The sequence below is a fragment of the Ranitomeya imitator genome, chromosome 3 (genome assembly GCF_032444005.1).
Source record: "Ranitomeya imitator isolate aRanImi1 chromosome 3, aRanImi1.pri, whole genome shotgun sequence".
In the NCBI taxonomy this organism is placed as follows: domain Eukaryota; kingdom Metazoa; phylum Chordata; class Amphibia; order Anura; family Dendrobatidae; genus Ranitomeya; species Ranitomeya imitator.
In genome coordinates, this window is record NC_091284.1 from 743,566,763 (window position 1) to 743,855,120 (window position 288,358).

Below are 288,358 nucleotides of genomic sequence, written 5' to 3' on the forward strand. Positions count from 1 at the left end.
TCCCCAGCACCGCCCCGATACACAGAAGACATCATCAGAAGAGGGAATACTCCCATCAGCGACTCCTGCTGTCACGGTTATTAGCAGCAGCAGGTGTAAGCTGATGGGAGTAATAGTCCCATCAGCTGCTGCCTTCTGTCATTGTTCTCACTTGAATAAAACTCTCATCATTCTGCCCTGATCGCCGGCAGAGCAGGGGAGAATGATAAGAGCCGTCTTCAGCACTCGGTGCCAGGGAACAGCGCTTACTGTAATGCTGTTTCTCAGGCGCCGGACGTGTCACATGGATAACATCCCAGTGTGTCATCCGTGTGCGGGATGTTTTGCGGCCCGTACCGCCGGTAAAAAATGGACATGTCTACCTGTGGGTCACATGGACACACGGTCCGTAGAAACACATGGACATGTGCACAGCAACGTAGATTTTCAATATGTCTACGTGTGTCTCTGGTACGTATGAAAACCATCACCACACGTACCGCAGACACAGATGTGTGATAGAGCCCTAAAAATGTAACTTCAAAGAGTTAAAGTACTACTATCAATTAATTTTTTTAGATGTTCTTTTACCCCTTTATATCTTAAACCTCCATGATTGCACAAAAAATGCTCTGAAGCCTGCTGCTTATTAGGCTACTTTCACACTAGCGGCGTACTCTGCCCGTCGCAGTGCATCGGGCCGACGTACCGACGCATACTGTAGAAGCGCCGCACGACGGGGGCAGCGGATGCATTTTTCCAACGCATTCGCTGCCCCATTGTGAGTTGCGGGGAGGTGGGGGCGGAGTTCCGGCCGCGCATGCGCGGTCGGAAATGGCGGACACGACGCTCAAAAAAAACGTTGCAAGCAACGTTTTTTTGTTCGGACGGTCCGCCACAACACGACACAACCGTCACACGACGGTTGCGACGTGTGGCTATGCGTCGCTAATACACGCCTATGGAGAAAAAACGCATCCTGCAGACAACTTTGCAGGATGCGTTTTTTCTGCAAAATGACGCATTGCGACGTGCAGTGTGAAAGTAGCCTTAGGCAGAAGTGTGTACAGAGCAGTGATGGGAACCATGAGTTCAGGCGGGAGCCGAGCACTGTGCCTGCCGAGCAGCGTGCTTCCGTCATCTTTTTATACGGCTAGTCGGGACCTCAGCAGCCAGACCGCCACCAATCTGCAAGATGAATAAGGAGGTGGAAAGTATTAAATAATAAAATAAATGTTAATGATTACTTTAAATAAAGTGTGCTGCTCAGAATATGGGGACACAAAAATGTATAACCGTGATGAAAATTGGAAAAAAAAACAAGATTCTCAAGTCCCAAAATGTCCTCTTAACATGTTTGTGTGTGTGTTTCATCATTTGGACCATATAAGATATATTTGACATTTTCATAGCTCCCTGTGTTGACAAGCCCAAGGCTGAAGCAACATCCCATTCATTGATGGTTTGGCGCTCTCCTTCATTCACATTGTGGAGAGTACCGGACAGACTGGCAGAACAGGTGCCTCCAAAACCATCACCTTCCAGGGCTTATTCAGCGCTCTAGTTTTTCTGCTTCTGGGTTTTCCAGTCTTAAGCTACGGTAAATGAATTCATCAATTCTGATTTCTTGTTACTTTTTTGTCTTGCTGTATGTGCTGACATTTTTTGTGCAAGTTCTTCAGAATGGCGCAAGCTGTTCATGAAATTGGTGCAAAAAAATACTCTTTATTTTTGTCTTTACCCAGTTTTTGTGACTTCTAAGCACCTAAAGTGACAAAAACCTTGAAAAAGTCACACGTTTGTGTAAAAATGTTCCTAATAGAAAACTAGAACTGAAACCAGAGTGAGATATGCCAATAAAAAGTTGGTACAAGTTGCATTTCGTGAATCTGTCTAAAACATCTGGATAAGCAAATTTGTCAAAGAAAAATAAAAAAAAGACTTAAAAAGACAACTTCAAAAGTGGTGCATAACCAATAGAGAATAAGGCACAAATATTAAAAAGGAGCAAATTACTCCAGAAAAGTGGAGACACAACCATGATTAATCAGGACTTTGTTGTTCGGTTCCTCACCATTTTTAGACCTCTGCTTGCTGTCATTGAATGTGTTCTATTCCCACAGTTTTGGATTAGCAGCAATGAATGTAGGCTCAAATATATTTATTTGGTAATGTGGAGTAGTAACGGTTTAATACTTGGGTAAGCAATTCCCTAATAATTTTATACAAACAGTTGCGTAATATTTTCCTATATTATACTGCTAACTTATTAAACTTATGGTGTACTGCTGGTTGTCTGATTATGGGGCCCTCCGCTAATCCTAAAATAAAGTGTGCAGCACTGATTGGGCGCCATGTCCCCTTCTAACAACATACAGATAAACTTCCTTTGTCTAGTGGCCTGTGGAGAACAGTAGACACAAGTACCTTGCCCTGCAGGTCTATGGGGTCCACACCAATCTAATGATTATTTCTTCCTCAGTCAATAAGTTACAAATTATGGACACCGGAATACCCTTTTTACACCTCATTACCATATAGCGCAGGGCCTTCTCCCCTCTGTAGCAGGTCACCATGCTGATGAGCAAATGTTACACAGATGGATTACGGCGTGGGACACTGGCTTCTTTCAACTTTGTGCAGGTGAGGGATATTGTTGTTTTTTATTTTATTTATTTTTTACAGGGGACAATGGCTTCAGGGGATTAGGTGTTAAAGTGAGTATAATTTGTTTTTTAAATTTTATTCTTTATTAAACACTTTTTGTAGACAGCGGGGGCTGAATACAACTCTCTACATTGTCCCCTGCTCACGATGATCGCAGGGAGAGCAGGAGACAATGATGTGAGCTGTCTTCAGCACCCAGCACCTGAGAACAGCGTGAACTGTGCCTGCTTTACTCCGGTGCCAGTGCGTGTGATAGTCATGCGGCACACGTGTGAAACACGCAGATATCACCAGTACATGCTTTTCCAGTACCGGAAATATCAGTACATGTGAAGGAGGCCTACAGCTTTGATCAATTTTTGGTGAGTTTTTAACACTCTGTATTTTTTTTTTCCAGCAAAGTGGATGAGATTTATAGATATCTCATGCCCACTGTGCTATTTTTTTTTTTTACTCCGATTAAACTGATCTGCGGTGTGTGTTTCACATCTGCAACATGTCAATATCTCTTGTGGGTACGCTGAGATTTTTAGTATGTGTGGATTTTCCCCATACACTTCTATTAGAAAATCCACAGCGTGACCGTAGCAGAAACTCCTAAAAAACACGTATAATCTGCACATGACTATATGAATAAAATTTTGTCAGCTCCAAACACCAGGAAGTATCAAAAACAGCCGCTTTATTTAAAATATAACATGGCAAAAAGAGTAAAAAAATGCAATAAAAAAGCCAACACAAAAACGCAATGTAAACAATGCAAATAACCTAATTTGCTTAATCCGTGCAGAGATGGTGTAGAAATTCTGCAACGTCAAACGCTCATTGTGGGAACGTGGCCTGCAATGGTTCAAATAATGTGAAATCACAGGGTGGCCAATTTCATGCCTAGAGGACCATTCCCAGGTGGAAGAACAAGATTTTCTGCTAATTCAGGCTTATTGGTAGGTGTTTTTTTTTTTTCTTTACCTATGTCAGAATAGAGTTTGTTCCTAGTTTGTACTTAACCCGAATAAAAAAAAATAATAAATTAAGTACAAACTAGGAACAAACTATTCTGACATAGGTAAAAAAAAAAAAAAACAGAATAAAAAAAATAATAAATTTTTTTTTTTTTTTACACAAAATTTCCATCTCAATGGCTGAAAGTTGCCTTCAGGTGCCATCTAAAATACCGGCATAGTCAATTGGCGATTTGGCCGTCGGATGGATGCACTTTCACACCTGTGATTTGCCTTTATTTTCGAGTTTGGAGAACTTTTTACAATGCCTAGTAGTTTCCTTCCTAAACTTCCTGATGGGATTGCTCGGCTCTGACGAGACATTATCCCATGGCACAATGTGAATGAAATATCTCTCCTATGGTTTCCCCTTTGACTTAGTTTATGAAGCTGCAAGGGGAGTAGTCCATCCTTTTCCCTCTCCACCCTTCCTTCAGGGAGGAGATTGTATTAGCTGCGACTTGTCTGGGGAAACTGAACAAAATCTTTCTATCCGCTGGAGCAAAGCTGCAGCTCAGCCAGTGCCAGGGAGATGCCTACAGCTGCGGAGTGCCCCTGGCATAGCGCAGTAGCATGGCAGGTGATGGTGAGGGGTAGTCGCGCCATGCTCCGGGTTAGATCTGACAGCAGTGGGATGCAGCGAGGCTTCCTCATTGGCTGATAGTCCGCACATCGGAGGTAAGATTCTTCTTTTTTTTTTCCTCTAGTACATTTGGACAAGCAAAGGCTTGCTCACCTGTCAGAGCCGTGACTGTGATTTATAGAACACGTTGGGTTATATTGTGACTGTGCGCACGCAGTATAATGCAACGTGACATTTAATTTTTCTAATTTAATTTATTTTAATTTTTTTTCCATTTTTGACTATTAAAAATGTTGCTAGTGTGATCTGTGGATAAAAATTTTTCCTTGTTGCAAAATGTTAATAAAAGTGTATATAGACTATAAATGAATAGAATAGCAATAATGTAATTATTAAACACATTATAAGCTAGATTAATCAGTAAAGTACCTGTCTCGCTTACAGGCTATTCGGGATGCAAAGGGTAAAGGGATAAGTAACAGCCTATAGGGACTAATGGGTATATAAAAGGTGAAATGATTAAAGGTGGGTTCACACCACCGTGCTATGGAGTCCATGCTCGTATTGAAATACTTGACTTGTTCTGGCTGGCGGCTCTCCCAACCATAACAATACGCCTCATACATGCCCGTAAGGCAGTTCACGCTAGGGGACCGTGGTCCGTCTGGGCAGTGCGGTCTGTACACAGGCCATGAAATACGGCCATCTGATCCCCGCCTACGCCTGACCATGGGAGCTTACACTCGCGAAGAAATACGCTTCAGGGGCTGAGGGCAGAAGCAGTCATTTTGTACATGCAGGCGACATGCCATACAATTTTTGGGAGCAAAAATCCGATTATTGCAGCTGTTACTGAGAGTTCACGAAATCTGCACCTCGCTCTGCAAAGGAAATTCACAACTTAAATGAACTAATTAATTCTGCGTCAAATTTCCCCCACCGAATGGTAAATCCGTCCAATTTGATGTTCCCTAAATGGAATAGTCCTCTATATACTATAGGAATGAGTGATAGCCCTGTACTGTACATGGGAGCTGTACGTAAGAAATATAAGGGGAGGTGCAAAAGTGAATTAATAAGTTACATTCCTCTACATAGGAGCTGACAATATACGGAGGTAACGCGTATGTACTCTGCCCTGGAGCTGACAATCTATCAGCCACCATGCTCCCATAACATAGACATTATTGTCACATAGTATTCGTGTATTGTGCTACATGTTGTAGATATTGCTGCACCTCCTCTGTTGTTACATGTGACGTATACAGGAATTCTGCTGTATAATTCGTGTATTTCTAGGACCAAGGCTGTGACATATACAGAGCTGAGTCATGGGGAGATCTGCAGACATTGATGGTCAATGATATATTTAGCAATTATGAATGTTTTCTTTAATTGTATACATGGATTTGCATCTGGTCAGGATCTTCGATTCCTATGTTTAGAGGATATGATCACGTGTATCTGGGGGAAAAAATGGTTGTCTACTGTGTTTATGGAGATGCTATGGTGATCTAATGAATACTTTAATGATTGCCGCCTAATTGTTAAAAATGTTCTACAGACACCTTGTTTTAAGCTGTCCTAAAACAAATTAACCTAAAGTCAATGGGCCTCATCAAAATTGTTTAATTGTAAAATTATCTTTATTGTCCACAGCAACCAATCAGAGCACAGCTTTTGATTTATTTTTTTTTCGGAAACAAAAAAAATGAAAAATATAATAAATTCCTAAATAACTTTAACATATCAACTCTTCTGCGGCTGTGACTTGGAGATAACCTATACTATGTACTGTTAACTTTTCCCTAGGTCACACCCATTATTCAGAGAGTAGACTGCAGTAAGCAGCCTCTTCTTACCTTAACATCCCTAGTATCTCCAGTGGTACATGAGAACAGCAGTTCGAGAAGCTTCTTCTTAGCTCAGCACCCATTATCTCCACTATTAGATGACACTGACATGTTGGACAGCAGTATGAGCATCATCTTCTTACCTTGGTACTCCTGGTATCTCCAGTAGTACCATCAGAAGGTCAAGGTGGACAGCAGTGTGAGCAACCACTTCTTATCTCAGAACTCTTGGTAACTCCAGTATCTCATCGGAAGGACAGGATGGACAATAGTGTTAGCAGCCTCTTTTTACTTCAGCACCTCTGGTATATCCAGTATCGGATTAGAAAGATAGGATACACAGCAATGTGAGCAGTCTCTTCTTACCCCAGCAACCTTAGTATTTCCAGTATTAGATCAGAAAGACAGGAAAGAAAACAGTGTGACAGCCTCTTCTTACCTCAGCACTTCTGGTATTTGAGTCAGACAGGGTGGACAGTAGTTTAAGCAGTCTTCTTTTCTCAGCACTGATAACATCTCTAATATTAGATCAGACAGATAGTGAGGACAGCAGTGTGAGCAGTCTCCTCTTACCTCGTCACCTCTGATATCTCCAGTATTAGATCAGAATAACATGGTGAACAGCAGTGTGAGCAGCCTCTTCTTACCTTTGCACCCCTGGTATCTCTAGTATTAGACTAGAAAGACAGGAGCAGCTTCTTATGCACCCCTGGTATCTCCAATATTAGATCTGACAGCAGTGTGAACAGCCTCTTCTTACCTTAGCACTGATTCGTATCTCCAGTATAAGATCAGCAAGTTAGGGAGGACAGTACTGTGAGCAGCCTCTTCTTACCCAGTACCCCTAGTATTTACAGTACTAGATCAGAAAGATAGGATGGACAGCAGTTGAGCAACCTCTTTTTGCCTCAGAACCCTTAGTAACTCCAGTATTGGATCAGAGAGACGCGGTATACAGCAGTGTGATCAGTCTTTTCTTACCTCAGCATTGATAGTATCTTTATCTACAGTATTAAATCAGACAGACAGGGTGGACAACAGTGTGAGCAGCTTCATAGTTCCTCCACACACCTGGTATCTCCAGTATTTGATCAAAAAGGGTGGAGAGCAGTGTAAGCAGCCGTTTCTTACCTCCACATGCTTGGTATCTCCAGTATTACATCAGAAAGCAGGGAGGACAGACAGTGTGAGCAGCCACTTCTTGCCTCAGCACCTCTAGTATTTCCAGTATTAGTTCAGAAAAATAGGATGAACAGCAGTGTGAGGAACCTCTTCTTTCCTCACAAACCTTGGTATCTCCAGTAGTAGATCAGAAAACTGGGGTAGACAGCAGTGTGAGCAACCTCTTTTTACCTCCGATCCCTTAGTAACTCCAGTATTAGATCAGAGAAACTGGGTATAAAGCAGTGCGATCAGACTTTTCTTTCCTCAGCACTGATAGTGTCCCTATGTACAGTGTTAGATCAGACAGACAGGGTGGACAACAGTGTGAGCAGCTTCATGGTACCTCCATACACCTGATATCTTCAGTATTTGATCAAAAATAAAGGGAGGAGAGCAGCCTTTTCTTACTTCCACATGCTTGATATCTCCAGTAAACATAAGACCGCAGTGAGGACAGCAGTGTGAACAGCCTCTTATTATCTCAGCACCCCTAGAATCTCCAGGATTAGATTAGAATGACGGAGTTGAATCTCCAAGATTACATGAGAATATCCCTTGGAAGCACATCTTCCTACACGTTAAGGTAGGAGGCAAATCTTCTCATTGCACATGTTCTCAGGCACCTGTGCTATTAAAGTTCTAGGACAGGTCTCTGTCAGTGTACACGACAGTGGCCATTTTAATGTACTACAATGATTACGGTACCTCCAAGAAGCATAATTTGCTAATAAAAGGTATTTATGAGTTTATTTTAAAACAACATTTACTTTCTTTACTATTTTTTTTCTATTATCTGGAGAAACCTTGAAAAATTCCAAACTCCAGAAATCCATCTTCCACTCTATAAACCTCATTTATAGAATCCATATTGGATTGGAATGGAAGCAATTACTCATACCAATTAGCAGTAAGATGTCTACCTTTTTTTTACTAAACTAAACTGAATCAGGTTACTATAGGCAATAACTCAATTTTTTTTGTACTTGAGGGGAACAAACCAGAGCAGGACATGTCCATGGAACCTGAGGGTTACAACGCTACGTACTACACGAGTTCCCCATGGCAAGTAATGAACATGGAATTTTAGGTCCCATCGTAAAATTCTATCCAGTGCAGAAAAACATGATACGTCTACAGTGCAGCACCTGCTACATAAATATTGTAGGAAACCTATAAAAAAGGACTAAATAAAATTACCGTGTGAACAGAAATCAGAACAAGGTAAGATTACAGTGACATATCTATTCCAATAGAACTTCCCGCACATCTAGGCTGTGAATCTTTGACGATGCTGATTTACGATGTAACTATCTGGTCACTATATGTGTAATTTACATTTGTCTTCGTGTAGGTAACATGTCATGGAGTGATATTTCCCGCTAGTAACAGAATGAGACTGAGCAGCTTCTCTTGCCTATCTATGCTTCTTCTCTGGGACTCTGGTAAGTTCTGCCATTGTTGTGTTCTATCTGGGTTGTCCACCCCTTTTCTGCTCTTTACTTGTAGAAGTCTCAGGGAATACTCACGATTGTCTGAATATCTTTATAGACGTAACGTATCCCCTTACCGACATATGACTTACTGGTACGTCATGCCGGTTCCCGGACTCTGTATGCGAGCTCACATCATTCCCAGCACATGACTGCTGGTTTAATCAGCCGTCCTGTGCCCTTAACAGTCACAGGTGGAGCAAGGTTTCACCCGCGGCTGTTAACCTGTTAAATCCCACTGTCAATCACTGACAAACTGGCATTTAACACTCGCCGGCAAGGGGCATGTCATTCCACGCTCCCATCGGTGTGCCCGTGACATGATCGTGGGGCACCGATGGTTTGTCATGACAGCCAGGGGTCTGCTAATGACCCCATTCCTGTCATTACGATTCTCCTGCGAAGGGCAGCATTTAGCTGGCATTCATAGGAGATTGTGATTTTCAATATACACATTAGGGCTGATGCACTGCTATGTATAGTACAAGCGATCAGATGGTCGCAGCTCTATGTCCCCTAAGGGGACTATTGAATACAGTAAAAAGTAAAAAAAAAAAATAAATAAATAGAAAAGCACAATAGTTCAAATCACCCCCCTTTTACCCATTAAAAATAAAACAAATTAAAAAAAAAAACACATATTTGGTATTGATGTGTTCGTTAAAATCCAATATATTGATTTATGAAAGCATAAAATAAACCAATTGGTAAATGGCATAATGAGAAAAGAAATCCACTATTATTATTTTTTTTTACTGCATCTTATTGCAATGTTGCCTCAATCACAATATCGTATCTACTCCAAAATGTATCAGTAAAAACGTGAGCTAAACGTGCAAAATATAAGCCCTCACCCAGCCTCGTATGCCAAAAATGAACATTTTATTGGTCTCGAAAAATGGCAAAACAAGAAGGTAGTTTATATTTTTTACAAATACAAATTTCAGCTATCTCTGAACTGGAATAGATTGGGCAAAAGAGTGGAATAGCCACAAAAAATGCAAAGATATTGGATTTTCCCAATAAATCTGTGTCCAGACCAGTTGATTTCTTTGTTGCCTTCAATTCCTCATTAGTCAGATGAAGAACATGTTTCATGGTTCCAGGAACTGCGTCTTCAGATCCCAATAGCCATTGTTTTTATGAAAATATTGCAAATTTGTGTTGCTCATCTTCATAAATGACTGGGAAAATCTCACAAAATATTTGGAGGACGTATCCATAGATAACAATGGAGCAGACTTTTGCCAAAATAGTAGTATCCTTTTAGCACACATCTACACAATGTGTGTTGTATTACTTTTAGGTAGGGTGGGACCAGCCAACCATTTGATGAGTATGGGGACTTGTTGACTTTACCAGATAATGTTGGAAGAAAGGAAGATCTGGAGGTAACTGATAGCAGCTGTCTCCTCTCTCCCCAATGAAAACCAATGAACGCTTGGCTGAGCCGAATGCTCATGTGTATGGGGGCATTGGAAGAGATAGCGGTCTGCTGAATGAACATTTGGCCGACAGTGGGCTCATGTGTATGGCCAGTTTTAGCCTTCAATTTTAGTGACAGATAATGTTCTTCCAAACAATGAAATCCACAACTGTGTCAGCCAGCGTTAACGTCAGGTTACTTGTGCTCAGCAGAGAAAATTATCCTGAATGTCAATCCTCCATCTATACAGAACATGTCCTCATTTAATTGCATTAGTAATGTTTTCATCGTTACACTGTAGAGAAGAGGTCTGGGAAGCACACCATGCGAATTTGGTGTATCTGGGGTGCACATCCCATGATGGTTTGTACAACCCCATGCAAATATTATGGAATCACCGGCCTTGGAGGATGGTCATTCAGTTTAATTTTGTAGAAAAAAAAGCAGATCACAGACATGACACAAAACTAAAGTCATTTCAAATGGCAACTTTCTGGCTTTCAGAAACACTAAAAAAAATCAAGAACAAAAAATGTGGTAGTCAGTAATGGTTACTTTTTTTAACCAAGCATAGGGAAAAAATTATGGAATCACTCAATTCTGACGAAAAAATTATGGAATCACCCTGTAAATTTTCATACCCAAAATTAACACCTGCATCACATTAGATCTGCTCGTTAGTCTGCATCTAAAAAGGAGTGATCACACCTTGGAAAGCTGTTGCACCAAATGGACTGACATGAATCATGGCTCCAACATGAGAGATGTCAATTGAAACAAAGGAGAAGACCGAACTGTAATAAACCGCCTAAAGGAAATTGGATTTACATACAGAAAAGCTAAACGAAAGCCATCATTAACACCTAAACAGATAAAAACAAGGCTACAATGGGCTAAGAAAAAGCAATCGTGGACTGTGGATGACTGGATGAAAGTCATATTCAGTGATGAAACACGAATCTGCATTGGGCAAGGTGAAGATGCTGGAACTTTTGTTTGATGCCGTTCCAATGAGATTTATACAGATGACTGCCTGAAGAGAACATGCAAATTTCCACAGTCATTGGTTATATGGGGCTGCATGTCAGGTAAAGGCACTGGGGAGATGGCTGTCATTACATCTTCAATAAATGCACAAGTTTATGTTGATATTTTGGACACTGTTCTTACCCCATCAATTAAAAGGAAGTTTGGGGATGATGAAATCATTTTTCAAGATAATAATGCATCCTGCCATAGAGCAAAAACTGTGAAAACATTCCTTGAAAAAAGACACATAAGGTGAATGTCGTGGCATGCAAATAGTCTGGATCTCAGTCCAATTGAAAATATTTGGTGGAAGTTGAAGAAAATGGTCCATGACAAGGCTCCAACCTGCAAAGCTGATCTGGGAACAGCAATCAGAGAAGGTTGGAGCCAGATGGATGAAGAGTCCTGTGTGACACTCATTAAGTCCATGCCTCAGAGACTGCAAGCTGTTATAAAAGCCAGAGTTGGTGCAACAAAATACTAGTGATGTGGTGGAGTGTTTTTTTTTTTTTTGTTTGCTTGTTTTTCATGATTCCATAATATTTCCCCTATGCTTGGTTAAAAAAAGTAACCATTACTGACTACCACATTTTTTGTTCTTGATTTCTTTCAGTGTTTCTTAAAGCCAGAAAGTCGCCATTTGAAATTACTTTCGTTTTGTGCCATGTCTGTGATCTGCTTTTTTTTTTTTTTTTTTTCTACAAAATTTTTTTCTTTCCAAATATTTTTATTAGGATTTTAACTCTTAACCGGGAAGGATAGGATAGGAGGGGATGGAGGGAAGAGGGTGGGGTATGGAGGTGAGGAAAATAAGCCCCTATAGTAATAGGGGAAAACAGGCGATTACATAGTAGGTTAATATAAACATAATGAAGATGAAATAACTCAGTAGGTTGTTAAAGTGACATAAGTAATACTTTGTACAGGTTCGCTACGTGAATATCTAAAGCTATATTGGTTAATCAATATGTAATAAAATACAAAGGCCTGTTTTGAACATAAGCTTACAGTAAGTTATAAGGTAGCTTACTATGTCCGGGAACACCTTCGGGTGACCCTGCGACTATGTGGGCAGCAAAATATCTGGCTCATTGTCAAAGCTAATCATTGGGAAGAGGCATATCTATAACTCCTAATAGTAGAAAAAAGGTGTCGCTATGTGTAAAGTAGAACTATAATTCAGGTAGGACTATTGTGGGTTCTGTAAGATTTCAGACCATGCTGTTGCAGGAAGGACATGCCCTCTAAAGGGGTTGCGATGTGTACAGTTCCGGACAAGAGTTTTATTAAAAGAGTAGAGGATGGCGACCATGAATAGGCGAAATGAGACCTCCAGAGCTCCCGCGTAACTGGTGAAAAATCCCGTCGCTTTTTTAAAGTGTCTTTGGACAGGTCTCTGTAGAATGTTAGGTGACCATATGGGGAAAGCAGAAAATTTTTTTCGGAGGAGAGGTCGAATAGTTTACCTCTAACCCAGGCTGGGAAAAAGGAGACAATGATGTCTCTTGGCACGTCAGGTGGGAGTGACACAGGTCTTTTAATTCGGTAGGCACTTTCAATAATGTTAGGTTCATTGATATCAGGAATAAATTTGGAGATCATTTTTTTGAATATAGCTTTTTAGATGGGGGGGTTTAACAGACTCCGGAACTCCCCTGATTTTTACATTATTTCTTCGCTTATGGTCCTCTAGACTCGTCAGGTTACGTTTTAGTGAGGCAATTTCTTTTTGTAGATTCTCTAGCAGAACTGCGGAGATTGGGGGAGTTGGCGAACTGTCCGGAAGGGGGAGATCCATACCCTCAGGTGAGTATTCTTCCATGCTACTGATTGAGGAGCATACAGAGGAAGCGTACGAGTCACATGTAGTTGAGGAGTAGCTACATTAGGATGACCTTGAGGATGATACGGGTGAGGAGGAACTAAGACTTTCTGCAATGGAAGTCAGTGCGTCTCTCACATAGGACTCAGATGCCTTCTCCGTGCGTGATGATCTCGTATTTAATGTGTTGAGAGAGAATATATATTTATCCAGTATTACTGAGCCTTCTTCCATTTTTTTATTAATGATGTCGCAAAAGTTTTTTAGCATATAGTCCATTGCTAATTCGGTAGGGGGTCCCTCCTCATCTATTACTCCCTCTGTGCCAAGGAATGGTTATGGAAATTCTGAGGTGGAGCTTCCCTCCCCCTTGTTGCTATGATAGTCCTCACCCTGTTTTGGGGCGTCCTGTGAGTGGCAATTTTCCCGTGGTGCACCTTCTGATTCAATCGGTGTCGCCATAGGGTCTGTGGCCTGATGTTTCTCCCCTGTCTGGGGTCTGCGCTGCGGTATAAATGTGAGAGCTTCAAATCTTAAGGTGCGACTAGCAGACTGGTTAATCCTATTCATAGCAGCAGTGTCGCTGCGAGCTGTGGGCGGAGTTATGGGCGGGGTTTCGTCGTGTCTCCCTTTCCCCTGTCTCGCCTGCATATTGGTGGCTGTGGTTTTAAGGTCTCTCTCTGAGACCGCATCGGTCCAGTGACATGGACCAGGGGTGCCCGGGGACTCCGAAGTTAGTGTCACCCTTTGCGCCGGCTCACCTGTGGCTCTCCTCTTGTCCGCGCTGTATCTCCCTCTTCCTTCAGCGTTGCCGCCGCTTATCGCATGCGGAGCTTTGGGCGCAGCTGTGAATCCCCCTGCAGCAGTGCTGGACTTCTTTCGTCCAATAGCGGTGCCACCGCTAATAGTGGGCGGAGTTGTAGTCGTGGCTCCAGTCCCGTCGCATCACTCCGGCTTCTGCACCGCTCCTGAAGCCGCGGCTCCAGGTCTTGTCCCAGCAGCCGCGCCAGCCTGGGAGCGACGACCCCCTACAAAAATTTTTTCAACAAAATTAAACAACTGAATGAACATCCTCCAAGGCCGATGATTCCACAATGTTTGCCAGGGGTTGTAGTTCACTTGAGCCACCAATTAGTGCGAAATAAAAAAAACGAGATTCCACATTAAGAAATGTATTGATAGGCCATTATAACCAATATGCAATGTTTCGGCTAATAAAACGCCATTTTCATCATTTTTAGTCAGGACGATTGGGTGGTTGCAAAGTTTCTTTTCAGTATGGTAGAAGAATATATAGGAGAGATGAGTTCAATAACTGAATACAGTATCTAAAATACCTGATAGAGTAGTCTTTATCTTGCATTTTAACCCCTTAATCCCATATGACGTATTATCCCGTCGAGGTGGGCCTTAATTCCCACCGACGGTATAGTACGTCATAGACGATCGGCCGCGCTCACGGGGGGAACACGGACGATTGCGGCCGGGTGTCGGCTGACTATCGCAGCTGACATCCGGGACTATGTGCCAGGAGCGGTCACGGACCGCTCCCGGCACATTAACCCCCGGCACACCGCGATCAAACATGATCGCGGTGTGCCGGCGGTACAGGAAAGCATCGCGCAGGGAGGGGGCTCCCTGCGGGCTTCCCTGAGACGATCGGTACAAGGTGATGTGCTCACCTTGTACCGAGCGTCTTCTCCCTGCAGTCCCCGGATCCAAAATGGCCGCAGGGCTGCATCCGAGTCCTGCAGGGAGTACTTCTGGGTCAGGAGCAGGCTGCAGCTCTGTAAACCTGCAGCGACGAGTGAGATCGCCGATCTCACAGAGTGCTATGCAAACTGTGAGATCGGTGATCTGTGATGTCCTCCCCTGGGACAAAGTAAAAAAGTAGAAAAAAAAAAAAAATTTCCACATGTGTAAAAAAAAAAAAAAATTAAAAAAAAAAATTACTAAATAAATAAATAAAATATTATTCCCATAAATACATTTCTTTATCTAAAAAAAAAAAAACAATAAAAGTACACATATTTAGTATCGCCGCGTCCGTAACGACCCATCCTATAAAACTGTCCCACTAGTTAACCCCTTCAGTGAACACCGTAAGAAAAAAAAAAAAAAACGAGCCAAAAAACGCTTTATTATCATACTGCCGAACAAAAAGTGGAATAACACGCGATCAAAAAGACGGATGTAAATAACCATGGTATCGCTGAAAACGTCATCTTGTCCCGCAAAAAACGAGCTGCCACAAAGCATAATAAGCAAAAAAATAAAAAAGTTATAGTCCTGAGAATAAAGCGATGCCAAAATAATTATTTTTTCTATAAAATAGCTTTTATCGTATAAAAGCGCCAAAACATAAAAAAATGATATAAATGAGATATCGCTGTAATCGTACTGACCGGAAGAATAAAATTGCTTTATCAATTTTACCAAACGCGGAACGGTATAAACGCCTCCCCCAAAAGAAATTCACGAATAGCTGGTTTTTGGTCATTCTGCTTCACAAAAATCGGAATAAAAAGTGATCAAAAACTGTCATGTGTCCAAAAATGATACCAATAAAAACGGCAACTCGTCCCGCAAAAAACAAGACTTCAGATGACTCTGTGGACCAAAATATGGAAAACTTATAGGTCTCAGAATGTGGAGACGCAAAAACTTTTTTGCTATAAAAAAAGCGTCTTTTAGTGTGTGACAGCTGCCAATCATAAAAATCCGATATAAAAAATGCTATAAAAGTAAATCAAACCCCCCTTCATCACCCCCTTAGTTAGGGAAAAATAATAAAATTAAAAAAATGTATTTATTTCCATTTTCCCATCAGGGCTAGGGTTAGGGTTAGGGCTGGGGTTGGGGTTAGGGTTAGGGCTAGGGTTGGGGCTGGGGTTAGGGCTAGGGTTGGGGCTGGGGTTGGGGCTTGGGTTAGGGTTGGGGCTAGGGTTGGGGTTAGGGTTGGGGCTAGTGTTAGGGCTAGGGTTAGGGTTGGGGTTAGGGTTCGAAGCTAAAGTAAGGGTTAGGGTTGGGGCTAAAGTTAGGGTTGGGGCTAAAGTTAGGGTTAGGGTTGGGGCTAAAGTTAGGGTTAGGGTTTGGATTATATTTACGGTTGGGATTAGGGTTGGGATTAGAGTTAGGGGTGTGTCAGGGTTAGGGGTGTGATTAGGGTTAGGGGTGTTGTTGGATTAGGGTTTCAGGTAGAATTGGGGAGTTTCCACTGTTCAGGCACATCAGGGGCTCTCCAAACGCGACATGGCGTCCGATCTCAATTCCAGCCAATTCTGCGTTGAAAAAGTAATACAGTGCTCCTTCCCTTCCAAGCTCTCCGGTGCGCCCAAACAGGGGTTTACCCCAACATATGGGGTATCAGCGTACTCAGGACAAATTGGACAACAACTTTTGGGGTCCAAGTTCTCTTGTTATCCTTGGGAAAATAAAAATGTGGGGGGCTAAAAATCATTTTTGTGGGAAAAATAAGATTTTTTTATTTTCGCGGCTCTGCGTTGTAAACTGCAGTGAAACACTTGGGGGTTCAAAGTTCTCACAACACATCTAGATAAGTTCCTTTGGGGGTCTAGTTTCCAATATGGGGTCACTTGTGGGGGGTTTCTACTGTTTGGGTACATCAGGGGCTCTGCAAATGCAACGTGATGCCTGCAGACCAATCCATCTAAGTCTGTATTCCAAATGGCGCTCCTTCCCTTCCGAGCTCTGCCATGCACCCAAACAGTGCTTCCCCCCCACATATGGGGTATCGGCGTACTCAGGACAAATTGGACAACAACTTTTGGGGTCTAATTTATCCTGTTACCCTTGTGAAAATACAAAACTGGGGACTAAAAAAATCATTGTTGTGAAAAAAAAAAAAGAATTTTTATTTTCACGGCTCTGCGTTATAAACGGTAGTGAAACACTTGGGGGCTCAAAGCTCTCAAAACACATCTATATAATGAGTGGAGGAAAGAGGAGACTCTTAAAGAAGAAGTTACAGGTCTGTGAGAGCCAGAAATCTTGATTGTTTGTTTCTGACCAAATACTTATTTTCCACCATAATATGCAAATAAAATGATAAAAAAACAGACAATGTGATTTTCTGGATTTTTTTTTTCTCAGTTTGTCTCCCATTGTCCCATAGCCTCTCATCTTTTTAAGTGGTGGAACTTGCACTATTGCTGACTGACTAAATACTTTTTTGCCCCACTGTATCTCTGTGATTTAAGGGTATAAAAATTCAAAGTTGGAAAATTGCGAAATTTTCAAAATTTTCGCCAAATTTCTGTTTTTTTCTCAAATAAACGCAAGTTATATCTAATAAATTTTACTACTAACATGAAGTACAATACGTCACGAGAAAACAATGTCAGAATCGCCAAGATCCGTTGAAGCGTTCCAGAGTTATAATCTCATAAAGGGACAGTGGTCAGAATTGTAAAAATTGGCCCGGTCATTAACGTGCAAACCACCCTTGGGGCTTAAGGGGTTAAGGCACATCATTGTTTCCCAGTGTCTGGGCTCAGTGGTTCTATAATGACCTATTGCTAGGCCACAGCTATTAGAGACCGTCTTCCCCAAAACATTGATAGTCTAAGCATTCCCATAACCACAACATCCATAGATTTCTGTAAAAATATCATATTCATCATAACCTAAACTAAAAGCTGCATAAATTGATCTCGGATCCCCATGACGTATCTCTGAAGGTGGGCATTATATGTGCCATGTTTGAGCTATACTGCTGTAATGAAAGCTCATTCTCCAAAACAGTGAATTTGACAAAATTTTTACTTTGGAGCTAAATGCAAGTTTATGGTTATTACAACCCAATACTACATTTTTGTCCCTCTCCCTGCATCTCATTCTCTACATGTTTGTTCTGCCACAGGCAAACATCAAAAAACAGGACCAACCATCTCCTGTCAATACTGACATGCTCATTACTCCTCCACTCAGATTAGATAGGATACTTTGGGTTTTTGGAGAGATAGCTAAACCACTACCACAGTATGGCAACAGGTTTATTTCTCTCTCTCCTTTTAAAAAAAAAAAAAAAAAAAGAGCCACACCAAGGTTTCATTTGTGGCAGGAGAAGCTGTACTCCAACTGGGCATTTAGCTGACGTTTATTGAAGGTATGTTGACATCCTTAGTAACGAGCTACAAAGGCAACATTGGTGGCCACAAATTTTGTCCCATAGTCAAGAGGATGATTTTTTAATTTTTAATCCCATCTTCTTTATGACATGCCACAGGAAATGTTTTGGAATAGACACGCATGTCCATAATTTACGGACCACAATTCCCGTCCTGGCCTTTGATCTCAAAACCTGAGCTGACTGCGACATAGGCATAAATGAGGTTGTCAGCTCAGATTCGCTCACGTGCTTTGTTCACGAAACATAAAATACGAATATGTGAATCTATCTAGCCTTAAATAATCATTATTTTCCTTTTTTCTTTCAGTTTTCAGTGAGCCTGGCTCTCTTCTTCTCAAACAATCTCTCCACACTGCCTTAAGTAGATCTCCAGTCTATGTGGACTTCAGCATACATGGCAATTACAGCGTAACAAATGTTTCAGTAAATCTTCTGGATGTAAAGAGCAACCAAATAATTACGAGTAAAGAGCTTCCGGCAAATCAGTCACAGGGTGACCTGGAATTTGAGTGTATCCATTTCATTTCAGCCGGACTCTATCAGTTTCAAATGAGTCTGGAGGCAGAAAATGATAGCTCAATTACTGTCATGAGCAGCCTCCTAAATGTCACCTGGCCAATTTTTCATATTGACTTGAACAGGACAGCGAAAGACACACTGAGATCTTTCCAGATTGGTGTCTTCACTAATGAACAGTTATGCTCCGGATTTCGCCATCGGGAACCCATACTTCTCCTGGAGGTTGAGCACACGCACAGCTTTCAGGAGATAGAGGAACCAAGTGCTGACAGATTCATGCTGTATAAGACGTACAAGGAGGTCCTATTGTCCTCTTCTCAGTGGGTAGAGTTTGAATGTGCATCTGTACGACCTGAAGCTTTCATTACAGTGTCCCTTAAGACCATGCTTTCGGAGTTTGTCATTGCTTATTTGGGGCCTGTCGACCTTGTCAAGACTTTTAAATATAAACTAGTTACCGTGATGGAAAAAAAATGTGATACCTCCATGGCCATTTCCATTATAGCCCCTCCATGTAATTATGCTGAAGGGAAACTAATTGTCTATAAAGAATCGCCCAGAGTCCCAGGAGAAGGTGTCACGATATTAGCAGAAAGTGCTCTACAAGAAGGAGAGAAGAGCTCTCACTTCAACTGCACCTTGTTTGAGATTGGGAAAAATAAATACTGCTTCGAGTTTTTGATGTCTTCTGGTGGCACTTTGAGCTATTCGGTGCCACGAGCCAAGCAATGCGTGGAAATTCGGAGAGAAATAGGTGAGTTAATGTATTGTTGGTGCTCATAGTTTTGAGAGCTACAAGTGTTTTCCTGTAAGAAAGTTTCCCAAGAGGAAAAATTGGCATACAATGAAGACGTAATCTAAAATCACCCAATTTTTTGGTGGTTCTGCCACTCTGCTTAGTTTATGCAGTGATTATATGACTTTTACTATTAATTTTCACCTTCATTTTAACTTTATGTACTCGTTTTGCATTCATGTATTATTAAATAGAATAGGATCTTGATTGACTTTAATTCAGTATTATTTTTTTTCTTTGTCAGAGACATGGAGTCTGTGGCAGTCATGGAGCCCCTGCAGTGTCACTTGTGGTGATGGCCACAGAGAACGGTACAGAAGTTGCCTTTCATCATCACCTGTAAATGCTCAATGCAATGGGAACACAAAGGAGAGATCCCTCTGCTCTCTAGAGGACTGCTTGTGTATGTCAGCTACTACTCTGCTATAATATGATGTTACGCAGGTGTTGGGTGGGACACGTAAGCACTTAAAGAATCTCCAGCTTTCTAGATTAGATGATGGTCTGAATCACCATCCCTCGGTCAATCTGGCCTTCCATCTTTCCAGAAAAAAAACAGCAAATGTATTTGTCTGAAAATGAACCACCAATATACCTCAAATTACATAAATAGCAACAGATGGGAAGTAAGCTTAGCCTTTATTAGGTCATATAAAGTAGTCAAAATCAGGTGAAAAGCAAAACTGAAACATCGGCACACCAGTATCAACTTCAAAAATGGGTGCTCTAGTAATCAAAATATATGCCACCTATCATTCCACACTATAACACAATGTTAGGCCTGTTATACAGGAGAAAGCACAGAGGAGATCACCTAATATCAGCCTTGTTCCAATCATCCAGGATCCAGATTTGCTCCCGACACATTTCTTAAAAATAGATTCATCAGGGGAGTGTGTGTAGCTGCCTGGTCCTTGACAGCTCACAAAATGACCAAGAAAGCGTTCTCGATGTACCCCCTTCATACAAAGCACCATTTCAATTTGCTTGCAAAGACACAAGGGTTGACTTACCAGACACATAGCGTCGTACTGTGGCATGATAGGTGATATATCTTTTGTATTCTAGAGCAGGGGTCCCCAACTCCAGTCCTCAAGGCCCACCAACATGTCATGTTTTCAGGATTTCCTTAATCTTGCCCAGGTAATAATTGCATCACCTGTGCAATGCAAAGGAAATCCTGAAAACATGACCTGTTGGTGGGCCTTGAGGACTGGAGTTGGGGACCCCTGTTCTAGCGCACCCATTGTTAAAGATGATACTGGTGTGCCTCTGTGTCAATTTTGTTTAGTATGTTGTTGTTGTTTTGTTTTAGGTCCTTCTGACCAGTTTTTAACGATCTTCTAGCTTTCTCCCAGCTTCATTGATTGACAACTGTGGCTTCACTTAGGCCAGTATTGTCTCAGGAAAAGTTGATCTACATGGAGACGTGCTTATTAGGATGTAGCAAAAGATTCACAGGAATCTGGTCTAGTGCCATGTCCGTAGATTCCACCCATCCCCCCCCCCCCAACCAAAACTTTGCAAACCTCCTCCTGTCAGCTGCTTTGGCTCCTCTTATCATTTGTAGGCCTGGATTGACTTCGTGACATACCACATTATACCATGACAGGCCTGCCCATCAGTAGAGGCACCAGGTTTGGGTGTGTAAAATAATAAATCTAGCTTGCACGCAAAGGCCCTCATTTGTGGGAGTATTCTGTAGCAAACTAAAAGTGTTCTGACAAATCTGTTGGGGTGTACTCATTTATGCTGATCACTGCAGATTACATTATGTAATATTCTAGGGAAAGCTTATTCGGAAATTCACTTTTAGTTCTGATTTTTAATTTGACTTAATTGTACAGTACAGACCAAAAGTTTGGACACACCTCATTTAAAGATTTTTCTGTATTTTCATGACTATGAAAAGTGTACATTCACACTGAAGGCATCAAAACTATGAATTAACACATGTAGAATTATATACGTAACAAAAAAGTGTGAAACAACTGAAATTATGTCTTATGTTCTATTCTTTGCGCACTCTTGGCATTCTCTTGATGAGCTTCAAGAGGTAGTCACCGGGAATGGTTTTCAATTCACCGGTGTGCCCTGTCAGGTTTATCTTGCTTTATAAATGGGGTTGGGACCATCAGTTGTGTTGTGCAGAAGTCTGGTGGATACACAGCTGATAGTCCTACTGAATAGACTGTTAGAATTTGTATTATGGCAAGAAAAAAGCAGCCAACTCAAGAAAAACGAGTGGCCATCATTACTTTAAGAAATGAAGGTCAGTCAGTCTGAAAAATTGGGAAAACTTTGAAAGTGTCCCCAAGTGCAGTGGCAAAAACCATCAAGCGCTACAAAGAAACTGGCTCACATGAGGACCGCCCCAAGAAAGGAAGACCAAGAGTCACCTCTGCTTCTGAGGATAAGTTTATCCGAGTCACCAGCCTCAGAAATCGCAGGTAAACAGCAGCTCAGATTAGAGACCAGGTTAATGGTACACAGAGTTCTAGCAGCAGACACATCTCTACAACAACTGTTAAGAGGAGACTTTGTGCAGCAGGCCTTCATGGTAAAATAGCTGCTAGGAAACCACTGCTAAGGACACGCAACAAGCAGAAGAGACTTGTTTGGGCTAAAGAACACAAGGAATGGGCATTAGACCAATGGAAATCTGTGCTTTGGTCTGATGAGTCCAAATTTGAGATCTTTAGTTCCAACCACCGTGTCTTTGTGTGACGCAGAAAAGGTGAACGGATGGACTTTACATGCCTGTTCCCACCATAAAGCATGGAGGAGGAGGTGTGATGGTGTGGGGGGGCTTCGCTAGTTACACTGTTGGGGATTTATTCAAAATTGAAGGCATACTGAACCAGCATAGCTACCACAGCATCTTGCAGCGGCTTGCTATTCCATCCGGTTTGCATTTAGTTGGATCATCATTTATTTTTCAACAGGACAATGACCCCAAACACACCTCCAAGCTGTGTAAGGGCTATTTGACAAGGAGAGTGATGGGGTGCTACGCCAGATGACCTGGCCTCCACAGTCACCAGACCTGAACCCAATCGAGATGGTTTGGGGTGAGCTGGACCGAAGAGTGAAGGCAAAAGGGCCAACAAGTGCTAAGCATCTCTGGGAACTCCTTTAAGATTGTTGGAAGACCGTTTCCGGTGACTACCTCTTGAAGCTCATCAAGAGTGTGCAAAGCAGTCATCAAAGCAACAGGTGGCTACTTTGAAGAACCTAGAATATAAGATATATTTTCAGTTGTTTCACACTTTTTTCTTAATTATATAATTCCACATGTGTTAATTCATAGTTTTGATGCCTTCAGTGTGAATGTACAATTTTAATGGTCATGAAAATACAGAAAAATCTTTAAATGAGGTGTCCAAACTTTTGGTCTGTACTGTATATCAAATAAGTATGCTAAAGTTCTGTCACACACATAAGAAATATCTTGCTAGGATATATTTGTTATGTATTCTATGGTTGTTAATAAAATGTGCTATTTTGCTATGTAGCATGTTCTGCATGGTGTCTCCAGACTTATATGTTGTTTTTTCTTTTTTTTTGGTACAGCAGTGAAACCTTCAAGCAAATCTACCACAAATACAAATGAAGACACCAAAACAAGCAATACAGTTACTATCACTGGTATTTCTCTCTGTCTCTTCATCATCTTCATCACCATTGTCATCACAGTCTGGAGGAGGTTCACTAAGGTGGGCAAGTGCAGTACGGCGGCCAGACACAGCTCTTCTCATTCAGTCAACTGTCGTAAAAACTCAGATGAAGAAAATATCTACCAAGTGAGGGAAAGCTTATCGGATGCAGGAGATGGTCAACAGGAAAGTATGGATGAAGAAGTCAACATACCGTTAAACTACAGGCAAGGCACACGTGGGACGGAGGATGAGAAAATGGCAGAGAATGACTGTACACAAGCAAACAGTCAAAAATTAATACCACCCATCTTTGGTTATCGTCTTGCCCAACAACAGCTGAAAGAGATGAAACAAAAAGGTCTCACGGAAGCCACTAAAGTGTATCACGTCTCTCAGAACCCAATGGCAGATACTGCAGTAGACGTTTCACTGGCTCCTCCGCTGGTCACTGAGAACTTAGAAGAAATGGCAGCAAATAAGTTTAGAATACAGTCTCCATTCTTAGAAGCAAAGAACAACTATATCCGAAATGCCAGTGAGAGGCATAGCCCAAAGTCTCTCTTTCCACCAACACAAGGCCCAAGTCAAACGCTACCTAAAATATCCCATGTTAGAAACAGTGACGCTAAAGGAAGACATGACCGAGGTTATCAAAAAAATAGCAACTTCCGAAGAACTTGTAGTTTTCATGAAACCAAACACATTAAGCCCTATAGAGAAAGAAGTCTGACATCCCTATCTCCAAGGCATACCATGGTGTATAATTCAAGGGGCAAGATGTGGGAATACTCCACAGCTGACAGACTTAAGTATAAACCAACAAGAAGCCCAGAAAACCTGACACGAGGAATCTCTTTCCCTCTTGATGCTACTGCGCAGTCGCCAAAAAGTCAATATCTGCGGCCAGAAGAGAGTAAACCTGATTTAGTATCTAGCAGGTACACTGCTGGTAAAGCAAAGCCAGAGAGGTCAGAGCAAAACCGAATGCGGAAAGGTCCTTCACCGGTGGAGAAGTCCTGGAACCGGGGTCAGGATGTCTCTCCTTCCCCTAAAGATAACTACCAACGTAGCCATGTTCATAGTCCAACACGCTACCGGAGAGAGAAATGTCAGAGTTTTCCATGGGGTACTGACTATTCCTTCTACGATAATTCAACATTTAGGCTTACAGAAGCCGAGCAACAGATGCTGGACCTACCTGGATATTTTGCCTCTAATGAAGAAGATGAGACAAGTACTCTAAGCATTGAAAGACTGGTCCTCTGATTGTGAAGCCATGCAGTAGACGTTTTATTTCTTTGTACATTTTGCACATTGACAGACGGGGTTGTTATTGGTCACATTGTACTGTGGTGACCTCCCATCATTGTGTTACCTGAACATTAAAGCTAGAAAATTTTCCCGTAATATTTGTCATTCTGCCGGGTTTTTTGCATATTCCTAAAATAAAGAGCTGGCAGAAATACGGCACAGGGAGAGCTCCTACTGTAGTTGGTCATCTTATGGTTTGTGCACACAGCCAATTTTCTAGGGCGAGTGCTATCCATGGTTCTCATGAATAGTGCCCGCACCTATGACATTCTAGGGGGTGTTCACATCTCCGATTTTTTTGTTGATCGGACTGAGCAATGAGCAGAAAAAATTCTGAGTCATGTCCTATTTTAATCCGAGTATCGGATCCAAATTGGCAATGCAAGTTTATGGGTCCGTGAACAAAATCTGACCGTACTCGGATGGCATCTGGTGTGGTCCAATTTTCACAGACTGACTGAATGGAGAAGGTGGAGAATTTTTTTTTTTTTTTTCCCCCAACGTCCAAGAAAAACTGATGCCAATCTGATCAAACGCCGATCAAAGTCTGATGAGAATAATCTGACTGTTTGTTTTTTTTTTTTTTTTTTTTTTTTTTTGGATGTGGAGAAATGAGTAGTGTGAACCTACCCTTATAGTGAGGCGCAGTTCTCATCTCAGATTTGCAGGAAGGCGAGAGGGAAAATGGCCAATTCTCCAGAACATTTTATTTTCATACAGTATTTTTTAGATTTTTCAGCATAATAAAGGATTAAATGAAAGGCTGTACATTCTTGTATTTTTTTGAGGGGTTTTATTGTGTTTAGAGGTTAGTTAAGACAGGAAACCACTTCAAATCTATAGCACCATGAGCAAATCCGAAGGACTGTCCCACATACATTAATCCTATCTGATGTATACCACAACAATTGAAGCCATTATGGAGAGAGATATACACAAAGTTATTTAAAGCTTTTAAAAGTAGTAAAGAAAACCTATCTTGTCCACTTAGGACATCACTTTATATTGCTGGGGCCTCAGCAGTCTGCTTTTGTCTGGGCACCAACAGTTCAGTTACCCTATAACGCCACTGATGGGCAAATGAAGGTCGGATGCCCAGATAGGAAACCACTCCATAGATAATGCAAAGACCACAAATCCGACTCTCCAAAATGAACAAAGAATTTAGCTTTATTGTAGTGCAATCCTAACAAAAAAGTGATGTTCTTTATAGATCTGAGATCTTACACCTCAGACCTTCATTAGACAGATTGCCACAGTACAAAGGAGGAGATAACATGGAGGAATCGCTTGCAGATGATGGGTAGTAGCCCTGGTGACTGGCATCACTGCCGGATTCCTTATCTTTGAAATACATGGGCATGCTGGAGCGTCCACTGGCTTAACATATGTACTGTATATCCTGAATGGGGGATCCCTCCTTTATAAACCCAGCCTTAACTATTCAAGCCCTTTAACCAGAACCTATAGACCAAATGACATGTAACAGAATATTTTTTAAACATAGACCTTTATCAATGACGTTAATGTAGGTCTTTTTCAATTTCTTACAATGTGACTATAGTGGTGCGTTTAGTATATTTCAGAAGCTATGGAGTTGAATGAAATCTGTCAGCAGGTTTTTGACATCTAATCTGATATCAGCATAATGTAGAGACCGAGACCCTGATTACAGTGATGTCACTTATTGGGGTGCTTGCTGTAGATTTTATAAAATCCCTGTTTTATCAGCAGAAGATTATCACTAGAGGACTAGTAAACCTGCTGCCATGTAGTCCTCCATATTCAGAGCTTCCTACGTTCCCACCCCCACCACTGATTGCCAACTTTCTGCCTATGAACAGTGTACACAGAAAGCTGTTAATCAGGGATGTAGGCAGGGTTATGAATAGTTCAGCATTCAGAACACTGCTAGATCTGCAGCAGATAAAACAAGGATTTTATCAAAACTACAGCAAGTAGCCCAGTAAGTAATACATCGCTGGAATCGGAGTCTCTGCCCCTTCATTATGCTCTCAGATGGGGCAGAAAAAAAACAGCTAACAGATTCTCTTTAAAAAGGTGAGTTATTATGGTAATCGGAAGGTATCATCTAACCACAGAATAGGTGCTAATTTCTAGATTATTATTATTATTATTATTATTATTATTATTATTTATTATTATAGCGCCATTTATTCCATGGCGCTTTACATGTGAGGAGGGGTATACATAATAAAACAAGTACAATAATCTTGAAAAATACAAGTCACAACTGGTACAGGAGGAGAGAGGACCCTGCCCGCGAGGGCTCACAATCTACAAGGGATGGGTGAGGATACAGTAGGTGAGGGTAGAGCTGGCCGTGCAGCGGTTTGGTCAATCGGTGGTTACTGCAGGTTGTAGGCTTGTCGGAAGAGGTGGGTCTTCAGGTTCTTTTTGAAGGTTTCGATGGTAGGCGAGAGTCTGATATGTTGTGGTAGAGGGTTCCAGAGTAGGGGGGATGCACGAGAGAAATCTTGTATGCGATTGTGGGAAGAGGAGATAATAGGGGAGTAGAGAAGGAGATCTTGTGAGGATCGGAGGTTGCGTGCAGGAAAGTACCGGGAGACGAGGTCACAGATGTATGGAGGAGACAGGTTGTGGATGGCTTTATATGTCATGGTTAGGCTTTTGTACTGGAGTCTCTGGGTGATGGGGAGCCAGTGCAGGGATTGACAGAGGGGAGAGGCCGGGGAATAGCGGGGGGACAGGTGGATTAGTCGGGCAGCAGAGTTTAGAATAGATTGGAGGGGTGCAAGAGTGTTAGAGGGGAGGCCACAGAGCAGGAGGTTACAGTAGTCAAGGCGAGAGATGATGAGGGCATGGACTAGGGTTTTTGCAGATTCTTGGTTTAGGAATGTGCGGATCCGTGAAATATTTTTGAGTTGGAGGCGGCAGGAAGTGGAAAGGGTTTGGATATGTGGTTTAAAGGAGAGATCAGTGTCAAGGATTACCCCAAGACAGCGGGCTTGTGGGACTGGGGAGAGTGGGCAGCCGTTTACTGTAATGGATAGGTTCGTTGGGGAGATCGCGTGAGATGGGGGAAAGATGATGAATTCTGTTTTGTCCATGTTAAGTTTTAGAAATCTAGTGGAGAAGAAGGATGAAATAGCAGACAGACATTGAGGGATTCTGGTTAGTAGGGAGGTGATATCTGGTCCAGAGATGTAGATCTGTGTGTCGTCAGCATAGAGATGATACTGAAAGCCGTGAGATTCTATGAGCTGTCCCAGGCCAAAGGTGTAGATGGAGAAGAGCAGGGGTCCTAGAACTGAACCTTGTGGGACTCCAACAGATAGGGGGCGAGGTGAGGAGGTGGTGTGTGAGTGGGAGACGCTGAATGTACGGTCAGTTAGGTATGATGAGATCCACTGGGGATCTGAGCTGAGACCCCCCATGATCGCCAGATTGGGGTGCTTTTGTCCCCAGTTTGACTATGGATAGGTGATAACTTCTTATAACCTGAATACCCCTTACAAATATGGGCGGCTGTAGGATTATCTAGGATTAATGGAAGTGACTCCCAGTATTTGGAATCTTGTAGTCACCTTTCACAGAGGTTCTACAAGATTATGATCAAATGTCTATTTTCTTCCAGAAATGAAGAAGAGGATCAACATTTCTTATGGAAAAAAGATCATTTTTTTTTGTCCTGACTTCATACCATCATTTTAATAAGAACGAGTCACTTGAAATGCATATGTAATATTTTACCTGGTGTAAATGCTGCTATTCTCCTGAAACTGCCGTTTGTTTTTTGTTTTTCGATCCATTCCTCGTCCTCTCTTCCCTGTTTATAAATCTAGTCTTGTTAGCCAAGATGGTGACATCCTCAACTTTTCTCTATGAAAATCTTCAAAATCACCACGCCTCCTTGTCTAACAAGACTAGAATTCCATAGAAGAGGGGTCCATATCGCAGAGATGGGAGGCACAGGAACAAAAATAAAACCACAACACCAAATTCAGGAGAACCAAATAACGCAATTAATTATTCCTGGCAAGTGACAGCTCTTTAAAAACTGAAGTCCTCGGCTTCTGCCATAATCTGGTTAAACGTGAATTACATTGCTGTCTAGAATACATCTCGTACGTAGAAATATATATTTTGGAGTGACAGGCCGACGTTTCCTCAGATTTTTTTTTTATGCATTCGGTTAAATGTCACTGACAAGTTCACACATTCATTCCATCTCCACTTCCAGCATTGAGAAAAGATGGACGTCTGATCTTCATGGTGGTGAATTTTAGAGAGTACCATAGCCCATGCCAGGTGGACCACACAATGCCATTGTCATACTGCCCCGTATAATTGCCATTTTTATAATACAAGCCGTTTAAGTTTGCTGTATGACACCTGTGAGGAAAAAAAACAAGGAAAAGTAGGATTATTGTCAGCAATGTAGTTACCTGCTTATAACATCTGGGATCAATTCACTTCAGTTTTGTAAGTTTTTCAAACCATGTGTCAGGATTTACGAACTTTCAGTTTTTGCTTTCTGCTCATATTTGTGAGCTTCTTATTCTAGAGTGACTCGCCTATAACATATATATTTACTGTATTTGCAGTGGTTTGCATATGGCCCATAAAGCTCTACTTTGGTCTCATCTGCCCAGAGCACCTTCTTTCATATTCTAGCTGTCTCCCCTACATGACATGTGGAAGAAGGTGTTCTGTCAGAAGAGACCAAAGTAGAACTTTTGTGCTAAATGCAAAACGCTATTTATGATGGAAACTAACACTGCACATCACTCTGAAAACACCTTCCACACCGTCTAACATGGTGGTGGCAGTATCATGCTGTGGGGATACTTTTCTTTAGCAGGGACAGGGAAGCTAGTGAGAGTTGATGAGAAGATGGATAGCGATAAATACAGGGCAATCCTGGAGGAAGCTTCTTTTCAGCTAACAAAAGAATGTATACAGAATGGTACACATATTTTTGCTGTTATGGAATAGCAAAGTAGACCATTTTTTTTCATACAGGTGCAAAGTAAGAAATTAAAACAAGTAGAGCTTATTAGCAATCTAATTCAAGTCAAGGAAAAAGAATTGCGCTGCCCAGATCCGACATAAAGACCGATCCTCCATGACGGCCGGACCAATGCAGTCTTCACTTTTGCATCCTTAATGTGGTCCCAGTAGGCCCCACTATGTCATAGCATGGACAATACTAAATGTTGTAGGTGTAAGGGGTTGCAGTGTACAGTGTCTCGTTCAACCCCTTTTCTGTATGTCTCGTTGTGATACAAATGTGATTAGCAACGTACATATGTAAAACACTTTGCTGCTATTGTACTGTTTATATTGAAATGTTATAGGGAAAGCGCAGTGCTAAATTTAGCCACTAGATATGGACACAGAGATCATTACACTGTAGTAGGAACATGTAATAGTTAACATAGGAGGGGCATGGTGGATAAGGCAGGAAAGACTTCTTGATAGAGACAGTTGGAGCCAGGTTGCTCGTTTAGCTCGGTTGTGCTGGCTAGCCCCGGTCAACACCATGCCACGCAGCGTTGACAAGCACAAAGGCCCAGCCATCTGGTATTGGTGGCCAGTACAGCATTAGAGGAAGCAGAAACTGTGCTAGCAGTGCAGCTTTAGTTGGAACTGCAGTTGCTAGGGAAGACTAAGCAGTTTGGGCAGGTTGCTCATCATGGGACAGCTTATTGCATGGGCCAATGCCTTCAGGACCAGGGTGAAACGGTTGAGGGAGTCCCAAAATGGAGTAAGTCTGCACAGGGAGGTTGCTGAAGAACCGAAAGGTACAGTCCGTCCCGGAAGCGTGCTTAGTGACACAGTGAGGACAGGGACAGAGGAAGAGTTGCATGATGAGAAAGCTGATGTTGGAGCGAATATAGATGCGCTGTGTACGAAGATCAGTAATGTTGTTTATTTAAAAATTTATTTGGACTGTGGCTCATTTTGTGGAAAACTGGACCGAGGAAGCCTCCAGAAACATACAGAGGGACCGGACAATGCAGGTGAGGAAGCCATAGATATGCAGAGCTCTGTATCTGAAAGGAGGACAGGGAGCGCTAATGCAAATGATCTCAGCCACTTCTACCACCCTGGCCCTCCCTCACATAGGTGTCCAGGATGCCAGCCACAAAAGACAGCCCAGGTCTGGCTGCCACTGAGGATCGGACTGGTTGCGGGACCAAAGCAGCACAAATCTTTTTGTTCAACTATAATCCCAATGCATACCTATACAGTTGTTGTATAGGGAAGAAGATCCTGCTGATGTATAGCTCCACTGTGGACCCATTATGTGAATATGATCTTGTCAGCAATGAAACCTTTTGTTATAGGAAGCTTCAGTGTTTCCCATTACATTTATTGATAAAGGAATCCATCATACTAATAATTATCTTAGCCTTCTCTATTTGGTAACCACAGAGCTGTTTTCTGTAGGCCTCCACGCTCCTCAAGACCAGAGGTGGAATTTGCTGTTGGATATTAATGAGGCATTTCTGGACCCAAAGACTTATGAAGCATACCCTCCTCCCTATGCTAAGATCAGTCTATTTAGTGGTCTTCTTGTCCCATTGAGAACCATAAATGTCAGCCGATATGTTTTCTCTTATGTAAGTTGGTGTGTGGTTGGAGGTATTCAGACTTATGACTCTTTGGCTTTGATCAGATCGGATCTGATATTCTTCATTTCTCTGGGGCTTTAAGTCAAACAGCATAAAAATCTGTTAAATACAATTCACCTAGGAAAAACATGAAATAACAGGGTCTTCTGGTTAAAAATTTTACCATTTAGTTATTTTACCTTTTATTTATTCCAGAGGCTTATAAAGTGTAAAAATAACAAAATCAGCCATATATTCTGCTGTCCCTGTATCCGATGTTGACCATGGTCATTGTAGACACTTCACTGCAGGAGTGAAATCACAACTACAAAGACTTACTGATCGGGAATTTAGATTGTGAGCCCCATCGAGGACAGAGATGATAATGTGCAAAATGTAAAGCGTTGCGGAATATGTTAGCGCTATATAAAAAAAAAATAAAGATTATTATTATATGACCACTGCAGCCAATCGCTGGGCTCAGGTGATTGGTTACAGTGGTCACATGCTATAGTCATGAGGTCATCACTGCAGCATGTAGTAGAGAGGTAGTGCTCATGTGGAAAGTGGGTATGTAAGGGTATGTGCACACGTTGCGGATTTTGCTGCGGATCTGCAGCAGTTTTCCCTGAGTTTACAGTACTATGTAAACCTATGGAAAACAAAATCCGCAGTGCACATGCTGCAGAAAAAAACGCGCAGAAACATAGCGTTGTTAATTCCGCAGCATGTCAATTCTTTGTGTGGATTCCGCAGCGGTTTACACCTGCTCCATAATAGGAATCCACACAAAAATCGCATAAAATGCGCGGTAAAAATCTGCTGGTAAAACGCAGTGCGGAAAAATGAGCAGAGGTTCCATCTACGTGTGCACATAGCCTAAGGCTGATTTTACTATTTTTACACAAGACAAACTGTCGGAATAAAAAAAAATTAAACCTGGACAAACCACATAAAATAAAACTTGGGAAAAAAAAACAGAAAGCTTTTCATGCATATCTTTGTATGAACACCTTACAGTGTATTTAAATATTAAACATAGACAAAAATGTGATTAAAGGGAGGGTTCACTGTACACTTTTCCTTTTTATCAAGGCCACGTTCACATCTGCAGAATTTGGTCAGTATTTTACCTCAGTATTTGTAAGCCAAAACCAGGAGTGGGTGATAAATGCAGAAGTGGTGAGGTGACGTGTTTCTATTATACTTTTCCTCTGATTGTTCCTCTCCTGGTTTTGGCTTACAAATACTGATGTAAAATACTGACCAAATACTGCTAGTGTGACGGCAGCCTAATACTTTCCTCTGATTCTTCCTCTCCTGGTTTTGGCTACAAATACTGAGGTAAAATACTGACCAAAAACTGCTAGTGTGACGGCAGCCTAATACTTTCCTCTGATTCTTCCTCTCCTGGTTTTGGCTACAAATACTGAGGTAAAATACTGACCAAATACTGCTAGTGTGACGGCAGCCTAAGACTTTCCTCTGATTCTTCCTCTCCTGGTTTTGGCTACAAATACTGAGGTAAAATACTGACCAAATACTGCTAGTGTGACGGCAGCCTAAGACTTTCCTCTGATTCTTCCTCTCCTGGTTTTGGCTTACAAATACTGAGGTAAAATACTGACCAAATACCGATTGTGTGAATGTGGCCCTAAGGGGTTTTCTGATCGTATGCTGCTGAATTACAGGTTATCCTGCTGCTGTGGCACCCATGGGTCATACAGTATATAATCTATGGGTAATCTGATGACTAATTTTTAAATCTTCAGCAGTATGTATGGAGGAAATGTGGAATTAGACTGTGTTCACATACAGCGTTTTTTTTGTTTTTTTTTTGCTGCGTTTTTTAATGCAAATTAAAATCTACTTTTTACAGTACCAGCAAAAGCTATGAGACTGAAAAAATCTCATGGACACGCTTGTTTATTTCCTCTGTGAAGTTGAGAATTTTTTTTAAAATCTGCAACATGTTGGTTCTTTCAGCGGTTTTGTAGCAGTTTTTCACTGATAGAAAGCAATAAAAAAAGTGAAAAAAATGCTGAAAAAAATGCAACAAACGTCCTTGCAGCATTTTCCACTGCGTTTTTGAAGCATTTTTGGTGAATAAAATTAGATCTGTTAAACAATGTACTGTGCACAGAGCACACATGTAATCAGAGATCAGGTTTTGGCTTCAGAAACAAACTCCGCAGTGGTGCTGCGTGTGAACATGGCCGTACACAGTTTACCGTTAAAATCCTAGATCTATTAGTGCTGAAATCGTCAATATGATCTTTGGAAACTGAATTTTGAAACCAGACAGAACCCATAACCCGTGTAATGATATTACATAGATACAGAACCACGTCATTTATTACATAGATGCAGAACCACGTCATTCAGGAGGCGATGTGAGCACACGCCTTCCAGGTCCTATTTCACTTTCCATCTCCGGCAGCATGAATGCTTGATTTACTCCTGGGAACCATTTTCTTTATGTTTTGTATACTGTTTTTATGTAATATCCCTAAAATTATATTTACCTGTTAAACCACCAGCCACATTTATTTTCTTTTGCACAGTTGCCCTTGGTATATCTGTCGTTATCATTATCCACGGTGCTAAAGGGCATGCCTTTGAGCGAGGCGGACCACTGTTCTGCAAAGTTACTTCCTCCATCCAGGGCATCTCCAGCATTGCCAGAGTAGTACCCCAACCACAGCTTGTACTTGTCCTGTAATAATAGTGTAGAGCATGTATTTAGCATGGTGTCCTATACAAATCATGGTTAATTCAAAGGGGTTCTCTGATAATTATCACCTATCCTAGGATGTCATCAATATCAGATCATAAGAATCTGAAACCCGGCCCCCCTACCAATCAGACAATCGCAGGTCCCACAACCACTGGAAGCACAATATATGTAGCTGAAATACCACAGCGCCATACACTGTGTAGTGGCCATTCTTGGGTACTACAGCTCAGCTCCTATTCAACAGTAGTGAAGAAACTTTGTATTATTTTTCATTACAGAAATATGTTTCTTTCTTCAAAAATATATCCGTCACTTTTTTGTCTTATGCACTGATCATTAGTTTTTTTAGGCTCCGTTCACACATCTGTGTTTAAACACGTACGTGAGAAAATGGTACTGGTGGCATAAATGTTTTGGAGCAGTGTGTCATCAGTTTAAGGGCCGTGTGTCCGTTTTTACCATCAGGGGGTCATCAGAGTTTTTATCAGAGGGATAAATGACTAAATTACAAAGATTCTCCTATACATTTTAATGTTAAATACAGACAGCACATGGATGGTACACGGATGGGATGTACATATTTTTCACTTGTTTTGTCCCTTTTCATCTGTGATACCTGAGAAAAACGGACATGGGATTATAATGGCCGTGTGTTTTGTCCGTGAAATAAACAGAACTCGTACGTGCAACATGGACGTGTGAATGAGGCTCTGATCTCTCTACATATCTGTGGTCACTGAGGGATCAATTTACATCTGCTGTCTAAGGCCGGCGTCACACTAGCGAGTTTTACGGACATATGAGCGCAAAAAATACGTCCAGAAAATACGCATTGCACACGGCCCAATGATTCTCTATGGGGCAGCTCCTATATGCCGTATATTACGCATCCGTAATATACGGTATGTTACGGGCGTAGAAAATCGCAGTATGCTGCGTTTGTCAGCGTATTGCGCAAAAAATACGCCAATGAAAGTCTATGGGGGCGAGAAAATTACGGATTACACACGGACCATGCGTGTGACTTGCGAAAAATATGCAGCGGTGTTAGAGAGAAAAGCCGGCAATTCAGCGCGGTGTACAATAAAATCACACTGACAGAATAGAATAGGTAGAATAAATGTCTACACATAGTATAGGTATATATATATATATATATCAGTGAGACACACACACACATATATATATATATATATATTTATATTTAATTCAGCGCTAGATAGCAGAAAAGCCGGTAATTCAATTACCGGCTTTTGCTATCTCCTTCACAAACCCGACAGGATATGAGACATGGTTTACATACAGTAAACCATCTCATATCCCTTCTTACATTACTAAAGAGGAATATGTAATAAAAGAAGTGTCTTTGTGTCAAATTTGGGGTCTCTAGCTATTAAATTAAAGGGTTAAATCCCGGAAACAAAATTGGCGTGGTCTCCCGCGCAATTTTCTCCGCCAGAGTTGGAAAGCCAGTGACTGAGGGCAGATATTAATAGTCTAGAGAAGGACCATGGTTATAGGACCCCCCCTGGCTAAAAACATCTGCCCCCAGCCACCCCAGAAAAGGCATATCTGGAAGATGCGCCTATTCTGGCACTTGGCCACTCTCTTCCCATTCCCATGTAGCGGTGGGATATGGGGTAATGAAAGGTTAATGTCACCTTGCTATTGTAAGGTGACATTAAGCCAGGTTAATAATGGAGAGGCGTCAATTATGACACCTATCCATTATTAATCCAATAGTACGAAATGGTTAATAAAACACACACACACAATATTAAAAAGTATTTTAATGAAATAAAGACACATGGTGTTTTAATATTATTATACTCTTAATCCACCTGAAGACCCTTGTCACCTGAAACAAAGGTAGAAAAAAACAAACAACAATATTCCGTACCTTCCGTCGTTACAGTCTTGTCCCACGCTGTAAATCCATCTTTTTACACCCAGTCTCACTGATATATATATAGACTGTATATATGTTTTTAAGAATATTTGAGCCAATGGATCCATGATATGTCCATTTTACAAGCCTGCGAGAAAAAATCGCCATAGGGATGCCATACGGATGACACACGGATAAATTTGTGCGTAAAAATCGCATCCTCGCATTGAATACGGAACTGTGTTTTGGGACAATTACTGCATATTACGGCCGTAAAAAACGGACCGTATTTACTTACGCTTAGTGTGACGCCAGCCTAACTGTCAATGGATAATGGAGGAGAAACTGGAGGGAAACAGAATGGTAAAAGGGGAAAATGCTGAGGCTTCTAGTGAAGGGGGAAAAACTGGAGGATACAAGTCATAAAACGCCGAAAATAGTTATTGCTCATGTGCACACACAAATAGGACAGCATTTTGATTTCTGGCCTAAATGTGCACTTACCTTTGACTACACTTCACTAAATGAAGTGACTGAATAAACGACAGTGAATTGTAGAATAATATCGGCAGTTTTAGGGCTCAGTCAGATGTCAGCGATTTTTCTCATACGCAAAAAAGCTTCATCAGTGCATGTGGTCAGAGTTTGGTCAGTGTCACCTTTTACCATCAGAGATGGGCCGACTTTCATGAAATTTTTTTTTATGTTTCTCAACCTTCTATCAGTCTGTGAAAAATGGATGGCATCCCAATGCTGTCTGATCTTTTCATAGATCCATAGACTTGCGTGGTTGTTTGGTCTGAAACTCTGATCAACATCGGCCAATTCTCCATGCTTTTCTGCGGACCACTCGGTCAGAGGAAAATATTAGGACTAGTTAACTAAGGCTGGTTTCACATTTGCGTTTTTTGCCGCTGCATTTGTACCGCATATAAACGCATGTGTCGTGTTTTCCTATATTTAACATTAAAAACGAATGCGTCTTTTTTTGTTCGCGTTTGGCCGCATTTGACGATGCATGCGTATTTTTGTCGCTTGCGGCTTGGCGTGGAAATGCAACATGTAGTATTTTTAGAGGCATCTATTTGCCACCAGGAAACGCATGTGTTCGATTGCGCACGGTTTGCGTAAAAAAAAAAAAAAAAAAAAGCATTGCTGTCTATGTAAACGCATGCGTTTTTAAGCACATGCGTTTGGTTGCGTTTTTGAACGCATGAGTTTCCATAGAGAAAAACAAGTCTAGACACTGATAAGCCACCCCCCACCATCAAGGTAACATAGTAACATAGTAACATAGTTAGTAAGGCCGAAAAAAGACATTTGTCCATCCAGTTCAGCCTATATTCCATCATAATAAATCCCCAGATTTACGTCCTTCTACAGAACCTAATTGTATGATACAATATTGTTCTGCTCCAGGAAGACATCCAGGCCTCTCTTGAACCCCTAGACTGAGTTCGCCATCACCACCTCCTCAGGCAAGCAATTCCAGATTCTCACTGCCCTAAGGTGATAAAGGGATCCAAACCCTAACCCTAGCCCTAACCCTAACCCTAAGCCACCATCAAGGTAATAAAGGGATCCAAACCCTAACCCTAACCCCAAAGGGATCCAAACCCTAGCCCTAACCATAACCCCAAAGGGATCCAAACCCTAACCCCAAAGGGATCCAAACCCTAACCCTAACCTCAAAGGGATCCAAACCCTAACCCTAACCCCAAAGGGATCCAAACCCTAACCCTAACCCCAAAGGGATCCAAACCCTAGCCCTAACCCTAACCCCAAAGGGATCCAAACCCTAACCCCAAAGGGATCCAAACCCTAACCCTAACCCCAAAGGGATCCAAACCCTAACCCTAACCTCAAAGGGATCCAAACCCTAACCCTAACCCCAAAGGGATCCAAACCCTAACCCCAAAGGGATCCAAACCCTAACCCTAGCCCTAACCCTAACCCCAAAGGGATCCAAACCCTAACCCTAAGCCACCATCAAGGTGCTAAAAGGGATCCAAACCCTAACTCTAAACCTAACCCTAGCCCTAACCCTAGCCCTAACCCTAGCCCTAACCCCAAAGGGATCCAAACCCTAACCCTAGCCCTAACCCTAACCCCAAAGGGATCCAAATCCTAACCCTAACCCCAAAGGGATCCAAACCCTAACCCTAACCCCAAAGGGATCCTAACCCTAACCCCAAAGGGATCCAAATCCTAGCCCTAACCCCAAAGGGATCCAAACCCTAACCCTAGCCCTAACCCTAAGCCACCATCAAGGTGATAAAGGGATCCAAACCCTAACCCTAGCCCTAACCCTAACCATAGCCCTAACCCTAATGGGAAAATGGAAATAAATACATTTTTTTTAATTTTTCCCTAACTAAGGAGTTGATGAAGGGGGTTTGATTTCTATTTATAAGGGGTTTTCTAGTGGATTTTTATGATTGGCAGCTGTCACACACTGAAAGACGCTTTTTATTCCAAAAAATATTTTTTGCGTTACCACATTTTGAGAGCTACAATTTTTCCATATTTTGGGCCACAGAGTCATGTGAGGTCTTGTTTTTTTGCGGGACGAGTTGATATTTTTATTGGTAACATTTTCAGGCGCGTGACATTTTTGATTGCTTTTTATTCCGATTTTTGTGAAGCAGAATGAACAAAAACCAGCTTGTGAAATTTCTCATCATGCGTACCAAAAGCGCAAACGCAGGAAAAAACGCATGTAAACGCGTACAAACGCTGCGTTTTTTTAACCGCATGCGACAACACATGCGTCTAAAAAATGCAGCGTTTGCACGCGTTTACATGCGTTTTTTCACCACTTACGGATGCGTTTTAAATGCCGCGGATTTAAACGCAAATGTGAAACCAGCCTAACCCATAGACTATCATTGGTATGAGAAAACGTGGTTGTATGTAGCTATGATGTATATATCTAGTACATGTGGTGGGAGTACGTTCACTGTATGGAATGAGTGCATGCATGTGGGCCCCCCGCTACGTCCTATGCAGCCCATCAGTCACGTCTTACCTCCTCATTGGTAATTCTGAAGCTGTCGTAGATTGCATATCTTGTATTCCCATGCCAATCCGTGAGATCTATCTTCAGAGACATTTCTCCTGTTCGGTGACAGAGAGGAATAATCTGTCATTAGCTTTGGTAACGGCCGCGTATAATCTGTACAGTTCTATTAAGACTAATGTAAAGTGATGGCTTCTATCACAGTATACGTGTAATAATGGATGACAGAGATGGTTCATCCAGTTTAAGGGACACTTCCGCTTTCAGGTTGGGGCTAGAACTGAACTCTTTTGACATTGTGGAATTTTACATTTATGAAATAAAACCGGACACTTACGGCCGCTCAGCAGGTGAAAAATGTGATCGTTCCCCAGCCAGTGTTCGTCATTTCTGTTCCTAAAGAGGCCAAATCCTTTTTTATACTCCTGCCAATTCCTAGGTGGCAATGGGAGGCAGAGAAAGTCTAATCAATGGCTACAAGCATTTTACAGATAACAAGTATTATACAGTTCGAGTAGAAAGGGCGGATATTGTATTGGTACAATCTGTGCACAGGGGCCCAAGAGGTAAAGGGCCACTATCACCTCCAAAGCTGCAAGCAGCTTCTATCACAGACATATCAAAGCGCTACCGGACAGCAAAGGGCCCATTTACCGTTCTTGCACAGGGTCCCTCTTCAGCCCCTGACCAGTAGAGTAGTCTCATGCCTATAAGGCTCCGCAGTTACGTATCATTGTGAATGTTCTTATTCACTTATTATTTTTATAGCTCATTAGTTTTGCAAGGTTCAATTATTCTATGATTGCGTACTCTACATTATATAGGGTACTCCGGGTAAAGCAGGTTGTCAGCTATCCTCAGAATAGGCGATAACTTGCTGATGGGTCTGACTGCTGGGACGCACACCTGTCAGCAGATCGGGGAACTTTTATCCCCGATGGAGATCATTAATCATCGTTACAAGAAGACATGGCACGGGTAGTACGCCCAACCAATACTTCATTCATTCCCTGTGGGGCTGCTGGAAGAAGCTCCTCCGCCCAATTCCTGCATGGATAAATGTTCCCCCTGATGCAGATTGGTGCTGATCTCAGCAGTCGGATCCCCATCAATCAGCAAGTGATCACCTGTCTCGCTGATAACTCATAACTTTTCCTAACCGGACACCCCCTCTAAGAATACGAGATAGAACTGATCAATGACATTTCATTATTATGAGCATTACTAAGCTGCTTTACAGAATTAGCCTCAATATGTCTGTCCAGGAGCGCTCCCGAAGACTGACAGATTGGACCAGCGGCATGGTCTCTCCAAATGTGTAAGACGTCAGCTTTGCGTCAGCAGCATCGGGGGAGCGCAGGGGCACAGAAGATGGAGCCAGCGATCATGTTCTTAAGGTTTCATTATTAGTGGCCTTAAAAGATCCCTCGCAAATCTGCGTAAAGTCTGAAACAACAAGTTTCCTGTACTTGTGGATGTATCCAGAATTTTATCATCCATCTCTGACTGGCTGCAGGATGGGAAGCAACAGATCTGGATCTCTGTGAGGGTGCTCTGGATAAATGAGCAGAGAAGTTTGGACGTATTTGGAAACCCCCCAATCGTTAGGTTCATCTGCCGTTATGCAATACACAAACCTACAGTGATCCTCTACAAAGTATAACTCCCATATCGGCCGCATTTCCATAGATTCTACTACTTACCTGTTAAAACTAACTTTTCCATTGCTGCGACGTTGGATTACTGTCCATCCTCCTCCGTCGGACATGTCACAATACACTGTGAATGGCTCGGTCTGGTGGCCCGGCTGTACACGATAGTAGCCACTTTGCTTCCTACCACTTTCAAAAATATCTGAGCAATCTGTGGGGAACATTGATCATATGTCCAGTAATGCAACAATGTATCACCAGACAATGCATCCAAGGCTAAGAAGATACCGGATAGGCACAACACAGATTCTACATTAGGTGACCCCATTATACTTGGACAATAATGTTCATCGGTCACAAATCGTAACTGGTCACTATCCAGAGAATGTAGAGCCGTTCTCGATCCCCAGAGAACGTAGACATCTCTCCATGTCTGGGGAACAAACCTAGAAACCCATCCGGGTGCTTCCATACCTGCATCCCGGACAACAAGGTTCCCATCGGTTGGAGGAATGTGGACGTTTTCAGTTCTACTTTTAGCCACGTTGGTCTTGTAATATTTGCTCTTGACGGAGTGATAGTTGTTTTCTCTGAGATCTTTCAGCTGCAGTCTTCCCAACTCCAGCTTGTTTTCCAAGACTTGGATCCGGTGGAGAAGTTTTGCATTGTCCGTGCGGCACACATCTACGTCCTTTCCAAAGAAAGATAAATGACAATAATGCATTCATGCACAGAGGACTGACCCGTCTGTTTTAGGAAATATTAGCGTTTCCTATAAAATAACAATTCTGGGGCGATTTTTCTTATAACTCGACTTTCCATTAACATTGAGTCGTTATCTAGAAACTTTGCCGCTATCCGTGTGAAATGGAGTCATGGAGCATTTTTACTTAGATTTCTGCATTTTGCCATTCCTCTGTTATTCTTTCTGTAAATGTGTGATTATAACTGACACCTGAACATTATCATTCTTTTAGACATGTCAGTGTACCAATTTATCAGACTTTGCTCCAGCAATTTGCAGACCCTTACATTAAAAACCTGATTTTTTTTTACCTTATTCTGGACAATTTATTAGAGAAATTACCATCAGCCAACAATTTTTTTTATATGGAAAAATTGCAAATCCTTATTATATATGGATGAAACATTTTATATGCCTCTAATTTAATATATACTGATGTGAAGACATTAGCAGAAATGACTGTAAACTGAATAATGAAGATGATAAGCTTCGTCCCAAAGCGAATCAAGGCCACAACGTTTTTAAAGGACACTGGAAAGACGTCTGTGTGAATTTACAGATGATTGCCAACCTTTGCAATCCAATGTAGACATCTCATATATGGCGTAGTTAACTAAACTCAACACACTTGCAGACTCAAAGGTCAAAAACTGGGAGGCAATGTGCTAGCTATGATTTTTTTATTTTTGCAAATTACCGCAAAGGTTTTTTGTAGAAACATTTTATAGATCCGAAAAGGAAGTCAAATATGTAAAAAAATAAAAAATAAATCTTAAGTGGAGTTACAGCACTGTCCACTAGATGTCACTTTGTCTCTACATTAAATAGGCTGCTGTAGTTGAGCAGTTGGGGCATATTCAGACCTACATACAAATCGGTCCAAGATAGGGCCACAATGCACAGGCTGCCTCATACGCTCGAGTCGGGAGACTCACGGCGAGTCCGTGCATTGTGGTGCGCTCTTGGACTGATTTTTATGGATTTCTGAATGCACCGTGAACCTGATAGCCAATACATGCTGCCAAATCCACAGGCAGCGTGAATCCGGGACTAGCTGTATGATCTCAGCCCGGTATGTCTGACTCTAAAAACGTTGCAGCCGGCGGGGTCCGAACCGCGTTGGAGACGACAAGGGCAGTCGGGTCCCCAGCGGCTTCTCCCCGCTTGCTGCCAGTCATTGGTCTCTCCATATACGCGCAAAAGCTATCTGTGTTTATAGTATGGATGAAAGACAAGACACTTTCTGCAATTGTCCTCACCAGTAAATAGATGAGGGTCCTAAATAGGGATCTGGCTCTATTCATGCAAAATTTGAAAAAGAGGTATTTAACTAAAAATGGATTTTTTAAATTAGGCAATTTATACTCCTTGTACTTCTATAATGGGATCAGGGGGGATTTCTGATCACTTCTAGTCCAAAAATGGAGCAAACGGAATACACATGACTGAGCAATAGTTTTATTAGAGGCAGAGCCGTGTCCCAGTACAGCCCATCCGGCTCTCACCTGCTGAGTCTACTGGGGGCTGCTTTAGAAAATTGTTCATGTGAACTGAGCAATTGACAATAGTAGCACTAAAAATGGCTTGTGAATGTTGTGGATGAGGATGTATAGAAGAATAAGCCATTATTCTGTATTCCATTATGCCTTCTGTTTGTCACTTATGTTTTGCAAATATTTATCTCCAGCAAGTATTACTTAAGAGTCAGTGATCCCGAGGTTAATTGACTCCTGGATTTTGCTGGATTAATTCCTCTCATCTTGGCAAACATCGTGATAGGTGAACGAACCAATAAAGTGTAAAAGGTCCTTGATGACAGTGTTGTTGGCCGATGCATGTCTTCTTATTAGTATGCAGTACTATGACATAGTGTTACCAGAGTAACAAATAAAGTGGCACTCTGTAGCACTATAGCATGTAAGCATGAAATATGAATTGCATTACTGCTTTAGAAAATAGGTAAAATGAGAATACTTTGCACATAATACATGTATACCCAGCAGCCATGATAAGGCGATTCTCTTTGCTGGGAACCTGCCTAATGTGATTCCTCTCCTAGCCTACATGGAAATGGGAAGGTGGGATACTGCTGTAATTAAATCTGCAAGAGATTGATGGGTGGAGCGCTCGGTCAGAGAGGTGCAAACTTGGTAGCCATCTATTTGTTAGCTATATATGGAGATGGCTACTTTTAGTAAGCACCTGTACACAACTGTTTTCTGAATTGAAAGTGATGGTCAGTCTTTTGTTATTTGTATATAGGCTCTCTGACTGAACACTCCACCCATCAGTCTCTGGCGGTTTTAATCACAGCAGGATCCTACCTTTCCATATCATTAAAAACACAAAAATTGAGCTTGGATTAAGTTGGTATACATGCAGCATATAATTGTAGGCTATCAGCCCAGGAGAGGACCCGTATTAGGAGAGATCCCAGCAAAGAGAATCGCCTTATCGTGGCTGCTGGGTACACATGAATTGGCTGATTTATGCGCTAAGTATTCTTGCTTTTTTCCTATTTTGTAGAGCAATAATGGAATTCTTATTTCCTATATTTCATGTTTGCATTCTATAGCGCTACAGAGTGCTATGTTACTTGTTAGTTATTTATCGAGATGGCTACTCTTAGTAAGCACCTGTACACACCTGTTTTCTGTTTAGAAGTGACGGTCAGTCTTTTGTTATAGGATTACCAGATGTCTGTCAGGGAAGAGAACTCAAGGTTTTTTAGTTCCAGTGTTTGTGTCAAAAGTTTACTGAAGGACAAATAATATAGAGGAACGGACAATAAAATGTATATTTCATACAATCTATCGGTGGAGGGTCAAATATTAGATGTAAATGAGAATTCAGCTTACCTGGAGCCTTGGTGCAGACAGACCATAGTGCGGGAGAAGAAGGGCAAGAATCAGCCACATTATTGATGTCTATTCTTCCAAGAAACACCTCAAGGCTTCCTGTGGTCACTGTGATGGACAATATTAAAGTAATATATGATCAGATTGATGCAGGGGCATCATAATAATGGGTGCAAGGGTTAAAGTCACTCCCGGGACCTTGGGCCTAGAAGGACCCAGAAGGGACCATTGGGCCATTGAGAAGACCAATACTATTCCAGACCCATAATACTTGGGAGTCCAGTTGGAGATATTGCATTGGAGCCCACAAACGAAGGTTAAACCACTGGGTTGATTAATTGCATATAGAATAGAGGTTATTATTACCGGTTACCGTATATTACGGGTAAATGGCCGTTTCTGGCTACTGTCAACCCAGAAGGGCTTAAAGGGGTACCATAGTTATTAAGGTTGAAGGAAGACTATAAGTCCATCTAATTCAACCCATAGCCTAACCTAACATGCCCTAACATGTTGATCCAGAGGAAGGCAAAAAAAAAGTTGAGTATAAATAGAACCCATTGAAGCGCTCAAGACGCGAAATGGCCATCGTCCAACATGTTCCACACAAGACTCTCCTGCTTCGACTTTTAATGTGAACCAATGAAGTAAATCTTTTGGGTCGGTGAATGCCACCTTTTTTCCTCTGCATATGGACATGGTATAAATAGGTATAATCTACATAAAAGCTGAATATGTTTGTAATAAATATCATTTCATATCTTGCACTTATCTGGAGTTGCAGTAGGTGTTAAAGGGCACCTATCACTTTGTACCTACAGGCCGATCAGTGGACAGTATGCTATAGAGAAGGAGAATCCGAGCAGAAGGATATATACTGTAGGTCTGTTGGAAAAGATTCACTCTAATTTATTTCTAGAAATCCCTGTTGTTTGTATGCATATGAGTCCAGTGGGCAGTCCTACTAGTGATTGACAGCTATGTGTCTGCTCTATAATGCCCTGCCTGCAGACCAGATACCACTTTCAACATGACAGGTTCCCTTTAAGGAACACAAGTCGAAAAGTTTGGCTTGTAACATTTAGCAAGGATCATCTATAATGCAGAGAGAGAGTTAAGACCACCATACACATTAGATTAAAGTTGTCCGAACTCTCCCATTTCAACTGGACGAGCCTTCTCATTTAAATAGCATTATACAACACTGTAATAAAAGAATTAGTTCCTATTCCCCGCCACTATTGAACTATGGAGGTGATTAGTCGACACCATGGATTTCACCACTGCGGCCAGTGACTAGCTGCAGCATTCACATTAACACAGCGTCACAGGGGCAGATACTGGAATAGGGAAGCATCAGCTCAGGAGCAGAGACTGGTTGGTAATGTACTACTCCTTTGCTTATTATATAGCTTCTTAGTCTTTTTTTTTAGACTGGTAAAGGTTGTATTATATTTTCTGTTGGTTGTGTAACTTCTTATGATAACCACTATACTGATCTCTAAGACAGATCAGCTTTATAATATCCTATCAAATAAGTGTGGCACTGTACCATGCCATGTCACTCATTGACCATCATGTTGCACTCATTAAGACAGTGGCAGTAATGTAATACTTGGCTATGGAATACATGTCTGCTACCAGTTGCATGGAAAAACACTTGCTTAATAGCCATAGGCTTTCCTGCAACAATATTGATACACCTAATGGAGACATATTTAAGGTCATCATCCCTAGTGTATCTGAGAAACCAGGTTTATAAACAAAACTAGCTGAAGAGCCCGGCGTTGCCTGGGCATAGTAAATATCTGTGGTTAGTTATAGCACGTCACTTCTCTTATTTTCCCATCACGCCTCTCATTTTCCCCCTCACATCTCTCATTTTCTCTCTCACACCTCTCATTTTCTCCCTCACTCCTCTCATTCCCCCCTAACACTTGTCATTTCGACCTCACATCTGTCATTTTCCGATCACTACACTATTTTCCCTCACTCCTCTCATTTTGCACTCACACCTTTTCATTTTCACCTCACACCTCTCATTTTCACCTCAGTATATACATGTTTGTCATCTCCCTTATATATAGTATACACCTGTATGTCATCTCCTGTATATAGTATATACCTGTATGTCATCTCCCCTGTATATAGTATATACCTGCTGTGTGTCATCCCCCCTGTATATAGTATATACCTGTATGTCATCTCCTCCTATATATAGTATATACCTGTGTCATCTCCTCCTATATATAGTATATACCTGTATGTCATCTCCTCCTATATATAGTATATACCTGTATGTCATCTCCTTCTATATATAGTATATACCTGTATGTCATCTCCTCCTGTATATAGTATATACCTGTGTGTCATCTCCCCTGTATATAGTATATATCTGTGTGTCATCTCCTCCTGTATATATTATATACCTGTATGTCATCTTCTATATATAGCATATACCTGTATGTCATCTACTCCTGTATATAGTATATACCTGTAGGTAATCTGCTCCTGTATATAGTATATACCTGTGTGTCATCTCCTCCTGTATATAGTATATACCTGTATGTCATCTCCTCCTGTATATAGTATGTACCTGTATGTCATCTCCTCCTCTATATAGTATATACCTGTGTGTTATCTCTCCTGTATATAGTATATATCTGTGTGTCATCTCCCCTGTATATAGTATATACCTGTGTGATCTCCTGTATTAGACCTCATTAACACGTTATTTGCTCAGTATTTTTACCTCAGTATTTGTAAGATAAATTGGCAGCCTGATAAATCCCCAGCCAACAGGAAGCCCTCCCCCTGGCAGTATATATTAGCTCACACATACACATAATAGACAGGTCATGTGACTGACAGCTGCCGTATTTCCTATATGGTACATTTGTTGCTCTTGTAGTTTGTCTGCTTATTAATCAGATTTTTATTTTTGAAGGCTAATACCAGACTTGTGTGTGTTTTAGGGCGAGTTTCGTTTGTCAAGTTGTGAGTGTTGAGTTGTGTGTGGGGACATGCATGTAGCGACTTTTGTGAGATGAGTTTTTTGTGGCAACATGCGTGTAGCAACTTTTTGTGTGTCGAGTTGCATGTAACAGGTTAGTGTAGCAAGTTGTGTGCAGCAAGTTTTGCACATGGCGAGTTTTGCGCGTGGTGAGTTTTATGTCTGGTGCCTTTTGAGTATGTGCAAGTTTTGTGTGAGGCAACTTTTGCATTTGTTGCAAATTTTGTGCATGTGGCAATTTTTCCGCGTGTGCAAGTTTTGCGTGTGGCGAGTTTTCCATGAGGTGAGTTTTGCACTTGTGGCGAGTTTTACGTGAGCCTAGTTTTTGCATGTGGCGAGTTTTGCGCGTGGCGAGTTTTGAGCGGCGACTTTTGTGTTTCGACTTTTATGTGGCGAGGTTGGTGTATGTGTGGTGAAATGTGTGCTGAGGGTGGTATATGTGTTCAAGCACGTGGTAGTGTGTGGCGCATTTTGTGTGTGTGTTCATATCCCCATGTGTGGTGAGTATCTCATGTCGGGGCCCCACCTTAGCAACTGTACGGTATATACTCTTTGGCGCCATCGCTCTCATTCTTTAAGTCCCCCTTGTTCACATCTGGCAGCTGTCAATTTGCCTCCAACACTTTTCCTTTCACTTTTTCCCCATTATGTAGATAGGGGCAAAATTGTTTGGTGAATTGGAAAGCATGGGGTTAAAATTTCACCTCACAACGTAGCCCATGATGCTCTCAGGGTCCAGACGTGTGACTGTGCAAAATTTTGTTGCTGTAGCTGCGACGCTTCCAACACTTTTCCTTTCACTTTTTTCCCCATTATGTAGATAGGGGCAAAATTGTTTGGTGAATTGGAAAGTGCGGGGTTAAAATCTCACCTCACAGCATAGCCTATGACGCTCTCGGGGTCCAGACGTGTGACTGTGCAAAATTTTGTGGCTGTAGCTGCGACGCCTCCAACACTTTTACTTTCACTTTTTTCCCCATTATGTAGATAGGGGCAAAATTGTTTGGTGAATTGGAAAGTGCGGGGTTAAAATTTCTCCTCACAATATAGCCTATGACGCTCTCGGGGTCCAGACGTGTGACTGTGCAAAATTTTGTGGCTGTAGCTGCGACGGTGCAGATGCCAATCCCGGACATACACACACACACATTCAGCTTTATATAGTAGATAGGATATTGGCATGGCTGACTGGATTCTAATCCTATTGCCACCAGTCTTTGTTAAATTAACCACTTTACCCCCCAATGTGGTTTGTATGTTAATGACAAGACCAAAATTTACAATTCTGACCAGTGTCACTTTATGACTCTTAATATGACTACGATATATATAAATATATGTAATAAATACTCTTAATATGAGTCTCAATAACTCTGGAACGCGTCAATGGATCTCATTGTGTTTATTTGTGGAAAAAATGGAAATTTGTCAAACATTTGAACATTTTTGCAAGTTTCAAAATTTTAAAACTTTTCTGGTGTTTGATTCACCCTTTCCTTACCCGCTGGCTGCATGGTGGCTGCAATATTGGATTGAAGTTCATTCTCTGTCCTCCGTAGTACACGCCTGCGCAAGGCAAGATTGTCTTTTTTCTGATCTGGGGTCGGATGAGGGCTTATTTTTTGCGCACCGAGCTGATGTTTTTAATTATACCATTTTGGTGCAGATACGATCTTTTGATCGCCCGTTATTGCATTTTAATGCAATGTTGCAGATAGCAAAAAAAACGTAATTCTGGTGTTTTGACTCTGTTCTCACTACGCCGTTCCTTTTTTTTATTGATAGATCGGGCGATTCTAAATGCGGTGATACCAAATGTGTGTAGGTTTGATTTTTTTTTTTTACTGTTTTATTTTGAATGGGGCGAAAGGGGGTGATTTAAACTTTTATTTTTTTTTAAATCTTTTTCATATTTTTAAAAACTTTTTTTTTTACATTTTTGGCATGCTTCAATAACCTCCATGGGAGGCTAGAAGCTGCCACAACTCAATTGTCTCTATGTAGTAGAATTACAGCATTGCTATGAGCGCCAACCACAGGGTGGCGCTCATAGCAACCTGGCATCGACAATCACAGAGGTCTTCAGGAGACCTCTCGTTGTCATGCCGACGCACTGATGAACCCCGTTCACGTGATGGGGGTCATCGGTCTGCGCATTTCCGGCCTGATGGCACTTGTTGAATGCCACTGTTAGAGTGAACCCCATAAGATCTGTCCCAGGGTTCACCCAGCGATATACAGTTTTTTCGGAGTATATTTGGTGGGCTGGATCGGGGCTCTAATGTGGCTCTCCATCCCCGTGGCCTGGTCCCATTCTCCCAGGATTTGAATCCGTCCGGATCCACAGCGTGCTGGTGCAGCTACCGGGCCCACTAGGACATATCCATACATCCAGGTCAATAAGTATCAGGTCACAGGGATGTATGGATATGTCTAAGGTGATAAAGGGGTTAATAAAGGGGGGAGACTTTCAGCACCTGGGCAGATTCTCCATGGGCAAGAGTGCTTTTCCAGCCACCAGTCTTTAAACTTTTCTGTAGCATGTGTGCACACAGCATTCTATTAATGAACACTGCAGCGCATCCAATGGTGGATTATGTCCGATGCTGACCAGTGTCGGTGTAATAAACAATAAGTCCAATGTAAGTAATACAACCTCCAAGACATGGAATAAACAGCAATCCCCAGTGAGCTGAATGTCTTAATGGGATAAAGAGGCAAAGAAATGAATGCTTTAAAAATACAATATTTTATTACAAGATATTAAAAGTTATTTTAAAAATGAAAGGGATTTAAAAAAATTCGGCCTACCGTCACTTGACTGTTATTGATGTAATCTACTAAGATTTACTATATGTGCACATCCGGGGAGCAGCTGATGCTGTCATATTGACTGCTGTTACATACATAAGGCACTTTGCCCTTTATCGCCATCAGTTTCCAAGGATGATCACATATATTTATTATCTTTATTTAAACAATATTATCTATTTCTAGTTTGGGCGCATATTGTTGCTTTTCCACACAGCTAAAAAAAAACACCTTTGCACTTTTTTTTTAAATCCTTTTGTTTAATTTTTAAAAGAATTTTTAATATCTGCAAATAAAATATTGTATTTTTATAGTATTCATTTATATGCCTCTTTATCCCATTAAGACATTCAGCTTACTGGGGATTGTTGTTCATTTAGTGCCGGTGTAAGACTAGTGGACCATATTATCGGGTAACTATCCCTGAAGACAACAATGGCGTTATGTGAATGATGCGTTTATATATATATAACTAGATGGTGGCCCGATTCTAACGCATCGGGTATTCTAGAATATGCATGTCCACGTAGTATATTGCACAGCCCACGTAGTATATTGCCCAGCCACATAGTATATTGCCCAGCCATGTATGTCACAGGTTAAAAAATAAAAAATAAACATACTCGCCTTCCGATCCGAGGGCCTGTTGTAGTTCTGTCACCGCGCGGCAGCTTCCGGTCCCAGGGTGTGATGACGTCGCAGTCACATGACCATGACTTCATGGCAGGTCCTTCTGGCGCAGACGCGCAGGACCTGTGATGACGTCACGGTCACATGACCGTGACGTCATGGCAGGTCCTTGTCGTATACCATCATTGCCACCGGAACCTGCCGGTTGCATGGAGCGGTCACCGGAGCGTCGCGAGCAGCGGGAAAGGCGGCGGAAGGTGAGTATATAATGATTTTTTATTTTTTTTAACATTAGATGTTTTTACTATTGACGCTGCATAGGCAGCATCAATAGTAAAAACTTGGTCACACAGGGTTAATAGCGGCGGTAACGGAGTGAGTTACCCACGGCATAACGCGGTCCGTTACCGCCGGCATTAACCCTCTGTGAGCGGTGATAGGAGGGGAGTATGTGGGCGCCGGGCAGTGACTGCGGGGAGGAAGGAGCGGCCATTTTCTTCCGGACTGTGCCCGTCGCTGATTGGTGGTGGACTCGTGGCTGTTTTGCCGCGACCAATCAGTGATTTGGATTCCATGACAGACAGAGGCCGCAACCAATGAATATCCATGACAGACAGACAGAAGGACAGAAAGACGGAAGTGAACCTTAGACAATTATATAGTAGATGTGATATGGTAGTGTATAATGTATAGTGTGAGATATGTATTGTTAGTATAACAGACATAGTGTGTAGCAGGGGTATAGGGAATATAAAGTATTAGATAAGTATAACTCTGTTAATGTATGGAGATCTGCCCAGCTACATACTGTAGGGACAAACATAGTTAAAGTTTAGGACTAGCCCATAGTGGGAGGTGAAAGCCCCAGTAAAAGAGGACTACTTCCTGATAGTCAGATAGGGAAGTACAGTAATCAAGGTAAAGTTCAAGTGCAGAGGGCTGCAAGTGCCAGCAAGAGTCTATCGTTTGAGGCAGTGGAAGGCCTTACTGGAATCCCTTGCGGATATTCCTGCAGTTTCCGGTGTTGAATGCTCGGAACAGGTAGTATAAAGAGTGTGTTATTCTCTGGTGTACAGGGGACAATGGACATGGAACCGCGTGAAGGGAAGGTAACGGATCCTGGGTGCACTGTGAGACTAGACGGGAAATCCCTGGGGCTGACAGGAACAGTAACTATAGGGTTAGTCCAAGATGATCGGATAGTAAGCCTGAAGACGCACTGTATTAAGAACACAAAAACTAAGAAATGTTGTGCCCAATAGTGCGTGTTACAACGTGATGAACTTGAACTGTTCCGCAAACTTTTGCTTGTTAAAATGAACTGACTGTCCCCTGAGTTATGTGCATTGACTCCTGAAGTTGGAGGCCTGGAGAAAGCAAAGGCCTGAGGCCTACAAGTCAATGTGATGCACCCCACACCTGGTAGCACATTGGGACTGGGACACAATTTTATTGTAAAGTGCCACAGCGTTATGGAGCAGCAACTCTTCCATGGCCATCACCCTCAGTCACTTTACACCAGCATCAGGATGTTATTTGGGGATGGAGTTAGTGCGTTTTATTTTCAGCAGTCTCACTGTATCTTATGCCTTTTCTACCGCAGTATCAGTGTATCCTATGTGATGCATACAGCAGAGTCTCAGTGTATCATGTCTGTATGTATATATATACAGTACAGACCAAAAGTTTGGACACACCTCAGTTAAAGATTTTTCTGTATTTTCATGACTATGAAAATTGTATATTCACACTGAAGGCATCAAAACTATGAATTAACACGTGGAATTATATACTTAACGAAAAATTGTGAAACAACTGAAGATATGGCTTATATTCTAGGTTCTTCAAAGTAGCCACCTTTTGCTTTGATGACTGCTTTGCACACTCTTGGCATTCTCTTGATGAGCTTCAAGAGGTAGTCACCGGGAATGATTTTCACGTCACAGGTGTGCCTTGTCAGGTTTAATAAGTGGGATATCTTTCCTTATAAATAGGGTTGGGACCATCGGTTGTGTTGTGCAGAAGTCTGGTGGATACACAGCTGATAGTCCTACTGAATAGACTGTTAGAATTTGTGTTATGGCAAGAAAAAAGCAGCTATGTAAAGAAAAATGAGTGGCCATCATTACTTTAAGAAACGAAAGTCAGTCAGTCTGAAAAATTGGGATAACTTTGAAAGTGTCCCCAAGTGCAGTTGCAAAAACAATCAAGCAATACAAAGAAAATGGCTCACATGAGGAACGCCCAAGGAAAGGAAGACCAAGAGTCATCTCTGCTTCTGAGGATAAGTTTATCCGAGTCACCAGCCTCAGAAATCGCAGGTTAACAGCAGCTCAGATTAGAGACCAGGTCAATGCCACACAGAGTTCTAGCAGCAGACACATCTTTACAACAACTGTTAAGAGGAGACTTTGTGCAGCAGGCCTTCATGGTAAAATAGCTGCTAGGAAACCACTGCTAAGGACAGGCAACAAGCAGAAGAGACTTGTTTGGGCTAAAGAACACAAGGAATGGACATTAGACCAGTGGAAACCTGTGCTTTGGTCTGATGAGTCCAAATTTGAGATCTTTGTGTTGTGAATTCTGTGGCTGAGTTCACTTCTGTGGTCACAAGTGGTATTGCAGTCTCTGGGCTTCCTCCCTCAGGTGTTTTGGTGAGCTCGTTGGCTGCCTTGCTATTTAGCTCCACCTGAGTCTGTCTTCCTTGCTCCTTGTCAATGTTCCAGTGTTGGATCTGAGCTACTGCATCTTTCCTTGGGCCTGCTGCTCTGCTAGATAAGTGCTTCTAGTTTGTTTTCTGTTTTTTCTGTCCAGCTTGCTATTAACTTTTGCTGGAAGCTCTGAGAAGCAAAGGGGTGCACCGCCGTGCTGTTAGTTCGGCACGGTGGGTCTTTTTGCCCCTTTGCGTGGTTTTCGTTTTAGGGTTTTTTGTAGACTGCATAGTTCTCTTTGCTATCCTCGCTCTGTCTAGAATATCGGGCCTCACTTTGCTGAATCTATTTCATTCCTACGTTTGTCTTTTCATCTTGCTAACAGTCATTATATGTGGGGGGCTGCCTATTCCTTTGGGGTATTTCTCTGAGGTAAGTCAGGCTTGTATTTCTATCTTCAGGCTAGTCAGCTCCTCAGGCAGTGCCGAGTTGCATAGGTAGTTGATAGGCGCAATCCACTGCTGCTTATAGTTGTGTGAGGATAGATCAGGTACTGCAGTCTACAGAGATTCCACGTCTCAGAGCTCGTCCTATTATTTTTGGTTATTGCCAGATCTCTGTATGTGCGCTGATTACTGCACGCTGTGTTGCCTGATTGCCTGCCATAACATCTTTGGTTCCAACCACTGTGTCGTTGTGCGATGCTGAAAAGGAAAATGGATGGACTCTACATGCCTGGTTCCTACCGGGAAGCATGGAGGAGGAGGTGTGATGGTGTGGGGGTGCTTTGCTGGTGATACTGTTGGGGATTTTTGCATCTTGCAGCGGCATGCTATTCCATCCGGTTTGCGTTTAGTTGGACCATCATTTAGATTTCAACAGGACAATGACCCAAAACACACCTCCAGGCTGTGTAAGGGCTATTTGACCAAGAAGTAGAGTGATGGGGTGCTACGCCAGATGAGCTGGGCCTCCACAGTCACCGGACCTGAACCCAATTAAGATGGTTTGGGGTGAGCTGGACCGCAGAGTGAAGGCAAAAGGGCCAACAAGTGCAAAGCATCTCTGGGAACTGCTTCAAGATTGTTGGAAGACCATTCCTGGTGACAACCTCTTGAAGCTCACCAAGAGTGATCAAAGCAAAAGGTGGCTACTTTGAAGAACCTAGAATATAAGACATAATTTCAGTTGTTTGACACTTTTTTGTTAAGTATATAATTCCACATGTGTTAATTCGTAGTTTTGATGCCTTCAGTGTGAAAGTACAATTTTCATAGTCATGAAAATACAGAAAAATCTTTAAATGAGAAGGTGTGTCCAAACTTTTGGTCTGTACTGTATATGGTACATACAATGGGGAAAACACTGAGACTGGTATATATAGTGGGGAAGAGAAGTATTTGATACTCTGCCTATTTTGCAAGATTCCCCAACTACAAAGAATGGGGAGGTCTGCAATTTTTATCATACGTACACATCAATTGTGAGAGAGAGAATGTAAAAAAAAAAACAGAAAATCACATTGTATGATTTTTAAATAATTAAATTGTGCTCTATGGCATGAAATAAGTATTTGATCACCTACCAACCAGCCAAAATTCTGTTTCTCACAGGCCTGTTAGTTTTTCTTTTGAAGTCCTCCTACGCTGCACTCATTACCTGGCTTAATTTCACCTGTTTGAACTCATTACCAGTATAAAAGATACCTATACATATACTTAATCATACTACAACCTCTCCACCATGGCCAAGACTAAAGAGCTGTCTAAGGACACCAGGGACAAAATTGTAAACCTGCACAAGTCTCAGATGGGCCACAGGACAATAGTTCAGTAGCTTGGTGAGAAGACAATTACTGTTGGCATAATTATTAGAAAATGTAAGAAACACAAGGTGACCGTCAATCTTCCTCGTTCTTAGGCTCCATGCATGATCTCGTGGGGTAAGGATGATTCTGAGAAAGGTCGGTAGTCAGCCCCGAACTACATGGAAGGATCTGGTCAATGACCTGAGGAGAGCTGGGTCCACAGTCTCAAACATTACTATTAGTAACACACTACGCCGTCATGGATTAAAATCCTGCAGGGCACGCAAGGTGCTCACACCAGCACATGTCCAGGCCCATTTGAAGTTTGCCAATGACCATCTGGATGATCCAGAGGAGGAATGGGAGAAGGACATGTGGTCAGCTGAGACCAAAATAGAACTTTTTTGTATCCGCTCCACTCGCCATGTTTGGAGGAAGAAGAATGAGTACAACCACAACAACACCGTCTCAACTGTGAAGTATGGTGGTGGAAACATCATACTTTGGGGGATAATTTTCTGAAAAGAGCACAGGACAGCTTCACCGTATTAAATTTACACCGATTAAAAAGAAGGTGAAGTACTTTGATTCAGTGCAGGAGTAGGAGCAATCAGAATTTGCAGTCTTTTGGCCCTCTCTGTCATAATCCTGTGACAGTGTGCAAACTTGGTCAAGAGTTATAGGAAACGTCTGACTTCTATAATTGCAAACAAAGGTTTCTGCACTAAATATTAAGTTCTGTTTTTCTATTTTTTCAAATACTGTACTTATTTCATGCAATAAAATACTAATTATAGGGAACCTGTCACCCCCAAAATGGAAGATGAGCTAAGCCCACCAGCATCAGGGGCTTATCTACAGCATTCTGTAATGCTGTAGATAAGCCCCCGATGTATCCTGAAAGATGAGAAAAAGAGGTTAGATTATACTCAGCCAGGGGCGGTCCCGCTGCGGTGGGCGTCGCGGTCCGGTCCGGGGCCTCCCATCTTCTTATGATGACATCCTCTTCTTGTCTTCACGCTGCGGCTCTGGGCGCAGGTGTACGTTGTCTGCCCTGTTGAGGGCAGAGCAAAGTACTGCAGTGCGCAGGCGCCGGGAAAGGTCAGAGAGGCCCAGGGCTTGTGCACTGCAGTACTTTGCTCTGTCCTCAACAGGGCAGACAAAGTACTCCTGCGCCGGAGCCACAGCGTGAATACAAGAAGAGGACGTCATCGTATGAAGGTAGGAGGCGCCGGACCGGACCGCGAGTCCCATCGGATCGGACCACCCCCCAGGTGAGTATAATCTAACCTCTTTTTCTCATTTTTCAGGATACATTGGGGGCTTATCTGCAGCATTCTGTAATGCTGTAAATAAGCCCCCGATGTATCCTGAAAGCCCCTGATGCCGGTGGGCTTAGCTCATCTTCCATTTTGGGGGTGACAGGTTCCCTTTAATTATGTAAAAATCATACAATGTGATTTTCTGGATTATTTTTAAGATTCTGTATCTCACAATCAAAGTGTACTTATTAGTGATGAGCGAGTATACTCGTTACATGGGTTTTCTCAAGCTTGCTCGGGTGGTCTCCAAGTATTTTGGCGTGCTCGGAGATTTAGTTTTCTTCTTCTCAGCTGCATAATTTGCGACTGCTAGACAGGCTGAATACATGCAGGGATGGCCTGTTTGTTGGGGAATTCCCACATGTATTCAGCCGATCTAGCAGCCGCAAATCATGCAGCTACGGCGACGAAAACTAAATCTCTGAGCATGCCAAAATACTCGGAGACCACCTGAGCATGCTCGGGAAAACCGGAGCAATGAGTATACTCGCCCATCACTAGTATTTATGAAAAAATTGCAGACCTCTCCATTCTTTGTAGGTGGGAAAACTTGCAAAAGCGGCAGTGTATCAAATACTTATTTTCCATATGCTATATAACAGTCTCAGTGGTTCCTATGAGATGAATATGCAGCAGTCTCAGTGCATGCAACGGGATGTATGTACAATTGTTTTAGTGTATACAGCAGTCTCAGTGTGATGTATAAACAGCAGAGTCTCAATGTATCCTATGTGATACATTCAGTTGTCTCGGGGTTGCCTATGTGATGTATGTACAGCAATCTCTCAGTATCTCCTATGTGATGTATATTGTTATGGACCTGGTGGTTAGGAGCACCCGGAACGACCTGATAGTTAAACTCACACAGGACAAGGCTCTGGGAAGTGGGAGCTCTGCTGACCGCAACCCCTAATCCTATCACAACAACTAGAAATAGCCGTGGAGCGTACCTGACTCTGCCTAGACACCTCTTCACAGCCTAAGAGCTAACTAGCCCTAAAGATAGAAAATAAAGCCTACCTTGCCTCAGAGAAATTCCCCAAAGGAAAAGGCAGCCCCCACATATATTGACTGTGAGTAAAGATGAAAGACACAAACGCAGAAATGAAACAGGTTTCAGCAAAGGGAGGCCAGATTTACTAAACAGACAGAGGATAGGAAAGGTATCTTTGCGGTCAGCACAAAAAACTACAAAAGACCACGCAGAGTGTGCAAAAAGACCTCCGCACCGACTCACGGTGCGGAGGTGCCACTCTGCATCCCAGAGCTTCCAGCTAGCAAGGCAAAATCATGATAGCAAGCTGGACAAGGAAACAATGAACAAATAATAAACTAGCAGGGACTTAGCTTCTGCTGGAGTAGACAGGTCACCAGAGAGATCCAAGAGCGAACTGAACCAGTACAAGAACATTGACAGCTGGCATGGAGTAACGATCTGAGTGGAGTTAAATAGAGCAGCCAGCCAAAGAACAAACTACGTCACCTGTGGAAGGAACCTCAGAAGCAGCAGCTCCACTCACAGCCACCAGAGGGAGTCCATGGACAGAACTCGCCGAAGTACCATTCATGACCACAGGAGGGAGTTCAATAAGAGAATTCACAACAGTACCCCCCCCCTTGAGGAGGGGTCACTGAACCCTCACCAGAGCCCCCAGGCCGATCAGGACGAGCCAAATGAAAGGCACGAACTAGATCGGCAGCATGAACATCAGAGGCAAAAACCCAGGAATTATCTTCCTGACCATAACCCTTCCACTTGACCAGGTACTGGAGTTTCCGTCTCGAAATACGAGAATCCAAAATCTTCTCCACCACATACTCCAACTCCCCCTCGACCAACACCGGGGCAGGAGGATCAACGGAGGGAACCATAGGCGCCACGTATCTCCGCAATAACGACCTATGGAACACATTATGGATGGCAAAAGAAGCTGGAAGGTCCAAACGAAATAACACAGGATTAAGAACTTCAGAAATCTTATACGGACCAATGAAACGAGGCTTAAACTTAGGAGAGGAAACCTTTATAGGAACATAACGAGACGACAACCAAACCAAATCCCCAACACGAAGTCGGGGACCAACACAGCGCCGGCGGTTAGCGAAACGTTGAGCCTTCTCCTGGGACAATGTCAAATTGTCCACCACATGAGTCCAAATCTGCTGCAACCTGTCCACCACAGTATCCACACCAGGACAGTCCGAAGGCTCAACCTGCCCTGAAAACCAGAATTACAGAAAAAAGGAGAAACCAAAGTAGCCGAGCTGGCCCAATTATTAAGGGCGAACTCAGCCAAAGGCAAGAAGGACACCCAATCATCCTGATCAGCAGAAACAAAGCATCTCAGATATGTTTCCAAAGTCTGATTAGTTCGTTCGGTTTGGCCATTTGTCTGAGGATGGAAAGCCGAAGAAAAAGACAAATCAATACCCATCTTAGCACAAAAGGACCGCCAAAACCTCGAAACAAACTGGGAACCTCTGTCCGAGATGATGTTCTCCGGAATGCCATGCAAACGAACCACATGCTGGAAAAACAATGGCACCAAATCAGAGAAGGAGGGCAATTTAGACAAGGGTACCAAATGGACCATCTTAGAGAAGCGATCACAAACCACCCAAATGACCGACATCCTTTGAGAGACAGGGAGATCTGAAATAAAATCCATGCAAATATGCGTCCAGGGCCTCTTCGGGACCGGCAAGGGCAAAAGCAACCCACTGGCACGAGAACAGCAGGGCTTAGCCCGAGCACAAGTCTCACAGGACTGCACAAAAGAACGCACATCCCGTGACAAAGAAGGCCACCAAAAGGATCTAGCCACCAAATCTCTGGTACCAAAGATTCCAGGATGACCCGCCAACACCGAACAATGAACCTCAGAGATAACTCTACTAGTCCATCTATCAGGGACAAACAGTTTCTCCGCTGGACAACGGTCAGGTCTATCAGCCTGAAACTTCTGCAGCACGCGCCGCAAATCAGGGGAGATGGCAGACAAAATTACCCCCTCTTTGAGAATACCCGCCGGCTCAGGAACACCCGGAGAGTCAGGCACAAAACTCCTTGACAGGGCATCAGCCTTCACATTCTTAGATCCCGGAAGGTTCGAAACCACAAAATCAAAACGGGAGACAAACAGCGACCATCGAGCCTGTCTAGGATTCAACCGTTTGGCAGACTCGAGATAAGTCAAATTCTTGTGATCCGTCAAGACCACCACGCGATGTTTAGCTCCTTCAAGCCAATGTCGCCACTCCTCGAATGCCCACTTAATGGCCAACAACTCTCGATTGCCAACATCATAATTGCGCTCAGCAGGCGAGAATTTTCTAGAAAAGAAGGCACATGGTTTCATCACCGAGCCATCAGAACTTCTTTGCGACAAAACAGCCCCTGCTCCAATCTCAGAAGCATCAACCTCGACCTGAAATGGGAGCGAAACATCTGGCTGGCACAACACAGGGGCAGAAGAAAAACGACGCTTGAACTCCTGAAAAGCCTCTACAGCCGCAGAGGACCAATTGACCACATCAGCACCTTTCTTGGTCAAATCAGTCAACGGTTTAGCAACACTAGAAAAATTAGCGATGAAGCGACGGTAAAAATTAGCAAAGCCCAGGAACTTCTGCAAGCTCTTCACAGATGTCGGCTGAGTCCAATCATAAATGGCCTGAACTTTAACAGGGTCCATCTCGATAGTAGAAGGGGAAAAAATTAAACCCAAAAATGAAACCTTCTGAACCCCAAAGAGACATTTTGACCCCTTCACAAACAAGGAATTCGCACAAAGGACCTGGAACACCATTCTGACCTGCTTCACATGAGACTCCCAATCATCCGAAAAGACCAAAATATCATCCAAATATACAATCATGAATCTATCCAGGTACTTTCGGAAGATGTCATGCATAAAGGACTGAAACACAGATGGAGCATTAGAAAGCCAGAATGGCATAACCAGGTACTCAAAATGGCCCTTGGGCGTATTAAATGCTGTTTTCCATTCATCGCCCTGTTTTATTCGCACAAGATTATACGCCCCTCGAAGATCTATCTTGGTGAACCAACTAGCCCCCTTAATCCGAGCAAACAAATCAGACAGCAGCAGCAAAGGGTACTGAAATTTGACTGTGATCTTATTAAGAAGGCGGTAATCAATACAAGGTCTCAAAGAGCCATCCTTCTTGGCCACAAAAAAGAACCCTGCTCCCAACGGTGATGACGACGGGCGAATATGACCTTTCTCCAAGGATTCCTTTATATAACTCCGCATAGCGGCGTGCTCTGGCACAGATAAATTAAACAGTCGGCCCTTAGGAAACTTACTACCAGGAATCAAATTAATAGCACAATCGCAATCCCTATGAGGAGGTAGGGCACCGGATTTGGGCTCTTCAAATACATCCCGGTAATCTGACAAAAACTCAGGGACTTCAGAAGGAGTGGAAGGCGAAATTGACAGCAATGGAACATCACCATGTACCCCCTGACAACCCCAGCCGGACACAGACATACAGTTAGGTCCATATATATTTGGACAGAGACAAAATTTTTCTAATTTTGGTTATAGACATTACCACAATGAATTTTAAACAAAACCATTCATATGCAGTTGAAGTTTAGACTTTCAGCTTTCATTTGAGGGTATCCACATTAAAATTGGATGAAGGGTTTAGGAGTTTCAGCTCCTTAACATGTGCCACCCTGTTTTTAAAGGGATCAAAAGTAATTGGACAGATTCAATAATTTTAAATAAAATGTTCATTTTTAGTACTTGGTTGAAATCCCTTTGTTGGCAATGACTGCCTGAAGTCTTGAACTCATGGACATCACCAGATGCTCTGTTTCCTCCTTTTTGATGCTCTGCCAGGCCTTCACTGCAATGGTTTTCAGTTGCTGTTTGTTTGTGGGCCTTTATGTCTGAAGTTTAGTCTTTAACAAGTGAATTGCATGCTCAATTGGGTTGAGATCAGGTGACTGACTTGGCCAATGAAGAATATTCCACTTCTTTGCTTTAATAAACTCCTGGGTTGCTTTGACTTTATGTTTTGGGTCATTGTCCGTCTGTAGTATGAAACGATGACCAAACAGTTTGCTGCATTTGGCTGGATCTGAGCACACAGTATGTCTCCGAATACCTCAGAATTCATTCAGGTGCTTCTGTCCTGTGTCACATCATCAATAAACACTAGTGACCCAGTGCCACCGGCAGCCATGCATGCCCGCGCCATCACACTGACTGCGCCGTGTTTTACAGATGATGTGGTATGCTTTGGATCATGAGCTGTACGACGCCTTCGCCATACTTTTCTCTTTCCATCATTCTGGTAGAGGTTGATCTTTGTTTCATCGGTCCAAAGAATGTTCTTCCAGAACTGTGCTGGCTTTTTTAGATTTTTTTTAGCAAAGTCCAGTCTAGCCTTTTTATTCTTGATTCTTATGAGTGGCTTGCACCGTGCAGTGAACCCTCTGTATTTCCTTTCATGCAGTCTTCTCTTTATGGTAGATTTGGATATTGATACGCCGACCTCCTGGAGAGTGTTGGTCACTTGGTCGGCTGTTGTGAAGGGGTTTCTCTTCACAATGGAGAATTATTTTGCGATCATCCACCACTGTTGTCTTCCGTGGGCGCCCAGGTCATTTTGCATTGATGAGTTCACCAGTGCTTTCTTTCTTTCTCAGGATGTACCAAACTGTAGATTTTGCCACTCCTAATATTGTAGCAAATTCTCGGATGGGTTTTTTCTGTTTTCGCAGCTTAAGGATGGCTTGTTTCACCTGCATGGAGAGCTCCTTTGACCGCATGTTTACTTCACAGCAAAACCTTCCAAATGCAAGCACCACACCTCAAATCAACTCCAGGCCTTTTATCTGCTTAATTGAGAATGACATAACGAAGGGATTGCCCACACCTGTCCATGAAATAGCCTTGGAGTCAATTGTCCAATTACTTTTGGTCCCTTTAAAAACAGGGTGGCACATGTTAAGGAGCTGAAACTTCTAAACCCTTCATCGAATTTTAATGTGGATACCCTCAAATGAAAGCTGAAAGTCTGAACTTCAACTTCATCTGATTTGTTTTGTTTAAAATTCATTGTGGTAATGTCTATAACCAAAATTAAAAAAATGTTGTCTCTGTCCAAATATATATGGACCTAACTGTAGATTTCCAATCCAATACTGGATTATGGACCTGTAGCCATGGCAACCCCAAAACGACCACATCATGCAGATTATGCAACACCAAAAAGCAAATATCCTCCTGATGTGCAGGAGCCATGCACATGGTCATTTGAGTCCAGTACTGAGGCTTATTCTTGGCCAAAGGCGTAGCATCAATTCCTCTCAATGGAATACGATACTGCAAGGGCTCCAAGAAAAAACCACAGCGCCTGGCAAACTCCAAGTCCATCAAATTCAGGGCAGCGCCTGAATCCACAAATGCCATAACAGAATAGGACGACAGAGAGCAAATCAGAGTAACGGACAAAAGAAATTTAGACTGTACCGTACCAATGGTGGCAAACCTAGCGAACCGCTTAGTGCGCTTAGGACAATCGGAGATAGCATGAGTGGAATCACCACAGTAAAAACACAGCCCATTCCGACATCTGTGTTCTTGCCGTTCAGCTCTGGTCAAAGTCCTATCACATTGCATAGGCTCAGGCCTATGCTCAGAGAATACCGCCAAATGGTGCACAGCCTTGCGCTCACGCAAGCGCCGATCGATCTGAATGGCCAAGGACATAGACTCACTCAGACCAGCAGGCGTGGGAAATCCCACCATGACATCCTTAAGGGCTTCAGAAAGACCCTTTCTGAAAATTGCCGCCAGGGCACACTCATTCCACTGAGTAAGCACAGACCACTTTCTAAACTTCTGACAGTACACCTCCACTTCATCCTGACCCTGACACAAAGCCAGCAAGATTTTCTCTGCCTGATCCACTGAATTTGGTTCATCATAAAGCAATCCAAGCGCCATAAAAAACGCATCTACATCACGCAATGCAGGATCTCCTGGCGCAAGGGAAAATGCCCAGTCTTGAGGGTCACCACGCAACAAAGAAATAATGATTTTCACTTGTTGAACGGGGTCACCAGAGGAGCGGGGTTTCAAAGCTAGAAACAGTTTACAATTATTTTTGAAATTCAGGAACTTAGATCTATCCCCAGAAAACAAATCAGGAATTGGAATTCTAGGCTCTAACATCGGATTCCGAACCACAAAATCTTGAATGTTTTGTACCTTTGCAGTGAGATGATCCACACAAGAGGACAGACCTTGAATGTCCATATCTACACCTGTGTCCTGAATCACCCAGAGGTTAAGGGGAAAAGAAAGACAAAACACACTGCAGAGAAAAAAAAATGGTCTCAGAACTTCTCTTATCCCTCTATTGAGATGCATTAATACTTTGGGCCAGCTGTACTGTTATGGACCTGGTGGTTAGGAGCACCCGGAACGACCTGATAGTTAAACTCACACAGGACAAGCTCTGGGAAGTGGGAGCTCTGCTGACCGCAACCCCTAATCCTATCACAACAACTAGAAATAGCCGTGGAGCGTACCTGACTCTGCCTAGACGCCTCTTCACAGCCTAAGAGCTAACTAGCCCTAAAGATAGAAAATAAAGCCTACCTTGCCTCAGAGAAATTCCCCAAAGGAAAAGGCAGCCCCCCACATATATTGACTGTGAGTAAAGATGAAAGACACAAACGCAGAAATGAAACAGGTTTCAGCAATGGGAGGCCAGACTTACTAAACAGACAGAGGATAGGAAAGGTATCTTTGCGGTCAGCACAAAAAACTACAAAAGACCACGCAGAGTGTGCAAAAAGACCTCCGCACCGACTCACGGTGCGGAGGTGCCACTCTGCATCCCAGAGCTTCCAGCTAGCAAGGCAAAATCATGATAGCAAGCTGGACAAGGAAACAATGAACAAATAATAAACTAGCAGGGACTTAGCTTCTGCTGGAGTAGACAGGTCACCAGAAAGATCCAAGAGCGAACTGAACCAGTACAAGAACATTGACAGCTGGCATGGAGTAACGATCTGAGTGGAGTTAAATAGAGCAGCCAGCCAAAGAACAAACTACGTCACCTGTGGAAGGAACCTCAGAAGCAGCAGCTCCACTCATAGCCACCAGAGGGAGTCCATGGACAGAACTCGCCGAAGTACCATTCATGACCACAGGAGGGAGTTCGATAACAGAATTCACAACAGTATATACAGCAGTCTCAGTGTATTATATGTAAAATATATACTGCAATCTCGGCGTCTCCTATATGATGTATATACAGCAGTCCTGTTGCCTCTTATGTAATTTATACACAGCAGTCTCAGTTTATCATATGCTATATATGCAGCAATCTTGGTGTCACCCATGTGATGTATTTAAGTCCACAGTCCAGAAATATTGCAATCGCACAGCCGCTACACGCAAGACCCTTTCTACTTCAGGGATATTGAATGCCACACCGTATAAGCCTTTAGTCACAATAGAAAAAAATCGCTATACAAGCTCCACCTGGGTGCTGCTTCATGAAAAAAACAATTTGTATAAAAGTATCCACAGTAAGAGAAGTAACAGCGCACTCACCGGTGTTGAGCAAAAAGCGATTTATTCACATGCAATCATGCGGTGCAGGGAGGGTGGTGAACACATGCGGATGACAGCTGTTTCGTGCTGCAAGCACTTCAACAGATCCAGTCGAAACAGCTGTCATCCGCATGTGTTCACCACCCTCCCTGCACCGCATGATTGCATGTGAATAAATCGCTTTTTGCTCAACACCGGTGAGTGCGCTGTTACTTCTCTTACTCTGGATACTTTTATACATGTGATGTATTTACAGCACTCTCAATGTCTCCTATGTGATGTTTCAGCAGTCACTGTTTCCCCCATGTGATGTATACACATTAGTTACACTGTATCCTTTTATGATGTATATAGCAGAGTCTTGGTGTCACCTTGGTGATGTATACAGCAGAATTTCAGTGTCTCGTATCTGATGTATTCAGCAGTTGCAGTGTCTCCCATGTGATGTATACACAGCAATCTCAGTGTATCCAATATAATGTGTTGGTGTCTCTGATATGAAGTTTACAGCAGTCTGTGTCTCCTATATGATGTATACAGCAGACCGCCCACTGCTAGAGTTCTATAAATTTTACGTGAACAATGATTTCCCACTTTGAAAAGACATGAATTGAAATATACATGTGTTCGAAACAAATTACTGCTGTGATCAGTTCTTCACAAAAAATATAATTGCAAAGAGTCTACTTTGCTCCAGACCAATGCAAACCTGGAAAAGCAGTTGCGAACAGCAACATCATCAATCCCACCTAATATCACAGCCTCCCCAAATGGAAGCAGTTCCAACCTTCACATTTGGGGCGAGTTAATTAAATATTTGACCAAATATAGCAGGATTATTTTTAAGTTGATAAATTTGTACGGCCCCCGAAGGATGATATAAATATCTAAATGGCCCTTAGCAGAAAAAAGGTTCCCCTACCTATTATATATTTATTAGAAAATTCATGAGCCCAACATTGGAACAGGTCATTGAAATTTGATCAAATATGTAAGTTGTGAACAGAAAAGTCGGAATCATAGACTCCCTACAGGGATTTTTACATCCTGTGAAAGAGAACTGTGGACTTTCCCATGCGTTTTACACATCTGTACTGCGAAGAGGAACCTTAGCAAAAATTGTTTCACAAATACAAATAAAATGGATAGAAATAAAACAAAAGAGGATATTGTTGCGCTTACCTTGTGTATTCTAAGATCCTGGAGCGTTAGACCACAGAAAATGGATAAAATCAATAAAAACAGCAAAGCCTGCAACATATTTGTATGATTTGGTAATAACAGCCAGATTGCATCAGTATGCAGTCACATGTTTTCTATTACAGAAAATCTGGAGCCAGAATCTTAAACTTTTAGAGAAAGTCTTACAAGGAATTTTAAACAGTGCATCACTAGATTTCCTAATATCTTTTATCACATTTTTGTGAATGAGAGTATTACTGCAGATAAGGAAGAGAATATTATGCAAGTTGGTGAATGTACCTGACTATGCTTCTATTTACAGTGAAACAGTGGAAGAACAAGTGACATTGACGTGGTTTGGATCACTATTCCAACACATCTCCAGAATGTTCAGGAAATACAAAGGTCATAATTAATAAGGATTCTACGCTTTCTCCTATGTCTTCTCTCAGTTCCTCTCTCCTCATCCATGAAGCACTGTAATCCCTATGTCACCGCTCTTACAAGCCAAATCTGCTCTCTTGTAACTGTAACAACCCCTAATCCAAAAATGTTGGTAGGCTGTGTAAAATGTAAAGAAAGCAAGAATGCAATGATTTGGAAATCTCTTGTAGCACTTTTTTTTATTCACAACAGATCAAATGACGAAGAAATGTTTTCATTTCTTTTGAGAAAATTAACTCCTTTAAAATTTGATGGCAGCAACACATGTCACATAAATTGGGACATGATTAACAAAATGCTACAAAGGTAAATAGATCTAATGAAATATAGCTGGAGAGTTAATTTTTAAATAAAAAAGAGCATGTTAGAGAGGCAGAGTCTCTCCGATGCAAAGATGGTCAGAAGTTCACTGTGAAAAAACTACTTCTAGAAATTGTGGAACAATTTCAGAAAAATATTCCTCAAAGTAAAATTGCAAAGACTTTGAATATCCCACTATCTACAGTACATAATATCACCAAAAGATTCAGAGCTTCTGGAGAAATCCACTTGCATAAGGGACAAGGTCGACTTTCAATATTGGATGCTCGGGATCTACGGGGCCTCGGGCAGCACTGCATTACAGGGTTGGTCCGAAACTAACACTGATTTAACTCGAAATGTCCATCTATTTAATGTAATGATATAATTGCTTTTCTAATGTGCTTTAATAAGAAATATCCCTCTTTATCTAACTGCTTCATTTTTTTTACCAACTTCCTGTTCGATGACATTTAGTTTGAGAATCTCCAGTGCATGCTGGGAAAGTGAAACGAGATGTCCTCAGGGGGCAGAGTCTGCAGTTATTGCAGCAGCTTCTGTCCGCATCCTGAAACAAAGCTTCATCAGTGAATTCCATTTCAGGTGCTGGGCTACACCCTGCTCTACTGAGCATGCGTCGGTTGTCAGTTCTGACGTATGCTCAGTAGGATCTCATAACTATGAAATATTGTTTTTAATGCATCGTGACAGTGCGCTCCCACTCTGGCTCGGATGAGAAGTGAAGAGCTGGCAAGAGAGCACACTGTCAGCGTGTATTATATATACATATATATATATATATATATATATATATGTATATATAAAAATACTAGATGGTGGCCCGATTCTAACGCATCGGGTATTCTAGAATATGCATGTCCACGTAGTATATTGCACTCCCCACGTAGTATATTGCCCAGCCACGTAGTATGTTGCCCAGTCACGTAGTATATTGCCCAGTCACGTAGTATATTGCCCAGTGACGTAGTATACAGCACAGAGCCACGTAGTATACAGCACAGACACGTAGTATATTGCCCAGTCACGTAGTATATTGCCCAGTCACGTAGTATATTGCCCAGTTACGTAGTATATTGCCCAGCTACGTAGTATACAGCACAGAGCCACGTAGTATACAGCACAGACACGTAGTATATTGCCCAGTCACGTATATTGCCCAGTCACGTAGTATATTGGCCAGTCACATAGTATATTGCCCAGCCACGTAGTATATTGCCCAGCGACATAGTATGCAGCACAGAGCATAAAGTTTTTTTTATTATTATTATTATTTGTAACATTAGATATTTTTACTGTTGATGCTGCATACGCAGCATCAATAGTAAAAACTTGGTCACACAGGGTTAATAGCGGCGGTAATGGAGTGAGTTACCCGCGGCATAATGCAGTCCGTTACCGCTGGCATTAACCCTCTGTGAGCGGTGACTGGAGGGGAGCAGGTGTCGGGCACTGACTGCAGGGGAGTAGGGAGGGACTAATCAGACTGTGGCCGTCGCTGATTGGTCGCGGCAGCCATGACAGGCAGCTGGCGAGACCAATCAGCAACTTGCATTTCCATGACGGACAGAGGCCGCAACCAATGAATATCCAAGCCAGACAGAAAGACAGAAGGACAGACGGAAGTGACCCTTAGACAATTATATAGTAGATAAATAGTAAAATAAAGAATCCAGGAAAATAATGCATTCAGCTCACATATGAGTCAATTCATCAAGATTGGCATAGCCCATGCTCACACCACTTAATTTTTAATTTCTTCTGGATAGCGTGCACCACTTCAGAAGTGCTACTCAAGGCAGCATAAAACACTAGCACTATTTGTGAATTTAATGGGCAGGTGTGACATGTTCCTCCTAACACTGCCCATTTCAGACGGAACTCATCCAAAGTGATGTGAAAACACCAAAAGTTGCACTTTTTTTTGTGCAACTAGGAGTTGCGCAAAGTATTTGCGACTTTTCAAAACTGTATATAGTCAATCAAGTGTATTATGCCACCCACTTCCCATTAAGGAGGTGAGGGGCCCAATGCAGCACCAGGGGATTTACCTGGAGTATATATGGGCCATATACTAATAGTATATAGTATCATAAAGCATCCAGAAAAATAATGCATTCAGCACACATAACGTAGATAATATTATACAGCATCAAGGTAAATATTGCATAAATCATTTGTACATATGATGAGCAGCACAATGCCTCAGTGGTTAGCCCTAAAATCCTGGGTTGTAATGCAACCTAATTTCCTAGAATCCTAGAATGTTAGAGTTGCAAGGGACCTCCAGGATCATCGTGTCCAACTCTCTACTCAATGCAGGATTCACTAAACCATCTCAGACAGATGTCTGTCCAGCCTCTGTTTGAAGGCTTCCATTGAAGGAGAACTCACCACCTCTCATGGCAGCTTGTTCCACTCATTGATCCCCCTCATTGTCAAAAGTTTTCTAACATCTAATCTGCATCTTCTCCCTTTCAGTTTAATTCCACTGCTTCTCGTCATTCCACGTGCAAATGAGAATAATAATGATCCCTCTACACTGTGACATCCCTTCAGATAGCTGAAGACAGCCATTATGTCTCCCCTTAGCATTCTTTTTTGCAAGCTAAATATTCCCAGATCCTTTAACCGTTCCTCGTAGGACATACTCTGCTGTCCACTCACCATCCTGGTAGCTCTTCTCTGAACTTCCTCTAGTTTTTCAATGTCTTTTTTAAAATGTGGTGCACAGAACTTGGCACAGTATTCTGTTATGGACCTGGTGGTTAGGAGCACCTGGAACGACCTGATGGTAAAACTAACACAGAACAAGCTCTGGGAAGTGGGAGCTCTGCTGACCGCAACCCCTAATCCTATCACACAAACTAGAAATAGCCGTGGAGCGTACCTAACAGGCCTAGACGCCTCTTCACAGCCTAAGAGCTAACTAGCCCTAGAGATAGAAAATAAAGCCTACCTTGCCTCAGAGAAATTCCCCAAAGGAAAAGGCAGCCCCCACATATATTGACTGTGAGTTAAGATGAAAGTCACAAACACAGGAATGAAACAAGTTTCAGCAAAGGGAGGCCAGACTAACTAAACAGACTGAGGATAGGAAAGGTATCTTTGCGGTCAGCACAAAAAAACTACAAAAGACCACGCAGAGTGTGCAAAAAGACCTCCGCACCGACTCACGGTGCGGAGGTGCCACTCTGCATCCCAGAGCTTCCAGCTAGCAAGGCAAAATCATGATAGCAAGCTGGACAAGAAAACAAAGAACAAATAATAAACTAGCAGGGACTTAGCTTCTGCTGGAGTAGACAGGTCACCCGAAAGATCCAAGAGCGAACTGAACCAGTACAAGAACATTGACAGCTGGCATGGAGTAACGATCTGAGTGGAGTTAAATAGAGCAGCCAGCCAAAGAATAAACTATGTCACCTGTGGAAGGAACCTCAGAAGCAGCAGCTCCACTCACAGCCACCAGAGGGAGTCCATGGACAGAACTCACCGAAGTACCATTCATGACCACAGGAGGGAGTTCGATAACAGAATTCACAACAGTACCCCCCCTTGAGGAGGGGTCACCGAACCCTCACCAGAGCCCCCAGGCCGATTAGGACGAGCCAAATGAAAGGCACGAACTAGATCGGCAGCGTGAACATCAGAGGCAAAAACCCAGGAATTATCTTCCTGACCATAACCCTTCCACTTGACCAGGTACTGGAGTTTCCGTCTCGAAATACGAGAATCCAAAATTTTTTCCACCACATACTCCAACTCCCCCTCGACCAACACCGAGGCAGGAGGATCAACGGAGGGAACCATAGGCGCCACGTATCTCCGCAATAACGACCTATGGAACACATTATGGATGACAAAAGAAGCTGGAAGGGCCAAACAAAATGACACAGGATTGAGAAGTTCAGAAATCTTATACGGACCAATGAAACGAGGCTTAAACTTAGGAGAGGAAACCTTCATAGGAACATAACGAGACGACAACCAAACCAAATCTCCAACACGAAGTCGGGGACCAACACAGCGCCGGCGGTTAGCGAAACGTTGAGCCTTCTCCTGGGACAATGTCAAATTGTCCACCACATGAGTCCAAATCTGCTGCAACCTGTCCACCACAGTATCCACACCAGGACAGTCCGAAGGCTCAACCTGCCCTGAAGAGAAACGAGGATGAAAACCAGAATTACAGAAAAACGGCGAAACCAAAGTAGCCGAGCTGGCCCGATTATTAAGGGCGAACTCAGCCAAAGGCAAGAAGGACACCCAATCATCCTGATCAGCAGAAACAAAGCATCTCAGATATGTTTCCAAAGTCTGATTAGTTCGTTCGGTTTGGCCATTTGTCTGAGGATGGAAAGCCGAAGAAAAAGACAAATCAATGCCCATCTTAGCACAAAAGGACCGCCAAAACCTCGAAACAAACTGGGAACCTCTGTCCGAGACGATGTTCTCCGGAATGCCATGCAAACGAACCACATGCTGGAAAAACAATGGCACCAAATCAGAGGAGGAAGGCAATTTAGACAAGGGTACCAAATGGACCATCTTAGAGAAGCGATCACAAACCACCCAAATGACCGACATCCTTTGATGAACAGCAGGGCTTAGCCCGAGCACAAGTCCCAGAGAACTGCACAAAAGAACGCACATCCCGTGACAAAGAAGGCCACCAAAAGGATCTAGCCACCAAATCTCTGGTGCCAAAGATTCCAGGATGACCAGCCAACACCAAACAATGAACCTCAGAGATAACTCTACTAGTCCATCTATCAGGGACAAACAGTTTCTCCGCTGGACAACGGTCAGGTCTATCAGCCTGAAACTTCTGCAGCATGCGCCGCAAATCAGGGGAGATGGCAGACAAAATTACCCCCTCTTTGAGAATACCCGCCGGCTCAGGAACACCCGGAGAGTCAGGCACAAAACTCCTTGACAGGGCATCAGCCTTCACATTCTTAGATCCCGGAAGGTTCGAAACCACAAAATCAAAACGGGAGACAAACAGCGACCATCGAGCCTGTCTAGGATTCAACCGTTTGGCAGACTCGAGATAAGTCAAATTCTTGTGATCCGTCAAGACCACCACGCGATGTTTAGCTCCTTCAAGCCAATGTCGCCACTCCTCGAATGCCCACTTCATGGCCAACAACTCTCGATTGCCAACATCATAATTGCGCTCAGCAGGCGAGAATTTTCTAGAAAAGAAGGCACATGGTTTCATCACCGAGCCATCAGAACTTCTTTGCGACAAAGCAGCCCCTGCTCCAATCTCAGAAGCATCAACCTCGACCTGAAATGGGAGCGAAACATCTGGCTGGCACAACACAGGGGCAGAAGAAAAACGACGCTTGAACTCCTGAAAAGCCTCTACAGCCGCAGAGGACCAATTGACCACATCAGCACCTTTCTTGGTCAAATCAGTCAACGGTTTAGCAACACTAGAAAAATTAGCGATGAAGCGACGGTAAAAATTAGCAAAGCCCAGGAACTTCTGCAAGCTCTTCACAGATGTCGGCTGAGTCCAATCATAAATGGCCTGAACTTTAACAGGGTCCATCTCGATAGTAGAAGGGGAAAAAATTAAACCCAAAAATGAAACCTTCTGAACCCCAAAGAGACATTTTGACCCCTTCACAAACAAGGAATTTGCACGAAGGACCTGGAACACCATTCTGACCTGCTTTACATGAGACTCCCAATCATCCGAAAAGACCAAAATGTCATCCAAATATACAATCATGAATCTATCCAGGTACTCTCGGAAGATGTCATGCATAAAGGACTGAAATACAGATGGAGCATTAGAAAGCCCGAATGGCATAACCAGGTACTCAAAATGGCCCTCGGGTGTATTAAATGCTGTTTTCCATTCATCGCCCTGTTTAATACGCACAAGATTATAAGCCCCTCGAAGATCTATCTTGGTGAACCAACTAGCCCCCTTAATCCGAGCAAACAAATCAGACAGCAGCGGCAAAGGGTACTGAAATTTGACTGTGATCTTATTAAGAAGGCGGTAATCAATACAAGGTCTCAAAGAATCATCCTTCTTGGCCACAAAAAAAAACCCTGCTCCCAACGGTGATGACGAAGGGCGAATATGACCTTTCTCCAAGGATTCCTTTATATAACTCCGCATAGCGGCGTGCTCTGGCACAGATAAATCGAACAGTCGGCCCTTAGGAAACTTACTACCAGGAATCAAATTAATAGCACAATCGCAATCCCTATGAGGAGGTAGGGCACTGGATTTGGGCTCATCAAATACATCCCGGTAATCCGACAAAAATTCAGGGACTTCAGAAGGAGTGGAAGGCGAAATTGACAGCAATGGAACATCACCATGTACCCCTTGACAACCCCAGCAGGACACAGACATAGATTTCCAATCCAATACTGGATTATGGACCTGCAGCTATGGCAACACCAAAACGACCACATCATGCAGATTATGCAACACCAAAAAACGAATATCCTCCTGATGTGCAGGAGCCATGCACATGGTCAATTGAGTCCAGTACTGAGGCTTATTCTTGGCCAAAGGCGTAGCATCAATTCCTCTCAATGGAATAGGATACTGCAAGGGCTCCAAGAAAAACCCACAGCGCCTGGCAAACTCCAAGTCCATCAAATTCAGGGCAGCACCTGAATCCACAAATGCCATAACAGAATAGGACGACAAAGAGCAAATCAGAGTAACGGACAAAAGAAATTTAGACTGTACCCTACCAATGGTGGCAGACCTAGCGAACAGCTTAGTGCGCTTAGGACACTCGGAGATAGCATGAGTGGAATCACCACAGTAAAAACACAGCCCATTCCGATGTCTGTGTTCTTGCCGTTCAGCTCTGGTCAAAGTCCTATCACATTGCATAGGCTCAGGCCTATGCTCAGAGAATACCGCCAAATGGTGCACAGCTTTGCGCTCCCGCAAGCACCGATCGATCTGAATGGCCAAGGACATAGACTCATTCAGACCAGCAGGCGTGGGAAATCCCACCATGACATCCTTAAGGGTTTTAGAAAGACCCTTTCTGAAAATTGCCGCCAGGGCACACTCATTCCACTGAGTAAGCACAGACCACTTTCTAAACTTCTGACAATATACCTCCGCTTCATCCTGACCCTGACACAAAGCCAGCAAGATTTTCTCTGCCTGATCCACTGAATTTGGTTCATAATAAAGCAATCCAAGCACCAGAAAAAACGCATCTACATCACGCAATGCAGGATCTCCTGGCGCAAGGGAAAATGCCCAGTCTTGAGGGTCACCACGCAACAAAGAAATAATGATTTTTACTTGTTGAACGGGGTCACCAGAGGAGCGGGGTTTCAAAGCAAGAAACAGTTTACAATTATTTTTGAAATTCAGGAACTTAGATCTATCCCCAGAAAACAAATCAGGAATTGGAATTCTAGGCTCTGACATCGGATTCTGAACCACAAAATCTTGAATGTATTGTACCCTTGCAGTGAGATGATCCACACAAGAGGACAGACCTTGAATGTCCATATTTACACCTGTGTCCTGAACCACCCAGAGGTTAAGGGGAAAAGAAAGACAAAACACACTGCAGAGGAAAAAAAATGGTCTCAGAACATCTCTTATCCCTCTATTGAGATGCATTAATACTTTGGGCCAGCTGTACTGTTATGGACCTGGTGGTTAGGAGCACCTGGAACGACCTGATGGTAAAACTAACACAGAACAAGCTCTGGGAAGTGGGAGCTCTGCTGACCGCAACCCCTAATCCTATCACACACACTAGAAATAGCCGTGGAGCGTACCTAACAGGCCTAGATGCCTCTTCACAGCCTAAGAGCTAACAAGCCCTAGAGATAGAAAATAAAGCCTACCTTGCCTCAGAGAAATTCCCCAAAGGAAAAGGCAGCCCCCACATATATTGACTGTGAGTTAAGATGAAAGTCACAAACACAGGAATGAAACAAGTTTCAGCAAAGGGAGGCCAGACTAACTAAACAGACTGAGGATAGGAAAGGTATCTTTGCGGTCAGCACAAAAAAACTACAAAAGACCACGCAGAGTGTGCAAAAAGACCTCCGCACCGACTCACGGTGCGGAGGTGCCACTCTGCATCCCAGAGCTTCCAGCTAGCAAGGCAAAATCATGATAGCAAGCTGGACAAGAAAACAAAGAACAAATAATAAACTAGCAGGGACTTAGCTTCTGCTGGAGTAGACAGGTCACCCGAAAGATCCAAGAGCGAACTGAACCAGTACAAGAACATTGACAGCTGGCATGGAGTAACGATCTGAGTGGAGTTAAATAGAGCAGCCAGCCAAAGAATAAACTATGTCACCTGTGGAAGGAACCTCAGAAGCAGCAGCTCCACTCACAGCCACCAGAGGAAGTCCATGGACAGAACTCGCCGAAGTACCATTCATGACCACAGGAGGGAGTTCGATAACAGAATTCACAACAGTATTCCATATGAGGCCTCACCAAGGAGGAGTAGAGGGGGATAATTATTTCACATGATCTAGACTCTATGCTTCTCTTAATACATCCTAGAACTGTGTTTGCCTTTTTTTGCTGCTGCATCACACTGTTGACTCATGTGCAATATGTAATCTATTAGGATACCCATGTTTTTTTTTCACTTGTGCTGTTGCTTAGTTCTATTCCTCCCATTCTATAGGTGTAATATTAGTTTTTCTTGTCCAGATGCAGAATCTTGCATTTCTCCCTCTCCATTCTATTAGTCGCAGCCCATTATTTAAGTTTGTGAACAATCTGCATGTGTGGGTTTTCTGTAGGTTCCAAAAATATACTGACAGGAAATTTAGATTGTGAGTCCCAATAGGGATAGTGATGATGATGTCTATAAAGGACTGTGGAATATGGTGGCGCTATGTAAATAAAAATAGTAAATAAATTATGTATACTGCATTCAGACAAGCTCTGATGTTAGTTAAGTAAATTCATAAAGGCAGAGGCGTATGTAAGGGGGAAAAAGGGGACACTATCGGGACATCTGATGCAGAGGTCTGAATTCTGCCACATCCGGACTGCAAGTCAGATGTTTTCTGAGCCAGCTCAGAGAAGGTGCAGTTCCCCAATTCTGAGTGATCAATTGAAGCTCTGACCACTGGGAGATGGGGGCATATATGAGGTAACAGTATGGGAGGATGGGTGCAGACAGAGTATGGTGAGTTGGGGTATAGGTGCTAACACAGTATGGTGATTAGGGAGATGGGTGAGGACAAAGTATTGTGAGTGTGGGGATGGGTGTGGACACATTATGAGTAGTGAGGGGGGAATGTATGCGAACACAATATGAGGAGCAAGGGAAAGATTGCATGTGGAAACAGTATGGGGAGCGAGGGTGATGGTATGGGTGTGGACACAATATGTCGAGTCGGGGGGATGTGTGATAAGGCAGTATGGAGAGCGAGGGAGTAAATATATGAGGAGACATCATGGTTTGCAGGAGGGATATGAGAGGAGACAGTATGAGGAGGGAGGGGAAAACGTGTGACAAGACTATTCAGGGGAATAGTGTGAGGGGACAGTATGGGGGAGAAAAGTCTGAGTGGGCACAACATAGAGCCTCAGTAGTGTGGGGGGTAGCATGGGGGACAATGTAAGGGAACAGCCAGGAGGAGACAGAAAGCCAAGGAGGAGGAGTGTGTTGAAGGTGCACAGTATAGAAACTAGGCCCTATAGGGTGGACATAGTGTGAGAAGACATTGTGAAGAGGGGTCCCAGTATGGAAAAGAGGGCAGTGTGGAGGGCATGTCCCATAAGAGGGACAGTCTATGGGTTATATTTGGTGCAGGAAATATAGTGAGGGGCAATTATTTATTCAGTGACTCAGTGTAGGGCAGATATTTTTATTCAGGAGAATTATAATGACATTGGTATTTTCAAGGGCACTGTAATGCAGAAGACTGGAGAAGAAAGAAGTCTGCAGAGACGGGCTATGACTGTGAAAAGTCGTCATTACATCTGGACAATATGAAGAAGAAAAGAAAGATAACAACTCACAATGTAGGAAAGACTAAGTGCAACATGAAGGGTTAAGGAGAAGGGAATCCAACACTAGGGAAGGGGGGAGTGGAGACCCCTAGGCAGATCTAACTTCACCCTGTCTATTTTCGCAAGGCACTGTATAAGCACCCGGTCCCAGGTGTGTCCATTAGAGTTGAAGGAAGGTTGCTACTGGGTCCTAGAGTCAGAAGGACCAGGAAGAAGTATGCAAAGCAAACTGAGACCTTTTGCAGTCAGATGCAGTGTGACGGTCTGCAGCCTCTGACACATGCTTGACAGACTCCAATCAGAGACAACATCATCTATAAGGTGCCTGGATGTAAATGTTTTTTGTGATACTGACTAATTTTCATGTTTTTATTTGTGATAGGATCATAAAAAGGGGTTGTCCAAGTTTGTGATGAGTCTGCAGTCACTCTATGTGACTACAGACTTCTGAATTCTCACAGTGCGCACTGCACAGTCAGGATTCTCTAGTGCGGGCGATTTGCATACATGCAGTCACATGGTGCCGACTAGACATGTGAGGTCTCACTCAATGAAAATGAATTGAGCAATGCTGGATACGTCTAGTCGGAATGTGGCCAGAATTATGCAAATCACATACTTGTGCTCCCATGACCGTCCATTCTTGTCACCAGTAAGGGAGAATCTTAAAAGCGTGCAGTGCATGCACTGTGCCAATTCAGAAGCCTGCAGTCACATAGAGTGACTACAGACTTTCATCTCCAACCTGGACAAGCATTTTAATTATAAAATGAAGCCCTGTAGCATGTCAATCCTAACAGTGTGTAATATCCTGTCAGTATTCAGCTCTGCTTGCAGGTTGCAGCAGCCATCACATGGCCACTTCACTCATATGCAATTTTCATACTTACGGTCGCGTGACAACGAGCTTTTCTTCCTGCTTCTCTCAGTTTTTAACTGAACATTGAGAAAATTAGGAAGAGCAGCTAGTAGAAATTGCTATGTACTTCATCCTGATATTGTCCAATGTCCTGTAATCATATTCTTCATAATTATTGATAAGTGTATATTTTTATTTCCATAGTATGAAAAGAGTCTTTTTCAATGTGGTTTTTAACTGCATAGTTAGCTAAAATGTGTTTTCAATATGTCTAGCTGCAAATTACACAGTGATCGAAACCGCACAGAAAAATCATGACGATTTAGATGATTTGCATGTATATTAGGATTCTATCATTGCAGGGACTATAATTCCTGTTAATCTTTAACAAAGGGCCATTTACTTCACCTAGGACAGAATACCGGAACATTTATATCCATCTCTTGTTGGATGCATCATGCGTGTAAGCCACAGCTTTTAACCAAACCATGGGATAACTCTTTTAAATTGTAGCTGGAGAGGTGGAACCACTGTGCCATGGTCCAAGGAGAGCCTGGAGTGGCATGACTTGGTGAACACCAGACTCTTCGTTAGAGTCCCTGATGATGGGGTTAGACTTAACTCCAGATGACACTAAGTACTACACCAGGATGGACTTTGGACGCACGGCATCTGACCCCCAAGGGACGGAAAGCTCTTACCGCCAAGAAAGGCTCAGTTTGCACGGGCAGGCACGGCAGGAACACAGGAATGGCAGGTGCTGGTGGGCTAGGCTGGTAGATGAGCTGGCACTGGCAGGTGCAGGCAGGTACAGCTGATATACAGGTGGGCACAGGCAGGTGCGGCTGGTATACAGGTGGGCACAGGGAGGTGCAGGCTAGCATGGCTGGTATACAGACTGTCACTGGCAGGTGCTGGCAGGTATGGCTGGTATACAGGTGGGCACAAGCAGGTGTTGGCAGGTACAGATGGTATACAGATGGACACAGACAAGTACGGCTGGTATACAGGTGGGCACAGGCAGGTGCAGGCAAGCACAGCTAGTATACAAGTGGGCACAGGCAGGTGCAGGCAAGCACAACTGGTATTCAGATGGGCACAGGCAGATGCAGGTACGACTGGTATACAGATTGGCACAGACAGGTGCGATGAAAGGCAGAAGCAGGAACGAGCAGAGCAAGCATATACAGGCAGGTACTAGCAGGGCTGCCGCTAGGAATTTCAGGGTCCCATACTGGCAAAATTTTCAGGCCCCCTTGAGACTCCGACCAGGCTTCACCCCAGCTCCTCCTCAACTCCTCGAACCTTCCACAGTAGTCCCACTGCCCACTCTTGGAGAAAAACTCCACTTCTGCACCTAGTCCTCACCAATCACACATTAACAGTTCCCATTGAATACCAGATCTCATGCATAAACATCAGCTTTTGTTTTAGCAAAAAGATATTTTAAGTTGCCTACTCTAATCTAACCTATTACACATTTCTTAATATAATCTATACTCTTTTTAGGTACATTTTTATTAATTTTTCTTTAAGGGAATGAGTCACATACATTTTTTTTAAATAACCATTAATACCACATACAAGGGACAAATACTGTCACACCAAGCCAGATCACATATTACCACCACATAGTGACTATATACTACCATATACAAGGAACAAACACCGCCACCTCGTGACTAGACCACATATTACCACCATATATTACCACCACATAGTGACCGAATAATACCTCATACAAGGCACAAATACCGCCACACCATGACCAGATCAAATATTACCACCACATAGTGACCGAATAATACCTCATACAAGGCACAAATATTATTAATATTATTATTATTTATTATTATAGCACCATATATTCCATGGCGCTTTACATGTGAGGAGGGGTATACATAATAAAAACAGGTACAATAATCTTGAACAATACAAGTCACAACTGGTACAGGAGGAGAGAAGACACTGCCCGCGAGGGCTCACAATCTACAAGGGATGGGTGAGGATACAGTAGGTAAGGATAGAGCTGGTCGTGCAGTGGTTTGGTCGATCACCATGACCAGACCACATATTACCACCACATAGTAACTGAATAATAGTGCATACAAGGAGCAAATACCATCACACCATGACCAGACCAGATATTACCACCACATAGTGACCAATACTACAATACTAATCATTAATTTAAAAAAAAACACAATACTAAGTGCCATTATACACAAGAGCTTTGCAGATACAGTCAGTGTACAGGTAATACAAAGATAACCAGTGACATTATACACAGGAGCTCTGTATATGTTGTCAGTGAACAGGTAATACAGTGATCACCAGTGACATTATACACAGGAGATCTGTATATAGTGTGCAATGTACAGGTAATACAGTGATCACCAATGACTTTACACACAGGAGCTCTGTATATTGTGTCAGTGCACAGATAATACAGTGATCATCACTGACATACACGGAGCTTTGTACATACTATATACAGTGTATAGTGTCAGTGTATAGGTAACCCACTGACTCACCAGTGACATCTCTAGCTGAAGTCCTTCATCTTTGCCTTTCTTTTTCATCCAGCGCAGCCTGCCACTTCTTCCAGCCAGGACTCGTCTCTGCAAAGTTACCTAGAGCCCGGCTTCGAGAGCACATTCACCACTTTTTCCCTTTTTTTACAGAACACAGCTGAATACAGACATACAGACATGCACCCGCAATTAATACATAATTAATATGCAACTCACCATTCCAAATATAAATTGTAATCCACCACTGTGCCCCCACCAACTATAAATATCCACCTTTTCTGCCTAATAAATATATAAATTAATTGGCCCTTGTACATCTGAATTCATTCCCCCAATTCAATACCAGTCACTGCATCCTCAACATCTTCCACTCTGAATCTTCCCCAATTTATGTTATTTACATGCCCCTTCATATCTTCTCTCTCTCCCACCCACATCCTCCTCCACCCTCAATTTATGATTATTTTCTGCCCCACCCCTAATCATAATAATAATCTTTAATTATATAGTGCCAACATATTCTGCAGCGTTTTACAATTCAACAGTCCATATAAAACAGTCATAACAAAGCTTCCGGTAATACAATAATTAATTCAAAGATTTTGATGACCCTGCCCGTAAGAGCTTATAATCTACAATGTATCATGTGTTGTCCCCCACTCTCAATTAATCATTTACTGTCCCCATCCCCCAGTCTCAATACATCATCATTTAAGGTACCGTCACATTTAGCGACGCTGCAGCTATCTAGACAACGATCCCGATCGCTGCAGCGTCGCTGTGTGGTCGCTGGAGAGCTGTCACACAGACAGCTCTCCAGCGACCAACTATGCGAAGTCCCCTGGTAACCAGGGTAAACATCGGGTAGGGATGTTTACCCTGGTTACCAGCGTAAACGTAAAAAAAACCCAAACACTACATACTTACATTCCGGTGTCTGTCCCCAGCGCTGTGCTTCTCTGCACTGTGTAAGCGCCGGCCGGAAAGCAGAGCACAGCGGTGACGTCTCACAGTCAGTGCAGAGAAGCACAGCGCCGGGGGACAGACACCGCAATGTAAGTATGTAGTGTTTGGGTTTTTTTTACGTTTACACTGGTAACCAGGGTAAACATCGGGTTACTAAGCGCGGCCCTGCGCTTAGTAACCCGATGTTTACCCTGGTTACCAGTGAAGACATCGCTGAATCGGCGTCACACACGCCGATTCAGCGATGTCTGCGGGAGTCCAGAGACAAAATAAAGTTCTGGACTTTCTGCTCCGACCAATGATGGCACAGCAGGATCCTGATCGCTGCTGCCTGTCAAACTCAACGATATCACTAGCCAGGACGCTGCAACTTCACGGATCGCTAGCAATATCGTTCAGTGTGAAGGTACCTTTACTCTCCCCACCTTCAAAATTAATCATCATTTGCTCTCCCCACCCCCCACCTTCCATTCATCATTTGCTTTCCTCACCCTCCTCTTTCAATTCAATTGCTTTCCCCTGTACTCCACCCTCAATTCATAATTTGCAGTCCCCCTTCCCCACTCACTTCATCATTTGCAGTCACCCTTCCCTCATTCACTTCATCATTTGCGTCCCCCACTCACTTCATCATTTGCTGTCAGCCTCCCCCAACTAGATCAACATTTTTCATACTTACCTCACAGACAATCCCCTGCAGGTGCAGCTCTGCTTCTAATGTCCTCGTACATGCCACTGCATACGCGATTACGTCTCAAGTATACGCCATCACCTGATCAGAAGTCCAGAAGGCGGAGGGAGCTGGATCTGGATCTGCGTGGCCGTTCATGTTAGATGGCCGTGGAGCTCCGGGAAAAGCTCCCAGTGCCAAGGTGTGATCCACAGCGCACAGCACACAGCACTTTATTGCCAGATGTGGCCTGGTGAGCAGAAGCTTAAGAGGGGGGCCTGGATTGGCTCCTGGCCCCCCTCTGTACTTCTGCTCACAGAGCCCCATACAGCAGTAATGGCAGTAATGCCCTTATGGCGGCCCTGGGAACTAGTATGTGCTGGTGGTTACGCATAGACAGAGGACCTGAGAACTAGCAAGCATGCAGACTAACTGACTAAATACTTTGCTCAGGCACCTCCCATCAGGTGGAGGAGCCTTAAATAATAAGTGTCTCCCAGCAATTGGCTGAGGACACTTCAGGACAGCACGAGCTGTCCATTTAAGAGGGCGGAAGCGCACATGCCCTAAGCACAGTGCCCGGGGATCTCTGAGCCAAGCGCAGACCCCACTCAGTAGAAGTAGGAGAAGGAGCAGAGAGTGCTGGAGGTTAGCCACGGTGGTAAGTCGGTGTCTGTGCCAGGGGACTGAGAATGCGTACATTGACGCCAACAGTACATGAATGAACAAAATAAATATGAGTCTCCCAATGGGGAAAGTCCCTCTCAGCTCCACCTCTTGCTTTCTTTAATATTGCCAATCACCAGCTATGACTTTTGCCCCATTATGATTCTTAGACTCGTTCACAACATTATTTTTCTAATTATAACTGTCAAGTGGTCCATGGATTTTTTTTATCATCCGTTTGTCAGTTTTTACAATCCTTGTTAAATCCAATTTTCTTGTTTGAAAAAAATTCTTATCTTCTGCTACCCATTCAATTGCAAAATATGGATAGCACATACCTGCCATCCATATTTGATCAGTTTATTTTCATGGGGCTATTGAGTTGCATTGATAAATTTGCTCTGCAACACGGATCAAATTAGAACATATCTCCATTTTTTCTTAAGGACAATCGGTCCACTAAAAAAGATCACTTGAAAATGCAATTTTATTGTAATAGCTTTGTGATTTATCTGCACAAATAATGGATAGCGCACATACGCACCAAAACCTTTTTTTTCTTTTAAAAGAGCCCTTATACATAGTATATACATAGCATATAAGTATTGTAAATAGATTTCTAGTATATAGTTTGTACTTTTATAATTGTGCCCTAGTTATGCTTTGTGTATTGCATTGAATCCAAGTAAAATGTCTCCACTCTAGGACGTGTAAATTTGGTGTTTGGGTTTCAGTCGATTTGCATGACTTATAGAACAAGTCTTTTTAAGTAACTTTTATAGCCGCAATAACACTGCATTGTTTCCGTGTAATAAAATGAAAAGAAATGGAAACTAATTCAATGAGGTGTGATACCTGACGTAATGATAGAAGCTCAGGATGTGGGATAATACTGTATGCAATGTCTTCCACATATAGGGATCTGGGTCACATATCACATGAGCCCCCTGATTCGTGTTTGGTGAATTTACAGTTATGTATTTCAGTGTATATAGCATCATAGCTTATTGGGGAACCTGTGAGCCCGATGGGGACCATCACAGTGCCAGTTGTGGGTCTAAACAGTCGAGTCTTGGTTTTTATTTTTAACTTCCTTACACAATGGTTTTAAGATCCCGGGCAAAATTGGTTGCATCTCTAAAAAGGGTTAACATCTGGCAAATTGCTGGAAAATCTATTGCCCAATCCTGGGAATAATCATCAAAATGATCACATGACATAAGTTCCTAAAGCTTCCTTCTCTTGGATCATGTTATAATAGCAGTAAAGAGGGTTAAAGTTCATGCCAGAAGGGATAATAATGTTAGCAGTCCCAGTGTAGTTATAGTGTTACAGAAATAATGTCAGGGACAAGGATGGCTGGAGAAAGTACGCCAGGCAGAGTCAGCAGGAGTCATCAGAGGAAGTGGAAAGTGCTGGGTCTGCACTCCCAGAAGAGGGAAGGGGGGCAGAGGAAGAGGAGAGAGCAGGAAAGAGGAGGAAGACACGAGTGCAACATCCCGAAAGTCACTCACTGGGATGGAAAACAAGGGTGAGAAGGGGTGAAGAAGAGAAAGTATTGAGGAGAAGAGGCAGAAGCGGTGTACAGAGGTGAGCAGAAACTTGTGCCAATGTTTTTGTTTCTTTCGCATACTCTCCCTCCCCTTCTCAGTCCCTAAGACCTTCCTGCCTAATCAAGTTCATTCAAGAAATGTGAGGAGGTGACATGGATCTGAAGTCATCTAGGTGCAGCCTACCTGCAGTGTCAGTCTACTGATGAGCTGTGTACAGACGGAGGCGCTGGCAGCAGAGGTAAGGCTACAATATACCCATCATACAAGATATATTACAGCTATCACCACTCACAGCCAATGTTCCGAGGTCCCGGCCATAGACGGGATGAGATATTTTCAGGTTTGATCCCAGTGACCATCTACAAATGATAACAATTTTTTGGAGGTTGCATGGCTACACACCTAATGTGGCTCCACATCACCACTATGTAAGTTTGCCTCCCATACTCTTCTATCTGATGTATATGTTAACCATTAGCAAATTTGTGAGATATTGTGTAGCACCATATGTGTGTGTGTGTGTGTGTGTGTGTGTGTGTGTGTGTGTGCGCGTTTACGCATGGTGAAGACATGTACAGTATAAATGCCAATCAAGTTCTATATACTGTATATGCCCAACAGATGACGCTTGTACATACAGAGGAGGTGTACAGATATGTACAACTTCCTAAAGTACACATATCACATATAGAATCTGACAGGTATATACAGTGGCATGTAAAAGTTTGGGCACCCCTGGTCAAAAATTACGTTTTAGCGAACAGTTGAGCAAGTTGAAGATGAAATGATCTCTAAAAGGCCTAAAGTTAAAGATGACACATTTACTTAGTATTTAAGCAAAAAATATATACATTTTTAATTTTTTTACATTTTAAAAATTACTAACAGGAAAATGGACCAATTGAAATGTTTTTCTATCTACTGGCTAACATGGTACCAAGATATATTTCTTTCCTGGGCACCCTTGGAGAGTTGTGTGCTCCGATAACTTTAACCAAGGTTTCAGACCTTAATTAGCATGTTAGAGTTATGGCTTGTTCACTATCACCATTAGGAAAGGCTACATGATACAAATTTCCCAGTTTTATAAAAATTCAGCCTCCTCTAACTTTCTACCAAAAAACAGCAGCCATGGCTTCTACAGGAAAGATATATATCTTGGTACCGTGTTAGCCAGTAGATAGAAAAATATTTAGAATTGAGTGTCCTCAGTGGTTGATACCTTTTAATGGCTAACTGAAATGATGGTAATAAATTGCAAGCTTTCGAGACTACACAGGTCTCTTCATCAGGCAAAGACTAAAATAAATTCTGAAGAATTACATATTTATGCACAACATAGCACAGAAAAAAAACCCAAAAACAAAACCATGTATAAGACAGGTGACATGAAGCAGAATTACCATGAGTGATAAACAGTTATGTCCATAAATATTGGGCCAATTCTTAGATAAGGATCGTTTTATTGTCCTCTGATTAGGGTCTCTGTTGTGATGACCCCTCATAGTGTGAGGGGCAAGTTCCTTAGTTGATGTAAAAAGACATAAATCCGTGCGACACATTCATTCCTGCATTAAGACTGTCAAAGGTCGCCATCAGTTTATATTCCCATACTCTTCTGTCTCTCTGAGATTTGAAGCTACCTTTTAACACAAGTAGTTTCATGTCCATAATGTTATGATTTGGGAGACAAAAATGTATTGCCACAGGTAGATCCATTCTTTTTTCTCTTATTGTGTGGCAGTGAGAATTCATCCTTGTCCTCAGTTTTTGCCCTGTCTCCCCCACATACAGACCCCCAGTTGAACATTTAGTACAAATAATTAGGTACATCACATTAGAAGTGATGCAGCTGAAAGTACATGGTATCTTGTAGTCCTGATGTGAATTGGGGATCTTTATCTTGTCCGTGGTCATTATAAATGGACAGGTTTTATATTTTTTTCTGGTTGCAAGGAAAGGTACCTGCAGCTGTTGGAGAGGACAGGGAGCTCTTGACAATGATGCTTCTTAGATTTGGGGGCTGCCTAAAACACAGTAGTGGGGGGGGGGGGGGGGGTCAGAGGACAATAAAACAATCCTTATCTAAGAACTGGCCCAATATTTATGGACATAACTGTTTATCACTCATGGTAATTCTGCTTCATGTCACCTGTCTCATCCATGTTTTTTTTTTTTTTCCCTGTACTATGTTGTGCATAAATATGTGATTCTTCAGAATTTCTTTTAGTCTTTGCCTGATGAAGAGACCTGTGTAGTCTCGAAAGCTTGCAATTTGTTACCATCTTTTCAGTTAGCCATTAAAAGGTATTGTGACGCCCAGGAGACCTGGGTACCCAGCACCGGACCAATGGGGTCTGTCTCTTGAGGGGGATGTCACGGGTGGCTTGACCCGGTGCTGTGGCCTCAGGCAATGCACAGTGTAAGGGGTATCATGAGGGAACAGGCACTTACTTGATCAGCAGCAGGTTCTCCCAGCGGTGATGATCCTGATCCTGGATAGATGGCTATTGTCTAAATGAAAGACTGAGGCACTGAAACGTTTAACCAGTTTACTTCAACATAAAGGGATTTACAATCCAGTCCTGTCACCGGAGTCTGTATGGGAACTCTGAGTTACTTTGACCCTGCCGGGGTCTTCGCCTCTTATTGTACGCAGTTTCTGTGTGGCCCTGCTGCTATATGTGAACTGGCTGCCGGCCCAATCTGTCCCCTCCGGGTCCTAGTTCGACGGGCAACCCGAGTCCTTTTATCGGCTTACCCCCTCCGGGAGTACCGCTGAACTCTGTGTCTGTTGCTGCGTCCGGCCCTAGTGAAGCTGATATCACCTCACGTTTTTCCGGTTGCTGTATTATATATAATGAATACAGCCGCGGATCTGGTATCCGTCTTTGCGCCTGTTCTGGGTAGTGATTAATGCTACCCGGTTCTCACAATGTCCTTTTTCTCTGTCCCTCTTCTCCTCAGGCCGGTGATTTGGGCCTGGAAACCGTCATAGGGCTGTTAGAAATTCAGCTGTATGACCTCTCACTTTCAACTCCTTAGCCCAACTGCCAGTTCTTTACTCAGACCAGAATGGATCAAGGGGAGTCTCTGGAGCTCCCCCTTCTGGCCGGAGGTGGTAGTGCAGTCTTGCTATTTTAGTATTTGTATTTAGTGTCAGTAACTATTTTTGTGGCAAATACCCCTAGGGGTGCCACAGTATCAACCACTGAGGACTCTCAATTCTAAATATTTGGCTTCTTCTAAGCAGCTGACTAGCACTCTGAAAATGGTGAGGCCAACAAAGCAGGAGAAGGCTAAAAGAAGCAAAATATTTTCAAATTGCAATTTACTCATTTCTAAATGTAATTAAGCAATGACAGTTAACAGGAACAGTGGAGGTCAAGATAAGCTCTGAAAGACCAAGCAAAATTTCAGTGAGAGCTGCTCGCAGAATTGCTAGACAGGCAACTCAGAACCCCCGCTTGACTGCAAAAGACATTCAGAAAGATTTAGTAGACTCTGGAGTTGTGGTACATTGTTCTACTGTTCAGAGACACCTGTACAAATATGGCTTTCATGGAAGAGTCATCAGTAGAAGATCTCTCCTGGGTCCTCACCATAAAATTCAGCCTCAGAGTTAAGAACATCTAAACAAGTCTGATGCATTTTGGAAACAAGTCCCATGGACTGATGAGGTTACAAAATAACTCTTTGGCCACAATGATCAAAGGTATGTGAGGAGAAAAAGGGCACAGAATTTAAGGCAAAGAACATCTTGACAACCATTAAGCATGGAGGTGGATCAATCATGATTTAGGGTTGTATTGAAGCCAATGGCACTGGGAACATGTCACAGGTAGAGGTAAGAATGGATACAATGAAATTTCAACAAATTCTTGATGCAAGCATAACACCATCTGTAAAAAAAAGCTGAAGTTAAGGAGAGGATGGCTTCTACAAATAGGTAATGATCCTAAACACACGTCAAAATCCACAATAGACTACCTCAAAAGGCGCAAGCTAAAGATTTTACAATGGACCTCACAGTCCCCTGATTTGAAGAACTTAATTGAAAATCTGTGGCTGGACCTCAAAATAGCATCGCAGTTAATCACACAGAACTGGAAGAATTTTCCAAGAAAGAAAGGATGAAAATCCTTCCAACAAGAATAGAAAGACTCTTGGCTGACTACAAAAAAGCCTTTACAAATTGTGATACTTTCTAAAGGGGTTGCTACTAGTTACTAACCATGCAGGATGTCCAAACTTTTGCATCTGCCCATTTTCCTTTTTGTAATTTTTAAAATGTAAACAATGGGGCGTGGCTATGTAGCCGGAGAAGAAGGACGCACTGAGTGAGAGCTCCATAAATCCTGATTCCATCCTGCCACATATATCTAATCCCCGCAAACAGAACCGACAGGGGCTGAGACCCCACACTTAGAGGAACCTTGTGAGCCCTCCGGACGGCTGCCGTAGTGATCTGAGGCGGCGGGAGCTGCAGGGACAGAGAGGCCGGGAGGACCCACGTGCAGTGGCGGCCATCTTCGGTGCGCGCGCTCCAGGACACAGAACGCGGCGCCGTCTCCTGCTGAAGCCGGGCTCTCTTCTCGTCGGGGCGAACGGAGGCAGGATCGCAGCGGTGAGAGCGGTGCTTGTGCACGGAGGTTGGGAGACCTGAGGGGGACAGCGGTGCCCACGGGAGTGACGGACGTTAGCATAGCACGCTCCCTAACAGCAAAGGGAGCAGTGCCTCATATACCTGCGGTGCTGCTTGGAAGGAGAACACGCAAATAAGGAACTGGGGGGGTGGTGCGGTGTGTGCCCTGAAATATTGGGCCCTGTGCCTCCCCTGTCATACAGCCGCTTCGTTTAGCAGCACCATAAAACTGGGAATTAACCCCTTTCCTGCTGACCTCCCTGTGCGCGGACTGAGAGCCCGTTCGGTTCTATAGAGCCTGTGTGAGCATCTGAACAACCACCCTGCGACCCTCATTATTACTGTCTGTCAGCCCTGTGGCCCCCTTTGACGTACAGTATAACATTATACAGGACCTGAAGCTAGAGCTTGGTTTATCTGCAATCACAACCAGGATTACTTTGTGGAGTTTCTCTGCTTGCCCACCATGCAACACTCTAAGGGAGCAGGGGCGGCTGATAAACTGAGGAAATTTGCCAGAGATGATTCCTCGGACAATGTGCGCACTCTCAGAAATAATCCTGCACCTACCCAGCGTAAGAGCCGTCCTTCTGATAGCAACGAGGAGGGAGAACAAGACGAGCTGACTCTTAAACAAGCATCCGAGCAGTTAATGCAGGCTATCTCCCTCACTAGATCATCTCTTACGGAAAAAATAGAGGATGTACATACTGAGGTGGGTCGTTTGCGACATGACATGCAGGCTATGAGGGGGCGTATTTCGGAGGTAGAAACAAGAGTGTCACATATAGAAGATACTATTACTCCCATGGAAGCTAAACTGACAAAAGCTGCTGGTTCCGTAAACGCATGGAAACAAAAGGCGGATGATTTGGAAAACAGACTGCGTCGCAATAATATTCGAATTATTGGTCTCCCGGAGAGATCGGAGGGTCAGCAGCCTGAGCAATTCCTGGAAGATTGGCTTAAGTCCACTCTGGGAGATGGATTCTCCTCAACATTCTCAGTGGAAAGAGCCCATAGGGTCCCAACGAGGCCTCTGCCCCCTGGGACTCCACCTCGACCATTTCTGGCACGCCTCCTTAATTGCAGAGACAGAGATGCTATTCTTCGCTTGGCAAGGCAGAAGGGCCCCATTAAACTCAACAATTCCATCATATCGATTTTTCCGGATTTCTCCATGGAGCTCCAGAAACAGCGGGCACGATTTATGGAAGTCAAAAAGCTACTTCGAGACAAGAATATAATTTATTCCATGCTCTATCCAGCCCGGCTCCGCATTGTCCATGATGGATCCTCTTCATTTTTTACAGACCCAGCAGAAGTGGCCGAATGGTTGCGGTCTCACGGAGGGTCCAAAGCCCAAAAAAGCTCCTAATTTGGGTTCTTTATCAAATGGCAATATAAATAGAGCTCTTTGCATAGGTGCGAAAGAAGTCAACAATACCGGACACTGAATTCAGTGAGGGTATCCCCGTTTCTATTTGACTGTGGGAGTATGGAAGCATGCTCCTCTATTGTTCAAGTTATGTTGGGTTTGAGTTTATGCACTAGTTCTGACTGTTTGATGTATATGGTTGCCGCCAATATTGATTTTTTTTATTTTTTGCTCTGTGAGGTGTCTCTGGATCACGCCCGTATAATATTGTTGACATATATTATTTTTCTCTTTTTATATAAATATGGGATCTGAAATTATATATATGACCTGGAACATACGGGGTATTAAGACTCCTCGGAAGAAAGTTAAAGTATTTTCACAGATCAAAAAACACAATCCTCATGTCGTGGCATTGATGGAGACACACCTGACTAGGGATACGGTTCGATGTATACAAAAGCCATGGGTACAGTGGTCGCTCCATGCATTCCATACTAGCTACTCAAGAGGGGTCTCCTTATTGATACACAGGGGGGTTAGGTGGGAGGCGAGGGAGGCACGGCGGGATCCGGAAGGCCGCTTTGTTTTTGTACATGCAGTTCTCAATTCATGTGAATATGTGATACTTTGTGTTTATAATCCTCCCCCTGCTAGTATGTCGGTTCTCCGCATGGCATTAGGTTTCTCCTTAAAATATCCAGATGCCAATGTTATCTGTATGGGTGACTTCAACCTAGTAATGGACCATTCTAGGGACAGAGTGAGGTTGGATAACACAGTATCCGGGGAGTCTTTGCCTCAATCGCCCTCCCAGCTGGCGCTATTTATGGATGGCAGCGGTTGGTTGGACTTGTGGAGAATGAGTCATCCAGAGGATAGAGGGTATACCTGCCACTCATCCACTAAACAATCTTTATCTCGTATAGATTATATATTTGGATCTAGTGGCGTGGCACTGCAGGTGGATACTATTGAACATGGTAACAGGGGGATCTCGGACCACAGTCCAGTAATTCTTAAACTTAAACATGGTCAATCCAATAACAATAGATCCTGGAAATTAAACCCTTTTTGGTTGAAATTGATAGATTCAAGTGACAGGACAGTCGAACAATTAAATAGTTTTATTTTAGCACATCCAGAACCCCAGAATCTTGGTTTATTTTGGGACACCCTGAAGGCATATTTAAGGGGATGCTTGTCCTCTACAATCTCTTACATTAAAAGGGTGACGGCGGGGGAGGATGACGAGATGGAGCAACGATTAAAGGATTCAGAGGCTACATATATAGCAAACCAGACCAGCAGTAACAGGGCTGAGTGGCTCACCTCCCAGAGATTATATGCCCAACATATAGACGTTAAATCGAAACGTAAATTATTCTTTACTCGCCAGTCCTATTTTGAGCTGGGGAACCAGGCCAGTACGCTCTTGGCTTTCTTAGTGCGCCAACACAATACATCCAACACAATATTACAAATCCGTATGCCTGATGGTACAATAGTGTCCTCTACTGATGAGGTACTTCAAGGTTTTCACGATTATTATAATTTGTTATATAAATCTGGTAGCGGTTTTGATACTAATGAATGTTTGGATTATTTATCGGAGATAACGTTTCCCTCGTTGAGCCCATCCCAACAGGCCTTTATGGATGCGGAGTTTACTTTGGAGGAAGTGGAGCAGGCTATGGCGGACATGGCTACAGGGAAGGCCCCAGGTCCTGATGGGTTCCCCATTGAGCTATATAGGAAATACAGGGACAAGTTGGCACCACTTCTATTGAAGGTACTCGGGGGAATATGGAGGGGAGAGTCTGTTCCTGAAACGTTTTATGATGCCAATATTATAGTACTCAGGAAAGAAGGGAAGGATCCTCTCGATTGTGGATCGTACCGACCTATATCCCTGGTGAACGTAGATTACAAGATTTTTACTAAAATTCTGGCTACCAGACTGAATACAATTATATTAGATCTCATACACCCAGATCAAACAGGCTTTATGCCTGGGAAAAGTACTTCCATCAATATTAGACGGGTCCAATCGGTTATTCAATATAGCTCTTTGGAGCCAGATAATAAGTGGGCATTGGCATCGCTGGATGCAGCCAAAGCTTTTGACTCCCTCGAGTGGTCCTTTCTGTTTGCATGTTTGCGGAAGTATGGTTTTGGGGACAGATTTCTGAAAGGGATAGGAACAATATATACGAAACCTAGGGCGCGTATGATAGTGAATGGCTCAATATCCGAGCCTTTTTCTTTACATAGAGGGACTCGCCAGGGGTGCCCTCTCTCCCCTGCTCTATTTGCATTGGCAATAGAGGCTCTGGCAATACAGATGAGATCCTCCAGTGACATCAAGGGGATACACATTGCAGATCGGGTAGATATTATTGGCCTCTATGCTGATGATATGGTGGTATTTATGGATCAAACAGAGGATACGCTACCAAAAGTAATAACAATTATAGACAAATTTAGCAAATTCTCTGGTCTTTATATAAATTGGGATAAGTCTGCCCTGATGCCTCTTTCTCATACCCCAATGTTGCGTCTCGGGACTCTCTCGGCGTTACCCATTGTCTCTAATTTCAAATATCTAGGAATACATATGTCTCAACATAGTAGATTTGATTTACAATTTAACATTTACCCATTAATTGATCTGGTAAAATCTAAATTTAATACTTGGGATAAACTCCCTCTCTCTGTGGCTGGCCGCATTAATTTGATCAAAATGATACTGCTTCCCAAGTTGAACTACTGCCTTCAACATAGTGCTGTCCCAATACCTAAATCCCTCTTTGCGACTCTAAATTCCCTAACCACGTCCTTTATATGGGGGAAAAGTAGGCCTAAACTTAGGTTATCTACTCTACAAAGACCGAGACGGGGGGGAGGAGCGGCTTTGCCAGACTTCTACTTATATTATCTAGCCGGGCAGGTTAAAATGATAAATAAGTGGATGCCCAATAATTCTAATCCTCTTCCTAATTCAGAGAGTCATTTGCTTTACTCTGCTAGGATCGATTGTCCACTGGGGTTTTTGGAGATGGAGAGGGTTGGTGTTCCCCGTTTGCTTCCTTTGCTTCGGTTGGCAAGATCAATATGGAGTCAAATAAAAAAAATAACTAAATTTGTTGATATAGTGGCTGAAATGCCACTGTGGAATAACAGTTATCTCCCGGGATTGTTGGGCCACCCATCCACAGAATTTTGGATATCACACGGTGTTCTCTCAGTGGGAAATGTACACAACCAGGGTTTTTTTATCTCCTTTGAACAATTACAAAATACTTATAACATCCCAAGGTCCCAATTTTTCCGCTATCTGCAATTGAGATCAGCCTTTCAATCACACATGCGAAATGTGGGTACGGGTCGAGCCATTTCATCTCTTCCACTGATAGGTATTCTCAATTCACAAGGCCCTCAAGGACTTATCTCCTCCTTATACACTTATCTATTATCCATAGGAGAGGGGTCTACTATAGATTCTATTAAGAAAAGGTGGGAGGGGCTTCTTCCGGATACGTTGGGGGAAGAATGGGAAGACATTTTGGAATCTCCAACTAAGGTTTCCCCATCAATTAACAATAGAATGACTCAGCTGTACATAATATATCAATCCTATTTGACCCCGACTCGTCTTTTCAAGATGGGACGTCTCCATTCGTCAGATTGTCTGAGATGTCACTTAAGTGATGCGGATTTTATTCATATGATATGGAGATGTCCCATTATCTCTCATTATTGGAAAGAGGTGACAACATTGTTGACATCCTTGCTGTTGATCCCTGTCCCACTTGAGCCATTGACCTGCTTATTTGGGGTGTGGGATGCAGGAATTTGGGACCACCACACTGGGATTTTTTTGCGAGAGACACTGTTCCTGGCGCGAAAAGTACTGGCGCTGAGATGGATGGGTGGTTCTTGCCCATCTCTTAGAGTTTGGGTGGATTTAGTGAACTCAATTATCCCATATGAGCGGACACTGTATCAGAATAGAGGATGTCCAGATAAATTTGAGAAAATATGGGGTAAATGGAACTCCTCTCATCTTACTCTATAACCTATAATACTCTAATATATACATGGGAGGTGAGGCCTGTGGTTTTGGAGACATTACTTACGGGGTGAAATCTATACGGAATTTTCTTTTGGCGGCGTTTTCTTTTAGTTCTTTTCGTTCTTTTAGTAGTTGAGGTAGTTAAGGTTTTACAATAAGTTACTTGTGATTGACATGCACTGTTTATTACTTTTGTAATACTATGCATTGTAACGATTCACATTGTATGTCATAATGGATAATGATAGAATCAAATGCAAATGTGTGTATTGTATGATTTATTCTGCAATTAATAAACGAATTTAAAAAAAAAAAAATGTAAACAATGACAATATATATATTTTTGGGGCTAAAATACAAGTTCATAATCATTTTAGAAACAACAATACTAATGTTTTAACTCAGGAAGAGTTCAGAAATTAATATTTTGTGGAATAATCATGATTATTAATCACAGCTTTCATGCGTCTTGGCATGCTTTCCACCAGTCTTTCACACTGCTTCTGGCGCAAAAATGTAAGCAGTTCTTCTTTGTTTGATGGCTTGTGACTATCCATCAGCCTCTTGATTACATTCCAGAGGTTTTCAATGGGGTTCAGGTCTGGAGATTGGGCTGCCCATGACAGGGATTTGGTGAGGTGGTCTATGTATAATCATATATATACAATCTAATGGATATATATAAACATAACCTTTGTATCTGAATGCACATGTCCCATATAGAATCTGATGTGCATATATACACATGCCCACAGTATCTACTCACAGGTCATATATAGAATACAATGTGTATAAATATATACAGTGGGGCAAAAAAGTATTTAGTCAGTCAGCAATAGTGCAAGTTCCACCACTTAAAAAGATGAGAGGCGTCTGTAATTTACATCATAGGTAGACCTCAACTATGGGAGACAAACTGAGAAAAAAAAATCCAGAAAATCACATTGTCTGTTTTTTTAACATTTTATTTGCATATTATGGTGGAAAATAAGTATTTGGTCAGAAACAAAATTTCATCTCAATACTTTGTAATATATCTTTTGTTGGTAATGACAGAGGTCAAACGTTTTCTGTAAGTCTTCACAAGGTTGCCACACACTGTTGTTGGTATGTTGGCCCATTCCTCCATGCAGATCTCCTCTAGAGCAGTGATGATTTTGGCTTTTCGCTTGGCAACACGGACTTTCAACTCCCTCCAAAGGTTTTCTATAGGGTTGAGATCTGGAGACTGGCTAGGCCACTCCAGGACCTTGAAATGCTTCTTACGAAGCCACTCCTTTGTTGCCCTGGCGGTGTGCTTTGGATCATTGTCATGTTGAAAGACCCAGCCACGTTTCATCTTCAATGCCCTTGCTGATGGAAGGAGGTTTGCACTCAAAATCTCACGATACATGGCCCCATTCATTCTTTCATGTACCCGGATCAGTCGTCCTGGCCCCTTTGCAGAGAAACAGCCCCAAAGCATGATGTTTCCACCACCATGCTTTACAGTAGGTATGGTGTTTGATGGATGCAACTCAGTATTCTTTTTCCTCCAAACACGACAAGTTGTGTTTCTACCAAACAGTTCCAGTTTGGTTTCATCAGACCATAGGACATTCTCCCAAAACTCCTCTGGATCATCCAAATGCTCTCTAGCAAACTTCAGACGGGCCCGGACATGTACTGGCTTAAGCAGTGGGACACGTCTGTCACTGCAGGATCTGAGTCCATGGTGGCGTAGTGTGTTACTTATGGTAGGCCTTGTTACATTGGTCCCAGCTCTCTGCAGTTCATTCACTAGGTCCCCCCGAGTAGTTCTGGGATTTTTGCTCACCGTTCTTGTGATCATTCTGACCCCACGGGGTGGGATTTTGCGTGGAGCCCCAGATCGAGGGAGATTATCAGTGGTCTTGTATGTCTTCCATTTTCTAATTATTGCTCCCACTGTTGATTTCTTCACTCCAAGCTGGTTGGCTATTGCAGATTCAGTCTTCCCAGCCTGGTGCAGGGCTACAATTTTGTTTCTGGTGTCCTTTGACAGCTCTTTGGTCTTCACCATAGTGGAGTTTGGAGTCAGACTGTTTGAGGGTGTGCACATGTGTCTTTTTATACTGATAACAAGGTTAAACAGGTGCCATTACTACAGGTAATGAGTGGAGGAAAGAGGAGACTCTTAAAGAAGAAGTTACAGGTCTGTGAGAGCCAGAAATCTTGATTGTTTGTTTCTGACCAAATACTTATTTTCCACCATAATATGCAAAAAAAATGATAAAAAAACAGACAGTGTGATTTTCTGAATTTTTTTTTCTCAGTTTGTCTCCCATAGTTGAGGTCTACCTATGATGTAAATTACAGATGCCTCTCATCTTTTTAAGTGGTGGAACTTGCACTATTGCTGACTGACTAAATACTTTTTTGCCCCACTGTATATTTAATATATGGATAAACATGTATATATGTTTATATACATACACACACCATCGGTATGTACACATGTCGGAAACAGTAAACAGTGTACAAATACACACACCCTCAGGATGCATACATACCACATTTAGACTCCTGGACACATATATTGGTTTTCATGTGACATGTTAATTGGTATTTAGGAACGGTTGTAAATGACACCACATAGGGGCTCTTCTGGCAGTTTTTGGATTTATAGGTGTACATTTTGGGAACAGCACGCTCTTAAATATTTCACATAATTTGGTTAAAACATAAATTAATTAATGTTAATAAATATTGGTATGAGCATCCTGTTTGCAGAAACTCTGAATGTTTTATTGATACATCCTTTATAATATGGAAACTCAGTTTGTAGGATACATGGTGGTCTGTTTAGGTCGGGTGCATGATCAGGAGAGCACTCTTTAGGTAGAGCAACTGTGAGGACCCCGGAACAGTCCTTATGGACCACTGATGCTACTCTAAAAAAATCCAAAAAAATGTATCAGACGTCTCAGTCTATATTGTCAGACCTTCATCAGGCTGACGGACTGCTGCAGCCAGAGAAAGGCTCAGGCAACAATGGAAGCACTGTAAAGGCAAAGCCATCACCGTCGCTGGGAGGAATAGCAAGGGAAACTTAGAACATGGATGCGTGAACAGTCAGTAATGTGTGGTAATATTTATTTTGATTTCTGGGTGCATTTTACTAGACACATCACTTATCTTACTGAAATTGCTACTTTTATCTGTGTATCTAGTAGGAGATTCCTGTTTGCAAACCACACATGAGGCTATGGAAGCATCTCTGGAGCCTCCTTTGCAGGTTCTGTTTTATTTGATGAGAACTCTAGTACTACATGAATGGATGTCAGCAGAAAAAGCCAATGGACCCCTCTGTATAGGGGCTTTTACACTGCATTTACTTTGGCATTCCTGTGTAAACAGGCATTCAGACGAACGCCGATCAGTAAAAGTTTACTGATCGGCAATCATATCGTGAGTCGGCCTGTGTAAACGGATGTAAGTCTCCATTGTAAGTCTCCGTTGGTATCTGTTGGACAAGAGATCTGGCATTATGCAATGGTTTCTGTTATAAACAAAAATCTCCAGGCAGTGTGAAGATAAGTAAGGGTTCGTTTACACAGACCGATCGGCGACATGATCCAACCGCTGTCGGTCACTTGAATGCCTGTTTAAACAGCAGATCAAAGGAAATGATGCACACTGAGTGTTCTCTTATAGATCCCTGAGTGCACATAGGCCGCCGTTGCCGCACGAGTCCCATTTACACAGCACGATGTGTCGCCTAGGACGATAATCTTTTCTGCTATGTAAAATACAATATCTGATGAATGAGCGTTTTCAACGTGTTTACACAGGAAGGTAATCGTGAACGATGCAATGTAAATGCCCCTTAAGTCTAGATAGAGATGGTAGTTAAAGGAAACCTGTCAGGCTCCATAATGTCCCCACCAGTATCTGACAGAGCCGTATTGCAATGTATCAATCAAGTTTATGGTATGCACAAACTCTGCTGCCATGATCGGCAAAACCACTTCTGTCTTGTCACTGATGATATTCAGCTCAGACTATTCTGGTGGCCCTTCTATTTCTCCAGACATCTCCTGTCACGGGTGTAGTAATCATACACACTGGGTGTCACCGCCAGAGTGTTGGAGATCATTGATGGAGATCTTGCACACTCAAGGTTATGTTGGGGGAAGAAGTGAAGAAGGTGGGACTTTGGGGGCTTTAGGGAACCTGACAGGTCCCTTTCAACTCTGGCCTACAATTATCTGCCCTATTTTCCATATGAACAGAAGTATTTCTAGGCAATGAAGGACGGTGGTTGATCTTCTCTTGTGAAAGACCAGAAGCACTAAGCAACCCCCAAATAAAAGTTATACGCTCCTAAAATATTTCCATATTTATAGGTTGACCAGAACTGAGATCGATCAGATCCAAAGACCTCCCCCCCCCCCTTATATACACAATCCACTTGGCTAGATATCCTGCTATTACAGAAGGAAGCAGTAATTTTTAGACTGCCCCTGCACCACTTTTATCTAGGAAAAAAGCTGTGGACGAGAATAAACCTTTAAAAATGTCAAACAAAACATAACTGCTGTGTTTACACAGTGCCACACCTGTCCACAGGTTATATGTGGTACTGCAACTCAGCTGCATTCACAAACGATGCTTATATGTTAGCGGTATAATGTAAATTATTATTAGGCTGCACTGTTTATTTGGCCTCATATATCAGTGCAGTGCGTTTGTAAATCTCCATTGAATCCACATAGACTAGCACCATTATATTTATTCTTTGTTTGCCATATTGCTCCCTTGAGGTTATTAACTGAACTACAGCAAGTCTTTATATTGCAGGAGAGGAAACAGCTACCAGATAAAGCAATGTAATTGCTACCGATACCAGACTCCTTACTTTATTACTTACTATTTACTATCAGACACTATTGGGGGTAATTAGGGCTGACACCTATTCATCCAAATATACCAGCCAGGTGTCAGACAGACATTGTATGAAACCTCCAAATATTAGACAAAATTGGCCATTCCCTCCCGATATCGATGGATCCGGACGACTAATTTGTACAGGAGCCCCTGACAGATTATTGTGAGGGAAGGCAAGCATCGTCATAGCTGATTTAACAGCAACCATTGTCCGACCAACAGCTATCTAATGTGTATGGGGGGGTTTCCCTTTTTTCCATGAGACTCTGGTGATTGTGGTGGTTTCATTTTGTATAAGCCCCCTTCACATGTCTGATGATACCAGTACTGGTAAAATCACAGCACCGGTGTTTATCAGTGTTGCATATCTGAGTGACATACTTGTGTACGTGTGCGTCGTCAGCGCGCCGTCTGTGTGACATACTTGTGTACGTGTGCGTTGTCAGTGTGCCGTCTGTGTGACATACTTGTGTATGTGTGCGTCGTCAGTGTGACCTCTGTGTGACATACTTGTGTACGTGTGCGTCATCAGTATGACGTCTGTGTGACATACTTGTGTACGTGTGTATCGTCAGTGTGCCGTCTGTGTGACATACTTGTGTATGTGTGCGTCATCAGTGTGACATCCGTGTGACATATTTGTGTATGTGTGCGTCGTTAGTGTGACGTCTGTGACATACTTGTGTACGTGTGCGTCATCAGTGTGCCGTCCATGTGACACGGAGAAAAACACAGCTGACATCAAATTCTGTTGTTAGTAATGGAGAGGTGTCCATCAGACTCTACCATTACTAACCCAGTACTAAGAGAAAAAAAAACACCACACACACACACACAAAGATACTTCCCCCACACTTTCCCTGGTTCGCTAATTAATTAAACAATAAATCCCACACATGTCCAACATAGTCCAGGGAATCTGAAAAACATAAAAGAGAGAGAAACAAAATCAAAACACTGTCCCTTATTCACCAATTTATTAGAAAGAAAAGTTCCCAGTCTAGCGCTTCCCACGATGATCCCTGAATCTGTCATCCAAAGCCTATGGAGACTCCTGGCTCACGCGAGACCCGGCAACTGTGAAGAGCGGTGATGTCAGAAACATTACTGCTAATTATATAACTTATATATCTCACAGATCAGGTCTATCTATCCATCCATCCATTAATTTTTCTATCATCTATTTACTGCGTATCCTACAATATATCTGTCTTTACACATCTCTAACACATAAAAATCTTTAACTTCTACTCTGCATTCTGTTTTAGTACGTGTCATACATAGGGCACACAGATGTCACGCGTATGTCATCCGTGTGCACGCGTGCGGTATATATTGGCATCCGTGCAGCCGGAAAAAATGGACATGTCTATGTGTACATCACATGGGCACATGGTCAGTGTGAAAACATGGACATGTGCTCAGCCCCGTACATTACAATGGGTGTGCATGTGTACGGGTCTCCGACACGTGTGAAAATGGACGCCACACATACTTGAGACATGGGCATGTGGGGGCCACTGCTTCTCCATTTCTTTTCTCGATTTGAGACCATTGAGAGATGTGAAGAGAAAGCGGTGGCTACTAGATGTGCTGTCAGTAGTGATGAGCGAGTGTACTCGTTGCTTGGGTTTTCCCGAGCATGCTCGGGTGGTCTCCGAGTATTTGTTAATGTTCGGAGATTAAGTTTTAATCGCTGCAGCTGAATGATTTACAGCTATTAGCCAGCTTGATGTGGGGATTCCCTAGCAACCAGGCAACCCCCACATGTACTCAGCCTGGCTAGTAGCTGTAAATCATCCAGCTGCCGTGATTAAAACTAAATCTCAGAACACTAACAAATACTCGAAGGTCACCCAAGCGTGCTTGGGAAAACCCGAGCAACTAGTATACTCGCTAATCACTAGCTGTCAGCAAATGACTTATAGGCTGGAGTCACACTTAACGTATGAAAAATCGGTCCGAGTCTCCCTGCCGAGAGTCGCACAAGTGTTCTCCATATGGTCATCCGTGTGAAATGCATTTGCAATGCGGTGATGCGATTTTCTCGCATCTATGTATCCGGATGACATCGGTATGACATGCGTATGGCTTTATATTTCTCACTTGCTTTCCCCATTGAGCTTAATGGCTCAATGGGCTGAAATGAGGAAATTGTGCATTTGTCGCAAGCTAGACAAATGGTCTGTATGTGTTTTGAGTTTTTCTTGCACCCATAGGCTTGCTTTGGCGAGTCTCGGACGATATACGAGTACAATCACGCAATTTTACACGCACGTCGAATATGCCTGAGAAAAAATACAGTGATGTAAGCTGCCCCATAGATTAACACTGGTCCGAGTGCTATGCAATGTTTTCTCACATAGCACTCGTCCGTATTCTACGGTAGTGTGACCCCGGCCTCAGAGCCATTACGTGATGAGGCCAGGACAGTAGAAACTGCAGAATCCCAGCAGTCAGTATATTATACACTGTTCGGATTCCACATATAACTGTCGGATTCTATAAATGTCCCGGACAATCCCTTACAATAATTGTGCTATTCAGCACCTGTTTCTGTCTTATGGCGTCCATTCACTTACTTGGAAATTGGATATTTTGTTCAGCCTTTCATAAGAAAAGAATTTGCTTCCTCATTTGATTGCAGTTAGTTATACGTCTTCATTATTAACTCCGAGTTTGTATATTAATTAACACAGTAACTATTATAGGACTATAGGACGCAGTGTTCAGTGTGTACACACGAGTACGGGGAATTCATGCACTTGTGACCTAGAACTGCACAGAGATGATTGTTGCTTTGTACAACACAGATTATATGATAAGGAAGACTTGAATCAACATGGCTACATCACTTTATAACAACTCCGTAATCCTAATAATTACTGGATGACTTAAGCTCCGACAGATATAGGAATCTATGGGTGGATTTACACTGGCTGATTACGAGGAGGATTCCTAGGAAGGATGTTTTTTCGGATAATCGTGCCGTCTAAACAGACTGCTAATCACCCAAGGAATTGCCTGATGAAGATACCTGCGTAGTCTTGAAAGCTTGCAATTTGTTACCATGTTTTCAGTTAGCCATTAAAAGGTATCAACCACTGAGGACTCTCAATTCTAAATATTTTTCAGATCACAACGATGCATTAACAAAATGTGATGTTACAGTGCTGGTGCCCTTAGTTTCCAATCCAATCAATGGATGTGCACCATACCTGTCCAGTTGCTGTATGGAAACGTTCTAAGCAGATTCCAAACTATATTTAATATAGGGTGTTTGCTCAGCCTAATTTCCACTCATTTGATTTAGCAACCTTTCACACAATAAATATATAGGCCAACCAAGTCCAAGATGACACCGCAACCAAATCTGAATTCTTTACCAGGTTTAATGTTAGATATTGTAGGGAAGCCAAGATAAGGACCCAGAATGTAGACTTGTATAATCCACCTTTTGCCTCCATTAAAAGACTAGATTGTTATTAAAGTAGAAAAACTACGGTAGATGAAAGGCGCTCCTTTGTTGGTAAACGAGGGGGAATCCAATCAGTTGGAAATAAAAATTAAATATTATATATGTAAAAAACGTATATATGTAAAAAAAAAACTGGATGCGGTTGAAATGTGTTGTGTTTTTTAATAAAAAGTATTTTTTAATATATACTCACACTTTAACCCCTTCACAAACTTTGATGTTTATCGTACTGCCTTTGTTGTGGGCTTGCACGCCGAACATACCTTTCCCGGGACATGGTGACTAATTTAATGAGCCATCATGTGCCTTTTTCACCTGCGGGTGGAGAGGTGCTGTGCCCACGGCTGTTAACCAGTTAAATCCCGATGTCAATCACGGACAGCGGGATTTAACATGTGTCGGCTAAAAGAGCATAATTCATCCAACCCATCGGTGCCCCTGTCATGTCGTTGTGGGGCGCTGATGGGTTGTCATGACGGGGCTTTGCTGATGACCCTTGTGCCTGTCATTGAGATCCTCCTCATAAGGCCGGTTTCACACGTCAGTGAGGTGAGGTGACAGTTTCCTCACGTACCGGAGCCACTGACACACGTAGACACAGTGAAATCAATGCATCTGTGCAGATGTCATTGATTGTTTGCAGACCGTGTCTCCGTGTGCTAAACACGGAGACATGTCAGTGTTCGTGGGAGCGCACGGATTACACGGACCCATTAAAGTCAATGGGTCTGTGTAAAACACATACCGCACACAGACGTTGTCCATGTGCAGTCCGTGTGCCGTGCAGGAGACAGCGCTACAGTAAGCGCTGTCCCCCCCACTGGTGCTGAAGCCACCATTTATATCTTCTCTGCAGCAGGTCATGTGGGGCCGCCCATTACAATCATGAATATGCGGCTCCACCTCCCATAGGGGTGGAGCCGCATATTCATTATTGTAAATGAGCGGCCCCACGTGACCGCTCATACAGTAGAAGGTGCGGCCAGGACAGGAAGCAGTGCCAGCCAGCGAGGGAGCCGGGTGAGTATTTTAATAACAGCGGGGGGCCGCACAGGGAGTGGGAGGGGGGTGGGGTCATGGATCTTTATTTTAAATACGATTATTCATATCTTCTCTACAGCAAACGCTGCTGCAGGGAAGATATGAATCGCAGCTTCAGCACCAGATGCAGGGGACAGCGCTAAACTTTAGCGCTGTCTCCTGCACGGTGCATGTGGAACCCAGTGGGCACACGTGTGCCGCACGTGTGCCACACTGATGTGCCACAGAAACGCACCGGCACACGGACACGGATAATTCCGGTACCGATTTTTCCGGTACCGGAATTATCTGGATGTGTGAGACTGCCCTAAGAGATCGTGATTATTAATATACAGCTCTGGTAAAAATTAAGAGACCACTGCAAAATGTTTAGTTTGTCTGATTTTTCTCTTTATAGGTATATTTTTGAGCAAAATGTAAATTGTTCTTTTATTCTATAAACTTCTGATAACATGTCTCCGAATTTCCAAGCAATAAATTTTGTATTTTTTTCGGACAAAGAAAAATGGTAAAAAAATACCAGTGCTTTCAGACCTCAAATAATGCAAAGAAAACAAGTTCATAATAATTTATAAACAACAATACTAATGTTTTAACTCAGGGAGAGTTCAGAAATCAATATTTGGTGAAATAACCACGATTATTAATCACAGCTCATGCGTCTTGGCATGCTTTCCACCAGTCTTTCACACTGCTTCTGGTGCAAACATTTAACCAGTTCTTCTTTCTTTGATGGCTTGTGACTATTCATCATCCTCTCGATTACATTCCAGAGGTTTTCAATGGGGTTCAGGTCTGGAGATTGGGCTGCCCATAACAGGGTTTTGATGTGGTGGTCTCTTAATTTTTGCCAGAGCTTTATATAGCAGGGCTGATGCACTGCTTTGTGTAGCACAAGCGATCAGACGATCACAGCTTCAAGTCTCCTAAGGGGACAAATTAAAGACAGTAAAAAGCAAGAAAAACAAGTTTTTGGAAATATAGAAAAAAAACAACAACAAAAAAAGCACAAAACTTTAAACCACCCCCTTTCGCCCCATTAAAAATGAAACAATAAAAAAATGCCCATATTTGGCATCGCTGCATTCTTTAAAGTCTGATATATCAAAATATAATGTAAATTAATCTGATTGATAAACAGGGTAATGAGAGAAAAAAATGAAAACACCAGAATTGCAATAAACATTGCAGTAAAAGGCGATCAAAAGATCATATCCACCTCAAAATGGTATCAATGAAAATGTCAGCTCAGAGTTAAAAAAAAAAAAAATGAGCCCTTACACAGTCCATATCCCTGGAAATGAAAACTCTACAGGTCTCGGAAAATGGCGACATAAGTAAAAAAAATTTTTCTTACAAATTTCCGAATTTGTTTTCACCACTTAAATAAAGAACAAACTTATATACATTTGGTATCTGCGTACTCGTACTGATGTGGAGCATCATAGTGCCAGGTCTGTTTTACCATACAATGAACATGGTAAATAAAAAAACCTAAAAAGCAAATTTTGGTATTCTACTTTTTTTTTTCAATTTCAAAGCACTTGGGATTTTTTTTCCCGCTTTCCAGTGCATCACATGGTAAAATTAATGGTGTCATTCAAAAGTACAGATCGTCACGCAAAAAAAACAAGCCCTCAAACAACTATGGGGACAGAAAAATAAAAAAGTTATGGCTCTTAGAATCTGGGGAGGAAAATACGAAAGTGCAAAAATGGGAAATCGCAAGGTCATGAAAAGGTTAAGCTTTATTTTCAACTGGTTCAAATCACCCTCCTTTGTCAGCGCCTTTCCAGCTGGTTTTTCTACCCTAACAAGCTCTGCTGGATCTCCCACTGGAGACAATTCCTACAGTATACCATTTTGGCTGCGCTCATTGGATTTCACTATGTTGTATTTTGGTGTTTTGCCTCTAGCACAACTTCGCCAGGTGAGAATACTCTCTTCATTTGGTTTTAATAGTTTCAATTTACAACGCTCAGAAAGTGCCACTTTCTCTCATTTTTTTCGCTTAGGGAACTCCGTTTATTAATATATTAGTTTGTTTTTGTCGTTGGTATGAAAAACTTGAATTGAAATGTATAATAACAGAGAAACTTTGGTTTTCTGAATTCATAGTCTGATGTCTCTTCCACTGATCTGTCATCCTTTATTCAATTAATAAATAAAGGTGGTCATATTAGCTGACCCCCTCTATAGGTGTATTCATAAAGTGCTGAGTCTACAGTATATACATGAGCTCCTGTGAACTTGCTGCCCACCTGCTACTTTCATGTGTGTGGTTAAACGCTCCAAACACATTCTCCATGAAGTACTACAGATTTTGGTGGTGCGATTGGTTCAATAATAGTAAGTAATAAATAAGATGCAAATAAATTAATTTATATTAAACCTGTGAGCTATGTTAAAATTGATTATACCATATATGAGAATGTACCATGTTTTAGCTACTTTTTCCCTTTCCCCTTAGCTCCAGCATTCATTGACAAGATGTCAGCTGTAAGATTTGCTCCGAGGGCAGAGGTCGTTGAAGTCAATGGGTGAGTGATCAACTCAGATAATTTTTAAACAAGTAGTAAGCTAGGTACTAATAGGAGTGGAGAGATTATCCAAGGTGAACATCTGACTTTTCCTCCCTTTGTTTTTTTTTTTTTCGTTTTTTGTTCCATACAATCTTTTGTGGGAATGTATACAAAATTAGCTACCGTAAGTAACATTCTGGAGTAAGAGACATCACCTTCTACAGTTGTGCTCAAAAGTTTACATACCCCGGCAGAATTTTTTATTTCTTGGCCTTTTTTTTCAGAGAATATGGCCATCTCAGTCTCCTGATCTCAATATCATTGAGCCACTCTGGGGAGATCTCAAGCACGCAGTTCAAGCTAGACAGCCCAGGAATTTACAGGAACTGGAAGCTTTTTGCCAAGAAGAGTGGGCAGCTTTATTATCTGAGAAAATAAAGAATCTCATCCACAAATATCACAAAGACTTCAAGCTGTTATTGATGTTAGAGGGGGCAATACTTTGGGTTGTTATTATGATTTAAAAAGAGAAAACACAGTAGTTTGACAATAAATGGCTGCACTCCACCACTAACCATGAGTGGAGAAAGTTTTGGTGTTATCATTAATATTCTCTGAAAAAAAAGACCAAAAAGCAAAAATTCTGCCAGGGTATGTAAACTTTTGAGTACAACTGTATATCATGTCATATACGTCCATCCTAAGTGCCCCCTGTGCTCCTCCAATGCTGCCGTGCACTTCTTTCAGGAGTGTACACCTACAGGAGGCAGACATTGAGACATTGAGAAGAAGGCTGATTGCCGAAACGTGCGTAGGGGCAGGCGTCGGCACCCACCGGAGGTATCTACTTACAGATTGATATAGGTAACTGCTCTTGGAGGTTCTCTATGATTAGTGATTCTTTTTGATATCATGCTTACAGACCTACCATGTGCACCATTTTGGTCCATTTAGTTTTCTGTGAAGTGCCTCTTTATTGAGTATGGTGGGTTCCTGCGACGTTTTTGGTTTCCCACTCTGTGACACCTACCAGGTTTAGTATTTTGTTGTTTTGTATGTTACTGTTTTTGTGTTTTTTCTTTAATAAAATTTGTATTTTTTATACTTTGTTCTTGTGTACATTTTTTTATCGGATTTTCATTTTTAGACATTGAGACATAGTAGACTGCGTACATTCCTGAAAATGATGCATGGTAGAGCACAAGTTCATCATATCTGGAATTTTTTCCCTGCAACTAAATGGACTGGCATTAGTTTAGTTGAAATTATATTTCCTAGGATGCAGCGATAAAGAACAAACTGTGGCAGCACTCACCGGTCTTCTTAAAACAGGTACTTTATTAGCCAAACTAAAATTAGCTTCAAGGTTGAAGCGCCGGGAGGGCGCGAAACGGCCATCGTTCAGCTGCCACCTTCTTTGTACATACCCCCGAGCCGTGAAGTTTGGCTAATAAAGTACCTGTTTTAAGAAGACCGGTGAGTGCTGCCACAGTTTCTTCTTTATCGCTGCATCGTTGATGGTTCTATCTCTGGGTACAGCACCTCAGGTCTGCCGACCAGTTACAGTCTGTGGGTTCCATGCCTTTGGTCTGAGAAGCGGTAGTGTGGTCAGCTGTTTTCTTCCCTGCACGTATTTCCTAGGATGCATTGCTCTTCATAAAAATTTTGATCCTGGAAAATCCATTTAATTTCTTCTGTGGTGGCACTGTAGGAAAGCCGAGCACTAACTGAGGAGCAGCAATCAAGTGATGATCCTGGTGTCACAGTTCAAATAAAAGCTATCCAGGCAACATCAGGAGCTGTGGCATAAATTGCTTTACATGAGCACATATACTTCAGTTTAATTTTCAGTATGTAATTAATGGGCTAAATATCCTCCAAAATAAAAGAATTAATGCAGCAGAAAGGGACTGCAGTGCTTACCTGCCCAGGTCTCAGAACTAGCGCACTCAGGATGCAGCAAACTCATGTATTAAAAATGGCGACAATACAGGTGCAAAATACAGGTGCAAAATACTGATGAGCAACCATTCACAACCTACCAACTCATGGAGGGGGTGATTGCTTAGTATTAGATTGCACGAAAGCGGTTGAATAGGGCGCTGGTCACATATGCACAGTAATGCACAGTGTCTGGTATTTGTAATTAATGTAGTATGTAATTAAAATAAACAACCAAAAAACCTGAAAAGAAAGAATAATTTTCAAAAAGTATGACCATCCTCTACTATAAACTGCGTACATCCCATGCTGCCTAGGGTTTAATATGAAATAAAAACAGTATTATATCATATTTTCAATTCACACTTTAGACTAAAGTGAGCCATAGCGGCCATATTGGCCTATGTGAAGAAACGTCCTCTAGACTCTAAATAGAAAGCAAAGCAGTTTAATCAATTTAATCTAAAAGCCGCAGCAACAGAGACACAATGAGGCCGGCTTCACACTCAGCGTATGAAAATACGGTCCGTTTTTTACGGCCGTAATACGCTGAAAAGTCCCCAAAATAGTGGTCCGTAGCTCCTCCGTAGGCAGGGTGTTTCAGCGTTTTTTGCGCATGGCATCCTCCGTATGTAATCCGTATGTCATCCGTACTGCGTGTTTTTATCGCAGGCTTGCAAAACCGACATACGGCTATACAAGGGATCCATGTGTTAAAAAAAAAAAACATATATACTGTCTATATATATATATATCTATATGTCAGTAGACACATATATGTATATATATTAATATTTCATCCAGCGCGATATAGCAGAAAGCCGGTAATTCAATTACCGGCTTTTGCTTTCTCCTTCCTAAACCCGACATGATATGAGACCTGGTTTACATACAGTAAACCATCTCATATCCCCATTTTTTTTTGCATATTCCACACTACTAATGTCAGTAGAGTGTGTCTATGCAAAATTTGGCCGTTCTATCTACTAAATTAAAGGGTTAAATGTCGGAAACAATTGGCGTGGGCTCCCGCACAATTTTCTCCGCCAGAGTAGTAAAGCCAGTGACTGAGGGCAGATATTAATAGCCTGGAGAGGGTCCATGGTTATTGCCCCCCCCCCCTGGCTAAAAACACCTGCCCCCAGCCACCCCAGAAAAGGCACATCTGGAAGATGCGCCTATTCTGGCACTTGGCCACTCTCTTCCCATTCCCGTGTAGCGGTGGGATATGGGGTAATGAAGGGTTAATGCCGCCTTGCTATTGTAAGGTGACATTAAGCCAAATTAATAATGGAGAGGCGTCAATTCTGACACCTATCCATTATTAATCCAATACTAGTAAAGGGTTAAAAAAAAAACACACACATTATTAAAAATTAATTTAATGAAAAAATCACAAAGGTTGTTGTATTAATTTATTCTACTCTCAATCCACTCACTGAAGACCCTCGATCTGTAAATAAAAAAAAAAAATAAACCAACAATATACATACCTTCCGAGGATCTGTCACGTCCAACGATGTAAATCCATCTGAAAGGGTTAAAATATTTTGCAGCCACTAGCTTTGCTAATGCAATGTTGCTCATGTCTGCAAAACCCCGGAGAATGTAGGTAAAGTAGGTCATTGACCTATATTTACCTGCATTTGCGGTGAGGCGCCCTCTGCTGGCTGTTCCTAGATCGTGGGAACTTTCCTAGAAAGCTCCCAGGCTCCAGTTCATAAGAGGCGCCCTCTGCTGGTTGTCCTCATATGAACTGGAGCCTGGGAGCTTTCTAGGAAAGTTCCCACGATGTAGGAACAGCCAGCAGAGGGCTTTGTGATTTTTTCATTAAATTAATTTTTAATAATGTGTGTGTGTGTGTTTTTTTTAACCCTTTACTAGTATTGGATTAATAATGGATAGGTGTCAGAATTGACGCCTCTCCATTATTAATTTGGCTTAATGTCACCTTACAATAGCAAGGTGGCATTAACCCTTCATTACCCCATATCCCACCGCTACACGGGAATGGGAAGAGAGTGGCCAAGTGCCAGAATAGGCGCATCTTCCAGATGTCCCTTTTCTGGGGTGGCTGGGGGCAGATGTTTTTAGCCAGGGGGGGGCCAATAACCATGCACCCTCTCCAGGCTATTAATATCTGCCCTCAGTCACTGGCTTTACTACTCTGGCGGAGAAAATTGTGCGGGAGCCCATGCCAATTGTTTCCGACATTTAACCCTTTAATTTAGTAGATAGAACGGCCAAATTTTGCATAGACACACTACTAACATTAGTAGTGTGGAATATGCAAAAAAAATGGGGAGAAGACATGGTTTACTGTATGTAAACCAGGTCTCATATCATGTCAGGTTTAGGAAGGAGAAAGCAAAAGCCGGTAATTGAATTACCGGTTTTCTGCTATATCGCGCTGGATGAAATATTAATATATATATATATATATATATATATATATGTGTCTCAATGACATATATATATATATATATATATATATATATATACCTATTCTATGTGTACACATTTATTCTACCTATTCTACTGTAAGCTGTCAGTGTGATTTTACTGTACACCGCACTGAATTGCCAGCTTTTCTCTCTAACACCGCTGCGTATTCCTCGCAAGTCACACTGCTGGTCCGTGTGTGATCCGTATTTTTCTGGCTTCCATAGACTTTCATTGACTTTTTTTGCGTAATACGGTGACAAACGCAGCATGCTGCGATTTTCTACGGCCGTAGAAAGCCGTATAATACTGATCAGGAAAATACGGCAGATAGGAGCAGGGGCATAGAGAATTATTGTGCCGTATTTTATGCGAGTTTTACAGACGTAGTTTCTGCGCTCTTACGTCCGTAAAACTCGCTAGTGTGAGGCCGGCCTGAGAAGTTCCAAACATGGGAGACACCAATATCTTAAGGTACCTTCACACATAACGATATTGTTAACGATATCGTTGCTTTTTGTGACGTAGCAACGATATCGTTAAGGAAGGCCCCTGCTGGGAGATCGTTGGTCGCTGAGGAAAGTCCAGAACTTTATTTCGTCGCTGGACTCCCTGCAGACATCGCTGGATCGGCGTGTGTGACACCGATCCAGCGATGTCTTCACTGGTAACCAGGGTAAACATTGGGTTACTAAGCGCAGGGCCGCGCTTAGTAACCCGATGTTTACCCTGGTTACCAGCATAAAAGTTAAAAAAACAAACACTACATACTTACCTACCGCTGTCTGTCCCCAGCGCTCTGCTTCTCTGCACTCCTCCTGCACTGGCTGTGAGCGTCGGTCAGCCGGAAAGCAGAGCGGTGACGTCACCGCTCTGCTTTCCGGCCGCTGTGCTCACAGCCAGTGCAGGAGGAGTGCAGAGAAGCAGAGCGCCGGGGACAGACAGCGGTAGGTAAGTATGTAGTGTTTGTTTTTTTTACTTTTACGCTGGTAACCAGGGTAAACATCGGGTTACTAAGCGCGGCCCTGCGCTTAGTAACCCGATGTTTACCCTGGTTACCCGGGGACCTCGGGATCGTTGGTCGCTGGAGAGCTGTCTGTGTGACAGCTCTCCAGCGACCAAACAGCGACGCTGCAGCGATCGACATCGTTGTCGGTATCGCTGCAGCGTCGCTGAGTGTGAAGGTACCTTTACACAATCACACAAATAGTAATGATCATAAAGACTGAGCTATGTTGACAATCTTTATTACTTTGTATTTCCACTCATAGTTTTGCTTATCAGTGTCAGAGGTCTTGGATCTGCTGTGTGAGTAAAGTATATTGTACGGCAATTAGTACAATGCAAATTGTACTAGACGAGATACATATGCACGTGTTCCTGGGGTATATTTCTAACATATGTCTTTGACCAAAAGTTTGTCCTTATTTAAAAAATGGCCCTACTTTAATGGGCGAACACTTCTTACTTAATTATTTTAAAGGGAAGCAGTTTTGGCCAATATAAGATGCGGCCATCACCTTTCAGAGCTTATAGACAGCATTCTATAATGCTGAATATCTGCCCTCAACCCGACCTGGAAGAAATGAAAAATACAGTTTTATTATACTCACCTGCAGGGCTGTCCGGTCCGAGGGGTGTCGCTGGTCTTGGTCCAGCACCTCCCATCTTCTTATGATCGCTGACCTCCTGCCTGCTACTTGCGGATGACATATCCCTGCATCATCCACACAGTCTCCTAGGGATCGCACTCCTGCGCAGGCGTACTTCTCTGCCCTGTTGAGGGCAGGGCAAAGTACTGCAGTGCGCAGGTGCCATGGCTCTTTGACCTTTTCCGGTGCCTGCGCAATGCAGGGCAGCGTCATCCACAAGAAGCAAGCAGGAGGGCGGCAATAATAAGAAGATGGGAGGCGCCGGACCATAAAGAGCGACACCCATCGGACCAGACTGTCCCGCAGGTGAGTGTAATAAAAGTTATTTTTCTTCTCTTACAGGTTGGGTTGGGGCAGATATACAGCATTATTGAATGCTGTATATCAGCCATGAAAGGTGATGGCCGTATCTTATATCGGCCAAAACTGCTAGCAGGTTCCCTTTAAACTTGAGACCAACCAAGTCCATGATTTCACCATAGTATTAAACATAGAAGTGATATATGCCTAAAATGAATGTTTATATCCAAATGAAATCTATCAAACATTCCAAAATTATTATCAAAAATTATACACCGATACTACGAATTTCTCTTTAACTAAATTAGATGACTTTCTAGCTAATGTTCCTCTACCATCACTGACCCCAGATTTGCTACAACCCTGCACTCTTCCATTTCTGAGGAGGAAATTATGTCCATCATCAACCGATTAAAAACAGGGAAAACCCCTGGTCCAGATGGGCTGACCGCCTTATATTATAAAAAATTCTAGAATATCTTAGCTAAGCACATCCAAGCATATTTCAACAGCATGTTGAAGGGTCAAGCAATGCCTGCAGAATTTTATACAGCACATATTTCCGTCACCCCAAAACCAAAGAGGGACCCCTTACTTACAAAAAATTACAGGCCCATATCGTTATTAAATTTGGACCTTAAAATCTTCTCGGTTGTTGTAGCCAGTAGGATCTATATGTGTCTCCCCAGCTTGGTCCATAAAGATCAAGTTGGGTTCATACCAACAAGACAAGCCCCGGACAATATTCACGAAAACTTTAACCTTATCCATGCTACCAATAAACGTAAAACGCCCTTAATGCTTTTAGCCTTAGACATAGAAAAGGCCTTCGACACTGTCATCTGGCCATACCTGTTCACCATCATGAACAAAATGGGGATATCGCAACAATTAATCAATTCACTTAAGCTCCTCTATAACAATCCGGTAGCTTACTTAAAATTACTTTCAACCTCTCCTGAACCAATAATTATTAAAAGGGGAACTATACAAGGGTGCCCTCTCTCTCCTGCCCTAATCGCTATGGTCATGGAACCTCTAGCCCCAAAAATTCGCTTACACCCAGACATTTCAGGCCAAACAATAGGCAAACATGAATTTAAGGTTAGCCTGTTTGCTGATGATCTTTCACTAACATTACCAAACCCTCAAGTATCTCTACCAAACCTTATTAGTACTCTCAAACACTCTGAGGAAATTTCCGGACTAAAGGTCAACGTTGACAAATCAGAGATTATGTTTCTCATGTTTCTCAATACCCCTCCTACAGTCCAAAATTCAATTCTAACTCATTTCCATTTCCAACATGCAAAGCAATACATCACCTATTTAGGAATCAATCTCACGCCATCCAAAACATTACTATACCCCTCTGTTACAAAAATGTATGCAAACTCTATCCAAATGGTCTTCCCCATCTCTTTCCTTTTTGGGGAGACTTCACTCAATAAAAACACTGCCCTAATTTCTGTATTTGTTCCATTCGCTGCCATTGTCGATACCTTCAATGACATTTAAAACGATCCATTCACATATACTACATTTTATATGGAACAACAAAAAAAAACACGTATTTCACAACAAACTTTATTCAAACACAAACGACAAGGGGGTGTCTCTTTACCAAACTTTACTCATTATTACAGGGCAGCTCAGATTGCCCAACTTGCAGTTGTTAATGCAAAACAACATGCACCCCTCTGGCCTCAAATAGAAAGCTCCCACATAGCACCTTACTCCTTAGAGAATCTGATTTGGGCCACTGGACCTTTACCAAAGGACCTGGCTACACACTCGCCATACACATCTCATTCATTACATCTATGGAGAGCTAACAGGTTTCAATTCACCCTACAATCCCATCCTTCACCGCTTTTGTGACTGTTTGATAATCCCATGTTTCCCCCGGGTGTAGCTTCTAGGAATCATACTTGATGGAAACAAAATATGATAGGTAGATTGCAGGACTTAACTACCCATTATAAAATAATGTCGAAACAAACGTTCATCATGAAACACCAAGTACCAAAGTCTGAAAATTACAGACTGGAACAAATATTTCATTTTTTGCAAACCTTAACCATTAACACGTCAAATACAAAACCAACTGATTACGAACTGAAATGCTTATATGACCCACTGGGAAAGGGCCTCATATCACAACTATACACTATTCTTAATCAACCAAGAGATGGCTCGAAACTAAAAACCATGGAACAATGGGAAGAAGACTTACAAATCACCCCTTCACCTCAGCGATGGTATAAATGTTATGAAAACATTTTAAAAGGAAGCAATCAGATCTCGCTCACCAAAACGTCTCTTAAATTGTTCCATAGAACTCATTATGTTCCCAGTTACCTACACAACATCTGTGGCACCCCAGGAGTCCGGATGCCACAATGGTATTGCCTTCCTCACGGGGGAGGTGATGTCATGCCTGGAAACAAGGAGTGATCCCTTAATCAGGTAATACGGACATGCAACACCGTTCTGACTCCAGCCCAGAAGGGGGAGCTCTAAACCCAGCTTCAGGGTAACTTCCCTATATATTCTGGTTGAAGGAGGAGTTATTAGTCAGTCTGCTAGGGACAGTGAGAGGATAGGAGGCAAAAGGAGAGGAGCCTGGGCTCTGGAGTTGCTTGTGAGCTCACCCCATAGGAAAACACTAAAAGACCGGACGCCGGGGTCTGTGGTGGTGTTGGAGTTGTAGACCCAGCCTCTGAACCCAGAGGGCAGGAGATTACAAGTCTCCTGTCCCATCTAACACCTGCAGGTACCACAGCAAGTGAGGAGCCTGGGGCTGCCAGAGAAGGGACGGTGCCCATGAAAGGTTCAAGCTGTCAGCCATACAGGTTGAGAATTCAAACACTGAGAGGTCTTGTGCAGAGCTTCAGGCAGCAAGGGTCAGATATACAGGGCAGAGAAAAGGTCTCCGGACCCACCTGGCTATGTGGATCTCAAGCTCTTTCCAGGCTGCCGGACCACACCATCACCTGTTACCTGTACCCTGGTCTGTACCTGAATTCTACCAGTAAAAGTTAAAGGAAACTGTTATCCCTGTGTTCTGCAATTAATTCCTGCACCCTCAGTCCTTCACCCCACCATCAACCATCCCTCTTACCAGCTACACTGGGAGCCCTGGGGACCAAGCTCTACCTGTGGGGAGCTATACCATCTAAGCTGCAAAACCATCAGCTCCAGAGGACCCTTTTAAGTAGTGTCGGCCACCCCTGGCCGAATACCTCAGGTGGCGTCACGAACACTACTACATTAGACTTTATTCCCATCTTCATTAACCCCCCTTTTTCTGGATGCCCAGGGCCATTGACAGGGTCACTGCCACCGTGACCATCCCTTTAAGAACAGAACCGGCCTGGTACCGAGTACACCATGGTCTTACCGGGCGCTCGACATCTATCATACAATTTCAGACAAATGCTTCAGGGGATGTGTTGACGTGGGAGATACACTTCATACTTGGTGGACATGCCCCATAGTGAAATCTCTTTGGAAGGATATAATAAAATTAATTAACATAGTCCTGAAAATGGACTTTTTCACCATCTTACACCATCAGTACTCCTTTTAGGTGACAGACCAATTAATGCCAATAATAAAATTTGTCGTCTTATTGATTTTGTTACCATGGCAACTAGAAATCACATAGCTGGACAATGGAAAACCAATACGTTGTCCATAAATCAGGTGAAAAGACGGATACATCTAATAATGTATAAAAAAATTGAAGCCAATAGATTTGATTCTCTTGAAATCTTTTGAGGTAACTGGGACCCATGGATCCAGTCACAGACTGATGGCAACTTTTCCAGAAAAATGTCACTATCTGTATAAAATATAACACAGACAGTACTAATTGATGGCTACGACTTTTTATCTACACGAATTTTAGATCAGGTCAACTTAATTCCCATCGCTATCACCTAAGTTTCTACATCCCCCTTCTTCCCTTCCCCCTCTTTTAACCATTACAACACAGTTGAGTTTATATTGATGTGTATTTGGTTTGTACAACTAAACTCAATAAGTCAAGGGTATTGTTTTTCTCCTTTGTAGTCTGTCATATTTCCCCCTGCGAGGGGATCTTTGTACTACATATTTTTTATGTCATTCATGTTATTTTGATTTTATCTGCAATAAAAATTGTTGAAACTAAAATTAATGCTTATTATTAAGTAATATAAAAAACAATTTAAAATCAGTACAAGGTTCAAGATTGAAAGAATGACGAGAGCTCAAAATATAAATGTAAGCAAATAGGTAAATGTTCCAAAAAATTAAATAATATATCACAAAACAATATATAAATGCAGACTTGGGGCTCTTTCAGATGTCAGTGTCTCTGGGAGGTGTGGTGACAGCTTTGACATGTACCGCAGACACACACGTAGACCCATTCAAGTGAATGGGTCTGTGTACATGTCAGTTTGTTTCCACGGACCATATTTGAACCACAAAATAGGCAAATACACACAGAAAAGTCCCAGCAAAATACCCAAGATGGTGCAAGTTTACTGTTCCGCTGACTCGCCGGAATTAAAACCAGCTGTGGCTTTCAGAGCTGACTACTGCCACCTGTATCACGCACAGAGAGGAGGTAATGAAAAGCTTAGGAAGCTGACAGTCCATTGAGGTACAAGGCCAGGTGACCGGAGGGTCAAAACCTTGCTTCTCAAAACATCTCCATAGAGACAGGTGATCGGTGGGTCCCAATCCTGGCTTCCCCAAACGTAAACATAGGACTCAAATGAACAGTGGGTCCAAATCCTGACTGACCAAAACATATCCATGTGTTCAGTGATGGTCAATGGAGCAGATCTGTATTTTTTCAGCTGGGGCCATGGTCCCCTAAACTGGCATCCTGTGGAATGTCAAATCTGTGTCCCTCATAATGGTGCCACGATGTTCTAGCAGCTGTCTTGTAGAGTGTTCCTGGATGTGGTTTTGTAAAGAGTCTCTGGTTCTTTGGATCTTTGAATGAATTGTTACAGAGGGATATCCCTATTTTATAGTTCACAACTGTTGTCCTTCAAGCCATCATCCACAGGTCAAGAGGAAGATGTGATGAGATAACTCGCAATATTTGAGTATGTAATCAATTTGAAGAGTTTTTACTCCTGTGATTAGCAAGTCAATGAGCCAGAGTCCCACACAATAGTCAATCAACATATTATAAAACATCCATTGTTCCATGACCCTGCATCCCTGTAAATATAGCAGACAATAAGCTGTAGGAGCTGATATAAGAGGAAAACAACAGACATTCAAACATGAAAAGTCAACGTTTAAAACTTATATGACCACAGTATATGGTTCTTAACCAACTGAAAATACTGTAGATTTCTGGATAATTAAGGTTAGATGCAGTGTCGTCAAAGCAATTACTCATTATTATTGCTCTTAATACTATTTTCTGTCCTTTATGTAAAATAGGTGTAAAAAAACAGAAGAGAAGGTGCAGATTGATGATGGGAAGAATGAAACAGAGGAGCCAGCAACATGTAGCAGGTAGGTGTTGACTGACTGTGAAGAGCCTTTGTCTACACATCAATATACATCATATATTATATATTTGCATGTATTATTATAAGAGTTCTTGTGTAATACAAGCCTGATAAATGATATATGTGACCGGCTGAATGTGACAGATATCCATTTCAGAGCGTCCTAAGTAAAGGCATTAGTATTATTAGTTTATTTATATAGACGGCAGCGTGCAGGAAATGTGACAAAAAGACACATCCGGCCTTATTTATTAGGCCTTAATAACAGTAAAAAGGCCAACATTTCGGATTTTAAAATCATTTTTCAAGCTGGTGTATTCTAATTTACTGAGATAATGACTTTTGGGTTTTCATTGGCTGTAAGCCATAATCATCAACATTAACAGAAATAAACACTTCAAATAGATCACTCTGTTTGTAATGATTCTATATAATAAATGTGTTTCACTTTTTGTATTGAAGAACTGAAATAAATTAACTTTTACATGATATTCTAATTTTGTGAGAAGCACCTGTATATTAATGCAGCCTGTTGTTCTTTTATGTGGGGCACTCATAGGTCCTACATTATTATATTACATTATATTATGCTGTACATAGAGAAGTATTTGTCTTAGATTTATGCTTTTTTATTATTTCACTTTACTCTGTCTTGATTTCTAGCAAGCTGAAGAAATTGATTGCTCCTTTTGTCACGTCATTTGGATTCAGGTAACTGATTTTCTTTATTAGCTGAAAGTCGTGTAAAAGGAATTAAAAATAGTAATAAATTAACCCTGCTGTTGTCTTCGGTCAAAAACGACCGAACTTCAATATTCTTTAAAATATTCAAGATGCGGCTCTGAAACCCGTGGCCGACCGACCCATCCTCATTTAAGTCAATCAACCACAAGTTTCAGAACCGCATCTTGAACACCCCAAAAAATACCAAAGTTCAAAATAGGTCCCCCCAGACCGAAGACAACAGCAGGGTTAAATAAATTATTTTTTCATGGTGGAGATCTTGGCAATCCATTTTTAGTTCAGGGATACTCCGACAATAAGCTGATCAGTGATGGGACCTTCCGTAAGTTTCTGTTTCTCACTAAAGGAGCACAGATTAACCAAAGACCTCATTCAGATGTCCGTGATATTTTTCGGACTTAGAAACACGGACTGTTGTTCATCAGTGTTTTGGATTCAAAATGACAACTTATCCCCCCCAAAAAAATGAAACAAGCGCTCATGTAGCAAGAAAAAAAAAAAGTTATGAATTTTGGAAGGAGAGACAAAGCAAACATATAAAAATAAAAAATGGACAATGCTTCAGGGGTTAAATCCATTTTTAATTATGGCGATATCTGACTGATGTAAGGACAAGATAAAAGTTCAGTTACACATTTAACATAAACCATAATATCCGCAAATGTGAGTCCAATGCGGACAAATACCAAGAAGGAGTCTGTCCTTACTCCTGGTTCAGCTTCAACTGCACCAGACAACATTTTGCCAGCGAGGGAAGTATTTTAGTTTACAAAACAGATGAATCGTAGACTTTAGGTGGAGCAGAGATTTCCATGACAGCGACGAAGAACAACATCTAAAGCACAATGAAGTTTCCAGTATTGATGTTTATATTGTGGTGACTTGAAAATAAAATGAATTTCTATGACTATTTCAGTTTTGTAGTTTGGACAGATATCGGGGTAGTTACTCTGAGTAGTATGTATGTCAGCTAGAAAAGCATACCAGGCCACCAACCTACCCCCATACACATAAGGGTATGCCCATCTGCAAGATCCTACCCCTATATACAGCTCTGGTAAAAATTAAGAGACCATCACATCAAAACCCTGTCACGGGCAGCCCAATCTCCAGACCTGAACCCCACTGAAAACCTCTGGAATTTAATCAAGAGGGTGATGGATAGTCACAAGCCATCAAACAAAGAAGAACTGCTTACATTTTTGCGCCAGGAGCAGTGTGCAAGACTGGTGGAAAGCATGCCAAGACGCATGAAAGCTGTGATTAAAAATCATGGTTATTCCACAGAATATTGATTACTGAACTCTTCCTGAGTTAATACATTAGTATTGTTGTTTCTAAATGATTATGAACTTGTTTTCTTTGCATTATTTGAGGTCTGAAAGCACTGATTTGTTTTTTTTGTTTTTTTAAATTTTGACCATTTTTCTTTTTCAGAAAAAAAAAATACAACATTTATGGCTTGGAAATTCGGAGACATGTTGTCAGAAGTTTCTAGAATAAAATAACTATTTACATTTTACTCAAAAATATACCTATAAAGAGAAAAATCAGACTCAGGCTATATTCACACTTTGCGGATTTTGCTGCGGATCCGCAGCGGATTTGACCGCTGCGGATCTGCAGCAGTTTCCCATGAGTTTACAGAACAATGTATACCTATGGGAAACAAAAAACGCAGTGCACATGCTGCGGAAAAAACCGCGCGGAAACGCTGCGGATTACATTCCGCAGCATGTCACTTCTTTTCTGCGGATTTTCACCTGCTCCAATAGAAAACTGCAGATGAAAATCCGCAGAAGAAACAGCAGTAAAAACCGCGATAAATCCGCAGTAAAAACCGCAACGGGTTTTCACTGCGGATTTTGGAATTCTGCTGCGGAAAAATCCGCAGTGGAATCTGCAAAGTGTGCACATAGCCAAACTGAACATTTTGCAGTGGTCTCTTAAAGGGACTCTGTCACCTGAATTTGGAGGGAACAATCTTCAGCCATGGAGGCGGGGTTTTCAGGCGTTTGATTCACCCTTTCCTTACCCGCTGGCTGCATGCTGGCTACAATATTGGATTGAAGTTCATTCTCCGTCCTCCGTAGTACACGCCTGCACAAGGCAATCTTGCCTTGTACAGGCGTGTACTATGGAGGACAGAGAATGAACTTCAATAATAATAATAATCTTTATTTTTATATAGCGCTAACATATTACGCAGCGCTTTACAGTTTGCACGCATTATCATCACTGTCCCCGTTGGGGCTCACAATCTAAATTCCCTATCAGTATGTCTTTGGAATCCAGTATGACTTCAATCCAATATTGCAGCCAGCATGCAGCCAGCGGGTAAGGAAAGGGTGAATCAAAAACCCAAAAACCCCGCCTCCATGGCTGAAGATTGTTCCCTCCAAATTTAGGTGACAGAGTCCCTTTAATTTTTACCAGAGCTGTATAGTAGGTGTAATAATAATAATAATAATAATAATATTAGAAAATACCTCTAACTATAAATGTAGAGTAGTTCTTCAGATTCGCTATGTCACTTACACCATTTAATGGTCGTAACGATGGATACCTAAGGTCCTGCAATGCCCTACAAGGGGAAAGTGACATAGTGAATCTGAAGAACTATACTATATTTCTAATTGGAGGTATTTGATAATATTACTAGTATTACATTTAGTACTTATTGAGATAGTATCTTGGACACAAGAATTCCCCTTTAAACCAGCTGAACTTGCAGATATCGATGGGTTCGGCTGACGGCCTGTGTATGGGGGCGCCTGACGACTGATGATTGGGAGAGATGTCAGTCTAGCATGTCTGATTTTGGACTGTCGACCGCATTGTCCTCCCTGAGATAAGATATGTGTTGGGAGTGAATGGGCGAGTTGGCTGAGATGGCTGTCGGCCGAATGATCAACTGGAGAACTGTTCAGCCAACAGCCATCTAAAGTGTGTAGCCAACCTAAAGCCCCCCATACGCTTTCAGTCATGTAAAATAAATGAGGTGGTACTCACTCTCTCCGGGTGCAGGGCTAGCTCTCTTCTGTTGCTCAGTTCTCATTTTTTTTGGCTGCTGCAGTAGCGTCATGTCAACACAGAGCGTCACCGCTGCAGCCGATCACTGACTGCAGCAGCTCGTGCTGTATACATTGGAAAAGCAGCATAAACAAGGATTTGGCAGACAACTACTGAAAGTGTGCAGCACCTTAAAGGGGTTGCTCAAGACTCAGAAATTGCTGACCTGTAGGATATCAGATCGGAGTGGGTCCAATACTTGACACCACCATCGATCAGCTGTTACTTCACCTGCAGATATATACAGTTTGGATATCCAGAACAGCACAGCTCCATACACGGTGTAATGGTAGTGAAGCTTAGATTACACTCACTTCCTTTAATAGGAGCTGAGCTGCAGTACCCAACAATGGCCACTACACCGTGTACATCGCTGTCTGTGCCTGACTATATAAACTGTGCACATCTGGCTGCAGGGGGGCGGCAAACAGCAAATCCATGGGGGGAGGGCTGAAGGTCAGCTATTGAGGACTATAAGTCGCTAGACAACCCCTTTAAGCCTTAAGCTGCCCAAACTCATTAGGTAGTTACCGGCAGAATATATTGACAGGTCTAGTTACATTTGATGAGATTTACTAAGATTCTGGTGATTTCTGGCGATAATGCACATAAGATAAAATAAGTATTGGTAAAATAATCATGATCTGCCAATGACCTGCAGATAAAGGGCTCATAAATCCACTCCTATGCGATTTCACCTACATTAATAGGTCACCGTCATAAGACACAGACCCCTATACTCCTCTCCTGCTGTGCTTTTCTATGGCTCTCTCACAGAATACCTTTTTTTGAAAAATTGGTCAAATGGGTTATATTCGAAGCAAGAACCATTTACAATTATCTATTGATCGGATCACCAGAGCTGAACGAGATATCTTGTTTTTATTTCAGGGTATTCGGGGTTCTCCTCATCTTCGTGGATTTTGTGTTTGTAATCGTAGATCTCTCTGTTGTGGACAAAAGCAAAGAGACAGCGACCATCATATCCAGCATTTCCTTATCTATTTCCCTCTTCTTCCTGATGGATGTTCTGCTGCACATTTTTGTGGAAGGGTACGTGACTAATACCTGTACATATTTGGTATATGGTAAAACTGATATTGTAAAGAACACATGCTGAGTTTCATCAGATTATTGAAAAACCTTATATGCCAACTAGATGGTAAAAATGGTAGAACGCACAGCTGGACATTCAGCCAAAGTACATACAGCTCCAGGGGTGTAACTACAACAGGTGTAGGGGTCGCAATCGCACCCAGGCCCTGGAGCCTAGGGGGCCCTAAAAGTCCCTTTGGCCTATAGAAAAAGACTATTGCTAGTAAAGATTTAAAATATTTGGGGGCCCCGTTGGAGCTTTTGCATCAGGGCCCATGAGATTCAAGTTACGCCACTGTCCATCTCCATACATCTGTGACCTCATCTCCCGATACTTTCCTGCACGCAACCTCCGATCCTCACAAGATCTCCTTCTCTACTCCCCTCTTATCTCCGCTTCCCACAATTGCATACAAGATTTCTCCCGTCCTTCCCCCCTACTCTGAAACTCTACCCCAACATATCAGACTCTTGCCTAATATGGAAATCTTCAAAAGGGACCTGAAGACCTACCTCTTCCGACAAGCCTACAACCTGTAGTAATCCTTGCTCCACCATACCGCTGCACGACCAGCTTTACCCTCACCTACTGTATCCTCACCCATCCATTGTGGATGGTGAGCCTTCGCGGGCAGAGTCCTCTCTCCTCCTGTACCAGTCCGTGGCTCGTTTTGTTCAAGATAATTTTATTTGTCTTTGTTATGTAAATCCCTTTTCACATGTAAGGTACCATGGAAAAAATGGCACTATAATAAATAATAATAATAAAAATTTCATCCAAAACACAAATGAACCTACTTATATAGATAACTAGGGAAGTTAACCCCTAAATCATATTTGTAGTATAGATTTCATTATTTAGCAGTTGAAAAAAAGGGTTTTATGTCTTATGCAAATGAGGGCACTTTGTGCACCCTTTACATAGTCAAGAACTCAGCGCACCATTACACCCCTTTAATTTGCATTTGAGCATCTGCCCTGTTCTTGATTGACAGCACTTGCTTGCCCAGAGTAAGCACTGCCGGAACTAAATCCAAAGGAGCCTAGCGGCGCTCAGACATTGTCAGTACAGTTGCACGCACAGCGTGGTTACGGGTACTCTCTCTCTCTCCACACACATATAAACTAGTAGAATTCATTTTTAAAGGTTGTCCCTGATTGCGGGAAAAAATGGCTCAGAGCTAGAGATACTTTAATAAAAACTCCATTACTTAGCTATTCATACCCCCACTGCTCCAGTGCTGGGGCTTCAGCTGTCTCTGCTGGTCCTGGAGTGATGACATCACGTCTAGTATTCACATGACCACTGCAGCCAATCACTGTGTTAAGCAGTCACATGTTTTACATGCACAGATCCATTGTCAGCAGTGGTCTCAAGCATGCTAAATATAATCAACGTAGAATAATTAGGGACCACTGCAGTGCCGTTATAGAGCAATAGGGGATTGAATAGGTAAGCAATCGTTATTTATTATATTAGCACATTTCTAGCTTTTAGCCAGTTTTGTGAAAATCCTCAACCAAGCCTTTCAATATTATAAAGAACGAAATGAGGGAAGACCGTGGTGGTTATCATTAGGAAAGTGTAAAAGGTCCCTATGAATTATTTAGATGGTGACCTGCAGTGGCTTTTTCCATTTCCTCGTATCTCTCCATTGTTCCTGGCACTAATCACGTATCAGTCTCATTGTCCGGCTCTCTTCTCTCTCTAGTTCTTTGTCTTATAAACACGTCACGTGCTGAATTGCTGATGTGATTTACTCCATTAACACTTATTTTCGTGTTCCCATATTTGTCTTCCAGATTCCAGAAGTACTTTAGTGCTAAGCTGAACATCTTTGATGCTGCAATTGTTGTGGTCACTCTCATAGTGACGCTGATCTACGCATTCACAGATTTTAGCGGCGCTACAAATATTCCAAGGTATTACGTTATTTTCTGAGGCATCTTTTAAAGGGAACCTGTCACCTCAAATTGGCACGCACTATGTCCCAGAACACAGCGAAATACTTCCGGGACATAGTGCGTGGGCGCATGCACAGTAACGCTTTTCGGCTTTGCCCGCAGTTGGGCAAAGCATACTGCGCGTGCGCGAGCGAAGATTGCATTGCGCACGCGTGAACTATGGAGGACAAGTACTCTAATTCACGAACATATTGCGGACAACAGGGACGGATGGGCGGGAGAAATTAAGACAAAATGCTGCCCATCGGACCGGAAAAAAGGCATTTACATATCCCGCCAATTTGTGGTGACAGGTTTCCTTTAATCTGAAGAAATAATTTGTGTAACAAGGTACAAAGTGCAGCTATAAAGATTTAATGCTGTTATTTTGCAGCTATACGAGTATCACAGATTAGTATTGTGTGTACAGTGTATTCAGTGGGACTATTTCGCAGCTAGCGCATGTGCTACAAGGGCTATCTGAATTTGTTGGACCTGATCTGGACTGCCAAATTCATGAACTCATTGGTCCAAATTTTTCCATTATAAGTGAGAAACAGACAGATGAACTGAAAGTCGCAAGCTAAGGTTTGATAACTGATAGCCATATGCCATAGCTCAGGATCCACTATATGTACCACAGTAAATAGCCGCTAACAAGCAATGGCTCTTGCTCGATTGGACTTGAGTCTTCCATGTATTACACGTAATTCCTAATTTCTGGAAGTGATATCTCTACACATAGAAGGGTTCTCTGCGCAAAAACAAACCTATTTTATGCTCTCAGATTATCTCTGACTCCTGATAACTGTATAAATAGATATCTCCAATGTCTTATCGTATTTTTCAGTCTTGTACTTTTTCTGTAAAAATAGAAAGAAGTCTAGCACTCAACTTAAGCGGCGAAAGATTTGATTTATTTGTAGCACTCGAAACGTTTCAGTCCATAAGGACTTTCATCAGTCACGTGCCGTTAGAAGCCCGTAGGGCTGGGTTCAGAAAGAGCAGGGATGCACAGAATGTGCAAAAAGCGCCGCCACAGCTTGCGTTATAGAGAATGGAGGTAAAATAGAGCTTAGTTAGAGTGCTGTAATGGTGGGGCAATGGCCGCACATCAGGATGTAGCACCCACAAGCTGAAAGCGCTGGTGTTCGGGGTGAGGGGCACTGCCTCCAGACACGGTATCCACCGCTAGTCTGTACTTTTTCTGTGGCCTAGATTTTCAATTTGTAGTTCATATAAAGCTTGTACAATCTGTGTCTTAAATGAGAGCTGTACTTTCAAGAAACTCTGCATAAATCAATAGTGTATGTTAATATAACAAACTTTGCAATATATCTTATTATCTTATTTTTCCACTTATGAGACACTTCTTCCCCTTCCCGACCATCCATTCTGAAAAACAGCTCAACTCGGTTTTGCTCAAGACAAGATAAAATGCCAGCACAGTGAGGTGTAAGGTTATTTCTCCTATGGAAAGGGAAGATAAGAGTGAAAGGGAGAAACAGAGTTTAGAAAACAGGCAGATGGAGGCAAGTTGAAGGCAAGGAGGGCCGTAATGAGCTTTCTAACAAGTCTTTTACCTTGATCCAGAGCTAGATTCCCATTTACACAGCTCAGTACTGCTGTACAGTTTCTTCAATGCTGCTGCTTCTTCTCTCTGTGTACTAAGGAAGGAATAGAGGAAATCCCTCTTTTCGTGCTGTGCTTTGTGTGGGAAAATAATAGCTAGCTCAGAGTCAACTGTAAATTAGAGATAAAGCTCTAGAGGATAAAGATTGTGAAAACAAAGGATTCAAATCATGTAATAGTGTCTTTCCTCATGTACACACACAGCTCAGCTTATTCTAAAATTCCTTTAAAATGGGTACTCACTCTGCGCTTACACTACACATTTAAAGTGGATCTGCCAACTCAACTCTTCTGATATGTCTGTTTCAGCAAACTTTTGTATTCTTCTTGGAATATCTGTTCTTAGTACCTAATGAATGTAGCCAGTAGTAGTTAAATGTGGTTAAATTAGTAAGTTTTTCAATTTACCCATATATTTCACGTTTAAATGGTGTTCCAACCTTCAGCCTTCCCAGTTTATCTCATTGCATTTTATAGGTGCATCATTACATTGGAACACTTTTTTTTATTTGTACTTTATCACGTTAGGTTATATGATAGTAGACCCTTTGTTGATATGTGATATACAAGTCTATAATGACATAATTTCTATGTCTCTGATGGCAGCAAACATTTTACTAAACGTAAAAAAAATTGTCCCTTGGTCATCGCACAGTAAGTTGTCATCAAAAGCCAGTTGGCCATTCCAAATACTGGGGTTTTAATGCTTGTGCTAGAATAATTGGAATACCAATGTTCATGAAACTTAAGAATTAAAAATTAAATTCATCTTGCTTTATAGCAATATAGGTTTGAATAAACCCCAAGATACCATAAAGGATATTAAGAAACAAGTTTTCCAAGTTTGTAGTCAATAGAGTTAAGCAAAAAGATTCACAGGACCCTGGCCTGATGGTCTAATTTGTGGATGTCGGAGCAGAGCCTGCGAACCTCCTTCATGCGTGCGCCTTGCCAAAATGTAACTAACTACAAGAGGCGCCAGGATGTTGTATGTAAGTGGAGGTTCACAGGGTTCTAGTATGGAGCCCCAGGTTAAGGGACCTGTGACTCTTTTTGACCAAATCTATTGATCAACATTGGTATTCTCAGTAGGGAGAGAGGAAAAAAGCTTCTCTGTCAGCAAATTATCTCCAATTAAGACAAAAACATTGGGAATGCCAAAATCCCACAATTGATTCCTTACTTCCTTTGATACATATATGCTAGCCACCTTAGGGAGAGACCCAAGTTGGGCTAAATGTAGCGGGACGAAAGAGACCGAAAAGCCCTCTACTTTTAAAGGAAATACATAGTGGATGCTTTCCTGAAATGGAAAGCATCCACTATGTATTTACTTCCTTTGATATTTGGTGTTGGGAAAAAGCCAGGACAGAGCAATACACATTTGATGGGCTGCCTGTCATACCAAAAGTCATTCAAGTATTAAGTATGGCCACATTAAGGAAAATTTGCATATTCTATCTTTCAAATATTAGAACATTACACCTTTGTTATTTTAATCAATGGATAAAGGAAGGGCAAATGCTGATTTGTTTCTTCAAGGGGCTTACATTAATATATAGAGTCATTGATATCATCATACAAAATAAATGCAAATATGCACCTATTAATTATTCTAATGTTTTTTTTTTCTCCTCTAGACTGGTTAATTTTTTCCGAGCCTTGAGAATAATTATCTTGGTCAGAATATTCCGTCTGGCTTCTCAGAAAAAACAGCTTGAAAAGGTGACTCGTAGAATGGTGAGTAACATGTTACTTGGTTTCATAGTAATTTGATTTTATTAGTTCACTATGATGTAGTTTGTAATCACCTGTTCTTGGGACAGATAATCTATTCATATAAAAGTTACACAGAAACTTAACCTCATCACTTTGGCAGCACCGGTGCGAGATTACTGTCTGTGCTGCGAATGGTCAGTATTCGCCCAAGAAGTCATGTGTCAAAAGATATTGTGGTGGAACTGATTCAATTCCTGAAATACCTGTTGTATGTTATGTGCAGGATCCACTATTGTTTTCTAAAATGTTTTGTTTGGGTAATAAGTAGTGTTGAGCGAATCCGTGAATGTTCAGGTTGGCCGGGTTCTAAAAAGTTGACCCAAACTTGACCCCGGACACCGAACCACATATAGGTCAATGAGTACCCAAACTTCAGTGCAGTAAAATGGTCGACGTAAGGGCTAGGGGACTGCAAAAGGAAGACAAATGCGGGGAAGAGCAGGACAATTGACCTCCAAACAAATGTGGGTAGGAAAATTACTTAAAGGGTTTATTTCACCATAGCAATCCTGGTAAAACAGGAAGTAAATGAATAACATAAAAATGTTAACAGTGCCCCCAAGGAAACTAAGGCTTCGCCAATGCAGTTAAACATTTCACCCACAGAGCATGGAGGAGAGTATCCCAACAAAAACAGCTTACAATCTTCACCCCCAAACTATGGGGCACAGTAGCCCCACGTAAGCTGAAATTCAAATTTCACCCACAAAGCATGGGGAACAATACCTCCAGATAAGAGGATTGCAATCGCAATCATGGTTCACTGTCCTTTAGGGGCCCACCTCCGGGGCCCAGATTCAGCAGCACCAACGGGTAGTGTTAGCCTCAGCCTGCGGCTAACGCTGCCTGCTATTAAAGTGAAATGGTATTCACTCCTCTCCATGCCCATGGGGGTGTGGGGAAGTGTGAATATTCATTTCTCTTTAGCAGCGGGGCAGGCTCCTGTCTCCAGCTGCTGCTGTCTGGCACCGTGCGGGCCCTAGGCAGCTGCTGGCCAATATACCAGCAGTTGTCAGTGCCTGGGACCACCAGTACGACCCTGCTCTCAGCCATCCAATCTTAAAACACCTGCAGGTGGGGTTGCAGAGTACACACGGGTAATAGAGAATCAGGGTTCTTCTCCGGAGAGGCAGCCTGATAAACATGTACCACATCAGGGGGGGCAGCAGTCAAGCAAATTAAGCATTTCTGAACTGAGTGTCACGAATGTGTCACGTCCTGGGAGATCTGGGGTTAGAAGATCAATATGTATTGTTAATGGCAGCTCTTCCATTTAGCCTGTGTGTTTGTGTCCCATATTAAATGGATTTGGTTTGTGTCCCATAATAAATGGATTTGGTTTCCTTTAGTGATAAAGTGGTTAGCGGCCCTTTCTATGCTGGTCAGAAACATGCAGCTACATTTCAGCTGCTTCTGATCTGATCATTACCTCTCCCTATAAAACCTGGCCAGACCTTCTTATCCCTTCCAGTGAAAACTTTGCATCCTAGCTCCTTGGAGATGCTGTGCCAAATTGGAGATTGTTGTTGCTACTGGAGATTGTTGCGTTCTGTTTTTGGGTGTATGCCTACCTCATAATCCTATCCCCATTTGGTTGGTAAATTCCTAGCCTTCCCTATATACCGCTCTACCTTTGGTGAGTGTTTTGTATGTTTGTTGCTTTCTGTTATTCCTGTATGTTTTATGTGTTGATACACTAGCATTTCTGTCCCGGACCTCCTGGGGTAGGACTAGGGGACAGCTTAGGGAATAACAGGAGATCAGTAAGGATGATGGCCCAAACCTCCTCACATTTAGAGGTACCTTTGGGAGCAGGGTTTTTTGGGCACCAGTCTTAGGGACAGTTCAGTGACCCTTTCACTAATCATGAACAATCACAGGGTCACATTTTCACTGGCCGACATTTTTCTGGATCTTGACATGGATCCCGTCGCTAACCTTGCAATACAGCTGCAGGGTCTGTCTTTTGAGCTGTCTGATCTAAGGTCTCACCACAACAGACAGCAGAACCTAAAGTGGCGCTCCCAGATAGGGTTTCTTGGGGCCGAGATAATTTTGTTGCTTTCTGGGAAGCCTGCAAGTTGTATTTCAGGCTTTGTCCGTGGTCAACTGGGAGTGAGGTACAGAGGGTGGGGATCGTTGTCTCCGTTTTTCAAGGAGACCCTCAATCCTGGACCTTCTCACTGTCATCTGACTCATTGTCACCCTAGTCTGTGGATGGATTTTTTCAGCTCTTGGCCTCATTTATGATGATCCGGACTTGGTCTACCTTGCGGTGTGTATACTTCGTAAGATCCAACAGGGAGACCGACCGGCAGAGGAATTTTGTTGAGAATTCCATAGATGGACCACTGACACCCACTAAAATGATCCAGCCCTTAGGAGTCAGTTTTCTCAGGACTCATTTTTCCATGGATTTCATTACGGATCTTCCTTCGTCCTCTGGTAAAACTGTTATCTTAGTTGTGGTGGATAGCTTTAGTAAAATGGCTTTATTATTTATTGCTTTACCTGCTCTCCTTAATGCCAAGACACTTTCTCAGGTGCTTGTCACTGAGATCGTGAAGCTTCACGGGATTCCCTCCAATGTGGTGTCAGATCGTGGGACCCAATTTGTATATAAATTTTGGAGAGCATTTTGTTCTCATTTAGGGATGCATTTTTCCTTTTCTTTGGTGTTCCATCCTCAAACTAATAGCCAGACTGAACGTCTAACCCAAAGTTTGGAGACTTACCTCAGATGTTTTGTGTCAGATAACCAGGAGGATTGATCTTCTTTTCTATCACTGGCTGAGTTTGCATTAAACAATCATTGTAGTGAGTCCACTGGTAATTCACTATTTTTTGGCGCATATGGCATCCATCCACAACTCTGTACCTTCAGTAAAGATGAGTTACATAGTGGTTACATAGTTCATTAGGTTGAAAAAAGACCTAGGTCTATCAAGATCAACCTTTCTCCACCAATTGTACATTTTGTCACTAATTTAACTATAACCCACAATATTATGTGTATCAAGGAAATCGACCAGCCTTTTTTTAAAAGGCTGTTTTTGTGTCTGCCATTACCACCTCTTGCGGTCGGCATTCCACAGTCTGACTGCTCTAACTGTAAAGAACCCTTTCCTATTTAGCTGTCGAAATCGTCTTTCTTCCACCCGTAATGAGTGACCCCCAATTCCTCAGTATGGTCTTTGGAAGGAATTAGTCATGTGCCAGTGTTTTGTACTGGTCGCACATATATTTATACATGTAAATGAAATCTCCTCCGAGGCGTCCTTTTTCTAAGCTAAACAAGACCATCTTTTCCAACCTTTCATCATATGAGAGGCCTTCCATCCCTTGTAATAATCAAGTTGCCTCTCTGAATTGATTATAACTTCTACATATTCTAGATCTGACCTCATAAATGATTTATAAAGGGTTAATAATACATTGGGATCGTGGTACTGTATTTTATCTCTCTTTTTATACATCCTAAAATCTTGTTTGGTTTTGCGGCAGCTGCTTGACATTGAGTACTGCTGCTCAGCTTACTTGTAACCAGAATACCCAAGTCCTTCTCTTGATCTGTATTCCTGAGTATACTCCGATTTAATGTATATGAAGCTATAGCATTACTCCATCCTAGGTGCATTACCTTACATTTATCTACATTACACCTCATTTGCCAAGTGTTTGCCCATTCAGTCATCTTATTCAGATCATTTTGCAATATTGTAATGTCAAGGTCAGATTTTAATATTCTATATAGTTTGGTGTTGTCAGCAAAGACTGACACTTTACTCTCAATCCCATACACAAGGTCATTAATAAAGAGGTTAAAAAGAATCGGTCATAGCACAGATCTCTGCGGTCCCCCCTGCTGACTATATCCCACTTAGTGAATGTACCATTTATGACAACTCTTTGCTTTCTGTTATTTAGCCAATTTCTTACCCATCTGCATAGTTTCCCCCAGTCCTTGCTTCTGTAGCTTCAGTATAAGGCTATTATGTAGTACAGTATCAAATGCCTTTCCAGATAAATCACATCAGCCGCATTACCTACATCCAGATTTGTACTTACCTCCTCATAGATACCCAACATGTTAGTAAGACATTATAACAAGAAGAAAGAGAGACCAAAAAGTCCAATAAAAATATAACTCACTTTATTAAAGACAACGAAACGCGCGTTGGGGCTGCCAGGGCTTTACTCCTTGTGTGGATACTATGGAGAAGACCCTCTCTATATGATCTAATCCTGTTTGTTGCCTATCAGTGGGTTTTTTTTGTTTATATCATTGTACTTTGCCTACTGGTCACTATGATTGAGGGCTTTAGTTATATTTGACTATGGACTAGATAGAGATGGGTACTTAACCTAATACTTTGTATAAGCACAGATTAGTTATTCAGGACTAACATTTGCACTAGCACTTTATATGCAATATTTTTTTATATGATATTTCTTTTGTTTTGGTGTTAGGTGCGGTTCCTTTTACCTTTGCTCCACATTATTTATCTTTGTTGTTTTTCATTGTGTTAACATGAGTTGGTGTTTTAATGTCTTTAATTAAGTGAGTTATATTTTTATTGGACTTTTTAGTCTCTCTTTCTTCTTGTTATATTGCTATTCATGAGAGCGTCCTGTAGATTTGACTCGGAGTACCACTTGGTGTAGGGTTCACTACAAATATTATGCTTTCTGTTGCATGGATTGTGTTTTCATGTTAGTAAGACATGACTTATTCTTCATGAATCCATGCTGGTTGTCATTTATTATATTATTCTCTGCAATATATTTCTGCAGGTCATCTATTATGATGCACTCCAAAATTTTGCACACTATTGATGTCAGGTTTACCGGACGGTAGTTGCCTGGATCCACCTTCTTACCTTTCTTAAATATTGGTACTATGTGAGCCATCCTCCAATTCTGTGGCACCATCCCTGTTACCAGAGAGTCTAAGAATATGAGATACAGTGGTCTGTCAATTATTGAGCTCACTTCCCTCAGTATTCGTGGATGAATACCATCTGGGCCAGGGGATTTGTCAATGTTTAAATTGCTCAGACGTAAATGTACTTCTTTTTGTGTAAAACTAGTTATATCAGGTTGTGAATTTTGATTTTTGCCTTGTTGAATGATATCCTGTAATAGACAGTTCATTGGAGGTTCCTGGGAAGGAGCAATTTTCTTCTCCACTCCTACTGGTATGGGAAGGGGTTCAGAATAATTTAAAGATCATGGGAGACAAATACATACGTATGACTGATAAACAATTGCTAGGTCCAGACTTGGGGGTGAATGATTTTGTATGGCTGTCCACCAAAAATATTAAACTGAAAGTTCCTTCTTGGAAATTAGGTCCTAGGACTATTGATCCTTATAAGATGGTCGCCAAAATCAACACTGTAGCTTTTCGGCATACATCCAAATGGAGAAAGAGGTGGACGTGTCGGTGTGGGTGGAAGAGGCAAAAGAGGAGTAATCCAACATTTTTTTCTTCTTTTTTTTTCATTTTTTCACATTTTTTTTATGTAACTCACTTAAAACTACCTAGAATTTACAAAACTAGAACTAGATGTCTAGAACTATGATGCGCGGGTCCAAGTGAATGAAGAGGTGGATGTGGCGATATAGGTGGAAGAGTCAAGAGAGGAGTAATCCAACACTGCTTTTTGTTTTTTTGTTTGAAAGAAAGAACATAGAATGAACTTCCAAAAAAATAACAGGCTATAACCAGGGGGTGGAGGTCCAACTGGAGGAGGAGGTGGACGTGGCAGTATAGGTAGAAGAGGCTGAGGTGTTGATAGCCAACACATTTTTGGGTGGTTTTGATTTGGGCTGCAGGCACTCAAATGTAACCAATGGCCAATACAGTTGAAAACTGGTTGGGTGCGGCTGTAGTAGTTGTCTAGTAATCCAAAGGTATGGCCAAGTCCCGTGGGATCCATGCCTGGTTCATTTTAAGGAATATTAGGTTCCCCACATTGGATGTGGACAGGTAGACGTGTGGACACGTACTCTTCCACATGTTGTTGTAACTATGGCTGCTGCTAATACGGACCCTATGACATGGTGGTGCTATATGCTGTGGCGTACCCATAAAGTTTTGCCACATTTTTGCCATGCTAACCCTGTCTACTGATGTGCCTCTGTCTTGTTCCACTTAGCCCCCCTTGTCAGGTGGGAAAACCATTAGTAGTTTTTCTACCAGAGTGTGCTTGTATTCATGCATTTTGCTATCTCTCTCCAATGACGGAAGTAATGATGGTACGTTGTCCTTGTAGCGGGATCCAGCAGGGTGGCCACCCAGTAATCTGTACTGGTAACAATACGGGCAACTCGGTGGTCATTGCGCAAGGCACTGAAGCATGTATTAGCTCATGTGTGCCAGGCTGACCAGAGGCAACGACAAGCTGTTCCCGCTGGGAGGTGTATCGTCTGGGTAATCTGCATTCCCACAGCTATGATCCAATGATGCCTGTGAGCTGATCTGAGTGCTACCCTGATGTGAACATGGTTGTTCCTCCTCATCATCACCATTCTCTTAAACTGTCCCGTGGCTGTACAGTTAGGCACCTGGTTGATGTTAGGATAGTAACCCACCCTCCGATCCATGTGTGGACAGCAGGCCTGATTATGGTGTGAATTGGGTCTGCTCCTCCTACTGCTCCTCTCCCTCCTGTGCCACCACTGCATCCATCATGGCCTGAATTGTTTTTTTTTCCAGCAGGAATATAAGTTGCATAATAACGTTGATGATGGTGTCATTAGCACTCGCCATATTGGTGGAATATTTGAAGCTCCCACAGACAGTGGGGTGCAGAGTATACATGGTGGCTTTTAGCACAGTACTACCACAGATATGGGTTGCAGAGTACACACAGCGTTTTTTTTGCAGAGTGCGCTGTCACTATCTGTCCCTCACTCCAGCTGCATCCTATTCCTACACTAATGAGAGCATAATGGCTGAGGCACTCCTGATCCAGCCTTTATATAGGCCGGGACATGAGCTCCTGTCAATCACAGCCATGCCAATAGTTGCCATGGCTGTGATGGCTCCGGAAGTGCCCACAGTCTAAAAGCATGATGATTGGCTGCGCTGCAGTTTTTCAACAAGCTTTATTAGAAGTTTCCAAACAGTAAACCGGACATACAGTAAGAAGTCTGTGTTTGGGGTTCAGTAATGAACACTAGGTGTTTGGTACAACCCCAGACTTTCCCGTTCGTGTTCTCTCATCCCTAGTAATAAGACTATGTTCTCATGAGGAGTATTTGGTGAGTTTTTGATATTGCAGATTTAGTGCTCCATTTCTGCAACTATTAAGTAGTAGGTTACTAGTGTTTTTTGAGAACATAAAAGTCTCATACAGAGAAACTGACATGTTGTGGATTTGAAATTCGCACCGCAGGTCAGTTTACGCTGAGTATAGAAGAAGCGCAGTGGGCAGGAGATCTCAGTAAATCCCATCCACTTTGCTGGAACTGTAAGAGGTTGCATTTTTGACACAGCAAAAATACACAGTGTCAAAAACTCCCAAAAAAACTCATAATTGGCACACATAGTCTAAAAGGGTCTTATTAATTAGTTGTATTCCCTATAAAATACCTATTCTGGACAGTTTTTTACTGTACCTCTTTGTTGGGTTGTTGCTCTGTTACTCCTCTTAAAAATCTATTAATAAATTGGGAATTGGTTTTACCACTCAGATTATCTGCTCACTGTGACCCTGTCCAATCAGTGGTAGCGCCATATTGTGTAGAGACACAATTCCTTGGAAAGAAATGCAGCATCCAGCTGCTCATTTAATCATTACTAGGAGAAAAATAGAGAAACTTTACAAAATAGTGTTATGAGAAAAGATGCTCCAGAATTGTTATTTTTGTGGGGAACACAATAAATATTTTCTTAAAGAGAACCCATCACCTCTAAAAACACTATTTACCTGCAGATTTATTGGTAATATGAAGGTAAAGTAGCATTTAAATCATGTCTGGCTTCTCTATTGGAGCAGCAGCTACAGGGAGAAAATGAAGTTTTATTCTCCCTGCAGCTGCTCGCTTCCAGTCATCGGGGCAGCGCAGGGAGAAGTTACAGTCACTGCTCACTACACAGTAATAATGTAATTGCTCCATAACACATTGATGGACAGTCTGCTCTGCATTGTATCTGTGCTACGTTTATACGTAGAGTCTCTGTGCAGACTAGGCCGTCTGTCAGGGTGCAGGGGGAGTGATCACAGCGCGTTCACTGTATATGCTGTTTCAGCTCCATCCACCACCCCCATGAATGGAAGCGAACGGCTGCAAAGAGAATAAAACTTTGTTTTCTACCTGTAGCTGCTGCTCGAGTAAAGTAGCCAGACATGATTTAAAGGCTATTTAGATGCAGATATCTCGAGTTAAATGCCATTTTTGGAGCTGACAAGTTCACTTTAAATAGACATGTCAGGAGACAGTCAATATTGGACACTCTGTATAATAATATAGTGCCAGTGACCAGTTGGGCACTTACTGTTTTCCTCCTAACCCTACATTGAGATCTTACATCAAAATAAGGTCTTAGACAGGAAGGAAACTCGTATATTATTTTAAAAAGTCAAATTTGTTCTTTTGCAGGTGTCTGAAAACAAAAGAAGATATCAGAAAGATGGATTTGACCTGGACCTCACTTACATCACTGGTGCGTGTCACAGCTCGTAGACCATAAAGTATTAGAAAAATGCGTAAGCATAAAAGATGTAATATTACTTAAAAGTCCAAGTAATAACATCAACTACCTAATAAGATAATCCATACTTCTACATCCTGTAATCATTCTGGTAGATTGCCAGCCATGATGCTTCCTTCAGAACTCAAAAAAATACAGCTAAACCTTCACCTATTAAATTATCTATCTATTATTTAAAATTTATTAAAAAAAGAAGAAATTAATTACCAAAATACATAATAACATATTAGATATCTTAGATGGTTAATGTAATAACATACTTTAAAATAAAAATGTATCTGATTTAAAAAAAAAAATTATGTAATGACACACTATTACCAAACAGGGCGATGTTTGAGAGAATATAGTAAATTTTTTGGATAGAACATAGCAGGAAAATAATACAAAGAAAATAAAGCATGAAATATGTGATCTTAGGTGCATTAACCTATCAATTTATTGCGCTCAAATGGGTCTCAAACTACAAGTCTGCATTCACTCTATGTTACTGCAGACTTGTAAGTCCTCACACTGTGCACAGTGAGGATTCTCAGGTGCCGGCGCTGGAAGTGGCGGTCATGTGACTACAAGTATGCGATATGTATACTCCTGGACACATTCCGACTAGATGGCTGCGGCCTCGCTCAATGCAAGTGTATTGAATGAGGTTGGAAACAGTCTAGTCGAAATGTGGCCAGAAGTCTAAATATTGCATACTTGTGGTCACATGACCGCTGCTCCCAGCACCGAAGAATCTTCACAGCGTGCACTGCGCACAATGTGAGGATTTACAAGTCTGCAGTAGCATAGAATGACTGCTGACCTGCAGCTTAAGATAGGACAACCCTTTTAATAAATTGATAGGTGACCACAAAATGTGCCGTGTATAATGTGGGTGATTTCCTATAGGAAATTGGGCCTACTGGAGACACAAGGGCATAAAACAGTAACAGAAATACAAATCATCCCTATAAGTAATAATGTCATATCGGTACGCTCTGTTTTATTAATATTATCGTATATTTCCTTTTTGATCTTTGTAGACAGGATAATTGCTATGTCGTTCCCATCATCTGGGAAGCAGTCCTTTTATCGGAATCCTATAAAGGTAAGTCATTGGTTGAAACCAATAATTCACAAGTCTTCCAAAGCCATGTCTTCAGTGAAAAGAAGGGCACCCATTATATTAAAATCAGCCATCCCTTTAATGTGTAGGTGGCCTTCCAACTCTCTCCTGACAGATGATGTTGGGAGAGATAAGGATCCAGTATGTTTGATTTTGGACTGACAATCCTATTGTTCTTGACAACAAGGAGTTTGGTATTGGCTCTTTCATAGAGAACCCAGGAGTGCTTGACAGAGCAAGCGCTCCTCTGTGTGGGGGAGCCGGGGACGTTAGCTCCCAGACGAATGATTGGCCAAACCATCGTGAAATTGTGTATGGTTCCCTTACTCCAGTATTCTTATTGAAAAAACATGAACGTTCGGTTAAGCCAAGCGTTCATGTTTATGGGGAAAGGTTGGATGAACCCTCATTCATCTTACAGCTGACCTGTCTAATGATCTTGCCTCTCTATTTCTGTCTATTTTTCTCCTTCAGGAAAATCTACTATTTTTCAGCTTTCCTTTTTGATGCCTTTTTTTTCTGGTAAATTGTCTTCTTCTCTTCCATCGTTTTCTTTTTCTTGTCATAATTAATTTAAATTTTACATCGGAATTTATCTTCTTTTTTTTTCCTTTTTCACAGGAGGTTGCGCGATTTTTGGACTCCAAACATAAAGATCACTACAAGATCTACAACTTATGCAGTAAGTACAGTAGTGGCTAAGGAAATGATGTGATGTTTGAGTGTAGACACAATCATATAATTTGATAATACAAAACCAACATTTTAGAGAAATTCTTCCTATACACAAGCCACAATCCTATTCACCCCAGCCATATTAATATCGTCCTTTGTAGATAATGGGCCTTGGCATGAAAAGGTGATGGCGGAGGGGGTAGTAATGACGGGTTTTTAGTTCAGATTTACGAGAAAGTAGTTGCCATTCACACAATACGAGCACGAAGAGTTATGTCTGTGTTCAGGTGTAATTTATAGCCTTTAGTTCACGAGATCTCTCTTACAGGTGAGAAGGGCTATGATCCAGAGTTCTTCCATTACAGAGTGGAGCGATTCTTCATAGACGATCACAATGTGCCGTCTCTAGTGTAAGTGTAATGAGCCTGTCCTTATACATCTACTCTTATGCTTATTAGGCCTCATTTTTTTAACATTTGAGAAAATATGTACTAGTTTTCATCAATGTGCAGGATCAAATTTTTTGTCTATTTTTAGTCCATGTGTCCATTTATGCCATTAGTATGGCATCCGTTTTTCTCATATGCAAAAAAGAAATAAATTCCAAGCCTCTCCTGGCCAATAAACAGTAAAAAATGGACAGCACTCCGAGCAGCTTTTATCATTAACCAATTGAATTGCATTGGAAAGTTCGTTCCGTGACATGTCCATGAAAAATTGACAGAGGCATCGGGCCTAAGGCCACATTCACACGTTGAGTATTTGGTCAGTATTTTACATCAGTATTTATAAGCCAAAACCAGGAGTGGGTGATAAATACAGAATTGGTGCATATGTTTCTATTATACGTTTCCTCTAATTGTTCCATTCCTGGTTTTGGCAACAAATACTGATGTAAAATACTGACCAAATACTGAACATGTGAATGTGGCCCAATTCTGATGTCCTACAACTGCAAAATACTAATTAATTACACACGTGTGAATGAGGCCTAACACAAAGATATTTCCATTTACTGGCATCCAACAGAGATGTAGAACATGATGAGGAAATAAAAAACAGTATCTTATATACCATTTATAGTTTATACCCTACACCTCTGTAGAGTATATTCACACATAGCAGGTTCTGTGCTAGACCATCTAAATTGGTTTATGCAAATCCAATGCTGCTAAAACATCCCCAGCCACATGTATGGGAGGATTAGTGGTGTGTCAGGATAAAGATATCCACATTGCATGAAAAATAAATCCAATTGCCCGATCTGTGGATTTATGCTGCCAGTGCACTGCCTTATCCCAGCACACAACCAATCCCCCACATAGTTAAACCTGATCAGGACATGGAAGGTGCGACAGTCCGCTAACAAAGGTGCGTGTACATTGTTACCCTCCGATCACCGCTTCCATAACCCATCCTCACTGCGCGTCAACACAACCCTCTTCTTTGTGAATACCAGTCAGATGTAAGGTGTCAGGTGTGGGTTTCTGATATTTGCCATGTGAGAACATAGCTTTTGATATTACGAACAATCTGTCAGTTAACTAATAGTGATTACTACTTTCTTGATATTTAGGGACATGTTAAAGTTCACAGCCAGCGTACGATCTTGGATGGCAGAGGACCCAAAGAATGTTATAGCCATTCACTGCAAAGGAGGAAAAGGTAAGAAGTCACATTATCAGGGATATTCTAAGTCAGTGTTCCCCAACTCCAGTCCTCAAGAGCCACCATCAGGTCGTGTTTTCAGGATTTCCTTAGTATGGCCCAGGTGATGGAATTGCTGCCTGTCTAGGTGATGGAATTCTCACCTGGGCAGTGCTAAGGAAATCCTGAAAACATGACCTGTTGGTGGCTCTTGAGGACTGAACTTGGGGAACACTGTTCTAAGTAATCAGTCTGCACTTGCAATACTTTCTCATTGCTCATCCCCATAAGTGGTATTCTCATAATGAACATTTATGACCTATCCACAGGACGAGTGATAAATGTTTGATGGCTGGGACCCCCCATAAAAGACTAGAAGAGGTCCTCAACCCCTTCTTCCTTCCAATGCACAAGCACAGTAATGAGGAGTTTGTTTGGAGGGGCCATTGATCGTGCACCCTATCGCACCATTTAAAGTCTAATGGTAGGACAAAGATAGCTGGGTACTCTACTTGGCTCTCCGAGTGCTCAGCAAGGAATGATAAATTATGATAGGATCTGATCTACCATGCATCCCATAAAAAATAAGACCTATAAAAATATATTGCTGGTCAAAATGAGATCATTGTCACATCTCCTTCACCGGCTCAGTAGTGTTCTATGGTGGTGTAAGTCCACTGCGGTAGAACCTTGGGAGGAACTGTTCGGGAAGAGATGGAATGACCATATTTATTATTGCTTTAATAGTATTTTCTTCATTATAGGTAGGACTGGCACTATGGTTTGCACATATCTTGTTGACTCAGACCAGTTTGAGAGTGCAAAGGTACGTAGAGTCTTCATGTAGAGTGTGAACAAGCACCACATTATTCTAAGTGCCATTGTGTTAATTCTAACTGATGGAATATGGCTTTGTGCTAATTAATTTGGGAAACTACTCCCTCACAACATAATTGACAGGTCTCTCCCTGCTTGCGTATATAGGGAGAAACCTGTCAATCCATGGCAGCCTGTCTGACTACTATCCTGTGCGGCTCGGTCCCCGGCTGCTATTAATCTATGTTGAGTTAAACATATGGCTGAAATCGTACATTGATTGGACAGCATGTATCATCTGTGAGGTTCCCTTTAAGTCATATTTATAATTTCTGATATCATGGCGGTTTCTTAGATGACATACCTTATTTTTTTTTTAGGAAAGTCTGGATTATTTTGGAGAACGTAGGACGGATACATCTGTCAGCACTAAATTCCAAGGTGTAGAAACACCATCCCAGGTGAGTCTCCTAGTATTAGTCATTCTATAGCAGTGGTCTGGACGATAATACCAGTCTAAAGCTGAAGCTTTTTAATTTGTATATTAAAAATAAAGCCTCCGTTTCATCATCTGCATATTTTATTTAGGTGAAGTCAGTTTTTTGTCTTTTTTGTCTTGTGTTACTCGTTGCCATTGTTTGCACCAGATTCTTCAAAATGGCATATGGTGTTGATGAATTCTGGCGCAAAATCAAAGAAGTTCAATTGTTTTGTCTTTTACCCTTTTAGCACCTTTTTAGAGCAAAAAGTCGCATGAATCTTAAAAATGCCGCACGTTAGTTTTCAACTGTGTAATTAATGTAAACATGTTTTGCCCTTCACTAAAGTTCCCGAGTAGAAATGAGTACAAATTTTGCAACTTTTAAATGTTGTAAATGATAAATTAGGCTAAAGCATTTAGATAAGGAAAACCAGACCCACATTGTCTAGCAAAAAGAATACAAACTAAGTGAAGGTAACTTAAAAAAAAGTCACAAATTAAATAACAAGTAAAGAAAAAACATAAAAGTCACAATTAGAATCATTATTACCCTAGAAAAAAGGCGCAAAGACAATAACAAATGGACACCATAGAATTTATTTTCATCAAAGACGCTCTATGAGACAACTAAATCTGCTTATTTCTCAATAAAGCGCACCACACCAATACACAGGACTGTATGTGATAGAGTTCAGCCCTCAGACACAACTTAAGGAACTGACTAGTATTACCAATGCAGCCGACAGGGGTGGCGCACCTTCTAGTCTTCACACTTATTCCTGGGTTCTTCGTTCACCATCAATGATACTACTCCATGTTTGGGTCATCCAGATAAGTTCACAAGATATTTAAAGGGAACCTGTCAGCAGTTTTGGCCGATATAAGATGCGGCCACTGCCTTCCAGGGCTTATTCTATAATGCTGTAGATAAGCCCCGATCTGACCTGAAAAATAAGAAAGATAAGTTTTATTATACTCACCCAGGTGGGCGCTCCGGTCCGATGGGTGTCGCAGGTCCTGTTGCTTCACCGCTCCCCGGCATCGCGCTCCTGCGCTGGTGTACTTATCTGCACTGTTGGGGGCAGAGCAAAGTACTGCAGTGCGCAGGCGCTGGGCCTCTCTGACCTTTCCCGACGCCTGCGCAGGAGCGCAATGCCGGGGAGACTGTGGAGCAACAGAAGGGCGGCATCGCAGGAAGAAGGGAGGCGCCAGACCCAGACCTGCGACACTCATCAGACCTGACAGCCCAGCAGGGGAGTATAATAAAACTTATTTTTCTGATCTTTCAGGTGGGATCGGGGCAAATACACCGCATTATAGACTGCTGTAGATAAGCCCTGAAAGGCAGTGGCCGCATCTTATATCGGCCAAACCTGGCGACAGGTTCACTTTAAGTAGAAAATTTCAGTTCTTTTCCTGAAGTTCCAAATCTGACATGTCCTTCCTCTGTGATATTTCAGAGTAGATACGTATGTTACTATGAAATTTTGAAGAACAAGTACAATTTACAGATGCCACCAGAGAAATCGCTCCGGATCCGAAGTATTAGAATCCACTCCATTGAAGGTAACTGTGCTCAATGAAAGGCAATGGGTGACTGACAACAACATGACAACTAGATTGTTAGTTGGTAATAACCAGCTCATGGTTAAGGGGGGTTGGTTGCCCCCTAATTAGTGGGGTCTAAAGCTGGGCATACATATGGAATAGCTGTCGTCACAATGATAACAATCTCTCCTGTTCCCGGAAAGGAGAGAAAGCTTCTGCTTCCAGTATCTGGTGTAGAGTCAGGAGGCCCCATACACATCAGATGGTGGGCTTAGCCAGCTAAAATTGTCTGGTTTGCTTTTATTAATGTCTATTAGTACCAGAATAGATGGAAGTCACAGAAATTAACCAACTGTTGCTCATTTGTCCATCTTTTGAAACAAGGGAATGTAAGATTACATGGGAGATATTGAATTCAATGCTGAGGGAATCTATCAGCAGGATTTCACCCTCCAAGTATTTATATGCTCATGTAGCTCTTCCACACACAAGTCCAGCAATATCTCTACATGACCAGTCCGTTCCTCCTTTGCTGAGAATATAGCATTTAACTTGATATGCAAATGAGGATGAAGGATTATTTGTAAATCTGAAGCCTCTGTCACTCCAGCTCTATTCCTTACCAAATGTTGCCTCTTCCTGCCTGAGTGAAAGCTCCTTTGCCTAAAGTCACATACAGGCTGTCAGGCAACAGAAGGTGGCGGCACTGGGTGGGGAATAGATTTGCAATGACAGAGGCTTCAGATCTACCATAGCTCTTCAGCCTCCTTTGGATATCAATTTGAATACTGATTTCTCAGTAACTAAGGAATAAGGGAAAGGGGATAACAATTTGGAATTGCTTTGGTGCACACACCAGTTTAACATGTCAAGAAACTGTCATGAGTCTTATGCTCAGTAGCTTGCCATGCACTTTTTAAGTAAGTGGTTGCTCTTCGTCAGCATTCTACCAGCACTATGGGTGAAGGAACTAACTTTCCCTCCCTTCTTAGCATGCATTGCTAATGCTATTTGCCCACTCCAAACTTTAAGCCCACCTTTCTGTTATTTCAATGTACAGTTTGACATATAGGAGAAAGACAAACACCAACTATCTCTTCCTGTAAACTATTTCTGCTGGAGAAGGATTACACTTGACAGCAGAAAGTTGATAGCAAGTCATAGACATCTTTGTCATGTTTCAATATGAGTTTTGTAACAGCTTCATTGATATGTTCTGAAACATCAATTATATGTGTTTTTATCCAGTGTTAGACTTTATGATGCTGCATGTCTGACCTGTGCTTCAATCACTTATTCATATTATAGGAATAGGAAAAAACAACGGGAGTGACATAAAGGTCCAGATAATTGTTAAGAAGGAATTGGTATTCCAGTGCGTTTGTGAGACTCAAGACAACTGCAAGGTGTGTATCACCAGAGAAATAATAGATAGGATTGTGGGGAGCAGCAATGGTAGGATTAAGAGCAGTGATGGACCATAGGGTGGAGAGCAGTGATAGGCCATAGGGTGGAGAGCAGTGATGTGCCATAGGGTGGAGAGCAGTGATGGGCCTTAGGGTGGAGAGCAGTGATGTGCCTTAGGGTGGAGAGCAGTGTTAGGCCATAGGGTGGAGAGCAGTGATAGGCCATAGGGTGTAGAGCAGTGATAGGCCATAGGGTGGAGAGCAGTGATGGGCCGTAGGGTGGAGAGCAGTGATGGGCCGTAGGGTGGAGAGCAGTGATGTGCCATAGGGTGGAGAGCAGTGATGGGCCATAGGGTGGAGAGCAGTGATGGGCCATAGGGTGGAGAGCAGTGATGTGCCATAGGGTGGAGAGCAGTGATGGGCCTTAGGGTGGAGAGCAGTGATGGGCCTTAGGGTAGAGAGCAGTGATAGGCCATAGGGTGGAGAGCAGTGATGGGCCATAGGGTGGAGAGCAGTGATGTGCCATAGGGTGGAGAGCAGTGATGTGCGGTAGGGTGGAGAGCAGTGATGGGCCTTAGGGTGGAGAGCAGTGATGTGCCATAGGGTGGAGAGCAGTGATAGGCCATAGGGTGGAGAGCAGTGATGTGCCATAGGGTGGAGAGCAGTGATAGGCCATAAGGTGGAGAGCAGTGATAGGCCATAGGGTGGAGAGCAGTGAGGGCCATAGGGTGGAGAGCAGTGATGGGCCTTAGGGTGGAGAGCAGTAATGGGCCTTAGGGTGGAGAGCAGTGATGTGCCATAGGATGGAGAGCAGTGATGTGCCATAGGGTGGAGAGCAGTGATAGGCCGTAGGGTGGAGAGCAGTGATGGGCCGTAGGGTGGAGAGCAGTGATGGGCCTTTGGGTGGAGAGCAGTGATGTGCCATAGGGTGGAGAGCAGTGATAGGCCGTAGGGTGGAGAGCAGTGATGGGCCGTAAGGTGGAGAGCAGTGATGTGCCATTGGTTGGAGAGCAGTGATGTGCCATTGGTTGGAGAGCAGTGATGTGCCATAGGGTGGAGAGCAGTGATAGGCCATAGGGTGGAGAGCAGTGATGTGCCATAGGGTGGAGAGCAGTGATAGGCTATAGGGTGGAGAGCAGTGATAGGCCATAGGGTGGAGAGCAGTGATGTGCCATTGGTTGGAGAGCAGTGATGTGCCATAGGGTGGAGAGCAGTGATGTGCCATAGGGTGGAGAGCAGTGATGGGCCATAGGGTGGAGAGCAGTGATGTGCCATAGGGTGGAGAGCAGTGATGTGCCGTAGGGTGGAGAGCAGTGATGGGCCTTAGGGTGGAGAGCAGTGATGTGCCATAGGGTGGAGAGCAGTGATAGGCCATAGGGTGGAGAGCAGTGATGGGCCTTAGGGTGGAGAGCAGTGATGGGCCTTAGGGTAGAGAGCAGTGATAGGCCATAGGGTGGAGAGCAGTGATGGGCCATAGGGTGGAGAGCAGTGATGTGCCATAGGGTGGAGAGCAGTGATGTGCGGTAGGGTGGAGAGCGGGGTGTTAGGTTGGAGTGCTGTCATTATATATCTATTTGATTATGTGGCCAAAAAAGACCATAAAGGGAACATACAGATACAGGCTGCACATTAAGTAAAAAAGTATCAAGCTTTATTTACATAGAAATCCACAAACCACGACATATACATCTAAAAAAAGACAAAACTGTCCAAAGACAATTAGGTACCAGGTCTTAGCCAATAATAAGGATATAAGACCGGCTCACATCGATAATAAATAACAACAATTACAGTATATATTTAGCTTAGACAATAAGGCAATAAAATCAGCATAGCTGCCACAACAGTGATCAAACAAGAGTTTAAGGAAATCTGTCAGCTTGCTTTGCTATTTTATCTGAAAACAGCATAATGAAGGGGCAGAGAACCTGATTTTGAGGATGTGTCACTTACTGGGCTTTGTTCTATAGTTTCAATGCAATCAGTGTTTTATCAGCAGGAGTTTATCACTGCCAAACAAGGTCTCCTACAAGCCAGTCCAGATAATCTGTGTAACCCCACTCCTTCCAATGATTGGCAGCCTGCCGACAATGCACAGTGTACACAGGAAGCTGCCAATCTGTGGTGAGGGCGGGAGCTCAGCAGTTATAGCACTGCTACATCTACAGCAGAGAAAACAGGGATTTTATTAAAACTGCACCGAGCAGCCCAGTAAGTGACACATTGCTGAAATAATTTTCTCTGCCCCTACATCAGGCTGCTCTCAGATTCCATTGCAAAAACCTGCCGACAGATTCCCTTTAATCTGCATTAACACTAAAATAATATTGTAAATGAGTGTTTGATCCTAATAACTCTGAATAAACATGAAAAAAACGTGAAAAAACCTGAACGTGTGCACATACCCTCACTCTAATCCTTTATCTCTTGTGTTGCTCTTTTTATCTATTTATGTGTAAATGTGTCTATTGTACAGAGCAATGATAGACGACTAAGTAAGATGTTTCTTCTATGATTAGTTATTTTTTGATGCTGGAAATAACTCCGTGATCATCAGCTTGGAAGAGGGGCCCTTCATCTCTGGAGATGTCAAAGTCAGATTTGAATCTACTGCTGTGAGTATATGCTATGTATCTAGTATTATTACATGGGACTGGCCCGCTGTGGGTATATGCTATGTATCTAGTATTATTACATGGGACTGGCCCGCTGTGGGTATATGCTGTGTATGCTGTGTATCTAGTATTATTACATGGGACTGGCCCGCTGTGGGTATATGCTGTGTATGCTGTGTATCTAGTATTATTACATGGGACTGGCCCGCTGTGAGTATATGCTGTATATGCTGTGTATCTAGTATTATTACATGGGACTGGCCCGCTGTGGGTATATGCTGTGTATGCTGTGTATCTAGTATTATTACATGGGACTGGCCCTGCTGTGGGTATATGCTGTGTATGCTATGTATCTAGTATTATTACATGGGACTGGCCCGCTGTGGGTATATGCTGTGTATGCTGTGTATCTAGTATTATTACATGGGACTGGCCCCGCTGTGGGTATATGCTGTGTATGCTGTGTATCTAGTATTATTACATGGGACTGGCCCGCTGTGGGTATATGCTGTATATGCTGTGTATCTAGTATTATTACATGGGACTGGCCCCGCTGTGGGTATATGCTGTATATACTGTGTATCTAGTATTATTACATGGGACTGGCCGGCTGTGAGTATATGCTGTATATGCTGTGTATCTAGTATTATTACATGGGACTGGCCCGCTGTGAGTATATGCTGTGTATGCTGTGTATCTAGTATTATTACATGGGACTGGCCCGCTGCGAGTATATGCTGTATATGCTGTGTATCTAGTATTATTACATGGGACTGGCCCGCTGTGGGTATATGCTGTGTATGCTGTGTATCTAGTATTATTACATGGGACTGGCCCCGCTGTGGGTATATGCTGTGTATGCTGTGTATCTAGTATTATTACATGGGACTGGCCCCGCTGTGGGTATACGCTGTATATGCTGTGTATCTAGTATTATTACATGGGACTGGCCGGCTGTGAGTATATGCTGTATATGCTGTGTATCTAGTATTATTACATGGGACTGGCCCGCTGTGAGTATATGCTGTATATGCTGTGTATCTAGTATTATTACATGGGACTGGCCGGCTGTGAGTATATGCTGTATATGCTGTGTATCTAGTATTATTACATGGGACTGGCCCGCTGTGAGTATATGCTGTATATGCTGTGTATCTAGTATTATTACATGGGACTGGCCCGCCGTGAGTATATGCTGTATATGCTGTGTATCTAGTATTATTACATGGGACTGGCCCGCTGTGAGTATATGCTGTATATGCTGTGTATCTAGTATTATTACATGGGACTGGCCCGCTGTGAGTATATGCTGTATATGCTGTGTATCTAGTATTATTACATGGGACTGGCCCCGCTGTGGGTATATGCTGTGTATGCTGTGTATCTAGTATTATTACATGGGACTGGCCCGCTGTGGGTATATGCTGTATATGCTGTGTATCTAGTATTATTACATGGGACTGGCCCCGCTGTGGGTATATGCTGTGTATGCTGTGTATCTAGTATTATTACATGGGACTGGCCCCGCTGTGGGTATACGCTGTATATGCTGTGTATCTAGTATTATTACATGGGACTGGCCGGCTGTGAGTATATGCTGTATATGCTGTGTATCTAGTATTATTACATGGGACTGGCCCGCTGTGAGTATATGCTGTATATGCTGTGTATCTAGTATTATTACATGGGACTGGCCGGCTGTGAGTATATGCTGTATATGCTGTGTATCTAGTATTATTACATGGGACTGGCCCGCTGTGAGTATATGCTGTATATGCTGTGTATCTAGTATTATTACATGGGACTGGCCCGCTGTGAGTATATGCTGTATATGCTGTGTATCTAGTATTATTACATGGGACTGGCCCGCTGTGAGTATATGCTGTATATGCTGTGTATCTAGTATTATTACATGGGACTGGGCCGCTGTGGGTATATGCTGTATGTGCTGTGTATCTAGTATTATTACATGGGACTGGCCCGCTGTGGGTATATGCTATATATGCTGTGTATTTAGTATTATTACATGGGACTGGCCCGCTGTGGGTATATGCTGTGTATCTAGTATTATTACATGGGACTGGCCCGCTGTGGGTATATGCTGTATATGCTGTGTATCTAGTATTATTACATGGGACTGGCCCGCTGTGGGTATATGCTGTATATGCTGTTGTGAATTCTGTGGCAGAGCTCCCTCCTGTGGTCACAAGTGGTACTTCGGCTGATTCTCTCTGTGAGCTTCTGTTGGTGGAGGGAAGTGGTACTGCGGCTTCTGAGTTTCCTCCCTCAGGTGATCTGGTGAGGTCGTTAGGTGCTTCTCTACTTAACTCCACCTAATGCTTTGATCCTGGCTTCCTGTCAATGTTCCAGTGTTGGACTTGCTTTTCCCTGGATCATTCCTGTGGCCTGCTGCTCTGCATAGCTAAGATCTTCTTTGCTATTTGTTTGCTATTTTTTCTGTCCAGCTTGTCTAATTTGTTGCTGGAAGCTCTGGGACGCAAAGGGTAGTTCGGTACGGAGGGTCTTTTTGCCCCCTTTGCGTGGTTTTCTTTAGGGTTTTGTGTAGACCGCAAAGTTACCTTTTCTATCCTCGATCTGTTAAGAAAGTCGGGCCTCACTTTGCTGAATCTATTTCATCTCTACGTTTGTCTTTTCATCTTAACTCACAGTCATTATATGTGGGGACTGCCTTTTCCTTTGGGGTATTTCTCTGAGGCAAGGTAGGCTTATTTTCTATCTTCAGGCTAGTTAGTTTCTCAGGCTGTGCCGAGTTGCATAGGCAGAGTTAGGCGCAATCCACGGCTGCCTCTAGTGTTGTTTGGAGAGGATTAGGGATTGCGGTCTGCAGAGTTCCCACGTCTCAGAGCTCGTTCTATGATTTTGGGTTATTGTCAGATCACTGACCGACACTGGATGTCGAGTCCATATGGGTCGAAATTCATGGAGGGAAAAATGGTAACAAAATTCTCATTGGGGTCTGTTACAAACCCCCAAATATAACAGAAACCATGGAAAGTCTACTTCTAAAGCAGATAGATGAAGCTGCAACCCATAATGAGGTCCTGGTTATGGGGGACTTTAACTACCCGGATATTAACTGGGAAACAGAAACCTGTGAAACCCATAAAGGCAACAGGTTTCTGCTAATAACCAAGAAAAATTATCTTTCACAATTGGTGCAGAATCCAACCAGAGGAGCAGCACTTTTAGACCTAATACTATCTAATAGACCTGACAGAATAACAAATCTGCAGGTGGTCGGGCATCTAGGAAATAGCGACCACAATATTGTACAGTTTCACCTGTCTTTCACTAGGGGGACTTGTCAGGGAGTCACAAAAACACTGAACTTTAGGAAGGCAAAGTTTGACCAGCTTAGAGATGCCCTTAATCTTGTAGACTGGGACAATATCCTCAGAAATAAGAATACAGATAATAAATGGGAAATGTTTAAGAACATCCTAAATAGGCACTGTAAGCGGTTTATACCTTGTGGGAATAAAAGGACTAGAAATAGGAAAAACCCAATGTGGCTAAACAAAGAAGTAAGACAGGCAATTAACAGTAAAAAGAAAGCATTTGCACTACTAAAGCAGGATGGCACCATTGAAGCTCTAAAAAACTATAGGGAGAAAAATACTTTATCTAAAAAACTAATTAAAGCTGCCAAAAAGGAAACAGAGAAGCACATTGCTAAGGAGAGTAAAACTAATCCCAAACTGTTCTTCAACTATATCAATAGTAAAAGAATAAAAACTGAAAATGTAGGCCCCTTAAAAAATAGTGAGGAAAGAATGGTTGTAGATGACGAGGAAAAAGCTAACATATTAAACACCTTCTTCTCCACGGTATTCACGGTGGAAAATGAAATGCTAGGTGAAATCCCAAGAAACAATGAATACCCTATATTAAGGGTCACCAATCTAACCCAAGAAGAGGTGCGAAACCGGCTAAATAAGATTAAAATAGATAAATCTCCGGGTCCGGATGGCATACACCCACGAGTACTAAGAGAACTAAGTAATGTAATAGATAAACCATTATTTCTTATTTTTAGGGACTCTATAGCGACAGGGTCTGTTCCGCAGGATTGGCGCATAGCAAATGTGGTGCCAATATTCAAAAAGGGCTCTAAAAGTGAACCTGGAAATTATAGGCCAGTAAGTCTAACCTCTATTGTTGGTAAAATATTTGAAGGGTTTCTGAGGGATGTTATTCTGGATTATCTCAATGAGAATAACTGTTTAACTCCATATCAGCATGGGTTTATGAGAAATCGCTCCTGTCAAACCAATCTAATCAGTTTTTATGAAGAGGTAAGCTATAGGCTGGACCACGGTGAGTCATTGGACGTGGTATATCTCGATTTTTCCAAAGCGTTTGATACCGTGCCGCACAAGAGGTTGGTACACAAAATGAGAATGCTTGGTCTGGGGGAAAATGTGTGTAAATGGGTTAGTAACTGGCTTAGTGATAGAAAGCAGAGGGTGGTTATAAATGGTATAGTCTCTAACTGGGTCGCTGTGACCAGTGGGGTACCGCAGGGGTCAGTATTGGGACCTGTTCTCTTCAACATATTCATTAATGATCTGGTAGAAGGTTTACACAGTAAAATATCGATATTTGCAGATGATACAAAACTATGTAAAGCAGTTAATACAAGAGAAGATAGTATTCTGCTACAGATGGATCTGGATAAGTTGGAAACTTGGGCTGAAAGGTAGCAGATGAGGTTTAACAATGATAAATGTAAGGTTATACACATGGGAAGAAGGAATCAATGTCACCATTACACACTGAATGGGAAACCACTGGGTAAATCTGACAGGGAGAAGGACTTGGGGATCCTAGTTAATGATAAACTTACCTGGAGCAGCCAGTGCCAGGCAGCAGCTGCCAAGGCAAACAGGATCATGGGGTGCATTAAAAGAGGTCTGGATACACATGATGAGAGCATTATACTGCCTCTGTACAAATCCCTAGTTAGACCGCACATGGAGTACTGTGTCCAGTTTTGGGCACCGGTGCTCAGGAAGGATATAATGGAACTAGAGAGAGTACAAAGGAGGGCAACAAAATTAATAAAGGGGATGGGAGAACTACAATACCCAGATAGATTAGCGAAATTAGGATTATTTAGTCTAGAAAAAAGACGACTGAGGGGCGATCTAATAACCATGTATAAGTATATAAGGGGACAATACAAATATCTCGCTGAGGATCTGTTTATACCAAGGAAGGTGACGGGCACAAGGGGGCATTCTTTGCGTCTGGAGGAGAGAAGGTTTTTCCACCAACATAGAAGAGGATTCTTTACTGTTAGGGCAGTGAGAATCTGGAATTGCTTGCCTGAGGAGGTGGTGATGGCGAACTCAGTCGAGGGGTTCAAGAGAGGCCTGGATGTCTTCCTGGAGCAGAACAATATTGTATCATACAATTAGGTTCTGTAGAAGGACGTAGATCTGGGGATTTATTATGATGGAATATAGGCTGAACTGGATGGACAAATGTCTTTTTTCGGCCTTACTAACTATGTTACTATGTTACTATGTTACTGTATGTGCTCTGACCGCTATGTCCATTGTAGTACTGAATTGCCTTTCATAACAGTACAGGAAGCCAAAAGTACTAATGATTCTCAATAGAGGGAAAAAAGAAGTTCTGAGACCATTTTTTTTTCTTTGCACTGTGTTTTGCCTTTTTTTTCCCCTAGACATTTGGGTGGTTCAGGACACAGGTGTAGCGATGGACATTAGAAGTCTGTCTTCATTTGTGGATCAGCTCTCGGCAAGAGTACAAAAGATTCAAGATACTCTTGATCAGAAAGCTATGTTGGAACCAAGAATTCCTATTCCTGATTTGCTTTTTGGAGATAGAACTAAGTTTCTGAGTTTCAAAAATAATTGTAAATTATTTCTGGCCTTGAAACCTCGCTCCTCTGGTGATCCAGTTCAACAGGTTTTGATTGTTATTTCTTTTTTGCACGGCGACCCTCAGGACTGGGCATTTTCTCTTGCGCCAGGAGATCCTGCATTGAGTAATATCGATGCGTTTTTCCTGGCGCTCGGATTGCTGTACGATGAACCTAATTCAGTGGATCAGGCAGAGAAAAATTTGCTGGCTCTTTGTCAGGGTCAGGATGAGATAGAGGTATATTGTCAGAAATTTAGAAAGTGGTCCGTGCTCACTCAATGGAATGAATCTGCGCTGGCAGCTATGTTCAGAAAGGGTCTCTCTGAAGCCCTTAAGGATGTCATGGTGGGATTTCCTATGCCTGCTGGTTTGAATGAGTCTATGTCTTTGGCCATTCAGATCGGTCGACGCTTGCGTGAGCGTAAATCTGTGCACCATTTGGCGGTATTACCTGAGCTTAAACCTGAGCCTATGCAGTGCGATAGGACTTTGACCAGAGTTAAACGGCAAGAACACAGACGTCTGAATGGGCTGTGTTTCTACTGTGGTGATTCCACTCATGCTATCTCTGATTGTCCTAAGCGCACTAAGCGGTTCGCTAGGTCTGCCACCATTGGTACGGTACAGTCAAAATTTCTTCTGTTCGTTACCTTGATCTGCTCTTTGTCATCGTATTCTGTCATGGCATTTGTGGATTCAGGCGCTGCCCTGAATTTGATGGACTTGGAGTATGCTAAGCGTTGTGGGTTTCTCTTAGAGCCCTTGCAGTGCCCTATTCCATTGAGAGGAATTGATGCCACGCCTTTGGCCAAGAATAAGCCTCAATACTGGACCCAGCTGACCATGTGCATGGCTCCTGCACATCAGGAGGTTATTCGCTTTCTGGTGTTGCATAATCTGCATGATGTGGTCGTGTTGGGGTTGCCATGGCTACAAACCCATAATCCAGTATTAGATTGGAAATCCATGTCGGTGTCCAGCTGGGGTTGTCAGGGGGTACATGGTGATGTTCCATTTCTGTCAATTTCGTCATCCACCCCTTCTGAGGTCCCAGAATTCTTGTCTGATTACCGGGATGTATTTGATGAGCCCAAGTCCGATGCCCTACCTCCGCATAGGGATTGTGATTGTGCTATCAATTTGATTCCTGGTAGTAAATTCCCAAACGGTCGAATGTTTAATTTGTCTGTGCCTGAGCACGCCGCTATGCGCAGTTATGTGAAGGAATCCCTGGAGAAGGGGCATATTCGCCCGTCATCGTCACCATTAGGAGCAGGGTTCATTTTTGTAGCCAAGAAGGATGGTTCGCTGAGACCTTGTATAGATTACCGCCTTCTAAATAAGATCACGGTTAAATTTCAGTACCCCTTGCCATTGTTATCTGATTTGTTTGCTCGGATTAAGGGGGCTAGTTGGTTCACCAAGATAGATCTTCGTGGTGTGTATAATCTGGTGCGAATCAGGCGAGGAGATGAATGGAAAACTGCATTTAATACGCCCGAGGGTCATTTTGAGTATCTAGTGATGCCATTCGGACTTGCCAATGCTCCATCAGTGTTTCAGTCCTTTATGCATGACATCTTCCTAGAGTACCTGGATAAATTCCTGTTTGTGTACTTGGATGACATTTTGATCTTCTCGGATGATTGGGAGTCTCATGTGAAGCAGGTCAGAACAGTTTTTCAGGTCCTGCGTGCTAATTCTTTGTTTGTGAAGGGATCAAAGTGTCTCTTTGGTGTGCAGAAGGTTTCATTTTTTGGGTTTCATCTTTTCCCCTTCTAATATCGAGATGGATCCTGTTAAGGTCCAAGCCATCCATGATTGGACTCAGCCGACATCTCTGAAAAGTCTGCAAAAGTTCCTGGGTTTTGCTAATTTTTATCGTCGCTTCATCTGCAATTTTTCTAGTATTGCCAAACCATTGACCGATTTGACCAAGAAGGGTGCTGATTTGGTCAATTGGTCTTCTGCTGCTGTGGAAGCTTTTCAAGACTTGAAGCGTCGTTTTTCTTTTGCCCCTGTGTTGTGTCAACCAGATGTTTCTCTTCCGTTCCAGGTCGAGGTTGATGCTTCTGAGATTGGAGCAGGGGCTGTTTTGTCGCAGAGAGGTTCTGATTGCTCAGTGATGAAACCATGCGCTTTTTTTTCCAGGAAGTTTTCGCCTGCTAAGCGAAATTATGATGTGGGCAACCGAGAGTTGCTGGCCATGAAGTGGGCATTCGAGGAGTGGCGTCATTGGCTTGAAGGAGCTAAGCATCGCGTGGTGGTATTGACTGATCATAAGAACTTGACTTATCTTGAGTCTGCTAAGCGGTTGAATCCTAGACAGGCTCGTTGGTCGCTGTTTTTTGCCCGTTTTGACTTTGTGATTTCGTACCTTCCGGGCTCTAAAAATGTGAAGGCGGATGCTCTGTCTAGGAGTTTTGTGCCCGACTCTCTGGGTTTGTCTGAGCCGGCGGGTATCCTCAAGGAAGGAGTAATTGTGTCTGCCATCTCCCCTGATTTGCGGCGGGTGCTGCAAAAATTTCAGGCTAATAAACCTGATCGTTGTCCAGCGGAGAGACTGTTTGTCCCTGATAGGTGGACCAATAAAGTTATCTCTGAGGTTCATTGTTCGGTGTTGGCTGGTCATCCTGGAATCTTTGGTACCAGAGAGTTGGTGGCTAGATCCTTTTGGTGGCCGTCTCTGTCGCGGGATGTGCGTGTTTTTGTGCAGTCCTGTGGGATTTGTGCTCGGGCTAAGCCCTGCTGTTCTCGTGCCAGTGGGTTGCTTTTGCCCTTGCCGGTCCCGAAGAGGCCTTGGACACATATCTCTATGGATTTTATTTCTGATCTTCCCGTTTCTCAAAAGATGTCAGTCATTTGGGTGGTCTGTGATCGCTTTTCTAAGATGGTCCATCTAGTACCCTTGTCTAAATTGCCTTCCTCCTCTGATTTGGTGCCATTGTTCTTCCAGCATGTGGTTCGTTTACATGGCATTCCAGAGAATATCGTTTCTGACAGAGGTTCCCAGTTTGTTTCAAGGTTTTGGCGAGCCTTTTGTGGTAGGATGGGCATTGACTTGTCTTTTTCCTCGGCTTTCCATCCTCAGACTAATGGCCAGACCGAACGAACCAATCAGACCTTGGAAACATATCTGAGATGCTTTGTTTCTGCCGATCAGGATGACTGGGTGTCCTTTTTGCCTTTGGCTGAGTTCGCCCTTAATAATCGGGCCAGCTCGGCTACCTTGGTTTCGCCGTTTTTCTGCAATTCTGGTTTCCATCCTCGTTTCTCTTCAGGACAGGTTGAGTCTTCGGACTGTCCTGGTGTGGATACTGTGGTGGACAGGTTGCAGCAGATTTGGACTCATGTAGTGGACAATTTGACCTTGTCCCAGGAGAAGGCTCAACGTTTCGCTAATCGCAGACGCCGTGTGGGTCCCCGACTTCGTGTTGGGGATCTGGTTTGGTTATCTTCTCGTCATATTCCTATGAAGGTTTCCTCTCCTAAGTTTAAACCTCGTTTCATTGGTCCGTATAGGATTTCTGAGGTTCTTAATCCTGTGTCTTTTCGTCTGAGCCTTCCAGATTCTTTTTCCATACATAACGTATTCCATAGGTCATTGTTGCGGAGATACGTGGCACCTATGGTTCCATCTGTTGATCCTCCTGCCCCGGTTTTGTGGAGTGGGAATTGGAGTATATTGTGGAGAAGATTTTGGATTCTCGTGTTTCTAGACGGAAACTCCAGTATCTGGTTAAATGGAAGGGTTATGCTCAGGAAGATAATTCCTGGGTCTTTGCCTCTGATGTCCATGCTCCCGATCTTGTTCGTGCCTTTCATGTGGCTCATCCTGGTCGGCCTGGGGGCTCTGGTGAGGGTTCGGTAACCCCTCCTCAAGGGGGGGTACTGTTGTGAATTCTGTGGCAGAGCTCCCTCCTGTGGTCACAAGTGGTACTTCGGCTGATTCTCTCTGTGAGCTTCTGTTGGTGGAGGGAAGTGGTACTGCGGCTTCTGAGTTTCCTCCCTCAGGTGATCTGGTGAGGTCGTTAGGTGCTTCTCTACTTAACTCCACCTAATGCTTTGATCCTGGCTTCCTGTCAATGTTCCAGTGTTGGACTTGCTTTTCCCTGGATCATTCCTGTGGCCTGCTGCTCTGAATAGCTAAGTTCTTCTTTGCTATTTGTTTGCTATTTTTTCTGTCCATCTTGTCTAATTTGTTGCTGGAAGCTCTGGGACGCAAAGGGTGTACCTCCGTGCCGTTAGTTCGGTACAGAGGGTCTTTTTGCCCCTTTGCGTGGTTTTCTTTAGGGTTTTGTGTAGACCGCAAAGTTACCTTTTCTATCCTCGATCTGTTAAGAAAGTCGGGCCTCACTTTGCTGAATCTATTTCATCTCTACGTTTGTCTTTTCATCTTAACTCACAGTCATTATATGTGGAGGGCTGCCTTTTCCTTTGGGTATTTCTCTGAGGCAAGGTAGGCTTATTTTCTATCTTCAGGCTAGTTAGTTTCTCAGGCTGTGCCGAGTTGCATAGGCAGAGTTAGGCGCAATCCACGGCTGCCTCTAGTGTTGTTTGGAGAGGATTAGGGATTGCGGTCTGCAGAGTTCCCACGTCTCAGAGCTCGTTCTATGATTTTGGGTTATTGTCAGATCACTGTATGTGCTCTGACCGCTATGTCCATTGTAGTACTGAATTGCCTTTCATAACAATATGCTGTGTATCTAGTATTATTACATGGGACTGGCCCGCTGTGGGTATATGCTGTGTATCTAGTATTATTACATGGGACTGGCCCGCTGTGGGTATATGCTGTATATGCTGTGTATCTAGTATTATTACATGGGACTGGCCCGCTGTGGGTATATGCTGTATATGCTGTGTATCTAGTATTATTACATGGGACTGGCCCGCTGTGGGTATATGCTGTATATGCTGTGTATCTAGTATTATTACATGGGACTGGCCCGCTGTGGGTATATGCTGTATATGCTGTGTATCTAGTATTATTACATGGGACTGGCCCGCTGTGGGTATATGCTGTATATGCTGTGTATCTAGTATTATTACATGGGACTGGCCCGCTGTGGGTATATGCTGTGTATCTAGTATTATTACATGGGACTGGACCGCTGTGGGTATATGCTGTATATGCTGTGTATCTAGTATTATTACATGGGACTGGCCCGCTGTGGGTATATGCTGTGTATCTAGTATTATTACATGGGACTGGCCCGCTGTGGGTATATGCTGTGTATCTAGTATTATTACATGGGACTGGCCCACTGTGGGTATATGCTGTATATGCTGTGTATTTAGTATTATTACATGGGACTGGCCCACTGTGGGTATATGCTGTGCATCTAGTATTATTACATGGGACTGGCCCGCTGTGGGTATATGCTGTGTATCTAGTATTATTACATGGGACTGGCCCGCTGTGGGTATATGCTGTATATGCTGTGTATCTAGTATTATTACATGGGACTGGCCCGCTGTGGGTATATGCTGTATATGCTGTGTATCTAGTATTATTACATGGGACTGGCCCGCTGTGGGTATATGCTGTGTATCTAGTATTATTACATGGCACTGGCCCGCTGTGAGTATATGCTGTATATCTGGTATTATCACATTGTACTGACCCTCTGTGAGTATATGCTGTATAATTGGTATTATTACACAGGACTGACCCTCTGTGAGTATATGCTGTATATCTGGTATTATTACATTGGACTGACCCTCTGTGAGTATATGCTGTATATCTGGTATTATTACACAGGACTGACCCTCTGTGAGTATATGATGTATATCTGGTATTATCACAATTGACTGACCCGCATCACATTATTCCACCATCATTATACTCATTTATATACCGTATTTTTCTGATTATAAGACACACTTTTTCCCCCCAAATTTGGGGGGGAAATGTGGGTGAATCTTATAATGCGGATATACCTTACCGGCCGTGGTTAAGCCGGGTCCCGGGTCGCTGCTGGAGGAGGCAAGAGTGGAGTGTTGCTGCAGGCCGCAGGCTGGGATGAGAGGGTGTTCCGATGTGCGCCGCTGCTGGTGTTCGGTGGGGCGGGGGCTCTGCCAACATTTTGTGACAGCCCAGAGCCCCTCGCTTACATGGTTTACTATGTGCTGGACTCCGGCCCATGCACATCTGGAGATCTCGGGAGATGAGATCTCAGTGCCAAGATCTCTATCTGTGCTTGTGCCGCCCTCGGCAGCTATTTTCCCGGAGTCCACCACATAGTAAACCATGTAAGTGCAGGGGCTCTGGGCTTTCTCAAAATATTGGCAGAGCCCCCGCACCACCGAACACCAGCAGCGGCGCACATCGGAACACCCCCTCATCCCAGCCTGCGGCCTGCAGCAACAATCCACTCCTGACTCCGCCAGCAGCGACCCAGGGACCCCGCTTCACTGCAGCCACCACCCCCGGTAAGCAATAAGACACATGGATTATAAGAAGCACCACCATTTTATTAAAAAAGGTTTTTTCCCCTTCAAAATTTGGGGTGCGTCTTATAACCCGATGCGTCTTATAAACCGTAAAATACGGTATTTAGACGGGTTCCCAAACATTCTTATTGTAAGAGATATTATTTTTACATATCGCAAATGCTAACACCTACATATTGTGATGGGAGTTGGGTTCGTTGAGTTTTTTACTTTGACTTTTGGGACGAAAAGGACAAAAATGTGAATACAAAACAAGACTGAATGTGTTGGATTTACACGCACAAAACAGATCATATTTTTAGTTTGACTTATGAAAACCATTTCACGTGTAAAGCAAACTTGTTGGATAAGATTTGATAATAAAAGACTGTTATATTTTACAAATGATATCAATTCAAAAAAGAAAAGGAATGTGTAATTAACATTTAACTTTTATTCCATATAAGTTTCAAAGTAATTCTAAGTTGTTTACATTTATCCAGTACGGATGGACATCGGGTCACAAACTTACAATGTGACACACTAGTTCCTTGTTAGTGGTAAAAGTGGAAAAATTAAATTCATGAGGATTCTTAAATATTGTCCCTTTATAGTCAGATTACTCCCATATTAGGTGAGATGCAAAGTCTTATGACAATAGGGTAAACATCGATGTTAATTGGTGTTTCTAGTAACTAAATCACTGTAACATAATTACTGATACCAGGACGTGTCCCTGACGCGCGTTTCACCAGTATACTGGCTTTTCCTACCATTTACCGGTGGTGTGCACCAATGTTTAATCTTGTCCTATGAGATTTGATCAATTTAATAATATATTTTACAAATGGTTAAAGAGTAATTGTGATTTTAATGTATGTTTCATAAATCAATGGAACGCATAATTTGAGAAATCAGCTTATTTATCCTCCTGGACTGTTATTTAAGATTCTCAGTTACCTGAGTAAATTCTGTGTTCAGTGAAGAAAGGATTTTCCATTACTGATGTAGGAGATGCCAGTTGGTGCTTATAGAGTTCAATGGAGAACTGTAACTGCCGTTTCCAGAGAACTTTCTCCTGATTGTCTGTCTGCTTCTAGCTCCTCCCATCTCCATAGAACGTCATAAGCACCAACTGCCATCTCCTATCTCAGTAATGGGAAAGTATGTCTGCACTGAACACAGATTTTAACCATGAAATGAGAGTGAAAGGTCAGTCCCTGAGGAGAAAGAAACAGCTCAAACAACCAATCTATGGATTACCAGGGAAGCACCACACAGGAATAAATTCTAAAATGCCTTTATTAGATATTGATGGCAAAGTAAAAACAGCAAATATCTGTGCGCATAGCAGGACTAGGAAACAACACATATAATTGTTTCACAACTTAGGTAATACTGGCCGACCCAATTTCTATATAAATATATATATGAATAAATCATGTTATATTATCGCACATTATTTTCCACTTTTTCACTCTAGAGGGATTTATTCATATATATAAATTGGGTCGGCCAGTATTACCTAAGTTTATTCCGCAGCATGTCAATTCTTTGTGCGGATTCCACAGCGGTTTACACCTGCTCCATAATAGGAATTCGCAGGTGTAAAACTGCAGGTTGAATCCGCACAAAAGCCGCGAAAAAAAACGCAGTGCGGATTTCCTGCGGATTTACCAAAATCAGTGCGGAAAAATCCGCACACCTTTCCGCAACGTGTGCACATACCCTAAAGGGGCTTTCCGGGACTTAGACACTCAGGAGTTTACTCTAGAATTACTGTGACTGTGTAAGTTCCATCACAGATTGGTGGCGGTGAGACCCCGAGAATTATGGATATCCCACCGCTGCCACCAAACTTACACAGTCACAGCTCTCTGGCGCCCCCTTACCCTCAGGTCAGTCAGGGAACAGCACCTAGGATAAGTAGTCGCCAGAGAGATGTGAATTTGTAAGTTTGGGGGCGGCGGTGGGACATCCGTATCCTCTAGCTCTCGTGTTTCCTTAGGCTGGGTTCACATTACGTTTTAAAAGTCTGTTAGACGGACTGCGTTACACCGTGGTATAACGCAGTCCGTTACCGCTACCATTAACTCTATTTTGGGTGCATCGCTAGCGCACGCCCAAAATGGGCATGCGCTAGCATTGTGCCGTTATTGAGCGACAGACCCTGGGACGCGGGCTGCAGCGTTTCCGGGTCCGTCATCGCTAGCAGATGCTCTATCTGCGCTAGCGTGATGGCATGTAGGCACTTGCGTTAACGCAGCCCATTTAACGCATGTGTTGAACGGGCTGCTTTAACGCAATGTGAACCTAGCCTTACAATTACATTTAACAACTTTCTACAAATACGGTAGTTACAACATCACATGCATCCTAGCAGCCATCCAGAATACTGTAGAGTCCAGGTGGACATAGGTCCTTTATACTCACTATCACCTGTGATCAGGCTGGCCCATAGGGGAACCCCCCCAAGAGTGGGTAACTGTGCAGGAGTGGGTACCCCACTCCACCAACATGAGCAGTAGTTGGCACAAAAGACTTGTTTCCTTATGTACAGAGAAGGCAGAGATAAATCGGGGAATGAGGGCAATATATCTCTGCATGTAGCCGAGCAGTGGCCCCCAGAGCCAATGTTACAGGTGGGCCCTTGGAAGCCCAGTCCGACACTGCCTGTGATCACACATCAGCTGTGCTTTCCACTGTAACAGCTGGCATTGAAGAAATCTCTGGTGCTGGCCATTTAACCCCTGAGATGACGTGCTAATTCATGCATTTTTATACCTCCAGAATAGTTTTTGATACATGCTCTCTTTTTGTAGGGTCTACCGAAAGGCTATGACGACTGCCCATTTTACTTCTGGTTCAATACGTCATTCATAGAAAATAACAGGTAAGAAATTCACTGTGAAAGATCCCCTATTATGCTTGTGGTGCTAAGAGAAGGTATACGGATCAAAATGGAAGATAAATTGAAGATATTTGTGATAGTGATTCATTCATTTCACTTAGGTGAAAACCAGAGTTAGACATTTTGAGAGAATCGGGCCGATTATGCTAATGACACTCTGATCAAACTCTGATCAGTGTCAGCATGGTGTGATCTGATTCTTTCGGATGAGAGAAGATGGAGAACAACATTTCTCAACCTTTTCCATTCTGTGTGAAAGCAGAAGTCATACACTCAGCTGTGCATGTCAAAATGCTATGATGCTTTCTAGTAGGAATTATTTTGACTTTGTCTTGCCACTTAATGCTGTGTTGTTGTTGTTGTTTTTTTGTCTTTGCACTTAATGCTGTGCTGTTGTTGTTGTTGCTGTTTTTTGTCTTCACACTTAATGCTGTGCTGTTGTTTTTTGTCTCTGCACTTAATGCTGTGCTGTTGTTGTTGTTGCTGTTTTTTGTCTTTGCACTTAATGCTGTGCTGTTGTTGTTGTTTTTTGTCTCTGCACTTAATGCTGTGCTGTTGTTGTTTTTAGGCTTTACCTTTCTAAAAATGAATTGGACAATCCTCACAAAGAGAAATCGGGAAAACTCTACAGTGAAAAGTTTGCTGTGGAATTAAACTTTGAATCTTGACACCCTTTTTCGCTTTAGACATGTCTCGAATGTCTGCACCTCACTGTGACATTACTGAAGAATCTGAAAGGCGTCCATGTGCCATATTTTTTGTATTATTGTAAACTTTTTTTATACAGCTGTTGATATGTATATAATATAAATGTGATATAGACATATGCATGTGTGATACGTCGTCGTTTATGCAGTATACTCTGGTTAGAGATTAAAGGGAACCTGTCATGTACCAAAACGATATTCACCTACAGATATGGGGTTAATAGCGTTCAAAAGCTGTGGGGCGGATGAACTGAGAGCCAGGCTACTGGGAATAAATAAACGTTATTCCTCCTGGTAGCCTCCGGCTTTCAGTCACAGAGGTGCAGCTTCAGTCACAGCTCAATACATAGCAGCAGCTGTAGCCACTGCCCGATACTGACTGACAGCTGGCTCTGTACTGATGCACTGCTGAGCCGGCTGTCAGTCAGTGGCAGGGCGTGGTTATAGCAGCTGCTCACTATGTGCTGAGCAGTGACTGAAGCTGCACCTCTGTGACTAAAAGCCTGAGACTGCTGGGATGAATACAGTCTGAATACATCGATTCTGTGTTAGCCACAACACATGCAGGGATTGCCTATTGAACAGCCACGATACATGCAGCCGCGGGGACTCGAACATATTTTTCTAGCATGCCGAAGTCACTCAGTTAGCACATGAGCATGCTCGGATAACACCTTATCCCAGCATCCTCGCTCATCACCAAAGATGGTAGTTTTGATGAACCGGAGCATGATTATTATGCTGCATTTTTATTTTGCTTCAGTTTTCTATAAAAGTTATGGAAAAATATATCAGTAAGTACTACAAAAGCATACACAAATAAATATAATAAATCTAATTAAAACAATTCACATGATATAGCTCCAACAGACAGATTTCCGAAAAACATCCCAGACTTTTATTTTTACGTGATATTTTATTTATTTTACATTAAATCAATACTGCACTGTTAAACTTCATGTGGAAATGTCCATTACAATACTGTATTAAAACACTATTTTTTTTAAATAAAAGAACAATGCCTTTCCCGACATATCTAGATTTTTACTCCCAAGTTGTCTAAGGCTTCATTCACATATATACACATCCTAGTGCTGGCCAATAGACTTTCATTGATCCATACACACATCAGTTTTTAAAATGGATCTGTGAGACTCAAGAGCATGTCCTATTCTCATCCGTTGTGCCGATCAAACTTGGCCATCCAAGTCTATGGGGATCCATATAAAATGGATGAAACAGAACACAGACATTGTAATTCAGTTTTCCATTCCATGTTATAATTTTTTTGCTTGTTTATTTAGTATTAGAACATTCATTGCCTTTACAAAAAGAAGTTATATCCTGAACAACTTGTTTAATGGCAACCTGTCGGTAGGCCCAACCTTCCTAAGCCGTCTATATGGGTATGTGGGGCAAAGGAAGCTGAATATGATACCTTGAGATCTGTGATCCACTGTCTTATGCCACAGAAATCCATGTTTTTCTTATATGTAAATGAGCTGTTAAGATCTATGGGCCGTATATAGATCTCCCTGAGTATCTGCCTCCAGAGATTGTTTTTAATAAAAAGGGGAGTTATCTGTGTGATGTGTAATGTCCGCTCTCACTGCAGAGCTGTGTGTGACTATAACTAACACATCTGCAGGTACCTCTGAGCTTCAGCTTCCATCTTACAGGCAGACAGGGTTACAACACAGCAGAGCTGTGAGAGCTACAGCTGTTATTATGTTTGTTATGAGACAGAGTTCAGTTCTGCTGGTCTTTATTGGTTACATATCTCACACTGGTAATGCCACCTTTTATTTATAAAAATCTCTGGAGGCAGATTCTCAGGGAGATCTATGTCTGGCTCATAGATCGTAACAACTCATTTACGTATTAAGAAAAACATGGATTTCTCTGGCATAAGACATCTGATCTCAGATATCAAAGTATCATTTTTTTCAGCTTCCTATGAACTACATGTCTATATAGATGGCATAGGAGAGTTGATGCTAATGGCAGATTCTCTTTAAGGAAGAAGTGGAGAATGGCAATATACAGCACAATGGAAAGACAAAGGAATTCCTTTTAATATCTATCATTGAAAGGTTATTCCTAAAGTCACAACTTTAAGATAGGGGATAACGTGCTGACTGCTGGGAGTCCAACTGCTGGGGCCACCAGCGATCTTGTGATTGCAGCTCTGAAATCCCAAGGACGGGGCACTGCAGCCCGGCGTGCATACTCACCCTCCGCTACATTGGACTGTTGGGAGTATATGAGCACAGCTCCCTGCTTTTTCCAGCAGTCTCATAAGCAATGAATATAGATGAATTCCAGCATGTGCACTTCTGCATCATGTGGATGTGGTATAAATCGTGATTTTGGGAATAACCGTGTAAATGCTAGTTTGGATAAACACTATTATGACCACATTTTCTTTCTATCTATCTGTAAAACGTTGGGTTTATGTTGCTTTTTTCATAAATTTACACTGTTTTGCATTGAAAGGAGAAAGCTCTTTGTAACCAAGGTTAAAAGCTGCCTCTCCTCTACAATATCACAGGTATTTTCTGTTTTAAAAACATGATCCTTGTCAAAACATTCTTGCACGACAAGATGTTGTGAGAAGCTTTGGGGAAGGAATTTTTCAGCCTCAGAGGTTCAACCAACCTTCCTTAAGGCGTTAATTTTTGTTTATTGGTGAGCGAAAATGGATTTACTGCAAACTGCTAGAAAATAGTTTAGGTAATGTTGTGAAAATAATTGAGCAGTCAAGTGTCAATAATCTGCATCCTATCGACGCTTTCTAGATCAGACAGCACAGTGTCAAGGTGCAACGGGAAATGTGGACATACGAGGGCTGATCCTAGACAGTGGTGTAGCCATCGGAGGCGCGGAGGTAGCAGTCTCATTTACACCCCTTGTCTCTATAAAAGATACCATTATTATAAATACCACTTGCAAGCTTTCGAGACTACACAGGTCTCTTCATCAGGCAAAGACTAAAACAAATTCTGAAGAATCACATATTTATGCACAACATAGCACAGAGAAAAAAAAGGGGAAAACCATGGATAATACAGGTGACATGAAGCAGAATTACCATGAGTGATAAACAGTTATGTCCATAAATATTGGGCCAGCTCTTAGATAAGGATTGTTTTATTGTCCTCTGATTGGGGTCTCTGTTGTGATGACCCCTCATAGTCTGAGGGGCAAGTTCCTTAGTTGATGTAAAAAGACATAAATCCGTGCGACACATTCATTCCTGCATTAAGACTGTCAAAGGTCGCCATCAGTTTATATTCCCAGACTCTTCTGTCTCTCTGAGATTTGAAGCTACCTTTTAGCAAAAGTAATTTCATGTCCATAATGTTATGATTTGGGAGACAAAAATGTATTCCCACAGGTAGATCCATTCTTTTTTCTCTTATTGTGTGGCGGTGAGAATTCATTCTTGTTCTAAGCTTTTGCCCTGTCTCCCCCACATACAGACCCCCAGTTGGACATTTAGTAATGTGTAGTCTCGAAAGCTTGCAATTTGTTACCATCTTTTCAGTTAGCCATTAAAAGGTATCAACCACTGACGACTCTCAATTCTAAATATTTTTCTATCTACTGGCTAACACGGTACCAAGATATATATCTTTCCTGTATAAATACCACATCATTTTTCATTAAGACCCAGAGATTAAACCTATTTGTCAAATTTTCCCTGTTTCCAGGTACAAAAATTTAAAATTTGCACATTTGACAACATTTATGGGGAGGCTCTGTCCTTCCACCCCATTTGGCCCATGGATCTTGTAATATCTACAGTCCTGTGGACCTGTGACCACTTTTCAAAGTACACACTACATACGTTATTAAATAGATCCCTTAGATAGCTGTTTAATTATGACATTAAAATGAGTTCTAGCTGGACTCAAAACATGCTCAGTTTAATATCAGGACAGAAAACTTTAAAATATAATTATTCAACCATTCTGCCATGGATTGTAAAAGTAAGCACACCAGGTTGAAGACATCTATCCAATAATATATGCAGTTTCTATTGAGAAATCTGCTTTATTAGCCTGGAGATCAGTGTTAAGGAGCAACGGCTTGTTGGAAAAAAATGGAATGGGAAATGGGACTGCCTGAAACTATCACTGATTCATTTTCAGTTAGTAAAGAATACTCACATACACAATTTTCCCAGCTTAAAGCACAATTTCACTCCCCACAAACTATCTGTTAATAAAGTAGCTGTTTCAACGACAAGTTCAGGAATATCTTTACATGGCCGGTCCATTCCTCCGTTATTAAGAAATCAGGGTTTGTATTGATATGTAAATGAGGTTGTAGATCTGATGCCTCTGTCACTCCAGCTCTATACCTCACTCAGTGCCGCTTCCTTCTGCTTGACTGACGGCTCCTTTGCCTGAAGCCACACAGCATACAGGCGGGCAGTCAAGCAGGAGAAGGTGGCACTGGGTGGAGAATAGAGCTGGAGTGATAGAGGCTTGAGATCTCCAAATAGTTCTTCGGCCTTATTTGCATATCAATTCATACGCTGATTTCTCAGTAATGATATAACAGATTGGCCATGTAAAGGTATTGCTGGACTTGTTTCTGAAAGAGCTACAGGCATGTATAAATAGTTTTTTTTGGGGGGGTGAAATTCTGCTGACAGATTCCCTTTAAGAAGGGCCCATTCTACTGAGATTCCTGCCTGTTTCCTGGGCTATTGTCTCTGGTCTAGGGAGTACCATTTCCTAAAAAAAGATGCACAAAATTCAGCAGATGTATTATTTTTTTTAAGCATAATCCCGTGTGGCTCCTGAAAAATGTTGTTTGGTAGTTTTGCACCAGATGGATACTTGCCAACCATCCTTTTTGAAAAGTTGCAAATAATGAATTAGGCGAAAACATGTGGAAAACCTAGACATCACCCACAGTCGCAAACAAAAAAACAGGCGAAAACATGTAAAAAATATATAAAAAAAGACATAAAAAAGGCGCAAATTCAAAGATGAATTTAGGGCCATTAAAAAGAGTAGCAAAATGCCAAAAAAAATCAACAAAAAAGAGGCGCAAATGCAATGATGAAAATGGCTAAATGTATTGTATTAGTCTCTATGGTGCCAAAAGAAGAGAGGAATAAACTTTCCATGGCCCCTGTAAAGTGGGGGCACATGTTCTCATCATCCAGAAGCTAAGGGAAAGGGACCACCCAAGGTACCATGGTCTGTCATATGGTGCTTGTGGACCTTCACTCTTTCAGGGGGAATTGTGTTCATGCAGACAGTAATTTTCACTCTAAATTTTACAGTCGCAAGTAGGGCGGAACAAAATGTTCTCCCAGATGTGACTTAATTGTTAGTGACTTTTTGCATTGGGCTAAAGAGACTAGAAGGATCTGGTTTGTATATATGAGTCCTGAGCAAACAATGTAATCAGACATTGGTTGCTGTATCTGAAATGTTCTAGCTGCTTCTTGCTAATAAAATTACAACAAGCTGAAATCGGGACACTTTGTTCCTCTGTGCTGCCAAACTGGTATTTATATCTGGGTGGCACGCAGCAAGCAGAAGCCAAAAAGCAGATATGACTCCTGATTAGTGATGAGCGAATATACTCGTTACTCGAGATTTCCCAAGCACGCTCGGGGGTCCTCTGACTATTTTTTAGTGCTCGGAGATTTAGTTTTCCTCACCTCAGCTGAATGATTTACATCTCTTAGCCAGCTTGATTACATGTGGGGATTCCCTAGCAACCAGGCAACCCCCACATGTACTTATGCTGGCTAACAGATGTAAATCATTCAGCTGAGGCAATGAAAACTAAACTTCGAGCACTAAAAAATACTCAGAGGTCAACCGAGTGTGCTCGGGAAATCTCGAGTAACGAGTATATTCGCTCATCACAACTCCTGATCCTTAGGGGCCATTATTCTCATTCGGCCTACGTTTGCACCTGTTTTTTTTTTTACACCAGGAAAAGCTCTTTTTGAAAATTCATGAACCGTGTGCACCATGGTCGTGAAATTAGTGCAAAAACATCACTGAATACTACAAGACAAAAAAAGTTACCGTACTTAAAAAATGCAAATCGTGAATCAAATTCTTTTATTTCTTACTATTTTCTTATTAATAAAACTAAGATCATAAATGTTCTGTAAATGTAAACTTGGATGTGGACATATTTACAGTATTGACACTACATATTACAGATCTGAGACAGTGGGGGGAATCATATGAGAGGGCCGTTATGTATCCCCCCCAGAATGAACCATACTGATTATAATCACAGACATGGCTGTGGTTACCATGCAAAATTAAGTGCGGATTGGGTTAGGTTATTTCACCTAGTCAGTTTACGAAAACCTGTCTTGGGCTTTGGACATTGGGTATTTGGGCAATAAAAGACGTTACTCAGCTCGCCTGGGTCACCGGCTCAGTAAATGAACTGGCGGAAATGCCGCTGCCTTACACAGACTTGAAGTTCCAATTTCCGCTTATAAGCAAAGCGACTGATACTATTTCGACAAGACAGATGATTCATATGCAGTGAGAATAAATTTGGACTCCCAGAAATTTGCAGCCATCCCCTTCCTTGCTGCTGAGCCGTGCCATCTACAAGCGCAATTTGTGAAAACATTTCCATTAATTTATTAAAGTATCTCAGAGAGGAAAAGCAGCATTGTTCTTTCTTCCTTCTTTGAAAACAAGTCTCTGCATGTTGCACAGCATAACTAATACTTTCAAGGTGATATCTGGCTGCTTTGCAAGCGGCTGTAAATATATAAACCAATGTAAATATACTCAAAAGATCAGGTATTAGGCTCACAAGCATTGCACACGACTGCTGATCAAACACTATTAAGTCAGGCTAGATTGCCCAAGTATGTGCGTATAGTCGTCCTTATCTCCTATGAGTACATTTTCAGATCCGTGGGGTTACTGAGTGCTCAGGCAAATAGTGCATAAAAGTCACTGCTGACTCCATAACTGAAAAGTCCAAACCTCCACTGGCATTAACATCAACACAAAAACTGTGCAACGGAAGATTCATGGCATGGGTTTACTTACATCAGCAAGCACAATGCCTAGCATTGGATTGAGTGGTGTAAAGCACGCCCGACTGCACTCTAGGGCAGTGGAATCAAATTCTGTGAAGTGATGAATGACTGTCACGGGGATACCGTGACAGAAAGAGGCCAGAATATTGTGGTGTCTGGTTACACGAACTCCTGCACTAATTAGAACTGCTTCATGATCCTATTAAACAGTGCAGATTTTCCTTGCTCTGTTATTTTTAGGATTAATCAGTTTAGCTGATCTCCTGGAGCTCTCCATCCTGAATTGTCTCAGCTGTTCTGTGTTGGCCATTCTCCTCTGGTATATATGCTTGACACTGGCACTTGGGAGATGCCAGTAATAGTAGTTCTACTTCCTGGTTTGGTAGTGAAGGAGAAGTTCAGTGTTTGGAGTTGGTGGTTGGAGAGTTTTTCAGGAAATTGCTGCGTGTAGTTGGTTTGCGTGTTTATTCTTTATCCTTATCCTCTCCCATTTGGTTTGTGCCTCCTATTCCTCCCATTTTCCACTATGTTGTTTTGTGAGTGTATTTGTATGTTTGTAGTTTTCTTTTATTCCTGCTAACCCCATCTGTCTGGTTAGTGTTTTCCAAAACACTTCAGCAACACATCTCCCTGGGTGGGGGAGGGCACAGATAAAGTTTAAGACAGGAGCATAAGGTACGAGACCCCAACATCTCCACCATTAGAGGTAATCCAGGGGACAGGGATAGCCTAGGGTGCCCAAAGTTCGAGGGATCGGTTAGGTACCCACAGTCCTTTGTCACTACGACGGACGATTTCTCTCTTGCAATCTATTGCACATGTCTGAGTTTGGTGACTGCTTGGAGAACATTGCCTGTCTGAAGAACTGTAAAGCTTTGTGGTGGAGGGATAATGCTAAGTGGTTGTCTTTTAGCTGTTGGCATATGCCTCTTAATTTCAGTATAGGGAAGTCTTATTCTTCATCACACCAAGACAATTTGGACAACTGTATGCTTCCAACTTATGGGAACAGTAATTGAAGGTCCCAGTGCACAAAGCAAGATCCATAAGGGCCTGGTTGGGGGAAATTTGGTGTGGAAGGTCTTTTAGCTGTAAAGGAATTATTAACCCCATATGTGGTCTGTTGTGCTTTCCTATACAGATGGAAAACAAAGTATACCTTTTTTCCCCAATGGAATTCTATAGATATAATCTAAGTCACTGTATGGCAGCAATACAGTGCCATTGGCTGAATGCATTTGTTGAATGTATACGCCATGGGATATTACTGAAATATACCTCCAATGGAATCAAAGATTCAAGTGTGAACAGAGCTTTAGATACTACTAAAATACATGTATATGGCTGTGTTTAAAGGCTCAGCATTGTGAATTGCTGCTTCTTAATGTATATGAAGTACACAGATACAAAAGTTAGCATTTAAAATCCATACTGTATAATGAGAGACAAAATGAGATTAGAGTGCTCATATCTAAAGCTATCCAATAATATATGGTGAAACCACTTAGAAAAAAAAACACAAATCATCGCATTGAAGTGGTCTTCTCAAAGAAAATGGCTAGTATGTATAATATATGGGGTAAATGAAAACCTGTCATAGGAAATCTGGTCTGGATCAGGGTGTGATCATCTGCAAGGGGTGATTGTTTGGAGCGGTTTCATTGTGTTAATCTTTGACAACCGTTCAGACCTTCATCATCAATAACCAAAAGTGGCTACAGAAAAGTCGTCCTGCTCTGGAAGGCATGGCTCATCTCTGAATGACAAGCACAGAACATTGACTTCAATAGGAACTAGAGATGAACGGATCACGTTTCTCAATGACGGTCCAGGTCAGTGTTCTCTTGCCATTGACAGAAGCTGTGTGAACTTCCTTACCCTTTGGGATTCCAGGCTCAGCTATATTTTTGCACTGCACTAAGTATTTCTGGCCGATACATCCTGTCTCACTGCGCATGTGCCAGAACTAGAAGTTTGAATAATGTACCTTGTTCTTAGGGTCCTCCATCAAGCCATAGTGGGTAATTTATGAGTGTAGCAAGCTTGAATTCTTGTGGAACATTTAAAAAGAAAATATATATACAGTATATATACCGTATATATTATTTTTTTAATTATGGTATATACTGTATATATATTATCTTTATATATAATTTTTTTTACTTTAACAAAAAATGGCACAAAAAATACAGATTTCCCAGGATCACATTTATTGTAACGCTTCTCAAACAGTAAATGATAAGTCACTGCTGTTAAAGTGCATAGTAAGCAGTACAAAAATACATTTTATGCAATTCTTGAAAAAACATTTTTATGGACAAGTCATATCGGAGTGTTACTGATGTTACCCTAAACAGTCTTCTAGGCTATGAACAATGTTTGCATCAACTAAATGGTAAACATAAGTCAATTGCATTGGTTTTATATAAACTAGGATACTTGAACCAGCAAACTCAGGTACAGCATAAATTACAACCATTACTAAAAAAATATACTTGTCGTGAAATACCAACATATTGGAAATTCTCATTTCTACAGTTCCCAGCTGTAATGACAAAGCGAGGAACTGCTTTTTTCAGCTGTGCTCTGTGTGGTGGAGGCTTGGTGACCATGGTCATGCTGTCGTTTAGAAACTATGGACGCAGCTTCAGGGTGACAACGTTCTTGTGTAGATTCAACTCACAGATAAGACGTGTCGCTACCACAAATCTGTAAAAACTAACAGTAAATATGCTTCTGGGGAAGAAGATAAATCATTAATAGTTAGGCTACTTTCACACTAGCGTCATTTGAGATACGTCGCAATGCGTCGTTTTGGTGAAAAAGCATCCTGCAAAGTTGTCTGCAGGATGCGTTTTTTCCCCATAGACTAACATTAGCGACGCATTGCGGCGCATTGCCACACGTTGCAACCGTCGTAGGACGGTTGCGCCGTGTTGTGGCGGACCGTACGAACAAAAAAACGTTGCATGCGCGGTCGGAACTCCGCCCCCTCCTCCCCGCAACTCACAATGGGGCAGCGGATGCGTGGAAAATCTGCATCTGCTGCCCCCGTTGTGCGGCGCTTCCACAGTATGCGTCGGTACCTCGGCCCGACGCTAGTGTGAAGGTAGCCTTAGGGTCCATTATTTTTGTGTGGTTGAGGGGGAGCAGCAAATAAAGGAACTTAGTCTTCCTACTGGAGTGTTTCTTTAGTGGTGGCAACAGAACCTTTGGATCCTGTCTGGGGTCTGCCATAAATTAGATATAGGTGTTAATAAGGCCTTAAATTTTCTGCCAGACCACCAAATTAAAGCACTAAACCAGCATTTTCTTTTATTTCAGCGCTGGAGTGGTGCCACTAATGTAAATTCCCTATCCTCACCAGAAACCGTCTTCAGCTCTTCCCGGCCAATCTGTTCCCATGCCGCCATCTTGTGACTGCAACTTCTCACTTATTGAAAGTCAGATGTAATGGTCACAAGGTCTCAATCTACGTCTATGTGCCTTGTTCTCACTTTTGTAGACACACATTTATTGACTACTGGATCACCCAGAAAAACACTGGAGCAATCCAGCAGGTTTCAACCTATTGGACCAACAGGAGAGGCTCTGATAACAGATGAAGATGACGGCTGGTAAGTATGATACTAGGTGCATGGAACTTACATTAGTGACAGAACTCCAACGCTGCAATAAAACAAAACAAAACAGCGGAGTGGTGCTCTAAGTACTATTTGGAAGACATATGTAGCATTGAATGTTTCCATGACCTTCAGTCTAAATGTAATGTTGTAATGTAATGTAAACTATTAGTTATGAACACACCATTTTTTGGTTTCCACAAATAAGGGTAAATCACATTACGCACAATACAACGTTCTTGTTGAGGCAGATTTAACATAACTAGTGCAAGTCAAAAGCTGTGCAGTTGACAATAATGGCAAATCACAATCCATTTGTTATTGGTCCTTTTTGGAAAATAAAAGTCAACATAATTTTCAAAAATCTCTATTGCCTTAAAATGGAGGCTGGGCACCCCTAAATATGGATTTGGATACCAATGACAGCAATAAGCCTGCAATTAAATATTTATACATTGGCCCGATACATCAAAGTGTTGTCATCGACACAAAAAGAGGACTTAGAACTCCTCCAAAGATTTTTCAAAAAACACCAGAAAAAAGGCAGAGATGCTTACCTGCCCAGGCCTCCAAACAAATGTACTTTCAGGGTGCGGTGGACCTGATTAAAGATGCCAGCAACACAAAGTGAATCAAAGTGTTGTTGCCAGATTAGTTGCCAAACTTTTACACAACTTGGTTGTAGAAAAAGTTTGCGACTTTTGGCCTAGCTCTGGCAAAATGGGGTTAGCTGGGGTGCGACAGGGGCGGGAAGACAAGGATCGTCTAATTTATGACAAAATGTGCCGCTACTTTTCAAACGTGTCTGATTCGGTAAGGATAAGAGGAGAGATGAAGTTCGGTTTATGGTACCCAAAGTGAACTTTAGTCCAAAGTTCAGGTCGGGTACCAGAGCTGTATCAGACCTTGAACCAGGACCCAAACCCCATTAAAAACAATGGACACTCGAACTTTGGATGTGCAAAAAAATATATATCTCTCTCCTCTCCGGATTTTTCCCAGAACTCCGAACTTTGCAACGGACTATCGGGAGAAGCCTGTGTTCAGCGTCAGACACTAACTGTCCGGTACGAACCCCAAACTTTTAAGTTCGGGTTTGCTTATCTCTATTTAAAAGCTGTGCACCGCTTAATGAATCAGCCACCTCGGAATCCAGCACGCTGGTCTTGATGAATGGCAGCCATTGTGTTTTACAATAACGCCATATTTTGTAATCCAATTGTCAATTGGCTGCTGCATTCACTATAGATCCTGTTCTGTAACATGTCAATGTTTGAAGGTGGAAGTGTTATTTCAATAACTACCAGTCCAAAAGGTAAATCACCACTGGTCTGGCTTTATTGGCTTTAGTAACCTTTGGTAATTTCCTGCTATTGTACAGGGGAGACATTTCCCAAAAATATAGCATTATACGCTGAGAATTAAAATGAATAGTTGACTATGTAATAAATCGTTGGGCTGAGGCTGGTAGAGCATTTTTCTTATTAGCTCTCTGCTCACGTTTTCCTTTTCAGAACCAAATCCATTTGTCACGATGAGACAGCCATATGTACAAGCCTTTGCCATAAGTAAGTGGTATAATCCTAAATAAAAGAATACATGTATATAGACTTTATGTACGTGTTCTGCTTTTTATGCCTATATTAATTTTCCATGGAGTGATTCTGGTTACCTTCCATCTATCAATAAAAATAATACGGAAGAGTCACACATCCATCAGCTAAGATCTACTTTGTAGACTCTACTGAAAAGGAAAGGGGAAAGGGAGACAATTACTGAATTGTTGCACATTTCTAGAAATTTTAGTCTCTCTTTCTAGAATAGTAGAGAAACAAAACAGTCTAAATAGAATAATGACTGAACCAACTATCTATGCACCTTTCATAGGCCGTCAATGCCGTACCAAGAGCCAGGTCTGTGCGAAAGCTGTCAATTTTGGAGGACCGCACCTTCATGCATGTGTAAATCCTGGTGGCTACAATATTATTAACACTAATAATACTGCCTATAGTAGTAAGATTATTAATAACAATACTGTGGCTACAGATATCTGCTATGGGCTGTCCCCACCTCCAGCAATGCAGCAACCGGCTCTGGATTACCGGAGTTCACTTCTAAAGTCCTGAAGAACTTTACGCAATAGCAGGTGACACGATGGACTTGTGGATCTTTGAGGTCACTGTAGTCCAAAGACTGTACCTCTTGAAATCACTAACAAATAGCTAGGGGTACACAACAGTAACAACACATTCTGCACCACACACATATATGAAAATGACAGTGTTACCAGTTGAAAGCCAAGTTCAAGGTCAGACAAGCCCAACAATTGGCCCCGTGGTTCAGATAAGGCACAAGGTCGGAAACGTAGTAAAGGAAAACTCCTATCTCTTAAAGGGAACCTGTCATCCCCAAAATCGCAGGTGAGGTAAGCCCACTGGCATCATGGGCTTATCTACAGCATTCTGGAATGCTGTAGATAAGCCCCCGATGTATCCTAAAAGATGAGAAAAAGACGTTAGATTATACTCACCCAGGGGCGGTCCTGCTGTTGGTCTGGGTCGGGCACCTCCCATATTCATAGGATGACGTCCTCTTCTGGTCTTCACGCTGCGGCTCCGGCGCAGGCGTACTGATTTGCCCTGTTGAGGGCACAGCAAGGTACTGCAGTGCGCAGGTGCTGGGCCTCTCTGACCTTTCGCGGCGCCTGCGCACTGCAGTACTTTGCTCTGCCCTCAACAGGGCAAATCAGTACGCCTGCGCTGGAGCGTGAAGACCAGAAGAGGACGTCATCTCATGAAGATGGGAGGCGCCGGACCCGGACCAACAGTGGGAACGCCACTGGGTGAGTATAATCTAACGTCTTTTTCTCATCTTTCAGTATACATCAGAGGCTTTTCTACAGCATTACAGAATGCTGTAGATAAGCCCCTGATGCCGGTGGGCTTACCTCACCCGCGATTTTGTGGGCGACAGGTTCCCTTTAATTATAATGGGACAATGTTTCAAAATAAAACATCTTCTACATGAAATGTAGACAGAAATGTAAACAGGACGTCAATGACCCGTAAAAGCGCAAGCACAGCGCGAAACGGCCATCGTCTTTTCCTGCTCACACACAGCTCCGTTCCTCACTCTCTCAGCCATGAACTTTTATGAAGATTAAAAAAAAAAAAGAATTTCAGATTGGTGAGTGCCTTCTATTTCTTTTCTCACATGTACAAGAGGACTATCATGTTTTTTCTGGAAGAGCACCCAAGATTGAAAAGTATGGCAAACAACCATTCAAGTTGTATTTTACACCTGTCATCATATTGAGCAGCCCAGTAGTTTTTGGCAGTGCCATCTGTTTCTGTCTTCTTGGTATTCTTATTAATTTATAATTTAACATTAGGAGATGCCGTCGCTTTTGGCTAGTTACTACTTTACGGTAAGTAATGCGCTTGCAATACTAAGCATAACCACATGGAGTGCTGTTACAAAACATAAATCTAGCAGCAGAGATTACGCTTTGCGGTAATTACAGTAATGTAGTCTCTATTCGATATGGTAGACTCAATTTAAAGAAAACATGACAGGTTTGATGAGTCGTAGTGGATAGATTTATAATCGAAATAATGCCTATCAGCTTTCCATTTTTTTCCTTTTTACTGGGTAGCACACAACAGCAGGCTAAGCTATTCTGTGTGAATGGAGCATTACATATTGACCTGTATACGTTACTTATCAACACAGAAACCGTATTCTTAAAATGTTAAGCATGGGTTATGTTTTACATCACTCTAATGAAGAATGTTTGGAAAATAATGCTTATAGAGGTAGGATTCACCCGCTCTTGTCGCTTCTTATCATAGAAAATGGGTCCGTGTTCTATCATACCCTATATTCTACCCTTTTTTGACAACTAAAATATATTATTCTAAAATATTTTTTCTTCTAAATTTATCTATTTCACAACATATAAACGGCATTTATACATCATCCAATTTAAGCTGAGGAATCAGATTTAAAAAAAAAAACCAACAACTTTAGATGGAGAATCTTTATAAGATTCAAATGTGATATTCTTGAACATCTTTTAGTACCTCAGTCTCCATCTTGGACTAGTAGATCTCCCTCACAGACTTCGCGAAGGCAATTTTTGGAATCTTGGGAGTTACCTCCTTGAGTATGACACAGTATCAATAGCTCATATCAAAATATCAGGCAAGATAATTTACCGTCATGGGTTTGTTCTTTGCATTTGGTCTATGAATGTTCTTTTCTTTCTTATGTTTTTACACTATCTACACAAATCTCTTGTATTTTCCTTCTTGCATTATAGTAGTAAAGTCAGGAATCCTGAGACCTTTCTGTGACTTACAGGTTCTCTGAGAACCTTCCTAGGTAACATTATATGAAAACCTAAATAAACCCACAGACTACTCTGTGATAACCTAAATAAACCCACAGACTACTCTGTGATAACCTAAATAAACCCACAGACTACTCCCCCGATAACATCATTCTTCTAAAATCACCAATTGTCCACCTTTTTGGAAGGAGGTCACGGTAACGGTTGAAGTTTCCAATCAATATGATGACCTATTTTACCTTCATGGATCGATACCATAACTTACCTATACACCCTGCATAACCATAAAGAATATTATTTGCTAAAATAAGAACTCTCGATAGATACCAATGAGTATTTAGCACCAGTTGTGATGTGTCACATGAGTGACATGTTCATTGCCCTGAGATGATGAGTAGCCTCGCTGGCAAGGTGAGCTGAAGGTCAAAATGAGTCAAGCTGCTGCATCATTAGCTTCCTGCTATACTCATAGGCCAGGAACAAAGCACCATTGGCTGGGAATGCACGGATCAGTGTAGGCTTTAGTCCCGAATATAATGCCAAAATTCCTGTAAAGATATAAAAAGACAAAAAATTATGAAATTGTAAGTTTTAAATTCTTCTGGGCATGGACAAATACAAAACTTAAAGATCTGATGAATATATTCTTTACTACTTTTTCATTTTTTGGTATTATACTCATACATTGTGCTTAGAACAGAATATACAGAAAAAAAAAATCAGTCTTAGTATATACAAATATTATTCTATCTCATCTTATCCCAAAATTTTTTTAATATGACAACACTGGGCCCCATATTGCTTATGTTAGTGTGAGCAGCCTGCGTGGCCTAAACGTTCTACCATGGGATGCAGCGTCTCCAGATTTGTCTCCCACATCTAGAACACCATTGGTTGGCAATTGCAAGGGAAGCTGCCAGCAGTGGATCTTGATGATTTGCTGCCCAAGTACATTCAGTGTGGCAGAATATTTCTCAGACAACCATTATATTCTCACTGGTAGCAGCCGATGCTGTAAGTGCAGGGATTTCTGTGTGTAACGATCATACTCAATACTGAGTAAATTGAGATGTTTTGAACATTTTGTTTCCATATTTTCATCATTTATTGTATGTATTACTTCTTCCACATTTATGTCGGTACGGTGCCGTCACAAAGCGTCGGCGCGACGTACCGACGTACGTTTGTGAGTTTGTGCATAGCAGCGGACGCAGTATTTCAACGCGTCCGCTGCCCATTCTAAAGTCCCGGGGAGGAGAGAGAGATCTCCGCCCGGGCATGCGCAGTTAAAAATGCAGGATGCAACGTACAAAAAAAGTTCCCTTGAACGTTTTTTCAAAACAAAGGCCCGCGAAAACCCGACGCATCCAGTGGACGACGCATGCATTGTATGGCCATACATCACAATGCGTCGCTAATGCAAGTCTATGGTGCAAAAACGCATCCTGCGGGAAACTTTGCAGGATGCGTTTTTTCTCCAAAACGACGCATTGTGACGGTTCCAAAACAACGGAAATGTGAAAGAGGCCTAACTTGTCTATCCATCCTGTGATATCCATAATACCACAACTTTTTATTCTTAGTTTTACATCAATCTCATGTATGCATTTCCTATGTATCTTAATTTTACTTAGTTGTCTGTCTCATATATGTATAAATACAAATCTTTCGAAGGTGACATTGACTCAGATAACACATCACTAGGATATTATGGTATGAAAAAGTGAAAAGCCAAAGCTAACCTGAAATTGGTCCGTGTCCGATGCAATCTTACATCATCATAATCCTATTAAGTGTGATAACCATCTGCTTGGCCGTCTACTTGTAGTGACCGCCTTGGGGTAATACACATCCGCCTTCGATCAATTCAATAGAAGGCAGATGTGCAGCAACAAGCCCCAGCCACTAAAAGTAGATGGACAAGCTTTGCAATTAATTACTTCCGTCCGGCAGCCGCCTGCACCGATAACAGGTGATCGTCAGCGGTGCCGAGTGCCGGACCCCGGCTGATCAGACATTGACACCCTACCCTAATAAGGCATCAATGTAAAAGTAGTGGACAACCACTTTAAGATGTGAGTCATAATACATCTGCGTGTCCTCTATATATCTACTTCATATATATTTATATAGCTCTTAGTGATGAGAGAGTATACTCGTTGCTCAGGTTTTCCAGAGCACGCTCGGGTGGTCTCCGAGTATTTATGACTGTTCGGAGATTAAGTTTTCATCTCCGCAGCTCAATGATTTACAGCTACTAGCCAGGCTGAGTACATGTGGGGGTTGCCTGGTTGCTAGGGAATCTCCACATGTAATCAAGCAGGCTAGTAGCTGTAAATCATTCAGCTGAGGCGATGAAAACTAAATCTCCGAGCAGTCATAAATACTCGGAGACCACCCGAGCGCGCTCTGGAAAACCCGAGAAACGAGTAAACTCGCCCATCACTAATAGCTCTCTCATATATAAATGCATTATCTATCTATGGCTTGAAAAAGGTTCTGTGAACTGAAACGTTGCCACATAGGCTTATTAAAGTCCACCTTTCTTTTGCATTTTTTGGAGTGCTGCGTCTCTTTTATTATTTCATATCTATCTACAAAAATGTAGGTGCAGCACTAGGGAAGGCAAAAACTATACCGTAAGTGGGTGCAAAGCCTCCCAGGCAAAACCAAACCTCAACTTATGTCCAAAAGATGAAGGCAGCGCTCCAAAATCCAATGTTCAGTGGTTTATTGACCCATGATAACAAGGAGATTTTTCGATCCAAGTGTTGACAAAGTTTCACACGTGGAACGAAACGTCACTTTATCATTGGTCAATAAACCACTGTATATTGGACTTTGGAGCGCTGCCTTCATCTTTTGGACTCTATCTATCTATCTATCTATCTATCTATCTATCTATCTATCTATCTATCTATCTATCTATCTATCTATCTATCTATCTATCTATCTATCATCTATCTATCTCACAGTGGCTCAGTGGTTAGCACAGCAGCCTTGCAGCGCTGGAGTCCTGGGTTCAAACCCCACCAAGGACACCATCTGCAAAGAGTTTGTATGTTCTTTGCGTGGGTTTTCTCTGGGTACTCCGGTTTCCTCCCACATTCCAAAGACATACTGATAGGGAATTTAGATTGTGAGCCCCGTCGGGGACAGTGATGATAATGTGTGCAACCTGTAAAGCGCTGCGGAATATGTTAGCGCTATATAAAGATTATTATTATTATCTATCTATCACAAACTGGCCTAAAGACCCCCTTATAAATTAGACTATCATTGGTGGGATGTATGGGGTCCTCCTGATTCTCGGCAGGGCTGTGGAGTCGGAGACACTCAAATCACTCAAAAGACTGAGAATATCAAATGAACAGGAAATGTCTTTCAAGTATTTTTAAGCGCGTGTTTTTTTTTTTTTTTAAATTCGTTTATTGATTTCAGGAAAGATCATACACATTTTGCTCGTATTCATCATTTTCCATTAATTACAGGAAATTAACATACATAGCCATGTATAAGATATTATAAAGATAATAAATTGTGCATGTTGATCATTAATGCCTTATTTTAAAATTTTAACTGTAACTACATTAACTTCTAATAAAGCCTCTAATACAAACGTAATGCCGCTTACAAAGAAGAGTTCTAAATACACCCCGCTCTGTTGGTAACTAATATCTAGAGAATCATACACCCTTTTCTTATGCGTATATTAAGTCCTTTTAACTTATACAGTGTGACAAGATGAATTCCACCTTCCCCATATCTTCTCGAATTTAGTTGGACAACCCCTATTCTGATACAGCGTCCGCTCGTATGGAATAATTGAATTTATTAAGTCAACCCATGCTCTAAGAGATGGACTAGAGCCTCCCATCCAACGCAGTGCCAACACCTTTCGTGCCATGAACAGTGACTCCCTCAGAAATATTCCTGTGTGGTGATCCCAAGCCTCCGCCTCCCATACTCCAAACAAACACACCAGTGGCTCAAGTGGAACAGGGATCGACACCAAAGATGTCAATAGTGCCGTCACTTCTCTCCAATATTGAAAAATAACAGGACATTTCCATATCATATGAATAAAATCTGCGTCACTAGAGTGACATCTCAGTTTGTTGAATGAAGACGGCCCATTTTAAAAAGACGAATCGGGGTCAAATAAGATTGATAAATTATATATAATTGGATCATCTTATTATTGATTGATGGGGAGACCTTAGTTGGAGATTCCAAGATTTCATCCCATTCTTCTCCTAATGTATCCGGAAGAAGTCTCCCCCATTTTCCCTTAATTGAATCTATAGCAGATACTTCGCCTATGGAAATCAGATAGGTGTATAAAGAGGAAATGAGTCCCTGAGGGCCCTGTGAATTAAGAAGCTGTTCTACCCTGTATGCACACATGGATTTTTCCTCTCTGAACCCTGTTCACACAAGTTATATACAGATGATCAGGTTTTTAAATACATCAGATAGGGATTGCATACATTAGTTAGGACTGCTCTGATAAGGGTATACCGTGAAGATTGGTAGAGCAGCTTAGTATACATTTTTTGCAAAAAACGTATCAACCAAATACCCTGTTTTTTACATCTTTTACTAGCACTTGCGGATTACTGCAACATTTTTTCAAACTGAGTGTTTTTGGTTTTACTATTCTCTTTTGTGTCTTCAGGTTTCTTGGTGGTGTGTGAACATGATCATACAGACTTGTTCACTGTGCAAGTAGCCCATGTGTTCCTGTTTCCATAATTGTTCTCTTGTGTCTACAAGACTGGGGAGTTCCACCACTCCTCTTGGGCTATCTGCACAAAAGCTGTTCTACCCTGTATGCACACATGGATTTTTCCTCTCTGAACCCTGTTCACACAAGTTATATACAGATGATCAGGTTTTTAAATACATCAGATAGGGATTGCATACATTAGTTAGGACTGCTCTGATAAGGGTATACCGTGAAGATTGGTAGAGCAGCTTAGTATACATTTTTTGCAAAAAACGTATCAACCAAATACCCTGTTTTTTACATCTTTTACTAGCACTTGCGGATTACTGCAACATTTTTTCAAACTGAGTGTTTTTTGTTTTACTATTCTCTTTTGTGTCTTCAGGTTTCTTGGTGGTGTGTGAACATGATCATACAGACTTGTTCACTGTGCAAGTAGCCCATGTGTTCCTGTTTCAAGAATTCCTATTAACGGCAGAGTTGAAATAGCTCGACCCGCACCCGTATTTCGTACATGTGATTGGAAGGCAGATCTTAGTTGCAGGTAGCGGAAAAATTGAGACTTCGGTATATTATGAGTGTTTTGTAATTGTTCAAAAGAAACAAAAGGCACATTCGTGTGCCTTGTTATCTGCTCATGGTTAATGTAATTGTCTATATTTGCCCCGTATTCACATGTAAAGCGCCATGGAATAAATGGCGCTATTAAAATGTATAATAATAATAATAATAATAATAACAAAAACCCCCCGGCTATGTATATTGCTCACCGTGAGAACGCCATATGATATCCAAAATTCGGTAGACGGGTGACCCAATAATCCCGGAAAGTAACCATTATTCCATAACGGCATTTCGGCTGCTATATCTACATATTGTGTCACTTTTTTAATTTGTCTCCATATTGATCGTGCCAGGCGAAGCAAAGGAAGCAAACGAGGGACAGCAATTTTCTCCATCTCTAAAAAACCCAGCGGGCAATCAACTTTAGCTGAATGTAATATATGGCTTTCAGAGTTGGGGAGAGACCTCCCGGGCATCCACTCACTTATCATTTTGGCCTGTCCAGCAAGGTAATACAGATAGAAGTCCGGCAAAGCCGCCCCGCCCGCCCGCTTAGGTCTCTGCAGAGTGGATAATCTAAGTCTAGGCCTAGCCTTCCCCCATATGAAGGATGTAGTAAGGGAGTTTAGGGTTGCAAAGAAAGATTTAGGTATTGAAACGGCACTATGTTGAAAACAATAGCTCAGTTTTGGGAGTAAAATCATTTTGATCAGATTAATACGACCAGCTACCGATAGCGGGAGCTTGTCCCAGGTAGCATATTTAAATTTAACCACGTCAATTAGTGGATATATATTGAGATGTAGATCTAGGTGACTGCGCTGGGTCATATGTAACCCGAGGTACTTAAAATTGGAGACAATGCGCAGCAACGAGAGGGTTTCAAGGTTTGGCATTGGGGTATGGGAGAGAGGCATCAGAGCAGACTTATCCCAGTTTATATATAGGCCAGAAAACTTACTAAATTTATCAATCATCGTTATTACTTTTGGTAATGTATCTTCCGTCTGGTCCATAAACACCACCATATCATCAGCATATAGACCTATAGTGTCCACCCGATCAGCAATATGTATCCCTTTAATATCTACAGAGGACCTCATCCGTATTGCCAAGGCTTCTATTGCCAAGGCAAATAAGGCTGGGGAGAGAGGGCATCCCTGGCGAGTTCCCCTATGCAAAGAAAATGGTGCAGACATAGAGCCGTTTACCACCATTCGCGCCCCAGGCTTCGCATATAATGTACCTATCCCTCTCAGAAATTTATTCCCAAACCCATATTTCTGTAGACATGCAATTAAAAAAGACCACTCAAGGGAATCAAAAGCCTTGGCTGCGTCCAGCGAAGCCAATGCCCATTTATTGTTTGGTTCTAGTGTACTATATTGAATAACCGATTGCACCCGCCTGATATTAATAGAGGTATTTTTCCCGGGCATAAAACCAGTTTGATCTGGGTGTATGAGATCCAATATGATCGTATTCAGTCTGGTAGCTAGAATTTTCGTAAAAATCTTATAGTCAACATTCACCAAAGAAATTGGTCTATATGACCCACAATCCAGAGGATCTTTCCCTTCCTTCCTGAGCACGACAATATTAGCATCATAAAATGTTTCAGGTACAGATTCACCCTCCCATATTCCCCTAAGTACCTTTAGCAATATAGGTGCCAATTTATCACGGTATTTCCTGTAAAATTCAATTGGAAACCCATCAGGTCCCGGGGCCTTCCCAGTAGCCATATCTGCCATTGCATGTTCTACCTCTTCCAGGGTAAATTCAGCCTCCATAAGAGCTCGTTGGGATGGGCTTAGCAAGGGGAATGTTATATCTGATAGATAATCCAAGCATTCATCAACATCAAAACCACTTTTAGATTTGTACAGTGAAATGTAGTAATCGTAAAAGCTCTGAAGTATTTTATCATTAGAGGATACCAACGAGCCATCAGACGCCCGGATCTGCAATATTGTGTTGGAGGTGTTATGTTGGCGCACCAAGAAGGCCAGGAGTGTGCTGGCTTGATTGCCCAGCTCAAAATAGGACTGCCGAGTGAAAAATAATTTGCGTTTTGACTTAGCATCTGCATGTTGGGTATATAATCTCTGGGAGCCATTCAATTCTATTACTGCTGGACTGATTGGCTATATAAGTGGCCTCCGAGTCTTTTAATCTTTGCTCTATCTCCTCGTCCTCCCTCGCCGTTACCCTCTTGATGTAGGAAATAGTTGAGGACAAGCATCCTCTCAGGTATGCCTTCAGGGTATCCCACAATAGACCAAAGTTTTGGAGTTCCGAATGTGTTAGAGTAAAATCATTCAACTGATCAACCGTCCTATCACTAGAGTCTATCAATTTCAACCAGAAGGGATTCAGTTTCCAGAACCCATTACTATTATCGGATTGCTCATATTTAAGTTTAAGAATAATTGGACTATGGTCCGAGATCCCCCGATTACCATGTTCAATGCTATCCACCCGTAATGCCAACTCACTTGACCCAAATATATAGTCTATTCTAGATAGAGATTGTCTAGTTGACGAGTGGCAGGTGTACCCTCTAACTTCCGGATGATTTATTCTCCATAAATCTAGCCACCCACTCCCTTCCATAAACAATGCTAATTGAGAGGGTTGTTGAGGTAAAGCGTCCCCTGGTGTTACGTCATCCAGTCTCAATCTATCCATGGATTGATTCATAACTAAATTAAAGTCCCCCATACAAATAACTTTGGCTTCCGGATATTTTAAGGAGAAGCCTAGAGCCATACGGAGGATTGACACATTGACAGGAGGAGGATTATAGATGCACAACAACACATACTCTCGTGAATTAATAAATGCATGCACAAAGACGAAGCGGCCCTCCGGATCACGTCTCGCCTCCCTGGCCTCCCACCTGACCTCCTTGTGTATCAGCAGAGAAACCCCTCTAGAGTAGCTAGTGTGGAATGTGTGCAAGGACCATTGTACCCATGGTTTCTGCATACATCGAACTGTGTCCCTTGTTAAATGTGTCTCTATTAGTGCCACAACATGAGGGTGGTATTTTTTTATCTGCGAAAACACCTTAATTTTCTTTCGTGGGGTTTTTATACCTCGTATGTTCCAGGTCATACATATAATTTCAGCCCCCATGTTCACTCTTAAAGGGAAAATGAATGCATATCATTACTATTCGGGTGTAGTTCAGCGGCATCGCATAGAGCAAAGAGTCAGCATTAGCGGCAACCATATCTAGTAAACAACCAAATCTAATACATAAAACCAAACTGAACAAAACTTGAACAATAGGGGAGTATATTTCCATACTCCCACAGTCAAATTGAAAAAGGGATACCCTCACTGGATTCAGTGTCCGGTATTGTTGACATTCCCTGCACCCAAACAGAGAGCTCTATCTATACTGCTATTAGTCAGGGAGTCCAGGTTAGGAGTTCTCCGCATTCGATCCCACACGGGACCGCAGCCACTCGATCGCCTCCGCTGGATCTGTGAAAAATAAGGAGGAGCCTTTATAAACAATACGGAGCCGGGCCGGATACAGCATAGAGTAGACGATGTTCCTCTCTCTAAGTTGCTTCTTGACATCCATAAATCGTGCCCGCTGCTTTTGAAGCTCCATGGAAAAATCTGGAAAGATCGATATGGTAGCATTATCGAATTTAATGAGGCCCCTCTGTCGCGCCAAGCGGAGGATGGTGTCTCTGTCTCTACAATTAAGGAGACGCGCCAGAAAGGGTCGCGGAGGGGCTCCAGGAGGGAGAGGTCTCGTCGGGACCCTATGGGCCCTCTCCACCGAAAATGTTGAGGAGAATCCATCTCCCAATGTAGACTTAAGCCATTCCTCCAGAAATTGCTCAGGCTGCTGGCCCTCTGACCGCTCCGGGAGACCTATGATACGGATATTATTGCGGCGCAGTCTATTTTCTAAGTCGTCTGCCTTTTGCTTCCAGGCATTCGCGGATCCAGCAGCTTTATTCAGTTTAGCTTCCATAGGGGTGATAGTGTCCTCTATATGAGACACCCTCGTTTCAACCTCCGAGATGCGCCCTCTCATAGCTTGCATGTCATGTCTCAAGCGCCCCACCTCAGTATGTACATCCTCTATTTTCTCCGTGAGAGATGATCTAGTGAGAGATATAGCTTGCATCAACTGCTCTGATGCCTGTTTAAGAGTCAGTTCATCCTCTCCTCGTTCCCATCAGAGGGGTGACCTTTACGCTGAGATGGTGCGGGGTTATTTCTAAGACTGCGCACATTATCAGGAGGATCATCCTTGGCATATTTTTTTAATTTTTCAGCAGCTGCAGCTCCTCTAGGGTGCTGCATGGTGAGTGTTCACAAGGAGATTATGCAAAGCGACCTCAGATGCAATTATGGGGAAGTTCAGAGTCACTTGTAACACGCAGGCCGTGTAATTTCACAGTTACCCCCGGGGAAGCAGCTAGAAAGGGGTTAATCCCTGTGGTACTATGGCACTGGTAGGGAAAATGTCCACCCGACAGGGGGGCGCAGGTCCCACTTTTTCAGGGCACACACTGTACCACCCCTACTTCTTCAGGCACCCATTCACCGCCCAGCGCCGCTGATGTGATTAAAAGTGCAACTCCCTATCTGCCAGGGTGTGCGCTATATTAATGGCCGCTGCCCCAGGCACATACCGAGACCTGCCAGTCCTCACCGCTCCTGCGTGCAAGCTTCCCGCCTCTCTCCATCACCATTCACCGCCGCTACTTCTAAGATGAGAGGGATCCAACAGAGAGCAGCGCTATGTTTCGTGCGCCCTCCCTGCTCCCTCATGCAGGTGTCCCGCCGCTCTCACCAGCGCGGCCAGCCGCCGCCGCCTCCGGGATGATAGGGGGCTCAGCTCCAGTAATTGGCAGCACCGCGTCCTGTGCTCCCTGGCGCGTGCTCTGAAAATGGCCGCTGTCACCTGCGGGGATCTCCTGCCAGCTCCGGTTCCCGCGGCTCCCGACTCCACGGATCTCTGCAGCGGTCTCCCAAAAGATCCAGGGGACTCTCTGGTATGTAGGGCTCAGATTTGGGTTGGTACCGCTCGGTACCATTCAGTATTTATGGCAGATATGTCTCAGGATGTACGGAGCTCTCCTAAGATGCTTCCGTCTTCTTCGGCTACATAGCCACGCCCCCAAGCGCGTGTTTTTTTGGGAGTTAAAAAAAAAAAATCTAAAAAACACTCAGTGTGGACATACCCTCAGGCTATGTTATTATTATTATTTGTTGTTATAGCGCCATTTATTCCATGGCGCTTTACATGTGAGGAGGGGTATACATAATAAAAACAAGTACAATAATCTTAAACAATACAAGTCATAACTGGTACAGGAGGAGTGAGGACCCTACCCGCGAGGGGTCACAATCTACAAGGGATGGGTGAGGATACAGTAGGCGAGGATAGAACTGCAGTGGTTTGGTCGATCGGTGGTTACTGCAGGTTGTAGGCTTGTCAGAACAGGTGCGTCTTCAGGTTCTTTTTGAAGGTTTCGATGGTAGGCGAGAGTCTGATGTGTTGTGGTAGAGGGTTCCAGAGTAGGGGTGATGCGCGAGAGAAGTCTTGTATACGATTGTGGGAAGAGGAGATAAGAGGGGAGTAGAGAAGGAGATTTTGTGAGGATTGGAGGTTGCGTATAGGTAAGTACGAGGGAGACGAGGTCACAGATGTATGGAGGAGACAGGTTGTGGATGGCTTTGTACGCCATGGTTAGGGTTTTGTAGTGGAGTCTTTGGGTAATGGGGAGCCAGTGAAGGGATTGACAGAGGGGAGAGGCCGGGGAATAGCGGCGGGACAGGTGGGTTAGTCGGGCAGCAGAGTTTAGAATATATTGGAGGGGTGCGAGAGTGTTAGAGGGGAGGCCACAGAGCAGGAGGTTACAGTAGTCCAGGCGGGAGATGATTAGGGCATGGACTAGGGTTTTTGCAGATTCTTGGTTGAGGAATGAACGGATTCGTGAAATATTTTTGAGTTGAAGTCGGCAGGAAGTGGAAAGGGCTTGGATATGTGGTTTGAAGGAGAGATCAGCGTCAAGGATTACCCCGAGGCAGTGAGCTTGTGGGACTGGGGAGAGTGGGCAGCCGTTTACTGTAATGGATAGGTTCGTTGGGGGGGGGGGGTCGCGTGAGATGGAGGAAAGATGATGAATTCTGTTTTGTCCATGTTAAGTTTCAGAAAGCTATGTGCACACGTTCAGGTTTTTTCGCGCTAAAAACACTATAAAAACTCATTAAAACCGCATACATTATGCATTCTATCATTTAGAATGCATTCTGCATGTTTTGTGCACATGGATGCGTTTTTTTCCGTGAAAAAAATGCATCGTGGTAAAAAAATGAGCATGTTCATTATTTTTGCGGATTTTCTGCGTTCTTCCCGCAATTCTATGCATTTGGGAAAAAACACACAAAAAACGCGTCAAAAAGCGCGAAAAAAACACATGCGGATTTCTGGCAGGAATGTCCGGTTTTTGTCAGGAAAATTTCTGCAAGAAATCCTGATGTGTGCACATACCCTTAAACCAATCAAGGCCAGTAGTTTTTTCTTTTTCTTACATGTTTGATGACATCTATAGAACCTTTTTCTTTGGTAGAAAGCATTGTGAGCCTGTTGACAAGTCATATCCTGTATGTGTTATATGTCCCAGATTTCTGGCATAACTTTCTTCTTCTACGTCCTTCTTACAATATCGGCACAGTCATTACTGAAGTCGAGAACATTTTTTAATGCAACCATTCATTTAATTTACATATGTTGTAATAAATACATAATTGTGGGTTAATTACTAATCAAGTTATGATTTATTTTATTCGCTTATATAGCACCATTAATTTCAACTGCGCTTTATAGACATCATCATCCCTGTCCCCATTGGGGCTCACAATCTAGACTCCATATAAGTATGTCTTTGGTATGTGGGAGGAAACAGGAGAACCCGGAGGAAACACGGGGAGAACATACAAACTCCTTGCAGATGTCCTTGGTGTGATCTGAACCCCGGACCCAAGCGATGTAAGGGTACAGTGCTAACCACTGAGTCACCCAGTGCTGCCCTATGGTTCTAAGGGCCCCTTTCCACTTGTGTGAGAAAAAAGCGGTCCGATTTACGGACCGAAAAAACGGATGTAACGTGTGCGATTGTCATGCGAGTGTCATGCGAGTGTAATGCGATTTTTTAATCGCATCATCCGTTTTTACATCCGTATGCATTCCTTTTTTTTTCTCTGCAACTATTTTTATACAGTCATTTACAGGACTATTTACAGTGTTCTGTGCCACAGAATGGTAAGGTATCCGTAAAAAACGGATGGAATACGGATGGTCCGTATTCCATGCGTTTTTTTCTCTCGCACCCATTGACTTGCATTGGCGAGTCTCGTCCGAGAATCTCAGCAATACGCAGCATGCTGCGATTTTTTTCTCAGCCGACACAGATTTTTCTCAGTCCGATTTCGGCTGGGAAAAAAATCGCAAATGGAATGTCACCTATTGAAAAACATTGGTCCGAGTGCAATCCGATTTTTTATCAGATTGCACTCGTCCGTTTTTCTCACAAGTGGAAAGGGGCCCTAAGACTGATACTATTAATGATGCAAAGTCTGACAATATTTAGAATAATTATCACTTTTATTAGCAGTATATGAAAAAATATGGTGCTCTTTACTTTTTCTTGGACCAGCAATATATCAGGAAAAGCCATCAGCTTTCATGTGATTTTGATCCTTATCTAAAATGCAGATTATGTGACTAAGGCCGGAGTCACACTACAGCGAGATACGGCCGAGTCTCGCAGGTTAAAACCAAGCTCTGGCACCGGCACTCCGGAGCGTGCAGCTCCATGTATTGCTATGCGGCCGCACGCTCAGCTCTGGAGTGCCGGTACCAGAGCTTGGTTTTAACCTGCGCGACTCGGCCGTATCTCGCTGTGTGTGATCGCCCTCGCCAAGATGATTATTAATGGGTTGTTCCATTACTCTCAGACCAGGGTCACACTGGCGTAGATTCTCTCATGCGGTAGAATCATATTATGATACTGACACTAGGCTCAAACTCTGCTCGAGCGTGGGGCGAGTGTCATCTTAGTGTGATCCAATTCTCTGGCATGAGAGAACCGGAGCACAGGTGTGAAGACGGAGAACAAGATTTCTCTATCTTCTTCATTGTCTGTGTAAATCGGACTATACTCGGATGTCATCCAAGTGCAGTCCGATGTTTCACGCTCATCCTTAGACATGTATGGGTGCGCATGGTCCGATCTGCGGAGCCCCTTGCAGCAGGCTGAGATCGGCATGAGAAAATAATGAAATTAATCATCGATCTGCACTGCCCCATAGTATAACAACAGACTGAGTGCAATCTGATAAAACATCATATCGCACTCGTCCGAGTTACACGCCAGTGTGAGCGAGCCCTTACACTGAGGACTTATCTATTGATCATCATCAACATCAGATCGGTGGGGGTCCAATGCTCAGCAACCACAGTGATCAGCTGTTCTCAGAGGTTAAGAGTTGTTGGCTGAAGATTTAATTTGATTCCTAATAATTACACCTTCAAAATTGTTCACTTGCTTGTGTGCCATAAGGAACTATTCATGAAAAAAGAAAAAAGGTGAACAACGCCATCTACTGCTCAGAAGCGCTTATGACTTCTTAAAGGGGCTGCATTGTTTAGGAAATCCATTTTGTTCTACCCATTCATAGAACTGTACTTTAGTACTTTCATTTCTTTACTAATGTGGAAAGTGGTTACAAAAACGTTCTTGCTCTGGAGGACGTGTTCTGTACTGCGCCAACAACCTACTTATCTGAATGGACACGATGCGATGCTCACCTTGCCCTGCGGAGGCGCTGTAAGAAAATACAACACTTAACCTAGGTTCATATTAGCGTATTTGTGCGCAGCGTATCATCTGCATGCGCAAACGCATGCCAAAACGCATTTAAACGCATGCTTACGCTGCATTTTTATCCGCATCAGCTTACACATGACCCTTAAAAAAAACCACTGTGTGCGCATGCGTTTTTGCCAGCGTTTGCGTTATGCGCATGCTTTCAATATTTCCTGGAGGGCGTGTCTCAATCGGTTCCTGGACATGCGCAGCCCGAAGTATGCGAGCGCATCGAACACATGTCCTTGCATACCAATGCGTCCCCAGACAGTAATGCATTGTTTTGATGCACTCATCCGCATACAAACTAATGCCAATGCCTGTCCCTGCGTACACAATGTTAGATATAGGTACGCAAGACGCATGCGGATCTTAGGAATGGAGTACGCAGGCCTATGCTGCCCACAGATACGCTTATGTGAACCCGACCTTTCTGACCGTGTTCTCCAGATTAAATCAGAAACTGTACAAGAGTATGTGCACATAGCGTCTCTAAGATGAGTTTTTTAAGGCAAAGACGCTTAAGGAAAAGTCCAAAGGACCTCTCCTGAAGTATCTTCTCCGGCGTGTTTGTAGCCATTCCTGCATTGTGAATATCTTCTGTACACTACACCTCACTCTCTAGCTTATCCCCTGCATTTGTGAGCTGTAATTCTCCATGTCTAGTCACCTCCATTTTAGATGCGATGCATTTCTCATTTGCTGTGGTCTGGCGTCATCTAATGGTGAAAGTGTGCAATGACTCATAATTATTGTTTTGTAAGGATCTGAGATGTGACTCCGGTGTCCTACTGGCCAGCTCCTAGTCACATGGTTAATAGGAGGAGCAGTTTTCCAGGCAATTCTAGAATGTTCTTTAGGCCAGTCTCACACGTCCAGATAATTCCGGTACCGGAAAAATCGGTACCGGAATTATCCGTGTCCGTGTGCTCCCGTGGTACATCAGTGTGGCACACGTGCGGCATCCGTGTGCCGACTGGGTACCACACGCACCGTGCAGGAGACAGCGCTACAGTTAAGCGCTGTCCCCTGCATCTGGTGCTGAAGCCGCCATTCATTTAATCTCTCCAGCATCGTTCGCTCCCATAGGGGTGGAGCCGCATATTCATCACTGTAATGGGAGGCACCACGTGACCGCTCATACAGGAGAAGCTGCGGCGAGGACAGGAAGCAGCGCCAGCGAGGGAGCCGGGTAAGTATTTTATTAACAGCGGGGGGGCGCACAGGGGGTGGGAGGAGGTTGGGAACAGGGATCTTTATTTTAAACACCCAAAAAAAAAAAAAAAAAAGATTTTTCATATCTTCTCTCCAGCGAACGATGCTGGAGAGAAGAAATGAATGGCGGCTTCAGCACCAGATGCAGGGGACAGCGCTTAACACATGCTGACATGTGCAGAGACACATTGATTTTAATGTGTCTACGTGAGTCAGTGTCTCCGGTACATGAGGAAACTGTCACCTCACGTACCGGAGCCACTGACGTGTGAAACCGGCCTTAGTCTGAGGGATGCCCACAGGGAGAGCAGAACACACGAGGAGGCTGTTTTCACTACAAGATCTCCTGCAGGCCTAAGGCTATGTGCACACGTATAATGGTCCATTGCGGATTTTTCCACAGCGGAATTGATAAATCTGCAGAGCAAAAATGCTGCGTTTTTGCTGCAGATTTATTGCGGATTTACCGTGGTTCTTCTGCGAATTTCACTGCGGTTTTACAACTGTGTTTTCTATTGGAGCAGGTGTAAAGCCGCTGCAGAATCCGCAGAGAGAAGTGACATGCTGCGGAATGTAAACCGCTGCGTTTCTCAAGGTTTTTTCCGCAGCATGGGCACAGCGTTTTCTGTTTCCCATAGGTTTACATTGAACTGTAAACTCATGGGAAACTGCTGCGGACCCGCAGCTGCGGAAACGCTGTGGATGCGCAGAAAAATCCGCAGCGTGTGCACATACCCTAAGAGCCTGGGTTCCCTTTCTAACCTGTACAGACATCATTCTAAAATCTTTCTGACTGGAATCACTTACAGTATAAGTACTTGTGCACATGCCGCGACACGCTTGTACACTAGTACCCTAGTACAGGTCTATAACCTCTCATTGCTGTGTCTACCTCGTTCTGTAAACTACCAAAAGACACTGTCGAGTGCTCTTAACCCCTTAACCCCCAAGGGTGGTTTGCACGTTAATGACCGGGCCAATTTTTACAATTCTGACCACTGTCCCTTTATGAGGTTATAACTCTGGAACGCTTCAACGGATCCTGGTGATTCTGACATTGTTAGCTCGAGACATATTGTACTTCATGATAGTGGTAACATTTATTTGATATTACCTGCGTTTATTTGTGAAAAAAATAACAGAAATTTGGCAAAAACTTTAAAAATGTCGCAATTTTTCAAATTTGAATTTTTATGCCCTTAAATCACAGAGATATGTCACACAAAATACTTAATAAGTAACATTTCCCTCATGTCTACTTTACATTAGCACAATTTTGGAACCAAAATTTTTTTTTGTTAGGGAGTTATAAGGGTTAAAAGTTGACCAGCAATTTCTCATTTTTACAACACCATTTTTTATTTTAGGGACCACATCTCATTTGAAATTATTTTGAGGGGTCTATATGATAGAAAATACCCAAGTGTGACACCATTCTAAAAACTGCACCCCTCAAGGTGCTCAAAACCACATAAAAGAAGTTTATTAACCCTTCATGTGTTTCACAGGAATTTTTGGAATGTTTAAAAAAAATGAACATTTAACTTTTTTTCACAAAAAAATTTACTTCAGCTCCAATTTGTTTTATATTACCAAGGGTAACAGGAGAAATTGGACCCCAAAAGTTGTTGTAAAATTTGTCCTGAGTACGCTGATACCCCATATGTGGGGGCAAACCACTGTTTGGGCGCATGGCAGAGCTCGGAAGGGAAGGAGTGCCCTTTGACTTTTCAATGCAAAATTGACTGGAATTGAGATGGGACGCCATGTTGCGTCCCTGATGTGCCTAAACATTGAAACCCCTCACAAGTGACACCATTTTGGAAAGAAGACCCCCTAAGGAACTTATCTAGATGTGTTGTGAAAACTTAAAACCTCCAAGTGTTTCACTACATTTTATAACGCAGAGCGGTGAAAATAAAAATTATTTTTTTTTCCACAAAAATTATTTTTTAGCCCCCGGTTTTGTATTTTCCCAAGGTTAACAGGAGAAATTGGACCCCAAAAGTTGTTGTCCAATTTGTCCTGAGTACGCTGATACCCCATAAGTGGGGGGGAACCACCGTTTGGATGCATGGCAGAGCTCGGAAGGGAAGGAGCGCAGTTTGGAATGCAGACTTAGATGGAATGGTCTGCAGGCGTCACATTGCGTTTGCAGAGCCCCTGATATACCTAAACAGTAGAAACTCCCTCCCACAAGTGACCCCATATTGGAAACTAGACCCCCCCAAGGAACTTATCTAGATGTTTTGTGAGAACTTTGAACCTCCAAGTGTTTCACTACAGTTTATAACACAGAGCCGTGAAAATAAAAAATCTTTTTTTTTTCCTCAAAAATTATTGTTTAGCCCCGGTTTTGTATTTTCCCAAGGGTAACAGGAGAAATTGGACCCCAAAAGTTGTTGTCCAATTTGTCCTGAGTACGCTGATACCCCATATGTTTGGGTAAACCCCTGTTTGGGCGCACGGGAGAGCTCGAGAGGGAAGGAGCACCATTTGACATTTTTAATGCAAAATTTGCTGGAATAATAAGCGGATACCATGGCTCTTTGCGAGAACGGGTTAACAATGCCATGAAAGCTGCAATTTACTAAAGCATGTACTGTAATTCGTGCCCCTATTAGCAGCTAATGCAGCTGAAATATGTGAACCCACTTGGACAGATGTCCAAACACACTGTATGGAATAACAGGATTTTTGGTTGCTTACCGTAAAATCTGTTTCTCGGAGCCTTCATTGGGGGACACAGGAACCATGGGTGTATGCTGCTGCCACTAGGAGGCTGACACTATGCAAATAAAAAGTTAGCTCCTCCTCTGCAGTGTACACCCCACCGACAGGAAGTAGGATCTTCAGTTAGTGAGAAAGCAGTAGGAGAAGCAACGTGTAAAAGAGAAGGATAATATAATAATAATAAACTTTATATAGCGCCAACAAAATCCATGGCGCTTCACAGATTAACAGCTTCAAACACTCAGAGTGTTCAAAGAACTCAAACGTAGACAGTAAACAGAGCTGTTCAACTTGGGAGGGTGCTGTGTCCCCCAATGAAGGCTCCGAGAAACAGATTTTACGGTAAGCAACCAAAAATCCTGTTTTCTCTATCGCCTTTCATTGGGGGACACAGGAACCATGGGACGTCCCAAAGCAGTCCCTGGGGTGGGAAAAAACAGACTTCCATCAGGCCAGAGGACTCACCACTGCCGCCTGCAGGATCCTTCTGCCCAGGCTGGAGTCCGCCGTAGTTCAGCGAAACGTGTGGATGGAAGACCAGGTTGCCGCTTTGCAAAGCCGTCGGCGAAAGCCCTGTGACGTACCGCACTGGAAGCGCCGACTGCCCGGGTAGAGTGAGCCTTCATCTCAGGAGGGGGCCCCCTGTGCTTGACCCGGTAAGCTTCCAAAATTGCCATTCTGATCGAGCGAGCAATCGTCGCCTTGGAAGCCGGCAGGCCTCTACGCACGCCATCAGGGATGGCGAAAAGAGAATCCATCTTTCGGAAAGCGGCCGTGCTAGCCAGGGAGATCCTCACTGCCCTGACGAGGTCCAGCCTGTTCAACGATCGCTCCAGAGGATGAGTCGGAGCTGGACAAAAGGAAGGTAGAACGAAGTCCTCGTTGAGGTGGAAAGATGAAAACCACCTCGAGAAAGGAAGGAAGGCGGAGGCCTGGGACCACCTTATCCTGGTGGAAAAATCAAGAAAGGAGGACGGCAGGAAATGGCCGTCAACTCAAAAACGCGGCGGATCGAAGAGATGGACCTGAGAAAAACCACCTTCCGAGATAGAACTGACAGGGAAAACTCCCTGAGAGGCTCAAAGGGGAGAACCCCTAAGAACAACCAACACAACCTTTAAATCCCATGAATCCACAGAGGCCCTGAACGGAGGGACAGCGTGGACTACTCCTTGAAGGAAAGTCTTAACCTGTGGCTGAGGAGATAAGTCTTCTTAAAGGGAAGAAGAGCGCAGGAACCTGGCCCTTTTGAGAACTGAGAGCGAAGCCCGAATCCAGTCCTGCCTGAAGGAAAACCAAATGGAAGGCAGGGAAAAGGGACATAGGTGAAAAGCGGTTGGACTCGCATCAGCAAAGTAAGCCTTCCAGGTACACTAGTAGATCCTGGAAGAAGACGAAGGCTTCCTAGCCTGGATTATAGTGTGACTCATCCGGGCCGAAAGGCCGTACACTCTTAAAAACAGTGGAGTCCACATCCACGCCGTTAAACTGAGCGACCGATAATTCGGGTGGCAGATCGGACCCTGAGACAGCAGATCGGGGTCCGTTTGGAAGGCACCAGGGGTGTCCGCGAGAAGATAGACGATGTCTGCAAACCAAGACCTCCAAGGTCAATCCGGGACGATCAGAATGACCGGCACCCATCCCGCCTTGATCTTTTTCGACAGTTTGGAAAGCAAGGGAAGGGGTGGGAACCGATAGGGGAGCAGGAACTGCGACCAAGGAATGGCCAAAATATCAACACCACTGTGAGAGGATCACGGGACCCTGGGCCGACCCGAGGGACCTCCTGTTCAATCGGGACGCCATGAGGTCCACCTCTGGAGTCCCCCATCGAAGAGCAATCCGACGGGAAACCTCCTGAAGTACCATTCCCCTGCCGCGAGGCCCTCGAAGCCGAGGAAGTCGGCGGCCTAAATGTCCACGCCGGGGACATGCACTGCGGAGCTCACCAGGACCGTTGCCTCTGTCCAAAGGAGGATCCTGGAATCTCGGCCGAGGCCAGAGAACGCCGAGTACACCCCTGGTGGTAGACGTATGCCACTGCTGTGTCATTGTCTGTCTGGGTTCGAATTGGCAGGCTGCTGAGAATCCTTACCCAGTGAAGGCAAGACGGAAAGATGATCCGGAACTCGAGAACATTGATCGGCAAAGAGGACTCCTGCGCCGACCAACAACCCTGAAAGAACAGGAGACAAAGCCCCGCGCCTCCGCCGAGCGGGCTGGCGCCCGTCGTCACCACCTGCCAGGGAACTGGAAGGAAGGATATGCTGAGAAGGATCTACTCTGGGATAAGAGAAGTGACCTCGGCCACCAGTCGAGGAACCATTTGACCCGGGAGAAAACCGGATCGGACGATGCAGGGAGAAGACAGACCTGTCCCCTGTGATAGAATAGCCTGCTGAAGAAGTCTTGAATGAAACGGGCGAAGGGAAAATTGCTTCCGATGTTGCAACCAACCTCCTTAGGGCCCCTAAGGCCCATCGGAAAGGAGGGGAGCCGAGAACCCTGGAGCAAGTGAACTTCCTGACAAAGGAGGGATATCTTGTCTTCGGGAAGGAAGACTCTGGTCCGACAAGTGTCGAAGAACATGCCCGGAGATACGAGGCGCTGAACAAGACGGAACTTCTTCCTGTTGACGAGCCACCCGCAACAGTTAGAATGTCGGGAAAGATGGATAGACTTTCGGGTGCCTGAAACCGAAATTTCTGAGCCTCCATGGAAGCGATTACTGAACGAGGGGATATCGTCCTGAAGTGTCTCCGACGAAACTTCTTGTTCAGCAAATTGAGATCCGGACTGGGACGACCCTTGTCGTTCTCTGTCAGTACAAAAGGATTCGAAGAGAAGCCTGTGAACCGTTCCTGTTCTGGGACGGGAACGATTACTCCGGATTTAAGGAGGGAAACAATGGCAGTAAAGAAAACCCGGGACTAGAGCGGGGTCTCTCGTAGGTTGGGATTTGAAGAAAACGATCCCAGGACCGTGAAAAGAAGATTTTGTGTCTAGAGGGAACAGGTGCCCTGGCCCATGCGACCTCTGCTGAGGAGACCCAGACGTCCCTGAGGAACAGGAGACGGTTGCCCAGTCTGAGAAACGGGCTGGGGTCTAGTCGTGGGTCATGCCTAGGTGGAACTTCCAGTCCTGGACCTGGAGAATCCACCTTAGGAGTAGCGGGCACGCCAGGGAAGAGTGAGCCGAAGAAAACCTTCTTCTCTTAACATGCCTGTGGCCTCTGCAGTTGCGAAGAAGAATCTGATGCCGCAAACTACGAGAAAGGTCAAAAAGACCAAAGTAGCCGCCTAAGGGGAACTAGGTGAGGTCTGGAGAAGGGGACTGGTGCCCCCAGTGGCGTCCTTAATAATTTGGTCCAGCTTGGAACGGAAAGGACGTGAACCTTGAAAAGGCAGGCTAGTGAGGGACTTCTTCGATGACTCTTAAGTCAAACAGTGCGACAGCTGGCAACGACATTACTGGGCGCCCGTGCGGCAGAAGACGCGACGTCCCGGGAACAAATTATTCCCCGGCATGAGTAATCTGGGTGGCAAGTTCCGCCAGCCGGCCTGACGGAGCTCCAGCTTGAATGCCCCAACGGAGTTGTTTAGCCCCTCAGATACAGACTTCGAAACCCATGAGGAAGCCAAAGCCGGGCATTGGGATGATGCGGCAGTTTCGAAGGCCGACTTCACGAAGGATTCCATGATCCTATCGATGGAATCTTTCAGAGCCGCCCACCGGACAGCGTAAGGACTGTGTTGGCGGCAAGTCTAGCGGCCGACGGATCCACAGGGGGAGAGGTCGTTCTCTAACGCCTCTCATTCCGGTTGGCAATGAGATCTGGAGGAAAGAGATATGAGCGTCTTGCTTGTCTCTTTGAGAACGTCTGGTCGAATTCGCTCTCTCTGGCCAGAAGCTCCTCGAATTCAGGATGAGGAGCAAATACCTTGGGAGGTAGTTTAGACCGTCTAAACGAAACCGCCTGATCTGCGGGTTTCGTAGAGGAATCTTCGATGCCACAGGTCTGATTGGTCGCTCCAATGAGGCTTTGAACCATATCCCTCATGTTAGCGATTTGGTTCGAATCCGGCCCCAAATTATCCTCCGAAGGCGCATCAGAGAAGCCTCGCCTGACTCAGCGGATGAGGATCGGGAGGACGCCGACCGCAGAGGAGGACCGAGTGGCGAGATGGAGCGAGAAGAGGACTCAGACCGGCGTTCCTGTCTGGACCTTTTGCAGCTAGCCTTGGAAGGCTTGGACGGAGCTTCCTGCGACCCGGTGGCTACTGCGGGGGTCTGCAGGGGTAACCGATCCAGCACGGAAACCAGGGTTTGAGACACCCATGTTAAATTGGCCACCGATTGAGACAGAGAGGAGGCCCAGCCTGGGATGGGTATCACTCTGGGGCGGATCGGCTGGGGGATCCTGGGCGGTGGGAACAATCGGGTTGCTGCAGGACAGACATAGCGGAGTGTGTTGTGAATTCTGTGGCTGAATTCACTCCTGTGGTCACAAGTGGTACTGCAGCTTCTGAGCTTCCTCCCTCAGGTGTTCTGGTGAGCTCGTTAACTGCTTCATTACTTAACTCCGCCTGATGCTGCTATCCTTGCTCCTTGTCAATGTTTCAGTGTTGGATCTGAGCTTCTCCTGATTGTTCCTGTGACCTGCTGCTCTGTATAGCTAAGTGCTTTTTGCTTTTTTGTTGCTTTTTTTCTGTCCAGCTTGTCTTTTGTTTTGCTGGAAGCTCTGAGACGCAAAGGGTGTACCGCCGTGCCGTTAGTTCGGCACGGTGGGTTTTTTTGCCCCCTTTGCGTGGTTTTGCTTTAGGGTTTTTTGTAGACTGCAAAGTTCGCTTTACTGTCCTCGCTCTGTCCTAGAATATCGGGCCCCACTTTGCTGAATCTATTTCATCCCTACGTTTTGTCTTTTCATCTTACTCACAGTCATTATATGTGGGGGGCTGCCTTTTCCTTTGGGGAATTTCTCTGGGGCAAGTCAGGCCTATTTTTCTATCTTCAGGCTAGCTAGTTTCTTAGGCTGTGCCGAGTTGCCTAGGTAGTTGTTAGGCGCAATCCACAGCCGCTTTTAGTTGTGTTTAGGATAGGATCAGGTGTGTAGTCTACAGAGTTTCCACGTCTCAGAGCTCGTTCTTGTATTTTTGGGTATTTGTCAGATCACTGTGTGCGCTCTGATCGCTATGCACACTGTGTTTCTGGATTGCCTTCATAACACCTGTCATTAGCAAACATAACAGTACAAGGAGCCCAACTAATGATTCTCAATAGAGGGAAAGAAAAAGTTCTGACATCATTTTTTTTTTTTTCTGCCCTGTGTTCACTTTTTTTTTTTCCCCTAGACATTTGGGTGATTCTGGACACAGGTGTGGACATGGATATTCAGGGTCTGTGCTCTTCAATGGATAATCTCATTATAAATGTACAAAAAATTCAAGATACTATTGATCAGAAATCTATGTTAGAACCAAGAATTCCTATTCCTGATTTGTTTTTTGGAGATAGAACTAAGTTTCTAAGTTTCAAAAATAATTGTAAGCTATTTCTGGCCTTGAAACCTCATTCTTCTGGTAATCCTATTCAACAGGTTTTGATTATTTCTTTTTTGCGCGGCGACCCTCAAGACTGGGCATTTTCTCTTGCGCCAGGAGACCCTGCATTGAGTAGTGTCGATGCGTTTTTCCTGGCGCTCGGATTGCTGTACGATGAGCCTAATTCAGTGGATCAGGCTGAGAAAAATTTGCTGGCATTGTGCCAGGGTCAGGATGATATAGAAGTATATTGTCAGAAATTTAGGAAATGGTCAGTACTCACTCAGTGGAATGAATCGGCGCTGGCAGCTTTGTTCAGAAAGGGTCTCTCTGAGGCTCTTAAGGATGTCATGGTGGGATTTCCTATGCCTGCTGGTTTGAATGAGTCTTTGTCTTTGGCCATTCAGATCGGTCGACGCTTGCGCGAGCGTAAATCTGTGCACCATTTGGCGGTACTGCCTGAGGTTAAACCTGAGCCTATGCAGTGCGATAGGACTATGACTAGAGTTGAACGGCAGGAATACAGACGTCTGAATGGTCTGTGTTTCTACTGTGGTGATTCCACTCATGCTATTTCTGATTGTCCTAAGCGCACTAAGCGGTCCGCTAGGTCTGCCGTCATTGGTACTGTACAGTCCAAATTCCTTCTGTCCATTACCTTGATATGCTCTTTGTCGTCGTTTTCTGTCATGGCGTTTGTGGATTCGGGCGCTGCCCTGAATCTGATGGATTTGGATTATGCTAAACGTTGTGGGTTTTTCTTGGAGCCTTTGCGGTGTCCTATTCCATTGAGAGGAATTGATGCTACACCTTTGGCCAAGAATAAACCTCAATACTGGGCCCAGCTGACCATGTGCATGGCTCCTGCACATCAGGAAGTTATTCGCTTTCTGGTGTTGCATAATCTGCATGATGTGGTCGTGTTGGGGTTGCCATGGCTACAAACCCATAATCCAGTATTGGATTGGAATTCCATGTCGGTATGCAGCTGGGGTTGTCAGGGGGTACATGGTGATGTTCCATTTTTGTCGATTTCGTCATCCACCCCTTCTGAGGTCCCAGAGTTCTTGTCTGATTATCAGGATGTATTTGAAGAGCCCAAGTCCGATGCTCTACCTCCGCATAGGGATTGTGATTGTGCTATCAATTTGATTCCTGGTAGTAAATTCCCTAAAGGTCGATTATTTAATTTATCCGTGCCCGAACACGCCGCTATGCGCAGTTATGTGAAGGAATCCCTGGAGAAGGGACATATTCGCCCATCGTCATCACCACTGGGAGCAGGGTTCTTCTTTGTAGCCATGAAGGATGGTTCGCTGAGACCGTGTATTGATTACCGCCTTCTTAATAAGATCACTGTTAAATTTCAGTATCCCTTGCCATTGTTATCTGACTTGTTTGTTCGGATTAAGGGGGCTAGTTGGTTCACTAAGATAGATCTTCGTGGTGCGTATAATCTGGTGAGAATCAGGCAAGGAGATGAATGGAAAACTGCATTCAATACGCCCGAGGGTCATTTTGAGTATCTAGTGATGCCGTTCGGACTTGCCAATGCTCCATCTGTGTTTCAGTCTTTTATGCATGACATCTTCCGTGAGTATCTGGATAAATTCCTGATTGTTTACTTGGATGACATTTTGATCTTCTCAGATGATTGGGAGTCTCATGTGAAGCAGGTCAGAATGGTTTTTCAGGTCCTGCGTGCTAACTCTTTGTTTGTGAAGGGATCAAAGTGTCTCTTCGCTGTGCAGAAAGTTTCATTTTTGGGGTTCATCTTTACCCCTTCTACTATCGAGATGGATCCAGTTAAGGTCCAAGCCATCCAGGATTGGATTCAGCCGACATCTCTGAAAAGTCTGCAAAAGTTCCTGGGCTTTGCTAATTTTTATCGTCGCTTCATCTGTAATTTTTCTAGCATTGCCAAACCATTGACCGATTTGACCAAGAAGGGTGCTGATTTGGTTAATTGGTCTTCTGCTGCTGTGGAAGCTTTTCAGGAGTTGAAGCGTCGTTTTTGTTCTGCCCCTGTGTTGTGTCAGCCAGATGTTTCTCTTCCGTTCCAGGTCGAGGTTGATGCTTCTGAGATTGGAGCAGGGGCGGTTTTGTCACAGAGAGGTTCTGATTGCTCAGTGATGAAACCATGTGCTTTCTTTTCCAGGAAGTTTTCGCCCGCTGAGCGTAATTATGATGTGGGCAATCGAGAGTTGCTGGCCATGAAGTGGGCATTCGAGGAGTGGCGTCATTGGCTTGAAGGAGCTAAGCATCGCGTGGTGGTATTGACTGATCATAAGAACTTGACTTATCTCGAGTCTGCCAAGCGCTTGAATCCTAGACAGGCCCGTTGGTCGTTATTTTTTGCCCGCTTCGACTTTGTGATTTCGTACCTTCCGGGCTCTAAAAATGTGAAGGCGGATGCTCTGTCTAGGAGTTTTGTGCCCGACTCTCCGGGTTTATCTGAGCCAGCGGGTATCCTCAAGGAAGGAGTCATTGTGTCTGCCATCTCCCCTGATTTGCGGCGGGTGCTGCAAAAATTTCAGGCGAATAAACCTGATCGTTGTCCAGCAGAGAAACTGTTCGTCCCTGATAGGTGGACTAATAAACTTATCTCTGAACTTCATTGTTCGGTGTTGGCTGGTCATCCTGGAATCTTTGGTACCAGAGAGTTAGTGGCTAGATCCTTCTGGTGGCCATCTGTCACGGGATGTACGTACTTTTGTGCAGTCCTGTGGGATTTGTGCTAGGGCTAAGCCCTGCTGTTCTCGTGCCAGTGGGTTGCTTTTGCCCTTGCCGGTCCCAAAGAGGCCTTGGACACATATTTCGATGGATTTCATTTCTGACCTTCCCGTTTCTCAAAAGATGTCAGTCATTTGGGTGGTCTGTGATCGCTTTTCTAAAATGGTCCATCTGGTGCCCTTGGCTAAATTGCCTTCCTCCTCTGATTTGGTACCTTTGTTCTTTCAGCATGTGGTTCGGTTGCATGGCATTCCTGAGAATATTGTTTCTGACAGAGGTTCCCAGTTTGTTTCAAGGTTTTGGCGAGCCTTTTGTGGTAGGATGGGCATTGACCTATCCTTTTCCTCGGCTTTCCATCCTCAGACTAATGGCCAGACCGAACGAACCAATCAGACCTTGGAAACATATCTGAGATGTTTTGTTTCTGCAGACCAGGATGATTGGGTGTCCTTTTTGCCGTTGGCTGAGTTCGCCCTTAATAATCGGGCCAGCTCGGCTACCTTGGTTTCTCCATTTTTTTGCAATTCTGGGTTCCATCCTCGTTTCTCTTCAGGACAGGTTGAGTCTTCGGACTGTCCTGGTGTGGATTCTGTGGTGGATAGGTTGCAGCAGATCTGGACTCAGGTAGTGGACAATTTGATCTTGTCCCAGGAGAAAGCTCAACTTTTCGCTAATCGCAGACGCCGTGTGGGTCCCCGACTTCGTGTTGGGGATCTGGTTTGGTTATCTTCTCGTCATATTCCTATGAAGGTTTCCTCTCCTAAATTTAAACCTCGTTTTATTGGTCCGTATAGGATTTCTGAGGTTCTCAATCCTGTGTCTTTTCGTTTGACCCTCCCAGACTCCTTTTCCATACATAATGTATTCCATAGGTCGTTGTTGCGGAGATACGTGGCACCTATGGTTCCATCTGCTGAGCCTCCTGCCCCGTTTTGGTGGAGGGGGAATTGGAGTATATTGTGGAGAAGATTTTGGATTCTCGTGTTTCTAGACGGAAACTCCAGTATCTGGTTAAATGGAAGGGTTATGCTCAGGAAGATAATTCCTGGGTTTTTGCCTCTGATGTTCATGCTTCCGATCTTGTTCGTGCCTTTCATGCGGCTCATCCTGGTCGGCCTGGGGGCTCTGGTGAGGGTTCGGTGACCCCTCCTCAAGGGGGGGGTACTGTTGTGAATTCTGTGGCTGAATTCACTCCTGTGGTCACAAGTGGTACTGCAGCTTCTGAGCTTCCTCCCTCAGGTGTTCTGGTGAGCTCGTTAACTGCTTCATTACTTAACTCCGCCTGATGCTGCTATCCTTGCTCCTTGTCAATGTTTCAGTGTTGGATCTGAGCTTCTCCTGATTGTTCCTGTGACCTGCTGCTCTGTATAGCTAAGTGCTTTTTGCTTTTTTGTTGCTTTTTTTCTGTCCAGCTTGTCTTTTGTTTTGCTGGAAGCTCTGAGACGCAAAGGGTGTACCGCCGTGCCGTTAGTTCGGCACGGTGGGTTTTTTTGCCCCCTTTGCGTGGTTTTGCTTTAGGGTTTTTTGTAGACTGCAAAGTTCGCTTTACTGTCCTCGCTCTGTCCTAGAATATCGGGCCCCACTTTGCTGAATCTATTTCATCCCTACGTTTTGTCTTTTCATCTTACTCACAGTCATTATATGTGGGGGGCTGCCTTTTCCTTTGGGGAATTTCTCTGGGGCAAGTCAGGCCTATTTTTCTATCTTCAGGCTAGCTAGTTTCTTAGGCTGTGCCGAGTTGCCTAGGTAGTTGTTAGGCGCAATCCACAGCCGCTTTTAGTTGTGTTTAGGATAGGATCAGGTGTGCAGTCTACAGAGTTTCCACGTCTCAGAGCTCGTTCTTGTATTTTTGGGTATTTGTCAGATCACTGTGTGCGCTCTGATCGCTATGCACACTGTGTTTCTGGATTGCCTTCATAACACCTGTCATTAGCAAACATAACAGGAGTGTCAGTCTGCGGTGCAGAGCTACTTACGGCAGACGAAATCCGGAGGAAGCTGTCCGGCTAGATGGTATGGACCTCCGGCGAGAAATAGACCCTTAGGCAGGAGGGTGGTAAGGCCTGCTGCCGTAATCTTGATCGATCTGCGTTGCTTAAAATTAACTTTCATTGCTGGGGTTCGAACTCACAGCTCTCTGTTTGCAAGCCTGCACACCTTACCACTGTACTATCTCACTCTCTTGTTCCGGAGGAGGGGACTCGTGGTTCAGGAGTCCCAAGATGGCGCCGGTGGGAGGAGAAAAGGCGGTTCTCAGTGAAATTGTCGGGCGGGAGAAAAGCCCGCCCGACGAACAAGGAAGGGGGGCGGAGTCCGGCACCGGAAGTAGGCCCAGGCAGAAGCCGGGGCCTAAATTAGCGATCGGTGACCGGCATGGAAGGGCCGCAGCGGAGAACCGTGCGCCGCAGAAGGCGATGGTGAGCGGCCGCATCCACGGAAGTGGCGCGGCTGAAAAGAGATGCGATTCGCATCAGAAAACCCCCCTAAATAGGATTTTTTTTTTTTTTCTCTGGGATCCAGGGAAGCCACAGGGTGGGGCGGGAAAATACTCACCTAAAGATCCCCCGCCGGTACTAACCTGGAAGGAATGAGACGTCCACGGAGCTGATGGACGTCCTCGTCTCCTGCGACCGACAGGCTCTGGTGGGCGAGTGGGTGGGGGACGGAGCCAGGACCGGACTTCTGAGCACGCTTGTGTGCTAGGATCTTGGTCCTGGAGAGGAATCTATGAGGATACGGGGTGGCAGTACACGCCGTACTCATAGTCCGCATAGTGGGACTACAGGTGTGACTGTTCACCCTGTATCCCTCCGGAAAAACCTGAAGGGAAACGACGCACATTGAGGTAGATAAGGGTCTAATGAAAGACCCGTGTCCACCTCCTACTGACACTAAGCAAAACTGAAGATCCTACTTCCTGTCGGTGGGGTGTACACTGCAGAGGAGGAGCTAACTTTTTATTTGCATAGTGTCAGCCTCCTAGTGGCAGCAGCATACACCCATGGTTCCTGTGTCCCCCAATGAAAGGCGATAGAGAAAAAGTACTGGAGCACCTCTACATTACACCTACAGTTGCTTTTATGACATCCCATTCTAAAGCCACAGGTAAGAAGGAGTTAGTGGGTGATCTCTGCGCTGTCGACAGGATTAAGACATACTGTATATACCAGTGTAATAAAGTAAAATGATGGTTTATTTCAATGCATTTGAAGTACAAAGCTGCACCTTCTTCAGGAAAAACCACATGTCTTAATCCTGTCGGCAGCGCGGAGATCATCCACTACCTCCTTCTTACCTATCGATGTCTGATGGACACTTGCTGACCTGTGGATCTGCTGTAGCTGACCTCATGTTATATGCTGTTTTTACAGATTACACAACTCACTGTATTTCTCGTATAAGACCCTATTTGCGCTGATCTCTCCTAGTTTTCCTTGGTATTCTAAAGCCATAAGCATTAATATGGAGTCCATGCCCCATTACCAGCTGTAAAAGTTTCCATTATTCTGGAAAGGATTTCTACAAGATGCTGGAGTGTGTCTGTGGGAATTTTTGCCCTTCACCCAGAAGAGCATTTATGAAGTCAAACACAGATGTTGGATGAGAGGTCTTGGCTTACTTTACACCACTCTATATGAAGCTTAGCATTGCGCTTGGTGATGTAAGGCTTGCATGTAGCCACCTGGCCATGAAAACCCATGGCATAAAGCTGTCAGCACACACTTTTGTGCTGATGTTACTACCAGGGAAGGTTTGGACTTTGCAGTCATGGGGTCAGCAGAGCGCTGGTGAATATTATACACTATGAGCCTCAGCGCCCCGTGACTCCGCTCTGTAACTTTATGTGGGCTGAAACATTATGGCTGAGTTGGGCCACTTTTCAATAAAATTACTCACAATTGATGGTGGAATATGTAGGAGGGAAAATATTTCATAAACTGACCATAGTGGCCATATCTCAGAAATGGATGTGAACATCATACCTTCATTTTTCACAATACTTGAGCAAGTTCCCATGAAACCAGCTTGTTTTCCAGTAATTGACAAAACCTGAATCCTGGATTTGATACAGTCCACAGGGTACACAGCAAGCCACAGAGCAATCCCTCCACAACCGCCACTTATCATCAGGGCAACTGGACCTTAACAGTAAAGGAGAGATCATCAAATATCATCTAGAAGAACAGAATTATCACAATCTCTACAGCTGGCTACAGACATTTAATACAAGTTGCCCAAATTTCCAATTTTGGCAGGGTCAGCCATCAATATAATGTATGGGGTTACTCGACTCTATGTCTAGACTGATTAAATGATTTGGCCATTGCATTTTTTTGCAACAGGGTTTTATTAAAATGTGATGCCATTTGGCTTCTATATTCTCTACGTATCAAAGTACATAGCAGGATGCAGAATGAGCTGAGTCTTTAATCCCTATCTCTCTTCTCCTGAACATCTTCTAAGCTGAATTATAACTCACGTTTGTATATGAACATTTGGTGACCACTATTTGACACTCCAAGTAAACCAGTCTTTAATTTTCTTCAACCTGCCATATTGTATCTGTGTTACACATCTAGTCAGTACTTACCAAGTTCATCCTTTGACTTTCCACCTGAAGCAGCAAAAAAAGATCTGCTCAACTCATATCCGCCAAAGAATAAGAAATATCCTGGCATTTCTCTGCAGATTGTGCTCGTCAGACCTTGGTAGAAGCCCAGGGGACCTTCACGTTGTACAATGCCTTTTACCACTGACCACGCTGTACTGACACACGGAGACATGAGATGCAAGGTGGAGCAGCACTACTGTACATACTATATATATTGTACATACTATATACTGTACATACTATATGGCAGAGATTCGAAAATAATGTAATAGCATATACATTAAAGGGGTTGTCCACATTTTGTCCCAATTTTTTTCTCTTACTTAACCCCTTCCCTCCACGGCCAATTTCCGTTTTAGATTTTTTCCTCCCCTTCTTCCAAGAGCCATACGATTTTTATTTTCATAGACATACAAGGGCTTGTTTTTTTGTGGGACAAATTGTGACTTTGAATGACAGCATTCATTTTATCGTGTGATGCACTGGAAAGTGGGAAAAAAAATCCAAGTGAGTTCAAAAAATGCAAAAAAAAAAGCGCATTTCCAGAAATATACAGTACAGACCAAAAGTTTGGATACACCTTCTCATTTAAAGATTTTTCTGTATTTTCATGACTATGAAAATTATACATTCACACTGAAGGCATCAAAACTATGAATTAACACATGTGGAATTATGTACTTAACAAAAAAGTGTGAAACAACTGAAATTATGTCTTATATTCTAGGTTCTTCAAAGTAGCCACCTTTTGCTTTGATGACTGCTTTGCACACTCTTGGCATTCTCTTGATGAGCTTCAAGAGGTAGTCACTGGGAATGGTCTTCCAACAATCTTGAAGGAGTTCCCAGAGATGCTTAGCACTTGTTGGCCCTTTTGCCTTCACTCTGCGGTCCAGCTCACCCCAAACCATCTCGATTGGGTTCAGGTCTGGTGACTGTGGAGGCCAGGTCATCTGGCGTAGCACCCCATCACTCTCCTTCTTGTTCAAATAGCCCTTACACAGCCTGGAGGTGTGTTTGGGGTCGTTGTCCTGTTGAAAAATAAATGATGGTCCAACTAAACGCAAACCGGATGGAATAGCATGCCACTGCAAGATGCTGTGGTAGCCATGCTGGTTCAGTATGCCTTCAATTTTGAATAAATCCCCAACAGTGTCACCAGCAAAGCACCCCCACACCATCACACCTCCTCCTCCATGCTTCACGGTGGGAACCAGGCATGTAAAGTCCATCCGTTCACCTTTTCTGTGTTGAACAAAGACATGGTGGTTGGAACCAATGGACTCATCAGACCAAAGCACAGATTTCCAATGGTCTAATGTCCATTCCTTGTGTTCTTTAGCCCAATCAAGTCTCTTCTACTTGTTGCCTGCCCTTAGCAGTGGTTTCCTAGCAGCTATTTTACCATGAAGGCCTGCTGCACAGTGTCTCCTCTTAACAGTTGGTGCAGAGTTGTGTCTGCTGCTAGAACTCTGTGTGGCATTGACCTGGTCTCTAATCTGAGCTGCTGTTAACCTGCAATTTCTGAGGCTGGTGACTCGGATAAACTTATCCTCAGAAGCAGGGGTGACTCTTGGTCTTCCTTTCCTGGGGCGGTCCCCATGTAGCGCTTGATGGTTTTTGCCACTGCACTTGGGGACACTTTCAAAGTTTTCCCAATTTTTCGGACTGACTGACCTTCATTTCTTAAAGTAATGATGGCCACTCGTTTTTCTTTACTTAGCTGCTTTTCTCTTGCCATAATACAAATTCTAACAGTCTATTCAGTAGGACTATCAGCTGTGTATCCACCAGACTTCAGCACAACACAACTGATGGTTCCAACACCATTTATAAGGCAAGAAATCCCACTTATTAAACCTGCTAAGTGAAAACCATTCCCGGTGACTACCTCTTGAAGCTCATCAAGAGAATGCCAAGAGTGTGCAAAGCAGTCATCAAACCAAAGGTTGGCTACTTTGAAGAACCTTGAATAACAGGATTTTTTGGTTGCTTACCGTAAAATCTGTTTCTCAGAGCCTTCATTGGGGGACACAGGAACCATGGGGGTGTATGCTGCTGCCTCTAGAAGGCTGACATTATGCACAAAAAAAGTTAGCTCCTCCTCTGCAGTGTACATCCCTCCGACTGGCATTATGAACTTCAGTTAGTGAGAAAGCAGTAGGAGAAAAAAACAATAAGGTTGAAATAACATAACCACAAACATGAGAACTGTAAACATGAAAACAGTCACAGAACACAAAACAACAGGAACTGAATAATATGGGAGGGTGCTGTGTCTCCCAATGAAGGCTCCCAGAAACAGATTTTATGGTAAGCAACCAAAAAATCCTGTTTTCTCTATTGCCTCAATGGCGGACACAGGAACCATGGGACATCCCAAAGCAGTCCCTGGGGCGGGAAAAACAGACTTCCATCAGGTCAGAGGACTTACCACTGCCGCCTGCAAGATCCTTCTACCTAGGCTGGCGGTCGCAGAAGCGTAGGTATGGACCTTGTAAAATTTGGCGAACGCGTGGATGGAAGACGAGGTTGCCGCCTTGCAAAGCTGTAGGGCGAAAGCCCTGTGGTGCACTGCCCAGGAGGCGCCGACTGCCAGGTAGAGTGAGCCTTAATCCAGGAGGGGGCACTCTGTTCTTGACCCGGTAAGCCTCCAAAATTGCGGTTCTGATCCAGCGAGCAATAGTCGCCTTGGAAGCCGGCAGGCCTCTACGAGTGCCATCAGGAATGACGAAAAAGGAGTCTGTCTTCCAAAAAGAGGCTGTTCTAGCCAGATAGATCCTCACCGCCCTGACGAGGTCCAGCTTGTTCAACGATCGCTCCAGGGGATGGGTCGGAGCTGGACAAAAGGAAGGTAGGACGATGTCCTTGTTGAGGTGGAAGGTGGAAACCACCTTAGAAAGGAAGGAAGGCGGGGGCCTCAAGACCACCTTGCCCTGGTGGATAATCAAGAAAGAAGGCCAGCAAGAAAGGGCCGCCAACTCGGAAACGCGCCGGATAGAGGTGATGGCCACAAGAAAGGCCACCTTCTAAGATAAGACTGACAGGGAAACCTCCCTGAGTGGCTCAAAGGGGGAACCCCTCAGCACCTCCAGCACAAGATTGAGATCCCATGGGTCCACAGGTGCCCTGTACGGAGGGACAGCATTGGCTACTCCCTGAAGGAAGGTCTTGACCTGTGGCAGAGAAGGTAAAGTCTTCTGGAAGAGGATGGAGAGCGCAGAAACCTGGCCCTTTAGGGAACTAAGGGCAAGGCCCGCATCCAGTCCTGCCTAAAGGAAGGCCAAAATGGAAGGAAGGGAAAAGGACATAGGTGAAACGGAGTTGGACTCGCACCAACGGAAGAAAGCCTTCCAGGTACGATAGTCGATCCTGGAAGACGAAGGCTTCCTAGCCTGGTAGCCTGGATCATAGTGTGAATCACCCGATCCGAAAGGACGCTCTTAGAACTGTGGTCTCAACAGCTACGCCGTTAAACTGAGCGACCGAGAATTCGGGTGGCAGATCGGACCCTGAGACAGCAGATCGGGTATGTCTGGAAGCCGCCAGGGGGCGTCCACGAGAAGATTGACAATCTCTGCGAACCAAGATCTCCTGGGCCAATCCGGGGTGATCAGAATGACCGGCACCCCTTCCGCCTTGATCTTGAAACAGATAGGGGAGCATGAACTGCGACCAAGGAATGGCCAGAGTGTCGATGCCCACTGCGAGAGGATCGTGGGACCTGGAGACGAACCGAGGGACATTCCTGTTGAGTCGGGACGCCGAGAGGTCCACATCCGTAGTCCCCCATCGAAGACAAATCTGATGGAAGACCTCCTGATGCAAGGGCCATTCCCCTGCCGCGAGGCCCTTGTGGCTGAGAAAGTGGGCGGCCCAATTGTCCACGCCGGGGATATGCACTGCGGATATCACCGGGACCGTTGCCTCTGCCCAAAGGAGGATCTTGGATACCTCGGCCGAGGCTAGAGAACTCCGAGTCCCCCCTGGTGGTTGACATATGCCACTGCTGTGGCATTGTCCATCTGGATCCGAATTGGCAGACCCCTGAGAATGTTTTCCCAGTGAAGGAGAGACAGAAAGATGGCCCGAATCTCGAGGACATTGATCGGCAGGGATAACTCCTGCGTTGACCAATGACCCTGAACAGTCAGGTGACAAAACACCGCACCCCAGCCGAGCAGGCTGGCGTCTGTCGTCACCACCTGCCAGTGAACTGGAAGGAAGGACCTGCCCTAGGATATGAGAGGTGACGTCAGCCACCAGTTGAGGGACCGTTTGACCCGAGGGGAAAGGCGAAATGGACGATCCAGGGAGAAGACAGACCTGTCTCACTGTGATAGAATAGCCCGCTGAAGAGGTCTTGAGTGAAATTGGGCAAAGGGAATGTTCCAATGTTGCAACCATCCTCCCCAGAACCTTCATGGCCGATCGGAAGGAGGGAAGCCGAGGACCCTGGAGCAGGCGATCCTCCCGGCAAAGGATGGATCTCTTGTCTTCGGGAAGGAAGACTCTGGTCTGACGAGTGTCGAAGAGCATGTCCAGAAAAACGAGGTGCTGAGAAGAAACAAGACAGGATTTCTTCCTGTTGACAAGCCACCCGAAATGGGCTAGAGTGTCGAGGACGATGAACAGACTGCAGGAATTGGTAATGTCCTGGGAATATCGGGACATGGAGGTAGGCGTCCAGGATGTCTATGGAGCACAGAAACTCCTGAGCCTTCATGGAAGCAATTACTAAACAATGGGATTCCATCCTGAAGTGTCTGAGACGAACCCTCTTGTTCAGCAATTTGAGATCCAGAATGGGACGAACCTTGCCGTCTTTTTTCGGTACGACAAAAAGATTTGAATAGAACCCTGTGAACCGTTCTTTTTCTGGGACGGGAACGATTACCCCGGAATTGAGGAGAGAAGCGATGGCTGCAAAGAAACCTGGAACTAGAGCAGGGTCTCTTGGAGGTCGGGATTCGAAGAAACGATCCCGGGGCCGTGAAACGAAGTCTATTTTGTATCCCGAAGATACAACTTCCCTGACCCATGCATCCTCTACTGAGGAGATCCAGACGTATCTGAAGAAGAGGAGACGGCCGCCCAGCCTGGGAAGTGGGCTGGGGTCTTGTGAGTCATGCTGAGGTGGACCTTCCAGACCTAGACCTGGAGGATCTACCTTGGGAGTAGCGAGGACGCCAGGAAGGAGTGTATCTAAAGGATACCTTCTTCTTCTCTTGACGTGCCTGTGGCCTCTGCTGTTGGGAAAAGGAATCTGACGCCGTGAAACGACGAAAGGGCCAGAAGGACCGAAATTGCCACCTAGGAGGAGGCGGCGAGTTTAGACTGGGGAAGAAGGGAACTTGTGCCCTTGGTGGCATCCTTAATGATTTGGTCCAGCTTAGAACCAAAGAGATGTGAACCATGAAAAGGCAGGCTGGTAAGGGACTTTTTTGAAGACAACTCCACCTGCCAGGCCTTGAGTCCGACGGATGGCACAGCATTACTGGACGCCTGAGCCGCACAAGACGCGGCATCCAGGGAAGCGGAGACCAGGTATTCACCCGCATGGGAAATTGTTATGAGCAGGAGATTCAGAACCACAATGGACCTTGAAGTTCAGAGCACACAAAGTGACCTGACAATTACCAAAAACATAGGACGAGCTCTGAGACGTGGGAACTCTGCTGACCGCAATCCCTAATCCTATCCAACCACACTAAAGGTAGCCGTGGAGCGCTCCTGACCAGTCCTATGCGCCTCGAGCACAGCCCGAGAAACTAGCTAGCCCCAAGAAAGAAAAATAAGCCTACCTTGCCTCAGAGAAACACCCCAAAGGAAAAGGCAGCCCCCACATACAATGACTGTGAGTCGAGATGAAAACACAAACGCAGAGATGAAACAGATTTAGCAAAGTGAGGCCCAACCCACTGAACAGACCGAAGACAGGAAAGATCGCCTTGCGGTCAACACAAAACCCTACAAACAACCACGCAGAGGGGGCAAAAAGACCCTCCGCACCGACTAACGGTACGGAGGTGCTCCCTCTGCGTCCCAGAGCTTCCAGCAAGCAAGAAAAACCAACATAGCAAGCTGGACAGAAAAAATAGCAAACAAAAATAACACAAGCAAAACTTAGCTTATGCAGGATAGAACGGCCACAGGAACGATCCAGGAGAAAGCAAGACCAATACTAGAACATTGACTGGAGGCCAGGATCAAAGCACTAGGTGGAGTTAAATAGAGCAGCACCTAACGACTTAACCTCATCACCTGAGGAAGGAAACTCAGAAGCCGCAGTGCCACTCTCATCCAAAGGAAGCTCATAGACAGAACCAGCCGAAGTACCACTCACGACCACAGGAGGGAGCTTGGCCACAGAATTCACAACAGTACCCCCCCCCTTGAGGAGGGGTCACCGAACCCTCACCAGAGCCCCCAGGCCGACTAGGATGAGCCACATGAAAGGCACGAACCAGATCGGCAGCATGGATATCAGAGGCAAAGACCCAGGAATTATCTTCCTGACCATAACCTTTCCACTTAACCAGACACTGGAGTTTCCGTCTCGAAACACGAGAATCCAAAATCTTCTCCACTATATACAGTGGGGCAAAAAAGTATTTAGTCAGTCAGCAATAGTGCAAGTTCCACCACTTAAAAAGATGAGAGGCGTCTGTAATTTACATCATAGGTAGACCTCAACTATGGGAGACAAACTGAGAAAAAAAAATCCAGAAAATCACATTGTCTGTTTTTTTAACATTTTATTTGCATATTATGGTGGAAAATAAGTATTTGGTCAGAAACAAAATTTCATCTCAATACTTTGTAATATATCCTTTGTTGGCAATGACAGAGGTCAAACGTTTTCTGTAAGTCTTCACAAGGTTGCCACACACTGTTGTTGGTATGTTGGCCCATTCCTCCATGCAGATCTCCTCTAGAGCAGTGATGTTTTTGGCTTTTCGCTTGGCAACACGGACTTTCAACTCCCTCCAAAGGTTTTCTATAGGGTTGAGATCTGGAGACTGGCTAGGCCACTCCAGGACCTTGAAATGCTTCTTACAAAGCCACTCCTTCGTTGCCCTGGCGGTGTGCTTTGGATCATTGTCATGTTGAAAGACCCAGCCACGTTTCATCTTCAATGCCCTTGCTGATGGAAGGAGGTTTGCACTCAAAATCTCACGATACATGGCCCCATTCATTCTTTCTTGTACCCGGATCAGTCGTCCTGGCCCCTTTGCAGAGAAACAGCCCTAAAGCATGATGTTTCCACCACCATGCTTTACAGTAGGTATGGTGTTTGATGGATGCAACTCAGTATTCTTTTTCCTCCAAACACGACAAGTTGTGTTTCTACCAAACAGTTCCAGTTTGGTTTCATCAGACTATAGGACATTCTCCCAAAACTCCTCTGGATCATCCAAATGCTCTCTAGCAAACTTCAGACGGGCCCGGAAATGTACTGGCTTAAGCAGTGGGACACGTCTGGCACTGCAGGATCTGAGTCCATGGTGGCGTAGTGTGTTACTTATGGTAGGCCTTGTTACATTGGTCCCAGCTCTCTGCAGTTCATTGACTAGGTCCCCCCGCGTGGTTCTGGGATTTTTGCTCACCGTTCTTGTGATAATTCTGACCCCACGGGGTGGGATTTTGCGTGGAGCCCCAGATCGAGGGAGATTATCAGTGGTCTTGTATGTTTTCCATTTTCTAATTATTGCTCCCACTGTTGATTTCTTCACTCCAAGCTGGTAGGCTATTGCAGATTCAGTCTTCCCAGCCCGGTGCAGGGCTACAATTTTGTTTCTGGTGTCCTTTGACAGCTCTTTGGTCTTCACCATAGTGGAGTTTGGAGTCAGACTGTTTGAGGGTGTGCACAGGTGTCTTTTTATACTGATAACAAGTTTAAACAGGTGCCATTACTACAGGTAATGAGTGGAGGAAAGAGGAGACTCTTAAAGAAGAAGTTACAGGTCTGTGAGAGCCAGAAATCTTGATTGTTTGTTTCTGACCAAATACTTATTTTCCACCATAATATGCAAATAAAATGTTAAAAAAACAGACAATGTGATTTTCTGGATTTTTTTTTCTCAGTTTGTCTCCCATAGTTGAGGTCTACCTATGATGTAAATTACAGACGCCTCTCATCTTTTTAAGTGGTGGAACTTGCACTATTGCTGACTGACTAAATACTTTTTTGCCCCACTGTACTCCAACTCCCCTTCAACCAAAACCGGAGCAGGAGGATCAATAGATGGAACCACAGGTGCCACGTATCTCCGCAACAATGACCTATGGAACACGTTATGGATGGAAAAAGAAGCTGGAAGAGTCAAATGAAAAGACACAGGATTAAGAACCTCAGAAATCCTATATGGACCAATGAAACGAGGCTTAAACTTAGGAGAGGAAACCTTCATAGGAATATAACGAGATGACAACCAAACCAAATCCCCAACACGAAGTCGGGGACCCACACAGCGCCTGCGGTTAGCGAAACGTTGAGCCTTCTCCTGGGACAAAGTCAAATTGTCCACTACATGAGTCCAAATCTGCTGCAACCTATCCACCACAGTATCCACACCAGGACAGTCCGAAGACTCAACCTGCCCTGAAGAGAAACGAGGGTGGAACCCAGAATTGCAGAAAAACGGCGAAACCAAAGTAGCCGAGCTGGCCCGATTATTAACCCCTTCATGACCCAGCCTATTTTGACCTTAAAGACCTTGCCGTTTTTTGCAATTCTGACCAGTGTCCCTTCATGAGGTAATAACTCAGGAACGCTTCAATGGATCCTAGCGGTTCTGAGATTGTTTTTTCGTGACATATTGGGCTTCATGTTAGTGGTAAATTTAGGTCAATAAATTCTGTGTTTATTTGTGATAAAAACGGAAATTTGGCGAAAATTTTGAAAATTTCGCAATTTTCACATTTTGAATTTTTATCCTGTTAAACCAGAGAGTTATGTGACACAAAATAGTTAATAAATAACATTTCCCACACGTCTACTTTACATCAGCACAATTTTGGAAACAAAATTTTTTTTTGCTAGGAAGTTATAAGGGTTAAAATTTGACCAGCGATTTCTCATTTTTACAACGAAATTTACAAAACCATTTTTTTTAGGGACCACCTCACATTTGAAGTCAGTTTGAGGGGTCTATATGGCTGAAAATACCCAAAAGTGACACCATTCTAAAAACTGCACCCCTCAAGGTGCACAAAACCACATTCAAGAAGTTTATTAACCCTTCAGGTGCTTCACAGCAGCAGAAGCAACATGGAAGGAAAAAATGAACATTTAACTTTTTAGTCACAAAAATGATTTTTCAGCAACAATTTTTTTTATTTTCCCAATGGTAAAAGGAGAAACTGAACCACGTACGTTGTTGTCCAATTTGTCCTGAGTACGCTGATACCTCATATGTGGGGGTAAACCACTGTTTGGGCGCACGGCAGGGCTTGGAAGGGAAGGAGCGCCATTTGACTTTTTGAATGAAAAATTGGCTGCACTCTTTAGCGGACACCATGTCACATTTGGAGAGCCCCCGTGTGCCTAAAAATTGGAGCTCCCCCACAAGTGACCCCATTTTGGAAACTAGATGCCCCAAGGAACTTATCTAGATGCATAGTGAGCCCTTTAAACCCCCAGGTGCTTCACAAATTGATCCGTGAAAATTAAAAAGTACTTTTTTTTCACAAAAAAATTCTTTTAGCCTCAATTTTTTCATTTTCACATGGACAACAGGATAAAATGGATCCTAAAATTTGTTTGGCAATTTCTCCTGAGTACACCGATACTTCACATGTGGGGGTAAACCACTGTTTGGGCACATGGTAAGGCTCGGAAGGGAAGGAGCGCCATTTGACTTTTTGAATGAAAAATTATCTCCATCGTTAGCGGACACCATGTCGCGTTTGGAGAGACCCTGTGTGCTTAAACATTGGAGCTCCCCCACAAGTGACCCCATTTTGGAAACTGGACCCCCCAAGGAACTTATCTAGATGCCTAGTGAGCACTTTAAACCCTCAGGTGCTTCACAAATTGATCCGTAAAAATGAAAAAGTACTTTTTTTTCACAAAAAATTTATTTTCGCCTCAATTTTTTCATTTTCACATGGGCAATAGGATAAAATGGATCCTAAAATTTGTTGAGCAATTTCTCCCGAGTACGCCGATACCTCATATGTGGGGGTAAACCACTGTTTGGGCACACGGCAGGGCTCGGAAGGGAAGGCGCGCCTTTTAACTTTTTGAATGGAAAATTAGCTCCAATTGTTAGCGGACACCATGTCGCATTTGGAGAGCCCCTGTGTGCCTATGCAATGGAGCTCCCCCACAAGTGACCCCATTTTGGAAACTAGACCCCCCAAGGAACTTATCTAGATGCATACTGAGCACTTTAAACCCCCAGGTGCTTCACAGAAGTTTATAATGCAGAGCCATGAAAATAAAAAATAATTTTTCTTTTCTCAAAAATGATTTTTTAGCCTGGAATTTCCTATTTTTCCAATGGTAATAGGAGAAATTGGACCACAAATGTTGTTGTCTAGTTTGTCCTGAGTATGCAGATACCCCATATGTGGGGGTAAACCACTGTTTGGGCGCACGGCAGGGCTCAGAAGGGAAGGCACGCCATTTGGCTTTTTAAATGGAAAATTATCTCCAATCATTAGCGGACACCATGTCGCGTTTGGAGAGCCCCTGTGTGCCTAAACATTGGAGATCCCCCACAAATTACCCCATTTTGGAAACTAGACCCCCAAAGGAACTAATCTAGATGTGTAGTGAGCACTTTGAACCCTCAAGTGCTTCACAGAAGTTTATAACGCAGAGCCATGAAAATAAAAAAAAAAATATATTTTCTCAAAAATGAATTTTAGCCCGCAATTTTTTATTTTCCCAAGGGTAACAGGAGAAATTTGACCCCAAAAGTTGTTGTCCAGTTTCTCCTGAGTACGCTGATACCCCATATGTGGGGGTAAACCACTGTTTAGGCACATGCTGGGGCTCGGAAGTGAAGTAGTGACGTTTTGAAATGCAGACTTTGATGGAATGCTCTGTGGGCGTCACGTTGCGTTTGCAGAGCCCCTGATGTGGCTAAACAGTAGAAACCCCCACAAGTGACCCCATTTTGGAAACTAGACCCCGAAAGGAACTTATCTAGATGTGAGGTGAGCACTTTGAACCCCCAAGTGCTTCACAGAAGTTCATAACACAGAGCAGTGAAAATAATAAATACGTTTTCTTTCCTCAAAAATAATTTTTTAGCCCAGAATTTTTTATTTTCCCAAGGGTTACAGGAGAAATTGGACCACAAAAGTTGTTGTCCAGTTTCTCCTGAGTACGCTGATACCCCATGTGTGGGGGTAAACCACTGTTTGGGCACACGTGGGGGCTCAGAAGGGAAGTAGTGACTTTTGAAATGCAGACTTTGATGGAATGGTCTGCGGGCGTCACGTTGCGTTTGCAGAGCCCCTGGTGTGCCTAAACAGTAGAAACCCCCCACAAGTGACCCCATTTTGGAAACTAGACCCCCCAAGGAACTTATCTAGATATGTGGTGAGCACTTTGAACCCCCAAGTGCTTCACAGACGTTTACAACGCAGAGCCGTGAAAATAAAAAATCATTTTTCTTTCCTCAAAAATGATGTTTTAGCAAGCAATTTTTTATTTTCTCAAGGGTAACAGGAGAAATTGGACCCCAGTAATTGTTGCGCAGTTTGTCCTGAGTATGCTGGTACCCCATATGTGGGGGTAAACCACTGTTTGGGCACACGTCGGGGTTCGGAAGTGAGGGAGCACCATTTGAATTTTTGAATACAAGATTGGCTGGAATCAATGGTGGCGCCATGTTGCGTTTGGAGACCCCCTGAAGTGCCTAAACAGTGGAAACCCCTCAATTCTACCTCCAACACACCCCTAACCCTTATCCCAACTGTAGCCGTAACCCTAATCACAACCCTAACCCCAACACACCCCTAACCACAACCCTAACCCCAAAACACCCCTAACCCTAACCACAACCCTAATTCCAACCCAACTCTAAGGCTATGTGCCAACGTTGCGGATTCGTATGAGATTTTTCAGCATCATTTTTGAAAAATCCGCGGGTAAAAGGCACTGCGTTTTACCTGTGGATTTACCGTGGATTTCCAGTGTTTTTTGTGCGGATTTCACCTGTGGATTCCTATTGAGGAACAGGTGTAAAACGCTGCGGAATCCGCACAAAGAATTGGCATGCTGCGGAAAATACAACGCAGCGTTCCCGCGCGGTATTTTCTGCACCATGGGCACAGCGGATTTGGTTTTCCATATGTTTACATGGTACTGTAAACCTGATGGAACACTGCTGCGGATCCGCAGCGGCCAATCCGCACCGTGTGCACATAGCCTAATTCTAAAGGTATGTGCACACGCTGCGGAAAACGCTGCGGATCCGCAGCAGTTTCCCATGAGTTTACAGTTCAATGTGAACCTATGGGAACCAAAAATCGCTGTACACATGCTGCGGAAAAACTGCACGGAAACGCAGCGGTTTACATTCCGCAGCATGTCACTTCTTTCTGCGGATTCCGCAGCGGTTTTACAACTGCTCCAATAGAAAATCGCAGTTGTAAAACCGCAGTGAAATGCGCAGAAAAACCGCGGTAAATCCACGATAAATCGGCAGCGGTTTAGCACTGTGGATTTTTCAAATCCGCTGCGGAAAAATCCGCATAGGACCAGAATACGTGTGCACATACCGAAACCCTACCCCTACCCCTAACCCTACCCCTAACCCTAACTCTAGCCCTACCCCTAACCCTACCCCTAACCCTACCCCTAACCCTACCCCTAACCCTACCCCTAACCCTAACCCTGACCCTACCCCTAACCCTAACCCTAACCCTAACCCTAGTTCTTACCCCAACCTTAGTGAAAAAAAAAAAAATTCTTTATTTTTTTTATTGTCCCTATCTATGGGGGTGACAAAGGGGGGGGTCATTTACTATTTTTTTTATTTTGATCACTGAGATAGGTTATATATCAGTGATCAAAATTCACTCTGGAACGAATCTGCCGGCCGGCAGATTCGGCGGGCGCACTGCACATGCGCCCGCCATTTTGGAAGATGGCGGCGCCCAGGAAAGAAGACGGACGGACCTCGGGCGGCCAGGTAAGTATAAGGGGGGGAGATCAGGGCACGGGGGGGGCGTCGGAGCACGGGGGGGTGGATCGGATCATGGGGGGGGTGGATCGGAACACGGGAGGGAGGATTGGAGCACGGGGAAGGATTGGAGCACGGGGTGAGGGATCGCTGTGCGGGGGGGGTGGATCGGAGCACGGGGGGGTCGCTGTGTGCGGGGGGGATCGGAGTGCGGGGGGGTTTGATTGGAGCGCGGGGGGTGTGATTGGTGCACGGGGAAGCGGACAGGAGGACGGGGGAGCGGAGCACAGGACGGAGGGGAGCAGACCACAGATCGGGGGGCTGGGGGGGCGATCGGAGGGGTGGGGTGGGTGCACATAAGTGTTTCCAGCCATGGCCGATGATATTGCAGCATCGGCCATGGCTGGATTGTAATATTTCACCAGTTTTTTAGGTGAAATATTACAAATCGCTCTGATTGGCAGTTTCACTTTCAACAGCCAATCAGAGCGATCGTAGCCACGAGGGGGTGAAGCCACCCCCCCTGGGCTAAACTACCACTCCCCCTGTCCCTGCAGATCGGGTGAAATGGGAGTTAACCCTTTCACCCGGCCTGCAGGGACGCGATCTTTCCATGACGCATATGCTGCGTCATGGGTCGGAATGGCACCGACTTTCATGACGCAGCGTATGCGTCAAAGGTCGGGAAGGGGTTAAGGGCGAACTCAGCCAAAGGCAAAAAGGACACCCAATCATCCTGATCAGCAGAAACAAAACATCTCAGATATGTTTCCAAGGTCTGATTGGTTCGTTCAGTCTGGCCATTTGTCTGAGGATGGAAAGCCGAGGAAAAAGACAAATCAATGCCCATCCTAGCACAAAAGGCTCGCCAAAACCTCGAAACAAACTGGGAACCTCTGTCAGAAACGATGTTCTCTGGAATGCCATGTAAACGAACCACATGCTGGAAAAACAATGGCACCAAATCAGAGGAGGAAGGCAATTTAGACAAGGGCACCAAATGGACCATCTTAGAGAAGCGATCACAAACCACCCAAATGACCGACATTCTTTGAGAGACCGGGAGATCCGAAATAAAATCCATAGAGATATGTGTCCAAGGCCTCTTCGGGACCGGCAAGGGCAAAAGCAACCCACTGGCACGAGAACAGCAGGGCTTAGCCCGAGCACAAATCCCACAGGACTGCACAAAAGAACGCACATCCCGCGACAGAGACGGCCACCAAAAGGATCTAGCCACCAAATCTCTGGTACCAAAGATTCCAGGATGACCAGCCAACACCGAACAATGAACCTCAGAGATAACTTTATTCGTCCACCTATCAGGGAGAAACAGTTTCTCCGCTGGGCAACGGTCAGGTCTATTAGCCTGAAATTTTTGCAGCACCCGCCGCAAATCAGGGGAGATGGCAGACAAAATTACCCCCTCTTTGAGAATACCCGCCGGCTCAGGCAAACCCGGAGAATCGGGCACAAAACTCCTAGACAGGGCATCCGCCTTCACATTTTTAGAGCCCGGAAGGTACGAAACCACAAAATCAAAACGGGAGAAAAACAGCGACCAACGAGCCTGTCTAGGATTCAACCGTTTGGCAGACTCGAGATAAGTCAAGTTCTTGTGATCAGTCAAGACCACCACGCGATGCTTAGCTCCTTCAAGCCAATGACGCCACTCCTCGAATGCCCACTTCATGGCTAGCAACTCTCGATTGCCAACATCATAATTTCGCTCAGCAGGCGAAAATTTCCTGGAAAAGAAGGCGCATGGTTTCATCACCGAGCAATCAGAACTTCTCTGCGACAAAACAGCCCCTGCTCCAATTTCAGAAGCATCAACCTCGACCTGGAACGGAAGCGAAACATCTGGTTGGCACAACACAGGGGCAGAAGAAAAACGACGCTTCAACTCCTGAAAAGCTTCCACAGCAGCAGAAGACCAATTGACCACATCAGCACCCTTCTTGGTTAAATCAGTCAACGGTTTAGCAATACTAGAAAAATTATTGATGAAGCGACGATAAAAATTAGAAAAGCCCAGGAACTTCTGCAAACTCTTCAGAGATGTTGGCTGAGTCCAATCATAAATGGCCTGAACTTTTACAGGGTCCATCTCGATAGTAGAAGGAGAAAAAATGAACCCCAAAAATGAAACCTTCTGAACACCAAAGAGACACTTTGACCCCTTCACAAACAAAGAATTAGCACGCAGGACCTGGAACACCATTCTGACCTGCTTCACATGAGACTCCCAATCATCCGAGAAGACCAAAATATCATCCAAGTATATAATCAGGAATTTATCCAGGTACTCTCGGAAGATGTCATGCATAAAGGACTGAAACACTGATGGAGCATTAGAAAGCCCGAATGGCATAACCAGGTACTCAAAATGGCCTTCGGGCGTATTAAATGCTGTTTTCCATTCATCGCCCCGTTTAATACGCACAAGATTATATGCACCACGAAGATCTATCTTGGTGAACCAACTAGCCCCCTTAATCCGAGCAAACAAATCAGACAGCAGCGGCAAGGGGTACTGAAATTTGACCGTAATTTTATTTAGAAGGCGGTAATCAATACAAGGTCTCAGCGAACCATCCTTCTTGGCCACAAAAAAGAACCCCGCTCCCAATGGCGACGATGACGGGCGAATATGACCCTTCTCCAAAGACTCCTTCACGTAACTCCGCATAGCGGCGTGCTCAGGTACAATTAAACAGTCGACCCTTAGGAAACTTACTACCAGGAATCAAATCGATAGCACAATCACAATCCCTATGCAGAGGTAGGGCATTTTACTTGGGCTCATCGAATACATCCTGGTAATCAGACAAGAACTCTGGGACCTCAGAAGGGGTGGATGATGAGATAGATAGAAATGGAACATCACCATGTACCCCCTGACAACCCCAGCTGGACACAGACATAGATTTCCAATCTAATACTGGGTTATGGACTTGTAGCCATGGCAATCCCAACACGACCACATCATGCAGACCATGCAACACCAGAAAGCGAATATCCTCCTGGTGCGCAGGAGCCATGCACATGGTCAGCTGGGTCCAATACTGAGGCTTATTCTTGGCCAAAGGCGTAGCATCAATTCCTCTCAACGGAATAGGACACTGCAAGGGTTCCAAGACAAACCCACAGCGCCTAGCAAACTCCAAGTCCATCAAATTCAGGGCAGCGCCTGAATCCACAAATGCCATGACAGAATAGGAAGACAAAGAGCAGATCAAAGTAACGGACAAAAGCAATTTCGACTGTACCGTACCAATGGTGGCAGACCTAGCGAACCGCTTAGTGCGCTTAGGACAATCGGAGATAGCATGAGTGGAATCACCACAGTAGAAACACAGCCCATTCTGACGTCTGTGTTCTTGCCTTTCAGCTCTGGTCAAAGTCCTATCGCACTGCATAGGCTCAGGTTTATGCTCAGATAATACCGCCAAATGGTGCACAGATTTACGCTCACGCAAGCGTCGACCGATCTGAATGGCCAAAGACATAGACTCATTCAGACCAGCAGGCATAGGAAATCCCACCATGAAATCCTTAAGGGCTTCAGAGAGACCCTTTCTGAAAATAGCTGCCAGCGCACATTCATTCCATTGAGTGAGCACGGACCACTTTCTAAACTTCTGACAATTAATCTCTATCTCATCCTGACCCTGACACAGAGCCAGCAAATTTTTCTCTGCCTGATCCACTGAATTAGGTTAATCGTACAGCAATCCGAGCACCAGAAAAAACGCATCAATATTACATAATGCAGGATCTCCTGGCGCAAGGGAAAATGCCCAATCTTGAGGGTCGCCACGTAATAAAGAAATAATGATCTTAACTTGTTGAACTGGGTCACCAGAGGAGCGGGGTTTCAAAGCCAGAAATACTGTAGTTTACAATTATTTTTAAAATTCAAAAACTTAGCTCTATCTCCAGAAAATAACTCAGGAATAGGAATCTTAGGTTCTAACATAGGATTCTGAACCACTAAATCTTGAATATTCTGTACATTTATAGCGAGATTATCCATCAAAGAGGACAGACCCTGAATGTCCATGTCCACACTTGTGTTCTGAACCACCCTGATGTAAAGGGGAAAAGAAAGACAGAACACAGTACAAAGAAAAAAAAATAGTCTCAGAACTTCTCTTTTCCCTCTATTGAGAAGCATTAGTACTTTGGGCCTCCAGTACTGTTATGAGCAGGAGATTCAGAACCACAATGGACCTTGAAGTTCAGAGCACACAAAGTGACCTGACAATTACCAAAAACATAGGACGAGCTCTGAGACGTGGGAACTCTGCTGACCGCAATCCCTAATCCTATCCAACCACACTAAAGGTAGCCGTGGAGCGCTCCTGACCAGTCCTATGCGCCTCGAGCACAGCCCGAGAAACTAGCTAGCCCCAAGAAAGAAAAATAAGCCTACCTTGCCTCAGAGAAACACCCCAAAGGAAAAGGCAGCCCCCACATACAATGACTGTGAGTCGAGATGAAAACACAAACGCAGAGATGAAACAGATTTAGCAAAGTGAGGCCCAACCCACTGAACAGACCGAAGACAGGAAAGATCGCCTTGCGGTCAACACAAAACCCTACAAACAACCACGCAGAGGGGGCAAAAAGACCCTCCGCACCGACTAACGGTACGGAGGTGCTCCCTCTGCGTCCCAGAGCTTCCAGCAAGCAAGAAAAACCAACATAGCAAGCTGGACAGAAAAAATAGCAAACAAAAATAACACAAGCAAAACTTAGCTTATGCAGGATAGAACGGCCACAGGAACGATCCAGGAGAAAGCAAGACCAATACTAGAACATTGACTGGAGGCCAGGATCAAAGCACTAGGTGGAGTTAAATAGAGCAGCACCTAACGACTTAACCTCATCACCTGAGGAAGGAAACTCAGAAGCCGCAGTACCACTCTCATCCACCAAAGGAAGCTCATAGACAGAACCAGCCGAAGTACCACTCACGACCACAGGAGGGAGCTTGGCCACCGAATTCACAACAGGAAATCTGGTTGGCAAGCTCTGCCAGCTGTCCAGATGGAGCCCCGTCCAGGATGCCCCGACGGAGTTGTTTGGCCCATCTGGAAATTGATTTTGAGACCCATGTGGAAGCAAAGGCCGGGCAAAGAGTAGACGCAGCCGCTTCGAAGCTGACTTCGCAAAGGATTCAATGACTCTATCATTAGAGTCTTTCAGAGATGCTCCTCTGGATAGCGGAAGGACCGGGTTGGTGGACAGCCTGGAAACTGAAGGATCCACCGAAGGAGAAGCCGTCCAATTAGCGGTTAGCTACGGAGAAAAAGGATATAAAACGCCAAGGCGCTTTCCTCTCTGAAAGCGTCTGGTCGGGTTCTCTCTTTCTCTGGTCAGGATCTCCTCAAATTCAGGGTGAGGAGCGAAAAACTTGGAAGGTGGTTTTGACCGTCTAAACGAAATCGCCTGATCTGCGGGTTCCGTAGAGGAGTCTTTGATGCCACAGGTCTGATTTATCGCTCCAATGAGGTTCTGAACCATATCCCTCATGCTAGAGATTTGGTTCGGGTCCAGCTCCGAAATATCCTCCAAAGGCGCATCTGAGAACACCTTGCCTGACTCAGGGGAGGAGGACCGGGGGGAGGTCTGTTGTGAATTCTGCTCTTGGGTTCCCTCCAGTGGTTGTAGGTGGGAATGCAGTTGTCTCTGAGTCACAGTCCTGGCCAGGTGTATCTGCTGATTGCAGTTCGGACTGGGACATTTAAGTGTGCAGGATTCATTAGCCCTTGCCAGTTGTCAATGTTCCTTGTGAAGTGTTGGATCACTTTCTGGCTTCTCCTGCTAGTTGCCAAATTCAGCAAAGATAAGTGTTTGTTTTTTTGTGTCTCTGGCACACTGCTGTGTGCTTGTTTTTGTTTGTATTCCTCCTCTGATTGTAGGATTCGCTGGAGTTGCAGATATACGCTCCTACATCTTTAGTTAGATGTAGGAAGTTTTTGTATATTCTGCTGTGGATATTTTTGAAGGGTTTTAATACTGACCACACAGAACTCTGTCCTATCCTGTCCTATTTAGCTAGAGTGGCCTCCTGTGCTAAATCCTGTTTTTCTGCCTGTGTATGTTTTTTCCTCTCCGACTCCCCGCCTATATTTGTGGGGGGCTGTCTATCCTTTGGGGATCTGCTCTGAGGCAAGATAGTATTCCTATTTCCATCTTTAGGGGTATTTAGTCCTCCGGCTGTGACGAGGTGTCTAGGATTGTTAGCTACACTCCACGGCTACTTCTAGTTGCGGTGTTAAGTTCAGGATTGCGGTCAGTATAGTGACCACCTTCTCAAGTGAAAGTTCTCATGCTGCTCCAAGGTCACCGGATCATAACAGAGGTCGACCGCAGAGAAGGGCAGTGGGGCGAGATGGAACGAGAAGAGGACTCAGACCGGTGTTCCTGTCTGGATCTTTGGCGGGCCTATATTGGAAGTCTCGGACGGAGATTCCTGTGACCCGCTGGCTACTGTGGAAGTCTGCAGGGGCAGGCGATCGAGTACGGACACAAGGGTCTGGGACACCCGTGTGAGATCCGCTACCGATTGTGACAGAGAGGTGGCCCAGCCTGGGGTGGGGACTTCGCTGTCAGGCGGAGCAGCAGGGGGTCCTGGGGGATGGGCATAATGGGGTTATTACAGGCCTGACAGAGGGGAGAGGACTGACCAGAGGGAAGTTTGCGGTTATAAGACGAACACACAAAGTATTTGACTAAGGCAGAGGAAGTAACGGGTCCCTAGCGAAAGCCAGATGGTTAGGGGACAGGAGGGCAGACAAGAGTGTCAGTCTGCTGAGCAGAGCTTCTCACGGGAGGCGAAGAGTTTTCCGTATGGAAGGCTGCATGACTTTGAAGATGCTATCCAGGAACGATGGTCCTTCACTGCGGGCCGTCAGGGAAGGCTTGTGAGACACTCTCCTGTTCGGTGCTGCAGGGCTGACAGAAGACCGCCGAGAAAGGGGACGCCAGGATTCGCGCTCTTTGGAGGAGGCGGATCAAGCATTCCTGGCGCTGAAAAGAGGACTACAGCGACGCAGGAGAAGATGGGCAGGACTAACAGCCAGGTCAGTAGCGCCAAGATGCCGCTCGCGGAAATAAGCCAGTCGGACGGGAGAAAACCCCGCCCGAGGAAGAAACGGAAGTGGGCGGAGTCGCGGCCGGAAGTAGGCCCTGGGAGAAGCCGGGGCCTAAATTAGAAGCCGGCGACTGCCAAAGTAGGCCGCGGTACCGGAAAAGGTGCGGCCACCGGGGAAAGCGGAGCGGCTGCCTGTAAGGTAGCCGCGCCAGGACAGGGGAAGGTGCGGCCGCAGTAACAGCAGCGCAGCTGCCTGTGGGGTCGCCGCGCCGCTCAGTATCACCAGGACCGTTGCAAGGTGCGGCTGCAGGATCTGTCTGTAATAGTGCGGCCGCCTGGAACAGTGCGACCGCCAGGGAGGAAACAGCACGGCCGCCTGCAAGGGCCGGCATGAAAGGAGCCATGACTCTCGCCCCATATTGCAGAAAGGGCAGAAGGAGGCATATTTCCTGAGACCGGGGGAAGGCACAGGGAATCCCCAGGAAACCCCCCATGACCATCCCGACTTGGGGAGCCGAGGACCCTGAGGGATCCAGAGGTACCTGAGGGAGGGGGAGTGGAATACTCACCTAAACATCCCAAGCCGTTCGTTACTAACCTCAAACCGTGGGAAGGTATCAGTCGTCCAGGGAGCTGGTGACAGATGTCCTAGTCTCCTCCAACCGACAGGCTTTGGTGGGCGAATGGGTGGGGGACGGGGCTAGGACCGGTTTTCTGAGCATGCTTGTGTGCTAAGGGTCTTTGGTCCTGCTGGCTGTCGGATCTATGGGGATACGGGGTGGCAGTACACGCCGTACTCATAGTCCGCATTGTGGGACTACAGTTGTGACTATTCACACTGTATCGCTCTGGAAACCTGAAAGAAAACGATGCATGTTGAGGTAGATAAGGGTCTAATAAAAGACCCGTGTCCACCTCCTACTGACACTAAGCTAAATTCATAACGCCAGTCGGTGGGGTGTACACTGCAGAGGAGGAGCTAACTTTTTTGTGCATAGTGTCAGCCTCCTAGTGGCAGCAGCATACACCCCTATGGTTCCTGTGTCCCCCAATGAGGCGATAGAGAAATAAGACATAATTTCAGTTGTTTCACACTTTTTTGTTAAGTATATAATTCCACATGTGTTAATTCATAGTTTTGATACCTTCAGTGTGAATTTACAATTTTCATAGTCATGAAAATACAGAGAAATCTTTAAATCAGAAGGTATGTCCAAACTTTTGGTCTGTACTGTATATACACTAGATGGAGGCCCGATGCTATTGCATCGGGAAGGCGGTAATGTCACAATGGGGGCAGGCATGCGGCGCTGTTGTTGCCTAATGGCATCCTGTGATAATCTAATGACTTTTGCATCAGGAGACTCATGTGCTTGATGCCTACGCTTATATGCATTGTTTTTGTCCCAGTGATGCTGTTGCTCTTCAAGAGTCTCATTTGCCCGTTGTTGTCTTCGACGTTGCGTATTTGCTGCTTTCCTTTGTCATTGGCGTACTGTTTAGGAGGAGCCATGTTGGCGTTGATATTTTCTTTTTAAAGGGGTTTTCCCACGAACAAAAGTTCATTTTAAAAATTGTCTGTGTCTGGACGTGTACCGAACATACCTCAGCTCCTGGGCAGGGGAGGAAGCAAAAGACAATAATGACATTACAGGGGAGATTGCAGAGGATACATTTTATGAGGTAAAATATTTTTTAAAAACAGTCAGTGAAATATTTTACCTCACAAAATGAATCCACTGTGATCCCATGCTGTAATGTCAGTATTAGCTTTTGCTTCCTCCCCTGCCAAGGAGATGTGGTATGCTCCGTACACGGTCAGACACAGAAAATTTTTAAAATGAACCTTTGTTCGTGGGAAAACCACTTTAATGTGACCAGCTTCCTCTGCCTGTAGACACGTTGCGCATCTGCTGCCGGGATCAGCCGAATGATTCAGTGCACCTGCGCGTAATTCGCGCAGGCCCAGTAAATCAGACCGCCGCCATCTTTGTGCAGACAGATAGCGGCGGTCACATTAAGACTGCGCATGCGCTCCTCCTGTACAAAGATGGCGGCAGTCAGTGAATCATTCGGATGATCCCGGTGGCAGCGTGTTCGCGATGGTGTTCAGGCTGCGTGAGAGTGTGAGTGTGTGTGAGAGTGTGTGGTGCGTACAGCGCATAGAGTGTGTGTGTGTGTGTGGTGCGTATGGCGTATAGATTGTGTGTGTGTGTGTGTGTGTGGTGCGACGGTGTTCCGCTGGTGGTACCAAGCAATAGGTTGGTACCAGCAGCAGTTTCCATATTGGGACACCCATCACTTGGGTGTCCCAATATGGCGGCCGGTGAACTTCATCCGCTTGGAATTCTGGGATACGGTGACATCTGGACAGAACAGGAAATTAAGACATTACAAGATAATTATATAAATAGATATTTTTTTATCTACCATGTTCACTATAAGGTAAAACTGACCTGATAATATGATTCCCCAGGTCAGTATGAGTATGCTGAAATCTAACATGTATAGCTTTTGTTTATTTAAGAGGTAAAAAAAAAATTGGAAATTTGTAAAAAAAAAATTTGCTTGTGTTGTCATTTTCTGAGACCCGTAACATTTTTAATTTTTGCTTGTTGGGGCTTATTCTTTGCTAGGTGAAGGCTTAATTTTTGAGCACTGAGCTGATGTTTCAATTGATACAATTTTGGGGTAGATATGACGTTTTGATCGCCTCTTATTGCATTTTATTGTAAAGTTGTGGAGGCAAAAGATGTAATTCTTGTGTTTAGATCTTTTTTCTTGTTACACCATTTACCGATCAAGTAAATTTATTTTATTTTTTATATATCTGACTTTTTAAGGAAGAAGCAATACCAAATACATGTATTTTTTAGTATTTCTTTATCTTTACTGGGGGAAAAAGGGGGGTGATTTGAACGTTTATTTTTTTTAATGTTTTCATATTTTTAAAAACATTATTATCCTTTTTACGTTAATTGTTAGCCCCATTAGGGCACTTGAACCTGCAATTGTCTGAACATTTGTGCTGCTGCACTGCTATGTATACGGAAAATCACAGTCTCCTATGACCGCCAGCTACATGACAACCCATCAGCACTATGTAATCACATCATGGGCGCACGGATAGGGGCATAGAATGAGTTGCCCCCCTGCCTACGCTCATTAAGTGCTACTGTCATAGATTGACAGTGCCATTCATCAGGTTAACAGTGGTTGTTAGAGGCAGATGATGGCTGAATAATTCGGCCATCATCTGCCAGGAAAGACGAGCGAGCCCGCATCAAAGTCTAGGATGTATCTGTATATCACATGTTGGGAAGGGGTTAAAGAGTAACAGTCGTTTAATTTTTCCTTCATAAATCAATAGTGCACATGAAAAGATGCAACTTTGTAAAATAACTTAATAGAGAAATGTGCTTCTTTCTCGTCATGGGCTGGTCATTCGATCTCAATTTATGGGTAAAAATTGTAAAATCCGTATTCATTGAAGACAGATTTTCCTATTACTGAGATAGGAGATTGGAAAAGGCAGGAGAATGCAGACACAGACATTTTGCTGCACGTTTTTCCAGAAGTGACAAGTTACAGTTCTCCATAGAATGTTATGAGCACAAACTGTCGTTCCCTAGCTTAGAAAATCTGTTTTGAATTAAGACAAATTTTACCAACAAAATTGAGAATTTCGAGAATGAATGAGGTCCAGAAGGAGGAAAAAAAAACAGATTTCTCTGATAAGATATATTACAAAATTTTCTTAATTTTAATTAAAATTACAGTTTTTTTTTATAATTGCATTTATTTGGGGTTAAAAATTATTTTTGCATTTGGGTTTCGTTAAAAATTTTGCTCTGTCTGCCTTCTATAGACTGTGTTGCGGTAGCTGCAGAATGAGGCACCTGAGTTTCTGTCAGTAAGCTCGACCCTGACAGTCTAATCAGGAGATTGTCACTTTTTTATCTATGATTTTCTGAGCTCCTCTCAGCTGACAAAGCCTGTAAAGCAAAAGAGGGCAAAATGTTTGATGCACCCAAATTTCACGCAGTTAAGAAAAAAAAGTTCCCAGAGGTGAACAACCAGTGTATGGGTCATAGAGCGTCGCCGTAGGAAAGTAGGTGCTACACTGACACCAAGACCCAAATCCTTCCAGGCTCTTTGCTCATTTGACGCCTATCTGTAGGGTTACATTTATGTCTGACAATCTGGTAAGTAGGAATAAGCTGTGATATTAGGGACTGGTTCACACACATAACATTATTATACGGCTTCTCGAGTACCAGTAATAGCAGTATATCCGCGCCATCAGCGTCTAATGTCACACTTACTTTTGTCCCTGTGCCAACTTGCCCGACACCTGCAGCTCATGCATGGCCTGGAGTCGACATTTCACCAGCTCTGTCGGGCACAGAACTAAAGCAGCAAAAACGCTGGCAAATGAGCCTGCCGCTGCGTTCTGGAGATCACTGCAAACAATCAATGATGGTTAGTCAGAGGGTAAATGAATGGGTCATGTCACACTGCTATGTAGAACAGTACAAAACATGATAAACCAGCGCCGTGTACATCTCCGTCTACACTTTCTCAGTCTCACAATGAAGATAACCTTGGTTCCATCCTATCCTTCAGACCATACATCCAAGCCCGTACCTCCTCCTTCCAACCAATTTCCTAAGTACACTGTTTTGTCAGTAACAAGTCAACAGAATTCCTCATGCCTGCCCTCTTCATGTCCCGCATTGAATACTGCAACACCCGCCTCTGTGGCTTTCCCTCTACTCTTGTGTCTTTCCAATCTATCCACAAGTCCGATATCTGGTTAAAACACTTCTTCCTTTATTCCTCTAAAGCACACATGTCAAACTCTGAACCACGGGACCAAATTTGGACCACAGGGGGAGTATATTTGGCTCACTCCCTCCACCATTATTCTCCCTTTTGCGTCTGATGTCTCAGCGCAGCGGGTTCGATGACGTCATTACAACACGTGCAATGTGTCGAGCAGTGTAGGAGATCAGAAGATGTGCTGCAGAGACTGGAGCAGTGGGGGAATGAGGAGAGGTGAGTATTTTCTTTTCTTATATGTGGGTCCCATTATACTGTATGGAGCACTATGTGAGGGCCATTATACTGTATCGAGCACTACGTGGGGCCATTATACTGTATAGAGCACTATGTGTGGGCCATTATACTATATAGAGCACTATGTGGGGGCCATTATACTGTATGGAGAACTATGTGGGGGCCATTATACTGTATAGAACACTATGCGAGGGCCATTATACTGTATAGAGCACTATGTAGGGGCCATTATACTGTATAGAGAACTATGTAGAGGCCATTATACTGTATAGAGCACTATGTGGGGCCATTATACTGTATGGAGCACTATGTGGGGCCATTATACTGTATAGAGCACTATGTGGGGGTCATTATACTGTATAGAGCACTATGTGGGGGTCATTATACTGTATGGAGAACTATGTGGGAGCCATTATACTGTATAGAGCACTATGTGGGGGCCATTATACTGTATGGAGCACTATGTGGGGCTATTATACTGTATAGAGCACTCTATGGGACCATTATACTATATGGAGCACTATGTGTGGTCCATTATACTGTATGGAGCACTATGTGGGGGCTATTATAATGTATAGAGCACTATATGGGGCCATTATACTATATGGAGCACTATGTGGGGTCCATTATACTGCATGGAGCACTATGTAGGGTCCATTATACTGTATGGAGAACTATGTGAGGGCAATTATACTGTATAGAGCACTATATGGGGGCCATTATACAGTATGGAGCACTATGTGGGGTACATTATACTGTATCGAGAACTATGTGGAATCCATTATACTGTATGGAGAACTATGTGGGTGCCATTATATTGTCTGCAAGAGCTGTATGGGGATTACAGTTGGGGAATTATACTGCGTTGGGATCACCATACGTTGCCACAGGAGTTGAGAAGGGAAAATAGCATACAGTAGGCTCATCATACAGCGCATGTGGAGGGCTGTTCGTTTGTGTCCATACGAAAAGGTTCATCGTTATATTTAATGATAAGGAAAAACATCCTCAATTGTTGATATTTTTAAATTAAATTTCAAGGTGGGCCAGCAACTTTGTCCAAGCTGTTAGTTTTGGCCCTCTGTGTATTTGAGTTTGACGTCCATGCTCTAAAGCCTTTGCAATAAGGGGACCTCACTGCTCAACATATCCAAAGCTGACAATGATATACAAAGCTTCCCCCTCTATACATACATCATTGCCCCAAACTCCCTATGCCCCCTACAAAATGTCCTTCTCTGCATCATGCCTTCTATGATTTCTCCCTTGCATCCCCCACACTCGGGAATGTGCTATACCAACCGGTCACACTCTCCCCACCTTCAAAATCAACCTCGAATATGTACCCTTGTAGAAGAGCTTACAACCTGCAGGAGCCAAGTGTCCTCTGCACGCCGGTGTACGCCATTCTCAGTACACAACCTTCCCTCACTTTTCCTCTATAAGCTGTAAATTGAGGGTTGCATCAGTGTCACCTTCTGCACCAGTTTGTACCTGTATAGCTTGTTCATAGGCTGATGGCATGTTACTAGTATACTGGTTGGTGTGGGTCTGACCTCTGGGTCCATACTATTCCCTGTGCCTTAGAAATAAGTGGCAGCAGACTGGGTGTAGCAGTGCATCCTTTGCCACCGGTTGTGCAGAGAAGCAGCTCCATGTGAATGCGGCTGGCTGCAATCCTCTGCACAGACAGGTGTATTGGGAGGTCTAATCCTCCAAGCGCTTGTGCCCCCTTTATTCTCAGGATCAGTGAGGTGCCATAGGTCGCACCACAACTAATCATAAGAGTCAGGCATATCCTAGCAAGACGCCATCAGTTTAGAAAATGGGAAAACTCTTTTAACTCCTTCAACATTCAGATAGTATATGAATTAAAATATTTTAAACATTGCTGCCATGACCTCAAAAAAGGGGCTTGTTTCCCCCCTGAATCATTGCAATATCTCTAAGGACAGTATGGTGCAGTGTCAGTTACCCCCATCTTCTCATCCTAAGGCTAGGGTTACACGACTGTATTCTCTCACCTGAGGGAATCCGGGCGATTATGCAACTCACACTCTGATCGGCGTTTGACCAGAGTGTGGTAACAGTGTCATGTGATTTTCTTGGATGAGATAATGATGTAAAAAAAAAAATTAAAAGTTCTCCATGACATCCAAATGCTTTCCAATTTTCATAAACTGACAGGTTTGTGAAAATTAGACTGCATTCGGATGCCGTCCGAGTGCAGTCCGATCTTTTTTCCATGGACTCCAAATATCAGATGCAAATTGAGATTACTGCAATAATTTCCTCGATCAGAATCTGTACGAGGAAAGAATCGGACGTGTGCACAGCCCCGTAGACTAACTTTGTTCCAAGTGCGGTCCAATGCTTTCAGACTGAAAGTACATACGTCTGCCCGAGCCCTTATGCTACATTCACACATCTGTTGTTCTTCTGTTGGTATCCACTTCTTTCTCTGACAGCAAACAGACCGCTACAGATTTATTGCCAATATGTAGAGAACACAAGGTTACCCGTAAGAGAACTACCTATGGCAGTGGTATGATCGGTCTCTGTGGTATGTATGTACTCAGGGCCGGCGTCAGCACCCGGCATACCCGGGCAAGTGCCGGGGCCCTGGCGAGACAGGGGGGCCCATTCAAGGCTGGCGTTAAGGGCAGGCAGCTGCCAGTGCCTAGGACCACCGCTCCCCCAGGGGCCCTCAGCTAGCGGCACATCACGGAGCTGACTCGGCAGGGGAGGGGGAGCGGCTGGGGGCTGTCTAATTATACTCACCTACTCCTGGTGGCTGCCGCGGTCCCTGCAAGTCCCCGGCTCCCCAGCTTCTTTCTGTACTGAGCGGTCACATGGTACCGCTCATTACAGTAATGAATATGCGGCTCCACCTCCCATAAGGGTGGAGCTGCATATTCATTACTGTAATGAGCGGTAACGGTGACCGCTCAATACAGGAAGAAGCTGCCAGCGCCGGGAAGCAGGGACTGCACCACGCCAGGAGCAGGTGAGTATAACTGGGAGGGGAGCGCAGCGCTGCGCGATATTCACCTGCTCCTCGTTCCAGCCACCGCTCCGTCTACCACGTCCTCTGCAGTGACGCTGAGGTCAGAGGGCTCGGTGACGTGGTTAGTGCACGCCCTCTGCCTGAGCGTCAGTGCAGAAGATGCTGAAGAAGATGGAGCGGCGGCTGGAACGAGGACAGGTGAATATTGAAAGTGCCGGGGGCCTGAGCGATGGAGAGGTGAGTATCTGATTTTTTTTTTTTATCGCAGCAACAGCAAATGGGGAAAATGTCTGTATGGAGCATCTTATGGGGCCATAATGTTTGTGCAGCACAATTTGGGGTAAGTGTCTCTATATCTCTATATACTACATGGCTGTTCTATATACTACGTGGGCCGTGTTATACACTACGTGGGCTGTTATATGCTACATGGGCTGTGCTATATACTAGATGTCTGTTTTATAAACTACGTGGGCCGTGTTATATACTATGTGGCTGTGCTATATACTATATGGGCTGTGCTATATACTACCTGGTTGTGTTATACAGTTAGGTCCATATATATTTGGACAGAGACAAACTTTTTCTAATTTTGGTTATATACATTACCACAATGAATTTTAAAGAAAACAATTCAGATGCAGTTGAAGTTCAGACTTTCAGCTTCCATTTGAGGGTATCCACATTAAAATTGGATGAAGTGTTTAGGAGTTTCAGCTCCTTAACATGTGCCACCCAGTTTTTAAAAGGACCAAAAGTAATTGGACAGATTCAATAATTGTAAATAAAATGTTCATTTTTAGTACTTGGTTGAAAACCCTTTGTTGGCAATGACTGCCTTAAGTCTTGAACTCATGGACATCACCAGACGCTGTGTTTCCTCCTTTTTGATGCTCTGCCAGGCCTTCACTGCGGTGGTTTTCAGTTGCTGTTTGTTTGTGGGCCTTTCTGTCTGAAGTTTAGTCTTTAACAAGTGAAATGCATGCTCAATTGGGTTGAGATCAGGTGACTGACTTGGCCATTCAAGAATATTCCACTTCTTTGCTTTAATAAACTCCTGGGTTGCTTTGGCTTTATGTTTTGGGTCATTGCCTATCTGTAGTATGAAACGACGACCAATCAGTATTGCTGCATTTGTCTTGATCTGAGCACACAGTATGGCGGCTCTGAATACCTCAGAACTCATTCAGCTGCTTCTGTCCTGTGTCACATCATCAATAAACACTAGTGACCCAGTGCCACTGGCAGCCATGCATGCCCAAGCCATCACACTGCCAACGCTGTGTTTTACAGATGATGTGGTATGCTTTGGATCATGAGCTGTACCACGCCTTCGCCATACTTTTCTCTTTCCATCATTCTGGTAGAGGTTGATCTTGGTTTCATCTGTTCAAAGAATGTTATTCCAGAACTGTGCTGGCTTTTTTAGATGTTTTTTTTAGCAAACTCCAGTCTAGCCTTTTTATTCTTGATGCTTATGAGTGGCTTGCACCGTGCAGTGAACACTCTGTATTTACTTTCATGCAGTCTTCTCTTTATGGTAGATTTGGATATTAATACGCCGACCTCCTGGAGAGTGTTGGTCACTTGGTTGGCTGTTGTGAAGGGGTTTCTCTTCACCATGGAGATTATTCTGCGATCATCCATCACTGTTGTCTTCCGTGGGCGCCCAGGCCTTTTTGCATTGATGAGTTCACCAGTGCTTTCTTTCTTTCTCAGGATGTACCAAACTGTAGATTTTGCCACTCCTAATATTGTAGCAATTTCTCGGATGGGTTTTTTCTGTTTTCGCAGCTTAAGGATGGCTTGTTTCACCTGCATGGAGAGCTCCTTTGACCGCATGTTTACTTCACAGCAAAACTTTCCAAATGCAAGCACCACACCTCAAATCAACTCCAGGCCTTTTATCTGCTTAATTGAGAATGACATAACAAAGGGATTGCCCACACCTGTCCATGAAATAGCCTTGGAGTCAATTGTCCAATTACTTTTGGTCCCTTTAAAAACAGGGTGGCACATGTTAAGGAGCTGAAACTTCTAAAACCCGTCATCCAATTTTAACGTGGATACCTTCAAATGAAAGCTGAAAGTCTGAACTTCAACTCCATCTGAATTGTTTTGTTTAAAATTCATTGTGGGTAATGTCTGTAACCAAAATGAGAAAAATGTTGTCTCTGTCCAAATATATATGGACCTAACTGTATGCTACGTGGGCTGTTATATACTACATGGCTGTGTTATATGCTACGTGGCTGTGCTATATACTACATGGCTGTGTTATATACTACATGGCTGTGTTTATATGCGATCATGAATCGTAGTATGTGTTAAAGGGGAGGCCCACTGAGACTCTTTCGCCCGGGGCCCTCAAAAACCTGGAGCCGGCCCTGTATGTACTAACCCTCTAGAATACGATGTGCCTAATTATTACACTTACCTTAGGGTTGCATTGTCCTCTAAACCAGCGAGCCTTCGCACAACTCTCTGGCAGAAGCCATAGCTCATAAACAGCACCGAGTTTTCAGCTATATTGGCAAGAAGAGCCGGACCGGTCCCTTTGTAGAAGCCCCTGAACCCCACCTGTCTGTAGGTCTTCACTGCGCAGTCTGTGAGGCCTCTGTACATATTGGGGAACGTCTGCATCTTCACCTTGGCAGTGTCAAACGGCTGTCCGGTCAGAACACACGCCGTGCCACCTGGGAATGAAGGACATAGCAGTACAATTACAGCACCGCAGGAAGCGTGCCACCCATCCCAATCACCGCCAGATTGCCATATTCTGTCTTACCCATGCACAATGGTGCGACTTTTAATGGAATACCCATAATAAAGACTTCTATTCTGGATTTTCCAATATTATTTCAATGGCTCTTTGCAGGTTTCCGTGCATGAGAAGGTGAGCTGACTTTACATAGTTAAAAAGACCTAGGTCCATCAAGTTCAACCTTTCTCCAATTGTAGATTTTTTAACTATAACCCACAATGTTATCTGTGCTGAGGAAATCATCAAACCCTGTCCTAGTGTCGGCCATTACTACCTCTTGTGGTTGCCATTCCACATTCTGACTGCTCTAACTGTAAAGAACCCTTTCCTATTTAGCTCCCGGAATCGCCTTTCATCCACCCGCCATCAGTGCCCCTTGGCATCAGCATTAATCACTTTTCAGATCTGTATTTGAAATGATTAGTAAAAGTTTTCTAGTGGCCAAAATGGGATCTAAGAAAAGCATAGATGCTCCTTGCTGCAATGCGGGTCATTGTGACATGCACCATCCCCCTACAGCCCCGTATTAAAGGGACACTGTCACCTGAATTTGGAGGGAACAATCTTCAGCCATAGAGGCGGGGTTTTTGGGTGTTTGATTCACCCTTTCCTTACCCGCTGACTGCATGCTGGCTGCAATATTGGATTCAAGTTCATTCTCTGTCCTCCATAGTACACGCCTGCACAGGTTTTGGAGTGGCCTTGAAGGGGCTGTCTGGCCATATTCATTTAAAAATAAGCTCTGAATGGTGTCAAATAATAATATAGTTAATACTCGCCCCTCCTGATCCTCCGCCGATCTCATCCCATCACTTCTCAGGTCCTTGCCAGTCTCTGTACATCCTGTAATATCTGGAAAGATATCTGCTAGCTGCAAGCAATCACTGGCCGCAGCGGTCACATGTGGTCAATCTGAAGAGATGTGTGAATGCAACAATCACTGGTCATAGTGATTATGAATCGATCACCACTGTGACCACAGTGATTGGCTGCTCTGGGCACATGTCTGTCCAGATGAGGCAGAATGTACTAAGACCAGTGGGGGACAGGTGACTGCTGCAGTCAGTGATTGGCTGCAGCTATCAGATGTCTTTGCAGAAAGTACAGATATTGGCAGCGAATCGGGTGTCAGGCTGTGAGCAGGGATCAGTAAGGTCAGATTACTTATCTGAATATTTTGTGAAAGAATTGGACTTTCTAAAGAGCTCACAGATACCAGCGCGGTGCTGTAATAGGATGTCACCGATGTGACAAGTCAGATCTGACATTTCTTCCCTCCTAAATGTGCCACGGTCAACAGAAAGTGGAGGAGGTTCAAAACCAAAAGGACTCGGCCACCAAGTGTGAGACGATGTAAAGTTACCATGGTTGGGTGAATCTGATGTGGAAGAACCTGACCATCTACACAAAGCCCGGACCTCAACGCCATCGAACACCTCTGAGATGAACCAGAACAGAGACTGTGAACCCGACTCTTATCCAAAATCAGTGCCTGTTCTCAAAAAGGCTCTTCTGGTTGAAGGGGAAAAAGTTCCTACAAACGCCAACCTTCCCAGAAAAGTGAGAACTGTTATACCTTCAAAGGTGTGGTGGGGTGGTGATGGGGGAGGGTGCAACGCCATAATAATGCCTATAGATTTAGATTGGGATGTCATAAAAGCGTCTGTACATGTAATGTGTATTTGTCCCAATCCTTGAGTTCAGAGAGTGTATATATGGGATTCTCGCCAGCGATCTGACAGTTCTCCTTATAACCTGCTCAGTTAATTGTACTTAAAAATACATATTTTGACATATCCATTATAAGGCATAGAACTTAATGCATACTACATATTCTCTATGTATGAAAAGCTGCAAAAATCCCACAGTATTGAATCCAATGTAGTGTTTCTGACCTTGAATTCGACACTTACCTGCAGCTCCGGCTGTAAGATCTATAGCAGCCTGGATGGCCGGATCTGGAGCCATATTGTGTTGTACCTAAAAAAAAAAAGAGCAGATTTGTGCATGGTGAGCAGGTAAGTGCTAAAATTTGCTTTTATAGCAATTTAAATATAGTGATAGTACCACTCCAGCATTTTTTTATTTTAACGCTGGAGTGGTGCTACTAATCTGAGTTTCCTGACCCTGGCATTATACTTACCAGACGCTTTCTTCAGCTCTTGCCGGCGGTGTTCCGGTCCCCCAGTGCCATCTTGTGACCAGAAGTGAGAGATAACGGTCACAAGCTCTCCATGTAGGTCTATGATAGTCTCATTCTGTCTTCATAGACTTACATCGACTTCTGAATCGTCCAGCAAACACTGGAACGATCCGGCAGGTGACAAACTGTTGGACACAGCCCGGAGCAGTGCCTGGAAGAGTTGAAGACGGCGGCTGGTAAGTATAATACTAGAAGCAGGGAAATTATATCAGTGGCACCACTCCAGTCCTTTAATAAAGAAAATGCTGGAGTGGTGGCTTGAACTGAAATAAAAATAAAAAGAGGGAACGATCTGGCCATAACTTGCACCCCAATTCTCATTCCAGAAAATGATTTTCAGGTTCATCTACTTGCAGCAAGAGTGAACACGGACAGAAGAGGGTCTCTGTATAGAACAGTATCTGGGCCCTTTGCAGTCACAGTGCACAATTCCACCTGTTGTGGCTGTAGAAGTGGCCCCATTACCTACTGGTCTCCTGTGTGGCTCCCCAGGTTGCACCGAAGGTACTGTAAGACCCCTAGGTCACCAACCTCTTTTTGAAGGAAAGGGCAAGATCCTGGATGGTTTCTCACTGTAGGTACAGGGGGCATCACAGTGCCCACTGGAAGAAGCAAAGCGACCAAATGCTTTTACTGTCTTATTCTCATAGTATTAACACAATCTGACCGATTCCTATCCCTCTCTAACCTACTGTATGTGAGAAAAGAAACAGCTGGAATTACAGTGGGTATGGAAAGTATTCAGACCCCTTTAAATTTTTCACTCTTTGTTTCATTGCAGCCATTTGGTAAATTCAGAAAAGTTCATTTTTGTCTCATTAATGTACACTCTGCACCCCATCTTGACTGAAAAAAACAGATATGTAGAAATTTTTGCAAACTTATTAAAAAAGAAAAACTGAAATATCACATGGTCATAAGTAGTGTTGAGCGATACCGTCCGATACTTGAAAGTATCGGTATCGGATAGTATCGGCCGATACCCGAAAAATATCGGATATCGCCGATACCGATATCCGATACCAATACAAGTCAATGGGACATCAAGTATCGGAATGTATCCTCATGGATCCCAGGGTCTGAAGGAGAGGAAACTCTCCTTCAGGCCCTGGGATCCATATTAAAGTGTAAAATAAAGAATTAAAATAAAAAATATTGTTATATTCACCTCTCCGGCGGCCCCTGGACATCAGCGGGAGGATCCGGCGTCCGGCACGGCTTCTTTCTTCAAAATGCGCGCCTTCAGGACCTGTGGAATGACGTCCCGGCTTCTGATTGGTCGCGTGCCGCCCATGTGACCGCCACGCGACCAATCAGAAGCCGCGACGTCATTCCTCAGGTCCTAAAAGGCGCTCATTCTAGGACTTTAGCTGAGGAATGACGTCGCGGCTTCTGATTGGTCGCGTGGCGGTCACATGGGCGGCACGCGACCAATCAGAAGCCGGGACGTCATACCACAGGTCCTGAAGGCGCGCATTTTGAAGAAAGAAGCCGTGCCGGACGCCGGATCCTCCCGCTGATGTCCAGGGGCCGCCGGAGAGGTGAATATAACAATATTTTTTATTTTAATTCTTTATTTTACACTTCCGATACCGATACCCGATATCACAAAAATATCGGATCTCGGTATCGGAATTCCGATACCGCAAGTATCGGCCGATACCCGATACTTGCGGTATCGGAATGCTCAACACTAGTCATAAGTATTCAGACCCTTTGCTCAGTATTGAGTAGAAGCACCTTTTGAGCTAGTACAGCCATGAGTCTTCTTGGGAATGATGCAACAAGTTTTTCACCCCTGGATTAGGGGATCCTCTGCCATTCTTCCTTGCAGATCCTCTCCAGTTCCGTCAGGTTGGATGGTGAACATTGGTGGGCAGCCATTTTCAGGTCTCTTCACAGATGGTCAATTAGGTTTAGGTCAGGTCTCAGTCATGAATGGTCACAGAGTTGTTGTGAAGTCACTCCTTTGTTGTTTTAGCTGTGTGCGTAGGGTCATTGTCTTGTTGGAAGGTGAACCTTAAGCTAAGTCTGAGGTCCAGAGCACTCTGGAAGAGGTTTTCATCCAGGATATCTCTGTACTTGGCCGCATTCATGTTTCCTTCAATGACAACCAGTCGTCCTGTCCCTGCAGCTGAAAAACACCCCCATAGCATGATGCTGCCACCACCATGTTTCACTGTTGGGATTGTATTGGGCAGGTGATGAGCAGTGCCTGGTTTTCTCCACACATACAGCTTAGAATTATCACCAAAAAGGTCTATCTTCATCTCATCAGACCAGAAAATCTTATTTCTCATAGTCTGGGAGTCCTTCATGTGTTTTTTTAGCAAACTCTATGCGGGCTTTCATATGTCTTGCACTGATGAGAGGCTTCCGTGGGGCCACTTTGACATAAAGGCCCGACTAGTGGAGGGTTGCAGTGATAGTTGACTTTGTAGAACTTTCTCCCATCTCCCTACTGCATCTCTGGAGCTCAGCCACAGTGATCTTGGGGTTCTTCTTTACATCTCTCACCAAGGCTCTTCTCCCACAATTGCTCAGTTTGGCTGGACGGCCAGGTCTAGGAAGACTTCTGGTGGTCCCAAACTTCTTCCATTTAAGGATTATGGAGGCCACTGTGCTCTTAGGAACCTTGAGTACTGCAGAAATTATTTTGTAACCTTGGCCAGATCGGTGCCTTGCCACAATTCTGTCTCTGAGCTCCTTGGCCAGTTCCTTTGACTTCATGATTCTCATTTGGTCTGACATGCACTGTGAGCTGTGAGGTCTTATATAGGCAGGTGTGCGCCTTTCCAAATCAAGTCCTATCAGTTTAATTAAACACAGCTGGACTCCAGTGAAGGAGTAGAACCATCTCAAGAAGGATCACAAGCAAATGGACAGCATGTGACTTAAATATGAGTGTCTGAGCAAAGGGTCTGAATACTTATGGCCATGTGATATTTCAGTTTTTCTTTTTTATTAACCCCTTTACCCCCAAGGGTGGTTTGCACGTTAATGACCGGGCCAATTTTTACAATTCTGACCACTGTCCCTTTATGAGGTTATAACTCTGGAACGCTTCAATGGATCCTGGTGATTCTGACATTGTTTTCTCGTGACATATTGTACTTCATGACAATGGTAAAAATTCTTTGATAGTACCTGCGTTTATTTGTGAAAAAAACGGAAATTTGGCGAAAATTATGAAAATTTCGCAATTTTCCAACTTTGAATTTTTATGCAATTAAATCACAGAAATATGTCACACAAAATACTTAATAAGTAACATTTCCCACATGTCTACTTTACATCAGCACAATTTTGGAACCAAAATTTTTTTTTATTAGGGAGTTATAAGGGTTAAAAGTTGACCAGCAATTTCTCATTTCTACAACACCATTTTATTTTAGGGACCACATCTCATTTGAAGTCATTTTGAGGGGTCTATATGATAGAAAATACCCAAGTGTGACACCATTCTAAAAACTACACCCCTCAAGGTGCTCAAAACCATATTCAAGAAGTTTATTAACCCTTCTGGTGCTTCACAGGAATTTTTTGAATGTTTAAATAAAAATGAACATTTAACTTTTTTTCACAAAAAAATTAATTCAGCTCCAATTTGTTTTATTTTACCAAGGGTAACAGGAGAAAATGGACCCCAAACATTGTTGTACAATTTGTCCTGAGTATGCCAATACCCCACATGTGGGGGTAAACCACTGTTTGGGCGCATGGCAGAGCTCGGAAGCGAAGGAGTGCCATTTGACTTTTCAATGCAAAATTGACTGGAATTGAGATGGGACGCCATGTTTCGTTTGGAGAGCCCCTGATGTGGCTAAACATTGAAACCCCCCACAAGTGACACCATTTTGGAAAGTAGACCCCCTAAGGAACTTATCTAGAGGTGTGGTGAGCACTTTGACCCACCAAGTGCTTCACAGAAGTTTATAATGTAGAACCGTAAAAATAAAAAATCATATTTTTTCACAAAAATTATCTTTTCGCCCCCAATTTTTTATTTTCCCAAGGGTAAGAGAAGAAATTGGACCCCAAAACTTGTTGTACAATTTGTCCTGAGTACGCTGATAGCCCATATGTGGGGGTAAACCACTGTTTGGGCGGATGGGAGAGCTCGGAAGGGAAGGAGCGCCGTTTGACTTTTCAATGCAAAATTGACAGGAATTGAGATGGGACGTCATGTTGCGTTTGAAGAGCCACTGATGTGCCTAAACATTGAAACCCCCCACAAGTGACACCATTTTGGAAAGTAGACCCCCTAAGGAACTTATCTAGAGGTGTGGTGAGCACTTTGACCCACCAAGTGCTTCACAGAAGTTTATAATGTAGAACCGTAAAAATAAAAAATCATATTTTTTCACAAAAATTATCTTTTTGCCCCCAATTTTTTATTTTCCCAAGGGTAAGAGAAGAAATTGGACCCCAAAAGTTGTTGTACAATTTGTCCTGAGTACGCTGATACCCCATATGTGGGGGTAAACCACTGTTTGGGCGGATGGGAGAGCTCGGAAGGGAAGGAGCGCCGTTTGACTTTTCAAAGCAAAATTGACAGGAATTGAGATGGGACGCCATGTTGCGTTTGAAGAGCCACTGATGTGCCTAAACATTGAAACCCCCCACAAATGACACCATTTTGGAAAATAGACCCCCTAAGGAACTTATCTAGAGGTGTGGTGAGCACTTTGACCCACCAAGTGCTTCACAGAAGTTTATAATGCAGAGCCGTAAAAATAAAACAACATTTTTTTCCCACAAAAATTATTTTTTTAGCCCCCAGTTTTGTATTTTCCTGAGGGTAACAGGAGAAATTGGACCCCAAAATTTGTTGCCCAATTTGTCCTGAGTTCGATGATACACCTTATGTGGGGGGAACCACTGTTTGGGCACATGGGAGGGCTCAGAAGGGAAGGAGTGCCATTTGAATGCAGACTTAGATGGAATGGTCTGCAGGTGTCTGTTGTGAATTCTGTGGCTGAATTCACTCCTGTGGTCACAAGTGGTACTGCAGCTTCTGAGCTTCCTCCCTCAGGTGTTCTGGTGAGCTCGTTAACTGCTTCATTACTTAACTCCGCCTGATGCTGCTATCCTTGCTCCTTGTCAATGTTTCAGTGTTGGATCTGAGCTTCTCCTGATTGTTCCTGTGACCTGCTGCTCTGTATAGCTAAGTGATTTTTGCTTTTTTGTTGTTATTTTTCTGTCCAGCTTGTCTTTTGTTTTGCTGGAAGCTCTGAGACGCAAAGGGTGTACCGCCGTGCCGTTAGTTCGGCACGGTGGGTTTTTTTTGCCCCCTTTGCGTGGTTTTGCTTTAGGGTTTTTTGTAGACTGCAAAGTTCGCTTTACTGTCCTCGCTCTGTCCTAGAATATAGGGCCCCACTTTGCTGAATCTATTTCATCCCTACGTTTTGTCTTTTCATCTTACTCACAGTCATTATATGTGGGGGGCTGCCTTTTCCTTTGGGGAATTTCTCTGGGGCAAGTCAGGCCTATTTTTCTATCTTCAGGCTAGCTAGTTTCTTAGGCTGTGCCGAGTTGCCTAGGTAGTTGTTAGGCGCAATCCACAGCCGCTTTTAGTTGTGTTTAGGATAGGATCAGGTGTGCAGTCTACAGAGTTTCCACGTCTCAGAGCTCGTTCTTGTATTTTTGGGTATTTGTCAGATCACTGTGTGCGCTCTGATCGCTAAGCACACTGTGTTTCTGGATTGCCTTCATAACACCTGTCATTAGCAAACATAACAGGTGTCACATTGCGTTTGCAGAGCCCCTAATGTACCTAAACAGTAGAAACCCCCCACAAGTGACACCATTTTGGAAAGTAGACCCCCTTAGGAACTTATCTAGATGTGTGCTGAGCGCTTTGACCCACCAAGGGCTTCACAGAAGTTTATAATGGAGAGCCGTAAAAATAAAACAAAAATTTTTTCCCACAAAAATTATTTTTTAGCCCCCAGTTTTGTATTTTCCCGAGGGTAACAGGAGAAATTCGACCCCTCAATTTGTTGTCCAATTTGTCCTGAGTGCGCTGATACCCCATATGTGGGGGGGAACCACTGTTTGGGCGCATGGGAGGGCTCGGAAGGGAAGGAGCTCCATTTGGAATGAGGACTTAGATGGAATGGTCTGCAGGTGTCACATTGCATTTGCAGAGCCCCTAATGTACCTAAACAGTAGAAACCCCCCACAAGTGACCCCATATTGGAAACTAGACCCCCCAGGGAACTAATCTAGATGTGTTGTGAGAACTTTGAACCCCCAAGTGTTTCACTACAGTTTATAACGCAGAGCCGTGAAAATAAAAAATCTTTTTTTTTCCCACAAAAAATATGTTTTAGCCCCGAGTTTTGTATTTTCCCAAGGGTAACTGTTATGGCTGGCAATCAGGCAACACAGCGTGCAGTAATCAGCGCACATACAGAGATCTGGCAATAACCCAAAACAATAGGACGAGCTCTGAGACGTGGAATCTCTGTAGACTGCAGTACCTGATCTATCCTCACACAACTGGAAGCAGCAGTGGATTGCGCCTATCCACTACCTATGCAACTCGGCACTGCCTGAGGAGCTGACTAGCCTGAAGATAGAAATACAAGCCTGACTTACCTCAGAGAAATACCCCAAAGGAATAGGCAGCCCCCACATATAATGACTGTTAGCAAGATGAAAAGACAAACGTAGGAATGAAATAGATTCAGCAAAGTGAGGCCCGATATTCTAGACAGAGCGAGGATAGCAAAGAGAACTATGCAGTCTACAAAAATCCCTAAAACGAAAACCACGCAAAGGGGCAAAAAGACCCACCGTGCCGAACTAACAGCACGGCGGTGCACCCCTTTGCTTCTCAGAGCTTCCAGCAAAAGATAATAACAAGCTGGACAGAAAAAACAGAAAACAAACTAGAAGCACTTATCTAGCAGAGCAGCAGGCCCAAGGAAAGATGCAGTAGCTCAGATCCAACACTGGAACATTGACAAGGAGCAAGGAAGACAGACTCAGGTGGAGCTAAATAGCAAGGCAGCCAACGAGCTCACCAAAACACCTGAGGGAGGAAGCCCAGAGACTGCAATACCACTTGTGACCACAGAAGTGAACTCAGCCACAGAATTCACAACAGTACCCCCCCCTTGAGGAGGGGTCACCGAACCCTCACCAGAACCCCCAGGCCGACCAGGATGAGCCACATGAAAGGCACGAACAAGATCTGGGGCATGGACATCAGAGGCAAAAACCCAGGAATTATCTTCCTGAGCATAACCCTTCCATTTGACCAGATACTGGAGTTTCCGTCTAGAGACACGAGAATCCAAAATCTTCTCCACAATATACTCCAATTCCCCCTCCACCAAAACAGGGGCAGGAGGCTCCACAGATGGAACCATAGGTGCCACGTATCTCCTCAACAACGACCTATGGAATACATTATGTATGGAAAAGGAGTCTGGGAGGGTCAGACGAAAAGACACCGGATTGAGAATCTCAGAAATCCTATACGGACCAATAAAACGAGGTTTAAATTTAGGAGAGGAAACCTTCATAGGTATATGACGAGAAGATAACCAAACCAGATCCCCAACACGAAGTCGGGGTCCCACACGGCGTCTGCGATTAGCGAAAAGCTGAGCCTTCTCCTGGGACAAGGTCAAATTGTCCACTACCTGAGTCCAGATCTGCTGCAACCTGTCCACCACATTATCCACACCAGGACAGTCCGAAGACTCAACCTGTCCTGAAGAGAAACGAGGATGGAACCCAGAATTGCAGAAAAATGGAGAGACCAAGGTAGCCGAGCTGGCCCGATTATTAAGGGCGAACTCAGCCAACGGCAAAAATGACACCCAATCATCCTGGTCAGCGGAAACAAAACATCTCAGATATGTTTCCAAGGTCTGATTGGTTCGTTCGGTCTGGCCATTAGTCTGAGGATGGAAGGCCGAGGAAAAAGATAGGTCAATGCCCATCCTACCACAAAAGGCTCGCCAGAACCTCGAGACAAACTGGGAACCTCTGTCAGAAACAATATTCTCAGGAATGCCATGTAAACGAACCACATGCTGGAAGAACAAAGGCACCAAATCAGAGGAGGAAGGCAATTTAACCAAGGGCACCAGATGGACCATTTTAGAAAAGCGATCACAGACCACCCAAATGACAGACATCTTTTGAGAAACGGGAAGGTCAGAAATGAAATCCATCGAAATATGTGTCCAAGGCCTCTTCGGGACCGGCAAGGGCAAAAGCAACCCACTGGCACGTGAACAGCAGGGCTTAGCCCTAGCACAAATTCCACAGGACTGCACAAAAGCACGCACATCCCGTGACAGAGATGGCCACCAGAAGGATCTAGCAACCAACTCCCTGGTACCAAAGATTCCTGGATGACCGGCCAGCACCGAACAATGAAGTTCAGAGATAACTTTACTAGTCCACCTATCAGGGACGAACAGTTTCTCGGCCGGACAACGATCAGGTTTATTAGCCTGAAATTTCTGCAACACTCTCCGCAAATCAGGGGAGATGGCAGACACAATGACTCCTTCCTTGAGGATACTCGCCGGCTCAGATAACCCCGGAGAGTCGGGCACAAAACTCCTAGACAGAGCATCCGCCTTCACATTTTTAGAGCCCGGAAGGTATGAAATCACAAAATCAAAACGAGCAAAAAACAACGACCAACGGGCCTGTCTAGGATTCAAGCGCTTGGCAGACTCAAGATAAGTAAGGTTCTTATGATCAGTCAAAACCACCACGCGATGCTTAGCACCCTCAAGCCAATGACGCCACTCCTCGAATGCCCACTTCATGGCCAGCAACTCTCGGTTGCCCACATCATAATTACGCTCAGCAGCAGAAAATTTCCTGGAAAAGAAAGCACATGGTTTGAACACTGAGCAACCAGAACCTCTCTGTGACAAAACCGCCCCTGCACCAATCTCAGAAGCATCAACCTCGACCTGGAACGGAAGAGAAACATCAGGTTGACACAACACAGGGGCACAGCAAAAACGACGCTTCAACTCCTGAAAAGCTTCCATGGCAGCAGAAGACCAATTAACCAAATCAGCACCCTTCTTGGTCAAATCGGTCAATGGTCTGGCAATGCTAGAAAAATTACAGATGAAGCGACGATAAAAATTAGCAAAGCCCAGGAATTTCTGCAAACTTTTTAGAGATGTCGGCTGAGTCCAATCCTGGATGGCCTGAACCTTAACCGGATCCATCTCGATAGTAGAAGGGGAAAAGATGAACCCCAAAAATGAAACTTTCTGCACACCGAAGAGACACTTTGATCCCTTCACGAACAAGGAATTAGCACGCAGTACCTGGAAAACCATTCTGACTTGCTTCACATGAGACTCCCAATCATCTGAGAAGATCAAAATGTCATCCAAGTAAACAATCAAGAATTTATCCAGATACTCACGGAAAATGTCATGCATAAAAGACTGAAAAACAGATGGAGCATTGGCAAGTCCGAACGGCATCACCAGATACTCAAAATGACCCTCGGGCGTATTAAATGCCGTTTTCCATTCATCTCCCTGCCTGATTCTCACCAGATTATACGCACCACGAAGATCAATCTTAGTAAACTAACTAGCCCCCTTAATCCGAGCAAACAAGTCAGAAATCAATGGCAAGGGATACTGAAACTTAACAGTGATCTTATTAAGAAGGCGGTAATCAATACACGGTCTTAGCGAACCATCCTTCTTGGCTACAAAAAAGAACCCTGCTCCCAATGGTGACGACGATGGGCGAATATGTCCCTTCTCCAGGGACTCCTTCACATAACTGCGCATAGCGGTGTGTTCAGGTACGGACAAATTAAATAAACGACCCTTAGGGAATTTACTACCAGGAATCAAATCGATAGCACAATCACAATTCCTATGCGGAGGAAGGGCATCAGACTTGGACTCTTCAAATACATCCTGAAAGTCCGACAAGAACTCTGGGATGTCAGAAGGAATGGATGACGAAATAGACAAAAATGGAACATCACCATGTACTCCCTGACAACCCCAGCTGGTTACCGACATAGAGTTCCAATCCAATACTGGATTATGGGTTTGTAGCCATGGCAACCCCAACACGACCACATCATGCAAATTATGCAGTACCAAAAAGCGAATAACTTCCTGATGTGCAGGAGCCATGCACATGGTCAGCTGGGCCCAGTACTGAGGCTTATTCTTGGCCAGAGGTGTAGCATCAATTCCTCTCAACGGAATAGGACACCGCAAAGGCTCCAAGAAAAATCCACAACGTTTAGCATAATCCAAATCCATCAGATTCAGGGCAGCGCCTGAATCCACAAACGCCATGACAGAATATGATGACAAAGAGCACATTAAGGTAATGGACAAAAGGAATTTGGACTGTACAGTACCAATAACGGCAGAGCTATCGAACCGCCTAGTGCGTTTAGGACAATTAGAAATAGCATGAGTAGAATCACCACAATAGAAACACAGTCTGTTCAGACGTCTGTGTTCGTGCCGTTCTACTTTAGTCATAGTCCTGTCGCACTGCATAGGCTCAGGTTTACTCTCAGACAATACCGCCAGATGGTGCACAGATTTACGCTCGCGCAAGCGACGACCGATCTGAATGGCCAAGGACATAGACTCATTCAAACCAGCAGGCATAGGAAATCCCACCATTACATCCTTAAGAGCTTCAGAGAGACCCTTTCTGAACAAAGCCGCTAGTGCAGATTCATTCCACAGAGTGAGTACTGACCATTTTCTAAATTTCTGACAATATACTTCTACATCATCCTGACCCTGGCATAAAGCCAGCAGATTTTTCTCAGCTTGATCCACTGAATTAGGCTCATCGTAAAGCAATCCCAGCGCCTGGAAAAATGCATCAACATTACTCAATGCAGAATCTCCTGGTGCAAGAGAAAACGCCCAGTCCTGTGGGTCGCCGCGCAAAAAAGAAATAATAATCAAAACCTGTTGAATAGGATTACCAGAAGAATGAGGTTTCAAGGCCAAAAATAGCTTACAATTATTTCTGAAGCTCAGGAACTTAGTTCTGTCACCAAAAAACAAATCAGGAATCGGAATTCTTGGTTCTAGCATCGATTTCTGATCAATAGTATCTTGAATCTTTTGTACATTTACAACGAGATTATCCATTGAGGAGCACAGAGCCTGAATATCCATGTCCACAGCTGTGTCCTGAAGCACTCTAATGTCTAGGGGAAAAAAAAGACTGAAGACAGAGCTAAGAAAAAAAAATGATGTCAGGATTTCTTTTTTCCCTCTATTGGAAATCATTGAATGGCTCCTTGTACTGTTATGGCTGGCAATCAGGCAACACAGCGTGCAGTAATCAGCGCACATACAGAGATCTGGCAATAACCCAAAACAATAGGACGAGCTCTGAGACGTGGAATCTCTGTAGACTGCAGTACCTGATCTATCCTCACACAACTGGAAGCAGCAGTGGATTGCGCCTATCCACTACCTATGCAACTCGGCACTGCCTGAGGAGCTGACTAGCCTGAAGATAGAAATACAAGCCTGACTTACCTCAGAGAAATACCCCAAAGGAATAGGCAGCCCCCACATATAATGACTGTTAGCAAGATGAAAAGACAAACGTAGGAATGAAATAGATTCAGCAAAGTGAGGCCCGATATTCTAGACAGAGCGAGGATAGCAAAGAGAACTATGCAGTCTACAAAAAACCCTAAAACGAAAACCACGCAAAGGGGCAAAAAGACCCACCGTGCCGAACTAACAGCACGGCGGTGCACCCCTTTGCTTCTCAGAGCTTCCAGCAAAAGATAATAACAAGCTGGACAGAAAAAACAGAAAACAAACTAGAAGCACTTATCTAGCAGAGCAGCAGGCCCAAGGAAAGATGCAGTAGCTCAGATCCAACACTGGAACATTGACAAGGAGCAAGGAAGACAGACTCAGGTGGAGCTAAATAGCAAGGCAGCCAACGAGCTCACCAAAACACCTGAGGGAGGAAGCCCAGAGACTGCAATACCACTTGTGACCACAGAAGTGAACTCAGCCACAGAATTCACAACAGGTAACAGGAGAAATTGGACCCCAAAAGTTGTTGTCCTATTTGTCCTTTAGTACGCTGATACCCCATATGTTGGGGTAAACCCCTGTTTGGGCATACGGGAGGGCTCGGAAGGGAAGAAGCACTGTTTTACTTTTTCAACGCAGAATTGGCTGGAATTGAGATCGGACGCCATGTCGCGTTTGGAGAGCCCCTGATGTGCCTAAACAGTGGAAACCCCCCAATTATAACTGAAACCCTAATCCAAACACATCCCTAACCCTAATCCCAACAGTAACCCTAACCACACCTCTAACCCTGACACACCCCTAACCCTAATCCCAACCCTATTCCCAACCGTAAATGTAATCTAAACCCTAACTGTAACTTTAGCCCCAACCCAAACTGTAGCCCTAGCCCTAACCCTAGCCCTAACCCTAGCCCTAACCCTAGCCCTAACCCTAACCCTAGCCCTAACCCTAGCCCTAACCCTAGCCCTAGCCCTAGCCCTAGCCCTAACCCTAGCCCTAGCCCTAACCCTAGCCCTAACTCTAACCCTAGCCCTAATGGGAAAATGGAAATAAATACATTTTTTTAATTTTTCCCTAACTAAGGGGGTGATGAAGGGGGGTTTGATTTACTTTTATAGCGGGTTTTTTAGCGGATTTTTATGATTGGCAGCCGTCACACACTGAAAGACGCTTTTTATTGCAAAAAATATTTTTTGCGTTACCACATTTTGAGAGCTATAATTTTTCTATATTTTGGTCCACAGAGTCATGTGAGGTCTTGTTTTTTGCGGGACGAGTTGACGTTTTTATTGGTAACATTTTCGGGCACGTGACATTTTTTGATCGCTTTTTATTCCGATTTTTGTGAGGTAGAATGACCAAAAACCAGCTATTCATGAATTTCTTTTGGGGGAGGCGTTTATACCGTTCCGCGTTTGGTAAAATTGATAAAGCAGCTTTATTCTTCGGGTCAGTACGATTACAGCAACACCTCATTTATATCATTTTTTTTATGTTTTGGCGCTTTTATACGATAAAAACTATTTTATAGAAAAAATAATAATTTTGGCATCGCTTTATTCTCAGGACTATAACTTTTTTATTTTTTTGCTGATGATGCTGTATAGCGGCTCGTTTTTTGCGGGACAAGATGACGTTTTCAGCGGTACCATGGTTATTTATATCTGTCTTTTTGATCGCGTGTTATTCCACTTTTTGTTCGGCGGTATGATAATAAAGCGTTGTTTTTTGCCTCGTTTTTTTTTTTTTTTCTTACGGTGTTTACTGAAGGGGTTAACTAGTGGGCCAGTTTTATAGGTCGGGCCGTTACGGACGCGGCGATACTAAATATGTGTACTTTTATTGTTTTTTTTTTTTATTTAGATAAAGAAATGTATTTATGGGAATAATATTTTTTTTTTTTTTCATTATTTTGGAATATTTTTTTTTTTTTTACACATTTGAAATTTTTTTTTTTAACTTTTTTACTTTGTCCCAGGGGGGGACATCACAGATCAGTGATCTGACAGTTTGCCCAGCACTCTGTCAGATCACTGATCTGACTTACAGTGCTGCAGCCTTCACAGTGCCTGCTCTGAGCAGGCTCTGTGAAGCCACCTCCCTCCCTGCAGGACCCGGATCCGCGGCCATCTTGGATCCGGGGCTGGAGGGAGCAGGGAGGGAGGTGAGACCCTCGCAGCAACGCGATCACATCGCGTTGCTGCGGGGGGCTCAGGGAAGCCCGCAGGGAGCCCCCTCCCTGCGGGAAGCTTCCCTGTACCGCCGGCACATCGCGATCATCTTTGATCGCGGTGTGCCGGGGGTTAATGTGCCGGGGGCGGTCCGTGACCGCTCCTGGCACATAGTGCCGGATGTCAGCTGCGATAGGCAGCTGACACCCGGCCGCGATCGGCGGCGCTCCCCCGGTGAGCGCCGCCGATCGCGCTGGACGTACTATCCCGTCCATGGTCATAGGGGCCCACCCCACATGGACGGGATAGTACGTCCGATGTCAGAAAGGGGTTAAATTAGCAAAAATTTCTACATTTCTGTTTTTTTCAGACAAGATGGGGTGCAGAGTGTACATTAATGGGAAAAAAATTAACCTTTTTGAATTTACCAAATGGCTGCAATGAAACAAAGAGGGAAACATTTAAAGGGGTCTGAATACTTTCCGTACTCACTGTGTATATTAAAATAAAATAAATAAAAGCTGGAAAACTCGAAAAATGAGCCATAAAAATGATCAGTTCTTGTAGCAATGTCAGGTTCGTAAGGCTTTAATAAACCACAGTGTATGTATGCGGACTGTGCTATTAGAACAGGCCCAAGGTCACTGAACAAAGCAGCTGTCAGAATGGTATGTGGTGTGTACACGGCTATAAAGCCCTCGCAGCAAGACGATAATCACCAAGGACTATTGCATCAGAACCGAATAACTTCTCTTTATAGGTATATTTTTGAATAAAATGTAAATTGTTCTTTTATTCTATAAACTTCTGACATGTCTCTGAATTTCTAAGCAATACATTTTTTATTTTTTCTGACAAAGAAAAAGGGTCAAAATAAAAAGAAAAACCCAGCACTTTCAGACTTCAAATAATGCAAAGAAAACAAGTTCATAATCATTTAGAAACAACAATATTAATGTTGTAACTCAGGAAGAGTTCAGAAATCAATATTTTCTGGAATAACCATGATTTTTCAGCACAGCTTTCATGCGTCTTGGCATGCTTTCCGCCAGTCTTTCACGCTGCTTCTGGCGCAAAAATGTAAGCAGTTCTTCTTTGTTTGAGGGCTTGTGACTATCCATCATCCTCTTGATTACATTCCAGAGGTTTTCAATGAGGTTCAGGTCTGGAGATTGGGCGCCCATGACAGGGTTTTGATGTGGTCGTCTCTTATTTTTTGCCAGAGCTGTATATGTATAAATATGTAAAAACCAAGTGTAGTGAATGGCCACCTGCAGCAGCGATGCCACAGCAATGTCCGTTTACTGCTGTGGATATCATTGTGAAGAAGGAGCTGGGTAGTTGCACATTTCATCCTTTGTCCTGTGTAGTGCAGCGGTATCCACACAGTGCAGTGATGAGGCAGTGACCCAGCAAAGGTCAAAGACAAATGTGTTTTAATGTCCAACTCACAGAAAATACACAGCACACGAAATCCTCCGGATTGCAGCCGGGAAACAAGACAGTCCACATCCGAGACATTGGTGCCGTGGGCGACTGCACCGCCATGTACACTGTGGGTGCCAGGCCTTTTGGCTCCGCTTGCATGTGTTACTTCACACAGGTGGAGCTCTGCAGAGCCTTCTGCTCTGCACACTTACAAAACCCAACTGACACACCCAACCCTCTGCTTCAGGGGTTTTTAGAAGGAACCTGTGGATGTAGGCCACATGGAAACCGGCCAGGTAGGAAAAGGACTGCCCCACTAACATCCTGTAGTCCGTTTCAAAAATAAAAGCCCGGAACAGGTTTTTCTGAAATTTGCCTTGGACAAATAGCTTGCCCAAGACCAAAACTTACTTTTATTTTGCATTGCAATCACAGCTATGCCTGTGACTGCAATGCGCTCCCACGGCCTCAATACGCTTCTGTGCGCCTCCAGGGGGGTGAAACATAGCAACCCTCGCATGTGACACCGGTCACTGCCTCACACCTGCAAAAAAGTGAAATTCATACCTATATCTGCAGCATAATTTGCTATTAAAACTAGCAGATCCTGTCAATTTCTGCTGCAGATATATTTTGCAGCATGTCTATAAGATTTTAAAACACCACTCCAGCGTGTTTTTTTTTATTGCACCGCTGGAGTGGTGTTTTAACTGCAAGTCCCCTGCCCTTGTATGATACTCACCTTGCGAAGCTTTCATCTGTTTTTCATCTGTGGCATTTCTTTGGAGGGACACACAGCCCTCCATGTGCTCGCCAGAGGTAGCCTGACTGCCATTAGTTACGAGATGAGATCCTCAGACCCCTTGTGAGACCATATGATGGTGCGGTTGGCCCTGGGTTCCTCCTAATGCAGGACAATGCCAGACCTCATGTGGCTGGAGTGTGTCAGCAGTTCCTGCAAGATGAAGGCATTGAAGCTATGGACTGGGCCACCCATTCCCCAGACCTGAATCCGATTGAACACATCTGGGACATCATGTCTCGCACCATCCACCAACGTCACGTTGCACCACAGACTGTCCAGGAGTTGGCAGATGCTTTAGTCCAGGTCTGGGAGGAGATCCCTCAGGAGACCATCAGCCGCCTCATCAGGAGCATGCCCAGGCATTGTAGGGAGGTCATACAGGCACGTGGAGGCCACACACAATACTGAGCATCTTTTCCTTGTCATTAGGCATTTCCACTGAAGTTGGATAAGCCTATAATTTGATTTTCCACTTTGATTTTGAGTATCATTCCAAATCCAGACCTCCTTGGGATATTAATTTTGATTTACATTGATAATTGTTATGTTTTATTGTTCTGAACACATTCCACTATGCAATGAATAAAAATGTGCAACTGGAATATTTAATTCAGAGAAATCTAGGAAGTGGTATTTTATGGTTCCCTTTATTTTTTTGAGCAGTATGAGAGAGAGAGAGAGCATTATATGGGGCCCATTATACTGTACAGAACAATATATGGAGCTATTATATACCGTATGGAGCAATATATGGTGCCATTACACTGTATGGAGCATTACATGAGTCCAATAATACTGTATGGAGCTATATATGGAGCTCATTATAAGGCATGGAACATTATATGGGGCTCATTATACTGTATAGAGCAATATATGGGGACTATTATACTGTATGAAGCATTACATGGGGCTCAATATACCTGTATGGAACATTACAAGGGGTCCATTTTTCTGATTGAGACATATGAGGCCCATAATACTGAATGGAGGACTGTACTGTCCGACCTAAAATGAAGAGTCTGCAGTCACTTTGGATGTCTCTTTGTGTGACTGCAGACTTTTGAATCCCCATAGCATTGAGCCATGCGAGGATTCGCCGGTTTCTGAGCTATTGTAAAATTTACAATAGATATCACCCATGTAATATAAGATGTGAAATCTTTGACATTCTACTATACCTAGTTTGTTCATCACAAATCGTGGTGCTAACCCCTTTCCGCCATCGGGCGTAATAATACCTGCTGTCATTTTCTATGCAGAGAACAGAAGCTCCTTCAGGGTCTCGTTTGGTGCACACAATAGAGAATATGGGATTTACTAATCCTAATTAACTCCCTGATGAAGGCTAGTGGTGAAACACGAGTTGGGGCCTTGCACCAGCCTAGCAGGAGATGAATCCAGCTTCTTGCATTCTCACAATCTTCTTATCCCCCTTGGTTTGTTGTTTACTGATGGCGGATTCGGATTTCCATGCTCCTATGGTTTTATCATGGCACCTTCCACTTTATACAGGCATTGTGATTACAGCCACCATGGAGTATTACAGTAAGCGGACAATATTCTTTACTAAACCTATTACATTTGGTTGCCTCTTTTTGTGGGCTCAACTTGAGTTTGTCTTAATTTTTTATGTGACGTTTTGATATTGCTAAATAAAATCTATCACTTTGTATATACCGTATTTCTTTGCTCTGTTTGTGGGATATAGTCTGGGTACAGATATTTAATGCTAACTTTAATGCCATTACTATTTGAATCCATTGATCTACAATTTCTGTGACATTTTCTACGGCTGGGAATCGGTTTTGCTAATCCTATTTAACATTTAGGTAGTGAAATAAAGAGTAAAAGGTCAAAATATGTGCCACAAGGCGGATGATAACGTTAGAGCATAGTCAGACACTTCTGCCTCGCCACCTCTTGGTTCGGTGACATTGGGCCAACTTTTTAGGACAGGAGGCGCACATGTAGGCCAGTACTGTCAGGAGGCGCACATGTAGGCCTGTACTGTCAAGAGGCGCACATGTAGGCCTGTACTGTCAGGAGGTGGACATGTAGGCCTGTACGGTCAGGAGGCGCACATGTAGGCCTGTACTGTCAGGAGGCGCACATGTAGGCCTGTACTGTCAGGAGGCGCACATGTAGGCCTTGTACTGTCAGGAGGCGCACATGAAGGCCTGTATTGTCAGGAGGTGCACATGAAGGCCTGTATTGTCAGGAGGCGCACATGTAGGCCTGTACTGTCAGGAGGCGCACATGTAGGCCTGTACTGTCAGGAGGCGCACATGTAGGCCTGTACTGTCAGGAGGTGCACATGTAGGCCTGTACTGTCAGGAGGTGCACATGTAGGCCTGTATTGTCAGGAGGCGCACATGTAGGCCTGTACTGTCAGGAGGCGCACATGTAGACCTGTACTGTCATGAGGCGCACATGTAAGCCTGTACGGTCAGGAGGCGCACATGTAGGCCTGTACTGTCAGGAGATGCACATGAAGGCCTGTATTGTCAGGAGGCGCACATGTAGGCCTGTACTGTCAGGAGGCGCACATGTAGGCCTGTACTGTCAGGAGGCGCACATGTAGGCTTGTACTGTCAGGAGGTGGACATGTAGGCCTGTACGGTCAGGATACATTTCAAAAACCTGACCGGCACATCCAAACATAGACTAAGTGTGAACAGGTGCTGAACCTAGAGTCGCCAACTCGTATATAGTTAAGTAAATAAGGCAGCACACTGCAGCGCTAAAACATGTAAATTTGAAAACACAAAATTTGAACTGCATTACTGCACTAGAAATATGAAAAATGAGAGCTTTTAGCGCATAAAAATTGCCAATTTTATGTGTACCTGGTAGCCCCTTTACGGCATCTCTCTTATACCAGGTCCTAAACTTGCCTTACCTCGCTGAGAATAAACGTCTCCATCTGAATGGGTACATGTGAAACCTCTTCCTAGACTTAAATTCTCTCTCTCTGTGGAGGGGTATCGGACCTGCTGTAATTAAAACACCTGAAGCTAGGAGGCGGAGTGCACGATCAGAAGGCTAAAGAATACATTTCAAAAACCTGACCGGCACATCCAAACATAGACTAAGTGTGAACAGGTGCTGAACCTAGAGTCGCCAACTCGTATATAGTTAAGTAAATAAGGCAGCACACTGCAGCGCTAAAACATGTAAACTTGAAAACACGAAATTTGAACTGCATTACTGCACTAGAAATATGAAAAATGAGAGCTTAGGACCTGGTATAAGAGAGATGCCGTAAAGGGGCTACCAGGTACACATAAAATTGGCCATTTTTATGCGCTAAAAGCTCTCATTTTTCATATTTCTAGTGCAGTAATGCAGTTCAAATTTCGTGTTTTCAAGTTTACATGTTTTAGCGCTGCAGTGTGCTGCCTTATTTACTTAACTATATACGAGTTGGCGACTCTAGGTTCAGCACCTGTTCACACTTAGTCTATGTTTGGATGTGCCGGTCAGGTTTTTGAAATGTATTCTTTAGCCTTCTGATCGTGCACTCCGCCTCCTAGCTTCAGGTGTTTTAATTACAGCAGGTCCGATACCCCTCCACAGAGAGAATTTTAGTCTAGGAAGAGGTTTCACATGTACCCATTCAGATGGAGACGTTTATTCTCAGCGAGGTAAGGCAAGTTTAGGACCTGTGCGAAAAGGCCAACATCCACATATAGAATATAGATGTGGAAAACAGAGAACAAATAGGATACGGTGCAATAAGCAACAGAACTCCAACAGAGATAACGCACCACCAAAGTAGAAGATAAAAATATATACTTTTATTACACATAAATATATAAAAAATACAGGGGATGTGACAGGGATAGAGCCAGTGTGGGCAAACACAGGGAGAGCAGGCACCAACAGGTGTATGTAATATAGTATAATCCACTTGCTACCAGAGTGTGTCAAATGATCATATTTATATAATGCCCAAAATATTGGCATACACCATGGAACAAGAAAACCCAAATACAGCGAGGCTGTACATCGCCGCTGGATCCACAACCAAGAGGATGTAAAAAAGAGTCAATTGTACATAATAGCTACCTGAAAGTGCCTGGAACCCCTGTGTAGTCCACCGTCCCCTACGCGCGTTTCGGCGCTCAAGCCTTCTCCCCCGGAAGAAGGCTTGAGCGCCGAAACGCGCGTAGGGGACGGTGGACTACACAGGGGTTCCAGGCACTTTCAGGTAGCTATTATGTACAATTGACTCTTTTTTACATCCTCTTGGTTGTGGATCCAGCGGCGATGTACAGCCTCGCTGTATTTGGGTTTTCTTGTTCCATGGTGTATGCCAATATTTTGGGCATTATATAAATATGATCATTTGACACACTCTGGTAGCAAGTGGATTATACTATATTACATACACCTGTTGGTGCCTGCTCTCCCTGTGTTTGTCCACACTGGCCCTATCCCTGTCACATCCCCTGTATTTTTTATATATTTATGTGTAATAAAAGTATATATTTTTATCTTCTAAGTTTAGGACCTGGTATAAGAGAGATGCCATAAAGGGGCTACCAGGTACACATAAAATTGGCCATTTTTATGCGCTAAAAGCTCTCATTTTTCATATTTCTAGTGCAGTAATGCAGTTCAAATTTCGTGTTTTCAAGTTTACATGTTTTAGCACTGCAGTGTACGGTCAGGAGGCGCACATGTAAGCCTGTACTGTCAGGAGGCGCACATGTAGGCCTTGTACTGTCAGGAGGCGCACATGAAGGCCTGTATTGTCAGGAGGCGCACATGTAAGCCTGTATTGTCAGGAGGCCCACATGTAAGCTTGTATTGTCAGGAGGCGCACATGTAGGCCTGTACTGTACTGTCAGGAAGCGCACATGTAGGCCTGTACTGTCAGGAGGCGCACATGTACGCCTGTACTGTACTGTCAGGAAACGCACATGTAGGCCTGTACTGTCAGGAGGCGCACACGATCCACACCTAAAACCTGGAAATTGAACTTTGCCTTACAAACTGTATGCTCGCACACATCATCTGGAACGGACGACTACTCCCAACATCTGTACATGACCTTATACACAAGCACCATGCAGACAAGGCCAGTATCCAGGAGAGCAGTCACAGTATAATACAGAACAGACTGTACAACCAGCAGCCATAACAGTAATCCCACTATACAGTACACTGCTCCCCTGATGCCCCTCAGTGATAGATGTGATCCCTGGGAGGCCACAATGTCGCTCCTTCCTGCACAGGACACAGTGGTTAGATACCTGCACAGCTGCCAGGGCAGAATGGAGGCTGTGGGGCCAGGCTGGCACATGTGAGCAGGGAGGAGGGCCAGAGGAAGAGGCCCTGCTAGGGTGACACAAGCCGCAAGACTGTGTGGGGACAGGCAGACAATGGGGGCAGCACCAGTGCACAGAGGGGCACAACATGTGCACTGCAGCTCTGGATGTGTGCGGAGGAGGCTTACACGGCAGCTGGCTACAGCCCGAGCCCAGAGGGCGACGCCGGCGATGATTGTCCGCAGCAGCCATGCCACAGAGATCGATACAGCAGCACAGAAAGGACCGAGCGAGGCACTTACCAGCAGGAGCTGCACCCGGTCACCCGGCTGCCAGGAACCCGAGCTGTCACCCGATGTCACCTGTCCCCGCCCACACCCGCTGCTGCCTCACCCTATAGCAGCCGCTGTATGTGCGGGATGCAGGGGCTTATATGTGACAGGCAGGTGTGTCATCATCAGGGGGAGGCTGCGGGCGCTACAGGGGGATCTCACCCGGGGCTGAGCCCTCACTACAGGCACAGGGAGGGCAGAGCGGGGCTGTGATGGCACCATGAGGGCTGTATACTCTACATGAGGGCTGTATACTCTCCATGAGGGCTGTATACTCTACACGAGGGCTGTATACTCTCCATGAGGGCTGTATACTCTACACGAGGGCTGTATACTCTCCACGAGAGCTGTATACGCTCCACGAAGGCTGTATACTCTACACGAGGGCTGTATACTCTACACGAGGGCTGTATACTCTACACGAGGGCTGTATACTCTACAGGAGGGCTGTATACTCTACACGAGGGCTGTATACGCTCCATGAGGGCTGTATACTCTACACGAGGGCTGTATACTCTACACGAGGGCTGTATACTCTACATGAGGGCTGTATACTCTACATGAGGGCTGTATACTCTACACGAGGCTGTATACTCTACATGAGGGCTGTATACTCTACACAAGGGCTGTATAATCTACATGAGGGCTGCATACTCTACATGAGGGCTGTATACTCTACACGAGGGCTGTATACTCTACATGAGGGCTGTATACTCTACATGAGGGCTATATACTCTACACGAGGGCTGTATACTCTACAAGAGGGCTGTATACTCTACATGAGGGCTGCATACTCTACACGAGGGCTGTATACTCTACACGAGGCTGCATACTCTACACGAGGGCTGTATACTCTCCATGAGGGCTGTATACTCTACATGAGGGCTGTATACTCTACATGAGGGCTGTATACTCTACACGAGGGCTGTATACTCTACATGAGGGCTGTATACTCTACATGAGGGCTATATACTCTACACGAGGGCTGTATACTCTACAAGAGGGCTGTATACTCTACATGAGGGCTGCATACTCTACACGAGGGCTGTATACTCTACACGAGGCTGCATACTCTACACGAGGGCTGCATACTCTACACGAGGGCTGTATACTCTACACGAGGCTGCATACTCTACATGAGGGCTGTATACTCTACATGAGGGCTGTATACTCTACACGAGGCTGTATACTCTACATGAGGGCTATATACTCTACACGAGGGCTGTATACTCTACAAGAGGGCTGTATACTCTACATGAGGGCTGTATACTCTACACGAGGGCTGTATACTCTACATGAGGGCTGTATACTCTACATGAGGGCTATATACTCTACACGAGGGCTGTATACTCTACAAGAGGGCTGTATACTCTACATGAGGGCTGCATACTCTACACGAGGGCTGTATACTCTACACGAGGCTGCATACTCTACACGAGGGCTGTATACTCTCCATGAGGGCTGTATACTCTACATGAGGGCTGTATACTCTACATGAGGGCTGTATACTCTACATGAGGGCTGTATACTCTACACGAGGGCTGTATACTCTCCATGAGGGCTGTATACTCTACATGAGGGCTGTATACTCTACATGAGGGCTGTATACTCTACATGAGGGCTGCATACTCTACACGAGGGCTGTATACTCTACACGAGGCTGCATACTCTACACGAGGGCTGCATACTCTACACGAGGGCTGTATACTCTACACGAGGCTGCATACTCTACATGAGGGCTGTATACTCTACATGAGGGCTGTATACTCTACACGAGGCTGTATACTCTACATGAGGGCTATATACTCTACACGAGGGCTGTATACTCTACAAGAGGGCTGTATACTCTACATGAGGGCTGTATACTCTACACGAGGGCTGTATACTCTACATGAGGGCTGTATACTCTACATGAGGGCTATATACTCTACACGAGGGCTGTATACTCTACAAGAGGGCTGTATACTCTACATGAGGGCTGCATACTCTACACGAGGGCTGTATACTCTACACGAGGCTGCATACTCTACACGAGGGCTGTATACTCTCCATGAGGGCTGTATACTCTACATGAGGGCTGTATACTCTACATGAGGGCTGTATACTCTACACGAGGGCTGTATACTCTCCATGAGGGCTGTATACTCTACATGAGGGCTGTATACTCTACATGAGGGCTGTATACTCTACATGAGGGCTGCATACTCTACACGAGGGCTGTATACTCTACACGAGGCTGCATACTCTACACGAGGGCTGTATACTCTCCATGAGGGCTGTATACTCTACATGAGGGCTGTATACTCTACACGAGGGCTGTATACTCTCCACGAGAGCTGTATACGCTCCACGAGGGCTGTATACTCTACACGAGGGCTGTATACTCTACACGAGGGCTGTATACTCTACACGAGGGCTGTATACTCTACATGAGGGCTGTATACTCTACACGAGGGCTGTATACGCTCCATGAGGGCTGTATACTCTACACGAGGGCTTTATACTCTACAAGAGGGCTGTATACTCTACATGAGGGCTGTATACTCTACATGAGGGCTGTATACTCTACACGAGGCTGTATACTCTACATGAGGGCTGTATACGCTACACAAGGGCTGTATAATCTACATGAGGGCTGCATACTCTACATGAGGGCTGTATACTCTACACGAGGGCTGTATACTCTACATGAGGGCTGTATACTCTACATGAGGGCTATATACTCTACACGAGGGCTGTATACTCTACAAGAGGGCTGTATACTCTACATGAGGGCTGCATACTCTACACGAGGGCTGTATACTATACACGAGGCTGCATACTCTACACGAGGGCTGTATACTCTCCATGAGGGCTGTATACTCTACATGAGGGCTGTATACTCTACATGAGGGCTGTATACTCTACATGAGGGCTGTATACTCTACACGAGGGCTGTATACTCTCCATGAGGGCTGTATACTCTACATGAGGGCTGCATACTCTCCATGAGGGCTGTATACTCTACACGAGGGCTGTATACTCTACAGGAGGGCTGTATACTCTCCATGAGGGCTGTATACTCTACATGAGGGCTGTATACTCTACACGAGGGCTGTATACTCTCCATGAGGGCTGTAATAATAATAATAATAATCTTTATTTTTATATAGCGCTAACATATTCTTTACATTTTTTTTTTTTTCACACATTATCACTTTATTATCACACATTATTACTCTACACGAGGGCTGTATACTCTACATGAGGGCTGTATACTCTCCATGAGGGCTGTATACTCTACATGAGGGCTGTATACTCTACATGAGGGCTGTATACTCTACACGAGGGCTGCATACTCTACATGAGGGCTGTATACTCTACACGAGGGCTGTATACTCTACACGAGGGCTGTATACTCTACACGAGGGCTGTATACTCTACATGAGGGCTGTATACTCTACACGAGGGCTGTATACTCTCCACGAGGGCTGTATACTCTCCATGAGGGCTGTATACTCTACATGAGGGCTGCATACTCTCCATGAGGGCTGTATACTCTACACGAGGGCTGTATACTCTACAGGAGGGCTATATACTCTACACGAGGGCTGTATACTCTACAAGAGGGCTGTATACTCTACATGAGGGCTGCATACTCTACACGAGGGCTGTATACTCTACACGAGGCTGCATACTCTACACGAGGGCTGTATACTCTCCATGAGGGCTGTATACTCTACATGAGGGCTGCATACTCTCCATGAGGGCTGTATACTCTACACGAGGGCTGTATACTCTACACGAGGGCTGTATACTCTCCATGAGGGCTGTATACTCTACATGAGGGCTGTATACTCTACATGAGGGCTGTATACTCTACACGAGGGCTGTATACTCTCCATGAGGGCTGTATACTCTACATGAGGGCTGCATACTCTCCATGAGGGCTGTATACTCTACACGAGGGCTGTATACTCTACACGAGGGCTGTATACTCTCCATGAGGGCTGTATACTCTACATGAGGGCTGTATACTCTACATGAGGGCTGTATACTCTACACGAGGCTGTATACTCTACATGAGGGCTGTATACTCTACACGAGGGCTGTATACTCTACATGAGGGCTGTATACTCTACATGAGGGCTGTATACTCTACACGAGGGCTGTATACTCTACACGAGGGCTGTATACTCTACATGAGGGCTGTATACTCTACATGAGGGCTGTATACTCTACACGAGGGCTGTATACTCTACATGAGGGCTGTATACTCTACATGAGGGCTGTATACTCTACACGAGGGCTGTATACTCTACACGAGGGCTGTATACTCTACATGAGGGCTGTATACTCTACATGAGGGCTGTATACTCTACACGAGGCTGTATACTCTACACGAGGCTGTATACTCTACATGAGGGCTGTATACTCTACACAAGGGCTGTATACTCTACATGAGGGCTGCATACTCTACATGAGGGCTGTATACTCTACACGAGGGCTGTATACTCTACATGAGGGCTGTATACTCTACACGAGGGCTGTATACTCTACATGAGGGCTGTATACTCTACACGAGGGCTGTATATACATGAGGGCTGCATACTCTACATGAGGGCTGTATACTCTACACGAGGGCTGTATACTCTACACGAGGGAGGGCTGTATACTCTACACGAGGGCTGTATACTCTACAAGAGGGCTGTATACTCTACATGAGGGCTGCATACTCTACACGAGGGCTGTATACTCTACACGAGGCTGCATACTCTACAAGAGGGCTGTATACTCTACACGAGGGCTGTATACTCTACACGAGGGCTGTATACTCTACACGAGGGAGGGCTGTATACTCTACACGAGGGCTGTATACTCTACATGAGGGCTGCATACTCTACACGAGGGCTGTATACTCTACACGAGGCTGCATACTCTACACGAGGGCTGTATACTCTCCATGAGGGCTGTATACTCTACATGAGGGCTGTATACTCTACATGAGGGCTGTATACTCTACACGAGGGCTGTATACTCTCCACGAGGGCTGTATACTCTCCATGAGGGCTGTATACTCTACATGAGGGCTGCATACTCTCCATGAGGGCTGTATACTCTACACGAGGGCTGTATACTCTACAGGAGGGCTATATACTCTACACGAGGGCTGTATACTCTACAAGAGGGCTGTATACTCTACATGAGGGCTGCATACTCTTCACGAGGGCTGTATACTCTACACGAGGCTGCATACTCTACACGAGGGCTGTATACTCTCCATGAGGGCTGTATACTCTACATGAGGGCTGTATACTCTACATGAGGGCTGTATACTCTACACGAGGGCTGTATACTCTCCATGAGGGCTGTATACTCTACATGAGGGCTGCATACTCTCCATGAGGGCTGTATACTCTACACGAGGGCTGTATACTCTACACGAGGGCTGTATACTCTCCATGAGGGCTGTATACTCTACATGAGGGCTGTATACTCTACACGAGGGCTGTATACTCTACATGAGGGAGGGCTGTATACTCTACACGAGGGCTGTATACTCTACAGGAGGGCTGTATACTCTACACGAGGGCTGTATGCACGAGGGCTGTATACTCTACACGAGGGCTGTATACTCTACACGAGGCTGCATACTCTACACGAGGGCTGTATACTCTCCATGAGGGCTGTATACTCTACATGAGGGCTGTATACTCTACATGAGGGCTGTATACTCTACACGAGGGCTGTATACTCTCCACGAGGGCTGTATACTCTCCATGAGGGCTGTATACTCTACATGAGGGCTGTATACTCTACACGAGGGCTGTATACTCTCCATGAGGGCTGTATACTCTACATGAGGGCTGCATACTCTCCATGAGGGCTGTATACTCTACACGAGGGCTGTATACTCTACAGGAGGGCTGTATACTCTCCATGAGGGCTGTATACTCTACATGAGGGCTGTATACTCTACACGAGGGCTGTATACTCTCCATGAGGGCTGTAATAATAATAATAATAATCTTTATTTTTATATAGCGCTAACATATTCTTTACATTTTTTTTTTTTCACACATTATCACTTTATTATCACACATTATTACTCTACACGAGGGCTGTATACTCTACATGAGGGCTGTATACTCTCCATGAGGGCTGTATACTCTACATGAGGGCTGTATACTCTACATGAGGGCTGTATACTCTACACGAGGGCTGCATACTCTACATGAGGGCTGTATACTCTACACGAGGGCTGTATACTCTACACGAGGGCTGTATACTCTACATGAGGGCTGTATACTCTACATGAGGGCTGTATACTCTACACGAGGCTGTATACTCTACATGAGGGCTGTATACTCTACACAAGGGCTGTATACTCTACATGAGGGCTGCATACTCTACATGAGGGCTGTATACTCTACACGAGGGCTGTATACTCTACATGAGGGCTGTATACTCTACACGAGGGCTGTATACTCTACATGAGGGCTGTATACTCTACACGAGGGCTGTATATACATGAGGGCTGCATACTCTACATGAGGGCTGTATACTCTACACGAGGGCTGTATACTCTACACGAGGGAGGGCTGTATACTCTACACGAGGGCTGTATACTCTACATGAGGGCTGCATACTCTACACGAGGGCTGTATACTCTACACGAGGCTGCATACTCTAAACGAGGGCTGTATACTCTCCATGAGGGCTGTATACTCTACATGAGGGCTGTATACTCTACATGAGGGCTGTATACTGTACATGAGGGAGGGCTGTATACTCTACACGAGGGCTGTATACTCTACATGAGGGCTGTATACTCTACATGAGGGCTATATACTCTACACGAGGGCTGTATACTCTACAAGAGGGCTGTATACTCTACATGAGGGCTGCATACTCTACACGAGGGCTGTATACTCTACACGAGGCTGCATACTCTACACGAGGGCTGTATACTCTCCATGAGGGCTGTATACTCTACATGAGGGCTGTATACTCTACATGAGGGCTGTATACTCTACACGAGGGCTGTATACTCTCCATGAGGGCTGTATACTCTACATGAGGGCTGTATACTCTACACGAGGGCTGTATACTCTCCATGAGGGCTGTAATAATAATAATAATAATCTTTATTTTTATATAGCGCTAACATATTCCGCAGCGCTTTACATTTTTTTTTTCACACATTATCACTTTATTATCACACATTATTACTCTACACGAGGGCTGTATACTCTACATGAGGGCTGTATACTCTCTGTCACGATTCCCCTGACCGCTGTCACCACTGGGTCAGGATTCACACCGTGACCGTCACCCCTACGTCACGGATCAGGGTGACTTTAGGCCAACAGACGGCTATCACATGTGCAGGGGGGCTTATCTTAGTTATCCCTCCACTGCTAACAATGTGATGAAAAACCACACACAAGGCTATTGACCTCTTAGTTTACAGCAGGGGCTTATTCTAGGTATCCCACTGCTTTTCTATATACCACGAACTGCAGGGATTTATGTATATCCCGCTTACAGTTCCACTTAACACTTGCAGCTCTCTGGCGCCCCCTTAGTCTCAGGTCAGATTAGGTACTGCACCCTGGGTAATTAGTCGCCAGAAAGGCTGCCTGCTATGTACTGGCTATTGGGCACGCTGCAGCGACGCGATAAATACTCCCACTCAGGCAGGAACAATAATTATTAAAGCCGCAGCCGCTACCACATAACCCAAAAGTCTGCACACTATCGGTTTCACTGCCACCAGCTTCGATTAAACGGGTCCGAAGCTAACCCAACACAACAGTAACAGTAGCGTATTTCACTTCAGAAGACTGGGTAAGTGTAGAGCATGGAGAACTGAACTAACATATAATAGTATGTCCCCTTAAAAATAATTAGGCCGTGCTTTATCAAAAATAGTTTATAAAGATGTTACAAATGAGACAATTGCAAATATGTACATGGGTAATTATAACATAAAGGGAATAAATGAGAAAAGATAACACTCACATATTAAAAGCATTGCAGGCATCCAGGCTAGTGCAGTTTCCATACATCCCAGTCCATGGGATGTACTCAGCTCTTCCAGGACAATAGGACAAAGCCGTCCAGAAGGAGAAATCAGCAAAAAGTGACTCCTCAGAGCCTGCCAGACACTTAAAACATTAAGGCTGTGACATCACAGAAAGGCTGGCTTATCCAGACCCTCCTCTCTCTACATTCTGCCTAAACTTTAAACTATTCTCTCTGATTTCTATAACTTCACTACAAAACATGTCAGCGTCCTAAAAAGCTCATCATTCATCTCAGATTAACGTGAGCATTCTAATGAGATCAAATATGTCCTATCTGGGATACATATTTACAGAGAAAACCCTACTTCTTTACCAGATGGAGTTAGAAACCCGAGTGTCATGAGATGTGTAGCTACACCGAGTGGGACTACGAATATATATTTTCGTATTTCTAGCTTAAATCGTTTGCCTAATATCTAACAAAAACTAAACAAAGAATCTTTCATGGATTTTTGGAGCCATTTTTCCTGTTCTAGCTGGACAAGAGCTTACACAGGAAATGCCAGTCGTAAATTCCGTTCGGCCATAAAACTTCTAACCCCCACACTCTCTGAGAAGGAAAGCCAGGAATTTGCAGCTACAACTGTTACTCCAAGAAGGGGGGGCTTAGCCCACACAGGCTAGAGAACTACTTATGATATTTCATACCATATCGTGACACCTCCCCCTTTTGGTGTGCGCTAGGGAGGCAGGACCTGATGGTTCTCCTCCATGCGCACCTCAGCAGGTTCACCCTGGTGGGCCAACCCATCACCATTGCCATGATCTGGCTCCATGGTGCCTTCGCCTACCCGGTTTTCCAGGTAGTGAACCTCCCTCATGCCCATCTGACACTTTCCCGGCTTGATAGTCAGTCCTGCTTGGGGAATTCGCCTGAGCACCTCCTCGAGATGCTGCAGGTGTTCCTTCCAGGAGGGACTGAAGATGGCAATGTCATCCAAGTACGCCACGGCGTACGTCTCCAGTCCCTGAAGCAGGCGGTTGACCATCTGCTGGAAAGTGGCAGGGGCATTCTTCATGCCGAAGGGCATGACCGTGGACTCGTACAGTCCAAAGGGTGTGATAAAGGCGGACTTCTCCTGCGCCTCAGGGCTCAGGGGAATCTGCCAGTATCCTCGACTCAGATCCATTATTGTCAGGTATTTTGCGCCAGCTAACTTCTCAAGCAGCTCCTCGATGCGCGGCATTGGGTGCGCATCCGAGGCTGTGATGGCGTTGAGCCCCCTGTAGTCCACGCAGAACCGGGTGGTCCGGTCCTTCTTTGGCACGAGAACTACAGGCGATGCCCACGCGCTCTTTGACCGTCGAATCACCCCCAGCTGTAACATCTCATCGATCTCTTGGCGCATAGTCTGCTGCACCTGGTCAGAGATTCGATAGGGTGTTCGCCGTAGTGGGGCGTGATTCCCGGTGTCCACCTCGTGGACGGCTAACTCAGTCCTCCCAGGTCGGTTGGAGAATACGACCCGGAAGGGTTCCAGTGTGGTTTGCAACTGCACCCGCTGGGGTTCAGTTAACGAGGCGCTTACCTCCACATCCTCGATGGACCCATTGGCCTTGGCTTGGGCCAGCAAGTCCAGGAGGGTGTCTTCCTCACCGTCTTCGGGCAAGCTGCAGACCGGTAGGACGAAAGGTTCACGTTCGTGATGAGCCTTCATCATGTTGACGTGAAAGGCCTTTCGCCTACCCCGAGCGTGGTCAAGCGTGACCACGTAAGTGACCGGGTTGAGCTGTTGGTGGACGACGTACGGGCCCTCCCAGGCTGCCTGAAGCTTATCCGTTGGTACGGGGACCAGCACCCACACCTTTTGACCCACGTGGTAGGTCCGCTCCCGGGCGTTCTGGTCGTACCAGTGCTTCTGATCAGCCTGAGCCTGCGTCATGTTGTCATGCACCAACTGCGTCAAGGTCTGCATCTTGTCACGGAAGCGCATGACATACTCCACTATGGACACTTCAGAAGGGTTCGGCTCCTCTTCCCAGGAATCTCTTACCAACCCAAGGGGTCCCCGGACTCGCCTGCCGTACAGGAGCTCGAAGGGGGAGAACCCCGTCGAGGCCTGCGGAACCTCTCGGTAAGCGAACAGCAGGTGTGGGAGGTACCGCTCCCAGTCGCGCCCTTGAGTCTCAACCAGCATGCGTAGCATCTGTTTGAGGGTACCATTGAAGCGTTCACACAAGCCATTGGTCTGTGGGTGGTACGCACTCGATACCAGGTGCTTCACCTGCATTTTCTTACAGAGAGCCTCCATTAGGCGAGACATAAATTGGGTCCCTTGATCAGTAAGCATTTCCCTGGGAAATCCTACACGTGAAAAGATGGCTAACAGGGCATCCGCCACCTTATCTGCCCTAGTTGACGACAGAGCTACTGCCTCTGGGTACCGGGTAGCATAGTCTACCACAGTAAGGATGTATTGCTTTCCAGAGCTGCTGGAGACGGCCAGCGGGCCCACAATGTCCACCGCGATCCTCTGGAAAGGCTCCTCTATCACTGGCAAAGGGATCAGGGGAGCCTTAAGAGCAGGCCCTGCCTTCCCCACTCTTTGACAGGTGACACAGGAGCGGCAGTAGTTTGACACATCTGTCCCCATCTTAGGCCAATAGAAGTGTTGAGACAGCCGGGCCTTAGTTTTGCTGATCCCCAAGTGTCCAGCTAGCGGGATCTCATGGGCAATCCGCAACAACTCACCCCGGAATTGCTGCGGGACGACCAGCTGTCTTTCCCTCAACCACTCCTTTTGTGATTCTCCGGGTACTGTCTCCCGGTATAACCTTCCTCGTTCCCAGAACACCCTCTCCTTATCAGTCACGGAGGTGGGCGTCTCGGCGAGTTGTCTCAAACTCTCTAGGCTCGCATCTGTGTGCAGAGCGGCCTGAAACTCCTGGCTAGGGGAAGCCAAAAGCGACGTCAGGGTCCCTTCCCCACGGGAACCCTCTTGGACCTGCTCTGGGTCCACCTCTGGTTCAGTCACAGTGGTGACTGAGGAGGGTCCGGAAGGCAGACAGTTATCTGCGTTCCGGGCACTCTGACTGCGGGTGACAGCAGCTACGTAGGCTGTCTCCCCGGGGATTTCTACAGGCCCATCAGCCGGCGCTGCTATGGGCTCTACCTCCCCATCCACCCCCAACACTCCAGGGGCTGTGCTACTTATGGGCCAGTTACCTTCCTCGGTGGCACTGGTCACTTTCATGGCGTCACCTTCCTCACGGTTCCCATGCATCTCCCCATTTCCTGTAGCACCGACACTTGCCCCTGTTAGGGGTTCCTCAGCCGTCTCACTCCGCAGAGCGACGTGGCTGGGCACACCTGTACCTATGGACACATTAACCTTCACAAAAAAATCATTATCAGGTTCAGCTGGCACAGGTACATTTTCACCATCAATCCTAGGGAAAAAATCATTAGTAGATGCATCAACACAAGATAAAGCATGGTCAGGTAACACATGCGATTTCCCATCATCATCATCATCAGGGTTAACTTTACCCTCATTAGTAGATTGGGGAGGGGTGTCAGGAACCCCATACATCCTCCCCAAATCAGTCCCCAACAAAACATCAGTGGGCAAATTATCAGACAGCCCCACTTCCTTCACCCCGCTCCCAGCACCCCAATCAATAAAAACCCGGGCCATTGGTAAGGGACAGCTGATGCCCCCAATCCCAGTGACAGTTAGGGTTTTCCCCGGAATGATTTCTTCAGGGGCCGCCAGTTCGGGTCGGATGAGGGTTCGTTCAGCCCCGGTGTCCTTGAGGCCTGTAGCAACATGGCCTCCCACAGTGACGGGCTGTACGTTGTCACACACCCTCCCAACCACACCACCCACAAAAAGAACTGCTGCATTAGGCCCTGGGGCCTTGGCTGGGGGGTTCTTCGGCCTGTCTGGACAGAAGGTACTGATATGCCCAGGCCGCTTGCAGGTGTGACACGTGCGAGGTTCGGTGGTAGGTCTGGTGCTGTTGGCCACAGGGCCAGGACCTCGGGTGTGCTGGCTGGCAGGGGTACTGGCGTTGGTTGCAGGCTTACCCCCTCTCCAGCTGGTGGTGACTGGCTTCCGCGCTTCCGATCTACGGTTGGCCTCATAGGCATCGGCAATCTGCGCTGCTTTCGTCACGTCTTTGGGTTCTCTGTCCATCACGAACTGTCGCACCTCAGCTGGGCAAAGATGAAAAAACTGGTCTTTGATCATCAGGTCTCGCAGCTGTGCAAAGGTGGTCACTGACAGTCCTTGGGTCCACTGGTCAAAGTGGGTCCCCAGTCCATGCACCACATCACTGTAACTGTCGTGTGGGCCACGTTGGAGGGTCCGGAACTTTCTACGGTACACCTCGGGTGTAAGCTGGTACTTGGCTATCAGGGCCTGCTTGATGGCCTCATAGTCACCATCTTGTTCTTGAGGGAGGGCAGCAAACGCCTCCAGAGCTTTACCTTTCAGCCCTGGTGTCAGGTATCGGGCCCATTCATCTGTAGGCAGCTGGTACTGCCTGCAGGCTTTCTCAAAGGCCCGCAGAAAAGTGTCCAAATCTCCGTCCTTCTCCATAACAGGAAAGTGATCAGGCCGGGGCTTCGGTGTCTGAGCGCTGCTAGGCTCACGGTTGGTCTGAGACAACCCCTGCATTTGCAGTCGGGCTAACTGCAGCTGGTACTCCCGCTCAGCTTGCCGCTCGGCTCGCTGGGCCTCTCTCTCAGCTCGGGCCTCTCTCTCGGCTCGCTCCTGGTATTGCTGGATCAGCTGCAGACGTCTCTCATGGTCGTCAATGGGGAATTCTTTCAAGGCCGCCTGCAGGTGGGGGTCCAATTCGCCCGGATTGCTAACAGGGCCAGCATTCAGTGGTTGGACCTCTGCTGCAGCACCATGTTCGCTGGTGCTGGCTTCTGCGGCCTCTGAGCTCTGAGATTGGTCTCGAGCGGCTTCCCATTGCACCAGATCTGCGACCAGTTGGGCTTTGTTTTTGCTTGCAAAGTCAATGTGCTGTGTCTTGCATAAGGCGACAAGGGTGTCTCTGGTCTGCTGCTCATAAAAGGTTTCTCCCAGCCCAACCATGGTTGCCAAATAAAAGATAGGATAGAAAAACGAAGAGAAAGGGAGGGGATAATTACCAGTACACAATTGTCTCACAACTAAAAAGCACTGAGTTCGTTCTCCAAACTTATTTGCGCAGAGTCCTCGCAAGAACTTTCTGCAAGTTTTTAGTGAGAGGAATGATTACTCAAACCAAATCACTAATGCTCTAAGATATCCCACCGCCTTGCCACCAATTGTCACGATTCCCCTGACCGCTGTCACCACTGGGTCAGGATTCACACCGTGACCGTCACCCCTACGTCACGGATCAGGGTGACTTTAGGCCAACAGACGGCTATCACATGTGCAGGGGGGCTTATCTTAGTTATCCCTCCACTGCTAACAATGTGATGAAAAACCACACACAAGGCTATTGACCTCTTAGTTTACAGCAGGGGCTTATTCTAGGTATCCCACTGCTTTTCTATATACCACGAACTGCAGGGATTTATGTATATCCCGCTTACAGTTCCACTTAACACTTGCAGCTCTCTGGCGCCCCCTTAGTCTCAGGTCAGATTAGGTACTGCACCCTGGGTAATTAGTCGCCAGAAAGGCTGCCTGCTATGTACTGGCTATTGGGCACGCTGCAGCGACGCGATAACTACTCCCACTCAGGCAGGAACAATAATTATTAAAGCCGCAGCCGCTACCACATAACCCAAAAGTCTGCACACTATCGGTTTCACTGCCACCAGCTTCGATTAAACGGGTCCGAAGCTAACCCAACACAACAGTAACAGTAGCGTATTTCACTTCAGAAGACTGGGTAAGTGTAGAGCATGGAGAACTGAACTAACATATAATAGTATGTCCCCTTAAAAATAATTAGGCCGTGCTTTATCAAAAATAGTTTATAAAGATGTTACAAATGAGACAATTGCAAATATGTACATGGGTAATTATAACATAAAGGGAATAAATGAGAAAAGATAACACTCACATATTAAAAGCATTGCAGGCATCCAGGCTAGTGCAGTTTCCATACATCCCAGTCCATGGGATGTACTCAGCTCTTCCAGGACAATAGGACAAAGCCGTCCAGAAGGAGAAATCAGCAAAAAGTGACTCCTCAGAGCCTGCCAGACACTTAAAACATTAAGGCTGTGACATCACAGAAAGGCTGGCTTATCCAGACCCTCCTCTCTCTACATTCTGCCTAAACTTTAAACTATTCTCTCTGATTTCTATAACTTCACTACAAAACATGTCAGCGTCCTAAAAAGCTCATCATTCATCTCAGATTAACGTGAGCATTCTAATGAGATCAAATATGTCCTATCTGGGATACATATTTACAGAGAAAACCCTACTTCTTTACCAGATGGAGTTAGAAACTCGTGTTTCATGAGATGTGTAGCTACACCGAGTGGGACTACGAATATATATTTTCGTATTTCTAGCTTAAATCGTTTGCCTAATATCTAACAAAAACTAAACAAAGAATCTTTCATGGATTTTTGGAGCCATTTTTCCTGTTCTAGCTGGACAAGAGCTTACACAGGAAATGCCAGTCGTAAATTCCGTTCGGCCATAAAACTTCTAACCCCCACACTCTCTGAGAAGGAAAGCCAGGAATTTGCAGCTACAACTGTTACTCCAAGAAGGGGGGGCTTAGCCCACACAGGCTAGAGAACTACTTATGATATTTCATACCATATCGTGACACTCTCCATGAGGGCTGTATACTCTACACGAGGGCTGTATACTCTCCATGAGGGCTGTATACTCTACACGAGGGCTGCATACTCTACATGAGGGCTGTATACTCTACACGAGGGCTGTATACTCTACACGAGGGCTGTATACTCTACACGAGGGAGGGCTGTATACTCTACACGAGGGCTGTATACTCTACATGAGGGCTGCATACTCTACACGAGGGCTGTATACTCTACACGAGGCTGCATACTCTACACGAGGGCTGTATACTCTCCATGAGGGCTGTATACTCTACATGAGGGCTGTATACTCTACATGAGGGCTGTATACTCTACACGAGGGCTGTATACTCTCCACGAGGGCTGTATACTCTCCATGAGGGCTGTATACTCTACATGAGGGCTGCATACTCTCCATGAGGGCTGTATACTCTACACGAGGGCTGTATACTCTACAGGAGGGCTATATACTCTACACGAGGGCTGTATACTCTACAAGAGGGCTGTATACTCTACATGAGGGCTGCATACTCTACACGAGGGCTGTATACTCTACACGAGGCTGCATACTCTACAAGAGGGCTGTATACTCTACACGAGGGCTGTATACTCTACACGAGGGCTGTATACTCTACACGAGGGAGGGCTGTATACTCTACACGAGGGCTGTATACTCTACATGAGGGCTGCATACTCTACACGAGGGCTGTATACTCTACACGAGGCTGCATACTCTACACGAGGGCTGTATACTCTCCATGAGGGCTGTATACTCTACATGAGGGCTGTATACTCTACATGAGGGCTGTATACTCTACACGAGGGCTGTATACTCTCCACGAGGGCTGTATACTCTCCATGAGGGCTGTATACTCTACATGAGGGCTGCATACTCTCCATGAGGGCTGTATACTCTACACGAGGGCTGTATACTCTACAGGAGGGCTATATACTCTACACGAGGGCTGTATACTCTACAAGAGGGCTGTATACTCTACATGAGGGCTGCATACTCTACACGAGGGCTGCATACTCTACACGAGGCTGCATACTCTACACGAGGGCTGTATACTCTCCATGAGGGCTGTATACTCTACATGAGGGCTGTATACTCTACATGAGGGCTGTATACTCTACACGAGGGCTGTATACTCTCCATGAGGGCTGTATATACATGAGGGCTGCATACTCTACATGAGGGCTGTATACTCTACACGAGGGCTGTATACTCTACACGAGGGAGGGCTGTATACTCTACACGAGGGCTGTATACTCTACACGAGGGCTGTATACTCTACATGAGGGCTGCATACTCTACACGAGGGCTGTATACTCTACACGAGGCTGCATACTCTAAACGAGGGCTGTATACTCTCCATGAGGGCTGTATACTCTACATGAGGGCTGTATACTCTACATGAGGGCTGTATACTGTACATGAGGGAGGGCTGTATACTCTACACGAGGGCTGTATACTCTACATGAGGGCTGTATACTCTACATGAGGGCTATATACTCTACACGAGGGCTGTATACTCTACAAGAGGGCTGTATACTCTACATGAGGGCTGCATACTCTACACGAGGGCTGTATACTCTACACGAGGCTGCATACTCTACACGAGGGCTGTATACTCTCCATGAGGGCTGTATACTCTACATGAGGGCTGTATACTCTACATGAGGGCTGTATACTCTACACGAGGGCTGTATACTCTCCATGAGGGCTGTATACTCTACATGAGGGCTGCATACTCTCCATGAGGGCTGTATACTCTACACGAGGGCTGTATACTCTACAGGAGGGTTGTATACTCTCCATGAGGGCTGTATACTCTACATGAGGGCTGTATACTCTACACGAGGGCTGTATACTCTCCATGAGGGCTGTAATAATAATAATAATAATCTTTATTTTTATATAGCGCTAACATATTCCGCAGCGCTTTACATTTTTTTTTTTTCACACATTATCACTTTATTATCACACATTATTACTCTACACGAGGGCTGTATACTCTACATGAGGGCTGTATACTCTCCATGAGGGCTGTATACTCTACACGAGGGCTGTATACTCTCCATGAGGGCTGTATACTCTACACGAGGTCTGCATACTCTACATGAGGGCTGTATACTCTACACGAGGGCTGTATACTCTACACGAGGGCTGTATACTCTACACGAGGGAGGGCTGTATACTCTACACGAGGGCTGTATACTCTACATGAGGGCTGCATACTCTACACGAGGGCTGTATACTCTACACGAGGCTGCATACTCTACACGAGGGCTGTATACTCTCCATGAGGGCTGTATACTCTACATGAGGGCTGTATACTCTACATGAGGGCTGTATACTCTACACGAGGGCTGTATACTCTCCACGAGGGCTGTATACTCTCCATGAGGGCTGTATACTCTACATGAGGGCTGCATACTCTCCATGAGGGCTGTATACTCTACACGAGGGCTGTATACTCTACAGGAGGGCTATATACTCTACACGAGGGCTGTATACTCTACAAGAGGGCTGTATACTCTACATGAGGGCTGCATACTCTACACGAGGGCTGTATACTCTACACGAGGCTGCATACTCTACAAGAGGGCTGTATACTCTACACGAGGGCTGTATACTCTACACGAGGGCTGTATACTCTACACGAGGGAGGGCTGTATACTCTACACGAGGGCTGTATACTCTACATGAGGGCTGCATACTCTACACGAGGGCTGTATACTCTACACGAGGCTGCATACTCTACACGAGGGCTGTATACTCTCCATGAGGGCTGTATACTCTACATGAGGGCTGTATACTCTACATGAGGGCTGTATACTCTACACGAGGGCTGTATACTCTCCACGAGGGCTGTATACTCTCCATGAGGGCTGTATACTCTACATGAGGGCTGCATACTCTCCATGAGGGCTGTATACTCTACACGAGGGCTGTATACTCTACAGGAGGGCTATATACTCTACACGAGGGCTGTATACTCTACAAGAGGGCTGTATACTCTACATGAGGGCTGCATACTCTACACGAGGGCTGTATACTCTACACGAGGCTGCATACTCTACACGAGGGCTGTATACTCTCCATAAGGGCTGTATACTCTACATGAGGGCTGTATACTCTACATGAGGGCTGTATACTCTACACGAGGGCTGTATACTCTCCATGAGGGCTGTATACTCTACATGAGGGCTGCATACTCTCCATGAGGGCTGTATACTCTACACGAGGGCTGTATACTCTACACGAGGGCTGTATACTCTCCATGAGGGCTGTATACTCTACATGAGGGCTGTATACTCTACACGAGGGCTGTATACTCTACATGAGGGAGGGCTGTATACTCTACACGAGGGCTGTATACTCTACAGGAGGGCTGTATACTCTACACGAGGGCTGTATGCACGAGGGCTGTATACTCTACACGAGGGCTGTATACTCTACACGAGGCTGCATACTCTACACGAGGGCTGTATACTCTCCATGAGGGCTGTATACTCTACATGAGGGCTGTATACTCTACATGAGGGCTGTATACTCTACACGAGGGCTGTATACTCTCCACGAGGGCTGTATACTCTCCATGAGGGCTGTATACTCTACATGAGGGCTGCATACTCTCCATGAGGGCTGTATACTCTACACGAGGGCTGTATACTCTACAGGAGGGCTATATACTCTACACGAGGGCTGTATACTCTACAAGAGGGCTGTATACTCTACATGAGGGCTGCATACTCTACACGAGGGCTGTATACTCTACACGAGGCTGCATACTCTACACGAGGGCTGTATACTCTACATGAGGGCTGTATACTCTACATGAGGGCTGCATACTCTACACGAGGGCTGTATACTCTACACGAGGCTGCATACTCTGCATGAGGGCTGTATACTCTACATGAGGGCTGTATACTCTACATGAGGGCTGTATACTCTACATGAGGGCTGTATACTCTACACGAGGGCTGTATACTCTCCATGAGGGCTGTATACTCTACATGAGGGCTGCATACTCTCCATGAGGGCTGTATACTCTACACGAGGGCTGTATACTCTACAGGAGGGCTGTATACTCTCCATGAGGGCTGTATACTCTACATGAGGGCTGTATACTCTACACGAGGGCTGTATACTCTCCATGAGGGCTGTAATAATAATAATAATAATCTTTATTTTTATATAGCGCTAACATATTCTTTACATTTTTTTTTTTTTCACACATTATCACTTTATTATCACACATTATTACTCTACACGAGGGCTGTATACTCTACATGAGGGCTGTATACTCTCCATGAGGGCTGTATACTCTACATGAGGGCTGTATACTCTACATGAGGGCTGTATACTCTACACGAGGGCTGCATACTCTTCATGAGGGCTGTATACTCTACACGAGGGCTGTATACTCTACACGAGGGCTGTATACTCTACACGAGGGCTGTATACTCTACATGAGGGCTGTATACTCTACACGAGGGCTGTATACTCTCCACGAGGGCTGTATACTCTCCATGAGGGCTGTATACTCTACATGAGGGCTGCATACTCTCCATGAGGGCTGTATACTCTACACGAGGGCTGTATACTCTACAGGAGGGCTATATACTCTACACGAGGGCTGTATACTCTACAAGAGGGCTGTATACTCTACATGAGGGCTGCATACTCTACACGAGGGCTGTATACTCTACACGAGGCTGCATACTCTACACGAGGGCTGTATACTCTCCATGAGGGCTGTATACTCTACATGAGGGCTGCATACTCTCCATGAGGGCTGTATACTCTACACGAGGGCTGTATACTCTACACGAGGGCTGTATACTCTCCATGAGGGCTGTATACTCTACATGAGGGCTGTATACTCTACATGAGGGCTGTATACTCTACACGAGGGCTGTATACTCTCCATGAGGGCTGTATACTCTACATGAGGGCTGCATACTCTCCATGAGGGCTGTATACTCTACACGAGGGCTGTATACTCTACACGAGGGCTGTATACTCTCCATGAGGGCTGTATACTCTACATGAGGGCTGTATACTCTACATGAGGGCTGTATACTCTACACGAGGCTGTATACTCTACATGAGGGCTGTATACTCTACACGAGGCTGTATACTCTACATGAGGGCTGTATACTCTACATGAGGGCTGTATACTCTACACGAGGGCTGTATACTCTACATGAGGGCTGTATACTCTACACGAGGGCTGTATACTCTACATGAGGGCTGTATACTCTACACGAGGGCTGTATATTCTACATGAGGGCTGTATACTCTACATGAGGGCTGTATACTCTACACGAGGGCTGTATACTCTACATGAGGGCTGTATACTCTACATGAGGGCTGTATACTCTACACGAGGCTGTATACTCTACATGAGGGCTGTATACTCTACACAAGGGCTGTATACTCTACATGAGGGCTGCATACTCTACATGAGGGCTGTATACTCTACACGAGGGCTGTATACTCTACATGAGGGCTGTATACTCTACACGAGGGCTGTATACTCTACATGAGGGCTGTATACTCTACACGAGGGCTGTATATACATGAGGGCTGCATACTCTACATGAGGGCTGTATACTCTACACGAGGGCTGTATACTCTACACGAGGGAGGGCTGTATACTCTACACGAGGGCTGTATACTCTACATGAGGGCTGCATACTCTACACAAGGGCTGTATACTCTACACGAGGCTGCATACTCTAAACGAGGGCTGTATACTCTCCATGAGGGCTGTATACTCTACATGAGGGCTGTATACTCTACATGAGGGCTGTATACTGTACATGAGGGAGGGCTGTATACTCTACACGAGGGCTGTATACTCTACATGAGGGCTGTATACTCTACATGAGGGCTATATACTCTACACGAGGGCTGTATACTCTACAAGAGGGCTGTATACTCTACATGAGGGCTGCATACTCTACACGAGGGCTGTATACTCTACACGAGGCTGCATACTCTACACGAGGGCTGTATACTCTCCATGAGGGCTGTATACTCTACATGAGGGCTGTATACTCTACATGAGGGCTGTATACTCTACACGAGGGCTGTATACTCTCCATGAGGGCTGTATACTCTACATGAGGGCTGCATACTCTCCATGAGGGCTGTATACTCTACACGAGGGCTGTATACTCTACAGGAGGGCTGTATACTCTCCATGAGGGCTGTATACTCTACATGAGGGCTGTATACTCTACACGAGGGCTGTATACTCTCCATGAGGGCTGTAATAATAATAATAATCTTTATTTTTATATAGCGCTAACATATTCCGCAGCGCTTTACATTTTTTTTTTTTCACACATTATCACTTTATTATCACACATTATTACTCTACACGAGGGCTGTATACTCTACATGAGGGCTGTATACTCTCCATGAGGGCTGTATACTCTACACGAGGGCTGTATACTCTCCATGAGGGCTGTATACTCTACACGAGGGCTGCATACTCTACATGAGGGCTGTATACTCTACACGAGGGCTGTATACTCTACACGAGGGCTGTATACTCTACACGAGGGAGGGCTGTATACTCTACACGAGGGCTGTATACTCTACATGAGGGCTGCATACTCTACACGAGGGCTGTATACTCTACACGAGGCTGCATACTCTACACGAGGGCTGTATACTCTCCATGAGGGCTGTATACTCTACATGAGGGCTGTATACTCTACATGAGGGCTGTATACTCTACACGAGGGCTGTATACTCTCCACGAGGGCTGTATACTCTCCATGAGGGCTGTATACTCTACATGAGGGCTGCATACTCTCCATGAGGGCTGTATACTCTACACGAGGGCTGTATACTCTACAGGAGGGCTATATACTCTACACGAGGGCTGTATACTCTACAAGAGGGCTGTATACTCTACATGAGGGCTGCATACTCTACACGAGGGCTGTATACTCTACACGAGGCTGCATACTCTACAAGAGGGCTGTATACTCTACACGAGGGCTGTATACTCTACACGAGGGAGGGCTGTATACTCTACACGAGGGCTGTATACTCTACATGAGGGCTGCATACTCTACACGAGGGCTGTATACTCTACACGAGGCTGCATACTCTACACGAGGGCTGTATACTCTCCATGAGGGCTGTATACTCTACATGAGGGCTGTATACTCTACATGAGGGCTGTATACTCTACACGAGGGCTGTATACTCTCCACGAGGGCTGTATACTCTCCATGAGGGCTGTATACTCTACATGAGGGCTGCATACTCTCCATGAGGGCTGTATACTCTACACGAGGGCTGTATACTCTACAGGAGGGCTATATACTCTACACGAGAGCTGTATACTCTACAAGAGGGCTGTATACTCTACATGAGGGCTGCATACTCTACACGAGGGCTGTATACTCTACACGAGGCTGCATACTCTACACGAGGGCTGTATACTCTCCATGAGGGCTGTATACTCTACATGAGGGCTGTATACTCTACATGAGGGCTGTATACTCTACACGAGGGCTGTATACTCTCCATGAGGGCTGTATACTCTACATGAGGGCTGCATACTCTCCATGAGGGCTGTATACTCTACACGAGGGCTGTATACTCTACACGAGGGCTGTATACTCTCCATGAGGGCTGTATACTCTACATGAGGGCTGTATACTCTACACGAGGGCTGTATACTCTACATGAGGGAGGGCTGTATACTCTACACGAGGGCTGTATACTCTACAGGAGGGCTGTATACTCTACACGAGGGCTGTATGCACGAGGTGCTGTATACTCTACACGAGGGCTGTATACTCTCCATGAGGGCTGTATACTCTACACGAGGGCTGTATGCACGAGGGCTGTATACTCTACACGAGGGCTGTATGCACGAGGGCTGTATACTCTACATGAGGGCTGTATACTCTCCATGAGGGCTGTATACTCTACACGAGGGCTGTATGCACGAGGTCTGTATACTCTACACGAGGGCTGTATACTCTCCATTAGGGCTGTATACTCTACACGAGGGCTGTATACTCTACAGGAGGGCTGTATACTCTCCATGAGGGCTGTATACTCTACACGAGGGCTGTATACTCTACATGAGGGCTGTATACTCTACATGAGGGCTGCATACTCTACATGAGGGCTGTATACTCTACATGAGGGCTGTATACTCTACACGAGGCTGTATACTCTACATGAGGGCTGTATACTCTACACGAGGGCTGTATACTCTACATGAGGGCTGCATACTCTACATGAGGGCTGTATACTCTACACGAGGGCTGTATACTCTACATGAGGGCTGCATACTCTACATGAGGGCTGTATACTCTACACGAGGGCTGTATACTCTACATGAGGGCTGCATACTCTACATGAGGGCTGTATACTCTACACGAGGGCTGTATACTCTACACGAGGGCTGTATACTCTACATGAGGGCTGCATACTCTACATGAGGGCTGTATACTCTACACGAGGGCTGTATACTCTACATGAGGGCTGTATACTCTACACGAGGGCTGTATACTCTACATGAGGGCTGCATACTCTACATGAGGGCTGTATACTCTACACGAGGGCTGTATACTCTACACGAGGGCTGTATACTCTACATGAGGGCTGCATACTCTACATGAGGGCTGTATACTCTACACGAGGGCTGTATACTCTACACGAGGGCTGTATACTCTACATGAGGGCTGCATACTCTACATGAGGGCTGTATACTCTACACGAGGGCTGTATACTCTACATGAGGGCTGTATACTCTACACGAGGGCTGTATACTCTACATGAGGGCTGTATACTCTACACGAGGGCTGTATACTCTACACGAGGGAGGGCTGTATACTCTACACGAGGGCTGTATACTCTACATGAGGGCTGCATACTCTACACGAGGGCTGTATACTCTACACGAGGCTGCATACTCTACACGAGGGCTGTATACTCTCCATGAGGGCTGTATACTCTACATGAGGGCTGTATACTCTACATGAGGGCTGTATACTCTACATGAGGGAGGGCTGTATACTCTACACGAGGGCTGTATACTCTACATGAGGGCTGTATACTCTACATGAGGGCTGTATACTCTACATGAGGGCTGTATACTCTACATGAGGGAGGGCTGTATACTCTACACGAGGGCTGTATAATCTACATGAGGGCTGCATACTCTACACGAGGGCTGTATACTCTATCTGAATCCTACCAGAAATGCTGAAGTACAGCCCACCAGAAATACAGGCTGCAATGGTTAAACTCTTCAATATTGTACTGAGTGCCGGCTACTTCCCTCGTACCTGGAACCAAGGCCTCATCACACCCATCCACAAGAGTGGGGACAGGTATGACCCAGCTAACTACAGAGGCATATGCGTCAGCAGCAACCTGGGAAAACTGTTCAACAGTATCCTGAACAAGAGGATCCTCACCTTCCTCA

At 44.0% G+C, this 288,358-nt stretch overlaps 4 protein-coding genes across 9 annotated transcripts; 2 read left to right on the forward strand and 2 right to left on the reverse strand.

The window, feature by feature from the left end:
- Window positions 1-4,005: 4,005 nt before the first annotated feature.
- On the forward strand, window positions 4,006-24,945 carry THSD1 (thrombospondin type 1 domain containing 1). 5 transcript variants are annotated; one of them, XM_069758902.1, is made up of 7 exons: window positions 7,783-7,830; window positions 8,047-8,154; window positions 8,236-8,468; window positions 8,599-8,689; window positions 18,474-19,439; window positions 19,726-19,884; window positions 23,055-24,945. In XM_069758902.1, the coding sequence occupies exons 4-7, from the start codon at window positions 8,638-8,640 to the stop codon at window positions 24,404-24,406; spliced, it is 2,529 nt and encodes an 842-aa protein (XP_069615003.1). In that variant the 5' UTR covers window positions 7,783-7,830; window positions 8,047-8,154; window positions 8,236-8,468; window positions 8,599-8,637; the 3' UTR covers window positions 24,407-24,945. The 5 variants fall into 5 exon arrangements, with proteins under 5 accessions (XP_069615006.1, XP_069615002.1, XP_069615007.1 ...); XM_069758905.1 differs by lacking the exons at window positions 7,783-7,830; window positions 8,047-8,154 and adding an exon at window positions 4,006-4,325; XM_069758906.1 differs by lacking the exon at window positions 8,047-8,154 and having other exon boundaries at window positions 7,757-7,830.
- Window positions 24,946-28,112: 3,167 nt separating this feature from the next.
- On the reverse strand, window positions 28,113-66,112 carry LOC138671041 (fibrinogen-like protein 1). The gene is made up of 8 exons (XM_069758907.1): window positions 65,978-66,112; window positions 43,953-44,060; window positions 40,824-41,040; window positions 40,401-40,560; window positions 39,035-39,132; window positions 38,707-38,795; window positions 33,579-33,769; window positions 28,113-28,828 (listed from the first exon to the last, which is right to left on the reverse strand). The coding sequence occupies exons 2-8, from the start codon at window positions 44,010-44,012 to the stop codon at window positions 28,648-28,650; spliced, it is 996 nt and encodes a 331-aa protein (XP_069615008.1). The 5' UTR covers window positions 44,013-44,060; window positions 65,978-66,112; the 3' UTR covers window positions 28,113-28,647.
- Window positions 66,113-83,874: 17,762 nt separating this feature from the next.
- Window positions 83,875-164,177, forward strand: LOC138671042 (phosphatidylinositol 3,4,5-trisphosphate 3-phosphatase TPTE2-like). Of its 2 annotated transcripts, none has more exons than XM_069758908.1 (19): window positions 83,875-84,027; window positions 105,986-106,055; window positions 117,827-117,901; window positions 118,561-118,608; window positions 122,605-122,766; window positions 124,612-124,731; window positions 128,025-128,124; window positions 136,774-136,837; window positions 137,908-137,972; window positions 138,612-138,672; window positions 138,994-139,075; window positions 140,242-140,330; window positions 141,077-141,138; window positions 141,509-141,589; window positions 143,070-143,175; window positions 144,466-144,563; window positions 147,083-147,178; window positions 162,349-162,419; window positions 163,006-164,177. In XM_069758908.1, exons 2-19 carry the CDS (start codon window positions 106,006-106,008, stop codon window positions 163,103-163,105), a joined length of 1,530 nt encoding a protein of 509 aa, XP_069615009.1. In that variant the 5' UTR covers window positions 83,875-84,027; window positions 105,986-106,005; the 3' UTR covers window positions 163,106-164,177. The 2 variants fall into 2 exon arrangements, with proteins under 2 accessions (XP_069615009.1, XP_069615010.1); XM_069758909.1 differs by having other exon boundaries at window positions 83,950-84,228.
- A 13,287-nt stretch (window positions 164,178-177,464) lies between these two features.
- On the reverse strand, window positions 177,465-264,267 carry LOC138671043 (mitochondrial ornithine transporter 1-like). Its single transcript, XM_069758910.1, has 7 exons — window positions 264,051-264,267; window positions 242,221-242,287; window positions 239,981-240,239; window positions 233,783-233,920; window positions 209,187-209,362; window positions 208,579-208,737; window positions 177,465-178,717 (listed from the first exon to the last, which is right to left on the reverse strand). The coding sequence occupies exons 2-7, from the start codon at window positions 242,273-242,275 to the stop codon at window positions 178,593-178,595; spliced, it is 912 nt and encodes a 303-aa protein (XP_069615011.1). The 5' UTR covers window positions 242,276-242,287; window positions 264,051-264,267; the 3' UTR covers window positions 177,465-178,592.
- Window positions 264,268-288,358: the final 24,091 nt, after the last annotated feature.

Bases quoted from the DNA above. Each gene is read 5' to 3' on its own strand.
- LOC138671042 (XM_069758908.1), top strand. From the start codon at position 106,006: ATGTCAGCTGTAAGATTTGCTCCGAGGGCAGAGGTCGTTGAAGTCAAT. The intron at 141,139-141,508 runs GTACGTAGAGTC...TTTTTTTTTTAG, and splicing joins ACCAGTTTGAGAGTGCAAAG to GAAAGTCTGGATTATTTTGG. The intron at 147,179-162,348 runs GTGAGTATATGC...CTCTTTTTGTAG, and splicing joins TCAGATTTGAATCTACTGCT to GGTCTACCGAAAGGCTATGA.
- LOC138671043 (XM_069758910.1), bottom strand. From the start codon at position 242,275: ATGGCTCCAGATCCGGCCATCCAGGCTGCTATAGATCTTACAGCCGGA. The intron at 208,738-209,186 runs GTAAGTACTGAC...TTTACTGTTAAG, and splicing joins AAAGTCAAAGGATGAACTTG to GTCCAGTTGCCCTGATGATA. The intron at 178,718-208,578 runs GTATGATGTTCA...ATATCTTTACAG, and splicing joins AAGTATTGTGAAAAATGAAG to GAATTTTGGCATTATATTCG.
- THSD1 (XM_069758905.1), top strand. From the start codon at position 8,638: ATGAGACTGAGCAGCTTCTCTTGCCTATCTATGCTTCTTCTCTGGGAC. The intron at 8,690-18,473 runs GTAAGTTCTGCC...TTTTTCTTTCAG, and splicing joins GCTTCTTCTCTGGGACTCTG to TTTTCAGTGAGCCTGGCTCT. The intron at 19,885-23,054 runs GTATGTCAGCTA...TTTTTGGTACAG, and splicing joins CTCTCTAGAGGACTGCTTGT to CAGTGAAACCTTCAAGCAAA.
- LOC138671041 (XM_069758907.1), bottom strand. From the start codon at position 44,012: ATGTGGCTGATTCTTGCCCTTCTTCTCCCGCACTATGGTCTGTCTGCA. The intron at 41,041-43,952 runs GTAAGCTGAATT...TTCTTTGGAAAG, and splicing joins TGTCTGCACCAAGGCTCCAG to GACGTAGATGTGTGCCGCAC. The intron at 33,770-38,706 runs GTAAGACGTGAC...CTATTATTACAG, and splicing joins TCAGAATTACCAATGAGGAG to GACAAGTACAAGCTGTGGTT.